This window comes from Lissotriton vulgaris, chromosome 9 (assembly GCF_964263255.1).
Source record: "Lissotriton vulgaris chromosome 9, aLisVul1.2, whole genome shotgun sequence".
In the NCBI taxonomy this organism is placed as follows: Eukaryota; Metazoa; Chordata; class Amphibia; order Caudata; family Salamandridae; genus Lissotriton; species Lissotriton vulgaris.
Genome location: NC_141697.1, coordinates 595872667 through 596161024, shown reverse-complemented (window position 1 = coordinate 596161024; position 288358 = coordinate 595872667). Strand labels below are relative to the sequence as shown.

Genomic DNA, 288358 nt, shown 5'->3' with positions numbered 1-288358 from the left:
CCGCCTTTGTGGCCTTAAGGAAGCACAACAGGTCAAATAGCAGCCTATAAAAGCTTGGAACTGTTAGTGAGGTCATAAAAAAGCTATGAAGCCACAGAATAGTCATTGGGGTTTAAAGGGCAACCTCTGTGGTTGATGGAGAGACTGTAACGTTAAAGCAGCTACTCAGGTCATCAGGAAGCTCATAAGATATCATTGAGTGAATCTTTTACAAGTCCATCAGTTGCACTCTTATTATCTTGATTTATATCACTGTTTGAAACTTTTTTTTAAAGTTGTGCGACTCCCTCCTGAAGTGTTTTGTCTGGAAACACTGCCAGCATATATTCAAAAATAGGTGAGAGCAGAGATTCTACTCTCTGTTGGAGGTGTGCACATTTACACTTGGACCTGATTTGTTCCTGTTCACCGGTTCATCAAAGTTCAGTAAAGTTTTCAACGAAAAAAAGTTTTTTCAAATTCTTCCAATGAAATATTTATTCCATATTTTTCTTCATTCAATATATAATTCAAATAGTTGCGAGATTCATTACTTAAAGCATTTCGACAAAACCCAATGCATTTCGGGTCCAACCTGACCCTTCCTCAGGGGTCTCTAGGGAAAGAACAAGCAAACATTTTTGAGCCCAAAGCTATGTTTAAGAATAGTCATAATAATTATTTCATGATTGACAACACAAACGCGAGCCGTTTCTGTCATAGAACACTTAGTAGTCAGAAGTTAAAACAGTGTTGTGTTTTTCATTTGACATAGCGGTTTAACTATGATGGGACAGTTAATAAGATTCAACAGTGGAAAGGAGGTTTAATATTTCAGAACTGTTTTACGTCAGTCGGATTCAGTACAATCCATCAGGGGTGAGATTACTGTGTGGTCAAATTAGAAATTGACTGGCAATTACGTGTCTTTGAAAATGCTAATGTTACATAAGTGTCAATGTTTTTCGCTGTAGAACTTTGTGTTGTCAATCATGAAATAATTATTATGACTATTCTTAAACATAGCTTTGGGCTCAAAAATGTTTGCTTGTTCTTTCCCTAGAGACCCCTGAGGAAGGGTCAGGTTTGACCCGAAATGCATTGGGTTTTGTCGAAATGCTTTAAGTAATGAATCTCGCAACTATTTGAATTATATATTGAATGAAGAGAAATATGGAATAAATATTTCATTGGAAGAATTTGAAAAAACTTTTTTTTGTTGAAAACTTTATTGAACTTTGATGAACCAGTGAACAGGACCTAATCAAGTCCAAGTGTAAATGTGCACACCTCCAACAGAGAGTAGAATCTCTGCTCTCACCTATTTTTGAATATCATCGAGTGACCCATAATGTAACCGAATCAAACCAGGTGACAAAAAAGAACAAGTGGAGTATTGTATGGTATTGCCACTCATAACGTAAAATAACATGTTTTACGTGGCTTAGCCTTTGTTGATAGTCATCACAAACGTGCACTGTAAACTGTAGACACAGCTGGCTTGCTCTTAATCATGGCACATTTAGTATCATGCTAAATAAGCATTTTATACACAGCAGTTGAAGATGACACCATCAGTGTGTGACTCATAGCAAATCTAGCAGTACAATTGTTTAACATTCACACAACCCTGTGCTACAAATTTTCACTCTGCACAGTGTTGCGCAAATGTTGGTAAATATAGGCCTGTTTCTATTTTTACATGTACTAATTGCATGTTTTTTTCTTCAGTGTGTGTCTCATTACTCAGCAATCATGTCTACTATTCCTCCTAAATGTAATACACCCAAGCCTCTTTTTTCCTATAAGATTAAGCACTTGATTTAAAGTTTTAGTATACAATGCATTCCATCGCAAATATGAAGGAGGGACTTACCCACCACACCCTTGGTTTGGCCGCTCATATATGAGTGAGTTTTCTGACGAAGTAGGAACCATCAGAGTACATGCATCAGACCACCTACACTATATAGAGTGGGCAGATCGGTGCCCTTTCTTTCTGTCCATCACCACCAGATAAAACCCCACAGTGACAGACAGAAAAAAAATGACCTCTACACCTTTTATTTTTCTGGTTTTGTATCTGAGAAACAAAAAAGTGTGGTGCACGGTTGTTAGAAACATGCCAGCCCGCACCAAACTATTTGCACCTTCACAAAAGCCGCGGTGGCGGCACCTCCTGTTAATGCTCTGAGATCACGGCAAGGATGGCAGTGATCTTTGAATCTGGTGAGAGGCTGTCCTGCTTGATGGTAGAAGAGATGACCTTCACCACCCTGACAGATGGTTGCCTCCCACCAGGGTCTAAATCAATCCCTTAGTTACTATGTAATACTTTTCTTGAAGATACTGCATTTGTTTGTGCTTCAACAGGTGTGTCTTTGAGGTCATAAAGATGCATGCGAAGTCCTCAAGTAACAGTTTGTAGCACAGCCTATGCCATTATATACCTCTTATATAATGGCATACAAGGGAATTAGTTCAGGTAATTACTAAACTTATCAAACTTACTAGCAACAAAGGAGCAAACAGCAGTCAACTTTTTTGCGACTCACTTGCCTACTGCTTCCGTGATAAGGTTGACCAAATCTATAAAAAATTCGCCACTCATGAAAACTCAACCTCTAGGGAAGATTCTTCCTATAACCCACTTCTACCAATAATGTTCTCAGGATAGCCTTGAACAAACAACTCTCTCTGAATTCTCTTCAGTTACACCTGACCAGGTGAACAGGCTAATACTCTCTGCTAAATAAGGGTCTCCATCCGACCCATGTCCACCTTCTATGGTAAAACGAATCCCCGGGCCTATTGCCACTACCGTAACTAGCATCTTTAACTCTATGTTTGTGACTAGAAATTTTCCGTCACTCTGGAAAAAAACCTCAATCCTTCCTCTTTTGAAGAAACTGAGTATAAACCCAGAAGATCCTATTAACTATTGCCCCATTTCCCAACTACCACTTACTGCAAAAATTGCAGAGAAAGTGATGGATCAACAATTGATGCAATTCATCCAGGACAACGATCTTTTGGACCCAACTAAGTTTGGGTTCAGACCTGGACACAGCATGGAGACCACTCTGATCAAGGCTACCGAGGAAATAAGGAGCACATTGGATAAAGGAGGAACTGCGGTCCTTATTCTCCTCGACCTTCCTGCGGATTTTCATACAGTCAACCATACTGTTTTGATAAACAGTTGTGACGTGACAGGTATAAAACAGTAGGCTTTTGCCCTTTTAAGCTCTTTCCTGGAGGGAAGAGAGCAAACTGTTGCTCTAGACGCTTACACCTCTAAACCATTTTCTCTGCCATGCAGAGTTCCACAAGGGTCCTCACTTAGTCCTACATTGCTTAACCTCTAAGTAACGGAGCTAGCACCACTAATTCAATCCTTTAGTTTTCTCTAACCTATTAAGCAGATAAAACACAAATTGTGCTGTCAGCTGTTAACAATGTAAACATCATTGGTGTCAATTTCCATGATTGCATGCAGGCAATCAGTGACTGGATGAGAAACCATTGTCCAAGGCTAAACTAGGGTAAGACCGAGGTGATTCTTTTCAGAAATAATCCCCAATTGTGGGTCCCATCCAGCTGGCTGCAGGAGTTGGGACCACTTCCAACTACAGCAAAGAACCTAGGAGTCGTGATTGATGACAGGCTAAATTATGCTAGTCAAACTAACTCTGTGGTTTCATTCTCATTCAACACCTTGAGAATGATTAAGAACATCCTCCCTTTCATTCCCCCAGATGATAAGAAGACCTTAATTACCACCCTAGTTTTGTCAAAAGTTGACAATTGCAATGGATTGTACTTAAATCTGCAAGAACAATATCTCAATAAATTGCAAACCCTGCACAACGCAGTGACCAGGATGCTCCTGGGTATTCCCAAATTCCAATCAGTCTCACCAGCTACCAGAGGGCTTTATTGGCTGGCAGTTAGGAACCACATACATTTCAAGGAAAACTGTATAGCTTACAAGGTCTTGCATGATATTGGCCCTGAATGCCTGAGGCAAGCTTGCAAATGGTATGAACCCAGCAGAAATCTTCGATCAATAGGGGCAAAGAAAGCTGGGGTCGCTGGATTCAAGAAGGTCAAATGGGGAGGAAGCAGTTTTGTTATTGGGGCTACCAAAACTTGGAATCTGCTTACACCTCACATCAGGGCTGCTTCCTCCTTGCTTGCCTTCAGAAAGGATCTGAACACATGACTTGTAATCATTAAATTCCAATTAGGACTCTTCCAGTTGTGCTTAAGCTGCTTGCTAGTGCCCAGACACCCGAGGGTATATAGGCGCTCTATAAATTGTTTAACATAACATACATATCCTTCATAATAATGTGGTTGTCAATATTCTGGCTACGATATTTCTGAAAGAAAATACTTATAATTAGCTTTTTTTTCTAGTAGAATTTCCCTTTTGAAGTGCTCCTATTTGTGTTGCAGTTTCAATTCATCCTTTTGATGCTTAGTGACGCCTTGTGTTCTTTCACTGCAGGCGCCGTGATGACCGAGCTGATTAAAGGCCATGAGATAGGTCCTGAGAGTCTGGAGCGCAGGAGCAGTGCAAGCACAATACCTTTCCAGGTACAGAGGGGTGAGAGCTACATGCCCTACCATGTGTATAGAGGCACCGAGGCTTCATCAAAGGAGGGAGGATGAGTTGTATCTGTTGCAGGTTTGATAGCCTCAGGTGCATGAGTCCCAAGTTTACCACAAGCGGCATGTGAGGTTTAGGTGTGCTGACATCAGGAGTACCATATATGGTTGTGAACAGAGTGCTATGTATCCAACTGTTTCATTCTCACTGCTTCCCCTAGATCTTCCCGGACCCTTGTGACTCATATGAGGGGCAGATTAAGGTGCGGGACCGCCTGCCCTCCATCGTAGTGGAGCCCACTGATATGTGTGAGGTGGAGAGTGGCGAGCTACGGTGGCCCCCGGAGGACTTCCTAGTTTTGGACGAAGAACATCTGGAGAAGCAAGAGGAGCTGGAGTCTAACCAAGACAAAATAGATAAAGCTGAGGAACCCCCAGGCAAGTACACTTCTCGAGTGGGTGGGGGCGGGCCTAAAGCAGCATTGGCATTCTCTGGAAATGTTGCTACGTGAGTCTAGACTTCATCTTTCTATACCTGGGTCAACTTATTCAGGTGTGATGCAGAACTATCAAAGCCTGCAATCTGGGAGCATAGATTTGCAATGCCTAGCTAAAAAAGTTTAAATACACATAGACACAACTATAGACATATACATGATAGACTGACGGACGTGTCTCACACAAGCTTTCCCCCACCATCATGGCAGTGATAATTAAATGTGCAGCCGTGGCCCGTGCAGGTAAGAGCGATGGGGAGGGGATTCGACAGACGACCACAAGGGAAAATTAAATATATAATTAATTTTCCCTTGTCATCATTTGTCGAAATCCCCCCACCCGGCCCCAGTGCCTCACCACTTTTACCTGCATGGACCGCTGCTGTAAATGTGTCCCAACAGCAAATTATTTAAATCCGCTGTAATAATAAAGACACATTCAAATACCTATTACAGTGTGAATATCACATTTTAATTTACCACAGTACAGTAAAAATGACATTAAAAAACACTGATTACTGCCTCACAGATTACATGTAATAATTAATTTACCCAGTAAAACAACTGTCTAAAAGTAAAGAGGTCTCTGTCATTTAATTTTAGCTGGGGGATGGAGAGATGGTGGTCTCCGGTCTGAAGACACACATATCATTCTTTTCTCAAAGAATTTTAAAATATATTTTCTCTGTTAATAATTAATTAAACTGCCAAGCGATTAATGTGGAGGGTAAATTGACTTTGCTTGGCTTTAATATTTCTGCAAGAATTTTGCTTGTGGTTTTAGTATAAAAGGAAGTCTATAAGTCTTGTGAATATATCCTAGTCTCCCTAGGAGATTAGTACTAACTAATTGGTGGATTTAGATAACACTTTCCTGTGGCTTAACTATGCTTGAAACAGGAAGGATCTTTTAAGTCATCCACATCTTTCAAATGGGGCCATTCTTTCTCTAAATGTGTTAGGACATTGCCTTTAACATCCTATGCTTTCCACCCATCAACCTAGAAAGAATGCACTATCTAAGATTCATTTATCTAGAACAATTCCCCCTGGCCTCAGTTAGTAACCTAAGAATTTTGTATTTGCCTGCTACAATTATCATGATTCAGTGGTGCTACATGCTGTCTTCCACCACTCCCATTGCCCTTCAGCTCTTCAAATCATTCTCATAAAAAATACTCCATATGTTCCCCAGCTTTAGATATTAACCTCTGAACTGCTATGCTACCATTATATTTTCATTGTAGACCCTTAACTCTGGCAACCTAAATAAAAAAAATCATGCTTACTATATGGTCCTGCTGTGCCACATTAGTGAAAGTGATGGTTTGAAGATATAAACCTCTAATGATGAATTAGTGCAGTTTGCTCGTGGTTCAATAACAATTTTAGAGCCAATAAGGTTTGTATTAAAATATTTGTTTGACCTACATACATTCTCATACTTATTCTTTGACGGTTTCTCAGTGACCACTTCATTGATAGCTAGAGGTATAGCAGACAAAATCAAAGACCTTATTTCTTTTTTAGGGGAGTGTTCTGCCCCATAGCCATTGGGAACTGGGGACCAAACACTACAAGTACAAAGTATAATGTTCCCACATGGCACATTATATTTTGTGCTTTTTTTCTTGGAGCATTGGGTGCCTTCTTGGGAACCTCTGCAACGTCCCAATTTTACCACACGCCATATGCTTACACTGCAGAGGTTGGGATATTTCACTTTGATCATAATAAGCTTTAAAAATACTCAAATAAAGGACTTTATTTTTGAAGAGTTTTCTCAATATTTATCACTGTCCCATTTTCATGTTTTTCTTCTGTAGAAAATAGTTAAGAGAGCTCTTAAGTCTGTTCCCCACAGGATACTATTTTGTGTCTGTATGTTCCGTTGTTTATCGTTAGTCCCTTCCTACTCTCCTATGTTGCTGTTGAAGTTTGGACTGAGAAACCCTACCAGAAACCTGACTTTAAACTTTTTTTTGCAGTGACTGCATGTTTTGTGGCAATAACATAATAACAAAAAAAAATATTTTGGGTTTATTATTTCAGACATTATTCTACCTGGGAGATAAGATTAACAACATTGGTATCTATTTGGTATAGATGTTTCTTAAGAGTAGTTGAACGTTAGGTACCACTATACCAAGTTTCTATCAAACACACCTTTGACTACAAGCTTTTGTGTGCTCATGAACTGCAGAGACACTATATCTATTCCTACTATTTACCACAATTAAATTTATGAAGTGGCATAGTATTTACACAGATGCACTTTTTAATGTCAATTATTCCTATTTCAGATGCTGAACAGGAAGATACAACAGAGGCAGGACCAATGACAAAGCAGATGTGAATAGCTCTCACAATCACAGTCAGACCAAGTGTGATTCCGGATTGCAGCTATTGTGAATACCTCATGAAGCAGAGTCTGCGAACAAAAGTGGACAATAAAGTTTTGTGAATCCTTGGACTAACCTCTAAAAATTTAAACAAAAGGGAATAAAAGAGCCCAAGAATCAAAAGGTAAACACCATCTACCTCAGATTAGCGACTCTTAACAGCCACGATCACTCAACTTCACTTTGACCAATGATTTATTGCACTGGAGGACAAATCCCAAAAAGGTACATTATAAAGAAAATGTTAACTTAACAAACATTCCTGCCACTAATCAACAGCCCCATTGAAGACGTTCTCTCTTCAATATATATTATAAAGATCGAAGAAGGCCAAACTACAACCCACGTTACCTCTAGCCTGGGCTGTATAACTAAGGGATCAAATTCAACACCCTCGCCCATTACCTTAAATAACCTTATTTAATGCTTAACCTACTCTCTATCTGATCCTCTTCAGGCCAAGCTGGTACCTTAACTACAGACAATTTCCATTCCACTTCTCTGACAATGCAGCTAACTACTTAAAAAGTGGATAAACCAGTTGTGCATTTTAGTGATTTGACGTAGCCGAAAGACAACAAACGACTGCTGTTGAAAACACTGCAAATAAACATAAAAAGTAGCAAAGGAAACCATAACTCCTTTGCAGTGGCAAAATGCTACTTCCAGTGTATAAGAGAGTAACCTAGTACTGTGAGCTCTTGCTGCTGGCAATTGTTCACTTGGTGATTCAATATTTTTGATGCTGGATCAACTCAATGAAGAAGCCTTCACTCTAGGCCAAAGTCTAAGTAAGATTAGAGCCTAAATAGATTAGAGTTCCTGCTATGTATACAGTTGCCCCCTTCTCCAGCAGCGATGCTGGGCCTGCACCAAAGTCATAGTTCACCTTCGACACAGAGCATTGTCTGTTGCTTGTTGTTTTTCTAGGTGTTTTTCTAGGTGTTTGTTGCAGGGTTGTTTCCCTTGCGTGCACCTCTGTTTGTAAATGGATCTGAGCTTTTGTAAATAAATGTTTTTCTGTTTTGGCTTTGTCCATTCTTTGTTGTGCGGTTGTGAGGCACTCAATGTTCTACCTCAAAGCCTTTATTTGAATGGGTGTCCTACAGTGTTCCTGTTTCTAAAAGTTGAGTTTATATTATATCTTACAACTAAGCAAATCACTTCAGCCTCATATCGTTACCCTTAATCCTGAGCTCCCTTCTAGAGCCATATCACAACTACTTTCTCCTGATCCCATCTCTCTCCAATCTCATCTTTATTTTATATGGACTGACCATATGTCAAAAAAATGCTGCATAAATGTCCCAGCACATAGCACAAAGGATGCAGAAGCTGATTACAAATATAAGTGCTAACATTTTGACAGTGGTGTTACGGGCATTTGAAAACTGTACATTAAATACAATATCAAGATGTGTTAGACAAGGCCATGAGAGTGCTGAGTTACCAAGGCAGAGTGCCCCATTAGGAACTGGTCAGATTTCTGTCTGAGACTGTGCCCCCACCCTACTCCAATCCACCCCACCCCACCATCCATCTTACAGCAACTGATCCCACAGTGGAAGTTTCTAGTAAAACCAGAATACTCAGCCTTAGGGCTGTCGTGATATATAATTAAGACAAATCTATGTGTTATATGAACAAAAATACTCTGTGGGTAGACCAACTGCAGAGGAAGATGGCTACTTACAAAAGCACACAATCCCCCAACAATCTGTTAAGATATCCGTTCTTATGGCGAGCAGACCTAACATCTCCAAGTGGCTTGTCATGAAGATGCCAATGCCCTGACCATTCTTGCTCTGAGTCGATTTGTTAGAGAAGATCAAGGCTAGGCCTGTGCGGCGTGGCTAAGCCCGGTCCTTGCGTGCAGGGCAGACTGAAGTTAGAACTATCAGCGAGAGAGCAAGACCGTAATAAGAGGCAGCTGCTCTCTAAGGAGCCACTCTGAGTTGGCAACCATCCCCGGTGCCGCATCGATCTGTGCGGGAGGTGGGGCTACCCCATAGCTAATGGAGGCGGAGAGATGAGGTCAAGCGGCAGCCTCCGGGGTGATACGGCCTTTGTGCAGTGGGCAGCTGTGTGGCGGAGACCCCTGCAGTATTCTCCGGGTTGGCCTGCAGTCAAAGAGAGACACAGAGCCGGGTGAGGTACCAGCATTACAGCTGCGACCAGCAAGAATGCTGGCCGACCGACACGTCCCCGCAGGGGACACTCAAAAGAGGGCGGCCCCTTAGTGCCACAAGATGGCACACGGGGCCGCCCAGTGTTCCGAAGGGTCACAAGCGAGTAGCAGGGTCCAGGCATTTGTGACCAGCCTAAGGTTCAGCAAGCGGGGTAGGCAGTGTAGGTTGACACTCCGCAAAAGTTGCAGTGTCTTATGACGGGAACATTACTCTTATTCTCTCAAGCCTGTTTGTGACATCTTGTGTGTGCACTAGGATATTTTGATATCTATGAAATGGTATGGTCATTGCGGCGTAATGTTGCACCAGAAAAAAAAGACCACAATGAACATACAGTGGGACTTAGCCACTGGTGGGGGACAGGTAATTTCAATGGTCGGTATTGTCTCCCCGCTCTATAGGCAAGGCGCTTGGTAGGGGAGGCGATGGAGCCGACGCGCAGGAAGTTCCTTTGCGCTATGTGTAAATCCAGGGGGCAGAGGAGACTGGCCATCATTAGACTTGGGAGGCTACACCCTGAACGCAAGGGGCTTTTGGAGGAGAATGTGGTACTTCTGCCCAATATAAGCATGGGCCTGTTCTTGCTGTTTAGGGGAGAGGCTCTATAAACAGCACGCTAGAAATAGTAAGGAGGAATGCCGGCCTTGGTGGGGTCCCTGGCTGCGACGGTTGCAACACCCAGGGCTGTGGCGGAGTTACAGGGTGATCCAGAGGCGGAAAAGTACCCGGGAGTACCCTCTTCAGGAGCACAAAGGGTTCTGAGGCCTAATATCCCCATGAAGTCTGTGCGGTGGACCCTGGGGTGCGACGGCGCCCCTACGGGCGGTTGGACACTTGTACAACCGGGGGTCGCTTGAATTCTCCGCCCCTCGTAGGGGGCGGCGTGAGCAAGAGGGTGGACCAATGGTTCACCGGAAGTGGGAGGAGGGACAAAGAGAGAGGAAGAGCAGGATATAACAGAGGGGCTATCTCCTCACCACAACCGCTAAGCAACGATTGGCTAAGGCCACGATGCAAATTGGCCCATCAGGTGGTAGGCCGCGAGGGGCTGCTTGCCTTTGGATCACCTGTAAGATAACCCACCATGTTGGCATATGTATATGCTAATAAACCTGCAGCTATTTTCTCCAACAAAAAGTTGTCTTGTCTGCTTATTCATGTGACATGCATGTTGCTGCAAAAGCCTTTATTTTGAGACGGTCGATATTTGTTTAGGACTGTCTCGCCATTTGCACTGTTCTTGGTTTTAATCAGAGGGTGAAACAACCATTTAAAATAAAATTGACTGATCTCTGTTTTCACCACTCTGTTTTAAGTCACCACTTTATCACACATTTTGCACTGCACTTATTCCCATACTTACTATCTAATTCTTGGTCTACATAGTGTTGTGGGTTTGACTCACTGAGACTTCTTTGCTACTGGGTGTGCATTTGGTCCCAATGCTTGAGGGACACATCACCTCAGTTCTTCTGAATGACCGGATGAGAATATAGATCTACAAGAGATTTTTGATGGGAATCCATGATTATGACCTTTGTGAGTCTCACTGACAATCACATGTGATCCTGTTTTGGCTGCATGAGTGTGTACCCTGGTTTTTACAGATCATATGGCGATCTAGTAATCACTTCTGAACTGACATTGTTTGCAATAGGATTAGTATACATTGTTCCTAATTCCACTGTTTAAGACCCCTAGTTCTCTGTTTGTTGTTTAATGTTGCTGCAAAAGGGCTGGTGAGTGGGCCGATATTGGCACTATGCTGGCCGACCGACACGTCCCTGCAGGGGACACTCATAAGAGGGCGGCCCCTTAGTGCCACAAGATGGCACACGGGGCAGCCCAGTGTTCCGAGATCCCTGATGGTGTCCCGCTCGTCACTTCTTGCCCAGTGGGGGCAGGGGAGGAGTATATATCCCTGCCCCGTCCACCTGGCGGCCTCTTTGTCCCCTCACCCTGTCGCCGTTTCCCTCCCTACCGCTTACCCAGCGCTTTCAGGGTGGGGGGGAAATGTCTTCTAATCTTTTTATTTGTGTTGGAGGCGGAGTTACAGGGCGATCCAGAGGCGGAAAGGTACCCGGGAGTACCCTCTTCAGGAGAACAAAGGGTGCTGAGGCCTAATATCCCCAGGAAGTCTGTGCGGTGTCCCCTGGGGTGCGACGGCGCCCCGCCATCCTACGGGCGGTTGGAAACCTGTACAACCGGGGGTCGCTTGAACGCTCCGCCCCTCGTAGGGGAGGGGGGGCATGAGCAAGAGGGTGGACCAATGGTTCACCAGAAGTGGGACGGGCTATCTCCTCACCACAACCACTAAGCAACGATTGGCTAAGGCCACGATGCAAATTGGCCCATCAGGTGGTAGGCCGCGAGGGGTGGCTTGCCTTTAAATCGCCGGTAAGATAACCCACCATGTTGGCATATGTGTATGCTAATAAACCTGCAGCTATTTTTCTCCAACAAAAAGTTGTCTAGTCTGCTTATTTATGTGACATACATGTTGCTGCGAGAGGGCTGGAGAGTGGGCCGATATTGGCACTAAGTGGGGAGCCAAGGGCAGTGAGACGGAGGAACTACGGACCGCCACTAGATAGCTCTATCGAACACAGCCAAGAGACCTGAGGCGGCAGATGTGAAGGAGCACACTGAATAGGGGGAACCCCGCTGGGCCCCTGGGTGGAACCCCTGTGAGACCCTTCGAGTTCCGAGGAAAGCTGTGCTGCCATCAACCGTACCCATAATCCTGGGTGGTCTCCACCAGGCAAGGTGAGAACAGTGGAAGATGTGGATCCGCAGCCCTGGCCTGCCTGGCAGGGGCCCTGAGTCATTCAGTAGTTGTGACTGTAAGAAAGTGCCCTCTTTTTGCATGGTTGCCCCCACTTTTTGCTAAACTGCTGATGTACTTTGACTCAGTGTGCCCTGGGCTCCTGCCAAACAGGTACCCAGTGCCTATGTTCTTTCCCTAAAACTGCATTAAAAACAAAACCCAATTGGCTCTCTCTGGTCACAGGCCAGCCCCTTGTAAATGGTACCACAGGTACCAAGGGCACGGAGGCCAGGGAAAGCCTCTAAGGGCTGCAGCACTTATTGTGCCACCCATAGAGGCCCTGGGCCAGATGTACAACCTAGAATTGCATGCAAAAACGGGTTTGCGCCCTGTGTGCGCATGCAATTTCAGTCTGGGCCATGTACAATTCCTAAATAGCGAGTCGCAATTTATTTGCGACTCGCTATTTAGGAATTGCGAGTTGCAATTAGGAAAGGGGCGTTCCCTTCCTAATTGCGCCTGCAAATCAATGTACAAATGTTTTGTAACCGCAATTGCGGTCACAAAACACTTGCAAATTACCACCCTCTTCAAGAGGGTGGTAACGCAGTCGCAATTTGGAAGGGGTCCCCAGGGGACCCTTCCTCTTCGCAACTGTATTTATTAAGGGCAAGCAGTGGTCCCAGGTACTAATACTTGCCCGTAAAAATTGAAACAAAAATGTTTCATTTTTTTAAAAAATGCATCCCGTTTTCCTTTAAGGAAAAAGGGCTGCATATTAAAAAAAACTGCTTCATTTAAAAGCAGTCCCAGACATGGTGGTCTGATGAACCCAGCAGGCCACCATACTTGGAAGGGCCTGTCATTCCCAATGGGCTCGTAAATCGCGAGAAGCTCATTATTATTAATGAGCCTCGCAATTTGCGACCCCATTGGAAATCGCAAACAGTGGTCAAAACACTGTTGTACATGCAAAATAGCTCCTAGCAAATTGCGAGTCGCAGAAGACTCGCAATTTGCAAGGCACTATTTTGTACGTCTTACATCTGGCCCCCTGTTCCTTTACACACACACACTGCCTTTGCAAGCTGCATGTTTTGGTGCAGAACAAAGTGACAACTCAACATGGCACACATCCCTGTGTGCCATGCCTAAAACCCACTGCCCTGGCATTGATCAGCCACCCCTCTAGCTGGGTGCACTATACCAGTGGTAAGGGTACAGGTGCATGAGCCCTGTGCCCCTATAGTGTCTAAGTGAATTCTTAGGTATTGTAAGTGCAGTAATGCCATTACCAGTATATGGTGCTGGGAGTTTGTCATTACGAACTCCACAGTACCATAATGGCTTTACCGAAAAACTGGGAAGTGTGGTATCAAACTTCTCAGCACATTAAACACACACTGATGCCAGTGTGGGATTTAATGAAAAATGCACACAGAGGGCATCTTAGAGATGCCCCCTGAAAAAAGACCAAACACTGGTGTTCAGACTGAGTGGCTGCTTACCAGCTGCCACGACCAGACATGTTTCTGGACCTCTAGGTTGAGAACCTGCTGCTCTTTGAGGTCTGAAACAATGCACATCCTGGGACGAAGTGCCAAGCCTCCTACCCCAGGATGGGCAGGGTCGACGAAGGGGACGGTTAAAAGGCTTGTCGACTCTGTGAGCTTCCCAAGGCCTTTTACTGCTTCTAGCAACTGGCTGCCACCGGTTCTGACCCCCACTTTGGGCAGGAGAATCAGAGAATCAGCGGGGAAACCAAGTGAGGAAGGCAGATGTGAGCACCTTTGCCAACCCCACCCCTCAGATGGAAGGACCCAGCCAACCAGAATGAGGCATATGACCCCCTCCCACTGGAGGGTGGCATAATAGGGGGTGTACCCAACCCAAGGAAGGGACCCATTGGTTCCAACCTTTACTTACCTGTAATGCCCCTAAATCTAATATTAGGGGGCACCCCTGAACCTTGCATCCTCAGACAAGAACCGATTAAGAAGAAAAGGGACCGAAGAAGCCGTGTTAAAGCATAAAACAGGAGGACGCTCACTGACGTGGCCCCAGCCCTACCGCCTGTCCCCACCTCGAACCTGCAGAAGCGAAATCACAGTGTGTCCTGCAGCCAGCAACCTCAAGACCTGCCCTGCCTTCCACCCAAAAGATTTTATTTCCCATGAACACCGGATTTATTCATCCACAGACTCTGGCTCTGGCCAAATTTGCGAGTCTGCACAACTCTGCACCCACGCCCACGGCCCGAGTGGCCCAACACCGCGAGAAGGTCTCCCCGGGGATTCCGATTTGAGATCTAGTGATCTCAGACCTGCCTCGGATCTCCAAGCGAAGCCTGCAGCTTCTTTCTAGAAGATCCTCCGACCGCGACCAGAGCTTGTAAGAAAACCCGACGACTAAAGACACCCCTGCACCCGAAGTCCCATGGCCTTGGGTGGCCCAACCTATGGTGTCCCAGCATCCCAGGCATCCCAAAGTACCTCTCCAACCAGTGGTCACCTCCAGAAGATCTTTGGGAGCTAGCTCAGATCCCCCTTTTTCCTGAGCCTAACACAAGGAGCTTTGCTCCCACAACCCTGTGGCCTGCTCGTGAGCAGCCATCAACCAGAGGCCCCCTATCCTTCTTTGGTTAACATTGGGCCTCAGCACTCTGCACCCGGCTGCCCTAGTGCAGCTGAGGATACTTTGAGAATGCATCCTCGACCCTGGGAGAACCCTTGTTCTAAGCCCAGAGACTCAACCCCAAAGACCGAGTACTTACCTGTTAACCGATAACGTCATTTCTCTCCATAGAAATACAGACTGTTTTCCCTTGAAAATTGTTCTAAGTGTGGAGTTGATTTGTATAAAAATTCGGAAAAACTACAACTGTACAAAACTGATTTTACTAACCTTTTTTCTAAGAAATGTCCTAGTGTGATATCTAGGCATATCACTCTGACTAGAAAGAGTAACTTAAAAAGGAATCTAAAAAGTACTTTCAATATTTTGACTTACCTGTAATTTAATCAATTGCATTTGAACTTTCATTCAATTGTAAAACACTGCATAAGATTTTGTGAAGCATTTATTTCACTTAACTGCCCCAAGTTTGGCTTGGTTTTAGAAATAAAATAACTTAATAATATTTTTATATAAACAAAATTGATCTGAGTTCAGTCTTTGAGTGTGTGACTTCATTTGCTGATAAAGTGTGCATAACAAATGCTTAACACTACCCTCTGATAAAGCCTTACTGCTCGCCCACACTACCACAAATAGAGAGTAAGGTGCTATCTACTTTTACCTCTGCCTACCTTTGGGGTTCCACTGGACTCTGTGCACACTCTGTGCACACTATACCTCGTTTTGGTATAGTATATACAGAGCCAGCTTCATACATTGGTGGATCAGCGGTGGATTATAAAACTTTGCATTTGTTAGACTAACTTAGTCACCACCTGAGCACATGACAGAACTCTTAAATTGTCTTTAGAATTCTAATTTTTGTATTGACAATTGTTTTCCAAATTACTAACAGTCTTGTTAGGGCCTTGGCTAAGTCCCTTTAGAATTTTAGAAAAATAAAAGTTCCCTTTAGTTAGGGGCAAAAGGGGGTAGAAGTTTTTTTAACAATGTTTCTTAACAAGAACCCAGCTGTCAGTGAAGAAAACCACTATGGAATAGAGAATCAGGTTGAGGAGCTCGACCTCACCCCTTATTTCCACTTAGAATTTAAGGTCTCTATGCAAACTTAAAAATATAATCATGGGGTCTCATCCCTCCAAACAAAAGCTCCAGGAGCTGTTGGCAGAGTATGCTAAGGACCATCCACCTGAGAATGGTGAAGACCTCTCAGATTAAGAGATAGAGGGAGGGGTGAGGATAACTACCACCCCCCCCCCCACTCCCCAACCTTATAGGAAGAGAAGGGCCCCAGTGGCCCTGACTCCAAGAATAAACCCCTCAGCACCTAGATCCCACACAGGTGGATCAGGTGTTACTGCGGACTTTGAGGACAGCCTCAATGAGGAGGACAACCTTTTAGCAAGGTTGACCAAAATATTGGATCTAGAGACCAGACTCCTGGCTCTAGAGAAAGAGAACGTAGAGATGGGCTTAGCTCCCATCAATGGTGGGATCAATTTACTAAATAAGGATACAGAACAGACTTACGATCCTAAAATCTCCAAAGGGATTGTCCCTAAATATGAAGAGGATGATACTATCACAAAATACTTTACAGCCTTTGAGAGGGGCTGTGAAATGAGAAAAGTGAAGAAGTCACACTGGGGGACAGTCCTTTTGGAACTGTTCACTGGTAACTGCAGGGACAGACTCCTGACCATTACAGCAATACAGAGGCATATGCTGGGTCTTATGACCTCATGAAGAGTATTCTGATTGGGGGCTTTGGACTCACAACTGAGGCATATAGAATTAGATTCAGGGGGGCTCACAAAACCAAAATCCGTCCTGGGTTGACTTTGTTGACACTAGATGGTTGGCTAACTGGAAATAATGTGCATGATTTCAAAAGCCTTTACAATTTGTTTATGAAAGAACATATTTTAAGTAATTGCACTAATGAAAAGTTACATCAATATTTGGTATACCTAGGTCTAATTTCTCCCCAAGAATTGGGGGAAAAAGGCAGACCACTGGGTCAAGACCTGGGTGACAAAACAGTCACTGGTGGTGACCAAAAGAAATGGGTCACAAAACTTCCCCAGGGGAAAGGTGGTGGGAATCTCCAAGATAAAAAGCCTGAGTCTTCAAAAGGGCCCCAAAAACCTGCATGGGGGTGGGTCCCAAAACTCATCCCAGTCCAATAACAGTTACAAGGGAAATACATTTGATCCCCTAAAGTCCTGGTGTCACAACTGTAAGAAGTTGTGAAACTTAACTGGAGGTGCTACTTGTCTAAACAAGAAGCCCCCCAGTTCTTCTACAGCTACTCCAGGTGTAGTCAGTCTCCAGGTGGGATCAACAGTGTGCCCAGAGCTAATCAGGGTTCACACTGAAGCGGTTCTAGTCACAGAGGGTGAAGTTAGGTTTGCCACTTTAGCTGTGTGGCCACCCAACTTAAAGAAGTATTTGCAATACCCCTTAATCAATGGGACTAGAATAGAAGCTGTGAGGGATACAGGTGCCAGTGTCATTATGGTGAGAGATATACTGGTTTCCCCAGAAAACTTACCCAGTCGCCGATGCTGACAGTGTTACTACTATCCATGCCATGGTGACATTAGACTGGGGGGGGGTTACTGTCCTGAAACAGGTAATGGTCTCTCCAAAGCTTCCAGCTGCCTGTTTGCTTGGTAATGACATGTAAACCTCAGCATGGACTGAGGTAGAATTAAAAACCTATGCGTCACTGCTGGACATCCCTGCGATTGTAGGTGTGGACTACAGCACAGAGCTGAAAGCAGGGTAAAAAAAGAAGTGTTGGAGACTGAAAGAATGGCCCAACCTTCCAAGAGAAAGGGTAAGAAGACTAGGAAACCAGCTTCTGTACAGCAAAAGGACCAGGACCCCTCTCCTCAAGGAGAGAACTTGGAAGTCCCAGAGGGAACCGATCTCATGGAGCTTGGCCCTTACCAGGTTGAAATCTTAGGCCTAGGGTGATCCTCTAGGGAACAGCTGTGCCTTGGACAGCAGGACTGTCCAACTCTTGAAAGCCTGAGGCAGCAAGCTGCTGTACAGGAAAGGGGAGATGTCTGTGGTACCCACAGAGTCTATTGGGAGGAGGAACTACTGTACACCGCGGCCAGAGTCCCCAACCCTGGAGCCATTAGGAGAGTGGTAGTGCCTCAGAAGTACTGGGAGTTGGACATCTGGGAGTTGGACATCTAGTGTAGTTCCTAGTTTCCCACTAGGCCCTGCGCATTGGAATAACATAAACAGTAGTATCGACGTGGAACTGCTTATATTCCAGGCCTCCACTGACTATGCTAAACTTAATTGGGTTGTGTTACCAACTAGCTCAGAGGTCACTGGAAACTTTCTTCTCTGCATAGGAAGTGATCAGCTTCCTTGGCACAGACAAGAAGGGATTCAGCTTTCCAACAACCGTGCAACATGACAACTTTGCTCCTCAGATCAAGAGTCGATCTCTAGGGTCGTGTGAAACAATAGACACAGATTTCACTCAGTCAGTCTAGTGCAGTTTACTTTCACAGTATGTAGAGAATAGAGAGACGGGCGTTTGTCAATAAAGGGTTAACATTTATTGAACAGTCTTTCTTCTCATACAAGAGAAATGTATTGCCACAATTGCAATAACTGTTATTATGAAAAGTACGTACAGTAAGATAAGTATTGCGAAATAGAACTGTAAAAGCATTGATATGGTTTCTTAGCCATACAATGGTTTAAAAGTAATAAAACATATATACAGTCATATATACATTAGGCTAACATACTCAACTGGTGCTTCTAACTAAGCCTACCCCAGTGTGCCTGACCTAAGCCTAACACGTGAGAAGGGGGAGTAAGTAAGTAGCTTAAGTTAAGTTGGTTTTGCCAAGGTTTGTTTCAAGAATTCTCGTCTAAGGGTTTAGTCAACACCATACCTCTGAATAGAATGATGGAGGATTGGTATCTCCTTCAGGGGTCTCTCTCGATATCCCAGTCACCTGCGAGGGTAAACTGGAAGCGCCGGGACTGGATTTCTCTGCACGAGAAAGGCAGCGGCTTCTCTCAGCGCGTCGAGGAAGGAGGGGTGACAGCGTCCGCGGGCAGCTGGGCTGGATGTCTTCGCAGAGGACGGCTGCACGGCTCCTCAAGCGTACTGCACCATAGGTCGCGCTGTAGCGGCGATAATGGTAATCAGTAGCTTCACCACCACAGGATAGCAGGCTGCAGCGACAGGCAACGCTCAACAGCAGTTAGCTTCGCTCTCACAGCTCACAGCTTCGTATTGCTTAAGGCAACGTTGGTAATATTTATACCTGACAGGTGCCGGGTTTGACGCAAGTTTGCTGGACATAAGACGTCAATTAAAGATGTCACTAGGAAGTGGCAGCTATCAGTTGCTCATTAGAGTTCCATTACTAATCAAAACATAGCAAGCGGGGATTTCCAGGTTTGCTAAGTTTTTATCTTGTTGAAGAACTCGGAGTGTTATCTAGGAATATCAGATAGTGACTGCTGCTCTGTCATTGCACTAATTGGTCGCAAAGGAAGTAGCAGAGAGTCATGCTGGAATGTGGCTCTGTGGCTCTGCTCGTGTGAGGCCAGAGATGACTTTACAGAAAATCGCACTTGAACGGTTATGCCAATATAGGGAATAAATGGATTTATAGCCGAATAGGGGCATAAGGTCACAGTATCGATCAGGAACCTAGATAAGCACATGACACCCACTCCACGAATTCATGTCCATCAAAATTACTAAAACTAAGCAATTTTAGATGTATGTGTAACATTGTGTAACATAGCCCACCCCAAAATACATAAATGCATTCGAAATAGGCGTACTTGTAATACATGGAATTTAGGTACTGTACGTTTTTTAAAGCATAGTAATCATTCAAAAGGTATTGCATATGAAGTCAATGAATGATTATGCAAAAGAATTACACATGAAGTACCTCTGACAGAAGAAAAGCGAGATAAATCATCACATAAAAATGCATTGTAATAATATGTGTGCTAGAGGCTGGTGTTATGTTAATATGTCTCTAGATGTGTTTTTTAGAAATAGAAGTGTGAAGCTTCTGTTCTCTAAGAATAGTTTTTACGTTAAGCAAAGAATTGTTCGTGCCAAAAAGAGAGGGTCAATATTTTTAAAAAAATTGTCCAATTCAAAGAAAAATCAGTTTACCAAAGCTCCTGGCAGTTTTATGTTGATCAAAACTGAAGGCCGAATACAGAGTTCATGGGAACGCTGTGTGTCGGAAAGCTTCTCAAAAGTTATTGTTTCTCTGTGGGTGAGAACATCGTATCAGACAGGCTCGCAAAGAATTGGTCTACAAAATCAGGTGATAGTTCAACCAAATTAGATAGCGCTGTAACTTGGCAGGTGTGAGAATGATTGCTGTCATCGAAGGCAGGATCAGCAATGCTCACAGAACGTTGTACCTGGATGATGTTGCTTTTGTCACTCGCTCCACTGTTACCACTTGGCTGTAGTACAGGAGTCTCCACGAATGCCGTCATCAGGATTGGTAGCCGCTGGGGACAACACAATGCGTGAGCCGTTATTGGACTGAGCAAAGTATCGACGTCCATTGGTACTGCTGATGGAAGTGAAAGACAGATGTCCAACACGCATTCATCGCCGCAAAGCATACACCGTAGCACAGGTAAAATGCAATTTTGCCATATCGGTCTGAATGAAAGGAACCAGGTCATGTTTAGATCTCTCAGCCTGGCCAATCCGAGGACGTTAGTTATCCTGTCCCTGTAGCGCATTGCTAGGATTGTTTCTTCCATTCCCATGGGAGCTATGTCTGAGCCGAGGCTTGCCATAACGTAGCAGAAGGGTCAAAAATAGAATCCCTGCGATGAGTCCAAAAAATAGTGGAATACCACCAAAGATGGAGTGCACAAAATTAGGAAAGATTCCCAAAATTGCCTGGAAGGGTGTTAGCAGTCCCGTAAAGACTGTCTTAAATATGCCTGGGATGCTTGTAGCACTAGACATGTTAAGGAGTTGGTCGAGCATTTGTACGAAATGCACGGGGCAATTTGTTGATAAAAGGTCATGGACTTCAGTAGCCGTCCTTGCGACTAGAAGATCATACGTCTCTTTAGATGACGTTATTGGCACTGTTGTCTGTAAAAGCACAGATTTCATTTTGCTTAATGTATCAATTCGTATAGAATAGAGATTCAGACGAGGCCAGAGGGGAGTCACTGTGTCTGGAGGCCCGCTCGGGAACAATGCTTGCATACAACATTTGACCATGGACGTTACTTCTACTAGATAACTTAGTCCGGGCGCGAGGCCACAGCACCTGTGATCCGTTCTTAGAATGTAACTCCCGTTTGCGAGTTGCATAAAGAAGGGCTCTATCTGAGTTGCAGGTGTGACTAGCTGGTGGCATGAAAGGTTGTTTGAATTGCCATCACATGCTCCGTGTAAATTAATACCCTGACACAAAAGTATACCGCTTAGTGAGTGTTTACAGTTGTCACCACTAAGAAATACATTTTTGTCGCTGTCACTATAGCAAGAATGAGTGTATGGTAATTTCCATTCGGATTTAACACATCCCTTACCCAATTGTTCATACTGGCCAGCAGGTATGTATTCAAGGCATTTATGAAATCGGAAAGTTGTTATCGGAATTGTGATAATTCCGTGTATTATCCATTCAATGACAGGGCTCTCTGACATTGTCAATGATAATCTCTCGAGTTTCTCGATGCTCAAAATTGTATAGTCTGCTCCTTTCTGTGCCAAACTGATCTGTTTATCAGTAAGGTTAAAAATGGAAAATAATGACGTTGTGTTTATCAGACGCCAAGGCACAGCCTGAACGAAGATTTTGCAGCGTCCAGCCTAGTTCTATAATAGAGCGTAATTGAGACTGGCCATGTTGTAACATTAGCAAATCTCTGTCTATCACATCAAAGGCAGAGGATACAATATTGTCCAAAGAATATATTCTGGAAGACAGAGTCATTAACCCATTGTCTACCACAGAAAGTGATTTTTCCAAATTAATACGATCAATTTCTCGTATCTTTTCAGCAGTTTCAATTTGCTTTACTTTCCAAGCCTCGTTGTAAGCAGCATAGATGCTGGTCGCTATGAAACGCTTTTGACGCTGTTTGCGTGGTCCAAGAATGAAATCGCGCAAATCAGCACCATCTTTTAACAAAGACAAGTGTTGCTTAATTTCAGCCAGTGTGGATGAAGTTAGCCATTCTAGGCAGAGTTTACCTACACTGTATGTGGTTATAATTCCTGGATGTTGTCTCTGGGAATATCTAGGGTCTAATCTGGTCATTTTTAAACCCTGTGTTTTGTTCAGGAATCTATCTTGACAGCTATTTGTGTCTGTAGGCCAGATTAACCACTTTTTCCAATCCGGATGTGTTCTGTTGAAATGTAAAATGTGTGACACGTCTAACTCATTATCTGCAGTTGTATTCTCAGCTATTGGCTTTGGTATAGACGGTGTTTTCATTTCTTTGTTCTTAGCTAGGCCAAGACAAGATGTTTGGTGTACAGTGTCATTTAAAAATAACATTTGTTCTGGTATCATGCAGGTTCTAAACAGTGCTTCTATGCCTTGCACCTGCCAATCTTTTGTACCCCAAATTGATTTTGTTTCAATATTATTTTTCCAATAATCAAAACCAAATGTCATCATTTTGTCATAAAATGCTTCTGAATATATCAATTTAGAATTTGTCAGCATTGTTTTCATGCCTGTTTTATCTAACAGTTTATAATAAAACGTTTCTGCATCACTGGTGTTAAACCCTGAAAAATATTTGAATTTCTCAAAAAATGCTTTAGAACTGCTTTTAGGTGGTGTAGAACAATGTTCCCATTGATTATACATAAAAACATTTCTAGGCTGTGCAGATTTATGCAAGTAATGATCCCCATAGTGGGTATAACAGAATAACTGCTCATAACTAGATGAACCTTGTAAATAATCATGATCTGTGAATCTAGCTGACATTACTAAATCAGACATCATGTCATTAATACTGTTAAAGTCCCAATCATCAGAGAATGTACTCGGTGTCACAAAGTCACTTAAGGAAACCTTTAGTTGATGAGGATACTTCAGGATTTCGACCGGACCATAGATCTCATAGTCTGTTTTCTCCCATACTACCCCACCAGGTATTGGAATTGCTGTGACATTTACTGTTGACAGTTCTCTTTTCTTCACGTGGGATGATCTGTGTGGTTTCAGGACTAGGTTGATGTTCTGACTTGCTGTGTCCATTGTAATATATTTTCCTTCAATGAATTTTCCCAAACACAGTACCATGATGAGCCAAAGCAGGAGGAAAAATACACCTAGACCGAACCAGAACTCTAGCCAAGGGGAAATTAGGTAGATTTCCTTCAGTTGATGAAAGAGTTCCGTTGCTTTTTCTTTAAAAGACTGTTTTGTTTCTGGCATCACTTCGGGCTCATTTTCATCTTCAGAGAAGTTGTCGAAGTTGATGAAATAACCAGAGGCAGTTCTGTCAATTGATGGGATTGTTCTTTCAATCTGTCTCTCGGTAGCACTTTCTGATGCCACATTATTGTAGACTGGTGTTGTTTCTTGACGAACTGTTTCAATCTGTGTTTCAAGAGGCACGAGTTCCATGGCATTATTGCATAGTCCTTCATTGTGCACTGCAGGCTGATCGAATGTGATTAGTCTTTCAGTTTGAACCTCTTGGATTGTTGCAAGTTTGGGTATTCTGTTGTTTCTTGGGAGTCCACTGGGCCTACTGTTGATTATAGGCCACATGCTTGTGGTTTTACCAGGTCGATGGACACGACTCTGTTCTCCTTTTTACCAGCAAGGGGCGGTAGCACAACTGATCTTGTTCCGGTGACTGCTAAGACAGGTACTGCTTTTCTGTAAGAAGGCCCAAATTCCTTCTTAACCGCGATCTTTTCTCTGACTAGATCCCCAATCTTTGGAATCCAGACAGGCCTTGCTGGGGCTGTTGCGGGTGGTGCCTCGTCAGTGGTATTTGGCTGTTGCTTTAACTTTATGTTGCTTAATGATTTTCTTGTTTCATTCAGTTCCTGTAAAACAGCCAAACGGTCTTTTACTTCAAACTGCTTTGTTTCTTCTTGTACCACTGACATCTGACTATCGAGGTCCTGAACGTTCATTCTAATTCCGAACAATAGTTCGTATGGGCTGAAACCTTTTAGAGAATTTCTTGGCATGTTGTTAAGACTAGTCTGGACACTTATTAAATGTTTGACCCACCCAGCGCCTGAACCTAATACCTTCGCTGTTATAGATTGCTTTATGTCCCGGTTTTTTCTTTCTATCACACTTGTGCGACGGACAAGAATACCGCAACCCAATTCCCATGCTGGCCATGGCCTCCCCATAAGCTCGAGAGCTAAAAGCAGGACCCTGGTCAGAATGGAACGTGGTAATTGCGTATGTGCCGATAAAGACTCGCAAATCTTTTATAACCGTTCTAGCGTCAGCCGAGTGCTGGAGGCCTCATTTTTTTAAGTGTATTTCGTCTTAACTATTAATAGGACGCAGGATGGGGTGTAGGCAGCGTTACGCTCTTTCTGACTGGTAGCCGGTAGCAAGGTTCGTTACTGCGATCCCTATTGCAGTTTTCACAGTTGTTTGCATATATTTGGTGTTCTACACTCATTCCCGGCCACCAGAATACTGATTGTAATTCAGTCAGTGATTCCTTGATCTCTCTGTGCCGTAGACCCAAACCCATGTGTGCGTCTGCTATTAAAAATATTCTCCTGTTCATGTTTGGAATTACTCTGTCCCCCACTCCAGGGATTCGAGCAAAAGGAACGGAGTTTGCATCGATTATGTATGCATAATTGAGTGGATAGTTTACGGGTAGTGCTGCACAGTCGCCTTTTACGGTCGTTTTTACTGCCAGCATGGTTTCCCCGTCTATGTACTTATCTGTACGCTTTTTTGTGGCTACGGAAGCCGGGTTAGTTGCTTCCGCGGTGGCTGTATTAGCCAATGAATTCCCTGCAACGTGAACGCCATCACGCTGAAGACTCTGTGCGTGAATCACGTGAGTCTTTTGTAGTTCTTTGTATAAAAGAGCTACCTCGTTCCAGAGCAATTTATGCTTTATTGTGGCACCTGTGTCATCTTTGTAGTCGTTTTCGATCCAACTCTGCAGTTTATTGTTGTAAGAGTTGACGCAAAAATGAGAATCGCACACTATAAGTGTCGGGAATTCACGTTCTGCATTTTCGAGCGCCATCTTTAAAGATCTGATTTCAGTTCTTTGAACCGAACAGTTTCTTACAGATTCAGTTTTTGTTACTTTCGGTCTGAATTTACCGCACAGCCAACGACCTTTAATGATCGCACATGCTGCATTGTAGGATTTACTCTCTACATTAAAATGCTGTACAAAGCTATCTGTATAGATTATACAGGCGTATTGTGGGAGAGGCAGAATTTCGATTGGCAGAGGATATTCTTCTTCATATTCTAAATCATTCAGTTCTGTGTATTGCGGGGCGAAATAGTATTTCACGTCTTCCGCTCCAAGAGAATCTATGCACTGTATCCATTTCGGGTCCAGTGACACTGTAGGCAGGTTTACTGGGCTGAATAGCGCCTCGAAGGCGGATTCCGCTGTAAGGATATTAATCCGTTTGCCGTGTGCTAGTTCTCGTTCATTTGCTAATGCGATTTGCACTGCGTTCACAGTTTTTTCTGTGCGACTGAATGTTTTTTCTGCTTGTGTGTACAAGTGAGATTTAATTGAAATTGGTACCTTTTCTCCCTCATTAGAGGTTAGGTACGTGAATCCGCATCTTCCTGGGATGACTCGGATTACAAGATCGATCGTGTTGTCACGTGTATCTAATTTAGTTTTTGCTAACATGTCTGTTTGCAGTGATCTCAAAATTTCTGTGTGTTTTTGAGTCCAATTGATTTGTTTTAAATCAGGTTTAATTAGTTCGTAGAGAGGTTTAACCCTTTCTGCGTAATTTAGAATGTAAGTTCTTCCGAAATTCAGAAAACCTAGTATTGATTGTAAATTCTTCAGCGTTTTTGGAGCTTGGAGTACAGCGCACTTCTCTAAGAAGTTGTCCGCTAGGTTTTTTCCTTCACTTGATAATTCGTACCCTAAAAATAGTACTGTCAGATGGGCAATTCGGGACTTTTTAAAGTTGAATTTGTAACCCTCTGCTGCGAACCCAAGTATAATGGTGTTCACTCTTTTTAAGTGAGTATCCAAGTCGTCGTCTGTGAGATAAATATCATCTACGTAAGACAATGCTTCATCATCATAGATTTGTAGTAACTCTGTTACCCTAGCTGAGAATAGTCCTGGGCTGTTCTTGAACCCCTGTGGGAGTCGACAGAATTTTTTCTGTGACCCAAATGCGGAGAAAGCGGTCAAATATCTGCTTTCTGGTGCAATGTTTTGACAAAAGAAACCATTAGATATGTCTAATGTCGTTTTGTATTTTTTCCTAACTATGTTATTCATTAGGGCTGCACTATGCGAGTTTTGTACTGCAAAAGTTTTGCAACATGTATTAAGATGTCTGTAGTCCAAAACTAGACGATATGAATTGTCTGGCTTGGAGACAGGAAACAAAGGATTGTTCATTTGAGAGGTGCATGTTTCAATCACCCCCTGGTACTCAAGTTGATCTAAGATCTCCCTGACCTGTTTTTTAGCTTCTTGCTTTATGGGATACTGCCGTTGGGCAGTTGGTTCACTTTTTAGTTGGATTTTGTGAGGTGTAGAATCCTCATCCCATCCTACATGATTTTTATACAATGCAGGTGCCTGGGCTACAGCCCATTTCCTTGCATATGTGTATTTTTTGTGAATCGGTATGTGATTCGAGAAGGCAGGCATAATCACTTCTTCGCCACGAGGGCACTCCCTGACAAACTCCGGGGGCCAATCTTTTTCAGCTAACAGAATATCATAGCCTTTTGAGAGCTTATCCCAAAATAGACCCTTAATTTTCCTAGTCTTATCACCCTCTATACGTAATGTTATTTCGTATATTTTATGGGGCTCGCTAAGTCTGGCGTCGGCAGTTTCAACCTGAATGTATTCATTCGTGTCCACTGTCTCCAGATGACTCATCAAGATCTTGCGCGCTATACTGATCTCTGCTGCACTGTCCAACATTGTCAATGCCCACTCCCCGTTTTTCAACTGTGTCCTCAGTATTCTCGGCATGGTTGATTACTCTAATACTGGCTACCTTCTTTTTCTGAAATTGAGATTTCTTATTTTGAGCAGGTTCCTTGTCTTTGGACTTGGTGTGCTCTCCTGGGTCTGACCGTCCTCTTCTTTCCGAATTCTGTGGAAGAGATCGAGAGGGACGTGTATCAATACTTTGATATCTATCAGGTTTTTTTATATTATCCCTATTTCTAAGGTTATATCTTTTCTCAGAGGGCTCCCGTTGGGGAGACTGGCGTTCTCGAGTCGGAGTTCTCTCCCTCCGTCGAGGAGACCTTCCTCTGGACTGGAAAACTTTTTCCTTGGGACTGGATTGTTTATTTCCATCCCAGCTCTTTTTAGGAGTGTTTAAATTATTTTTAATAAATAATTTTTCAGGATTTTCGAGCAGTTGGGGCTTAACTGGTTTCCCACCCAAGCTGTCTCTACCTAATTCTTCATAGCATTTTTCTATGATTTTTGCAAGCTCAACAGGATCTTTTATATCTGTTTCCCTCAACTTCTGGCGAATCGCCACAGATGCTGCTTCTCCCTTTACATTGGCTAATAATATAGCCGTGACCTGCTTGAAGTCTTTCAGTAATTTCATACCTAGATTTAAAGCGGGTTCTGGACCGAATTCATTTTGAATCTGTTTTAGCACGTCTGGTATTACCGCCATAGACGGAACACCGTGTGTTTTTGTGTAAATGGAAGCAAAGACTGTACCCCAAGTGTCGCAGTCCTCCACGTGTGGTGCGATTCCCATAGGAAGGCAGATGGTCAAGATTCTGTGTTTCTCTATAGGGGTAGTATCAGGAAATACTGCCTCTATTTGAGTGATTTTCTGGGCTAACCAGAAAGGAATTTGTTCCCGTTTTACGGGTGTTTTACCAAGACATGACTGTATGTTCTGTGGTGTAATTTTATTTGTGTTCCCCTGATGAGGGGTCAGCTGTGGTGTATTAACAGCTGGCTGGACTGTAGCAGTCCGTATTACATATTGGACTAATTGCCTATGTATTTTTATTAATGTGTTTAGCTGTGCTAACAGCTCTTCTCTAGACATTCTTATAATGTCAGGATGTGGTGTGTAGCTGGCTAGAACCGGCCACGTGGCTCCTGGTCTACCTAGTGGACCGAGCCTGGTAATGTGATCATTGTGTTTTAGGGCGCCATTAAACCAGAGCAGGTGCTCTTGAAATTTAAGTGGGATTTCAATCTCCTCGAAAGGAGCGTACTCTCCCGGAGGTTCCTCTATTTTGTAATAGTGAAACTCTTGTGTTATAGCGTTTACCGCTGGAAAGTTTATCCATGAATAGAATACCTCTGTCTGCCGATACTCGTGAGCCTCTATCACGAAAATTACTGTACCACCTTGAGGTGTCAGTCCGTGTTCTATAAGTTTTAAAGTTATAGATCTTCTTAACTGGACCGGGATGATAATAGCATCCGGGTCTGCCTGTAGGAGACTCGTGTCTTCCTCTATTAGTATGGAAGCCAGTCTAACTGCTTCTTCATTGTCTGGCATTTTTTTTTTTTTTAAAAATGCAGGCTTTGCAGAGTAGGTCTCCAAGGAGACAAAGATTAGATGCACAATATTTTGGAACACTGTATCCTTCAACGTTGAATAAACCAGAGCTTTACATAGGAATCTCTTCCTACTAAGGTCGGGCGGATTTTAACCTTTCACCCACTCCAGACGTCTATTGGAGTATTTAAGGGAGAAAGGGGTGTGAAATATGCACGACTGAGTTACTCTACAAGTCTTACGTTAGTTTATCGCCTTACCAAACGTTGGGCGCCATGTAGTGTAGTTCCTAGTTTCCCACTAGGCCCTGCGCATTGGAATAACATAAACAGTAGTATCGACGTGGAACTGCTTATATTCCAGGCCTCCACTGACTATGCTAAACTTAATTGGGTTGTGTTACCAACTAGCTCAGAGGTCACTGGAAACTTTCTTCTCTGCATAGGAAGTGATCAGCTTCCTTGGCACAGACAAGAAGGGATTCAGCTTTCCAACAACCGTGCAACATGACAACTTTGCTCCTCAGATCAAGAGTCGATCTCTAGGGTCGTGTGAAACAATAGACACAGATTTCACTCAGTCAGTCTAGTGCAGTTTACTTTCACAGTATGTAGAGAATAGAGAGACGGGCGTTTGTCAATAAAGGGTTAACATTTATTGAACAGTCTTTCTTCTCATACAAGAGAAATGTATTGCCACAATTGCAATAACTGTTATTATGAAAAGTACGTACAGTAAGATAAGTATTGCGAAATAGAACTGTAAAAGCATTGATATGGTTTCTTAGCCATACAATGGTTTAAAAGTAATAAAACATATATACAGTCATATATACATTAGGCTAACATACTCAACTGGTGCTTCTAACTAAGCCTACCCCAGTGTGCCTGACCTAAGCCTAACACGTGAGAAGGGGGAGTAAGTAAGTAGCTTAAGTTAAGTTGGTTTTGCCAAGGTTTGTTTCAAGAATTCTCGTCTAAGGGTTTAGTCAACACCATACCTCTGAATAGAATGATGGAGGATTGGTATCTCCTTCAGGGGTCTCTCTCGATATCCCAGTCACCTGCGAGGGTAAACTGGAAGCGCCGGGACTGGATTTCTCTGCACGAGAAAGGCAGCGGCTTCTCTCAGCGCGTCGAGGAAGGAGGGGTGACAGCGTCCGCGGGCAGCTGGGCTGGATGTCTTCGCAGAGGACGGCTGCACGGCTCCTCAAGCGTACTGCACCATAGGTCGCGCTGTAGCGGCGATAATGGTAATCAGTAGCTTCACCACCACAGGATAGCAGGCTGCAGCGACAGGCAACGCTCAACAGCAGTTAGCTTCGCTCTCACAGCTCACAGCTTCGTATTGCTTAAGGCAACGTTGGTAATATTTATACCTGACAGGTGCCGGGTTTGACGCAAGTTTGCTGGACATAAGACGTCAATTAAAGATGTCACTAGGAAGTGGCAGCTATCAGTTGCTCATTAGAGTTCCATTACTAATCAAAACATAGCAAGCGGGGATTTCCAGGTTTGCTAAGTTTTTATCTTGTTGAAGAACTCGGAGTGTTATCTAGGAATATCAGATAGTGACTGCTGCTCTGTCATTGCACTAATTGGTCGCAAAGGAAGTAGCAGAGAGTCATGCTGGAATGTGGCTCTGTGGCTCTGCTCGTGTGAGGCCAGAGATGACTTTACAGAAAATCGCACTTGAACGGTTATGCCAATATAGGGAATAAATGGATTTATAGCCGAATAGGGGCATAAGGTCACAGTATCGATCAGGAACCTAGATAAGCACATGACACCAAAACCTGGGAAAGGCTAGTTAGCACTTTTACTGGCGCCAGATGTCTCAGAAGGTAAAGGAGTTTGGCAGCTCCTGTGTTACCTGTCAAGCCAGTGGCAAAACAGGTGAACACTTACAGGCCCCCTTGATTCCACTACCAGTGGTTGGGGTTCTCTTTGAAAGGGTAGGTGTGGACATAGTGGGTCCACTTCCCACAGCATCAGGAAACGCACATATACTAGTGGTAGTGGATCATGCCACTAGGTATCCTGAGGCATTTCACCTTAGGACTACTACAGCTCATGCAGTAGCCAAGGCCCTCATTGGTGTCTGCACCAGGGGGGGGTTTCCTAAGGAGGTGGTTTCAGACAGAGGGTCAAACTTCATGTCTGCTTACCTAAAACATATGTGTGGAGCTGGAGTGCAGTACAAGTTTACTATACCCACAAACAAATGGTCTTGTTGAGAGGTTTAACAGGACATTGAAAGGCATGATCATGGGGCTCCCTGAAAAACTCAAAAGGAGATGCAATGTCCTCTTAACATGCTTGCTTTTCGCCTATAGAGAGGGGCCTCAGAAGGGAGGAATGTTTACCTCCTTTTAACTTCTGTTTGGCCATCCTGTTAGGGGACCACTCTGTCTTGTACAAGAGGGTTGGGAGAAGCCTCTCCAAGAACCCAAACAACACATTGAGGACTATGTATAGGCTGTCCGGAAATCGGTTAAAACTGACATTACCCTACCGGATGAAAATCTGCTGACCCGGTTTAAACCGAGTGTCACTGGTTTTCATAGTTGACTTGGGGGTAGAGGAGCTGTTGTGGTCTGCCGTCTGTCTTATTGCGGCCGCACCTAGTACTTCACAGATCTTTAAAAAGACCATTTACTTGACGATGTTTTGTTGTTCTTTCTCCCCTTCTCAAAGCCTCTGGGGGCGGGGCTGAGCACAGAAAAATTCTTCGTTGCTTGCGGTTTTGGCACATATCTGGGTACAAGACAACAACAAAACAATGATGGGCCTAACCCTGTACAATCTATACTTTTCTGATGGATACATCTGCCAGTGGATTCCTCACCTTGTGAATATCCACTGCGCCAGCAGCATTCGAAAACTTTTGTAGCTCTCCACGCCGGCAAGGACGCAGACGACGTCACAGAGGCATGGCTTCGCTCGCGACCTCGCTGACATCAGCGGATCCATAAGAGCCTCGCCGGCGTGATGACCTCAGTTCCCTTTTTTACGCGCCGTCGACTGTAACGGTTTTCTGGGACTCCCTGTAGTTTGCTACTTTGTGTTTCTATATTGTATCCTGTTCTCTCTTGTTTTCTCTTTTCGAAGAGGTCATCGAGAAAATCAGGATTCAAGCCCTGCAGGGAGTGCAGTGGACATATTTCCATAACGGATCCACACGAGGATTGCATACGGTCCTAGGAACCTTGAATCCGGACCAGGGAAGGCATGGCTTGGCAGTTCGGGCTGGACTCTTCCCATGAGGCACAGGGTCAGACTGATTTGCATATGGCCATGTCTGAACTGGGTGGCAGAGTGGGCTAAAGAACGGTGGTGGATTAAACCCAGATCTGGTGACTGGGTGTGAGTGTTTTATTGGTTCAGATGCTCCGTCCATCACCACCCCCTTTTGTACCGCTTTATCATCTGACCATGACGTCGCAGATTGGGTTTTCTGCAGGAAAATGAACCCGAAGGCTCTGAAAGAAAGGGAAGCCAAGCTGTTTATGACAAAGATGCGTAAGGAAAAGAGAGGCCTGAGGAGATCGAGGTCCAGATCTAGGTCGAGGTCGGACTCGAAGTCGACGTCGGGTCATGCTTCAAAATCCAAGAAGCATAAAAAGAAGTAGAAGCATGGCTCTTGACGCCGTTCGGAAAAGAAAGAAGCCCAGTCGTCGTCATCGAAAGCCCATTGACATCGTGAGGACTATGTATCTTCTTCTACAAAGAAAGCAACGTCTCCTGTGGCTTCGCCAGCGCAGTCACCGGCGCCGATTCCTTCTCCATCTCCGGAGCATTCTCCAGCTCCGGTAGAAGAGATACCAGTACTTGAAGGGTCATCGACTCCAGTGGATCCACCGTCGGCGCCGGCAGGCCGGAGTCCGGTGATGCCTTATGCCTGAGCGTATTCCAGGTGAGTACCCTCCTTTTCCTGGTCCAGGGCAAGACTCATCGCATTATCTCAATCCCATGTATGGTGTCTTTGCGAGGGCAATGTACCCCTCTGGTGCACCTTTGGGTCCCATGGGTCACATGGCATTCAATTTGGAAGTTCCTCAAGCATATGCGCTAGCTCCCTTTATGCCTTTTCTTCCTGCGGCTTCGTCCTGGCATTTCCCGGCGCCGAGGATGTCAACACCGACGCCGACGTCAATTCCACCATCTCCGGTGCTGTCAGCTCGACCTCGGTCGGCTTCGAATGTGCCCCTGGATCCGAGTTTGACGCCGGTTCCGAATCCGTTGGATCTGTGTATGACTCTGTTGACCCCGAAGATTAGGTCCAGAAGGGATGCACAAAGATTGTTGGAGGAACAACAGTGTATCGAGGATGAGATAGAGGAAGGTGAACTTCAGGAGTCAGAGGACTTTTTTTGAAGATTTAAGAGTGGCAAGTGGTTTGGAATTATTACCTGAATGGCAACTCTCTCCTCCATCAGAGGTTCCCTCTAATGATGTGGTTCCTTACCACACTGTGATTCGTAAGGCTGCTGATCTTTCGGATTTACAACACGACAACGGAATTTAAAAACAACATTCTGACAGAGGTACTTCATTCTCCTTCTGCAGTAATTGAACCTTTTCTTCCTTTCAATGAAGCTATCACTGAGCAAATTATGGAAGTTTGGCAAAAACTCTTTTCAGCTCCGGCATTCTCAAGGTCAGTTGCCAGATGATATAGGACGGCTCAAGGAGAGCCGCAGTTTTTATCCTCCCATCCTGCACCTGAGAGCTTAGTTATTCAAGCTGCATGCTCAAAGAAATCGGCTGGAGCTTTTCCACAGACTCCAGGTGACAAAGAGTCTAAGAGGCTGGATCAGACTGCTAAAAAGGTGTTTTCATCAGCTTCTATTGCTTTTAAGTCCACCAATGCCACTTGCCTTTTGGGCAGATACAACCATGCCTTGATGGATTCTGCTAAACAATTGGCCCCAAAGTTATCGGAGGAGGACAGAAAGGACTTTGATGAGGTCTTGTCTGATACTCAGGCGGCTGCAAAACAAGTGATCCAGAGTGGCCTTGATGCAGCGGACTCTGTAGCCAGGATAATGGGGTATTCGGTTTCATCTAGGAGGAGTGCCTGGCTTAAGTCTTCAGAATTCTCTCAGGATGTCCAGGCAACTCTTTTGGACCTCCCATTTGATGGTTCTGGAGTTTTTGGGAAAAAGGCAGGTGCTGCTTTGGAAATATTTAAAGAAAGCAAGGCTACAGCCAAGTCTCTGGATCTGTAGACACTGCCTAGGGGTTCTTCTTATAGGAAGTTCAGGGGCTTTGGAAGATCATCCTTTTGGACGTACAAACAGACTCAACTGCAGCAGTAGCAGCAGAACCCCCTATATAAGTCATATAGGGGCAGGAACAAAGGTCGCCCACGACGTCGTCAGCCGTCCTCCTTCTCCTCCACCTCTACCTCTCCCCCTCTTACCACAGCAAAGCAGCCCTAGATCCGCCATTCTGGATCATGTTGGTCCTGTGGGGGGGTCGGCTTACTCATTTTTCACAAGATTGGGAATCGTCACTACAGACCTTTGGGTTCTCAATCTTGTGGAGAATGGGTATGCTCTTCCCTTTCGGGAATTCTCTCTAAATTACCCTCCTTGTCAAGGGGTTTGCTCGGAGGACCATCTTCTTCTTCTACAGGAGGAAGTTCTAGCTTTATTTAAAAAGGTGCAATAGAGGTGGTGCCAGAGCGGGAAAGGGGTCAGGGATGCTACTCCCGGTATTTTCTGATACCCAAGAAGGATGGCAGGTTACGTCCAATCCTGGATCTCAGGATCTTGAATCTTTTTCTGAAGCAAGAGAAGTTCAAGATGCTCACCCTAGCGCAGGTTCTTCAAGCGCTGCATCAAGAGGACTGGATGGTGTCGATCGACTTGCAGGACGCATATTTTCATATCCCGATCCTGAAGTCGCACAGGAAGTATCTCTGTTTCACGGTTGGGTCACAACATTATCAGTTTGCGGTCCTCCCGTTTGGACTTACTACTGCGCCTCTAGTCTTCACCAAGGTGATGGCAGTAGTGGCAGCCCATCTGAGAAGATCGGATATTTCAGTTTTCCCCTATCTGGACGACTGGCTAATCAAAGCGGAGTCGCCAGAGAAGGTGCTTCATCATTTGCAGGTTGACAACTCAGCAGTTGTACAAGTTGGGTTTTTTGATAAACGTGCCCAAGTCTCACCTGGTGCCCTCACAGCGCAACCTGTTCAAAGGGGTGGTACTGGACACTACTGTCTGTCGAGCATTCCCTCCGCAAAGGATTCTCGACATTCAAGAAATAATTCCTTTGTTTTACAATGGAGCGGTTGTTCCAGTCCTGAAGGTCCTCTGCCTGCTTGGTCTGTTTGCTTCCTGCATTCTGTTGTTCAATCATGCACACTGGCACAAGAGGGCACTCCAGTGGTGCCTCCGCAGGCAGTGGTATCAGCACAACGGAGATCTCAGGGAGTCTGTGAGGATCACCAGAGAAGCTGCGGTGGATCTATCTTGGTGGAGCGTGGAAGGCAATCTGCCTCAAGGGAAGCCCTTCCATCTGCCTCCATTGGTGGCCACAGTGATAACGGATGCATCCACCTTAGGGTGGGGTGCTCATCTGGGGGACCTGGAGATCAAGGGTCTTTGGTCTCCAGAGGAAAGGTTGCTTAACATCAACCTTCTAGAGTTACGGGCAATATGTTTGGTGCTCAAGGCTTTCCTGTCTTCCCTTCGCGGTCAGTCAGTTCAGGTCCTAACGGACAACACTACCGCGATGTGGTATGTCAACAAACAGGGAGGAGTGGGGTTGCATTGTCTCTACAGAAAGGCTCTGCCTCTCTGGTCTTGAGTTCGGGACCATCAGATTTGTCTGATGGCAAATCATCTAGCTGGAGTTCTGAACGTCCCTGCAGACAGTCTCAGTCAGCAGTTTTCAGCCGATCACGAGTGGAGGCTTCATCCGGATGTGGCTCGTCACGTCTTCCGGACGTGGGGAACTCCTCGGGTGGACCTCTTTGCCACTCATGAGAACTCTCACTGCCCATCAATCTTCAGTCTCCAGTTTCCGATGCAGGGAGCGCTGGGGGACGCGTTTCAGTTGAGTTGGGACTCACAACACCTTTACGCGTTTCCTCCCATACCCTTGATTCCTCGGGTTCAGAGAAAGATTCGCCAAGACCGGGCCCAAGTCATATTGATCGCCCCGGATTGGCCAAGAAGGGTGTGGTACACAGACCTTCTCCACCACTCCTCGTGCCCTCCGCTCCGTCTCCGTCTCAGGGCAGATCTCCTCTCGCAGTCGCAGGGGCAGGTTCTACACCCCCAACTCCACAGCTTACACCTCATGCCTGGAGATTGAACGGGGCAATCTGAATTCTTTTTCTCTCCAGCCTGACGTGGTGGATGTGATTCTTTCAACCAGGCGGCACTCCACCAAGTCTATTTATTCCTGTAGGTGGTCCAAATTTGTCTCATGGTGTGGAGAGAAGTCTATTGACCGCTTAAGGGCCCGTTTATCGGACATCCTTCAGTTTGCTCCTTCTTTAGCCCAGCAGGGTTTTACAGTGGCTACTGTGAAGGGCTATTTATCAGCTTTATTGGCATTCCTTTGCTTGCCAGATCAGCCGTCCTTGTTTAAATCACCCATTGTGTTGCGATTCATTAAGGGCCTTACCAACAAATATCTGCCCACTCCTTTTAGAATCAATCATTTTTATTAAGCGGCAAGACATCAAATAACACAGCCCAGCTGCCTACATCAACCTGCCGGCAAGGCGGATACCCAAATCAGGGACACAGCGTTGGGGTCTACACCCAGGAGGTCGACCCCGCGTGAACGATAGCTCCGCCGCCCCACATGTAATAATGCCGCCATTTTATAAGAAAAACTGCGGAAAAAATAATAAGCAAAAGGAAAACACTCCCCGCCCACCCAAACCCCACTCAACCTAAAGTCCAGATCGAAGAGCGAGTCCACCCGCTTACAACCCTCCTCTCGACAGCGATGGAAAGTCGGGGATGCACGGCCCGGCGAAAAGTCAGGATTATCCACTATGGGTGTCATCGGAGAAGGAAAGGATGTCCACCCCTTACGCAGTGCCAACTGATCCCAGGCTTTGAGTATCGATGAAGTTACCGGAGAAAAGTACAAACCCCATGCCCTATGTTTGCGCGGTAACCAGAGCTCCCGCAAGATATTACTTCCAGCCACCGACTGGTCCATAAAGTTTCAGTGTTTACTGGACATGTGCCTATTCCACTCGACTATGTACCACAGACGGGATGCCTGAAAGTAAGCAGTAAGTAACGGAAAACCTCGCCCCCGCGGTCTTCGGAGAAGTGGTCACAGTAAAGGCAAATCGAGGCCTCTTATGATTCCATAAGAACTTGTTGAGGAGGCCTTGAAGTTTCCGCAACATGCCCGGCGGTGGGCTCAGAGGCAGCATCTGGAAAATATAAAGAATGCGGGGCAGCACCGTCATTTTGATAGCGGGCAGCCTCTCGAACTATGCCAATCTAAGACGGGACCAGTCCGCCAAGGTCTTAGCGACCTGTTCGGTCAGAATCGAGTAATTTAAGGAGAGTGTTTTAGGGAAGGTCGGGGCCAGCCGCACACCCAGATACGTGATATCTGATTGGAGCCACTGGAAAGGGAAGTCCCTCTGCAGGTCTGCCACATCGGCATCGGGAACCGAAATATTGAGAATTTGTGATTTGGAAAAATTTACTTTGAATCCCGCCGCGTTGTGAAAGGCCAAAAGTTCCGAAGAGAGACATCGCAGGGAGGGGTGGGGGTTAGCTGGAGCCAAAATTACGTCGTCCGCATACAGACTGATTCTATGAACATCCGCCACAAAACTCTCTGCGTCGATAGAAAGCAAGAAAGCGTGCGACCCGGAGCGGTGTACTGAGTCCAGCAGGTGAAGCAGCCTCTTTGTATTATCACCCCCCTGTCTAGTTGGTATAAACCCTGCCTGGTCAGGGTCAATCACTCCATCCAACAAAGGGCTGAGCCTCGCAGCCAACACCCCTGCAAATAATTTGGCATCAATGTTGAGGAGGGAGATCGGCCTGTAGGAGCCGCATTCCGTAGGATCTTTCCCCGGTTTAGGGATGACCGTTATGGCCGCCTCAGTCATGGACGGAGTAACCACCCCCGTGTCCAGGAAAGAATTAAAAAGGCGAGTTAGGAGGGGAGCCAGCTCCTTACAGAATGTTTTGTAAAAAATGGCTGAAAACCCATCCGGCCCGGGCGATTTGGCCAGTTTCAGTCACGCTACATCCGAAATAACTTCCTCGATTCGTATCTCAGCATCCAGCATCTCAGCCGAGTCTCGATACAAGGGTGTAATACCCGAGAATGCCAGATACTCCTGTATGCTCTCCGGGGCAGTTCCCTCCTTCTTGTAGAGTGATTGATAAAAGAGACGGAAGGTGTCTAGTATGTCAGCGTCCGCGGTGTGAGTCCATGCCTGATGATCCTTGAGTGCGTGAATTGTGTGTGCTTGCGTTCGCGCACGAAGCCTATGTGCAAGCATCTTATTCCCTTTATACCTGCAAAGAAGGAACTTGTCCCGCAAGTGCAGTAACGCATGTGCCACCCTGTCAAGATCAAGATGTTTGAGCATACGCCTTTTGGTTTCAAGCTCTCTCCACACTCGGGCGCCCCGTTCTCTTATGAATTACCTCCAGGCCGCGCACATCCCCCTCCAGTTCTGCCCGCTTCTCCCTGCGCAACTTAACGTACGTCGCCGAAAGTGCTATCAAATCGCCCCTCACCACCAATTTGAGCGCTTCCCAGATCGAGGCAAGCGGGTGTCCTCCACCCTATTTTCCTCCAGGTAATGCGTAATAGTGTCTTGCAGCTTCGCCACTATGTTATGTTATGTATTTTAATTTGTATAGCGCGTAGGTCACCCTTAGGTCTCATAGCGCTGTGAAAAGATTACCCTGTATGTGAGCGGAAGCCTTTGATATGTAATGGTTAGAATAGCCAGGTTTTCAGATTTCTTCTGAACGACTTATGATTGGAATCGCTTCTTAGAGTAAGAGGAAGTGCATTCCAAGTAGCAGGGCCAATTCTTGAGAAGCTTCTATCTCCATTCCTGACAGTACGCACTCTCGGGATTTTTAAGAGACGTTTATTTGAGGATCTCAGTGTTCTTGGGGGACAGTATTCTCTAAATTTTTCCATCAGATACTGCGGTACTTGGCCCTGTAGTGATTTGTGCACGAGGCAACAGACTTTGAATTTTATGAGTTGTCTAACTGGCAGCCAGTGCAGTTTTTTCAAGCAAGGGGCAGATGGAGTGCGGGAAGGTAGATCCAGGGTCAGCCTAGCTGCCGCATTTTGCAGGGTCTGAAGTTTAGTCAGGGAGCCTTCATTAATGTCTGCCAGTAGCGCATTGCCATAGTCTAGGCGGCTAATTATGAGCCCCTAGACTAGGGGTTTGCGTGATGCGAGGGGTATCCATTTGAATACCTTTTTCAAACTTCGCATCAGGCCTATGCTGGTGTGCACAATTTTATTCACATGGGGGGTCATTGATAAATTGTCGTCGAGCGTTATCCCTAGATTTCTTACTACGAACTTTGGTTCTGGGCAAGGGCCTAAGGCAGTGGGCCACCATTCCTCTGTCCATATCTTTTTAGCCATGCCGAATAGAATGATTTCGGTCTTACCCTCATTCAGCATGAGGTAGTTGTTTGACATCCATTCCTTCACCGATATCATACACTGTTGGAACCTGAGTCTTGTATCATGAGGTCTGGGCCCAGAGTGACAAGGATTTGGGTGTCATCGGCGTAGGACACCGTATCAAATCCGTGGTCTTTGATTATTTTGGCTAGGGGGGACAGGTATGTATTAAATAGAGTTGGACTTAGTATAGATCCTTGTGGGACGCCTTTATCATTATCAGAGAATCCAGATGAAAAGGATCCGATTTTGACTCTGGATTTCCTCCCCGAGAGATAACTCTGGATCCACTTGTGGACTATGCCCTCGACACCAATCTCACACAGTCGTTCCAAAAGGATACTGTGTGAGATGGTGTCAAAGGCCGCCGACAAGTCCAGCAAGATCAAAATTGCTGATTTATTGGAGTCAAGTGCAGATCGAATGTTGTCGACAACCTCCAGGACAGCAGTCTCCATACTATGACGGGCTCTGAACCCCGACTGTGAGGGGTCCAGCAGTTTGTAGGTTTCCAGATGGTTGGTCAACTGCTTATTTACCGTAGACTCCAACGTTTTGCCGAACAAGGGTAGGAGAGATATGGGGAGGTAGTTGCTTGGTAGTTTTGGGTCCGCATTACTTTTCTTCAATATTGGTCTTACGGTGGCTTCCTTCCAGGATTCCGGAAATGTTGCTTGGGACAGTGAGAGATTAAAAATAGTGCATAGTTCGGATATTAGAGCTGGGGCTATTTTGGTCAAGATTTTTTTTGTTTTAATTTTTTTTGTTGTTGCAAAAATCAAATAGTATCATCAGCGTCAATCACATAAAGGCTTACATCCCTGAGGCCAGCTCATGACACAAGGTAAATATCAAACAGTACGTATGTTTCCGGACCTCTTCTGATCGTGTAGCAGCATCCTTTATCAAAGTGATCAGATGAACGGAACGTATAAATGTACCGTAACAATTACAATTTGCGTTTTGTGTTTTTTGTGTACCATTGAACATAAACTAAAAGAAATTGCACACATGAATCAGCATGTCGTAAAGTTAGACTCGATAGAGCATCTAGCATCATAGTTGTCATGTGAGGGACCAGTCATACATTTTCCGTACCCTAAGCCCTACCCTATCCCCCCCGCCATAGACCCTCATTACATAACCGCCCCATTCCTCCATATGTGTTGCCCATCATCCTGCCCCGATCCCATTCAGTGTTCTTCTTCATCATCAGAACCCTCAAGATCCTCCTCGTCCAGCGGCTCACATATGTCCCCCCTGTAGGAATTCCAAGGTTGCCAGACCCCGTTCCATTTACGAGGGTTGTCCCGTAGTTTGTATACTGCTCTTTCTGTCAGCATGAGCATGTCCATATTCCGGATCCACTGCGCCAATGTGGGGAGGTCAGCCGATCCCCATTTCTGTGCTATGTCTCGTTTGGCCGTGACCAGCCCTATCATGGTCCATGCCCTTGCGTAAAAGGTAAGGTCAGTAGGCCCCCACACATTCAGTAGACACATCCGCGGGTCCAGGGTGAGTGAGGTGTGAAGTGTCTGTGCGATGGTACGCAGAACCCGCTGCCAATAACTAACAATACATGGGCAGTCCCACAGCATGTGTATAAACGTGCCCTCTGCCCCGCAGCCTCTGAGACAATAGGGATGTTCCGCCCTTTGCAATTTGTGTAGTGTCGTGCGGGTGTAGTAAATCCTGTGTAGAATTTTTAACTGCACTAGACGGAATTTGGAGGATATACCTGCCTCACGGGGAGACGCCATGGCTGCATTCCAGTCGGACTCGTCTAGGTCTCCGACATCAGTCATCCATTTATCTTTCAGCTTCTCTAGTGGGTCAGGTAGGTTATTGATCAATTTGCGCTATGTCAGCGAGGTTGCACCCTCCTGTAAGAAGTCCGTGAGCAGACGGTCTTCTAGCGGAGAGGATTCTGGTGGGGATGTGTCTGGTGGGATTGCCGCCTGTAGAGCGTGTCTAATCTGTACATATCTGTATAGTTCGTTATCCCCCAGCTCGTACTGTTCCTGAAGAGTTGCAAAGGAAACCACCCCCTCTCTAGTCCACATGTCCCCCACAGTTGAAATCCCGATGTTATCCCATTGGGTAAAGCCCTTGGTGCGTCTCAGATGTCCCAGTGCCTTGGTGTCCCATAAAGGTGTAAGTTTTGTGATGGTCCCAACCCATTTCAGTTTCGCTTGCGCCTTGTACCATAGGTGAACAGTGTGTTTCGTGGGTCCCACGAGTTTCGCTGCAATACCGCGGTGATACAGTGGGGCCAACAGGCTGTTCGTGCCCAGTTGTGCCCTGTCTGCCTTGAACGCTGGATCCTCTTGCGGGGCATGTATCCATTGATTAAGGATCTTAAGTTGGGCCGCCCAATAATACAGTCGTATATTGGGCAATGCGATGCCCCCATCGTACCAACTCCTATTCAGCTTTGTGTGTGAGATCCGGGCTGGCCGGTTTCCCCAGAGCAGGCCCGTGATCTGTGCCGTTATGTTTTGGAGGAAGCTGTCCGGTATCAAGCGTGGGGCGTTCTCAAGAATATATAAAAAGCGCGGCAGGGCCATCATTTTAAATAACGCTGCCCTTCCCAGCAATGTTAGTGGGAGTTCCTTCCAGTGCTGCACGTCGTTACGGAGTCGGAGCAAGGGAGGCTGTAAATTAAGCCGTGCAAACTCCGCCTCGTCGCGGGTAATATGGAATTTTGGTCAAGATTTGAGATGAGGCTGCATCACTAGGGGATCCAGATTTGACTTTCTTCATTATGTTTCTGATCTCTTCCTCAGATATTTTATTGAATTCATTTAGAGTGGTGTGAGGCGATAGTGAGTCAGATTTTTGCAGGCTCTCCCGGTTTACGGGGTTAGATGCCTGATCAAATTTTGGAAAGGATTCGTGGATAGCATTGATTTTGTCACAGAAATAGGATGAAAGGGTATCAGCCCATTCCTGGGATGCTACAGTGGGGGGTTGACATGCCGCAGGGTTTGTAAATTCCTTTACTATGTTATATAATTATTTGTGGGAATTACCGGCTTGGGTGATCTTTAGGCCTAAGTAGGGTTTTTTTTGCTGTTGATATCTGATTCATGTAATCTTTGTGGAGAGTCTTGTATAGAATTTTATCTTCTTCTCTCTTTGTTTTCCGCCACTTACGTTCAGCTACTCTTGAGGCCAGTTTGGCCGGTTTTAGCTCTGGGGTGAACCAGGGGGATCTTTTTTTAGGGCATTTCCTTGCTTGCCTGGGTGTTATAGTATCCAAGGAGGCCGTTATGGCTAGATCCAGGTCGATTACTACTTGATTTAGGTCTGAATTGGTGTTAGCGGTGGGGGGTGTAATGGAGAGCATAAAAGAATCTGCATTTATTTTATTCCTGGAACGGGTCATTTTTATTTCCTTCTGATGGACATATTTAGGGGAAGGTAAGTTGATATTAAATTTAATAATTGAGTGGTCAGACCATAGAACTGGAAGGTGCTCGGTAATGTGAATTTCGTTCGAGTTTGTGCACACTAAATCGAGCGTGTGGCCCGCCACATGGGTAGCCTCTGTTTCTAGTAATCTTAAATCTAGCGTCTGGATGCAGTTGATTAATTCAATTGTGTTGGGGTCCTGTCGTAGTTCTACATGGTAGTTAAAATCACCCAGTAGGAGGAAGTTTTTGCTTGCTAGTACATGCAGGGCTAATACTTCCAGGAGTTGTGCAGGAAAATTTGTCTTACTTTCTGGTGGTCTATAGACAAGGGATCCATTCCATGCTTCCTTGTCGCTAAGTGCCAGGGAAAAAGTTAGTATTTCTCCCCAACTGGCCAGGTGGGTGTCAATTAGTCTGATTTGCATGCGAGATTTGTAGACAATAGCTGTCCCTCCACCCCGTTTGGAAACTCTGTCCAGTCTTAGAATGTTATATCCAGCAGGTATGGCCAAAGCTATGTCTGGTGCGGAGGATTCTTGCAGCCATGTCTCAGTTATGAAAAAGAGGTCAGGCGCAATCTGGTCTAACATGTCCCATATTTCTAGTGAATGCTTTGGGAGAGAGCGGGCATTGGAATATAAGCATAACACACTAGGGGATTTTGGAGCAGCTATCGTGGAATCCAGTTTGTGACCACTTACCACGAGCGTTGTGTTCAAGGCCAGCAGTTCACTCCTAGAGTATCTTATAATGGGCATGATTCCTCTGGAGTAGGGCGCACAGGGGGGGTGGCAGGTGGCGCTGGTCTGGCGCAGACGGGCAGGACTTGACTCAGGCGCGAATCCGGCGCAACTCCGGCGCGACGCTGCACGAGTCCGCTCGGCGCACTCTCTTTTATGTGGAGAGTGGGCGGGACCGCGATCAGCTGGGAGCGTGCTGGCCGGGATACGAACCCGGAACTAGAGCGCCTGAGGGAGCGAGTGACTTTCAGTAAGTACGGTGTTTTAGACAAAGCGCAATTCAATTATGATCTGATTGCAGAGTGAAAGTTAAAAACAATAACAGTCAGTGCGACCTGTGAAATTTAAAAAGGATTAGGATGCAAGTCAATATCACACTAATCACGCAAATCACAGTTCCATACAATTCAAATGCAGGCTTTTGGGTTCAGAGGTGAGCCAAAAAACGTTCGCTATGGAGTCAGAGTGAAGCTTGGTATCTCGGAGGCGCCAGCCAGCCGAAGGCGGCCTAGCACCTACCAGTGATAGTTCCACAGACATGAGCGCATGATCGGAAAGGGAGCACGGTGTAATGTCTGCAGCAGATAGATGGGGTAAAAAGGAGGATGAGGCTAAGAAGTGATTGAGGCGCGCATAGGTCCGCCCACTCTTTTTATTGTGCCTCAATGGGACTTAAATCTTGTCTTAACCTATTTGATGGGTTCTCCCTTCGAGCCCTTGCATAAGTGTCCCTTTAGACTGTTGTCTTTTTAAACAGTATTTTTAGTTGCTATTACCTCGGCAAGGAGGGTAAGTGAGCTTCAAGCTCTGAGTTCGAAACCCCCATTCTTGACCCTTCATGCTGAAAGAATGGTACTCAGGGCCAGGGATGCTTTTCTGCCTAAGTTGGTAACTCCCTTCCATCTGGGACAGTCCATTACCCTTCCTTCCTTCGATCCTCCCCCTCACCATTCCAAGGAGGAGGAGCGGCTTCACCGCTTTGACCCAAAGAGGGCGGTGAGCTTCTACCTTGATAGAACTAAAGACTATCGTGTGGATGACCAGCTCTTCATGGGCTTTGCTGGCTGCAAAAAAGGCAGAGCGGTGCACAAGCGCACACTTTCCAGATGGATTGTCTTGTGCATCAAGATTTGTTACTCTTTGGCCGGTAAGGAACCTCCAGAGGGTTTAAGAGCTCATTCTACCAGGACAAAGTCTTCTACATCTGCCTTATCTAGAGGTGTTCCTGAGGAGGATATTTGTAGAGTGGCAACTTGGGCCTCCCTCCACACTTTCCCGAAGCACTACTGCTTAGATTCCGAAGTGAGGAGGGATGGCCACTTTGCACGCTCTGTCCTACAGGATTTCTTGGTATAGAAGAGTGGACACCCTCCTCCGGGAGTGGGGACTGCTGTGGGATTCTATTCACAAGGTGAGGAATCCACTGGCAGATGTATCCATCAGAAGAACAAGTTACTTACCTTCAGTAAAGCTTTTTCTGGTGGATACAGTATCTGCCTGTAGATTCCTCACTGACCCACCCGCTTCCCCGTTGTCCACTCTTATGTGCCTAAATAATGATTAAATTATGGTTATATCTTTTAGAAGAAATTTTTTTTTCGTCTTGCTTTTTGCATTGATTTCACACTGTGTGTGTTGATTTGAATACTGTGTACTGTGTATGCTGTGCCTATTTATGTCGGTCCGTCCGTGTGCCTCAGGGGCACGGAAAAAAGGGCAGAACTGACGTAATCACACCGACGAGGCTCTTTTATGCATCCGCTGACGTCAGCGAGGGCGCGAGGGAAGCTGTGACTCTGTGACTACAAAAGTTTCCGAATGCTGCTGGCGCAGGGGATATTCACAAGGTGAGGAATCCACAAGCAGATACTGTATCCACCAGAAAAAGCGTTACCGAAAGTAAGTAACTTGTTCATTTCAGATTCCCATCTCTCTTCTGGAACATCATTGTGTGTACATTAAGAGTTTTGATGGGCTTTGTACCATGAAAATCAAATAATAGAAAAATATTTTAATGGATACTTTTCAGGTCCTTTGTCAAAAACAAAAATGTTCAAGTGGTAGAAAAAAATTACTAACGTCAGTTCGGAAGTTGGCGTTGGGTTTGCTTGGTAGTGACGTTGGGGGCACAATATCTCCAATACACGATACCAAATAAACAAGAATTATAAGATGTCGACTAATGCACATGTTAAACTATTGCTGATTTTCAAAGATTCTCCGATGTCTTTGTGTAAAATGTGGCGTAAAAATAACGCGGACAGCCACTAACAGACATAAATAGTAAAATTACAGTAGCAAGAAGATATGCGCCTTTCACTTGCATGCTGTATTTACGTCCTAATGCCCTATGGATTGGATTTTAAAATACTCTCTTCTGAGGCAAGGGTAAGATATCTTTATAAATATTTGAACCTATTATCTTATCACTTTTAGATCAGCGTGGCTTCCGAGAAGGCTTATCTGAAGTCAAGATACCACTGAGTAATGGTGTTTGTATGTCCATTTGTATGTCTTCTGAGAGTGTGGGTGGGTGTTTGTGATTCCCCTTTATGTGAGAAGGTGTTCATGGTGAATTTTCCTACTGTCCGTTTCGTAAGTTTATGTGTCTGTCTGCTGTGTAGTGTTTTTTAGTGCTACAGGGTGGTCGTGGTGTGTGTGCATATATCTGCATTCTGTGTTGGGTACATGTGTTTATGTTACATGCTTGTTGGTTATTTTTCTTGTGTGGGTGTGTGAACAATTATGGAGTTGTTGCCCGTGCTTATAATCTGTGCCCCTGTTTATGCAGGGGTCCCTGGTGTTTGTATATATTTCCAGTTTGTGTGTATACTTATCTTCCGGGTGTGTGATGTAAGTGTGAGTAGGTGTGTCGAAGACGATGTTTTGCGTAGGCGTATGGTTGCTTGCCATATGCTTACCATAGGCGAGTGGGGTGTGTGTGGGGGTACTGTGTATGTTTGTATATTGTCTGCTGGTCCACCGTGTATGATGTGCATGTGTTATGTATATGATGGGATGTTGTATCTTCAATTGTATCTCTGCCTGGTGTGTTTTTATATTTCGTGCATGGTGCGTATGCGCCTCTTTTGTGTGTGAAGGGTATGTTTTTGTTTGTGTGTGTGCCTGGTGTGTGCTTTTCTTCTGTGCGTGGTGCGCGCTTGTATGTGTGTGAAGGACACAGTGTTTGTTCGTGAGTATGTCTGACTGGCGTGTGTGTAGTCACCAGCTTCTGTACATATTTCACTCGGTGTGCGGAGTGGCCTGCATAGGTCCTGCCTGCTGCTGCCCCATGGTACATGCTTCGAATACCTCTGCCTCGCCCTAGCGCACAGCACACACGTAGCCGGTCCCTCTAACCACACAAGACATCTCTCCCCACACACATGTAATACCTTTCCCCACACGTAAGTCCCTTACCCCACACGGGTAACACACACTACCAGTTCTGAACTGTCACGTACTATGGAGGCACGGCCGCACCCACGCACACTGTTGAAGCAGGTACTACATAACATTAATAGCTGCTGTGTTTATAAAGAGAACTTGGCATTTATCTGGGAGATTGGGTGGCTCAGTGATTTCTAGCATGTCCCTGAGATAGCTGGGAGCCTCTGGCCCTTTAAGGGGGAGGACCTTGCCACTCAATAGTCGGAGACGTTTGATAAGACATGCAAACACCCCCACCCTGCACTCTGTTCCATCACAAGACAAAGGCCGGCTGCAAAGTGCCCCCATTACAAACGACGCCACTTTGATATATATATTTTTTTTAAAATTTTTGAAAACCTTTATTTGTGCATCTAGGTAAGTACAAATAGTGGCCTACAACCTTCAGGCCGGCCACAAATACTGTTGAGCACAGTTGCATGCAATACAAAGACGCGACAGCATATCGATATTAAATAACATATAGTCAGCAGTTACACTGTAGATCACGTGCTTTCGCGCCTCAGGAGTGATGAAGGTCATTTTTAAAGTTTTCATGGCTACTAATAGGGACCAACTATTTTGCAATAATGATTAGAATACAACGAAAGGAAAAAGAAAAAGAAAGGGTCCGCGTAGACATAAGATAGTAATATCAGCTGAGGCATACACAGCCCAGCATTTCCGAGGGCAAAACCCACAATAGGTGTCATGACGGCCAAAAAGTGCGCAACCAGGATAGTGGACCCGTGGTCACATCAGCACCCATCGCCACCCGCCCACCAACAACGGTGACACGGACCCAAGACAGAGGAAGAAGAAATAAATTAAAAAGAAAAAACAAGGCACCATAGGAACATAAAGAAATAAAACCCATCCCTCAACCCCCACCCTATACGCATGCGAGGCTACGGCCTACCCCCCCCCCCCAGCAGCGCACCTGTCGCCCCATAAACCCGAAATATAGAATAAAGTAAGAGAGAGAAAAAGAAAAAGGACACCTTTGATATAGGGAGCAAGAAAGGAGAACCCAGTCTAAAACTCCCACAAAAACCTAACCCCGGAGGAGGGCCATTTTGTTCGTGTCACGGACTCCACTACCCGCACCAGAATCACAGCGCAGCAACTACAGCAAGCATATACAAAAGTCATCTTCCCTAATGAGGGAGAGATTTTCAGTCAGGGCCCCCGTGTGTGTCCAGACAGTGTAGCAATCCTAGTCCCCTCCAGCCCAACAAAACAGTGCAGGGCCATCTCAGCAACTATTGTCCCCGGATCCCCCGCCCGTGAATACGTCCACCTCATTAGGAAAGGACAGAATCAGGTACACCCTCCTCGTTGACCGACCAGGCATGAAGTCAGAAATCAGCCATAAGCAACAGTTATCCCCGGTCCCTAGCCCGCAAAAGCTACCACCCCGGTAAACAGGGCCAAAAGAACTGACACATAGTCACAGCCTGTTATGGATAAGGACATTAAAAGCAGCACATACAGAGTCACAGGATAGCGTCCCGTCAGCCAGATTGAGAAGTGCAGCGCAAAAGCGGGCAGTTCGGGGGAACACAATCAAGAGGAGAGTGCAGCAACGTGACGCAAACAATCCGGCACACCAGGCAAGTGCAGTTTCAATGGATATAGCAAAAAACAGTCCGAGTCAAGTCCCACCAGCCAGCTTTTAAGAGTATTGAACAGATTCCCTTCAGCCCTGGCCAGATCTTGACTGACTCTTCAGAGATGGCCGACGGGGGAGGTCCGGGTCAAACAATGCAGGAAGACAAGATGGCCACCACTGGTGAAGAAGAAGGAGGCAGAGGCAAAATGGGCGCCTCCCGTCACTTTCGGTGTTGTAGACGCACAGGATAAACACCCCAAGACTCAAAAATCGATTTCCACACCACCGCCTGAGGAAAGATCTCCCCAAGGCTGCAGATGCAAAGGGGAACGAGACAAGCGAAGGCAGAGTCTGATACACTAACCTCACAGTTGAGAAAGTTGCAATGTCCGACTGGAGGGGAAACATTGTAGCGCCTCTGAGAGTACCGACCTGTCGTTGAAAGTGAAGTCGGGAGACGGGGAAAGGCAACAACTCTCCGCACAAATTCTGCGCCTCAGTGCCCCCCGATGAAATCAACAGGGGCAAGCCAGCACAGTTCTGGTAGCTGGTCGGTCTCCCGGGACTCGAGAGAAGAACATCGTCGAGTCGCTCACTTATCCTTTGGAAGGAGGCATGACAATCACGGCGGAGCTCGGTCAATGCGGCAAGAACGGTCCCGTATGTCGGCTCAGAGTTTAGGGTCTCCAGTTCCGTCGCAGGGGACGGCGTAAGTATCGCAGCCTTCAGGTCATCGGTGGGCCGGGCGGCATAGTCGTGGCACAGGACAGTCCCAGCTTGCACGGGGAAAGTGGCCGCCATCGCTCCCTCCCAGGGTTGTATGCACGAAGAAGGGGCTAGGCACGGTATGAAGGCATCACAAAGCGGGCCGTCGTCGCATACACCGCTCACGGTTCCGGAACGCCGCACAGGAGATTGCATTGTCAATCCGCCGCTAAAAGAGGCAATCGCAGGAGTGATCAGCAGGAGAGAGGCAGTCGTTGGTTCAGCGACCCTCGGCGGAGTGGAGGCAAACGGGGCGCAGGTCCAAGGCTTCGGCGGTCATCCAGACTCGCGATGATATCTCCGGTAGTATAACTCGCAGGGATCCCGGAGGCACACGGGCAGGCTCAGCGCGGACACAGCATCACACCGCCGCGGTCAGAGTGCAGGATAGAAGGCAGGATTACAGCGCTGGAAGTGCAGGCTCGCGGAGCCGAGACTCGGCACGTCCGTTCAGGTCGCCATCTTGGCTCCTCCCCGCCACTTTGATATTTTATTTGCAGGTGGCACCAGGGTCTGGGGTGTTGAAGCATAGAGGATACGCCAACACCAGCCGCTCACACCTTGGCCCCTCTGCGCAATACTTATCTCAGTCCTCAACTGCTTCTGAGCTCAGGAAACGGAGGCCGAGGGAGGGGACAGCAGGCTAAGGATGTCTCTTTAAAAGTAAAAATACAAAAATGGACAAAGAAAATGCATGAAATTAACCGGCGCATCCTCAGATTGCAGACCGATAGCTTGTTGGCCCGGGTATGCAGGGAAACTGTTGACAGTAGAAATGACAGCGGCATTCATACCAACCAGCACTTGCACCAAACTACCACACCACCACCCCACCTACTCTCATACCTGCAGCATTCCTGCACTCCAACACAGACCACCACAATCGCACACCAAACTACCACACCACCACCCCACCTACTCTCATACCTGCAGCATTCCTGCACTCCAACACAGACCACCACAATCGCACCCACACCATCTCCCCACACTCCTACATCCAGCACTACATGCCCACTAACACCTACAGCGTTCCCACATTCCCACATGAATAGCCACACACACACAAGCTCCCCACACTCCCACATCAAACTCCACGCACACACTGACCTACATCGTTCTCACATTTTCATCCATGCACACACCTACTCCTACACCACCTCCTTAAACTTACTCCCCTTTTCAATGCCACATCCAGTTTGCATACCATCCTTACTCAGAGGCATACCACCACCATCCCATTATTACACAAATACAGCTAGGACAGCGTCTCACAGGCGCAGTCAATGCAAGGTGCCTCTCTCTGATAGCATTGCAAGGAGAGGCGCAACTTACAGACACCCCCCAGAGCACAAGAGGTGCAACTTATGGACACTGCACTCACAACAAGAGATGCCTGTCGCTGACACCACATAAACTGAGAGGTATCTCAGAATGGGGCTGGATTGAGAAGCCATCTACAGCCCCGGTTGTAAGTGACCACAGTCAAGTTTCGAAACTCACACCACATCCACCTCTTCACGAGCACCTTTGTGGCAATCATTTATTTATACGTGTCTGTGGGACGAACATGCTGCAGTGCAGTAGGCATCAGACCAATGCTTTTTCCCTTAGAATTAGTAGTTAAGCACCTTCGGTAGGGATTCTGTTGAGAGATTCATTGACTAGGTGTAGCATATATGGTTGCACGAAATGTCTTCCAGAAATAAGCAATAATAAAAACAAAGCGTTCCATAAACACTGGTAAAACACTGTTTCAGTTGTTTTTTATGACGCGAAAACGAGTAACACTGAAAAGCACTGTTTTTTTGAAGTATTGAAATCACTGGAAAACTCTGAAAAAACACCACCAGAATTTACCAAAAATAGAAACTGAAAACAGGAAAGCCTAACTATGTATTAGGCCTAAGGTCCAGAATGGCTGAGTACATGGAAAAAGCTTCCAAAAATATGGAGGCCAGCCATGAGCTCCAGCACTGGTATGACAAAAACGCTGCACTGGTAGAATTTCAACCAAGGCAAAACGTATGGGTATTAGAGCCAGTGGCACCAAGGGCTCTCCAGGACAAATGGAGTGGCCCTTACCCCATCATATAAAAGAAAAGTGAGGTTACATACTTGGTTGACCTGGGCACAAGCAGGACACCCAAAAGGGTGATCAGAAAATCGAGAAAATCGTCAACATGCAACTGACCCGCCACCTCGAAGACAACAACATCCTGGACCCGTCCCAGTCCGGATTCAGACGCAACCACAGCACCGAGACAGCCCTCATCGCCGCCACAGACGACATCAGGCGCCAACTAGACAACGGCGAAACATCAGCCCTCATCCTCCTGGACCTGTCAGCCGCCTTCGACACGGTCTGCCATCTCACTCTAAAGACACGCTTCCTAGAAGCCGGAATCCAAGAGAAGGCCCTTGACTGGACCACGTCCTTCCTCTCGGGCAGAACCCAGAGCGTCCGCCTCATACCCTTACGATTTGAAGCCACCGACATCATCTGCGGCGTCCCCCAGGGCTCATCCCTCAACCCGATGCTGTTCAACATCTACATGGCCCCCCTCGCACAAGTGGCCCACCACAACCTCAACATCATCTCCTACGCCGGCCAGCTCATCCTCTCCCTCACCAAGGACCCACACACCACCAAAACCAACCTCCACAAGGGAATGAAGGCCGTTGCTGACTGGATGAGGAGCCGCCGTCTGAAGCTGAACTCGGACAAGACGGAGGTCCTCATCCTCGGACCCACCCCCTCAGCCTGGGACGACTCCTGGTGGCCGACCACACTGGGAACAGCTCCAACACCCACCGACCATGCTCGCAACCTAGGATTCAACCTTGACTCCTCCCTCTCCATGTCTGAGCAGGTCAATGCCGTCTCCTCCTCCTGCTACAACACCCTCTGCATGCTCCGCAGGATCTACAAGTGGATCCCAACCGAAACAAGAAGAATAGTGACACAGGCCCTCGTCAGCAGCAGATAGGACTACAGCAACGCACTCTACGCAGGAATTCCAGCCAAACATCTACGACGACTACAACGCATCCAAAACGCCTCCGCCTGAATGATCGACAACGTCCCCCGCCGCAGCCACATCACCCCCCACCTGAGAGACCTACACTGGCTACCCGTCGACAAGAGGATCACCTTCAAGCTCCTCACCCACGCACACAAAACACTCCACAACGCCGGACCAGCCTACCTGAACAGCAGACTCAGCTTCCACACCCCCACCCGCCAGCTCTGCTCCACTAGCCTCGCTCTCGCCGCTGTCCCCCACATCCAACGTGTTACAAACTGCAGCAGATCCTTCTCCTACCTCGCCGCCAAGACCTGGAACACCCTCCCCACCCACTTATGGCAAACCCAAGACCTACTCGCCTTCAGAAGACTCCTCAAGACCTGGCTCTTCGAACAGTAGCAGCACCCCCCCTCCCCTCACGGGTAAGTAGCGCGCTTTACAAATACCCTGATTGATTGATCCATGTGATCCCCCTGAAGCTTTTCCAGGACAGGGCTGATACCACCTTGCTGATGGTGACTGATGAGGATCAGGAGAAAGAGAGTGAACCTCTCCCTGGTCTCCTCTCTTACAACCCCAAAGATGGGCCAGTGGAGGGAGTTGTCTACTCAGACACCCTCCCTGCCCAACAGCAGGCTGATTACAAGCAAGTCCTGCAACAGTATGCTAAGCTCTTTTCCATGACCCCTGGCTGGACAAACTGGTGCACCCATGATGTGGATACTGGTGACAGTGTACCTATCAAGATCAAAATCTTTTGACAGTCTGATCAAGTCAAAGAAAGCATCAGAGCTGAAGCCAGCAAGATTCTGGAGTTAGAGGTTATTGAACCCTCTGAGAACCCCTGGGCCAGTCCAGTGGTTCTAGTCCCCAAATCTCATACACAAGGTGGAAAGAGAGAAATTACGTTCTGTGTGGATTACAGAGGGCTCAACTCTGTCACCAAGACAGATGCTCGCCATATCCCAGGAGCTGATGAATTGATAGATAAGTTAGGTGCAGCCACATTTGTAAGTGCCTTTGACTTAACTGCAGGGTCCTAGCAGATTGACATGGCACCAGGAGCAAAAGAAAAGACAACATTCTCCATACCTGATGGGCATTATTAGTTTACTGTTATGCCTTTTGGTTTAAAGAATACCCCTGCCACCTTCCAAAGGTTGGTGAATCATGTCCTTGCTGGATTGGTGTCCTTTAGTGCAGCTTACCTAGATTATATCGATGTCTTTAGCTCCACCTGGCAGGATCACCTCGGCCATCTTGGGAAGGTTTTAAAAGCACTGCAAACTGCAGCCTAACTATCAAGGCATCCAAATGCCAGCTAGGGCAACAATTGATTGTCTACACATAGAGGAACACTGTCTGCAGAATGAGACATTTTACTTAAATTGATACTGATATTGCTCCAAATAAAACATGACTGCCGAAATAGATGGCCAAATTATTCCACAGAAATCTGCATAACACTGGTAAAACCTTTCCATTTCCTTTAATGCGGGGTGGATGGAGGGAACCTTCTATGGTCCCAGCCACCCATTGGTAATCATGTTGAGTTGCGGCAACAGGTGCTCTGCAAAGTTGTGGGGGCGGGAATTTTCAAGGGAGGCAGGGAGAGGGATTTCTTAAGGGTTTTACTTACTTTGTTTTCTATGTTCTTGATAAGATGTTTTATTGGTAGCACTTTGTGACTGACGTGGCTGCAACTCCCTCCCTGGAGACTTTGTCTTCGAACCTGAGCAATGCCCAGCATGAACAGAGTGCATACACTACCCCCCGCACTTCCATATGTTCACGGCGACTACACTAGAGGCACATAGCTTTACAGTGCTCTCCTGGAACGTCAATCGGCTGGGGATCAAAACCAAATAAGGGGTAGTTCTGCAATTCCTTGAGAGACACTCTCCAGATGTGGTCCTCCTTCAAGAGTACCTCCAGGGAAACACCTATCGGGCGTTGGAGGGATGGCAAAACAAAATGGTGGCTCACACAGGCTATGCCAAGGACTCTAGAAGGGTGGGCTTTCTTATGTGTAAGTAAATGCCGCTCCCCATACAAAACGCCTGGCCAGACACACACATGGGTGATATGTGGCAGTCTCTGGAGCTTGGAGGGCAAAAAGCTCAACATTATTTCAGTATATGCCCCTCCACGACTGCTGGAAGCGACGTTACTTGACCTGAGTGTTCTACTCCTCTGCCTCACTGATGGTGGATTGGTGAGGACTGGAGATTTCAACATGGCCCTATGTGATAGAAGCGACCACTGGGCTCCCAGGCTGGATGGGTCTCCTGGTTGCCCTCTTGCTGATTTCATGATAGCCCTGGGGCTTGTTGACACATGGTGCATCCAAAATCCTATGACACAGCAATACACATTCCATTCCGAGGCTCATGGCCGCCTCTCATGTATCGACTACATTCTCACCCTATCTCATCAATTCGCTCACTTTAGAGTAGTTTGCCACGTCGCCGGGGGTTTTCCGACCACACCCCAGCCTCGAAGGTCAATGGTTTGTCAGAACACCATAATTACGGGTAGATTGTACTTGAACCTCAGTACCTAAAGGTGCCCCGCATCTAAGTTGGCATCCATGAGGCCATGCAAGATATTTTAAATAGAAAGAGAGTTTGGTGGACTAAGCACAAACCCTGTGGGAGGCATACAAGGCAGTCAAGAAGCCACAATTAAACTTGTAAGTAGAAAGAATACAGGGACACTCCACCGCAAACCACTAAAGCCAGCAACCGCACACACAAAATCGCTTCTATGAGGTGGGAGATAGTGCTGGGAAGCTCCTAGCCTGGCTGGACAGGAGGGAGAGAGACAACCAATGGGTCCTTGAAATGCTTACTGATAGGGGTGATCAGGTTAGGGACAGGCAGGGAGTGACGATTACCTTTGTGGCCTACTACACACACCTCTACTCCCCGGGTCTCACCACCACAGCTGAGGATTTGAGTGAATCATTGTCGGACATTCAACTCCCAAAGATTTCACTTTTGGAAAGAGAACTCCTAGAACAGGAGCTCATGGAGGCTAAAGTAGCACCGACTATTTAGGACTTTAACTCTGGTAAGGCAGTGGGCCCTAACGGCCTGCCCATTCAACTATACAAGCTCACAGCCCCTAAAGTCACACCTGCGTCCTGCGAGGGTTTCTGGAAAGCTGGAAGTCGGGCTCCTAGCCAGAAACCAGTTGCTTGCCAATATAGTAGTCACACATAAAGAGGGCAAACCACCGAAGGACTATGCCTCCTACATGCCTATCTTGCTGTTGAATGTGGAGGTAAGATCTCAGCAAAACTACTGGCCTTCCATCTGGTCCAGGTGGTCAAGACGTTCATCCATCCAGATCAATCTGGTTTTATGCCAGGACCAAGCACCTCTCTCAATCTGTGGCACCTGCATGGTGTCTTGAGGCACGTAGAGGAGATTTGCGAGGATGCCCTTGTGCTCTTCCTTAATACGCAAACGGCTTTCGACATGGCTGAATGGCTATTCATGTTTAAAGTCCTAACAAAACTGGGCTTCGGCCCACACTTCATAGCATAGGTTCGACTCCTCTATTCTGCTTTGTTGGCTCAAGTGACGGTAAAAGGGGCATGTCCTCATTGTTCTGTCTTCAGCGTTGCACAAGATAGGTATTCCCACTCTCCCCCATGATTTTCGCCCTGGTCTTGGGAGTCGCTCATGGCTTGAGTTAGGTGTGATCCCCTGATCAGAGGATTGAAGTGGACATAGCACTGGGAGGACAGGATGCCCCTTTATGCAGATGAGAATTTGATTTGCTCTAAGTCTCAGACCCAGTCCCTACTCTTGTTAGGATTATGCACATACTCACTCTGTTCCATCAATACTCGGGATACACTATCAACTGGAATACATTCCTGATCTATCTCCTTCATGGAACTGCACCTTGTGTGCTTCGGGACTGTGCATCTAGCATTGTAGAAGAGGGCTTTCGCCACTTGAGGATCTATATCACCCCACCCCAGGGTATTCTTCACTTACAACCTACGGCCACCACTTGTGAACTTGCGGAGAGATGTCCAACATTGGAGAGCCCTGCCTCTGTCTCTTCTAGGGAAGGCTGCCTTATTTATAATGATGGCACTGCCCCGCTTTCTCTACGCACTTCAAAACACACCTATCCAGTCCTGGCATCCTACTTCCAAGCAATCGAAAGTGAAACCTGTAAACTACTCTGGGTTGGGGGACCAGCGCAGATAGCCATTATAAAGCTGGCAAGGGGCTAGTGTGATGGTGGAAATTCCCCTGCCAGACATACAGAAGTATTACTGGGCGGCGCAGCTCATTGCCATCAATCACTGGGTTCATTACCCTGAGGGAGAGTGAGCTTACTGAACGGATCAGCAGGTCATGCGACCGGGGGGCTACCTCAGAGCCATCTATGGAGGAAATTGTCGCACATCCTAACTGAGCCCAACAGCAGTCAGACTTATCCTTTGGCACACAACACTGAATGCCTTGGACTGGAGAGATACAATTACACAGGCCACCCCCTTGTGGGACACTGAACAGCTGGGCACACCAGAGAGACAGAGAGGTTTAAAAAAATGGGACCTCATTAGCCTTTCCAGGGTGGAAAACAAGGAGGTGTGATCTCATTCACTGAGCTGCAAAGCGAGTATCAACTGGCACCCACCTTGAGACCTACTGTTACTTGCAAATGCGCCATGCATTACAAAAGGCGTTGCCAAAGTGGGAGGAACTCCCCAAATTATCACTGTTTGAGGATAGATTATTGAAGGATCACGTGCCAAGAAAGGCAATCTCCCTTACTTACTGTAAACTGATTAATAACTCCCCTGATGCTTTAAATTGACTGAGGGAACAATGGGAGCGGGCCTTTAGGGCCGGCAGGATGACGAGTGGCCTGAGGCCTTGGCACCCCCCAGGAGGTGGCCATAAGATCCAGGTTTAGCCTAGTGCAATTAAAAATTCTACAAAGATGCTACTGTGCACGCACTACTATGGTAAAGATGGGCAAGGCAACAACACCATTGTGTCTTAGAAACTGGGTCCATGTGGGAATGTTTTTCCACATGATATGGGGTTGCCCTCCTATTCAGCAGTATTGGCAGTCAGTGGTTACTTGTCCGAACAATGTATGTGGGAGCAACGTGGAGGCTTCTGCAAGATGGTGCTTTCTAAATGTCTGGGAATTAAATGACCATACCCGAATGTACCAGATCTGGATGACATTTGGGTTGATGGTGTGTTAGAAGGTGGTTCTGACCATCTGTGCCGCCCGGATTTGTAGCTTTTTGAACACCTAAATGTTGAGCTTTTACTGTGGGATAGCCTCATAAGTTGGAACTCATCCACAGTGAACTTAGGATGAAAGAGACTGCATGTGGATTTTACCAGTGTCCCCCTGATGAGAATAGGCTGCTGTGCTGCAACTGGAGTAAGGGGTATCAGGCTGGTTACATGCAGACACATGTGTACATGCGTGTGCACACGTGCAGGGGCTGCGCAGGGGAGATGCCTGGCGTAAGCAGCCCAGGAGCAGCTACAAATTGAATGGCGTGGCAGGAATTATGCAGAGCTGGGTGGTGACATGGAATAGGCTTTATATATGGGGAAGAAACATGTAAGGGAAAGTCAGTGTGCTTTACTGTTTTCACTGAAGGACCACTCCATTATTCTCCTATGAGGATGGGGTTCACTTCCCTATGGCCTACAAATTCCAGACAAGCACTAAAGTCCACTGTAACTTAGGTGAGAAGTAGTATTCTGCTGAGTCCCAAGTCATATCGGTACTGCTTTTGGGTCATCCAGAAATGTCATATTCCTCTGAGTCAGCTCATAACCAGAGCCTGGCTGGGTGTGACCCTGCCAGGCTGGATTAATGACCTTCCTCCCCAAAGTGAAGCATCAGATGCCTAGCCCTTCACTGCAAGCATTCCAAGGGCAAAGGTCTCCTCTTCAAGAGGGAGAGAAGATGGGTGGAGCTGCCAGCTATCCATCAGCAGCTGTCACCTGGTGACAGACACCAAGCTGCTCTGGAGAGGAGGCATCAAGGGTGGAAGGGGCTTTTCAGAGACCATGTGGCATGAGACCCCAGGACACCGCCATTTTGAACTATCCCAGGGGCCTGGGCAAAAAGGAGGGAGCAGGGGCAGAGAGGTGATGTGAAGCTGACTGAAAGGGCATGTGGAGCCTTCCTGCCATCCCCCTACAAATTATTTTAAAAGGTCTTGCACAGGAAGAGGAGCGCTCTCTGGGGTGAGTTCGGCTGAGGAAGAATGCCTTTGGGGGTTACAGAGATCCCACAGCCCTGGGTTCTTATAGACCCTTAGCCTTGCTAAATACCGATTATAAAACCTAGCCAAAGTATTAGTGTCAAGATTCACACCGGTGGTCTCCAAGCTGGTTCATGCTGACCAGAATGGCTCTGTGCCAGAGCAGAGTACCTACCCCAAACTTGAGGCGTTTTTTTTTTAGAGTGGCGACAGACGCCATGCGGGAATGGCCCAGGGCAGGGTGCCTCATATTAGATTTGGAGAAGGCATTTGATTCCCTAGAATGAGGATACCTGGCTGCAACATTATTAAAATACGATCTAGGCCTAGGGTTTCTACAAAGGGTCAACCTACTGTACACATACTCTACAGTACGTGTGCGAATGGGGCCATATATATCAGACGCTATACCAGTAAGCAGAGGCACTAGGCAAGGATGCCCCTTGCCCCTCCTCCTATTCATGCTAGCAATTCAACCCCTGGCGGAGACAATGCGTACCACGCTGGGAGACGGTATACCTCTGGGAGACGCAATACACCAAGTATCACTCTACGCGGACTATCTCCTCATTTACGTTAAAGATATAGAGAGGGTTCTTGACCAACTGGCACGCCTCTTGCAGAATTTTGCCACTGTCTCTGGGCTGCGAGTAAAGTCCTGTATATGCGTTTCACAGGGGGTTCAAGACCTGGGCATCACCTTAACGGTAAAAGGCTACAGTGGAAAGAGGGCACCTTCAACTACCTGGGGATCTGAATCTATTGCCAGCCGGCAAACCTGTTTGATGGGAACTTGGGGAGAGCCTTAACACCGATCCGATCGCAGATGTGATTCTGGGGCACGCTATTCAGGCGGTCTGTGGGGCAATCTTTTAACAAGGCGGATGTAAGCCCACGTTTTTCGGTGTATTGAGACAAACCGATGGTGATTTCTCCGTGTTGCTGGAGTTGTTGCGGAAATAGAACAGTGCACTACTTGGCCTGGACTAACCAATACATTTGAAAAACGTGGGCTTACATCCGCCTTGTTAAAAGATTGCCCCACAGACCGCCTGAATACTTTAATGCGGCCCTTTCTAAACACTCTCCGGGAGTTGTTTACAGCATTGAAACATAACATCGTCCTGATGATGGTCTTATCGATGAACACAACCAAGACCGAAACGTCGACATCTAGTTATCATCTCCTTTAATGCTGTCGTCAGACTCCATCTTACAACCACGTTTTATTGTTTAATCTGGGTTGTTTGCTTGAATTATTTGGAGCTGATACTCAGGGTTATGAATCATAGAAAAATGTATTGTCTTTCTTTGTTCATGACTCTTTTTGCTTGAATTGACTTATGTCTGCATCCCTTGTTACTTTTACTAAGTAAAGATTTATTTCAGAACAAACCCACTTTCTCTAGCTCTGTTTTATCTTTACCTTCCTTGCATTTATGCTGTTTTGAAACAAATTTGATATCCTGGGGATACGAAAGGGTGGAAATTGTTAAACCACTCGTTAACTAAGAGTCAACGTCTTTGAAACAAGTCCCTTGTAGCACCTTATGTTTTGAACTATTTATATATCCCTGCCTCCTTTTTACGACACTAACTAAACTAGTCAGGGACTTCCTATGGGGGAATGTGCGACACAGGATGGCAGTGGCGAAACTGTATTTGCCTACAGACCAAGGAGGCCTTTCTGTACCCTGCTTTGAACACCACTATTTGGCTGCTCAACTGCAGTAGATAGCCCGCTGGCTCGCAGATAGGAACCGTGCAGACACGGCAACCTCACACCCACCCCACTCGCTGGAGCAAATAGTATGACTTTTTCACCCCGCAACTAGACCGAAAACGCCGACGCCTCTGGTACTAATGGGAGCATACAAATGCTGCAGCAGATGCCTGTATATCACTAAAGACGTTGCTCCCTATGCGCTGGCAATACCGTTAGAGGGATCCCCTAGTGGGCCCGCAGTGCTCACGTCAAAATCAATTAAGAAGTGGATAGAGGGAGGTCTCCAGACACTAGGGGACCTGAACCGAGATGGAGCGCTCATACCGTACGCATCTCTAGTGGATGACGAAGGGTTCCCACCGGGACAGTTCCTCATGCTGTACCGACAGGGTAATTTGTACCATTTGGACTGGTGGTGACCATTGTCCACTGCCATCTCAGTATATGATGATTGGTCCTTTATTTCCGACTTTATTTTATCTATTTGTAAGGTTTACCTATTGGTTTTGGCATGATTTTATGTCTCTTTTGCCTCTTTTCGGACATAAAGGCCTAAACTAGAGAGCAACCATCTTTTCTTTCTGCCTCAGTTGTCCGAGGTGCTTGTAGGTTAGGGGTAATGTTTTAGTTTTAGCTTGTTGTTCACTAGTTGGAAACCAGTAAGGACCGGCCCTTATCGAAGGAATGTGCTTATTCCCTGGGCTCTAGTCGCAACTGCAGATGGCCACTGTGGGAGCGTAGGGAGCGTGGGGCTCGGTACAGGAATTCGGTGGGAGGCAGGTTGTTGGCTGGAAATTTCCATGGGCAGAGGGCCTCCCATATTATCGAAGAGCAGCAGAGCAGAGGGAAGAATGTTGAACAGCCAGACTTGGGAGCAGTTCGAAGTTAGTTGCTCCTTTCAGAGGTTGAAGTCAGCAGTAGTGGCTGTCAGGGTGTCATCTCAAACTGGTGCAGATGGAGAGATCAAAGAGGGTTCAAGTGGTCGGAAGGTGTAGCAGCTTTGATGAGGCATAGCGGTGCAAACGTGTACCAGCGAGTGCAGAGCAGAGTCCTGAGAGAACCGAAGCGAGAGAAAGAGGGACCAGCTCAGTTGCTGAAGCCGGAATGCGTGAGACTATGGTGAAGCGTTCCTAGTTTCCATTTTATAATCACTCACTCCTTTTAGGTTCCTAGGTTATGTTTAGGTTCCCACTTGCACTAATAATTTCTCACTGTACTGCATATACATATATTATCGTTATAATGTTTTCTTTGTTTTGTCACTCTATCATTATGTAATAAAGAGACTCCAATGATAAGCAGTTGCCCTTGAATGTTGTTTTCTATGACAGGATTAACCTTTCTTTTTAGCCAGGTGCTGAGGTATAGAAGAATGGGCGATTCCCTTCTTACAGGTAACTGATGACGGAAGGACATGTTCGTTTTTGATAGGAAATAACTTCTATTGGGTCCAATTGGAACTAATGGTTTCTGTTTGGGAAGGTCAGGCCCCTATTCCATGTGTTAGGGAAATTGGCTCTCATCAGATACTCAAATTGTAGGTATCTAAGAGATCGTCCATGACTGGGCATTAGTGAGATTGTCCGTGGTCGGGCGTTAATGAGATCGTCCATGTTCGGGCGTTAGTGAGATCGTCCGTGACTGGGCGTTAATGAGATCGTCCGTGGTCGGGCGTTAGTGAGATCGTCCGTGGTCGGGCATTAATGAGATCATCCGTGGTCGGGCATTAATGAGATCATCCGTGGTCGGGCGCTAGTGAGATCGTCCGTGGTCGGACATTAATGAGATTGTCGAGAGACGTTATAGCAATTGCAGAATCAGAAATGTGGCCAGCTCTATGAGGTACATAGGACATGAGCTCTATAGGACATAGTGTGGATTCCCCATTCCCAGGTGAGTAATTTAGATATAGTGCTTGTAGGTACTGGGAAGGGTGGTGGTACATGGCGGCTGGGTGCGTTATAATTGATAAGTTGATAACTTGGTCTGAAAATCCGGTCGCTACATTTGGCGTCACGAACAGCTTTCGATTGCTTTTGTAGCGGGTGAAGTTTTTGTGGTTTTTACATTGTGAATGGTGAGATTCGAAAGCGACACACATTGTGAGAGGTTGTGTATATATATTGTGTACATATGCTCTTTTGTTTTTAGGTATTGGGTTTGTTTTTAATTGATTTTGTATATATTTGTTGAACATGTTTTCTAGAAAAGCTAGGTCTGATTTTAAGTTGCCTATTGGGAGTCCAGGGTGGGAATCGACCTCTTATGAGGCGCTAGCTCATGAATGGGCTGATTCTACTGGTTTGAATGAAAACTGGACTTCATGTTTAGAGGATGCTGAACCGGCTCAGGTGGTTGCATGTTTGCAGAAAGTGCCGGTATTGAAGGGTGAAGAATTTCCTATATTAGGACAAAGGGGATGGATTTTATTGAATGCGTACAGGCTTGTACATGAGAAATGTGTGAAATTGCAGCGTGCGTGTAAAGAATTTGAGGAGCATTTTGTTGAACAACAAAATGCTAATACACTTTTGAGATGTCAAAATAAATTGTTGGCTGACAAACTTGAGACTTATCAGACTGTTGCTGAAAGAGCTGCAGTGCGGATTGCGAAGTACAAATACAAAAATAGACGAGGACGGGTCAATAAGAGAAAGGTTAGTATGGTTGTTGCGAAAGCGGGGCTCGATTGGAACCCTGATGAGTGGGATGGCAATATTTGGGACTCGTCTGATTCTTTCTCCTCGGCTGAGGAGAATGGGAAACGTGAGACTTCTCGAACTAGACTTGATTGTGACTCTGAGGAGCGCAGGGAAGTTCGTGCGCAGCCTATTTATTGGAGAAAATTGTAGGGTGCTCCTAACAATCCCCAAGGGACTCCTTTGGATAGCTTGGAGGATTTTACGCAACAAGAGATTAATGACATTTTGGACAGATTTGGACAAAAACCGGGTGAGGCTTTGCTTACCTGGATGGTCCGTCTTTTTGACTTAGGTGCTGGAGGGATTATGTTGGATCAGGGTGATGCTGTGAAATTCTGCACGTTATGCTCTGACCCGACTGTACAAGAACATTTTCGAAATTACAAATAATGCCCAATCTAATCTGCTGCAGTTAGAGGTGGATGGCTGTAATCACAAATATCCGACTGAATCCGATTGGCCTCTTAATGAGAAACCTTGGTATACCTTACAGGATGCTTCACAGAGGCTTAAAGAAGAGGTGATGAAAACGGCTATTTTTCTAGGCACAGCAGATAGGCTGATGGATGGTTTGCTTAATGCTTCTGTATGAAACAGGATTATTCGTACTGCCCCTGCTGCCTATAAACAAGTGATGATGACTTTGTTGATTAACCAGGCAGGGAGTACTTTAGCTGACGTGATTGAAGCAGTGCGTGAATTGGGTGAATTGGGCGAATGGATTAAACCTGAAAGGCAATCTAGACCGGACACGCGTACTGACAATTACAAGCTTAGCAGACGAGATATGTTTCTTGCTCTCCTCAAAGATGGGGCGAAATGTGAAGATATTGATGGTGAGTCCACTGGAAAATTGTGGTCGTTGTTTCGCAGACGTGGTTTGGACAGGAAAGAGGGGGCTAGACGTGTTAACAAACATGACCATGTCCGTGATTATTCTGATGACAGTGGTGATGACCGTGGGAGAGACAGACAAAATGAGAGGGAAAGGAGAGCTGAATCTTCGTATTATGAGAGGGATGAGTCCTCAAGATATAGATCGGACAGAGAGAGAGAGAGAGAGAGAGAGAGAGGGGGAGAGAGAGGGGGAGAGAAGAATATAGTGAAAACAGAGACAGGGATGAAAGGAACAGATCTCCTGAGGTGAGGTTGAGAGAAAGACGACAGAGATCTGTTGATCGAAGATCGCAATATTTTTCAGATGACAAAAATTATTTTTGTGAGGGGAGAGGATATGAACAAGATGTGATGCCATCTAGAAGGTATGAGAGTCTTTACCCTGATTTGTCTTGGGCGTCAGACCGCAGTAAAAATGACTAGGAAATAGGTCAAGCTCCAGTACGCAATTGGGCTCGTAAAGATTATAGACCCTTTGTAGATATTAACATTTTTTGGAGGCATCGTAATGTACAGAGGGCCCGAGCATTAGTAGATACAGGAGCGGAGGCCACTTTAATATATGAAAATCCCAAAAGGTTTAAAGGACAACGTTTTGCTATCACGGGTCTGGGTGGTAAAGAAACCCCCGCAGTACAAATTAACCTTCAGATGAGAATAGGCAGAACTCCCCGACAAGAATATATTGTATTAGTGGTACCCCTTTGTGAATACATAATTGGAATTGATATTTTAAAGGGAATGACATTGCATTTAGATGATGGATGTTATCGATTTGCAGACAAAAGTTATATATCGTCAAAAGCTGTGAGAGTTGGACGTTTAAAGATTCCTCCTATAACAATTCCCCAAGCTACAAAGGTGGTCTCAATGAAATAGTATCGCATTCCAGGTGGGCATGATGAAATTAGTGCTACTATTAAAGATTTGATGGATGCCAGAGTTGTTATTCCCGTTACTTCGGCCTGGAATAATCCTGTATGGCCGGTGCTCAAAAGTGATAATTCTTGACGTATGGCAGTTGATTATTGCTAATTGAATAAACAAACACCTCCTTTGACAGTTGCAGTACCTGACATTATTACTTTGATTGAGAGAATTCAAACACATTCAGGAACATGGTATGCATCTATTGACATTGCTAATGCTTTCTTTTCTATTCCGATTGCCCTCGAGTGTCAGGAACAATTTAGTTTTACATGGAATGGGCGTCAAATGACGTTTAGAAGTCTTCCCCAAGGATATGTACATAGTCCGATAATTTGTCAACGGCTGGTGGCAGAGCACTTAGCAGAGGTACCAGTGAGTTCAGGGATTCAGGTGTGTCATTATATTGATGACATATTGATTCAAGGCGAGACACAAGATCAGGTTCAAGATCAACTAGACCAAATTATTACTCATTTACACAGCAGAGGCTGGGAAATTAATCCTGATAAATTGCAAGGTCCAGCACAGAGTGTTAAATTTTTAGGTATTCAATGGCATGAGGGAAATCGAGAAGTGATTCCACAAGTGAAGCAAAAGATTAAAGAATTTGCAGTCCCTCGAAATAGGAGAGAAGCCCAAAGATTTATTGGTTTCTTTGGTTTTTGGCGCCAACATATTCCTCATTTAAGTCAGATTTTGGCCCCGTTGTACAAAGTTACACGTAAAAATAATGCATTTGAATGGGGCAAGCAACAGCAGGATGCATTCGACTTAGCAAAAAATGCAATTCATCATGCTTTAGATTTGTGGCCTGTGCGTGATGGAGATGTCGATTTAAATGTATCTGTACAGGGTCCTTATGCAAATTGGAGTTTGTGGCAGAAACAGAGCAGAACAAAAGTACCTTTAGGGTTCTGGACTAAAAAGTTACCTGATGCTGGTGAACGATATACACCTTTTGAAAAGCAATTGCTTGCATGTTATTGGGCTCTGGTGGATACTGAACAACTAACATTAGGGCACAATGTCATTTTGAGACCTGAAATTCCTATTATGCAGTGGGTTTTGAGTTCACCTAAAACTCATAGGATCGGTCTCGCTCAGGAGGCGAGTATTATCAAGTGGAAGTGGTATATACAAGACAGGGCTCGTGTGGGTCCGAAGGGTGGTGCAATGTTACATGAGCAAGTGGCGCTGGCGCCATCAGAAGAGGAAGAGAGGGGGTGCTCCATACCTGTAGTACAGGAATCCCCTGTTAGGTGGGGTAAGCCGTTCGATGATCTGTCCGCGGAGGAGAGAAAACATGCATGGTTTACGGATGGTTCAGCAAGGTACATAGGAGAGAAAAGACACTGGAAAGTGGTCTCATATAATCCTACCACGCAGAAACTATTAAGTGCCACAGGTGAAGGGAAAAGTAGTCAATTTGCAGAACTGTATGCTGTGTATCAAGTTTTGAAACAGGAACTACCGGGAACATGTCATGTATTTACTGATTCTTGGTTAACTACCAATGGTTTAACAGTCTGGCTGCCTATGTGCCCTTCACATAATTGGAAAGTCCATACTAAAGAAATTTGGGGAAAGGAATTGTGGCAGGAAATTTGGGAATTACTTCCTCAGAGTAATGTAACAGTTTTTCATGTTGATGCGCATACCCATATTGATTCCATTGATAAGCTATTTAATAATATTGCAGATGAAAAGTCCAAAATCTCTGAGGCAATGGTGGATACACAAAATTCTGATTTGGCGGGCTTTGCACAATGGGCACACCAAAAAGCGGGACACTTTGGAGAAAGAATTACTAGCAGGTGGGCTACTGATAGAGGCATTTACATTCCCCTTGATTTGATTAAAACGGCTATCCTAATTGTCCTATATGTCAGCACTCTCGGCAGCGAGAGTTGCCTCAAGTAGTGAAAGGTCAATTGCATCGAGGTAAGTCCCCTGCACAAATTTGGCAAAAGGACTACATTGGTCCTCTTCCTATTAGTAAAAATTGTCAATATATTTGTACCGCTGTTGATACCTATAGCGGTCTTTTGGTTGCTTTTCCTTGTAAAAGAGCTACTCAAGTGAATACTATGAAAACTGTGGATTTGTTGACTTTGTACCATGGCTCTCCACTTCAGGTGCAGTCCGACAACGCCTCGCATTTTAAAGGGAGATTGGTGCAAGAATATTGTGCAGAACATAACATTGAATCAGTGTTTCATATACCCTATTACCCACAAGCTGCGGGTTTGATTGAACGGATGAATGGTCTTTTGAAAGACCAGTTGCGCAAATTGTTGGACGGTACCTTAAAGAACTGGAGAGATCATTTGTTTGAAGCTTTATTGATTCTGAATAATCGTCCTTATTTGTATTCTAATTCACCATTAATGCGTCTATTTCCTCCTGTTGTGGATACTAAACCAAATTCATGCAAAAGAACTGTGTCATATTGGGAAATTACCCCTGAAGCTTTGGCTCCATGTAGAGCTACCCCGGGATCTGCAGGTTTAGATTTACATGCGCTAAAAGAATTTGTCCTGAAAGTGAGAGACATTGCTATTGTGGAAACAGGTATTGGAGTTCAAATCCCGACAGAACATTTTGGTTTAATTGCCCCAAGATCTGGTTTGGCCTTAAAAGGTATCCAGGTGCTTGGAGGTGTCATTGATAGTGATTATCAAGGTGAGATTAAGGTGATCCTGTTGAACAGTGGTGACTCTGACTTAACTGTACAAAGAACAGATCGAGTCGCACAATTGGTCATTATGCCTGTTTTCAGTGGTGTGATTCAGAAAGGCACTGCCTCAACATTACTAACTGTGTGTGGCGAAAAAGGGTTCGGTTCAACCGATAACCCAGTAGCTAAAGTATGGGTACAATCGCCTAATAATCCCCCTGAACAGGCCGAAATTATCGCAACAGGATATGATAATACCATTTTAGTAATGAGGCCAGGGCAAGAAAGTGGGACGTAGTTCCCGCTGACAAATGTTATTTGCGAGAATGAATAATGCCTGTTTTTGATTCTTTTTCTTAGATCACTGTATGGATTGCTGCTGCCGGATGTGTCGTCGTTGGACTCCTTTTGGATTGCTACGCCGGGAGGTCGGGATGCCCACGGAACCAGATTGATTGTCTGGATCGAGAACATCATCTTTCTGCATCGTGGGATTCTACCTCTAATTTTTGTGTTCAAATCTTTTTTACTGTGGCCCCGCAAGCGGGGTTATCTTGTTAGTGACATAAACACAGCAATAAGCCTACAACCCTGCCAGGGCCGGCCGCGTCATAAGGAGTGCATAGAAACATAGTATGGACGCATAATAATGCAACCTTCAATTATACTGAAATGCCTACAACCCAAAAGGGCCGGCCGCGCATTTCTTCACTGTCTGCACTGTCTGCGCGTTTAACTGTCACTTTCATTGATCGCTCAGCCCCAAGGGCCAGGTACAACCTAGGAACAAGAACTGGTGAATTCTTAGGACCAAACGGGCCCAAACAGTGGTGCAGTTCCAAAGGAGGAATCAGCAGTGAAGAACAGAGAAAGGGAGGAAGGAAAGAGGAAAGATCGAAGGGTGAGAAAAGAGTAGAGGTAGCAGGGCCCAGGGGGGTTAGGTCAGATCGTCTTATTGCAGGGTAGATCTACAGCTTCCAACACGCTAACATCACACTCTCCGGGTGCACTATGAAGGGAGCAGCGCATCCTCTACCAGATGCAGGGTTCCAACCTAGGGGGCACATGGTGCGCATGCTCTACTTTGCATAAATATTTCACCAGAGGCTGCCACACTTTGCCGAAGAGTGTGTCGCGGGCCTGTAGTCTAGCCGTAAGGAGCTCCATTGTTAAAACATGCCAGAAGCGTACGAACCATGCCGCCACAGGTGGCGCTTCTGCTCTTTTCCAGTAAAGGGCAATGAGCTGTCTGGTTGCCCCCAGCATTTGGAGCGCTATCATCCAATCATTACGGGTTAGCACAATAAGCCCAGTTGGTCTGATCCCCAGTAAAATTGTGCTAGTGGCGGCATCAGGCAGAGGAAACCCCAAGACCCTCCTGATATGGCTCAGGACCTCCTTCCAGAAGAGGGTTAGCGATGGACAGGTCCACCAGATATGTAAGAAGTCCCCAGTCGCGGACCGACACCTCCAGCACTCAGGAGAAGAGTCCGGGAACATCTTGTGGAGGCGCTGTGGTGTATAGTACCACTGAGTCATCATTTTGTAAGCGTTTTCTTGCTGCGGAATACTACGGTAGACTTTGGGTATGTTGCGCCACAGCCGCAGCCATTGCGTTGACGTGATGTCAGTGCCCGAAAGGGACTGCCATCGATTCTGGTATCCATGGGAAGGCGGCGACGTCTGGGTGTGCTGAAGGATATGATACATTTTCGAAACCAAGCCTTTTGAGTCAGTGAAGAAGCAAGCCAATTTCTCGAACGGGGTGAAGGTGCGAGTGGCCGCCTGATAAGTCTCATCCGCCATTACCCAGTGTCTCAGTTGCATATACTGCATTTCGGCCTCAGGTGGCAATCGGAAGTCCTCCCTACAGTGCGCAAAGGATTTAAAGGTGCCCCATCAAAGAGGTCCCCAAGCACCCTGCAATTGCCCCGGGACCATCTGCGAAAAGCTCTGGTGCGATGGGCTGGTGGGAACCACGGATTCCCCTCGATTGGAGTATGTGGTGAGGGAAAGGTGGTGAGACCGCGACGCACTGCCACCCGATCCCAAATGTCCAACACCGTTTTCGTTGGCACCGCTATGTAGGTGCTCGGAGAGCGCCCCGCCTTGTGGTTCCACGCCAGATCCCAGATGGTATGTCCAGTCACGGCTCTATCCATGTGAAGCCACCCCTTCTCGCTTTCTGTGGTACCCCACTCGACTATGTAGCGGAGATGGGCAGCCCAATAGTACTCCACCAGATTAGGACACGCCAGTCCTCCTCGGTCCCAGGGCACTAGGAGGAGTGCCTGTGAGAAGCAGGGTCTCTTACCCCCCAAATAAAATTGGTTAATTCCATTTGCAGGGTTCTTATATTGTGCAGCGGGATGGGAGTAGGTAGGCATTGAAACAAGTATAGTATTTTGGGTAGAATGGACATCTTTATTGCATTTATTCTGCCCAGCCAAGATGGTATAAGTGTCTTCCAATTCCGCAGGTCCTCCAGCACCGCTCGTCGGCAATCTCTCCAATTGACGTGTGTCCAGCCCTCGAACGAAGGAGTCAACGGTAAGCCAAGGTATCGGTTGTGTTGTGCTGTCCAGCAGTAGGGTGCTATCTGCTCCAGGTGGGGAATTTCTGTCTTCGGGATGGTGAGGTTAAGCGCCCAGGACTTGTCATGATTGATTTTCAAGCCAGAGACGCGTTCTAATAGGCCAATCTTGGAATGTAGCGCTGGGAGGGACTCTCGGGGTTTGGTGAGTGTCAGGATGAGATCATCCGCAAAGAGTGCTACTTTATGATCAAGACCTCCTAACGGGATACCATGGATGTCAGGGGCCCGACGAATCATATCAGCCAACGGTTCTATCGCCAAGGCAAATAATAAAGGCGAGAGCGGGCACCCTTGCCTGGTTCCCCTTCCTATGGTGAATGGTTCCGTGAGTTGTCCGTTCACTCTAATCCTGGACCGTGGCGCAATGTAGGGTGCCATGATTCTAGCGACCATCTTTGGACCGAGTCCAATCTTATGGAGGACTGCCCTGAGAAAGGACCAGTCCACTTTGGTCGAACGCCTTCTCGGCGTCTAAGGAGAGGAGACAGGCCGGGATCTGCCAATGGTGGGCCTTGCCCACAAGATGCGCCACCTTTCGTACATTGTTAGCCCCCTGTCTTCCTCGGATAAAACCCACCTGGTCGGGGTCGATCAGGCCCGACATGTGGGGGTCCAGACGTTTCGCCAGTACAGTATCTTAGTGTAAATTTTAAAGTCGGTGTTTAATAAGGCAATCGTGCGGTATGACAAGCACATGGCCGGGTCCTTTCCGGGCTTCAGTATCAAAGAAATTTGAGCCATCCCCATGTCCAGGGACGGGCCCTGTTCGTCTGTGAAGGAATTAAACAACCGGAGCAGGTGGGGACCCAACTGTGCCCGGAATATGCGATAGAAGGATAAGGGGAGGCCGTCAGGCCCGGGTGTCTTCCCCAGGTGTAGCTCCTGCACCGCGGAAGTTATCTCCTCCTGCGTGATCGCCTCTTCCAAGAGTTGGGCAAATTGGGGGTGGAGTGTCGCGCCGCTATAACTCTCCACCACTTCCTCTATGAGTTCGGGGGGCGGCCTCTCCTCAGTGTAGAGGGTCTCGTAGTAATCCTTGACATTTATCTTGTGCCGCCGCAACTCTGGTCCCGTTCGGTAGCTGCACGTTTGTTATATGGGCCTTAGCAGCTCTAGCCCTCAACCGCCTCGCCAACATTCTCCCCACCTTGTCACCTCCCTCATAGTATTTTTGCTTCAATGCCACTAGGGAAGTTTCAGCCCTATTGGCGCGTAACATCCTGAGCTGACCCCTAAGGTTGGCCAGATGTCTCCTCGACCTCTGGGTAGAGACGCTCTGGTCTTGCACCTCGGCCTCCCTCAGATCCTCCGTCAACTTGTCTTCCAATGCTCGCGCCTCTCGCGCCCTTGCTATCGAAAGGGACGTAATATGACCTTGTATCGTTGCCTTGAAGGCATCCCAGACCCCAGGAAAGGGCATCTCAGGTAGGTCATTATGTGCGAAGTAGGAAATGATGGCCTCTCGGATGTCCTCAACATCCGCCGCATCCCGCAGGACACTCGGCGGGAGATGCCACTTCCTCTCCCTGGGAGGACCGGCTGCCGGGTCTTGTAGGAGCAATTCGACATGAGCGTGATAGGAGATCGAAATGTCGGACATCTCTACTCCTAAAACGTTGCGGGAGAGATCAGGGGATATGAACAGGAAGTCAATGCGAGAATAGGAATGGTGAGCATGGGAATAGTATGAATATTCTCTTTTGGCTCACTGGTTAGAGGAGGCAGACCTGGAAGCAGAGGTCAGCCTGGGACCAGGGTTCAATTCCCGGCTCGGCGGGGTCTTGAGTCCTAAAATGTCCATGGACTCGACAATTCTCGCTCCAGTGCCTACTCGATTCACGGGTTCACACTCTGCGACTCTGGGCAATAGCTTGCTTAATCTCCACAACGGCCCCTCGCAGCGGGATGCCTGGCTTTCACCTTGCGGATACCCTGCCGGGGTTATCTCACAGGGGAATACCAGGACGGGTTCCCTAAGCAAGCGTTTAGAAACCGCTCGGTGATTTGCGCTATATAAATTCCTGTACATTTACATTACATTTATCCGGGGAGAAGTAGCGCCAAGAGTCAAAGAGCCCAAGGTCTGTAAATTGCTTACGCAGTTCCGAGGACATAGCCCCAGCTCCACTAAATGAGCCCTCACTCCGATCTAGCCTTGGGTCCCAAACTAAGTTCAGGTCCCCACCTACAATATGCGAGGAACCGTTCTGCTGCACATGTTCTCTCAGGAGATCTCTAAGGTAGCGGTCCTGCGCCTGATTGGGAGCATAAACGTTACACAGGGTGAGGCGTTGCCGTCCCACCTCCACGCCCACCCTGAGAAAGCGCCCATTACTACCCCTGAAAGGCTTGTCTTCCCCCCGCCTGATGCCAGCCCTGCACAATATCGCCACTCCCGCTGTCTTTGTGTCAGTAGCTGCCCAGAATTGGAGGGGGTACTTTGGGTGAGCCATGCGCACAGTGTCAGCTTGTAGAAGGTGAGCCTCCTGTAGGAGAATAATGTCTGGGTTCTGACGTGTAAGATAATGCCACACCTGCTTGCACTTGTTAGGCGAGTTAAGGCCCTTAACGTTGAGGGACAGGATCTTCAGGGGGCCATGCACGCTCCCAGCTGCATTAGGTACCATCAGAAGTTGCTATCATTCCCATCGCCGCTAACCCATTCACACCATTCACACCCCAGACACGAGTCCACACCCATTCACTCCCCACCCACCTCCAGCATCCCCTCCCCAGGTCCCACGCAGAAGAGGAAAGAGACAGGAAAGAGAATAGAGGGAAATAAAGGAAAAAAAGAAGAGAGAGACAAGAAGCTTGCAGCCAAGGAGGCCAGTCACTTAAACACAACGATCGCGGCCAACAGGGCCGAAGTTCTCTGACCCCATTACAGGGCATCCTACACCTGCAGGTTTGGACGCTCTCCGGGATGTCACTCCCTGGGGGCAGGCCAGGGGGGCCGTGGTGTTCTCAAAGTATATTTGGACATGGGGCTCCCACTGCCCCCGACCCCAGTCACCGGAATCCGGGCACACAGCAAACAGACTGCCTGCAGCCCGACCCGCAGGCCGGCAACGGGAGGTGCGAGACCATCACACCAGGAGGGAGGCAACATGTCCGAACCCGTTTTCAGGGTGTGTGAGACCCCCCGTCAGACTCAGTCTTGTCGCCTTCAAGAGACCGAATGTGGGCTATGATGTCTTGTTTGGCCTGGCTGTGTGAGGCTTCCGCAGCAGGGGGAGTGCGTCGGTGCCTCTGTACCGTGGTCCAGTCCGGGCCAGCCGGCGTTCTCTTTCGGCTGGGAGGGCGGGTTGGGCTCGCCGGGGGAGATGTCGACATGTGGAGAAGTTGTGCCGCTTCAGTGTAGGATCTCAGAACTCTGCGTCTGCCCTCCCATTGGAAAATGAGTGCAAATGGATGCCCCCATTGGTAGGCGATGTTCATGCCCCGCAGTTTTTCCGTCACAGGACAGAATGCTCGCCTTCTCTGCAGAGTGTTAGGCGCCAAGTCCTGGTAGATTTGAATCTTGTGGCCCTTATATCGTAGGTCTGACTGATCACGTGCGCTCTTCCATATCGCCTCCTTCTCCACAAAGAAGTGTACCCTGGTTAGGATGTCTGGCAAGAGTCCCGGTCTCCCCACCGGGGCCGCCACTCGGTGCGCCCGGTCTAGTGTTGGGGGTGACGCATCCTCATCTCCCCGGACCTCATGAAGGAGCTGTGCTACATAGTCCATGATGTCTTCCCCTTCCTCTCCGAGCGGAACTTCCCGGATGCGGAGGTTGTTGCACCGGCTCCTGTTCTCCAAGTCCTCCTGTTTGATCTGGAGTTCGATATTTTGCTCCTCAAGGGCCAATAGGCGCTGCCATAGGTGTTCTAGATCCTCCGTACGTGTGTCCATAGTTTTCTCTAGACCATGGGTACTCACAAACTTTCTCTCGGGGGGCCAAATTTACTTTTTGATTTGTGTCCGAGGGCCGCATGGGGGGGGGGGGGCAGTGGGGGAGGGGCGGGGCTAGAGCAACAACATAAAACTGACCATGAGGTTGATCACAGGTCCCTGCAGCGGACGCCTTCGTCCACTGAGCTGTCCCGGAATACACACATCTCTCTCTCTCTTTCTCTCTCAGTCTCCCTCCCTCTCTATAGCTCTCTCTCCCTCTCTCTAGCTCTCTCTCCCTCTCTCTCTCCTGTCTTCCTCTGTCTCACTCTGACTGTCTCACTCCCTCTCTCTCACTCCCACTCTCTCTCTCCCTACCTCTCTCCCTCCCTCTCCCTCCCTCTCACTCTCCGTCTCACTCCCTTTCCCTCCCTCGCCCTCCATTTCCCTCCCTCTCACTCCCTCTCCATCTCCCTCCCTTTCCCTCACTCTCCCTCCCTTTCACTCCCTCTCCCTCTCCGTCTCTCTCCCTTTCCCTCCCTCTCACTCCCTCTCCCTTCCTCTCCCTTCCTCCCAACTCCCTCCCTCTCACTCCCTCTCACTCACTCCCTCTCACTCACTCACTCACTCTCACTCCCTCCCTATCTCTCCCTCCCTCCCTCTCACTCCCTCTCCCTCCCTCCCTCTCACTCACTCACTCCCTCTCACTCACTCACTCCCTCTCACTCCCTCCCTCCCTCCCTCCCTCTCCCTCCCTCTCACTCACTCCCTCTCACTCACTCACTCCCTCTCACTCACTCACTCCCTCTCACTCACTCCCTCCCACTCACTCCCTCCATCCCCCTCCCTCCCTCCCTCTTACTCCCTCCCTCTCACTCCCTCCCACTCACTCACTCCCTCCCTCTCCACCCCTCCCACTCACTCCATCCCTCTCACTCACTCCATCCCTCTCACTCACTCTCTCCCTCTCACTAACTCTCTCCCTCTCACTCCCTCTCCGTCCCCCTCCCTTTCCCTCCAACTCCCTCTGTCATCTCACCCTGCCTGTGTGCCAGCCGGGGCGCACACACACTCACAGCCGCACCCGAGCACTTAACAGGTCTTTAAAAGACCATTTGCATGTTAATGTGGCCTTTGTATTTCACCTCTTCCTAGGCCCCTGCAGCTTTGCTCTGGCCATTGCTAGGATCGCCCGGCCGGCAGCTCCCACAGAGCAGCAGAGTCTCTCGCGCTGCTGCAGACACTTAAAAAAAAAGTAAAACACAGGTATGATGTCTCGGGGGTCCGCGGGCTGCCAGGAAAGGCTTGCCGGGCCGCCCCAGGCCCGCGGGCCGTACTATGAGTACCCCTGCTCTAGACCATCGACTCGGTCCCCTAGCTCCGTCACCTCCTTTCTGAGTTCAGTTACACAGGAGTGCACCTCAGACCGCAGGGACCCTATCTCCACTTTTAGCTCAATCATAAAGGCGGCCATGAATGCCTGTGTAACCGGCGGGGATTCCGAGGCAGCCCGGGACGGGCCCTCTCCAGCCGCAGGTGCCCCCATCTTGCCCCACATGGCCACCACAGTGTTGTCCTTGGGGGTCGCCGCCGGGTCGGCCTTGGTGCCTTTGTTAGAGCGTGTCATCGCCCCTTTTGGCCAGGCAGACCGGGGGAGAATCACACCCCTGCTCAGAAGGCGAGTCGAGTCTCCAGTAGGCCGGGGTCAGTCGCACCCCAGCTTCCTCACGACCTCAAATGTCAGGCAATGTCAGGGGTCACCGGGGTTATCGCACTGATTAGAATGCGGCATAGGGAGTAGGAACACCCAATCCTCCCGAGGGACCCCGTCTGGGCTATAGGCCCCCGGCTGTAGATGGACAACAGTGGGCTCATTTTCCCCTCCCCGGCTGAATCAGTGCAGCTCACCTCAGTTATGCAGCCAAGTCCACCTTCGCAGAGTCTCCTGGGGTCTGCCTCCGGCCACCTCGGCTCACCGCATCCGGTCGGCACCGGCCCCCCAGCAAGTCCGCCCGACTTCTCTACGTTCGCTAGCCGGTCACTCCTCTGCGTCGTAGTGTTGCTCGCCCAGGGCCCGGTCTCATCAGATCCCTAAAGTGGGGTCCCCAGTCGGTCACTCTGTCGCTCTCTTGAGTGCGCCTGACTCTCCGCAAGTGCGCCGTATGCCCCAGTCGCTCGTCCTCAGCTCCCAAAATGGCGGTCGCTGCACAACACAGGGCCTCACCGTACTGCCGTTGCCCACCTTCTGCCAGGCCGGGCCCGCCTCTGGGGATCTCCCGTCAGGCCGCCATCCTCCTTCACAGCCTCCACAGCAACGCACACGACGCCGCTCTCCCCAGCCAGGCCGGGCCACCAGGCCGTCCCCTCAAGGCTCCGGGCACCACAAAATGTCGGGTCTTCAAGCACCGGCCCCTCTTAGAGGCTGCCAGTCCCCGGGGCGGGCAACAGGGCGTGCGCCTCGGGCCTCCAGACACTCGCCCACGCGGGATACCAGGCAGGGCGGCCCGGGCTCACGGCCGGTCACCTCCGACAGACTCACCCTCAGCGCAGCAGGAGCCGAAGCCGCCTCCGTCGGGCCCCCGGGACCGCAGCGCGCCGCTCCCGATGGTTCGCCCATTTTCTCCGGATCGCTCACTGTCCGTTCTCCGTGCCGGCCACCTGTGGGGCTCCAGACCGCAAGGTCAGGATGGTACAGGCAAGTCAGGCCGCCAGCGCCACCAATCCTCCGGGCAGTCAAATCCAGCGGGCCCCCGTCCCAGCCCTCAGGAGCAGGTCCTCGCACCTCCAAGCGCCCATACGCCAGCAGGGCCTCGGGGGATAATCTCTGGTGACCGTCAGCACCGGTCGGCACCCAGGGCGTCTCGGAGCCAGCCGCCCCGTACCTTCTGCGCTGCTCACCCGGCAATCGGCAGGGGCCGGGCCGCCGCCGTCAGGCTCTCAAAATGGCGGGCGCCGTACGTGAAGATCTGTCCGTCCGCTCTAAGTATCGCCCCAGAGTCGTCGCTAGTGCGGACCAGCTGTCGGACACTCAGCCACAATGCGCCCACGCCTCCAGGGCACCCAAGGGAGAGACTAGATGTCCCTTAATCCGCTTTAATGGCAAACATAGGCCAGCGGGAGCCCCACCAGAGCACGTCTGCTGACATCGCCGCTCAAGCCACGCCCCTCTACCTCTAATTTTCGGACACATTTGGCGCATTCTCTATCTAACTCTACGCACTTTTGCTTAACTCCTATGAAGTCTGTGACAGATATTCTCACCACATGCCTTGTAGCTATACCAACATCCACCTTTTCTTTTCTTAAATTTTTCAATGTATCTGAAACCAATCCTGAGTTCATTAAGTCAGACTTTTCCGCTTTTGATTATTGTGCTTCGTGCACTGTTATGACTGAACTGGAATTCCCATCAACTTTCACGATTTCCACTTACAATATCACAGAAGGTGATATATGCTACTCCATGACCTGTGACCCTACTTTTATAGGCAAATGCACTCAATTTAGATTTAATAATACTTCTTCATTTTCTTCCCATGTAAAGACTTTGTGCGTCACCAGAACTCCTGCTACCTGTGTTTCTGTTCAGAACAATATGATTTGCAAATGTTTAGTGGTGACTCCTAGCCATTATCGTATTGCAATGCTACCATCTGAATGGCTATTCTCATGTGGCAATATTTCAAGGTCCTATATCCCAGCAAACATTTCCGGTGGCCTGTGTGCTTTAACACGATTGAGTTTATTAATGTTTTCTTCAAACCCTAATGTGCCTTCTCGCACTGTGCGTAATGCTGTATCATTAACAGATGATTGTGATTCCTCTTTGCACTTACTGTCTAAATCTGAATATATTAGTTTAGCTGCTTCTATTGTAGGTATTCCTGGATTATCCATATATAATTCCAGAGCTATAAGCAAGCTTGCTTGTTGGATGGTGAAATCCCTTAATAGTACTTCCGCTATTCTATTTGATCTTTTATTAGATGCTCAAGGCGAGCGCCATGATATTTTGCAAAATAGGGCTGCTACAGATTACTTTTTGTTGAAACATGACCACGGCTGCTCAGATTTCGAGGGCTTTTGTTGCTTTAATTGGTCAGATCATTCCAAGTCCATTCAGTCCCATCTCAATAAACTCCATGAGTTGACCTAGAAGTTAGACAAAATGTAGACCAAGGGTGGGTTGATTGGCTTTTTCAATGGTTACCTGATTTAAATTCCCTTCGCCAAGTATTAGGTGGTATTTTGCTGGTTATTTGCTTTTTAGTAGCTATTTGTTGTTGCATTCAATGTATACCCTCCTTTTTCCATATATTTCGTCCACAAGTTATGTCCAGGTCTGTTAGTTTTGTTACTTATTATTCTTCCGCTGATTTGCTTTCTGTTTGAGTTTTTCTTTGCCTTTACTTTCGATGTCAGTGGACAAGGGTCAAGGGTGGTATATACCGACAGGGTAATTTGTACCATTTGGACTGGTGATGACCATTGTCCACCGCCATCTCAGTATATGATGATTGGTCCTTTATTTCCGACTTTATTTTATCTATTTGTAAGGTTTACCTATTGGCTTTGGCATGATTTTATGTCTCTTTTGCCTCTTTTTGGGTCTAGAGGCCTAAACTAGAGAGCAGCCATCTTTTCTTTCTGCCTCAGTTGTCCGAGGCGCTTGTAGGTTAGGGGTAATGTTTTCGTTTTAGCTTGTTGTTCACTGGTTGGAAACCGGTGAGAAAGCCCTTATAGAAGGAATGTGCTTATTCCCCGGGCTCTAGATGCAACTGCAGATGGCCACTGTTGGAGCTTAGGGAGCGCGGGGTTCGGTACAGGAATTCGGTGGGAGGCAGGTTGTTGGCTGGAAATTTCCATGGGCAGAGGGCCTCCCATATTATCGAAGAGCAGCAGAGCAGAGGGGAGAATGTTGAACAGCCAGACTTGGGAGCAGTTTGAAGTTAGTTGCTCTGTTCAGCGGTTGAAGTCAGCAGTAGTGGCTGTCAGGGTGTCATCTCAAACTGGTGCAGATGGAGAGATTGAAGAGGGTTCAAGTGGCCTGAAGGTGTAGCAGCTTTGATGAGGCATAGCGGTGCAGACGTGTACCAGCGAGTGCCGAGCAGAGTCTTGAGAGATCGGAAGCGAGAGAAAGAGGGACAAGCTCAGCTGCTGAGGCCGGAATGCGTTAGACTATGGTGAGGCGTTCCTAGATAGTTTGCATTTTATAATCACTCACTCCTTTTCGCTTCCTAGGTTATGTTTAGGTTCCCACTTGCACTAATAATTTCTCACTCTACTGCATATACATATATTATCGTTATAATGTTTTCTTTGTTTTGTCACTCTATCAATATGTAATAAAGAGACCCCAATGATTAGCAGTTGCACTTGAATGTTGTTTTCTATGACAGGATTAACCTTTCTTTTTAGCCAGGTGCGGACGTATAGAAGGATGGGCGATTCTCTTCTTACAGGCAACTGATGACGGAAGGACATGTTAGTTTTTGATAGGAAATAACTTCCAGTGGGTCCAATTGGAACTAATGGTTTCCGTTTGGGAAGGTCAGGTCCCTATTCCATGTTTTAGGGAAATTGGCTCTCATCAGATACTCAAATGGTAGGTATCTAAGAGATCGTCCATGACTGGGCGTTAGTGAGATCGTCCGTGTTTGGGCGTTAATGAGATCGTCCGTGGTTGGGCGTTAGTGAGATCGTCCGTGACTGGGTGTTAATGAAATCGTCTGTGGTCGGGCGTTAGTGAGATGGTCCGTGACTGGGCGTTAATGAGATCGTCCGTGGTCGGGCATTAGTGAGATCGTCCATGGTCTGGCGTTAATGAGATCGTCCGTGGTCAAGCGTTAGTGAGATCGTCCGTGGTCGGACGTTAATGAGATCGTTGAGAGACGTTACAGCAACTGCAGAATCAAAAATGTGGCCAGCTCTATGAGGTAACTATAGGACATAGTGTGGATTTCCCATTCCCAGGTGAGTAATTTAGATATAGTGCTTGTAGGTACTGGGAAGGGTGGTGGTACGTGGCGGCTGGGTGTGTTATAATCGATAAGCTGATAACTTGGTCTGAAAATCCGGTCGCAACACATGCATTGTTCGCTGATAGCCAGGCTAACGAACAGATGGGAGACATGGCTACCGAACCGAGCCCCCATCTCACCATACAGTATCTGCATGTCATGGGACGTAGAAGGCATCTTGTGCGGGCATCTTGTACGCTGGTTTGCAGACTCCCTCAGAATCTATGCGGCGTTCAGGCTAGACCCACTCCATCGTAAATGGTAACAGGACTTGGGGCGACAGCTAGAAGAGAAAGAACGGCTACAGATAGTAAAGAACCCGGTACCCATACCCGGAAACATGAGGTTCAGACACATACAGTTATACATTGTACACAGGGCCTACCTCACACCCGCAACGATCAACCGCTACTTTCATCGCACGGATGCAATGTGCCCAAGATGCGCTGAACCAGGGGCCGACCTAATACACATGCTGTTGAATTGCCTCCGCATAGAGGTATACTGGCGCACAATAGGTAGGCTGTTACACATCTGCACGGGCCGCAAGCTGCCTTTTGAATGTACAGTGTATCGACTACAATACCTTAAAAGAACCCCTGCCACTTAGCTAGTATCCAGGTTCCTAGACCACATTTTTTGTTTGGGGCACCCAGTCTTTACTGCTGCCTTGTGAATTGTTGCTGTGGGTGGGTGGAGAGACTGGGGCTTTCTAAAGACTGATTGGCCATGTCTCCGTGCTAAAGCATGTTATGTTTCTTTTGCTTCTTTTACCTGCTATAAAAAGATCTTAAAACAAAATATTGAACCTGAAATTAAATGCACAAATGCACAACTTTTTACAGCTATATCAGGCTCACCGGCTGTGTACCTTTCCCAGACAGTCTTCCAGGGCAATCCACATTGCCTTCCTGGTTTGGAAGAGGCAGGGAGAGACTGGGCAGGATTAAACAAGGTTCCAGAGGAAGAATAAGTAGGAGATGAAGTAGAAGAATGATGTACAGGAGGTGTTACCTGAACATGGAGGAAAGTCAGAGCCCCCTTTTTGTTCCCTTATAACCCCAGTGCCTACTTTGTTCAAAATAAACGAGTTTTTGGCCAAAGTTGTTCTTAGAAGGCCACTCCTGAATGCGAGGACTGCAAAACACGAAGGCTGCCTTGTTTTGATTCCACTCATGCCTCTCTCCTCCTTAATCTCTCCACCTTTACTTGGACATCCTTGCTGGATACCTAGAGAAGAAACATTAGATGAGGCAAGGAGAAGCATGGTGGGTACCCACCGCCCAACCCAAAGGGAGTGGCCAAAGTCAGGTGGGACACAGGATAGGGGCAATGCCAAGGCACAAAAGAATTCAACAAAATTCTGGAATGGTAAGAGTAATACATTATATTACAGAGTTTTTCGAAATATGTCAAATGTGCAAATATCGTGTGAAAAATATTTTTGAAATATCAGAGATTTAATGATGCATAGAGTCGTACCCAATCAACTGATGATATGGCACCTGAAAAGAGTTACCCTGGTCACTTAGGAGTGTAAATAATTATATGAATAGTTAACCACATTTTCCTGCGATATGCCATTATTTTTTTTTAATTGGTGCACTTTCTGGTGTTCTGTTTAACTTATCCTGCACATTCCCTCTCCAAATCAGTGTCCCTCTGCAAAGCCACCACTCTCCTTGCTTCCACGGAGCATCAAGTGAATGATATCACTATAACAGTGAAGTATAACAGCTTGTATTGTGAATGAAGCTTCTATGTTGTACGCAAAGTATCATTTCCTTTCAATGTTTCGTTCCTTCCATCTTTCTTGCCTTCCTTCCTTCTTTATTTCTTTCCTTCTTTCTTGCTTTTTCTTATTCTTTAATTTTCCTCTCTTTTCTTTATTTCCTCTTTTTTCTTTCCTTGTTTCCTTTTTTCGTTCCTTTCTTTTTGCTTTCCCTCTTTCTGTTCTTTCTTTCTTGCTTTCCTTTTTTCTTTCTTTCCTTCCTTCCTTCTTTCTTTCTCTCTTTTCTTTCATTTTCTTCCTTGCCTTTTCTTCCATCCTTTCTTTTCTTTTTTCCTGCTTTCTTTCTTTCTTTCTTTCTTCCTTTCTTTCCTTCTTTTTCAAAGGCTGACAGGCAATGGCAGAACAATTGGCTTTTTTAGGTCTGTGTTAGCCAAGCCTTTTGTATTTTAGTAACATAGTGTGTATCACATAGTTACTTATAGGGGTTTTCAGCCACACTTCATCCATTTGTCTGTGGTTGTGTCATTCTCATTTTTCTTCAACCCACTCAGCATGCTTTATAGGGCAATGCGTCAACCCACCTCAGCCATTGGCTGACTTCACTATGAGTTACAGCATGCTGCTCTTTCACAATGAGCACATCCACACTCCAAGTCGTCCCCTCCACTGCTAGGGAGCACTATGGTAATGTGTGCTTTTTTTAAACCCAAAAAAGTTTTTGCCTTCATTCAATGTTTTTTTAAACTGACAAAACCATGACAAACCAAAAAAAGAATTGCCAAAAGCCTGGCACACAGTGTCAGACCTATTTGCTTTACCAATACTTTCTTTGGGTTCAAACGCTTGTATTTCAAAATATATATATATATATATAAACAAAGAAAAAACTGAAAAACAATGAGCTACTACATAGTGAATATTTGCACACTACAAAGTAAATGATAGAGTAGCATGTAATTTCGTAGAACAGCATTACAGTACGCAAAATGCGGATTCTCGGGTGATCTCAGCAAAAGTAAGATGAGAAACTTCAGGCTTACTGTAGGTAATGATGAGATAGCAACCAGTATGGGTGGCCTGTGAGCAAGAGCTGGCTGGGTAAGGTGAGTTAGCCAGACGTACACTAGTACGTGGGCGACTGAGATGCCAGAGTGTGCAAAAGAGAGAAAGATAGTGGAGAGAGAGAGAGAGAGAGGACAGGGGTGAGAAGAGGGGTGGAAGGGGAGGGGGGGGGGGGGGTATGGTCCCCTGATGCGTAGTGGGTGCCCATCAGGTTAGGTGGGAGTAGGTCTGCAAGGCATAGGAGATGTATTTGTGATATTAGCCTTTGTATATGTGAGCTATGGAGGGTCCACTTTTTGGAGATACAAGGATACAAGTCGAGTGAGCCCCAGAGCCCACGTGAGCCAGAGGTGTTGTGCAGCACTTCTAGTGGCACATAAAATGTTCCACCTTTTTTTAAAGGAGATTTCTGTGGTGGATTTCGATTCTGGCATGATTGTTTTAGTGCCTAAGGCTAGCATTAAGTCGAGTAAGAGTGAGTCTTGCGGGGATAGCTTGATGATATGGAGATGTGCTGCTAGACCGAGCGTTGAGATCAGTAATGTTGTGGAGAAATGGACTTTAAAAATGTCTTGGATGGTCTGCTGTATCTTGGACCATAGGGGTTGGACCATTTTGCATGTGAGGAACATATGCTCAATCGACCCAGTGGATTCCTCAAAGTGTCAGCATGTGTCTGATTGAAGTATCCCCAGTTTGTAGAGCCTGGATGGAGTCCAGTAGGATTTGTGAATTGACAAAAATCGAGATTGAGCAATCATCTGAGTAATTGTCATTTGGAAAGAAGAATGCCAGATTCTATGCCAGGTAGATTCTGAGAAGTGTGTGGTTAGGTTTTAAGGAATGTGAGTTGACCATTTCTTTTTCAGTTTTTTGATGAGGTGTGGTCTTTGAGGTTCTAAGAGTTTATAAATGTGCGATGCAACATTACCTATTCTTTTGAGTTTCCCTAGGAGGTGAGGTAGGTCCAGTTTCTGTGGATTGTTTATTTTTTTTAATAGTTTTATTGATTTTCCCCCATTGCACAGAAAAAAATTACTTTACTGAAAGTCATGGCAATTCATCAAGAGACAATTAATCATTAAAAACACAATAACAAAACCGGAAAAAATGTGCAGTGCACGATTCTCGATTAAGACCAGACAATTCATGTGACATACAAAAGAGCTAAAAGCACATATCTCCACAGCCAGTATATCTTATACAGAGGGAAAAAAGTGCCTGTGCAATAAATACAGTAAAATATTATAGACTCCAATGGCTCTCTCATTAAAATGATCAAAAGCGATAATCACAAGATAAGGAACAGAGTAACGTTGTCCCTACCTGTCTTACAATATATCCCCTTCAGCACCAAAGCAGATTATATATTTTAATATTTGCCTAATCCTTTACTGCATCAAACCTGCAATAGGGGCCCAGATTTTCTGTCCCAACTCTTTGTTCCTTCGTCCTCTTAATTTAAATACTGAGGATTCTATGTTATATATAGCCAGCATCCTTGACCGCCAATTGAAAAAGGTAGGGGGATCGGAGCTTATCCATTGGGAAGTAATGCATAAACGAATGCTAGTCATTGCAATAAACAAAAATCCCATCTCGGGTCTCGGCCTCTCATTTCCCTCTATATTATATTCCAATCCCAAAATTACTAGCTCTGACATAATTGATACTCAGATCCCTAAGACTGTTATCAAGAAAGATTCGACATCCTGTAAAAATATACCCAACCTAGGGCAGGAATAAAACATATGCATAATATCGTCCACCTGCACCCAACATCTATTACATTTCCCACCTCTCGTTCCTCCACATTTAGCTATAATTTTCTGGAGTGTAATAAAGATCAAGAACTGACATAAAATGTTGACTTCCAAGGCTTCCAGTTATTAATATCTGATTTGCTAATTCCAATGAGTCCTCAATGTTTATTCCTTCCTTCCCTAACTTAGGGGCCCATTAGGATGGCGGGCGAATTGCCCCCGCTAGGCTGGCGGTAGCCACCGCCGGCCTAGCGGGGGCAATCCGCCCGCCATCCGCACCTAAATCCCCCCGCCATATTAGTATGGCGGGGGGACCGCAGCGGACGGAAAGACTGTCCGCCCCTTTTCCGCCCCGGTCGCCTTGCGGCCGGGGCGGAAAAGGATTAATATGGTGGCGGTGTCTATTAGACACCGCCAGCCATATTACAATGAGCTTGGTGAGATGCCTTTCCGTGGCGCCACGGAAAGGCATGCGGTCTTCACTCTGGGGGGCCCCTGCGGGACCCCAGAGTGAAGGAGAGGTGGGGGTGTGCACACGGGGGGTACCTGTGGTATCCCCCAGCATTTGCATACATGAAGCAGCAGGCACCGCGCGGTGCCTGCCACTTCATGTATGCAAATGCATACATGCATTTTTAACATTGTGGCGGGCATTGCAGAGAGCACCGCCCGCCACAATGTTAAAAATGAGGGATGCCCCCGCCACTGTGGTGGGCGCATCATAAACCCCACCACGGTACCCCCGCCCTTATGGCGGGCGGTCCCAATCCCCGTGAGGATGGCGGGCGGGCAAAGTCCACCCGCCATCCTAATGACCTCCTAAGTCTCCCACTTTGTATTCTGGACATCAATATCGTCAGGGAGAGGTTCTAGCAGATTTTGATAAACGTTCCCTATCCGAGATTTCATTCGTACTATTTCCACCAAACATATCTTTTCAAGATTTAAAGCTGACCTATGCGCATTTTCCACGAAAAAGCTCCGGATCTCTAAGTATTTAAACAAATCTCGTTTACATAAATCAAACTTTTCCTGTAAATTCATAAACAAAACAAGTTGACCTCCGCTACACAGGTCGCCTAAAGAATACATTCCATTACTCCCCCACCTAAACGTAGTTTGGTCCTGAAAAATTAGTGGTAAAATACCGGAAGCAGAGAATGGAGTATATGCATTCAGGTTTGGTCATTTATTCATCGCCAGGAAATAGGAGGAATAACTTGGATGAAAGTTGGCGAGTAGGTCAAGCTCATTTGATGAACCAGCCAAAGGAGTAGGAAGGCCGGTGAAGAAAATTGCAATGGAGTGAGAGAGTGTGGAAAATACAAGACAAACTGGGATGGGCATAACTGGGAGGGACATAGTGTGATCAGTTTGGAGAACGTGAGGTAAGCGTTGTCTGAGGTTGAATCCAGATTTAAAATATTCTAATGAAGTCCCAAAACCGAGCTGAAGCAGTTTATGATGTATGTGTCCTACTCCTCCTCCAGTCTCATGCTCTTGTCATCTTGCTCCCAAGCCCTGTTCCAGTATCATTCATTGGTTTCCATTCTTTGTAATTGTGGACTTGGGATCTTGTCAATCAAGTGAGTGGAGAAACAAAAAGTGCATGAGAGCTACTGATTTCCATTGGCATTTATTAGGTAGATAATTGTACTAGGCACATTTACCGCAGAGAACGTGACCGTTAGCTGGAGATCCATGTATCTAACAGTGCACCAGCGCACGAGGTAAGGCTGATGGAGCATCTAGGTCCAGAAATGCCTGCATCTGAGGTGGGAAGTAAATATGTGAACAGTGGTCACATTCCAGTATTTTTAACAACAGTCGCTTGGGTGGCACAGTCTGGATGCAAGTTGTCAGCCACCTCTGAGCCATACACTATGGACATTAACTATGGCCAGCCCTATCCCTTTAACATAAACTATGGCCAGCCCTAGGCCCTTGCAGGCTGGATGAGGTAATAATGTACATTTCATATTCGGTGGGGGTGGGGGTGATGGGTGAAGGGTCAGAATGGAAGCTGTCAGACAGCCATGTTGACTATAGTATGGATGTAGGATGTCGGCAGGACATGGTCGGCGCGGTCATAATGTAGGCATAGTATTGTATGCTTCCAACAGTCCCCAGATCCTGGACCCGAACACTAGCACTGCGCGCTTCCTCTCCACGGATCTGCTCCAAGAAAGACATGCGGGCGTCAGGGTCCTCATCCGAGAACTGTAGCAAACTACTACCAGGATGTAAAACCCTAAAGCACTCAGCCAGCATCAGGCCAGCTCTGCCTACCCCCTCCTTCCCTCGTAGCACGGCATCCATGGTGCCTTTATCCAGCACCAGGTGAAAAGTGTGTGAATTCAAGTGGGCCAGGTTTGTAGCATCGGCTTCCCTGTAGTGCAGCTCAGAGCAAGGGTTTAATGGAATGGGAGCCGTGGTAGCAAAGTGTTCTTGCATGGAGTCGATGGCCACCGGGGAGAAATCCACACAGGAAATGTGGAGTGGGTGAGGGGACTCCTTGTACAGCCCGAGCCCCAGGTCTGATGTCCCACAACCCACGTCCAGGACGCGCCAGGGCCCCATGGGCTTCTCGTTCTGCAGGAAGGTGTGCAAGAATCCTGCCACATGCTTGTAGCCAAAGAACCAGTCAAAGTAACGGAATGTGGAAGGTTGGTTTTCCACGTAGAATCGGTCCCATGTGCTCTGTTTATGCATGTTGTGCTGCAGGTCATCTGCAAAAGGCATGGAGAAAAACAAATCAATTGTGAGAATCGTATAAGTGTGCAATTCAATAGGTCGCTAATCGTACAATAGAGGCTGCCTTCAGCTGTTTATCACATGCTGAGAGTGAATTGTCATAGAAATAGTAAGATTACACAGAATACAATAATAAAGATCACTCAAATCCCATTAACCAATGTGAGATGCTCCCCTCACACCATGGCCTGGCTAGTTATTATCTATGAAATATAAAAATGACAGGCATATCCGATGCAGACCCAACCAGCCTAGTCTTGCTCAAAGAGATGCTCTAGTATCTGAATTGAAGTGGGCGGGACTGGTGGATGGGTGAACGTGGGTGGAGGTGCTCTATCAATGAGGGTCTTAAGACTACTAAAGCAAATTCCTCTTACCGATATGCCACCTGCCCTTCAGTCAGAAATAACTATTTGTAGCACTCCATTGTCATTGGCATCACCCAGGCTTGCTGAGTAACACACTGGAGCTTGATAGCTTGCTACCTTCAACCTCTGTTGGGAAAAGAGTAGTTCATTACAAAATTACATAAGGCCTTCGTTAAACTGTCTGCCTCCATTGCTGCGAAGTCCTTCTGGCTTCTTCTGCCACTAAATAAATTCCAAATCGAATCAAGGGCATTTCTATGCTCAGCAGCCTTCACTAAACAATGCTCTCAAAAGCACCCCCACCCTTGCAGAGCAAGAGTCAAAGAGGGCTCACTGCAGTAGCCTTCTGGACACGGTGTGACTAGGCCCAGCTTCTATTAGCTTGTACCAGGTTAACGTAGGGGAGGAGATTGGTGAGCCTCTTAGTTACCACTCTGCAGCACACTATCTGGTCCAGGGGTCTCCAACATTTTCTGTAATGAGAGCTACTTCTGATCTGTGAAAATAGTTGTGAGCTACTGAAGGCAACTAACTTGCGTATTGTTACCAGACACTTCCTTGCCCAGCTTCAATGACATCAAACCCCTATTGACCATAGAGCCTAACACTATTGTTTGAATAAAACAGTCACTAAGGGTAATATAATGGGGCTTCCATGTGCTTCAGTGAGTGCATTGTCTGTGCAGATGTATGTGAATGAATGGGATATGTGTGTGTGGGTTTCTAAAAGTTTGTGTTGTATGTACTTGTGGCACAGGACATACCTTTCGCCATATGTGGCACAGTTACATGAACAACACAATCATTCAACCATATTTTAATTAAATGGGAGAAATTTAAAGAGCAGAAACATGCTCTGGAAAAATATTCCTAATAAGGAATACTTTTCTGGACTTGATGGAACATTTTTCTGCACTTAAAATTTCTTCCAATTAAAAAAATGGCTGTATTTTTCAGTTATTAATATGGCAGCTGTCTACCAGCCACTGTGAGCAAGATGCCTGCTGTGTGTAAATGCAACACTTTGAAATGGGAGAAAATTCAACTGAAGAGTTAACTTTATGTTTATGCGCATTACATAAAACTCATCATTTTAATTTTCTCAATTGTCAAAGCATCTTTAAAAACAGCAGGCATATTGGAAAATACAGTCATTTGTTTAAATGTGAGGTATTTAAAGTGAAGAAACATGCTTCATAAAATATTAGGACTTTAAGACAATGCTTCATAGAAACATTTTTCTTCACTTTAAATTTCTCCCATATAAAAGAACTGTATTTGTCTGTTATAAATATGGCACTATGTCTACCAGCCACTGGGACACAAGATGCCTGCTGTCTGTAAACGTGACACTTTGAAAAGGGAGAAAATAAAAATTGAGTTAACTTAACAACTAAGCATTCAGAAATATCATTTTGTTTGCCTGCTTCAATATTGAGTAGAGAAGACTTTTATTTAAGAGTTAAAAACCTCAATGCTTCAATTCTGAAGCTCTGTGACCCAATGGGTCATAAATCTGAGTGGAGCACTGCCCACTATCAGGCTCTGTTATCTGCAGCCTGGTAGGAATGTAAAATAAGCATATCCTTTCCTTCACTTTAAAAGGAAAAGGTAACACCTATTTATTCTATTGCAGTTCCTAGTTAAAAATGAACTCAAAGCTGGGAGCTACTCTGAAAGTTTCACAAGCTACTCATTTCATTTCAATAAGCGTTATTTTGACAATGCTTTTCATAAAAGCATTTACAAAAACGCATCCAGTAAAAATATAAATAAAGAAAATATACAGTAATCATAAAATCTTCCACATATGAGAGCCTAGGCATTGCAGCATACATGGTTGATTGGCAGATATATGCAACACATACCATCATCAATTAGACATTTCTGAAGCCAAGTGCAATACATCAGTAAGAGCAGATTACATAATGAGATTTGTGTTAGTAAATGCACAATGGCACAGATGAAAAGAGACATAAACAACAGTGTACTGATTAAGATTGACATGTTTTTATAAGTTCTCTTGCTGGGCACAGGGCTATCTTCCTAGACCTTAATGCCCAAATCCATCCCAAGAACTTAGCAACCGAGCATGAGAACAGTGGCCAGCAGTCCGACATTAGAATCTGCGGTGCTGTAGAACTACTTCTTGTCCCCAAGGAGTTGCTTATGGGTTTAATCCATTTCTTTTAGAGGCCTACATTAGCTGGGAAAACAAACAGGACTTGGGCAATGGTTTCCTTAGAGTCAATGCATGTAGAACACATACCACCCGATCCAGGTGCCCATTTGTTTGTATAGGATTTTAATGGAAGAGAAACTCCCCTAAACTGGAAGTAGAGTTTTCTATAAAGTGGGACAGATATAATGTCCCAGTAGACTTCCGAGGAAAACAGGATTTAAATTCTAAAAACCTCCCTGTCAGAGTCGAGCTCTCCACCACTTGTACCTCACCTAGCAACATGTCTAGCCAGTAGTGATGTTTCAGTTGTTCTGCTGAGGATATAAGAGTGCTGGTTGGATTGTCCCATAGTTCCTTCATTCCTATGTCAGTCAATGTCTTTTTGACATGTTGGAGCCCGTCAATTTTATGGGTTCGATCGGCATCCATAACATCCCTTAGGGTGGTGGCATAATGGGCCAACTCAGGTACAGACTACAGACTTGACCAATATAGTGTTGGAGGGACTCTTGCTTTATTGGCCATGACCTTCCTGTCTAGATCCAGCATCAAAGGTTTTAAAGATGTGCTTTGTGGGAGCCGTGCCACATTCCTCAGAAACGTATTCTCCAAACTACTGAGAGTAGACATGTTCGAGAAGCCCCATAATTCCGAGCCATAAAGGGTTGAGCCCAAGACCTGGGCATCATTGATCGGCAGGCCTGGATTGATAGGCTTGGAGAGGGAACTGCTATTCTAATACACCAGTGAGTTGTCGATGTTTGAAGGTAATTATTTCCACTTGGGGTTTACATGGCATATTCGAGGCCAAGGTGACACCCAAATGGCTAAAGACCTCAGTAATCACAAGAGGCTTGTCCCCCAATATTACACTCACCTTGAAAAATTTATGCTGTTTGAACGACATGTATTCTGTCTTTGCTGTATTTATCACAAGACCTCACACCCTGCAAAATTCCTCAAAGTGGAACAGTGCATGCTGCAACTCACTGGGGGGTTTTGAAATTAGTAGGGTGTCATCCGCAAACATTAATATGGGGATTTTCAAACCAGCCAGTGACTGGGCATCAGTTGGGAGGCTGAAAAGAAACTGAACAATGCTCGTAAGAAACAATGAGAATAACGTGGGGCCAAAACACACATTCTGGTGCACCCCTTGGCAAATGGGAAAGAGATCAGTGAGTTTGCCCTGCGTTCCCCATCCCACTTGAGTGAAATTATCTTTGTGCAATCGAATTATCAAAGATAACAGGTCCGGAGGTATGCCCAGTTTGCACACAGGGCAGCCTTAGGCATGTGCAAGCTGTGCACCTGCACAGGGCCGCCAAACCCCAGGGGCCGCCACGCCAATATATATCCTTAATATAATAATCCTCTGAGGATGGATACATATTTGCGTGGCGGTCCCTGGCAGGGATTTGGCGGCCTCCGGCTCTATTTCACTTCCAAACACCCTGACCCCGCCCCCTCTTCACTGGCCTCCGCGCCTGCGTTCCTCCTGGTTCCTGATTGGCTTTTTTTCCCTACCCACTGCTGGCCCGCTGGTTAAGGTGTATATAGCATTGCAAGCAAAATTAAGTGAATTTGAGTACACAAATCTGTGCTGAAAAAGCAGGGGTGCCCGGTCAGGACTGGAGTGCTTCGGCGAAGCCATTTGTTGGCAAGAAGTGAGATGCACATGACGCCTCTCATGTTGGGTCAACACTCGCACCACAGTGAGCGCAGAGGTTCAGGAATGAGGTACCTTTCTGCTATGAACGGCCCCGGAGAAGGCAGCAGGGGTATGGTAGGACAAAAGGAAGGTGCGTGGGTATGGCGTGTGTACGGAAGTATTTTTTAGTGCGGTACTGGAAAAGCAGGGGTGCCACAGGCGCTTTATGTGCCTTGGGAAGGCACTGTCCCGCACACATTAGAACTGCTGTTGTCTCCCACTTGTAAATGAAGTGATTGGTACCCAAGGGCCCTCACCAGTCCAGCGCTCCTTTACTTTGCACTGGGTCAAGCTGTCACGTACTGGAGCGGGGCTCATTGAAACCAGAGAATGACCACACCCGGAATGTGGAAAAGCCGGGGTGGGGTCAGAAACAATTGGTCTTTGAGAAAGGCACACCATTGAACAGCTGGCCTAAAGAACAATACATAAAGCACTCAGACTCTGACGAATTATTGAAAAAGAAATTTGAGGATAAATTCGCTAGCCTTCATGATGGAAAGCATATTGTGCGCAGACCACTGAGAGTTGCATGTTAGTCACATAGAAGTGAATATGGCATCAACGTTAAGACACAAGGAGGCCTGTCGACTTTTGCCAGCATACCAACGATCATGACATGGTTTGGCAAGGATATATATTGCGGAATAAGACTGTAGCTTCCTTTTCCTAGAGTGTTTATGCATATCCATAATATTCATTTCAGATATTTTGCATTATCCAGGATCAAAAATGTATGGTATAAACACTCGATTACATGAGTCATAACTTAGTTCACATTTATGGAAGGATTTTCCTGTGCAATCTTTGATGACAAGTAGGTGCGGGTACAGAGAAGTGGACCAACCTGCAAACAAAATATCCAGATGGGCTCCAGGTTGGAGAAATCGGCGGAGGGGCAGTACAAACAGTATCAATGGTCCACGGTAAAAAATGAAACGGCCCGAGAAACGTGTGGTTTATCTCAGCTAATCACTCAACAAGCGCACATCAGCCAAGTCAACTTTTGACGGGTACTATCTCACTTTAAATTAGACCTGACTTTTAGCAAGGTGCATCTGCTGTTTATAGGCCCATAGATATTAATGGGGGAATTCAACTTCCAGGAAGTGGTTTTGCTTTAAAAGTAAGGACTGACTGAAAGCGCCACTCGAATGTTCGAAATACGTGAAGCTCTTCCTGGGAGACCATATACAGCCAAGGACTGCGAATGCAGACAGCACTTTTGGTATATCTCAGTTAATACGGCACCCGGAGGCACGGGAGAGTACCTCGCTGCTCACTTGTGCCTCAAAGCATCTCACTTAACATTCTGACAAGGGTCCGAGCTGGACTAAAACTATAGAAATGCTCAAACGTGCCACGCAAGACATGCAGAGCCACTGTCTGCAGCGGAACAGACGTCTCTCAAGGCATTTGACTGTTGGTATATGTCAGTGAATAAGGCACCGGAGTAACGGGAGAGTACCTCGCTGCTCACTTGTGCCTCAAAGCGCCTCACTTAAATTTCTGACAAAGGTCCGGGCTGGAGTAGGGCGTGAACCCCAAGCTTCCTTCAAGAACGGAGCTGAGAGGAGTTGAGGTGGGTCTCCAGCACATGCTGGTGCTGAGAAAGATCATACTGGTTTACAGTTTCAGGTTCCTGTGAGACACATTCACAACAAGTGCTTCCCGAAAATTTTTAAAAAAAGAGGATCACGCCGGAGCTTATCTTTATGGGGCCATGTGTTTTAAACACATGGCCCCATAAAGATAAGAAACCTTTTGCGACAGCAGTAAGTCAAGTGAGCCAGTCCAAGTAGGACGGCTCAAACAGAGAAAACTGTAGGTCACAAAGTGCCCTTTCCCAAAGGCCGGCCACCGTTTAGCATAAACGGTGACGCTGGCCAATGGGAAAGAGGGGCGGGGCTTGAAGCCCACTAGTCAAAGCTACTACAAATCATTCGATCTCGCGAGCGAGACTGCCCATTTGCGCAGCTCTAGGCTTCGACCTAAAAACGATGTTGCTTGAAGTGTGTGTGTTACAAACAACTAATATAAGAGACACTGCTGACACTCTCATGCGTTTCTGGTGACATCACATACCACAAAGGACAACATACCCAACAGTGTACAACCACAAGCTACATCATAATACTAATGAGTGCAGGTAACTGCCTATTTTATTTAATAATAATAATATTAAGTAAATAAAATAAAATAATAAAAGAAAAATGTTGGGACTACCAGATGCTGAGGCAGCTGAATTCCAAGGTTACCTGGTATTGATTCCACCTCTTGCCTGAATCTTGCACCTACCCAGATTTGCTGTCTTTTTATCTCACTCTTGCAGGTTCTTTTTCATAATGCTTCATCGCTTTGTTTACTTATCTATTCCTTTTCTGCCCTTTTTTTTAGATCTGGCATTAGCTAAGTCCTTTTGATGTTACTAAAATTATATATATAATATACTTACTTAAAAGGGCTTTCAGTCACCTCTCTTCATCCATTGGTTTATTATGTCATTCACATTTCCCTTCTGCCCGCTAGCTACAGCATTCAGCATGAGGAAATTGGTCAGCCTACTAGAGCCAATGGTTAAATTCAATTTGAGTGACTGCAATCTGCTATGTTTTAATGAGCGCATCCACTCACAGGTAGTTCCCTTTAGTGCCAGTGTTTTTGTTTTTACTTTATTATTATTTTATTGTTGCTTTTGTATTCAGAGCCCGAGGTGAAAGCAAGACCTTTCTACTAGATGTGAACACAGTCCACATCCCATGATTTATCAGTACTCTTCTCCTGTCAATGATGCACTGAAAACTCCTTTTGAAGTATCTTTTGTTTGGCCGACTGCTGGTATTTCAGAGCATAACAGATTGCATCCATTTGAAACTGTTCTATATAAATGTATTCGCTTGCATGCAGTACATAAATGTAAATGTATATGTATTTATATAGCGCAAATCACTGACAGAGGTCGGTATCTAAGCACTTGCTTAGGGAACCCGTCCTGGTATTCCCCTGTGAGATAACCCCGGCAGGGTATCCACAAGGTGAAAGCCAGGCATCCCGCCGCGAGGGGCCGTTGTGGAGATTAAGCAAGCTATTGCCCAGAGTCACAGAGTGTGAACCCATGAGTCGAGAAGGCACCGGAGCGAGAATTATCGAGTCCGTGGAATTTTTGAGCCCAAGACCCGCCGAGGCGGGGAATTGAACCCTGGTCTAGGGTCGATCTCAGCTTCCGGGTCTGCCGCCTCTAACCCCTGAGCCACACTTCTCCACAGTACACAAAGCTTCAATACTTTTCATTTGAATTTGTAAGCGGACAATTCTTCAGAACACGTTTATTCAGGACTTAATTTCACCAATGGTTCTTTAATAAACTTTACCTAGGAAGAAAATTAGCCTTTATCATGTTTAATTTGTGGCACCTATAACACTTTTTTAAAGTATTTCTATTGCTGTTTCTTTCTTTCCTTCTTCCTTTCCCATGCTTTCTTTCTTTCCTTCTTTTTTTCTTTTATTTCTCTTTTATATCTTTATTTCCTGCTTTCTTCCTTCCAAATTTTCTTTTTCTTTTTTGTTTCTTGATTCTTTTTTTCCATCTTTCCATATTTCTTTTCTTCTTTCTTTACATTTTGCTTGCCTTCTTACCTTCTTCTTTCTTTCCAGTGTTCCTTTTTTCTTCCCATCATTCCTTCTTTCTTTTTCTTTCTTTCCATCTTACCTTCCTCCTTGCCCTTTTTCCTTTCTTTTTCTTTCTTACCATCTTTTTTTCCTTCTGTGTCTTTCCTGCCTTCTTTCTTTGCATCTTTCCATCTTTTATGCTTTCTTCCCTTCTTTTTGTTTCTTTCCTTTATTCTTTCTTTCCATTTATCCTATATTTTCATCATTCCTCCTTTTTCTTTTTTCAACTTCCCTTCCTTCTTTTTGTTCTCTTTCCTAACTGCCAAATATCTTCCTTATTGCCTAATGTTTGAAAATAATCCAGTACGTTGCGGCATAGTGTGGTACAGGATTCCCACTTGTGCTGGTCTGTATTAAGCTTTGGCTCATAAAAGACGCATGTCATGCTTAGCATAATTTGACTTACAATGTTGATGTAGGAGGGTGCTCGGCCAGAGCTGGCTCTATACAAAAGAGGCGCCAAATTATATAGTGCATTTTGGGTAAGCTAAAGCCTGCCCAGTCACCTTGTGCATGCTGAAGGGGAAGACCAGTGACATGGCAGCACTCAAAACTAAACTCAAAGCAGAGCCAACAAAGAGTTACTTTACCCTTTACTCGTGTAAGAACACTGAACCAAGCACTTTGCAGACATCTAAATGAGATTTGGTGAGGGTGTTTCTCGATCCTTTCTCAAGGAGCATTGTTGTCTCTGGTGTTACTAAGTCGATAGCGTGGGCTTTGTGAATACTTTCCATTGAAGAACACTGGGGAAGGGCCCAATGTTAAATCCATTTATAGCATTTAGCACTTAAACTTTATATTAGTTACCCAGGTCATGTACCTGGCCAGGAAGGAGACAGCTACACCGGATATACTTTGCTGACCATTATTTTATGTATAGTTTATTAATTTATGAGTGAGGTGGTAAGCTTACTGAAAGGTATTGCGGCATTCTTAATATCACCTCCTTGAGTTAGCTTTGGGCTGCTCTGCTCACTATCCTGGAAGAGTCAAGTGCTAAAAGCAAGTATTTGGTCATCCAGTTTGGGATTCAACAGCATTTTGACACCAGTATTAAATAACTCCAACATTCATAACCAGAGCTCCATAACCTCTGACTGACCAGAGGGCCCCATGACCCACAGCATCCCACAATGTTTACAGTCTCTCTTTACTTCTGATGGTAAGAATTCCATAATTCCAGGAATTAATGAGTAGCCGTTGCAAACAGGTTCCAGGCATTCAAAGTCTGTTGCTCTGCTTCAGCTTTCCTTGCCAGGCAGACTAAAATGTGTGGGATGAGGAGAGAGTACATCTCATAGGTTAAATGAAAGCAATGGTCATGTCTTTGTCCACAGTTTTTAAGTCAAGCCTGCTAGACAGCATAAGGCGAGTTGTGAACTTACAGTGCTTACTATGACTATAGCCTTATAGCCCGCCGTAGAGGGCTATAACAGCTATTAAAGGCCCTCTCCAGCGTTAAAGGCCCGAGCCGAAGGCGAGGGCCTTTAACAAGGGAGAGGGACTTTAATAGCGGTATAGCCCATCTACGAAGGGCTATAAGGCTATTAGAACATTCTGTCACTAGAGGACAGAATGTTCTAACAAAAAAACAAAGCCTTTTGGGAGCATGAGGGGATTGGAATCCTCTCAGGTTCCTTGAAGCCTTTGTTCACAGCCAGAGCTGTGAACAAAGAAACATTGGAATGTTGGAGCTCCAGGCTTATACCAGCCTTTATAATTCACCTCTCAAACCCCCCTCCAGATCTGTCCCTCTTTCTTGCTTGTCTGTAAAAGCACAGCAACATCAATATTTTGCTTAGGAGTTGTCTTTGTTTCATTTCCTGCATCTATATATTACAGAAAGCGTCTGCTGCACTCAGTTGACTAAGTAGCAAATGTCTAAATCCTGTGGAAAGTAAAGTAGACCTTGGCAAGTGTTTCCCTTTACATTTGGACACTTCCTTATTCTTTTTAAATTCTCGTCAGACTTTCTCGATGGAAAAGTATTTGGAAAATACACAATGCCATTCATAAAGATTGAAAACATTTAATTCAATGTATAGTTTGGAGATACATTAAGATATGTCTTTGGTTTTCTTTCAGTATTTTGAAATGTTTTCTTTCACTTTTTTTTAACAATACTTTACAGACCAACCACAAGCAACGTGAATAGCTTACCTTTCACATTAAAAAGGCGATACATACTGGCTTTGTGAATACTTGTTTGTCAAGTTGTTGCATCTTTCAAGTGACCGACAGTACTGTCTAAACTGGTTCTGTCCTGTGTGGCTAAGGCAAGGAGCCCTTTCTACTCACTTGAGTTTGTTCATCGGATGTAGATATAGAAAATTTGGCCAATATGCTCTGTACAAGGGGAAAAGGAATAAGCACAGGTGGGCATGCAGCACAACAACGAGAAGGCAGCTACTGGCAAGGTATACATTTGTATTAAGTGATAACCCACACTTTTGAGGCTTCATAAATACAAGGGGGCCAACAACCACTGAAGAACTCGCAGAGGCAGCACAAAAACGAATAAGGAAAGATTGCAATCAAGACATGGTGCACATATTTACTACAGAAACTTTGTAGGTAGCCTACCCAACCTGGTTGCGAGTAAAGAGCCATGGGCCCCACGACTACCAGACAGCCACCCATCAGTAATGTCAAGGCCTGGATATGGAACGGTCAACCATATTACAGAAAGAGCTTTACTTTTGATGGACTACCGTGTAAAGCAAAGTCCTATACTATGCTGGTGACCTTTCCAAAATAATGTAGAGCACCTGCTAGGAGACTACTGATACAGGTTTTTAGCGCAGGTAAACTCCCAGGTCAATCAGAAATGGTAAAATATGGTGCATGGCAGAGCATGGTTAATGCACCAGGACCTTCAGCGATACAACCAGCATTTCTTGCATGGATGCAAAAAAACAGCTCTGTTGTCTCGGTCATTAAGACAGCGAGACAAAAAACCTTGCACTGCTGGAAAGCAGAATCACCCTGCCCCTATCTGATTTTTATTTCCCTGCCATATATTTTTCAAAGTGAACTCAGCAATATGTGACATGACTGGAGGTCTCAATGATTTTTATTACACTTTGTGGTTGTACTCAAAGTTGACTCCACCCATTAATCAAAGGTGGTTTCTCCTCCCTCGTCACAAACTATGTGGTGACCAATGGTCGCTCTCTTGAAGGTTGTTTAGCCATGTGTAATGGCTGGATTTTCTGTTTAGATGGGATCAGCCCCCAGGGGCCCCTATGACCCAGCCAAAACGTACTCACCTTCCCTCCTCAGATCGTATTCACAATGAGTAGATAAATATGCAGGTTGCACCTAAGGATGGGGAATGACAATATATATGTACAGATTTTCTACAATATCTTATTCACATCAGTTGGTCTCGCGGCCACTCAGACCCAGACCGGTCTACCCTAGGGCAGATATTGCGCACAATCCGGTGCGACTACACACGGGCCTGCAGAACCCAATGCTCCCTTTTCCAAACTGTTCGCAATCCTGCGAAACTAAGCGCCAGTATCCTCCCTGGCGTTCTCACTTATTCAAGCCACAATCCTGTGGGTATTGGCACTGGTCTCCCACCCAGTGTTGTCACTAACGCCGCATATCAACGACGACCACATTCCTATGAACCATTATTTGGGGTATTATCTCAGTGGTCTACTTGGGATAAAACTACTATAATAACTTTGAATGGGGTTTCAGATTGTAGAGTGTACTCCCTGCTCTTGGCATCAAAGGTCCACCCACTCCCTTATTCAATCACCATTTACCTGATCGGGATTTCTCATCCGTTCACCCAAACAGCTTTCGACTAGAAGTGCAGTTTACCGAGATTGAACATGAGCACCAGGCACACGATAATTCTATATGAATTAGGGTATTTATTAACAATAGACATAAATCACATTACTATGCAGTATAACATTTGCAAGGAAAAAAAGGTAAAGATTAGAGTGCACATCCTAGATAAGTTGGGCGGGTGTCACCTGGTTAGTGGGAAGTCTGGACTCGGCAGTCATCTAGGCTCCTGTTTCGTCTCTGGGTCCTGGCTCGTCTTGCAGTCACCCTCAGCCGTCACAAGTACACGTCTGCACCGCTAGGCTCAATCTCGTCTGCTTCCCCTCAGGACCTCGGAACCTTGCTGTTTATTAGCTACCGTCTCTCTCTCTCTCTCTCTCTGTATCAGTGCGCTCCGCGCTACTTCTCGTTCAGTCTATCTCAGAGAGTTTCGGTCTTAAATCTTTCTCCGACTTCAAAGATGGCGACTCATCCACCATGAAAGTGAATAATGGCAGAGATGCTAACGGCTAGATGCCGCCTACGAACTAACTGACAAAAAGACTAACACCTTCGCTAATATCAAAGCCCGTTCCTTCATGGAAATTCACGGCCAGTAACCTGCCGCCCACCAAATTCTTGTACCTCCCCGTACCAAGGACACTTTCCCAGCTGGCCAGCCTGAAGTTGTGTCTTCGGAGTGGAGAAAAATACATTCCTTCGATAAGGGTCAGCCTGAACCGGTTCTCTCCAAGCGAACAACAGCTTGAAACTAAAACATTACTCTTCACCTAGAAAGCCTTCTCGAGCTACCGGGCAGAAAGCAAAATGGAGTCTGTCTCGTTTAAGGCCTACGGAGCCCATAATATGCATAGCTCCATAAAAAACAGATCGGCATGTTAGCAAATGAGTGAATCATGACTAGTACTTATATATCTATCCCCTAACTTAAATTCATAAGCCTTACTCTAAGGGAAATAATACGAAAATGCCTTTATATATGTAAGACAGGGTCCCTGTCTATCGGCCTAATCCCTATGCTATGGGGGTGATAGGCTGGAGTCACACTCCATCATTCTCCATCTCCAAAGAGCTAGCAAAAAGACAGCCATAACATTACACCCCTTGACTCCAGTCTATTAACCACAAACTAAATAGAACTAACGTCAGTAGACGAATAATATGAAACAAAATTAACTGATCTACGACCCTTACTAAGTCTAAAAAATTGTAGCAGGGAAGGGATACACTGAATAAAACAACAAATAGCTATCAGGACACAAACAATAAGAATAACCCCCCCTAAAATTTGTCGTATGAAATGCATGTCGGGGAGCCAGTTAAAAAGCCAGTCAAAGAAACCCTGATCTATATGTTCTCTAATTTCTGCAGTCAAGTCGTGGAGTTTATTAATGTGGGACTGGATATCTTTAGAATGGTCAGACAAATTAAAACAGCATAGACCTTCAAATTCAGAGCACTCGTGCCCATGTTTCAATAACAAATAATCAATAGCTGCACGGTTTTGCAAAATAGCTCTACGTTCACCTTGGGAGTCTAATAATAAATCGGATAAAACAGTAGACGTTTGGTTAATTGACTTTACCATCCAGCAGGCCATTTTGCCGATTGTTTTGGCATTATAGACGGCCAATGCTGGAACACCAATAATAGAAAAAGCTAAACCAAGGTACTCAGATCTAGAATAAAGATGAACAGAGGAATCACAGTCTTCATGTAGTGACATTGAATCTCGCACAATACGGGAATGTGGAGTAGGATGTGAGGAAAACATTAGTAAACTTAATCTAGTGATGGCACATGGACCACCAGAAATATTCGCTGGAATATAGGGCCAAGATGAATTCCCGCAGGAAAAGAGCCATCCAGCTGGCAATAGCATTGAACGATAATGGCTAGTGGCTACTACTAGACGTTTACAGGTCATATTGTTCTTTACTGAAAGACATGAATTAGGAAGTCTCTTTGAACATAACAAATGTTGATGAAATGAAAAAGTAGTAGCGGCTTGGAGTTTCAACCGCAAACACTCGGAAATAGCCTTAGGGTTACAGGTCATAACGAAGCAAAGATCACCAGGGGTAATATTGAAAGTAGTAATTCTGGAATTAATAGGGACATTAAGATCTGGAATAAGAGTACATGAGGGACAAAACTCATGGGCCGCGAAATCGCCCAGAATAACATTAGGTCGGGCATTAGATATATTAAAAACATGGCGGAGGGTTTCAGTAGATGCAGGGACAGCTACCAAACAGGTCGCTAAAATGTCAGTAACGCTCTTCATAGGTGTGAGGCAAAAATGCGGAGAGTTCGTCACCCGCTTCGCGAGTGTGACCCAAAAGTTAGATGAAGTCCGCCACGCAGACCGCGAGGCTCTTATAATCCCATCAACCGGCGTCGGTGGATCCTCTCCTCTCCCGGCGTAGCAAGCCAAAAGGAGTCCAACGCCGACACATCCTGCAGCAGCAGTCCAAAGAATGATCTGGAAGAATACAAATACAGGCCTTAATCATTCTCGTAAATAACATTTGTCAGCTGGGACAGCTTCCCAGCCATCTTTCCCTGGCTTCATCACCAAAACGGTGTTGTCATGACCAGTCGCAATAATATCAGCCTGTTCAGGAGGATTTCTAGGCGATTGCACCCATATTTTAGCTCCAGGAAGATCAGACGATCCGAAGCCTTTTTGTCCTCGCACAGTTAGCAACGTTGGGGCAGAGCCTTTTTTAATCTCACCACTGAAGACAGGCATAATCAATAACTGAGCAACACGGTCAGACTTTTTAATGAACAAATCCGTCTCACTGCCATTAAGCAGGAGAACCTTAATCTCTCCCTGATAATCACTGTCAATCACTCCTCCGAGTACTTGTACACCTTTCAGGGCCAGGCCAGATCTAGGGGCAATTAATCCAAAACTACCGGCAGGTATAGAAACACCAATGCCAGTTTCAACAATGATTCGATCCTTTCCTGGAAATTGTGCATCATTTAATGCATGCAGGTCGAGGCCTGCAGAACCTGGGGTCGCTCTACATGGAGCCAAAGCACCGGGGGTAATTTCCCAATATGTTACAGTGTTCGAAACAGAATTTGGTTTTGCATCAACATGTGGAGGAAACAAACGCATCAAAGGAGATTCAGCATGTAACAAAGGACGATTATTTAAAATTAATAAAGCTTGAAGTAGAACATCTCTCCACTGGCTGTAACGGTCATCAGTCAACTTGCGCAACTGTTCTTTCAACAAGCCATTCATTCTCTCAATCAATCCTGAAGCTTGTGGATAATATGGAATATGAAACACCCAATCAATGTTGTTTTCCGTACAGAATTCCTGCACCAATCTTCCACGAAAGTGGGATGCATTGTCTGATTGAATCTGGAATGGGACACCATAATACAGAATAATGAGCTCCAGGGTTTTAATTGTGCTCACTTGGGTAGCGTTCTTGCAAGGAAAAGCGACCAAAAGGCGACTATAAGTATCAACCACTGTGCAAATGTATTGACAATTTCTGCTCATAGGGAGCGGACCAATATAATCAATCTGCCAAATTTGGGCGGGCAATTTACCTCGATGTAAGTGGCCTCGAACAATCTGAGGCACCTCTTTCTTCCTAGAATGCTGGCAAATGGGACAAAGTAGAATGACATCTTTAATTAAAGAAAAGGGAATATGAATTCCTCGATCGGCAGCCCACCTGCTAGTGGCTTTCTCTCCAAAATGTCCTGCTTTCTGATGGGCCCACTTCGCCAATCCCGCCAAATCAGAATCTTGCATGTCAACCACTGCCTCAGAAATTTTAGACTGTTCATCTGCAATATTATGAAAAAATTTGTCAAGGGAGTCAATTGAAGTATGAGCATCCACGTGAAAGATTGTTACAGTACTCTGCGGGAGTAATTCCCAAATTTCCTGCCACAGTTCTTTACCCCATAACTCCTTGGAGTGCAATTCCCAATTATGAGACTGCCATGTTGGCAGCCACACCGCTAGTCCATTTGCAGTGGACCAAGAATCAGTAAAAATATGACATGTACCTGGTAACTCCTGTTTCAAAACTTGGTAAACCGCATAGAGTTCAGCATATTGGCTACTCTTACCGTCTCCAGTAGTGCTTAACAATTTCTTTGTAATCGGGTTATAAGAGACAGCTTTCCAATGTCTTTTGTCACCAATGAACTTCGCAGAACCATCCGTAAACCACACATGTTTTCTATCCTCCGCGGACAGATCATCAAATGATTTACCCCACTTCACAGGAGACTCCTGCACTACAGGAACTGAACACTCACTTTCAGCCTCATTGGAGGGCGCCTGCGCCACTCGCTCATGTAAAATCGCCACACCTTTCGGACCCACACGTGCCCTGTCCTGAATGTACCATTTCCATTTAATCACACTAGCCTCCTGAGCATGTCCAATTCGATGGGACTTAGGTGAACTCAAAACCCACTGCATAATGGGAATTTCAGGCCTCAAAATCACAGCATGGCCTAGGGTCAATTGCTCGGTATCCACCAGAGCCCAATAACAAGCAAGCAACTGTTTTTCAAAGGGTGAGTAACGTTCACCAGCCTCTGGTAACTTTTTGGTCCAAAAACCTAATGGCACTTTTTGTCTGCCCTGCTTTTGCCACAAACTCCAATTGGCATACAGGCCTTCCACGGACACATTCAAATCCACATCACCTTCACACACGGGCCACAAATCCAAAGCATACTGAATAGCTTCTTTAGCCAACTTAAAAGCAGTCTGTTGAGGTTCACCCCATTCAAACGCATTCTTTTTACGAGTGACTCGATACAGTGGAGCCAAGATTTGACTCAAATGGGGAATATGCTGACGCCAAAATCCAAACAATCCAATAAAGCATTGAGCTTCTTTCCTGTTTCTGGGAACAGCAAAATCAAGAATTTTTCGTTTAACCTGTGGAATCACTTCTCTGTGACCCTCATGCCAATTAATTCCCAAAAATTTTACAGCTTGGGATGGAGTTTGTAATTTATCAGGATTAATTTCCCAGCCTTTCGCTCGCAAACAATCAATAATTTGATCCAAATGGGACTGTACCTGGTCTTGCGTTTCACCTTGAATCAAAATGTCGTCAATATAATGACAAATCTGAACTTGTGGATTCGTGGGTACTTCAGACAAATGCTCCGCCACCAGCCGGTGACAGATTGTAGGACTATGTACATAGCCTTGAGGAAGACTCCGGAACGTCATTTGACGTCCATTCCATGTAAAACTGAACTGTTCCTGACATTCGGGGGCAATCGGTATTGAAAAGAACGCATTAGCAATATCAATAGAAGCATACCATGTACCTGGATGCTTTTGAATTCTCTGAATCAGTGTGACAATGTCAGGCACTGCAACAGTCAATTTAGGTGTATGTTTATTCAATTCTCGATAATCAACAGTCATGCGCCAAGAGTTGTCACTTTTGCGCACGGGCCAAACAGGATTATTCCAAGCAGATGTGACCGGAGTAATGACTCCTGCGTCAACCAAATCCTGAATCGTAGCGGTAATTTCTTCATGACCACCTGGGATGCGATATTGCTTCTGAGAAATCACTTTCGTTGCTAAAGGTATTTTAATAGGTGGCATGCGTAAACGGCCAACCCGTACGGGTCTGGTCGAAATGTACTGTCGTGTACCAAATTGATAATAACCATCATCCAAATGCAAAGTCATACCTTTCAAAATGTCAATTCCAATAATGTATTCCAAAAGTGGCACAACCAACACAGAGTATTCTCTACGAGGGATTCTACCAATTTTAATTTCGAGTGCAGTTTGAACCGCGGGTGTCTCTTTACCACCCAGACCGGTAATTGTAAAAGACTGCCCATAAAACTTTCTCGACTTACCATGAATTAAAGTGGCCTCCGCCCCAGTATCAACTAACGCTCGGGCCCTTTGGATATTACGATGTTTCCAAAAAATCTCAATACCTACATAGGGTCTGTAATCTCTGTGGGCCCACTTGCGTACCGGAGCTTGACCTATTTCCTAGTCATTTTTCCTGCGTTCCGTCAACCAGGACAAATCAGGGTAAATGTTCTCGGTTTTCTTTGGTATTAGAATGTCTTGTTCATATCCGTCCCCAGTACGAAACGGATTAGTGTCAGGTTCAAAAAGTTGTGAGTTACGGTCAGAGAGCCTATTACGATCCTCCCTCTTTCTAACATCAGGGGAATAACTCCTTGCATCTCGTCGTCTGCTAGAACCACGATCATCTCTTCCCCTATCACGATCATCCTCTCTCCCCCTCCCATCATTACGACGAGGAGATCCATCACGTTCATAGCGCCGATCATCACGGCGATCAGAATTCACACGTCGTCTCTCATCACCGCTGTCATCCGAACCACGATCACACTCATTCTTTCGGACACGACAGGCACCCTCCTTTCGATTCAAACCACGCTTACGAAACATGTCCCATAAGCGATTATTAGGCTCACCATCAATGTCCTCTCTTTTAACACCATCAGCAATGAGAGCAAGAAACATGTCACGTCTAGAGAACTTATAGTCCCCACCAGTACGACCCTCAGGTCGAGATTGTCTTTCAGGTTTAAACCATTCACCCAGCTCACCAAGCTGACGAACAGACTCAAGCACAACAGACAAAGGGTTGCCAGTTTGATTAATCAATAATGTCATCATGACCTGCTTGTAAGCAACAGGAGAAGCACGGATTATGCGATTACGCACAGAAGATGTTAAAAGACCATCCAATAACTTGTCAGCGGTACTAAGGAAGATACACGTTTTCATGACCTCCTCTTTCAAACGTTGCGACGCATCGCGCAGAGTGTACCAAGGTTTTTCATCAGTAGGCCAATCAGATTCAGTTGGATATTTATGATTACAGCCATCAGACGCAAGCTGGAGCAAAGAAATTTGACCTGCACCAGCATAATTCCGAAAATGATCCTGAATCGTAGAATCAGAACTCAAAGAGCAAAATCGTAAGCAATCAACAGCATCGAGCATAATACCGGCAGCGCCAAGCTCATAAAGACGCACCATCCAGGTAAGCAAGGCCTCACCAGGCCGTTGTCTGAATCGTTGCAGAATGTCACTGACCTCCTGCTGAGTAAAGTCTTCAATACAATCAAGAGCTATACCACCCGGATTACCAGGGGCCTGTTGTAATTTTCGTCGAAAAATCGGGTGAGCAGAAACTGCGGGAAGAGCTTCCGAGGAAGCCCGCATCTTAGATTTAGCAGCACAATCAGAGCAAGCTACGTCATCCGCACGGGAAGAACGAGCACGGTCACAATCGGGAATCGAATCAGTACATGAAGCAGATTTACAATCACGTCCGGAGCGAGAAGACTCGCGCTTGTCACCCTCCTCTGCCGAGGAGTCAGAAGTATGAGAATCCCAGATATTACCGTCCCACTCATCGGGGTTCCAATCCATACCAGCTTTTGCTACAACCATACGCACTTTGCGGGAAGACACACGTCCACGACGATGTTTATATTTGTATCGTGCAATACGGACCGCAGCTCTTTCGGCAATGGTCTGATATGTTTCAAGTTTATCGGCAAGCAATTTATTTTGACACCGCAACAAAGTGTGCGCATTTTGCAACTCAACACACTGACCTTCCATGTCCTTAAACTGCTTTTGTAGCTGTACCAACCTCTCATGCAGTATTCTATATGCATTAAGAACAATCCAACCTCTGCGTCCTAAAATAGGAAGCTCATCACCCTTCACTACTGGCGCTTTCTGTAGGCACGAAACCACATCAGCAGGCTCCGCCTGCTCCAAGCATGAAGACCAATTTTCACTCAAACCAGTAGAATCGGCCCATTCACGGGCCAAAGCCTCGTAAGGGGTACATTCCCAGCCGGGAATCTGAATCGGTAACTTAAAAACCGACGATGATTTTTTCGCAAACATAATGATACACAAAAAAAAAATTATATACACAATTATAAACAAAATTTTATACGTACAAGCCGAGCGCAAACCAACAAGATTAAAACAATATAATGCACACAGGCTTCGTAAACAGTTCGTGACGCCAGATGTAATGGCTGGATTTTCTGTTTAGATGGGATCAGCCCCCAGGGGCCCCTATGACCCAGCCAAAACGTACTCACCTTCCCTCCTCAGATCGTATTCACAATGAGTAGATAAATATGCAGGTTGCACCTAAGGATGGGGAATGACAATATATGTATGTACAGATTTTCTACAATATCTTATTCACATCAGTTGGTCTCGCGGCCACTCAGACCCAGACCGGTCTACCCTAGGGCAGATATTGCGCACAATCCGGTGCGACTACACACGGGCCTGCAGAACCCAATGCTCCCTTTTCCAAACTGTTCGCAATCCTGCGAAACTAAGCGCCAGTATCCTCCCTGGCGTTCTCACTTATTCAAGCCACAATCCTGTGGGTATTGGCACTGGTCTCCCACCCAGTGTTGTCACTAACGCCGCATATCAACGACGACCACATTCCTATGAACCATTATTTGGGGTATTATCTCAGTGGTCTACTTGGGATAAAACTACTATAATAACTTTGAATGGGGTTTCAGATTGTAGAGTGTACTCCCTGCTCTTGGCATCAAAGGTCCACCCACTCCCTTATTCAATCACCATTTACCTGATCGGGATTTCTCATCCGTTCACCCAAACAGCTTTCGACTAGAAGTGCAGTTTACCGAGATTGAACATGAGCACCAGGCACACGATAATTCTATATGAATTAGGGTATTTATTAACAATAGACATAAATCACATTACTATGCAGTATAACATTTGCAAGGAAAAAAAGGTAAAGATTAGAGTGCACATCCTAGATAAGTTGGGCGGGTGTCACCTGGTTAGTGGGAAGTCTGGACTCGGCAGTCATCTAGGCTCCTGTTTCGTCTCTGGGTCCTGGCTCGTCTTGCAGTCACCCTCAGCCGTCACAAGTACACGTCTGCACCGCTAGGCTCAATCTCGTCTGCTTCCCCTCAGGACCTCGGAACCTTGCTGTTTATTAGCTACCGTCTCTCTCTCTCTCTGTATCAGTGCGCTCCGCGCTACTTCTCGTTCAGTCTATCTCAGAGAGTTTCGGTCTTAAATCTTTCTCCGACTTCAAAGATGGCGACTCATCCACCATGAAAGTGAATAATGGCAGAGATGCTAACGGCTAGATGCCGCCTACGAACTAACTGACAAAAAGACTAACACCTTCGCTAATATCAAAGCCCGTTCCTTCATGGAAATTCACGGCCAGTAACCTGCCGCCCACCAAATTCTTGTACCTCCCCGTACCAAGGACACTTTCCCAGCTGGCCAGCCTGAAGTTGTGTCTTCGGAGTGGAGAAAAATACATTCCTTCGATAAGGGTCAGCCTGAACCGGTTCTCTCCAAGCGAACAACAGCTTGAAACTAAAACATTACTCTTCACCTAGAAAGCCTTCTCGAGCTACCGGGCAGAAAGCAAAATGGAGTCTGTCTCGTTTAAGGCCTACGGAGCCCATAATATGCATAGCTCCATGAAAAACAGATCGGCATGTTAGCAAATGAGTGAATCATGACTAGTACTTATGAATTTAAGTTAGGGGATAGATATATAAGCCTTACTCTAAGGGAAATAATACGAAAATGCCTTTATATATGTAAGACAGGGTCCCTGTCTATCGGCCTAATCCCTATGCTATGGGGGTGATAGGCTGGAGTCACACTCCATCATTCTCCATCTCCAAAGAGCTAGCAAAAAGACAGCCATAACACCATGACAACCTACATTGTACTATATCGGTGGATTTGATCCAGAGACTCGATAGGTGTTCAGGAGGCTGGGAAATATAGATTGCTTCCCTGCCAACCCTACCTTCTCCCAGCCACAGTGCATGGGCTTCTCTTGTCCCTAGTACATGCTGGGTGCCGCCTAGCAAACAGAAGGTGTCTGATGATCGATTCTGGGTGCAATCCCACTGCATTAACCATTTGTTACTAGATTCTCCCAACTACTCTGCTAATGCCTGGTAATATACATACTGTCTAGACTGAATATTACAGGAAGTAAAATTCTTAAGAAAGCTTGGTCTTGGGTTTCGGCTAGCATGCCAAAGAAGGCTAAATACTAGCCCCATGCAGCTAGTCGTTGCACTTTGTCTAGGCTTCAGGAGACTACGTTCACCAGATCACAGGAAGGTTTGACAAGGAAAAGACTCCATTTGTTGCTCATGATTGTCATCAAGGCCAAAAATCATGTGTATTGCTCTTGAGAAATTCTGCTACTACCTTGGAAGTAGAGGATACTAAACAGTTACAGCGGAGGAGCGTTGCCCCACTGCTCTTAGAGCAGTGAAAAGGGGAGAAATAAAAAACGATAATAACAAGGTTATTGTTTTATTTGTGGTTGCTGCGGGCTGGGTTAGGGTGGGGGGGGCTGGTATCTCAGGGTGGGAGTAGAGTGGACTGTGCACACTAAGTGTGCATCACTGCTGGCCTGCCAAAACGTCGGCTAAGCAGTCATGCGCACTTTGCATACTCCCCACCATGCTATAATAGACAGCCTGGTGGGGAATATGCACAGGCTCCCAGTCCCGATTTAAGCGCTAATCCACGGAGTGTATACAAATCAGAACGCTGCATTACAGAGTTGTGATTGACTCAGGGGAGCCTGTGAGCTGAGGGCTTCCTGCAGCTTCTTCCAGACTGGAGTCAGGAAGAGCAGAGAAGCGGGCGTCAGAAAAGGTAAATGTTTTAAACAAAATATTTTCAACCCTTACCCCCATTCCCTACCAGCCGCCACTGAAACTGAATTGCTCAGTGTGAAGAGAAGAGCAGGGCCCTGGCCAGGAAAACAAAGAACAAGACCGGGTGCAATAAATTATTTTTGGCTGTCTTGTGGAAAACTAGGCAATGCTGTTGTGGACCTACAGCAAGGCGGACTTCTTGCGTTGTAGATTTCTCTCAGGGATTGTGTGATCTCCTGAGGTGTGTGGGAGAAGGTGACATGACATACAAAATGAGGTAAATGTGCCCAGTGACTGGCCGCACTGTTTTGCACACATGTCTGAGATATAAAGCATGTTTCTCTCTGGAGAGAACCTGGCTTAGTGTTGTAGAGTACCTAGCAGCTTTGTTCGACATACATGAAAGGCATTTCCTCTTTGTATGTTACATGCAGGGTGTTCTCAGTATCCTTGTACGCTTTTTAAGGTATTATACTTTAACTCGGAAGGGTGCTCGACAGACCCTATTAGGGGTGGGGGGTCGACAACAGGGCAGCTAGGGGGTGCTTGGCCCCAACCATGGTGGTTGAGGTTGTTTGCCACTGGTGAACTTTGTCCATCCCATCACGGCTCTGGGAAAAGGTCCAAGTACAAACCTTGCCACGCTTGACTCTTAAGGTAGAGCAGGTAGAGGTTTGTAATCAGTGGAAACAAACAGTGAGGCGCTGCACCATAGTCTCCCTAGTACTGTTTTCCTCTGTGGAAGAATTTCTATTCCTACAGTTTGCTATACTATATGGAAAATGCAAGAATTAGGCACAGTTGTAGATACCGCAACGCAGACTCACTTGTTAGCAGAGCATCTCAATTCAATGTTTTTTTCAAACCTTGGTTAAAAAGTCTTACATGGCACTGTGGTCTTGCGCATGTGCATCAGTCTCTGTCCCCATATGAAGGTAAATCCTCTGTTTACCCGCTATTACTTGATTTGCAGTTCCGTCTGTATGGAGGGACGCACTCCCACCCTTGTAGCACAGGTCCTTTCTTCGAACTGCTGCATTGCCGCCTTTTTCGGGCTAGGGTTCTGATTCAAAGACAGCTCCTGAGTGGTCAAGCCAATCTTCGACAACAGCCATTCTTGTGGTTGGCTGCAGAACAGTGATCTGGCATAAGTTTTCAAGTTTCAAGTTTAATGTTTATTGTTTGATTAATTAAAATCATTACAATACCCCCCCTACATAAAATAAGTGACACCGCACCATTCCGGCCAGTGGCATAGCAGATCAGACGCTGTTGGTTTTTCAGGGCTAAAAGACCTACTTCTCGCTGCACCCGCTCCGCGGGTGCCGCTTCGCACAGGAGTGCGTGGAGCCACACTTACCGGGGAAGAGGAGCAGCAAGGCGGCGGCTAGGGCGTGAGGCTCGGCGGGGCTGCGAGCGTGCGGGGACTCCAGCAACCAGGAGTCCCTGCGAGACCAGTGAGTCACCATCCGGTCCGCTCTCCCTGCTGGCCCGCCCCCCGCCCGCCTGAGGCTTGTAAAGCCGACCTCCACCTCCACCTGTTGGGACACCGCACCATTCCGGCCAGTGGCATAGCAGATCAGACGCTGTTGGTTTTTCAGGGCTAAAAGACCTACTTCTCGCTGCACCCGCTCCGCGGGTGCCACTTCGCACAGGAGTGCGTGGAGCCACACTTACCGGGGAAGAGGAGCAGCAAGGCGGCGGCTAGGGCGTGAGGCTCGGCGGGGCTGCGAGCGTGCGGGGACTCCAGCAACCAGGAGTCCCTGCGAGACCAGTGAGTCACCATCCGGTCCGCTCTCCCTGCTGGCCCGCCCCCGCCCACCACGCCCCCTATATCACAACATCAGACTCCTGCAGCGCGGGACGCAGCTCGGGGCGAAGACCGGGCTAAGAGCGGGCCGTTTGAGGCCGTTCGAGGTCTGCGAGGACTGAACTGGCCCACCCTCTTTCGCCCTTTTCCCGACATTTGATCTACTGGGTCTAAATAGGCAAACCATTCTATTTTCCTTATTCTAGTGCCAGGCTAGGTGGTTGCCCTTGTTGTTGCTAAGTTATGTGCACCAGGTTAACTCGGAGTAAGGCCGTTAAGGGTGGCCCACCAATTAATGGCCCCATGGATGACTTCATTACTCGTACCAATCTAGCCATAGACCAAGAAATTTCCAAACTTCAGACTCGTGTCTCCCTGGAATTGGCAGCCGCCAGAAGATTGTCCCAGGTCATTGCACTCTCAAAAAAATCCTCCCTGAGCCACATAGCTACTGTGGTTACCCCGGAGCGCCCAGCCATTCCCCATTGTGTAGTCACGCAGGTAGATGTTCATCAGATCCCGATTCTACCCTCCCTTTCCCCAGCCCTAGAGCCTCCAACTCAGACAGGCGAAGCGAACCTACCCGTGGTTACTCCCAAGCAGGATGCTAGTTCTAATTTCCCCACCCCGGTAATTTCAAACACACCTAAGTGCAAGCAGGATGTTAGTTCTAATTCCCCCACCCCGGTAATTTCAAACACACCTAGGTGCAATAATACTAATGGTAAACTACCCAAAAGGAAACGCAATTCCCGGTCTGCTTACTCTCGTAAGAAGGCTAAAATTGCTTTAGCACAAGAACTGAAATTGGCTAGTGTTCCGGTACCCAATGTAATAGGAGGGTGTACCCCCAGGGAACAGCCACAACGAGAGGGAGCCAAAGAGGGGACAGCCTCTGCCTTTACTACTACAACTGCAGAGGATGAGGGCTTACATGTAGAGGGTCTGGAAGGGAAGGATGGGGAATTCATAGGTTTAGTTTGGGAAACTCTTAAGAAACTTCTTTCTCCCCTCGATCTCAGACTCTCACGTATTGAAAATAACTTGCTAGAGATGGAAAAGAGCATTATTGCCTTGGCCACTCTTGGCCTGAGAAGTCTAGAAAATCAGGGCCTTCCTGTAGTTGACCCAATATCACAAGACCCAATATCACAAGCCCCACAACTTCCCCCTCTAGCACCAGCTTTTGTACGGCCAGTTCCCAAACCGCGGACCGTGGGTGTGGATCAAATTACCACCGCTCCCAAACCTAAGGCTCCCAAGCGCCCCATTCCTCAACCACCAGTAAATCCTAATGCAAGTGTTTCTCTTAGACCTCCTCCCAGTGAAGCTGCTTATCAACTGACCCAGGGCCTTCCTGTTAAGAATAATTTTAGAGGGGGCTATATTGATCTTCCTCCAGAGGCCTATGATTACGTGGTTGTATTGACGGGCGTCCCCCAGATCGGAAATGGTCTATACGAGAACCACTGGTCTCTGAAGAATAAGATAATGCACTGGCTTAATGTGAATAGACCAATTCCCAATGGTCGGAGAAGCAGAGTTCTGATGGTACGTCGAATTCCCTGGGTGGGCCCCACAAGGAAAACCAGTCCCGGGGACTGTATAGTGGTGACCTTTGAGGACCCACATACGGCACACCACATTTGCTCTTGGCCCACCGGTGAAGGTTCTCTTGTCATACCTAGGCCACTGTCCTTCTTTTATCCACCACGCCCCAGACATACCCGGGAAGATGACTGGTCACTGGTACGCCATCACACATGGAGGAATCACCCTATTAACCACCAAGATCTCCCTTTACACTGGAATGGCCTCCCAACCACGAATAGGTTTGGTGGTCTTGAGGAGGTAGACTGACTTCCAAGGAACCTGCTTTTCAAGCAGCGAAAAAAGCCCCTTCACCCCTGGCCCTAGGGATCATAGAATCTTTTTCCTTGTTGATAGAACCTACTGTCGCTAGCCCCCCAGGTCCAGAAGAAATGCTATATGCTTTGCCTATAGAGGGGGGGATTGAACACCTTAAGCACTTTAGAATCTCAAGACGTAGTGCAACTGCTGGACTCACCTCTTATGATTCCCTTGTCACCCATTCAGAACGTTCCAATAGATGGGAAGCTGACCGGTGTAGCAAGGGCTCTTAACCAACAGCAGATTGAGCCACCGCAAAGGTTAAATAGAGCGGCTGCAGTGGTGGCAGGTCTTGTGTCTAATTCGGCTGTACCTGTCAATCCATCAAGGCGGATTACCCTAGGCGAACCTCTGTTAAAGATTCTAAGCTGGAATGTGGCAGGGCTTGCCCGCAACTTCGAAATCCCAGAATGGAACGCTTTTTTGGACCCTTATAACATCTGCCTCTTGCAAGAAACCTGGTGCCTAGAACCCAGGCACAGAGTAGGCTTCACAACCTACTTCGTTCCAGCTTCCCAACAACATGGATGCAAAGGTCGCCCGTCTGGTGGCCTTCTTATATGGGTTAGCATCGCACTAGGTTTAAGTGTAAGCCAAAAGACCACTCAATCTCCTGACCTTCAGAGGATAACTATACGCTGCCAAGGGGGAAGGAAGCTAGAAGTCTTTAACCTCTATCTAAGGGGGCCCAGGGGAGGGGCATCATCGCTATCCTCTACAGGATTAAATAGTGAACTAGTCGCTTGCAGTATCGATTCTTATGTTCTCCTCGCAGGCGACTTCAACTGCTGCTTTGAGCCACTGGCTAGGGAGGACATTCTGGACACCTGGGATGAGGATACAAGGAGAGGTATCCCCACCCTGACCCTAGATCCGATTAAAAAATGGACGCAGAGTGCAATAGACATCAATGCACTCTGCATGGAACACGACCTGAGACCAACTAATGGACGATCCAAATCGGACCTTATGGGTGCGCATACCTACAACAGGACGGGACACACCTCCAGAATAGACTATATCATGTTGAATTACAATCTTTGGTCATTTCATCAAGACATGGAAGTCATAGTGTCTTGTGATAGTGACCACAATCCTCTATCCTTAACCCTCATTCCGCCTTGGCAGGTTAGGAACCTAGCCAAGTCTGCCCACAAGTGGAAAACCTCCCATGAACTTGTACCCTCAAACTGTGGCAGGCACCTAAAGTGGGCTAAAGCAGCAGCGGATGAGGAAAGGATGGCACAAGCAGGGACCATAATGACAGCGGTGGGGGTGCGTCTCGATGCCTTAGGTATTACCAGTCAAGCTGTTTTAACGACATTCACAGAAACTATTGCGGCATTAAGTGAACTGTTTATTATTCCCCAAACCAGTGCGAGGGTTGTAGTGAAAGGTGCTTCTAAGGCAAGAGACAAGTGGTATTCCTCCAAATGTCGGGTTGCTAAGGGGGAACTCATTTCCGCAGTGAAGACCAAGGACCCAGGCAATATCAGACTTGCGAGGAAACTTTACAAAAAAACTGTGGCCATGGCTAAGGAGGCTCATGATCACAGTTTTTGGAGGGAGTTAATGGAGGCAAGTACTAGGAAAGATTCAAAGGGGTTTTGGGATCTGCTGAGAGCCAGGGACAAGCCCCTTGATCTACAGCTTACCTGTAATATTCCTGGTGACGTCTGGTTTGCCCACTTTTCCAAGCTTTACTCTGTTCCACTAGGTGTACCTCAACCAAGCATGGGTTTTCTGGCCAGACCCCCAGTTGTTACTACAATTAATGACTGCCCCTTCAGTAGTAAGGAAGTCGAAAGGGCAATCAGGTGTATTGTAACCAATAAGGCTGCAGGCCCAGATGGAATTCCGGGTGACCTGTTGAAGAAAAATCCTTCTTTGTGGAATAGACTAATTGCTTCACTCTTGAATGAGGCTCTACTGGGAGGTTCTCTTCCTGATTCCTGGAGGGGCGCTGAGGTCGTCCCTATTTTTAAGAAAGGCTGTCGGGACGACCCAGCCAATTATCGACCTATTAGTCTGCTTGACTCGACACAAAAGGTTGCGGGCAAAAGTGGTACTAGGTAGGATCTTGCAGTGGGCCAAAGAAAACCAGGTTCTGTCAGATTTCCAGGCAGGTTTCAGAACAGGGACAGGCACCATCGAGCAGACATTTCGCCTCCTAATGCTATATTGGAAAGTGGTCGTACTGGGTAGGGGCAGTTTGTATTTAGTCTTTATAGACTTGCGAACTGCCTTCGACCTGGTCCCACGAGCCCAATTGTGGAATGTCCTGGACGGGTTGGGTATACCCCCTTACTTGTTGGCTTTGCTTATTAAGTTCCATGAAAGCAACTTTGCCCAGATTAGATGGGGTGTCCAGGGGGAAAAAACATCTCGCATCCCTGTAGATAGGGGCGTCCGCCAGGGTTGCGTGCTTGCCCCACTCTGTTCTCTCTTTACGTTAACGGAGTGGTGGAGCATCTTCTTCAACAACCATCAGATGCACCTTCCCTGGCTGGTAGAAAAGTACAGACGCTCCTATTTGCGGATGACACCCTTCTAATCTCAAAATCACCAGCAGGCATCCAAAAGTTGCTTTCTAGCTTTAAGGCCTTCTGTGACATCAAGAGCCTGTCTATAAATATAAGCAAAACAAAATTCCTTGTCCTTAACTCCCCCAGGAAATCTGTTGTCCCTCCTGCTCTGGACTCTGTCCCACTTGAAAGAGTCAAAGAGTTTGATTACCTGGGCATACGACTCTGTGACACTATGAGTTGGAAGGCACACCACCAAAAGGTGTTTCTGACCCATAAGAGGGTTGCAGGGGCCCTGCTCAAAGAACAACGTGCCTCATCTCTCAAACCCATTGGGGCACTATTAGACATCTACAGGGCAAGCATTGTATGGCGCGGAACTGTGGGGCGTACAGAGAGTCGACACCTTAACCCACCTCGAAAACAACTTCCATAAAGATCTCATGAAGTTACCCCACAGTACCCCTACACTCCCCCTCTTGCTTGGTGCAGGTACACGCCCAATATGTGAGCAAGCTAGGCTACGCCCCCTTTTATTATGGGCCAGGATATGGAATGTTCCAGAACTGTGCAGCTATGCCGATGCCCTAAGAGAACTCCTATCCCTATCGGGCTGGCAGAAGGTAACCTGGCTCAGGGAGGTTAAGCGGCTTCTTCATGAATTGGGTCTAGGAGATGCTTGGGTCAACAGAACAGCACCTTCTAAGCAAATGCTAAAGAAGGCTTATTGGTTATGGGTGGCTAACGAGAGAATGTGCAATCCTAAGCATTGTAAATCTGTTGTTCAGTTCCTTTTAATTAAGGAGCTCCCCTATAGAGAACCTTACCTGGACTTAATTCATAACCCGGGTGACAGATCATTGTACTTCAAATTTAGGGTAGGAGTACTTCCCTTAGGGTTGTTAACTTCCACTTGGAAACCACCATTACAAACCATACCATATTGCCCCTTCTGTGACTTAAGGGTTGAGTCCATTGCTCATCTGTTGTTTGAGTGTTATGCTTATGCGGTGCCCAGGTCGAGATGGCTGAAGCCTTTATGTAGGAGCTTGGGCACTAGATCACACCTGGAAGCCTTACGCATATTACGTTCAGATGCCCGTCCCTTCTTTGCCTGCTGTATGGCAAAATTCCTGGGCTGGGCTTGGCGGATAAGAACTGCAAAGAAACTGTTGATCCAGTAATGTGCTTTCTGCCTGTACCTGCTCTTATGACTTGGCTAATAATTCACTCTCTTAATGCCACTGCTGATTCCGTAGGCTTTTTATATTGTGTATTGTCAAACTGTTTTTACCAAATTGATGTAATGCAATGCTTTTATGATATGTTTTTATATCGAAATAAAGCTATTCAAACAAACAATAAGTGAACTTCATCTACACAGACAGCTGAGAGTGACATTATGCAAGCAATCATAATTGCATCTGTACTCTGATTCCTGTACATTTCAAGTGTGTAAAATTGTATTATTATAAAAATCATTCTAAAACTATTTATCAATCAAGTTACAGCAGAAAAGATTAAAAATTATGTACCTTCAAATTAAAAGTATGGGGATACGTTATATGCAATATCAATTAGAGATCATCCGCTTGCAATAGGCAGCTGTTCACTAGTCTCATGAATTTGACTCCTCAGCAAGACAAGATACATGAGGAGCCCTCCAGCAAGCTTATTACAGCTTGTCTCCTTAAGCGAATGTTCTGGTTGATAAAAATCGCCTTTAGATATTGTCTCCTTTGGGTTAGCATGGCTGGACAGGCACACAGCAAATGGGCCAAAGTTTCCTTTTGGAATCCGCATAAGCGACAACGTTCTGAGTTAAAATCGGTCGCCCATGAGGGGGATAAGTCCTTGGAGATGTGCACCCCCATCCTGAACTTTAGAAAGCACGTCTTTAAAAAGGAACTGAAATGGGCAGATAAATAGGCTTGTGGCTTTAGAGACCTGTATGAATTCATGACTGTCCATCCATGCCGTCTGTTTGTGAGCGCAAATTTATCTTCCAATAAAGATTTCTTTTTGCTTGCGGCGTTCACGGTTTTATTAAAGGATGCTCGATCCATCTTGTTATCCCAAACTGGTTGGAGTTCCAAAGTGGCTCCCAAGAGTTTGGGGATTCTTGCTTGTGTTGTGACCTTACTTCATCCCAGCAGAGTCTATTTAGAGTATCCTCTTCGGATAACCGGAGGGTGTGGCAGAATTTAATGAAGTTGCTCATTGCCCTGTATTTAAGATCCTGAAGCCCAAATTCCAGTCGTACCTGGGCGGGCGAGGCAGATTTTGGCAAGTCAAAAACTGATTTATAGATTTTTGACTGTAATTCATTCAGGAAATGCGAATCTTTGCCACACCAGGGAACAAGACCATATGACAAACTTGGTTGGATTTGGGCAGCCATTGCTTTTAACAAGTGTGAATGATTAGGGCAGTCCAATTTTCTGTGCAAGGATTTGTAATCGTAGATCAGGGACTGAGTCTTTGCTTTGAGGGACATTTTGTGTTCTTTGTGACTTGTGCCCTGCCCGATTATCACGCCCAGATATTTATATGCACTTTTTTCTTCCACGTGGGCCCCCTTTACCCTGGCATAAGAGTTACAGTCTCCAAGCCGAGTTTCTTCACAATATTGTCTCTCTGTGGCAGTTGAGGATCTGGGAACATCCGAGCGTAATCCTTTAGTGACAGCTTTCTTTTTAACCACCAATAGCAGCTGCAGTAGTATCTCAGGTCCATGTCAGGCTGCTGGGCAAGACTAGTATCTTCATACAAATCACTTAGGAATTGCATAGAGACTCAGTGAACCCCTTTGCAGCACAGGTCCCTCTGACTCGCTCTTTTTGTTGGGGAACTTCCACTGGGTGCTCACATGTCGGGAACACACTGGGCCTCTCCTCCTGGACAATGTCTCCTCTAGCGGGCCAAGGCACACACCTTTCCTCTCTCAGCAAGTAAGAAGGCTTCTAGGCTTGTAAGGCATTTCCATAGTTCTTTTAGCAGAAAGTGCAGGCTTCAGGTGATGTCCCCACCCCTCCGGGAGACTGGCTTCAACTTTACACAGAAAAGGGGAGAGGGTCAACTACTCATCTACCCCAAACCCCCTCGGTCAACATACTAACACCAAGAGGGGAAGAGAGGAAACAAAAGTGATTTACGTGCAGTGGCACAAGTTGTGATAGAACAAGTGCAGTGAAACATGTGGTTACAACTGGCTCATGGGTAACCTATAGTTCACCTTTATATCAGGGTCCCCCGGCCAGGATTAAAATAGTGAAGGATGGGCATGTTATAGCGGTGACTAGGTGCTCACAACAACCCTCCTTAAACTGCAGTTTAGTTGCACTAACTGTGATTTTATGGCTGCTAATGTTTTTATAACGTGTGTAATCTATCAGTATTTACGTGGTTACAATATCTATACTGTTATGACCATTGTCTAGTGGCAAAGTGATTATGGTATAATCTGTTTTATGTACAATACAAAAGGCATTTTTATATAACCTTATGTTGAGTCTCTTTTGTACCAGAGCTCTATTAAGGGTTCCATCTTATTTTCTGGTGAATTCCACTAGGATCACCCAGGTGGGAGAGAACACGGAGGAAGAGATGGTGGTGTAACGTCACAGGAGAGTCATGACCCAGTCATTCCACTGTATGCTAGATTAAATTATGTGATATTAAGTTTTACTGTGAAATTTGAAAAAAGTATTTTCATTTTCTAAAAGATAAACCACGGGGTGGTTATCGGAGTTATTGTGTCCACTAATGGATTGTTGAGTTTGTGTCAACCACACTACTTTCAGGAGAAGCCCTTGGCTGCTCTTCCTCGCTATCATGAGAAACAAGTGTAGAAAGATTGTACTAGGCCTGGTTCGCAAAGCCGTACTAGGACAGACCCAGGATACCTTTGGGAAACAACATCAACCACCACGGTTGAGGCCCAGTAGCCCTTGGTTGCCCTATGGCACCCCAAGCGTGGCTTACACTCTGTATATGCCAGGACAATGACTCTTACTGAGCTAATATCGGAGCTAGAGCCTCTCAGCTTGCTGCTCCAACCAGTCAGTGTATTTGATGGATTCCAGTTTGATAAGAACATGGGAGACCAATGCCTTTTGGCAGGCTGAGAGTTGATGACTATATGGTGATCTGTGTGAGCAGAAGAGGCAGCAAATAGACAAACACATTCAGTACTACTGATTGGGTGTAAATGTCACATCTTAGAGTAAGGTCTTACTCAATAATGGAGAGTCTGCTCTTGCTAAATAGGTGGTAGTCCCTCATGTGAAGATTTGATGCTGATCAGATTTCTCCAACATGCCATTCATAATCCTCTCCAACTCTCTCTCATTTAATAGGTACTGCCTGTTTTTTCTCCACCAAGAGCTCCGCTCTTTTCCTAACATTTGTAATAAAAAGAAATGGATGCCAACTCACTGCCATACTGGATGATATTCAGCCATCCTCTCTGGCTTTAAGATCTGGTTACAGAGAGCTTTAGTTCTTTTTAAAGAACTTATGTTGTAAATGTTTAAGAATGTACAACAGGAAGTAGTTCAGAGAGAGTAGGATTTGCGTCATCCAGGGGAAACAGAATCAATCCACTGTAGTACAAACCCTTTGACTGACAGTTTACTCTGCCACAGTAGGCACTAGTGAATGAGGAGTGTCTGCCACCAAGGCAAGGTATGCATTAGTTTGTTTAAGTTGTTTAAACTTGCATATATGATTCTTTAATGTAAAACCCTCACTGTTAGGGTGAGCACTCTGAGGAACTGGGGTGAGCTGTAAGCGCACTCTGCACTACCTACAGTGCACACATCTTTGCAAACTTTAACAATTGGAGGCTATTTATTATTCATTCCAATATTTATATTAATCCCAGTACGCTCCCTGAATATATGCAAATACAAGCATGAAAGTATAAAAGAACAATTGTTTCCTTTCAAATGAAAATGTTCACAATAAAAGGGCAACTTGAAAAAAGTATTTTAGTAAATTGTTGTGCAACATGAAGTACAATTTCTCATAAGAAAATCTGCTGAATTATTCGAATTCCACTTTCCATTTTACTTGAAACTGTGTGTGAAGAGCACTTTACCATGGAACCAGCCAGGGGGAGTGCTGGCTACCAAAATAGCGCTGTATGTCCCAGGCTAGAGCGGCTAGAGCGGCTAAAGAGGCTCCTTTTTTTTATCACCCTGGCAAAAGTCTTACTCATGCCCTTGTCAGGAATAAATGTACAACTTTTTACAATGTAGGAAGAGACTGTAGAGGAGTTGGTGAATAATGTTAAACATGTTAGTTTGTGGGTATGCACCAACTTACAGGACATTTCAACCGAGCAACTACTGCTTCCCGTACACTCCCGGCCCCTGTATGCAGATTTGTGGAAACGTGGCAAATTAGGGCCTGCTTAGAATTCTAGCCCTAATATGAGTGTTAACGTAATCAGAGAGATTAATATCAGGGCACTGATATAAGAATGATCATATCCACAAAAAAAGAACACGCAGTCTAATAAACTCACTTAACACACATCACACAAAATGGTATAGTGAGGCCTAAGCAGCAATTCCAAATGTTACAGTGACAGAAAAATAAAATAAACTAGAAAGAGCGATTCGTGAGCAGTATTTTACTTTATTACAGGGCTTCTTTTTCAAAAAGAGGGATCTCATCTGCGTAAATGATGTAGTATAAGATGACTCTCTATTTAGGTCTAACTACACCATTTTGTGTAACGTGTAATGAGAATGCTGCCCTAGTCCCATCATCGCATGGCACCTAAAAGTGAAAAGTAGATTTTTTTTTATAGGTCCGGTATATTTTTGAAGCACCATGTCCCTTGGACAATTAGATATTTTGTAACATTCCACACGTCAGGCTGACAAGACAACATTTTTATGGCAGAGTTATGGTTGGTTTAAGAAGTGCTTGCTGTTTAGATGCTACAGCCTGTAATAAACGAAAATACTACTCACTAATCGCCGTTGTCAGTTTGTTTGTTTTATTTTTCTGTTACAATACCATGCTGCATTTAAGTCTATACATACATACATGAGGGCCTTGCAGGACGGAGGCAAGATGGCGGCCGCAACTGTGGCCGTGTGAAGTGCTGTAACCTGTGCTCCGCTCCGTGTGACTCCCCGTGAATCCCCCTGTGAAGCGTTCCCTGGAGGAGTGATACCCCTGGAGTTTTTCGGCTGAATTGAGGGCTAACCTGGTGGTGGCTGTGTGGGGGCAGTCGGCGTCTTTCCATCTGTGATGGCTGAAGCAGTGGTGGCGTGGCAGCTGGTGCGGGAGTTGGTGCTGGCCGGCCGGCAGGTAGAGTCTTTCAAACACACTACAGCTGGGGCCGCGGCAGGTCTGATTCAGTGCAAATCACGCTGTGTCCGGTGTAAAAGCAGTGACTACTCACGCGATTGGAGATCTTTGCCGGATTGCTGTGTGCCGGGCCCCAGGGAAAGCAGAGTCGCAGACTAGTCTTCCCCCGGGGTCTTTCGCGCAGGGGATAGGCCAGGTAGGGGAAGGGGAGGAGTTAGGGGGTGGGTATTTAAGCGTGGGGGAGGAAGGGAACTTCCTCTTTTCTGCGCCTGGCATCATCGGGAGGGAGCTCGAAAGGAGATAGTTAGGACTAGTTTCTGTGAGGCCTAGTGCTATTTTGGGAGGATTTCGTCCGGAGCTGTTTCACGGCAGCTGGGTTTCATCTTTTCGCTTGGTAGGCAGTTTTGATTGGGCAGGATGTCTGGTGTGTCTGCGGAGCAGGTCCGTGAGGCCTTGCTGTTGCTTGCGAGGGCCGGCCGGGATGACCTCATTAGGCCGGGGGTCATGGAACAGGCTTGGGTGGGGGCCACCAGGGGCACGCGTGCTGCCTCAGCCGGAGTTAAGGCGGCGTTGTTCGCTTGCCAGGAGGACGAGCGGGACCAGGAGGGGGGGTCTGAGGTCAGGAGGGGGGGGCGGTGTTCCCAAAGATTCGGCGAGGGGCGGGAAGCGTAAGGGATCCTCCGCGAGGGCTTTCCCTCCACTTGAGTTTTTGCCTGGGGCCGCGGGTTCGGCCGTGAGGGCCGCGCCTTACGCGCTTTCGCTCCAAGGGCCCCTGCCGGTGCCGGCCGGCGCCGTGCAGGGGGGGGGGGCAGGCGGGTGCCCCGGCTGGGCCTGCCTTGGTCCTGGTGGGGTCCCCGGGTGGCAGCGGGGCCCATGGGCCTGCCGGCTATCTTGCTAGTGATGCTTCCCAGGGGGACGGGCCTGGGGTTGTGTTACAGGAGGGGGGGTGCTAGTGGAGGAGGCCCCCATTGACTTGTCTAGGGGTTCCAGGGCGGGCACCCCGGCCGTGTCGAGGCCGGTGGCGCCCGAGGTTTTGGCAGGCCTGAGCGGGTCCCCATTGGCGGGCCTGGTTGGGTGCAAGGTTTCCAGCAGGTGGGTTTCTTCCCCCAAGGGGGTGACTTCTTCGGCTACTGCCCGCCCCCCCCCCCCTCAGATTTGGGGTTCCCTTTCCTGGGAGGAGCGGTCCCGTGGGGAGCGGATTTTGGAGCAGATTCAGGAGGTCAGGTGGGCAGAGGCGACGCGTGCCCGGGTGGGTGCGGTTTGAGGCCATGAGATTGAGGGTCCTCCCACCCCCACCTCTGAGTAGGAGCGGGAGGCGGAGAGGCAGGAGGAAGAGGCCAGGAGGGCGAAGGTGCAGAAGGCAGGGCAGGCCGCCCCCCCTCCGGGGGGTGCGGCCGGAGTAGGGACGGCCGGGACGGCTTTGAGGCCCGATGGTGCCGGGGCCCGCTCAGGTTCGAGCGACCTGAGGGGCGGGAGGGGATCCAAGTCGGCGGTTGTCGGCAGAGCCCGGGGGGGCCTTGCGGGCGCAACACGGCTCCGAGACGCAGGCCGGAAGCAATAGGGCAGTCCGCAGAGGCTGTCCCTCCACCGCGGGATCGGGCGACTTCGGCACGTGGCGTTTCTGGAATGCGTGGACGAGGGCGTGTGCAGAAAGGTGTGAAGCGTGCAGTGAAGGAGGTGGTCAATGATGGTGTGGATCTGGAACCGGTGCTTGAGTTGGATTACAGTGCCGAGAGTGAGGAGTTGGAAGAAGGGGAGGTGCGGGATGACCTGGAAGGCATAGGCGGCGCAGCGGGAGACAACGACCTTGGTGTGTTGCAGGTCGTGACTGGAACGAAGCAGAAGGCCGGATCGGTGGCGGTCCGGGGGACGGAGTCCAGAGGAAGGCCCCAGGAGCGGACACCGGCACTCACAGGTGAGGGAGCCTGGTGGGCAGCTTGGGATGACGCTCCTCGGGAGGGGGAATGCCGGAAACGTACCTGCCGATCGGTGTGTGTGGGGGACGGTTCTGTGCGGGAGGGGGAGAAGCCATCCGGCGGTCCACCTGCGGATGGTAAGCCGGTGGATGGTAAGTCGGTTACTTTGGGGGTGCAGACGGACAAGGGAGATGGCAAGGAGGAGAAGGGGGTGAAGGTGCCTATGAAGATGCCTTATATGGGGCTGGCGATGCCTCTTGGGTCGCACTTGTCGGAGAAACTGAAGGAGAAAATATGGAAACATGAGTTTGTGGACGTTTTTAAGTTGCTTCACCGGGAGGTTCAGGCCAAGGAGGGCTCTAAGGAGGAGGAGTGGGAGCTGACGAGGCGGCCTAGAGTGCCGGTGACCATGGAGAATTGGACGTCGGCTTGCCTGATCTATGCCAGTGTTTATTGCCAGAAGTATCTGGACTGGGCGATTGCGCTGTTTAAGTACATGGACATCATTCGCAAGGCCCAGATGCAGTTTGGGGGGTTTGCTTGGTTAAGCTATGACGAGGAGTTTCGGGCCAGGGTTAGCGCGGATCCAGAGAAGAGTTGGGGTGAGGTAGACCAGGAGCTTTGGATGCAGTGGATGGCGTCTTCGCACTCGACGGCGTCTACCCACGCTGCCAGTGGTTTGCCGGTGTTGTATCGGTCTTTTCCGCCGCGTCCCGCCCAAGGCGGGGCGGGGGTGGAACAGTGCCCAGCACCATTGTTTCAGGTCAGCAGTCCAAGCCAGGGGGTTACTCCACGGGGGCATGTTGGAGCTACAATCGGGGGTACTGCTCCAGGTACCCATGTAAGTTCAAACACGAGTGCTCGAAGTGCGGGGGCAAGCACGCCCTTACGCAGTGCCTCTCGCTCACCACCCCCTCCGAGCAGTGGAGGAATGCGAGGGGGCGGGGCCAGCCTGGTCCGAAGGGCGCCTACACCGGTTAGGGTGGAGGCGATGGCACCGTGGCTCGCGTGCTATCCTGATCGCGAGGCCGCGGCGCGGCTCTTCTGGGGGTTCACTGAGGGTTTTCGGGTGGGCTACCAGGGTCCCAGGGAATGTCGTTGGGCTGAGAACTTGAGGTCTGCGAAAGAGTTGCCGGGGGTGGTTGCTGCAAAGTTGAGGAAGGAGGTGGCGGAGGGGAGAGTGGCTGGCCCGTTTACTGACTGGCCGTTGCCGGACCTGATCATTTCTCCGTTGGGGGTGGTGCCGAAGAAGGAGGAAGGGGAGTTCAGAATGATTCACCATTTGCCGTGGCCGGAGGGTCGATCGGTGAATGACTTCACTGCAGAAGAGGACTCGAGAGTGCTGTATGCGTCGGTGGACGATGCGGTCCGCCTGGTGAGGACTTGCGGGCCGGGTACGGAGTTGGCGAAGTGTGACATTAAGTCGGCTTTCCGTCTCCTGCCTATTCACCCGGCGGATTTTGCGCTTTTGGGCATGCAATTTGGGGGTGCCATCTACGTGGACAGGGTTCTGCCCATGGGGTGTGCCATCTCCTGTGCTCTGTTTGAGCTTTTCAGCACTTTCTTGCAGTGGGTCATGGTGCGGGTCAGTGGGTGCCGTGAAGTCACTCACTACTTGGACGATTTCCTATTCCTGGGGAGGTCGGGGTCCGGGGATTGCGGCAGGGCCCTGTCGCGGTTCCAGGCTTTGGCCTTGCAGTTTGGGGTGCCTTTGGCGCCCGAGAAGACGGCTGGTCCCAGCTGTTGCCTCACTTTCCTGGGGATTGAACTGGACTCGGTGCAGTGGTTGGCGCGCCTGCCTGCGACCAAGGTGAGGGAGATTCTTGCATGTCTGGAGTGGGCTGTGGGGGAACGGAGGATCCCTTTGCGGGCGGTGCAGAAGCTTCTGGGATTCCTGAACTTTGCGTGCAGGGTGGTGCGGGCAGGGCGGACGTTCTGCAGGCGGCTCGGCATGGCCATGTCGGGGGCGGTGCTTCCACATCACTGAGTGAGGATTTCTTTGGGGGTGAGGACAGACTTGAGGACGTGGATTACTTTCTTGCAGGATTTCAATGGGGTGTCCTTGGATTTTGACGAAGAGAGGGCGGTCTGGCAATGCCAAATTTACTCTGACGCGGCTGGGTCAGCGGGGTTTGGTGTTTTCTGGGATGGAAGGTGGTGTGCAGAGAGCTGGCCGGCCTCCTGGATCAAGCAGGGCAGGAGCATTGCCTTTTTGGAGTTCTTCCCATTGCTGGTGGCACTGGTGGTGTGGGGGGAGGACTTTCGGAACGGGTCTGTGCTCTTTCACGTTGACAACATGACGGTGGTGGAGCTGGTCAATCATCAGAGGGCGAGGGACCTGCGAGTGCTGCGGCTGTTGCGCCGGTTCATGTTGGCGTGCCTGCAGCTGAATGTGGTGTTTCGGGCTAAGCATGTCCCTGGGGCGAATAATGACATTGCGGATGCTTTGTCTCGTTCGCAGTGGCAGCGGTTTCGACACCTGGCACCGGGAGCGGACGCCTGCAAGACTGAGCTGCCGGCCGGCATCTGGGCCTTGGGGGAATGAGGATGATTGGTCTGGTGGAGGGCTCGTTGGCTCCGACCACGAAGAGAACTTACCGTCTTGCATGGTCTGAATTTAGTACTTTCATGGGCTGGACAGTGGATGGTGTCGTGAGCGGGGAATCGGCTGTGGTGGAAGGTCTGAGGGGTTATGTGTTGGCTTGCATGGACCGGGGTTTGACTGCGGCTACGATCTCTGGGAAGTTGGCTGGAATTTCTTTTTACTGTGTTTTGTTCTTGGGTTTTGACCCCACCAAGGATGTGGTGTTGGCTCGCATGTTGCGGGGGTGGGGCCGGGAGAGGGGGGCTGGGGGGAGCCGGCTGCGGGAGGCAGTGACGTTTGACTTGTTGGTTCGGCTGGTTGGGGTGTTGCCGGAATGCTGTTATGACCCGATTGGGGTGGGCCTGTTTCGTTTATGCATGGTGTGGATGTTTTTTGGGGCTTTCCGGGTGTCTGAGCTGTTGGGCACGAGACGAGGGGCGGGTAGGTTGTTTGAGGAGGTGCGTGTGGATGCGGGCGTTTGGGGATTTGGCTGGGTCGCTCGAAGACGGATCAAGTGGGCAGGGGCAAATGGGTGTGGTTGAATGAGTCTGGCGGGGCGGTTTGCCCGGTTCTGGAGTGGAGGTCTTTCTTGGGGACGGCTGGGGACTGAGGTGGTGAGATTTTCTGCCATGCGTCTGGTGCGAGGGTGACGGCTGGCCAGCTCTTGGCGGTGTTGCGTATGGCTTTGGGACGCTTGGGGATGGATGGAGCTGGTTTTGGCACTCATTCTTTTCGCATTGGGGCTGCGACTGCGGCGGCCCGCCTCGGTTGGTCCTGGGACAGGATTAGGAGGATTGGGCGTTGGAAGTCGCGCTGTTGTGAGAGGTATGTGAGGAAGTAGATTGGTCCCAGGCAGGTTGTTGGTTGTTGCACTGTTTTGTTGCCTGTTCTAACATCTTTTTCTTCGTAGGTTGCGTGGGTGGCCCGGGCGGTAGGACGGTGACCTGGATCGTTGGGCACTCCTTCGTGCACTGGGCTTCCAAATATGCGGACCAGCAGGTTTACGGCCGTAACCTGGGACTGAAGGGACAATTGCACGAGGTGAAATGGTGGGGAAAGAGCGGAATGCGATGGGGGGCACTACTTCCCTGGCTCGCGAAGAGGGTCCCACAGAGGGGATGCCCGGATTTGCTGATCATTCATTTGGGGGAAAATGACCTTGGGCAACTGTCTGGTTTGGCATTGCTGCAACTCATGCAAAGGGATTTGGAAGTTTTGAAATCAAGGATGGCGGGGGCCTGCATTGTCTGGACGGAGCTGGTCCCCAGGAAAGTGTGGAGAGGGGCTTTGAAACATGGGGCCATCGAGAAGGCCCGGAGGAAGCTTAATAGGGCGATGAGACTCTACTGTGCGGACAGGGACGTTAAGGTCATTGCACATCCTGGAATTCGACTGGAGGAGCCTTTAGCTTTTAGGGAGGACGGAGTGCACTTGTCTCGGCTGGGCAATGCGTGGTACATGATGGAGTTGCGGGATGTGGTGAGCAAGTTGTGGAACGAGTCTATCTGGTGTCGACGGGAGTGAACAGTACGGGGTCGGACGGGCAGCCCTGTGGGGGGGTGGGGCAGTGAACCGCCCTACAGGGGGTTCACTGGTTGGCAGGATTCGAAGGGACAGGGGGTCAAGAGCGGGCACACCCATCCCTTGGGGGGGGGAGTTTGCATAGGACGGATAGAAGCGTGAATGGAATGTTGCAATGACTGGGGGCTGGAAGACGGTGATTGACGGGCAAGAGAAAGGTGTTTGGAGCCTCTAGGGCTTGGTGATGACGCGGAGTGAATGAAACGAATGGGGGGGGGGGAAGTGTGAGTGGGGGTTTGCTGTTACTGTTATTGTTGATTTATTGTTATGTACAGATTCGCAGTTCTGGTCTAATAAAATGGCCTTTTGCGCTGACACTGAGTGGTCTGTTTATTGCGCGATGCAGGGCCCCGGGGAAAGCAGAGTCGCAGACTAGTCTTCCCCCGGGGTCTTTCGCGCAGGGGATAGGCCAGGTAGGAGAAGGGGAGGAGTTAGGTGTGGGTATTTAAGCGCGGGGAGGAAGGGAACTTCCTCTTTTCTGAGCCTGGCACCATCGGGAGGGAGCTCGAAAGGTCACCCACCCACCCGGCAGCTGGAGGTGGTTAGTTGGGTCGGTCCATAGCGTTGCCAGTTTAGGCCAGAGCTGCTGTAGGCAGGATTCGAAGGGACAGGGGGTCAAGAGCGGGCACACCCATCCCTTGGGGGGGGAGTTTGCATAGGACGGATAGAAGCGTGAATGGAATGTTGCAATGACTGGGGGCTGGAAGACGGTGATTGACGGGCAAGAGAAAGGTGTTTGGAGCCTCTAGGGCTTGGTGATGACGCGGAGTGAATGAAACGAATTAGGGGGGGAAGTGTGAGTGGGGTTTTGCTGTTACTGTTATTGTTGATTTATTGTTATGTACAGATTCGCAGTTCTGGTCTAATAAAATGGCCTTTTACGCTGACACTGCGTGGTCTGTTTATTGCGTGATGTGCTATCGAGCAGAGCTGGGGGATCGGACCGGCTTGGCTCAGTGAGTCTGCTATTGAAGTTGTTATCGTGGAGATGGCACCGAAGGGGAGAGGAGCAGCAAGGAACCGCGGAGGAACAGCTGCTCCCACCTCAGTGAGTACGCCAGTAGCAGTAGGCGTAGCTGTTACTGGGCAGGTCACCATAGTGGACGGCGAGGTGAACAGTACGGTAATCCCCGCTGTGGACAATGCAGTTAGTACCGTACAGGACAGAAGAGGGGAATGTTGCTCAGCCCTTGGCAGTGAGTAGTGCGCAGTCGGTCGACTCGGCGAGCCTAATGGGTTTAAATATTCAGCTGGCTCAGAATGGTGTACAGACTCAGTCTACCCAGCACTCTCAAGACATTTCAGTAAAGCAGCGTGTGGTCCCAGCAATCTTTAATAAAAAAGGCAGTAAGGCTAAGGTGGGAGGACCAACTGTGGAGACCCACACAGACCAAGGGATGGCAGGTACTCAACAAGAGGCGCAGACAACACCAATATTGGCTAGCGAGGCCCCCTATATGGCGCAATCTTCGGTCGAGAATGTAACCGAACAAGTTGGCGACGAGAACACATTAAGAGAGACATGTGGGGCAAACAGCACAGCCAGCACAGTCACCATAGGAGTGGATAACACTATAGATCTGGTTGCCCACTCAGTGACTGAGAAAGGCAGTGGGTCAGAGTGTGCTGGTTCAGACGGTAGGTTTTATTCAATGTCTGACCTGACCGTGGCATCAGATAAGGAAAATGACGAAGATAGCCTAAGCAATCTTGGCGACTGGGTGGCAACGCCAGGCGAGGAAGAACAGGAAGGTTCTGAATATTTATTGCCTTATGAGACAGTAAGGAAAGCTGCAGGAGCGGTAGAAAACTCTGGTCATGGCTCCTCACTGTCCCAGTTCAATTTGGATGATGAAGAGATTATGGAAGACTCAGTCACTCTGGGACTGATATACAAAAGTATAATGGCACACCGTAATGAGACTAGAGCTGAGGGGCTGCGCACACAAGGAGCTGTGAGAAAGCTCCAGAATACTGTAAGACGTTTGGTGAAAACCTGCGCAGAAGTTAAAGGCCGGGTTGTGGAGGTAGAAGAGCAAGTTTCCTCAACGGAAGATAGTCTTGCAAAGCAACAATCAGCTATAGAGACATTGCAAAAGTCTAAGTCAGAAGTCGAGTGGAAACTCACTGATTTGGAAAACCGCGCTAGGTGCAATAATTTGCGCGTTCTTGGAGTGGCTGAAGGTAAAGAAGGATCTGACCCCGCAGTTTCATTATCCAGGTATTTAGGGAGGCTTTTCCTGAGCTGAACGCTTGGAACTGGGACACAGAAATCATCCGGGCACACAGGTTCCCGTTTGTGAGCCGACAGCGTAGCAATAACTTGAATGCATACCCAAGGGCCATCTTGATATGCCTGAATAACTATTTGTTGAGGGAGGCATTATATGATCTAGCTCGCCCCGAGAGAAAACGGAAAGGTGGTGGCTGTGAGTTTTTTGTGCGCCAGGACTTCTGTCCTACGATGGTGCAGGAGCGATGGCAAATGCGGAAATTGATTGCCCCCTTTCAAGCAAAAGGCGCACAATGTTTTCTACTTAACCCGGCTAAACTGAAGACAATTTATAAAGGCCAAACCCGATATTTCACCGCCGGGACAGAAGCACAGGTTTATTTAAAGGAGATTGACAAACAGTCGAAAAATCCAAACTTAAGTACTGGTTTAGAGAATTAATGTGAAGGCTGCTTTACCAAACTTGTTTGAAGTTATGCTTGAATTAATAGAGGGTGGTCACAAGTACGGGGAATGCAACCCGGTGCCGTGGATAGATTACAGGGGGTTCTCACTCTCCACATTTATTGTTGTGCTTTTCCTCCTTTCGTCCTTTTTTTTTTTTTTAAATATTATCTCGTTGGGTGGTATGCATTGAACAGAGGAGCCGAAATTTGTTCTTGAAGGGGGAAATCTTGACAAAATATTTGAAGATATCTATAAACATTTAATGCATGAATCAATATATGATATGTGGATCTCTTACAGGACGTCTTATATGTGTTGAAGGACGGGGGATAGCCTGTTTTATTTATAGAAGGCCTGATGTATGGTCGTTGTGTAGAGTGTGGAGGGAGTGAGCCAGAGGGTGGGGGGAAGGGGAGTCACACTACGTGGTGAAAGCACTTCTACATCGCAGAGGACCCGGTCCTTAAGCCTCGAGTAGGGTGGTGGTGAAGGAAAGGGGGGAACAAAGGGGGGGGGGCGGGGGAATGGGTAGGAAAAAGAAAATAACACATGAGATTCAGTTGGGGAAGAGTCTATATTTGGAAGCGGTCAGTGAAGTTTATGGGACAAGGCGGTGAACTAATGGAGAATGGAGAAAACTTCGATATGGTCAAATGGCAGGTAGGGGGATAAGGGTAGGCACGTTGAAAGTGAGGGGGCTGAATTCTTTGGAGAAAAGACGAAGGGTTGCACGGGAGCAACATGTTCTTCAATGTGATATCATATGCTTACAAGAGACTCACATAGTCTGGTCGAAGAGACTGGTTTTAACAGAATTAGGGTTTAAGTTAATCACTTGTATTAAATATTCGGGCGCTGCGAGAGGAGTGGCAATCCTTGGTAAAACTGAAAATATTTTGGTTGGAGGGCGCACAGCGGTTATTATGGAGATATTCGTGGTATTTAATTAGATTTATTTGAAGGTTGGGTGCTACATACAGGTGGCGTGTCCGTCCGGCGCGCGTTTATTAATGTAGATAGTTACTGTGTTCCCATCTAACTTGGGGACATCCCTGTGTGTTGTGCACACCGTAGGTGCTTGAAAAAATAAGCTTCCAAATGATAAACTGTTGATGATCTTTAATCGTATTTCATCATTATCTTCATGATCTTAGATTCATTCTCTTTTTATATATACATTAAATATTCTTGAAATGGCTCCAATGCATTTCGGGTAATAAACCCTTCATCTGGGAGCTTCTGAAAACATGTAGGTAATCAAAAGGTGGAATGGACACTTGTTACTGCTAAACCTTTAGGTTAGCTTGGAACATCCTCATAAACGCAATGTTGTTCGAATGCGGTATATTACTGTACTCCGCCCCACATTAGCGTTATGGCATTTATCATCGGATGTCCAATAAACGTGCTGTATGCCAGCCTCATCCAGAGGCAACCTTAGATTCTGGCAGCAGTGTCCAGAGAAAAGAAGGGTGATAAAAAATGATTAAAAAACAAAACTTAACCTGAGAAGAACTTTAATAGAGAGGGTTAAGAGTGTCCTTAAAAATGGTGGGTATAGGTATGAGAACAAGTTATTGGATCTCACTATACTACTTTGTAAATAGCGTCAACATGTTTCAGCTCCCTAGCGCCCAGCTGGGTCTGTGGAGCTTTCGTCAGGACAAACAAACATAGATTACTTACACTACTTGTGTAGTAATGAGCAGTGTTATAATGCGAACACTGGGATAATTCCCCTCAAATCTGTAGAGAGAGAGAAAACGAGGAGACAAGCAGGTATTTTCAGAAAAGCTTGTAGATATGTGTAACAGCACATCTTTCATGGATATACAAATAACTTCTTTTTGTGAAAATTTAGCTAGCATTATAGCTAGTGATTCAGAGAAAGGTTTCATACGGAGGGAGTCTTGAGGGTGCCTGTGTCTACTGCTAGGTTTTAACAGGAACTTAACAAAGATGGGTGACACGTGGTCAGTTAAGTTATGGGCAAGAGTCGTGCTCTTTTAGTATCACAAGTATTACTAGTCAAGAGAACCACTAGTAGGGTATGCACTATAGTTATCAAGGTAGCATCTAAATGCGTGATTTCATAAGGTAGCGATAGTCTCTATAGTTGAATTGAAAATAGCTAGGGTGAGAGTAGGGCTAAAGTGGATTACACATTTAAGCGGGGAGCAAATGAGGCATAAATATACAATGTTGTACTTCTTACCTTTAAGAGGGGTACGAGGTTCCTCAACGGGGATGAATATTCTCTTTCTGGAATAGAGCTGAAAGGGGGGGGCAGCTTTTAAAGTTTAGTTGATCCGTGTAAAGCCTCGTATTGAAAAGCGTTACCGGTTGAACAGTGGGAACGCCGCACTTACCCGCGTGTGTCGGTAAGACGCTGCTTGTGCTGACTCTTCCCAGGATACCCAGAAGGGCGTATTCCTATTTGTTTAAATCCCTCACAATGATAGCGGTAGAAATAGGACTATGGCGGAATTGTATTTACTCTCACTGAGCTTTATTGGTATCTAGCGTGTGGGGAGACAAATACCATCTCATTATATTCAGCCGCGCTAAGTGCTACATAACCATATATTGATGTTAGTTTTGTACGGTGGTGGACACAAATTTAGACTAGTTGTTTGATTTGAAAAATTATTGGTCAGGCATAAGTAGTCTATGATGTTGCATTATTTTGTAAGATGTTCATGCAGGGTTTTTTTTGTGTTTTATGGTAGCTAGTAATACTCCGGTGAATATTTGGAAGCTGGAATGTTTATTTCAGGTGAATTGGTGCCATGGTATATTATCATTTAAGCCCGTTAAATGTGTGTTAAGGCGGTTCACCCATCTCTGTTCTTTTTCGAACAGTCTTTTTTCCGCATTGTTTGTTTTATCTGTCAGCATCTCAAGAATTGTCCAGCGGAGTTCTTCACAGTCATGGTTTGCTTCAATGAAGTGGGAACACAATTTTGTAGCGTTCTTCTTTAATCTGATGTTACTTTTGTGTTCTCCTATTCGCGTTTTCACCTTGCGACATGTCATTCCTATATATCGCTTGGCACATGGACACCAAATCATATATATTACATGGGTGGAATTGCAATTTGTGTGGTATTTCTGGGTCCATGTGAAAGTGTCAGTGAGTTTTAGGGTCTTGGTGGTGGTGGTCAGTTTACACACTAGACATGTGCCGCACGGGTAGTGACCGGTTACTGGCATTAGGTTTGTGTCTCTTACCAGTGTAGATTGTTTACCTGCACGTCGACGTCAAGTCAAGTCAAGTCAAGTCAAGTCAATAAATTTATATAGCGCGCTACATACCCAGAGGGTCTCAAGGCGCTTGGAGGAGGGTGGGGAATTACTTGTCAAATATCCATGTTTTAAGTTGCTTTCTGAATGCTAGGTGGTTCTGAGTAAGGCGAAGGTGAATGGGAAGTGAGTTCCAGGTTTTAGCTGCCAGGTAGGAGAAGGATCTGCCTCCCATTGTGGTTTTGTTGATGCGAGGTACAGTGGCAAGGGCTTGGTTGGCGGATCGTAGTTGGCGGGAGGGGGTGTAGAAGGACAGTCTTGTGTTGAGGCATTCGGGTCCGATTTCGTAGAGCGCTTTGTGTGCGTGGGTTAGGAGCCGGAAAGTAATCCTTTTATTGACGGGGAACCAGTGGAGGTTTTTCAGGTGTCCAGAGATGTGATCTTTACGCGGGATGTCTAATATGAGCCTGGCTGAAGCGTTCTGGATGCGTTGGAGTTTTTTCTGGAGTTTTGCGGTGGTACCGGCGTAGAGGGTGTTTCCGTAGTCCAGACGGCTCGTGACCAGAGCGTGGGTGACTGTTTTTCTAGTTTTGGTGGGGATCCAGCGAAATGTTTTTTTGAGCATGCGAAGAATGTTGAAGCAAGATGAAGAAACGGCGTTGACTTGTCTGTTCATCGAGAGTGAGGAATCCAGGATGACGCCCAGGTTCCGTGCGTGGTCCGTCGGGATGGGTGCTTTTCCAAGGGCCTCTGGCCACCAAGAGTCATCCCAGGCTGAGGGGGAGGTGCCTAGGATGAGGACTTCTGTTTTGTCGGAGTTCAGTTTCAGACGGCTGTGCTTCATCCATTCGGCTACTTCTTTCATTCCTTCATGCAGGTTGGTTTTGGCGGTGTTAGGGTCTTTGGTGAGTGGGAGGATCAGTTGAGTGTCATCAGCGTAGGAGATGATGTTGAGGTTATGTTGGCGTGCGATGGCCGCGAGGGGGCTCATGTATACGTTGAAGAGGGTGGGGCTGAGTGAAGATCCTTGTGGTACGCCGCAGATGACTTCAGTGGCCTCTGATTTGAATGGTGGAAGGTGGACTCTCTGGGTTCTTCCGGTGAGGAATGAGGTGGTTCCAGTGCTTTTCCTTGGATTCCGACGTTTCTGAGGCGTTGTAAAAGGGTGTTATGACAGACCGTGTCGAAGGCTGCGGAGAGGTCGAGGAGGATGAGGGAGACTGTGTCTCCCTTGTCCAGTAGAGTTCGAATGTCGTCTGTTGCTGCGATGAGGGCAGTTTCAGTGCTGTGCTTGGCTCGGAAGCCGGATTGTGAGGAGTCGAGGGATTTGTTGGTTTCGAGGAATGCGGCGAGCTGGTTGTTGACCGCTTTCTCGATGACTTTGGCCGGGAATGGAAGGAGTGAGATAGGGCGGTAGTTTTTGAGTTCGGTGGGGTCAGCTATGGGTTTCTTCAGGAGGGCGCTGAGTTCGGCATGTTTCCAGCTTTCCGGGAAGGTTGCGGAGTTGAGGGAGCAGTTGATGACGTCTCGGAGGTGCGGTGCTATAATGGAGTCTGCTTTGTTGAAGATGTGGTGAGGGCATGGGTCTGTGGGGAATCCTGAGTGGATAGAGTTCATCAGACGGATGGTGTCCTCAGTGGAGATTGGCTTCCAGTCATTGAGGATGTTCACGGGGGGTGGGGGTCCTGCAGGGGGTTGGGTGGGTTGATCTTCGGATCGGTTGTCGAAGCTGTTGTGGATGTCAGCAATTTTGTTGTGGAAGAATGAGGCTAGGGAGTCGCAGAGGGCTTGAGAGGGGGTGATGTCGTTGGAGTTGGCTGAGGGGTTGGTGAATTCCTTGATGATGTTGAATAATTCCTTGCTGTTGTGGGCGTTGTTATCTAGTCGGTCCTTGAAGGCGGCTTTCTTGGCATTCCGGATCAGTCGGTGGTGAATGCGGGTGGCGTTTTTGAAGGCGTCCTTGGTGCTGGTGGTTGGGTCTTTTTTCCAGGCCTTCTCCAGGGAGCGACAGAGTTTCTTGGATTTCTTAAGATCATCGTTGAACCAGGAGGCCTTCTTGCTGCCTAGTTTGATTTGTCGTTTTTTCAGTGGTGCTAGGATGTCGGCGCTGTTGGATAACCATTGGGTGAGGTTGGTGGCTGCTTGGTCTGGGTTTGAGGAGTGGGCTGGGGGGTTTTGAAGAAGCGATGAGGAGATCTGGTTGATGGTGATTTTGTTCCAGTTTCTTTGCAGAGTGGGTTGGGCGTGGTTGTTGGATGTGGGCTTGTTGTAGGTAAAGTGAACGCAGCTGTGGTCAGTCCAAAGGAGAGCTGTGGTGTGGCTGAAGGAGACATGTTTGCTGGAGGTGAAGATAGGGTCGAGTGTGTGGCCTGCGATGTGGGTGGGGGTAGTGACAAGTTGTTTAAGTCCGAGGTTGGCGAGGTTGTCCAAAAGGGAGGTGGTGTTGCGGTCGTTGTCCTTTTCAAGGTGAAAGTTGAGGTCTCCCAGAAGGATGTAATCCTCGGAGGGGAGCGCGTGCGGAGTGATGAAGTCCGTGATGTCTTCACTAAATTGTGCGCGGGGTCCTGGTGGCCTGTAAAGGAGGGTGCCTCTGAGTGTGGTTTTGGGGTCGGTGTGGATCTGGAAGTGGAGGTGTTCAGAGTTGCCGAGATTGACGTCTGAGCTGGTAGAGATGCGGATGGATTTCTTATGGACGATAGCGATGCCTCCTCCTGTGTGGCCGGTACGGTCCTTGCGGATGATCTTATAGCCTTCCGGGATGGCAATGGTGATGTCTGGGGCTGATGTGGCGTTCATCCATGTTTCTGTTAGGAAGGCGACGTCCGGAGAGATGGTGTCTAGTAGATTCCAGAGGTCAATGGCGTGCCTGTGGACCGAGCGGGTGTTGAGCAGGTTGCATTGTAGGTGGTTGGGGTCGGATATCTGTTGTGTGTTCGTAGATGAGGAGTTGTTCTTGGTGCCGTCAAACTTGCAGGAGTTGCAGGAGAAGGGTCCATGGGTGTGTCCAGGAGCGGCTTGGACGCAGTTGGGGGAACGGCCGGGGTTAAGGGCTAGGAGGGTGGTGGCATTGTAAGTAATGCGGATGGGGTGGGCATTACGAGGACCAGGGGGTCTGGCGCTGGGCGCGGGCCAGGCGCGGACGGGCGTAGACGGGCTTACCTTTGGCGCACCTTCGGCGCGACTGGGGCGCGATCGCTGCGCGTGAATGCTGCGCGATGTGTCATTGGACATAAATGGTGTAAGGGGAGGGGCGAGGCAGGGTCAGCTGGGAGGCGGGCGCGGGGTAGTGCTACGTCCTGGGAGTCAACAACAAGCCACAAAATGGATGTTAAAGGGGAAAGCGAAACTCGGCGAGCCTGGGTGCAAACAAAGTCCAAATGGAGCACAATCGCTTCAAAGCGCTACTACAATGCGTGTTCTTACAGCGCAGCACAGAGATGCATACAGGGACAATGCACAAATAGCGCTACAAATATCACAGATCGAACAATGCAGGCAGCGGAAGTATTGCGGGAGAGGACGCGCTGAGGAGTCAGCTGGAGGCGCTACGATACCGCAGGGTGGTAGAGAGGCGCTTCTGAGTCAGCACTCTTTTAGGAGCGTGGAGCGAGGAGGGGAGCGACCTCTTCCCAAGCAGGTCAGGAGAGTCACGGCGAGGGGAAGGTGGATTAAGACATCTTTCAGGTTTTTTATTCGCCTATTGGCGAACCTGGGTTTGGGCCAGTTGAACTTCCCTGTGGCGATTATCTGCCAGTTCTTCCTTATTAGTTTTTGAACTTCATAAGTTCAATGAAAATGGTCAGATCTAAGAAGTCTAGTTTTTCCTTGTCTGAAGTGAAAGTGAACTTGAGCCACCTGTCACGGCCATTAAGCCATTCCATGAACAATCGTAGATCTTTCTCTGTTTTCCAGATTACTATAATGTCATTGATGTATCGTTTCCAGTATAAAATACTGGAAACAAAAGGATTATTCTCATTGAATACAAAGATGTTCTCAAAATTGCTGACATACATGTCAGCAATTTTGAGAACATCTTCATTTTCATTGAAAACGAGAAAATTGAAACAAAAACTTACACAAAACCTACTGCAAAGAACAGTTTACTCTCATATAAAAGTTACCATCCGAAGCCTTTAAGAGACAATCTCCCTTAGAGTCAGTTCTTAAGGCTGAAAAGAAACTGCAGCAAAATGAGCGATTACAACCACCAAGCTCAAATCCTCAGTAAGAAACTTGAAGCAAGAGACTACACGCAATCCACTATTGCGAAATGTAAGAAACGTGCAAAACATCAACCAAGGGAGTGTCTTCTACAACAACATCCAAAAGAACCCACTCCTGATCTTGTGACTTGTGTAACAACATATTGCCCCGCAACTTATGAAGTTCAAAAACTAATAAGGAAGAACTGGCAGATAATCACCACAGGGAAGTTCAACTGGCCTAAACCCAGGTTCGCCAATAGGCGAACAACAAACCTGAAGATGTCTTAATCCACACACGTCCACGTGCAGGTAAACAATCTACACTGGTAAGAGACACAAACCTAATGCCAGTAACCGGTCACTACCCGTGCGGCACATGTCTAGTGTGTAAACTGACCACCACCACCAAGACCCTAAAACTCACTGACACTTTCACATGGACCCAGAAATACCACACAAATTGCAATTCCACCCATGTAATATATTTGATTTGGTGTCCATGTGCCAAGCGATATATAGGAATGTCATGTCGCTAGGTGAAAACGCGAATAGGAGAACACAAAAGTAACATCAGATTAAAGAAGAACGCTACAAAATTGTGTTCCCACTTCATTGAAGCAAACCATGACTGTGAAGAACTCCGCTGGACAATTCTTGAGATGCTGACAGATAAAACAAACAATGCGGAAAAAAGACTATTCGAAAAAGAACAGAGATGGGTGAACCGTCTTAACACACATTTAACGGGCTTAAATGATAATATACCCTGGCACCAATTCACCCGAAATAACCATTCCAGCTTCCAAATATTCACCGGAGTATTACTAGCTACCATAAAACACAAAAAAAACCCTGCATGAACATCTTACAAAATAATGCAACATCATAGACTACGTATGCCTGACCAATAATTTTTCAAATCAAACAACTAGTCTAAATGTGTGTCCACCACCGTACAAAACTATCATCAATATATGGTTATGTAGCACTTAGCGCGGCTGAATATAATGAGATGGTATTTGTCTCCCCACACGCTAGATACCAATAAAGCTCAGTGAGAGTAAATACAATTCCGCCATAGTCCTATTTCTACCGCTATCATTGTGAGGGATTTAAACGAATAGGAATACCCCCTTCTGGGTATCCAGGGAAGAGTCAGCACAAGCAGCGTCTTACCGACACACGCGGGTAAGTGCGGCGTTCCCACTGTTCAACCGGTAACGCTTTTCAATACGAGGCTTTACACGGAGCAACTAAACTTTAAAAGCTGCCCCCCCCTTTCAGCTCTATTCCAGAAAGAGAATATTCATCCCCGTTGAGGAACCTCGTACCCCTCTTAAAGGTAAGAAGTACAACATTGTATATTTATGCCTCATTTGCTCCCCGCTTAAATGTGTAATCCACTTTAGCCCTGCTCTCGCCCTAGCTATTTTCAATTCAACTATAGAGACTATCACTACCTTATGAAATCACGCATTTAGATGCTACCTTGATAACTATAGTGCATACCCTACTAGTGGTTCTTTTGACTAGTAATACTTGTGATACTAAAAGAGCACGACTCTTTCCCATAACTTAACTGACCACGTGTCACCCATCTTTGTTAAGTTCCTGTTAAAACTTAGCAGTAGACACAGGCACCCTCAAGACTCCCTCCGTATGAAACCTTTCTCTGAATCACTAGCTAAATGCTAGCTAAATTTTCACAAAAAGAAGGTATTTGTATATCCATGAAAGATGTGCTGTTACACATATGTACAAGCTTTTCTGAAAATACTTGCTTGTCTCCTCGTTTTCTCTCTCTCTACAGATTTGAGGGGAATTATCCCAGTGTTCGCATTATAACACTGCTCATTACTACACAAGTAGTGTAAGTAATCTATGTTTGTTTGTCCTGACGAAAGCTCCACAGACCCGGCTGGGCACTAGGGAGCTGAAACATGTTGACGCTATTTACAAAGTAGTATAGTGAGATCCAATAACTTGTTCTCATACCTATACCCACCATTTTTAAGGACACTCTTAACCTTCTCTATTAAAGTTCTTCTCAGGTTAAGTTTTGTTTTTTAATCATTTTTTATCACCCTTCTTTTCTCTGGACACTGCTGCCAGAATCTAAGGTTGCCTCTGGATGAGGCTGGCATACAGCACGTTTATTGGACATCCGATGATAAATGCCATAACGCTAATGTGGGGCGGAGTACAGTAATATACCGCATTCGAACAACATTGCGTTTATGAGGATGTTCCAAGCTAACCTAAAGGTTTAGCAGTAACAAGTGTCCATTCCACCTTTTGATTACCTACATGTTATAAATGGGGAAATGAATGGACAATAATCAATTCCTCCTCCCCCCCAGTTGATAAACCTAGCTTCTGAAAACAACCAACATGAGTTTCTAAAAATAACAATATAAGATATAGCAGCGTACAAGTACATGATCTAATAGGTGGTAATCGTAGCATGCGGGTGGGGTTGGTGAAGTGGGTGATCGGTTTTAATAGCCTGGTGATCGGAAGGATAAAACATCGTGTCTTTGTCAGTGCTCTCTGTGTTTAAGTCGGATGGTGAGGCGTGAAAGGTTCAGTGCATACGGATGTGCATTAAAGTGTCTAATCGCGTTCACGGAGGTTGAGTTGTTATAAACACTCACGTATGCTTGGTGTCGTTAGGCATCTGTAAAGAGGTAAACGGGAGCGTGTGTTAATAGTTAATCGGTCTCTGTGTAGCAGGCGTATGAGGCACCTGCATAAACTTCGTCGCGTGGTACTTACATGCTGTTAGAGTGCTCCGTGCTCAAGCAACCATTCTTGATTTCTTAAATTTAGAGTTAGCAGCTTGGCCCACACCGTTGATTGTGTGTGGCAATTTTAATATAAATTTGGCACCCAACATTTTAAACAATGAACAATTGCATTATACTGGTAGGAAGCCGAGAGTGTTTAAGGCTTTACAGGCTCTAACAGGAGCCCATGGCCTGGTGGATGTGTGGTCCTTCATTAGGGGGTGGTCACATGGATACACTTTCTTTTCTTTTCCACATCGGACATTAGTTCGATTAGACTATTTTTTTACTTCAACATTATTGTTAAATCAAGCTACGATCCAGGTATATCCGAGAGTTAGATCAGATCATGGGCCAGTAGTACTATCTATAGCAGGGATAGCATCAAACGAGCGTCCAAGGGGGTTCTCCTTTTACCGTAAATTGTTGATTGAAAAACAATTTGTCGAGCATATGAATCAATGGATTCCATTTTTTTTATATCAATCGCGGGAGCAGTAGCGAGGGTTGTGTTTGGGACTGCTTCAAGGCTGCTTTCCGTGGAGAGGAGCTGAGTTTCGGCCTTTATAATCAAAAAAAGCAGTCAGCTAAAATAAAAACACTCTATCAGGAGTTGACAAAGGCTGAGGAGGCGCTTATGTTAGGCATACAGGCTGGGAATGACATAGAGGATCAGATCAATACAGTAGCGTGGCTCAAGGCAAGGGTAAATTTGAATTGGTCCCAGGAGGCGGCTAAAAGGTTTTTTTATTAAGAAATAAATTCACTATGAATATGGCGAGGCAAGTGGCAGATGTCTCGCCCAAAAAGTAAGATCAAGGGAGTCAGCCCAGCGTATTGATGAAGTGGTAGATCGAAATGGTGACTCAGTAAAGGATGATCAGGGGATCCTGGAGGTTTTCAGGCAGTTTTATGAGACATTGTATCAGAGTGATGGATATGATGAAGACAGTGCTGCTATTTTGATTAGTCAACAGTGTATGAAGGATCTCCCGGTAGACGAAATGGAAATGCTAGAGGCACGTTTTTCACTTGAAGAACTAGAAAAGGCAGTTAATGGGTTGGCAATTGGAAAGACGGCAGGGCCAGATAAGCTACCGCTTGAAATATATAAAACTTTTTTCTCGGTTTTAAAAGGTGATCTCCTGGCAACAATGGTAGCGTCACAGAAAGGCGCATTTCCTAAAACATGGCAAGAAGCATGTATTGTGGTATTTCACAAAAAGGGCAAGCCGGCGGATATGCCTGGATCGTATCGTCCTATATCACTTTTAAACACAGATGGGAAAGTGTATTCAAAGATATGAGCTAATAGACTTTCTCTGGTTATCTCGGGACTAGTATCGAATACGCAGCATGGGTTCATCCCTCAACGTGGTACTACAAATCACATTAATCAAGTGATAACTTTTTTTGACTATGCAAAAGTTACTCGGGAACCTTTTTGTTTGATTTTACTTGACGCCGAGAAGGCATTTGACCGTGTTGCATGGCGCTTCTTGTGGGACATTATGAGGGGTTGAGGCTTTGGGCCAGAGTTTATTAAATCACTCCAGATATTATATCATCATCCGGTTGCCCGAATTAGTACTATGGGATTGGAGTCGGCTGAAGTACAAATACGCAGGGGGACCAGGCAAGGTTGCCCCTTTTCTCCTCTTCTATTTTCATTATATATCGAACCTTTTTTAAGAATGCTGGAAGCCAACTCAATGATACCCCCTCTATCTATACAGACTTATCAGTTTAAAGTACTAGCATACGCTGATGATGTGGCAGTTGTCACGTCTAATCCAGCCACAGCGATGCAGGCCATCGAACAATTAGCTGCAGAATTTGGTAAGTCATCCGGCTATAAGTTGAACTCTGCCAAGACTCAGTTATTAAGTATAAATATGCCAAAGTATGCAGACCCAAGGTTATGTCAAGAGGTGGTCTATCTAGGGGTTAGGCTTCGAGCGTGCACAATATCTTTGGTCAAAGCTAACTGGGACCAGCTTCTATATGGAGTACGGAAAAAGCTAGATCAGGCAGAATGTTTACACCTCTCGTTAGTGGGGCGATGCAATTTGTTAAAAATGATGGTCCTCCCTCAAATTTTATATTTCTTTTGATGCGTACCTTTAGAAGTCCCTAAGGCAAGTTTAGCACAATTACAGGCAATTTGTTTGCGTTTTATGTGGTCTGGGGGTAAAGCACGACGGGCTGGGCGTTTTATGACATTGCCAAGAAATCTAGGTGGTTGGTCAGTACCGGACTTTGCACTATATTATTATGCATGTATGTTGCAAGGTATGGGAATTTTGCTAACAGGTGCTGGACCAGTAAGACCTGCGGAATGCCCCTCGATTTATCAAATGTTGCTGGGGGTAAAAGCCAAAAATAGCTTATTCTTGAATCTGCAATGGAGGTATTACAAGAGCATGCGATTTAAGACATTGGAGGCTGCGTATAAGGTCTGGCGCACAGTAAGGGGGATGCTCGGATTTGAAAAAATCACATGGTATACCCCACTGGTATCGTCAATATTCTTACCAGTTGATCTATGGGATAGAGTAGTACACAATTGGAGGGAGAAAGGAATAAGGATTGTGGGAGATTTGTACTCTGGTGGGTTTCTTAAATCCTTTGAACAACTGTGAGAACAAAACCTACTCCCCAGGGAGAAGTTTGCTAAATATTTGCAGATTAGAAATCATCTGGGGAATTGTGGATGCAATATTCAATTGAACCCTTTGATCGAGGACATCATAAAAGGTGCAAAGATTGGCTCATTATACAATCATATGTTAAATACTAAAGATAATGACATTGAACAACAGAACTGTAAATGGGGGGCTAAACTTGGCAGGTCGGACATTCAGATTGAAACTTCACTGGTAATGGCTTAAAATGTATTCCTGTCAGCAAAGCTCTCTGCGCAGCATTATATATCAGTTTTCAATCTATATTATACCCCAGACAAGGTGTCTAAATGGCCCAGGGATGTGATAGGGAAATGCTTCCGTTGCGGTATGATCTCTGCAGATGATGTCCACATTTTTTTTACATGTACAGCATTGGCACCCTTGTTGACGCAGATAGAAAAATGGATTTCAGAAGTGGTGGGTAATCAAATACAGTTGTCAGCAACACAGATATTATTGGGGGTAGAAATGGGTCTGCCAAATACTCGAATTCCGAAGCAGTACATCTATTTCATATTTTTAGTGACGGCTGTCTACAGACTCTGTATCGCATCTGCCTGGCTACAACAGGAACCGCCTGCTTTTGAGGATTGACGGGATAGGTTCTTTGCAGTACATAATATGGAGCGTAGCTTGTATGACCTCAAGGGTCCCCGGAAAAATAAGATTGGTGAACAGATGTGGGGCTTAGTTACAAACTATCTGGAGTCCTAAAGAGGGGCCTTGTGCTTTACTTGTATATTTGAGACCGTTTTTAAGCCAATTTGCCTTATTGTTATTGTCACATGATCCTATATTGTTGTCCTGACTGCTCATGACATATGATTTCTGAAATATCAGTTTTTAATTCGCTGTTATTTGTGATTTGTATAATGTGACAAGTGGATTCACACCAACCAACTCATGTGTTTATGTTAAAATAAATAAAAAAATAAAAATAAAAAAATAAGTCGATACATACATAGGCTCTCTCAAAGATGCATGAACATACTAACTCAAAAAGTATCTACTATGCAATAGTTTCCGGTGTATGCCTTTTAAAGTTCAATGCAAACCTCATCTTCTGATTTCTTTTTGTTGCACTCTTCTTTTGAGGGTGCAACTTAACTCGGACAGTGCAGCATATAAAGCAAGGAAGCCCTACTCCCAGCTTCCACATTGTGGTAGCTCATATCGTATTTCTTTTTAAGACAGCTGGGAACATCATGCAAAGTCATCAAATATTACCAAACACTTCCCCTAACAAAAAGTAAGACATATTGGGCGCGCCAGTGCTTGTTAAATGTTGACATGAATAGAACGGTTTATATTTTATTGAGCAGGAACATTTCTGTAGAGATTCGATGTGTCTGTGTATGCCTGAGGTGCTTAATAGTGATGTACATTAATATTTACTTATTCACGAAAGTATGGTATAAAACATAACATGCCGCCTTGAGCTTACAATAGATTTAGCAGACCTTCTAAGTTGCCACATGTCAGGAGTGATTAGCTCTTTCCATTTTGGTACTTGCATTTTTTGTTCCCAATACAAATACACCACCACAAATATCAGAAAACAAAGAAAAAAATTGGTTTGGATGTGTTATATCTCACACACAACTTCACAATGCTCCATTTAGCAGGGTTTACTTTCTAATTATTGACTATTTAAAAAGGATTACCGTATTTTCCGGCGTATAAGACGACTTTTTAACCCCTTAAAATGTTCTGGAAAGTCAGGGGTCGTCTTATACGACGGATGCTAAATTTGAAGGAATGTTTTCATGCGTTTTTACATAGCGCGGACTACACCCGAAGGTGTCAGACTGCTTCTGCATTATATAAAAATGGGCTGATGTGGTTGTTTTTCTACAAAAATCCTCCTGTAACATAAATTGCTCAAGCAGTGAAAATACTAAGGCGTATTGGGCGCACTGGCTGGCGAGGGGCTGATCTTGTGTTCGTCTTGTGTTTGAGTTCCCTAAGCTGCACCATTTCCTGCCCACGCTTCGGACCCAGCCAGGGTCTCAAATCCGCCGTCCGTGCCCAGTGCCGGAGCTCCCCCTCCCCTCGCACCGCGCTTTACAGTAGGAACAGTATTGATACAAGAGGAACAATAACAAATGGACAAATTACAAAAGTAAACATTAAGTTACGGTACATGGATCAAAAGTGACAATAGCGAGCAACCAAAATACATGAGGTAGCAATCGGTACATTCCTGGAGAAAAAGTGATAAGTGTGCAGGTTACAAAAGCATACAAAGTACGAGCCAAAATAAAATAAAATACATTCTCAAAATGGCTATGCAGGACTGCGTTGGACTGCACTGGAAGTGGGGGTAGTCTTATACGGCGAGTATAGCACGAAACCTACATTTTATTAAACAAAGTAGGGGGTCGTCTTATACGCCGGGTCGTCTTATACGCCTGAAAATACGGTATTCATTATTTCACAATTCAGTATTCTCTACCTATCGACCAATAAGAACAAAATTCCTACTTACCTATATGCAAGTCACACCTACTCCTTTAAATGGTCATAATTCTTTGATATATGTAAACTCTACCTACCCAAACTATGTTTTATATCTCAAGTTATGAAGAAGGTTTTTAGTTCATCAGCACATGGTGTTCCTGCATCCTTCCTCTAATAACGAGGGGAAGCGTTTGTATTTTACTTTCCAAGTTATAAATGTTTCCAGTGCACTGAAAATCAGTACCGAACCCAGGGTGAAGAGATGGCTCAATTTCACTGTAACATTTTACAGGGGTGATTTTCACCCATCATTGTTTCTAGTTGTAGCTGTCAAATTCATCTTAACTAACAATACACGTTCAAAAACGTTGTACATTTCTCAAAAGAAACTTCAGTATTGTAAAATTGGTGCCCAGTAACAAAGAACTGATCTGGTCACTAGAACCAAAATAATAATGCAGCAATCTCCTCTTATACTGCTTATTTGATTAAAGACAGGATTTCCTAAGCCTAAACCTGAGACAGGCCACAGACGTCACTTTTAAGGTGAACAGTGGGTGCCTACTTAATAAGAAACAAATAAGACAGGTATACTTCGAAACATTCAAGAGCAGCTTAAAAGGAAATGGAAAACAATCAGGGAAATATGATTTTCCCAAGTACGTTTATTAGAGTTGAGGTATTCTGAGGAGAAAGCTAAAATACAGCATTTTCAGGACTCGCATCTGCAATGCTGATGCTCGAGTACACAATGAAATCCTGTTTATTTTTAATGTTTTCATTTTAGTGTGGCATAAACAAGTCTTACATGCAAACAAAAACAAAATGTTTTACTTGCGCACGGGCCAGAAAAACTTGAGTTCTCCATTTACGGAGAAACAAATGTAAAATTTAAATTGGGGGTGTTTGCATGTATTGAACATGCATTTTTAGTTTAAAAAAAACACAAAAACGCCTCATCAGTTGAATTAAAGGCCTTCACAAATTGCAATACCAATAATTTAATCTATGGGTCTCAACAAAAAATCAAGGCCCGAATACTGCAGCATTGCAGTAGAATAAGGTGAGGCGTACAAGGACAGCCTTTGGTGGAACATTTTAAAAGTGAGGGACATACTGCTGAGGATATCCAATCGGTAGTCCTTGAAAAAGCAACCCTGGGGCCCCAGGGCGGGAACATTGTCTCAATATTGAATGTTAGAGAATCCAAATGGATGACACGTTTTGACTCAATACAGAGCGGTCTAAACAAACTTGTTATGTTATGTTATGTTAAATGGGACTTTTATAGCGCAACGGCTACTCCAAAGGAGTGTCCCGGCGCTTTTGTGCTCCAGACCAAAGAAAGAGCTGGAAAACATAACAGTAAAAAGAGCAGGGGCCTAAAGAGGGGGAAGATTATCCAGTGAACAGCCAGGTTTTTAAGTCTTTTCTGAAGGCAAGCAGGTTAGCGGTGTTTCGCAAGGACACCGGTAAGGAATTCCATAGCTGCGGAGCAAGAAAGCTAAAGGACCGGCCGCCTAGCCGAGCCCTTTTGATGCGTGGCACCCGAGCCAAAGCCAAAGCCTTGACTCTAGCCATGCACAACTAGCCTGCCTAACATCTGAATGATAGTGGGGTACCACTTTGCTCTGTCCCAGCTTACGATAATGGATCTAATCAGCGCATATGTGTTGGGGTCCTGTTGTTAGTACCCAAGCTAGTTATACATCCCATCTGCATTTCATGTCTTACATATTTGTTTTTTTCATTAATTGCCATTTTGTACAAGGAATGTTTTAAGCATGACCATTGATGTATTGATATGCTATATCCAACTACTATCTAAACCAAAGTACATTTTGCCGGTGCTGCTGCCTGTCGGTATATCTTTACTATTTACTTAAATGTATTTATATCTACCTCAATCATTTGTTCACGGATACATTTTTGTACTGTATATAACACCGCAATGCTTACTTCTTTAATTTAAGACACAGTCCACTGTTAGCATTGTCATTCTGCCCGCAATCAAACAGAGTTTTTCAGGCCATAAGATACGTAGGAACACCCCGACTTGCCACTCTGACCGGATTAGGTTACCTTTTGTTCATTTGGCATATTTTTACACACAAGGGGGATTTGGGAGGCAGCCGAGCCGAGAGGTCTGCCCCCCAGGCAGATTTGGGAGGGGGAAGGGGGGCGAACTAGGGAGCGGCCATTTTGTCGCTTTAGGGCAGCCTGGGGATAGCCCAAAGGCAGCCCAATTGTGAGGTAAGCAGCCCAAGGGGTATTTAGGTGGTGCTCGCGTTTTCCTGGCCACCATTTTAGGTACTGATACCTGGTGGCTGGGAGCAGCAATTAGCTTTTGTCAGAGCAGTTTTGGCTGTGAGGCAGGTGGTTTGCGGCTGATTTCGTGTGAGGCATAGGAACTTACGGATTATGGCGGTGCCCGAGGATTTTCGCGTGTTGGAGGCCATCCTCCTGTTCAGTGAGGCAGGGCGGATGGACCTCTTGGTGGGCCCACAGGTGGCGCGCCCTGTGTGGCGGGCCTCCTTTGGCGTGGCGGCGGCGGTGCTGGCCTGCTCGCCGCCACGGAAGGCAGCACGGCTGCAGGTGAGTCCCCAGGGCTGCGCCGATGCCAGTAGCACGGCCCTGGTTGACAAGAGTGAGGTGTTTGTAGAGGAGCGGGCGAGGCGCATTGCCAGGGGCGCCTCGCCGCGCCTCTCAGTAGTGTCTGGGGGCGGCGGGCGGGAGGTCCTGCAGCGGGGCGGCCGCGTGCGGCCGCTCAGGCAGCGGCAATGGTTGTGCAGGGGCCCAGCCGGTGCGCAAGGCCTCGGTAGAACCTGCGAAGCGTGCGGGAAAGGGGGCGAGGGAGCAGGGGAGTGGCGGGCGGGGGAGAAGGCCGCAGGATCAGGGTCTGGACGGGGAGGTGTGGCTGAGGTGGGGAAGGGAGGGGGAGCAAGCACAGGAGGGGAACAGGCCCAGAGGAGATGGCTGGAGAGGCCCTCACCTGCTCGGCAGGGGGCTAAGGGGACAGCAGGGAGGGGCAGGAGCACAGGCAAGAAGGGGCAAGGGGGGGCACGGGGAGGGGCGGGCATGGGTAACAGGGGATTGGGGGAGGGGGGTTGGCCCTTGGAGAGCTGTTGGGAGGGGGTGGAGAGCTGGTAGAGGAACGGGGGCAGGTGGGCGGGGTCTCCCCGTTATTGATTGAGTCGGAGGGTAGTGAGCGGGAGTTGGAGGGTTTGGATGTGTTCGCGTCATGGGAGGAGGGGTTGCGAGAGGCGCGAACAGCAGCGGGGGTTGTGGCGGAGCGCGGGGAGGACGAGGCAGGTCCGTCGGGGCGGGGGGGGAAGGGGGCGCTAGGGGTGGCGGCAGGGAGGTGGGGGGACAGATTGGGCACTGGGGGGGAATTATCGGAGGAGGGAGGTGCGGGGGTAGGGGGCTCAATTGGAGTGAGGATGAGGACGAGGGAGGTGCGGGGCGGCTGGGGGCTCGGTCGGGTGGGGGCGTGCAGTTTCAGGGACCCGGCACACCAGCGGTACCTTTTCTCTTTCAGGGGGAAGGCGGCGCAGGGGGAGCGGACTTGGTAAGGCTGGGGGCGGCCCAGCGACACGAAGGGAGGGCGGAGCTTCCTGCGGCAAGCCTGGAGTCAACGAGGGATCAGGGCGCGGCTGGCTCACGAAGGCCCCTGGCGGGCTCGCCAGCCCCTCCACCCACAGGGCCCCAGCGGCTTGGGGATCAGCGGAGGTCGTGGAGCACCGGCAGAGGACTGTTATATTTTGAGTGGGGAGAGAGGCGGAATGTGGGCCTCTGGCAGGGTTCAGTCAGCGCCGCCGCCGGCTCACCGGAGCTATATGTGGGGGGGAGTGGAGTTGATTGAAGGAGATGAGGACAGTCTGGAGGAAGGGGAGTTGAGGGATGGCATGGGCGGACGGGGGTCCGGTAATGGTGTGAGTTCTTTCTTGCAGGTGTCACGGGGCCTGGGTGCTGCGGCGGCCCGGACACAGTCGGGGGACAGGTCGGCACCGGAGCGGTGAGGATCGGCGAGGGGATACTTTGGCCACAGGTAAATACAAGGCTCAGGCACGAATGGTGTCTGTGGGAGTGGGGCGGAAGGGGAGGTGGGGGGGATCGGCTATGCATAGGAAAGTATGTGGTAGATCGGGGTGTGGGGCCGGATAAGACCATGCAGGCGACTGGGGGGAAGGCTGCAGAAGGGGATCCCAGAAGGGGGGCCGGGGAAGCTGGGTGCTGGTGGCATGGGCTCAGAGGGCGGTCAGGCGGCAGGCAAGGTAGCAAAGCACGAGACCAAGGAAGGCGCAGGCAGCGGGGGCGTGCCGGCGGAGGAGAGTGGCGCAGCGAAACCAGAGAGCAAGGAGCTGAAGTTTAAGCGGCTCCCGTATATGGGGGTCACAAAGATGCTGGGGGCGCATTTTATGGCGTCTACTAAGGAGAAGATCTGGAAGGGAGAGTATGGACGGCGGCCTTTTTGATATTCGCGAGTGTGTATTGTGAAAAGTTCCCGGAACGATCGGTGTCCCTGTTTAAATACATGGACGTCATCCGGAAGGCGCAGATCACGGGGGGGGGGGGGTTATGCGTGGGCGCAGTACGACGAGGAGTTCAGGGCGAGGATGGCGTGGGATCCCGAGTCGAAGTGGTAGGAGTTGGACTGCGATCTCTGGCAGCACACGATGGGACTGGCGGGGTCGGGTAAGACCATTTTTTACCGCCAGCGGCCTCCCGATAATCTATCAGCTCTTTCAGGGTCGCCCCACCCGAGGGGGTTGGGAGCCGGAGCTAAGAGCCAGCCCGGAACCGTGGGCGCATGCTGGGATTTTAATAAAGGGGCATGCGCCAGAGAGCATTGTCCCTTTCGACATGAGTGCTCCGGGTGCGGCAAGTATGGGCACCCAGTGCTCCGTTGTTGGGGCCCTCCCGGGCAGCAACACGGGGGGCCGCAGGCGTCAGCCAGAGCGGCGCACTCCGGGGCCGCTCAGCCGTCGGGCAGTGGCCGATGTGGAAAGGGGCCTGGGCCTAAGGGCTCGTACTCCGGTTAGGTTGGACCGTTTGACAGTGGCCCTGCGCAATTACCTGGATGCGGGGGCCGCGGATCGGTTGCGGACCGGGTTTTGGGATGGGTTTTGGTTGGGCTACGATGGGCCTCGGCCGTGGCGTTGGGCGGACAACGTGCGGTCGGCTCGGGAACACCCAGACGTGGTACAGAGTAAGCTGGACAAGGAGGTGCAGGAAGGCCACATGGCGGGTCCTTTTGTAGTTTGGCCACTGGAGGAATTGATAGTGTCCCCCATAGGCGTGGTACCCAAGAAGAATGCGGGACAGTTCCACCTCATACAGCATTTGTCATGGCCGGACGGCGGATCGGTTAACGACTATATAGATGAGAATGAGACCACGGTGTCGTACTCCTCGGTGGAGGCGACCATGACCTTGGTGGTGGCGTCGGGACCTAGCGCGATAATGGCAAGTGTGACATCAAGTCGGCTTTCCGGTTGCTGCTGGTTCACCCAGATGACTGGGGCCTGCTGGGGATCCAGTTTCACGGCCGTTGGTATGTGGACAAGGCATTGCCAATGGGCTGCTCGATGTCCTGCGTGCTTTTTGAATGTTTTAGTACGTTCCAGCAGTTTTTTTTACGGAACACATTGGTCACCAAGGAGTTACGCACTACCTGGATGACTTTTTCTTGGTCGGGGCCCCGGACTCCACGAACTGCCAGGTGGCGCTGGACAGGTTTCAGGAGCTCATGGAGGACCTTGGGGTGCCGTTGGCGCCAGAAAAGACAGTGGGGTCAGGCACGGCGCTGTCATTCTTGGGTATTGAGCTGGAATCGGTGTTGATGGAGGCACGGTTGCCGGCGGACAAGCAACAGCAGATGCTGGGGCTCCTGGAGGTGATGGTGGCCAGGCATAAGGTGACGGTGTTGGAAGTTCAGGTGCTGTTAGGCCATCTCAATTTTGCGTGCAGGGTGGTAGGGGGTCGCTCGGACGTTCTGTAGGAGGTTGGGCCGCGCACTGGCCGGGTATAGGCCTCTGCACCATCATGTGCGCTTGTCGGCGGGTGCGCGGGAGGATTTGCGGATGTAGTGGTTTTTCCTGAACCAGTTCAACGGAGTGCCCTTACAGCAGGACGAGGACATGGTTTGGGATGTGCCGATTTTCTCGAACGCGGCGGGCAGCGACGGGTTCGGCCTCTACTGGAACGGGAAATGGTGCACGGAGAGATGGCGTCCCGAGTGGCTGGGGGGCTGGAGGAGCATTGCCTTCCTGGAACTTTTTCCTTTGGTAGTGGCGATCTGGCTGTGGGGTGAGGTGCTGGCCCACCGAAGGGTGACTTTCAACGTGGATAACATGGCGGTGGTACAGGTGGTGAATTGCCAGTCTGCCAGGGACGAGCAAGTGCTGAAATTGTTGAGAGTGTTTGTGTTGGGCTGTTTGCGCCATGACATTGCTTTTCGCGCAGTGCATGTCCCAGAAATTGACAATGACGTTCCGGATGCTCTGTCTCGTTCACAGTGGGGGAGATTCCGTGGGTTAGCTGAGGACGCGGAGGGGGACCCTACACCCATGCCACAGTGGATGTGGCACATAGGCAACACCGGATGTTGCAGCTGGTTCTAGTATCCTTGGCGGAGTCAACCAGAACACCGTATGTGGCGGCCCTGGGGGGAATTTGTGTCGTCCGGGCCGCGTTGGCAGCCGCCGGGGATGGAAAGGCAGGAAGATGTGGTGCAGTTCATGCTGTCCCTGATAGCCAAGGGTTTATCGAGGGTGACCATAGCAGGCAAGCTGGCAGGGATTGCTTTCATGGGGAAGCTGTTTTGGGGATACGCCCCATCCGCAGGTGAGCTCGGGACTAGGATGTTGGAGGGTTGGGCTTGTGAATGTGGGCAGGGGAGGGCAGAGTGGTGGAGATGCTGCCGCTGGTATACAGGGACGGAAGGGAAGCTTGCCTGTTTACGACCTTGATGATATGGATTTTTGCTGGGGCATTTAGGGTGTCGGAGCTGTTGGGTTCAAGGGCAGGCCGGGGTTTGGAGTGGTCGGAAGTGAGGGTAGAGCAGACGGAGGTGCGCCTTTGGTTGCAAAAGTCCAAGACTGATCAGAGGTGCGTTGGGGCGTGGGTGGTCCTGCAAAAGGTGGAGGAGGGAGTGGTGTGCTCGGTACGATGGGAACGGAAATGGGAAGGGGAATGGAGGACGGGCGGTTTGGTGTTTCAGCATGCGAATGGGAGAGGGGCAACGGGGTCACAGCTGTTGGGGGTGTTGTGGAAGGCATTGGCCAGAATGGATGTTGAGGGGGGTCATTTTGGCACGCACTCTTTCCGGATCGGGGCGGCGTCGGAGGCGCATCGACGGGGGTGTGGACGGGGGGCCATTATGCACTTGGGGAGATGGTCCTCCAATTGTTATCGGCGGTATGTGCGCAGCGCAGAGTTGGCCTGAACGCTCATGGTGAGGTTGAGGGGACACATTTATTGACATTTGTTTCTCATTTCAGGTTTAGTGGCGGGTCCCCTGGCCCGGGACATGTTGGTTTGGATTGTGGGGCATTCCTTTGTGAAGAGGGCGAAGTTGCAGGCTCAAGATAGTTATTTCGGGGACAACCTGGGTTTCAATCAGGTGTTTTGGTTTGGGAGAGGGGGCATGAGATGGAAAGAATTGATCACAACATTAAACGGTTTGGTGCGAGGGAGGCGGTGCCCAGACGTGTTGGTGCTCCACCTGGGGGAGAACGATATAGTGCAGGAGGCGGGCTTGGTATTGATCAGAGCAATGTGGAGGGATTTGGCAGAGCTGCGGAGGAGATGGGCAGGTTGTACGGTGGTATGGACCGAGCTGGTACCGCGTAGAGTGTGGCGGGGGGCAGTGAAGCCGCAGACGGTAGACAAGGCGCGGCGGAAGTTGAATGTCGAGATGGTGCTTTTCTGTCGGCATTGGGGTTTTTCACGCATTTGGCACAGGGACATTAAGTACGATGCGCCTGAGTTGTTCAGGGGGGACGGGGTTCACCTCTCCCACATGGGAATGGATTTGTACCTCTTGGAGCTTCAGGAAGTGTTGGCTAGCTTGTTGGGGGTCCACTGGATTAGGGGGCTGCAGGGGACGGTTGTTTCTGCACCATGTTGGGGGTGGGTAGGGGGGGCAGGGAAAGGGGGAGGCGGTGTAATCACCTAACCCCACTTTCCCTGGGTGGCGGAGTTGTTTTTGATATTGGCCAAGTTTGGCTGGAGTTCGGTTCTTTATCGTTATGTTTGGGGAGTTGGGGAACGGGAGCGGGAAAAGGGTAAACAGTTGGGAGTTACATTAGAGGGTACTTAGTTACAGTTGCAAGAAGGCAGATAGGTCTGTAGGTATTGGCAGGTTTTGGAGTTAGGATGTAGGGGAGAAAATTGGATACTAATAGGATGTAATTGAATTGTATATTCGTATATTGCAGGGTGGGGGGATTTTATCATGTGGGGATCGTAGAGGTGGGGGGAGAAAAACCTAAGGGGTCAGGTAACTCGATGTTTAGAGAGGTTTTAGTTTTGTGAGGCGGTTGCCAGTTTTAATAAATGTGATGTGCACCTGTTTCAATAAAGCGGCATTTTACACACACAAAATGGTAGTCGGTCTTGCTTGCCCCCCTTCTTCCCTCCCAAGGGGGATTTGGGGGGCAGCCGTGCCGCAAGGTTTGCCCCCAGGCAGATTTGGGAGGGGGAAGGGGGGCGAATTAGGGAGCCGCCATTTTGTCGCTTTTGGGCTGCCTGGGGATAGCCCAAAGGCAGCCAAATTGTGAGGTAGGCAGCCCAAGGGGTATTTCGGTGTTGCCCGCGTTTTTCCAGCCACCATTTTAGGTACTGATACCTGGTGGCTGGGAGCGGAAGTTAGCTTTTATCCCCGCCCTCCCTCCCTGGGCTTTGGGTTTTTTGTGGGAGGTTTTTTAGCCAAGTCTATTTTGTTAGGGAGGCTGTTTGGGACAGGTGCACAGGGGGGGGGGTTTATGCAGTTTGTCGCTTGGAACAGGTGCTGGCGGAGTTGTTTTTGATGTTGGCCAAGTTTGGCTGGAGTTCGGTTCTTTATCGTTATGTTTGGGGAGTTGGGGAAAGGGTACACAATTTGGGAGTTACATTAGAGGGTACTTAGTTACAGTGCAAGAAGGCAGATAGGTCTTGGCAGGTTTTGGAGTTAGGATGTAGGGGAGAAAATTGGATACTGGTAGGACGTAATTGAATTGTATATTTGTATATTGCAGGGTGGGGGGATTTTATCATGTGGGGGATCGTAGGGGTGGGAGGAGAAAAACCTAAGGGGTCAGGTAACTCGATGTTTAGAGAGGTTTTAGTTTTGTGAGGCGGTTGCCAGTTTTAATAAATGTGATGTGCACCTGTTTCAATAAAGCGGCCTTTTACACACTCAAAATGGTAGTCGGTCTTGCTTGTCCCCCTTCTTCCCTCCCAATGAGCCTTATTAATTTGCTATTTGACATTTTGACGGTCTTGGCCTCTTGTTTTGACATAAATTACAAGCCTGCTCTTTTAGTGCTCCCTTGACTCAAATAATTGTTTCATCAAACCAGATGCAGAATGGGTTTCCCTTTCCTTAACACCATCGAGTTTTTGTAGTTGGCACGTCTGTAGTAGTCTATTGTCCCTGTCTATATAGGCGGGATGACGCGATGCAGTTAGCATCTAGCGTCTGTTACCTACTACGTCATGGGATGACTTGGGAGTTCGGGCGGCACTATTTAATGGTTTTTGTAATGCTGGCTTGTTTCCCACGTTCATGCATTGTTCTTTAGTAATAAGCGAGTAGCGGTAAGTGTTTGTTTGCTCCCCTTTAGTTAGCAACCCACGGCAGTCACGCTCTTTTTATTACCCAGTACTGACGTGAGCCCTTTTGTTTTGTTTTGTTCAGACAAAGCACCGCTTGGGTAGTAAGGCGTTTCCTTCACCGAAGACCGGTGAGTTTATCAGGATTCTGGATATTTCTACAGAGTAGTGTTGGAAGAAACTCGGCATATGACTGTGCCAATTATTTTTCCGTTCCTTTCACAGATACGGTGCCACTGGCACTTTTGCCGTTTTCTGACACAGATCAGGTATTGACATTGTGGATCAGACCACCTCTTTGATTCTTGGTTGTTCTTGTTTTATGTTTGGTTAATGACTCCTCTATGTGTATGTACTTTTTCATTTTCAGATATTATCCACTGAACGTTTATCCAGCCGTGAATCATGTGGCAGGAATTACATTAATTGTAGCATGCATGTCGGAAGGGACACGCAGGATTATTTCGCGTTTTGTGTAAGTGTAGCCATTTTGTCACTACCATTTCAATTGTTAGATACTTTGGTGTTTTTGACCCGTTATTTATTACGGCCCCTTACAAATATATGTTATATGTATTCTTTAGGTGTTGCGGTTGCACTCTCCGTTTAGGAGACAATTGGCCCTCAACCCCTATTGGAGGCCTCATTGTAGGACCCTGGATGGTAATTATGTGTGGACCATTATGGTTTTTCAAGTAGCAGCTACAATCATTTAATTTGCCTTAGTACCTATTGTGTTTTATACTTCAAGCCTTAGGTGCCCTCCCTCTATCACAGTCCCGATGAAGACCCCAGTGTAAGGTGTCAATCAACCTAAGACATAATTTGGGGTCGGAACGTTGACATTCCCCTTGCTTTACGCCAGCCTTAAGAAACAACAGAGACTGAATTAATTGTGTTTCAACAATAGGGTCTAGCAATCTGAATTAATGTATAATTCTTCTACTTTTTGGTTTAAAAATTGAGCCTGAGTTTTTTTCGAAATTGGCACATTCCCTTGCTGTCACTGAATTTCCATGTTTTTTCACGATCACATATCCTCACCAGATTCACTTACCCCCTTCCTTTTTCCCTGTCTTGTTGGGTACCATTGCGTATCTATTATGACAAGTGTATAATACTATTTCCTTATGCGTCAGTGTGATTAAAGATTATCTAGAGACAATGAGATTACATATATATATATAGCTGGTATGGATATGATGGAGCAAAGATTCGCACGTAATGCGACTTGCTTGGAATCAGTCCTCTCGACATAACGTTAATGTACTAATCACCATGTTTGTATTATTAATATCGCATTACACGACATCTGAGGGAAGCTTGCATATGTGCTTTTACTAATGTTAATCCACTTGTAATAAAATGGCTGCTCCTACGCGGGAATTTCTTACTGCGCATGTGTCTGTCACACTCACGTGACATGACGTATCTTTCGCTTGGAGGGAAACCTTCGCTTCTGCGCATTAAAACTAAAATGGCTGCTCTGTGTTACAGCATGCATGAAGTTTGCACTGCTGCTTTTGCTAAGCTGTTCGTTCTGCTTAACACTAACGCAATAGTTAAATATAAAGTAATGGGAATAGAGTAGAGGTAAGTGGTATACAGTGCATTCATTTATTCTGTGTTCTCAAATTGTTTCTTTTCTATTCTTACATGTAAAACAATTTGGGCCTGACGCTTACTGCGGAACTCCATCTTGGAGAAATTGCGACTGCGCACGAATCACAAAGTCCATAAAACAGAATGACCTTTGAAACGCTGCCAAAGAGCCAACTTGCTAGAAGATGCTTGTGGGAACCTTACCTCTTGACCCTACAGAGGAAGTTAAAGTTCTCAAATGGACTAAAATGTAACCAATATTGGAACATTCATTGTCGGGTGGAATTAAATATACATGGGAAAATAAAATTTGATGGGCGGGAACATTATTATAATATTCATTGGCAAAAGTTTCAATTTTGATATGGTGTGATGACCTCTCCTCATCTCTTGTCCAATCAAATTTGGAGATCCTTACACTTGCAACATTTGGGGCTGGTACACTGACCTGGAAAATAGTATAACTAGGGTAGGCTTAGCTAGTTAATTTGTCCGACTTGTCCGAATAGTTGACCTGTCACTGACCCAACGCACTCAATAGGTAATCGGGAGCAGAGGTGCCGGCGGAGCACTCTGTCAGAAGGTTTGAAACCCAGATCGCGGTTTGCAAGCTGAAGTGCTGGCGAAGCACTTTGTCGGAGAAATCGATAACTCTTACCAGGTTCTGACTGTTAGCTGCAGAGAAGAAGTAACGCAGGCGTTGCAACTTTAACTGCGGGTGCCGGTCTTAGTGATTTGATTTGATAAAAATTTATAACGCGCAAAACAATAACCCGCAGGTATCAAGGCGCCTAACAATACCATCAGAAAATTGAAACAAACATCCTTACACATAGGCTTGCAGAAAGAGGCGAGTTTTAAGGGCACTTCGGAATTTCTGTAGGGAAGGTAGAGACCTAAGATCCAGAGGAAGATCATTCCACCATTTAGGAGCTAGGGTAGAGAAGGCCCTGCCACCCCACTTGGCTTTTCGTATGCGGGGAACTGTCAGGAGCGATTTCCCAGAGGAACGCAAGTTCCTTCCGGGAATGTAATGGGAGATGATGGAGCCAACTCCCATGTCGCTGTTTTTTGCAATGGCTCTATAAGTCATGCATAGGACTTTGAACCGTACTCGGTGCTCTACCGGTAGCCAGTGCAGCGATTTCCTGGCCAACGTGGCCGAGGAGCGTCTGGGAACATCCAGAACAAATCTGGCTGTGGCATTCTGAACTACCTGTAAGCGCTGCAGGAGGCTCCTATTTAGCCCCGCATACAGCGCATTACAGTAGTCCAGACGTGAGCCAATGAGTGCAACAGCTATTTGCTTTCTGGACTCCAAAGAGAATTATTTCCTGATCCTTCGTAGGGTGTGAATTAAGCCCCAGCAGGTGGAGATGGTTCTACTCACCTGCCTGCCCATATCCAGGGCAGGGTCAATCATCACCCCAAGATTCTTAGCAGATGTTGTGGGGGAAGGGCACTCTCCTAGCGAGTCAGGCCACCAGCTGGCTGACCAGATGTTCTCTTTCCCTCCAAACACCATCACCTCAGTCTTCTCCCCATTCAGTTTGAGTGAATTCTGGATCATCCAATGACCAACCGCCTCCATACAAGATCTAAACTTGGAGGCAGTTTGTACATCTGAATGGGAAAGAGAGACGAGAATTTGGGTGTCATCTGCGTAAGAAACTACCTCCATCCCGAAAGTTCTTATTAGTCTGGCTAGTGGGGTCACGTAGATGTTGAATAGGGTCGGACTAAGAGCCGACCCTTGTGGGACCCCACACAGCACTGGTCGGGATGGAGATAGGAACTCCCCCAGCTTGACTCTTTGTTCCCGCCCATCAAGGAAGGAAGTCAAAAGATCTAGAGCTGCGTCCTTCACCCCCACATCCCTCAGGCGAGATGTGAGTACTGAGGGGGAGAGGGTATCGAAGGCCGCAGTAAGATCTAGCAGGACCAGGAGGGTGGTCTGGCCCCCATCCACTGTCGTGCGGATCTTATCAAGCACGATGGTGAGGGCCGACTCAGTGCTATGTTCCCTCCTGAATCCGTGCTGGGAGGAGTCCAGGCAGCCCGAGCTTTCCACAAAGGCAGCAAGATGCTTGTTTAGATGTGCCTCTAGCATCTTCGCTGGAGCTGGAAGCAGCGAGATTGGACAGAAGTTTTTTAGGACCTCCGGATCAAGGGAGGCCTTCTTTAGCAGGGGTTTCACTACTGCGCTCTTCCACTCAGAGGGGAAGATACCGTCTCTCATGGCTAGATTCATTATTTCTAGCAGAGGAGGTAGGAAGGTCTCCCTACACTGCTTGATGATTTTCAGAGGGCAGATATCCAGGGGGGAACCAGATTTGGTCTTATTAAGCAAGATCTCCAGATCCTGCAAAGACAGCGGGGGGAAAGGAGTCCAGAGTGCACGATGGGGAGATGTCAATGGTGGTCATATTCATCTCAACCCGAGCAGGGGGCACACTGGTACATGCTCTTTGCTCCTCGAGAGCCAGGTGGATGTCCTGTATTTTGGTGTGAAAGAAGGAGGCAATCCTATCACATAGATCTTGTGATGGTACAACAGGGTCAGGGGCTTGTAGGTTGACTAAGGAATCAACGATTTTGAAAAGCTCCTTCGGCGAGGAAAGTGAAGTTGTCAAGGCCACAAAGTGATCTGGTTTGGCCTGTACAATCTCAGCCTTGTATTTCCTGACAAGGAGTTTGTGGGCTTCCTTGTTCTTAAGGTCCCAACTAGAGTGCCAGAGCCTCTCCTTCCTCCTCACTTCTTGCCTGAGGAGTCTAAGAGAATCTGAGAACCATGGGGCAGATGGTCTCTTTCTGGCTCGGCGGCGGGTCTGTACTGGGGCCAGTTTATTCAAGGCCTTAGTAGTGACCTGTTCGAAATAGCCAACCGCGGTCTGTACGCTGTCCAAGCCAGTAATAGCAAGGCTGGCAGCCCAAGGCGCAAAGGAGTCACTGCTGATATTCCTAAAATTTCTGGCAGTTTCCATTATGTGAATCCCTTTTTTACTTCCGTCCACCCTGTGGTATTCCAGGAGGAATGGAACCGCAAGATGATCGGACCAAGATAGATGCACCGGATCCTTGGTGGTCAAACGATGGTCATTAGAGAAAATACCATCTAGTGTGTGGCCTGCACGATGTGTGACCCCGCTAACTCGCTGCGTGAGTCCACAGGACGCCAAAGCCTCAATGAGACATGATGTATCAGATAAATCATGCCGTTCTAAATGGTAATTGAAATCACCTAGAATGGAGAAATTTTCTCGACCAAAGTAGGGTTCCAGGGACTGGAGGAAGTTGTGCGTAAAATCGGTCCTCGGGCCAGGAGGTCGATATAATAGAATTCCATTGAAGAAAGGACATTGCGCTTCCTTTATTGTGAAATAGAGAGCTTGGAAGCAGTCCGGGAAGTCAGGTATAGGCACAGTGTGGCATTGCAGGTGGTCTCTGTGAAGGATCGCTATACCCCCTCCCACTCGTCCCTGTCTGTCCAGTCTAGCCAGGCAGTACCCTTCAGGGACCGCTTCGGTTAGATCAGGACCAGATGAGTCTTTAGCCCAAGTTTCAGTGACGAACATTAGGGCAGGCATTCTGTCTAGGACCATCTCCCTGAACATTATCTTGTTTTTGACAAGGGAGCGGGCATTGATCAAGATGCCTTCTACTCCCACTGTCCCAGGACTGATAACGTCGGGGTGGCCAGGGGAGAGGTGACAGGGGACAGAACTAGAAGGCCTACGCGTGTGGTTAGAGCCACATCGTAAGGGAAAAAGGAGTTCGTCAGGCTCATAGGAGTGCGAACACCCTAATCTTCGAGGTTTCAGGCGTAGTCCTGGTGGTCCTGTCCTGATCCAATTTGGCTTTACCTGTCCTGATTCTGATCTGCACCTGCCTGCCTTTATGGTGCCTGCACTTTCGGGGTGCTGTCCTTTATACTGACCCGTGGCCAGGGTTAGTTTTTCACACCATTCTAGGTAAATATTCCATGTGGGTATGTCATTGTTCTGATTCCTTCTCTTTTCCCACCCTAATGTTAGATGATAAAGGTTTCCCATATTTCCGTATGTCATTGTTCTGATTCCTTCTCTCTTCCCACCCTAATGTCCAATGGGTAAAGACTGCCTTACAAAATCTATACATATTTTTATTCTAATCATTATTTTCCTAATTGAGAATTTTCTATTGTTTAATGCTTGGATTAAGACATTTAAAGAATGTTAGATAAAAAGTTTAAACACTTCCTGAGTCTGTGGTTATTATATGAGTGCAAATGATAATGTTACCTATTCTCTTGCTAACTCCCTGATCCAATAGGACTTTAGGTACCGGTGACAAGGATTGGTAAGTCAATAGTATAGGTCCTAAATGAAATTTATAAATCACTGATTAGAGGAAAGCGCACAGGTTACCTGGTTAGACTCACATACAAGTTTAAGTTTTGTTTTATGGGCCCAGGTGAGTATGGGAAACAAAGTCGGGTGACCTGCGCGCTCTATCAGTATTTTGGTAGCAGTAGTATGGTTAGGGTTTAGTTAAGATAGCTAGTTAGTTGTAGTTAGTTGGTTAATGAAAAATATTTTTGCATATTTGAAATCGTATTATTGATTGTATTGATTTATGTATTAACCAAAATTGTTTGTACCTGTTATATGTTTTGTCAGGAATCCCCGGGGGCAGAATAGCGGGTGGTAAATGGAAGCCACACTGCAGTGAGGTCACTTACCTAGAGGAAATAAGTGCATGGTTAGGTAAATACCGAAAGCTCTATTTAGGGATTTTTCTGTATAAATGTGTGAATAAATGATAGCAAAGAGCTCGCTAGCAAAGCTTTTGGTGTGATATCACCTAGAAAGGGTCACACGGAAGGAGTAGCAGGTTCATCTGAGCTTGATTGATAGCAAAGGGGTTCGCTGGTGAAACTTTGGCCTTAGTACATCCCAGAAGTCTAAAGGAGTAGCAGGTTCTCTAATGCTTGTGTGAACGGTAGACGGAAGGGATCTACTCGTAGTATGAGGAGTAAGCGGAAGGGATTTACTCGTAGTGAGTGAAATTTAACTTTCCTTTGAATTAGACACTCAGGTACAGTGGCGACTGTTTAAACGTTGTTGAATAAAAATCTGCATTAAAAATGAAAGAAATTAAGTTTTCTTATTACCTTGCAAAGGAGGGAGTCAGTCGCGGAGCTGCGCTGACGTCACTCAGAGCCGCGCTGGTATTTGTTGAGGCAGTGGGTGTGTAGCTGAGGTAATATTTGTAAAGGAGGGGTGAGCACAGGAGCGTAAGAACTAGTCTCACAAGAGAAGCCGCGCAACCATTGGTCGAGATCATTTGAATTCTAAATTTTGATTGGTCACTGAAAAATAAAAGACGCGCTGGTAATGGAAATAATTTTGTAAACAAATTGAAAATATCCAGAAGATTGCGTTTGAAATATATGTGGCATATTCGAAGAGCCCACTGGAAGTAAAAAGAATGAGAAAACAAAACATTTAATGACTAGTGGTGAATCGGATGATGATTATTTGGAGGATTTGTTATTGAAAAATCCACCACCTTATAATGAGGAACCAAGTACAGTTAATCCAAATGCTCCGTTTCTGAAACCACCTCTGATTCCACAAGTGGTACATGAGACTTCGTTAGAAAAAGTACTGCAAGACAGGGAAAGAGAAGCATTAAATAAACAAAGAAGTGAGTTGATTCAAAAAATTTCCCAATTAAATACAAGTCCTGAAGCCCTAACAATTCCGGTAACTATTGGCCCAGTTGCACCTTTGTACAGAGATAAGCAGGCTAGTCCTAAAACTCACGTTTTGACTACATCTGTAGTTCAGCCAAGAAAAGAACCCTTAATAGTTGATGATCAGGCGAGTGAATGTGAGTCAGTAATTTCCCTGATGGATTTGCCAATAAGAGAACCAGTGAGTGGCTCGGTCAGAAAAACTACTCCTATATATTCGAGAGAAGTACAAATAGAGACATCCTCAGGTACATACAAGAAATACCACAGTAGTAACCCCAGAAGAAACAGAGAGATGGACACGAGAAATAGAGAAGCCAAAGTCGCAGCCAAAAGTATGGGATATACTTAAATTAAGAGTCCAATTAGAGGAAATGATGGCTGGAAATGTGGGATTGCAACTAAGAGAGCAATATTCCCTCAATGGCCACAATATTTCAATATCGGTATATATCTCATTCCTAATATAATGCAGGTGACAGATACACAACAGTCTTATTTATTTTCTTCAAAAAAATATAAAACTTTTTATTTTCAATTTATTATTGCTTTTTTATTTTTATCTTTTTTCGTAATTACTTAATTCATAAAGAACATTTTATCAAATATACATTTCATAAATAGTTTCATGGTTCATACAAAAGAAAAAACATACAATAAAGTGAATACGGCAATAACTATATACACAAAAACAATTCACCCAAATACTTGTGCCCCTGGTAACTAACAGTCCATCACAACATTCACACACAATCATACCCTCACTACATTCATAACCACAGCATCTGAAAAAGCATCTGAAAAAGCATCTGAAAAAAGGAAGCTGAATCTAAATTGGCAGAAACACCCTGCCAATTAGCAGGTCTCAGGACACAGTATGAGACCCCGCACTTGGTCGACGCGCGTTTCGGCGGCGCAAGGCCACCTTCCTCAGGACCTCTTCCAGACAACCAAACCCAAATATCCAGGGGACCTAAAATATATATAATAAATACTGTCACCATATATAATCCTAAAAAGGAAAAAGAGACAACAAAATGTTTAACATTTAGTATCATTGCTAGGAATTAACACAACAACCCACCAAGTGACCAACCATCAACTGAGTCCTCAATTGGTATACATCCACCCCAACTTTGAAGAATCCTCTTGATCTACAATCATACATGGTTCATTTTCTGACATCTTCCTTCATGGGCTAAGACTAATAAACTGTTTTTAATCGTAAGTAAACGTGTGCTTATCATGAATTTGGAATATGTCCTTTATGAGAGACTCTTGGAAGTTAACATTGCTTTTAGAAATGCAGAATGTACCTCTGTTTACGTAAGGACCTTTGGTAATCAATGGTGACTATCAGTAACATGGAACATCAGCCACCATTACTGGGATTCTGCCAACTTTTTAATACTAATTTATTTTTTCTTCAAAGTTGGGGTGGATGTATACCAATTGAGGACTCAGTTGATGGTTGATCACTTGGTGGGTTGTTGTGTTAATTCCTAGCAATGATACTAAATGGTAGACATTTTGTTGTCTCTTTTTCCTTTTTAGGATTATATATGGTGACAGTATTTATTATATATATTTTAGGTCCCCTGGATATTTGGGTTTGGTTGTCTGGAAGAGGTCCTGAGGAAGGTGGCCTTGCGCCGCCGAAACGCGCGTCGACCAAGTGCGGGGTCTCATACTGTATCCTGAGACCTGCTAATTGGCAGGGTGTTTCTGCCAATTTAGATTCAGCTTCCTTTTTTCAGATGCTGTGGTTATGAATGTAGTGAGGGTATGATTGTGTGTGAATGTTGTGATAGATTGTTAGTTACCAGGGGCACAAGTATTTGGGTGAATTGTTTTTGTGTGTATAGCTATTGCCGTATTCACTTTATTGTGTGTTTTTTCTTTTGTATGAACCATGAAACTATTTATGAAATGTATATTTGATAAAATGTTCTTTATGAATTAAGTAATTACGAAAAAAGATAAAAATAAAAAAGCAATGATAAATTGAAAATAAAGTTTAATATGTTTTGAAGAAAATAAATAAGACTTGTGTATCTGTCACCTGCATTATATTAGAAATGGGATATATACCGATATTGAAATATTGTGGCCATTAGTTGTGTCTTCTTCATTCCCCTCCGTTCCCTGGCCGTACTTAAGTTTGAGGGGGGGGAGGGGTCCTATCATACTTGCTACTGGAAATGTGGGATTGGACAGATTAAATACATTCAGTGAAGATGAGTTATTGTTCATATGTAAAAGCATTACTAGAAATACAAGAGTGTTTCATGAAAAGTAAATGGACATGGCAGCTAACATGGGAATTGGCATTGGCAAATCTAAAGTATTACAGAAACCATATCAAGCTGAATTTACTGACAAAGACTTGGAAAATATGAATGTGTCAGGTAGAAAAGTACAAATCAAGGAGCTTATGTCATTATTGCAGAAATGGGGTGACCTAGAAAAATGGAAAACTAGATGGGCAAAGAAAAAGGAAGAGGCTCAATCAAAACAAACTGTTTCTGAATATGTATTAAAAGAGACAGAAAAAGTGGAAAAGTTATGTCCCATGAGAGGGGTAACAGGTGGAGGTTATGAACATGTCCCATGGTCCCGACAGGATATTTTGTCATTTACAAATGATTTCCCAAAACTTCGAGAAAAACCTGTAGAATGGTACAGACAAGTCGAGAGATTTGTGAAGGTTTCAAAATGTCTTTTGAAAGATTTAGATGGATTATTTGATATTGTTGTTCCTGTAGATTTGTGGACAGAATGTAAAATTGCTATTGATTGGCCTAGTGATGAGTACCCTTGAGATCCAAAGACAGGGGCACCTTCTGATGAAGTGATAAAGAAGTACAACCAGGTAATAACCTACACCTCAAAGGGAAGGTGCTTGCAAAAGAGAATGATTGGACTAGAATAGATAGAACCACTCAGAATAAAGATGAATCCGTGCATGCATATTATGAACGCCTATTACAAGTATTCAAACAGTATAGTGGTCTAGATAATATCGATATGAAAGACATGACGCATTTCATCTATCGGTTTGAGTCTGGATTAAGGCCAGAAATTTCGCAATGGATTAAGGACCATGACATTTGCTGGCAGGCCAAGCCAATTGGTGAAATTCTTAAATATGCAAAATATTGTGAAGATGAACTAGACAATTAACGAAAAGAATTAAAGGAAAAAGTAATGTGGGCACAAGTGAAATTAGCAGAGCAACAAGAGCTTCAATTGAGCCAAGTAAACAATAACCAGAATCAGGGTGATGGTAATGGGGGTAAGCCAAGGTGAAAATTCAATAGAGAAGAAGCAAAAAAGAAATTCCCCTGTCACAGGTGTGGCAAGTTGGGGCACTGGAAGAATGAGTGTAAAGCTGTGCAAAATGGTAACATGCCAAATAATGATTTGAATCCAGACGCAGAATGAGGTGCCACGGAAGCAACAGCAGCAGGTAATACAAAACCAGTTATCCCTTGCACCTATGCCAAATTTTAGGAGCAAAGCAAATCAGAGTGTGGATACCACAAATTGGGAGGGAAGTGAAAGGAGAGACACAGCCACATCACAATTTCTTTTGAGTGATACGTTTTTCAGTGAGGACACATGCGACTGTGCCTGAGAGGGGAGGACGAGGAGTGCGTACTTAGCGCCTTCTTGCCGGTAGATCAGTCAGGTCAATACATTGAAGGAAAGGTTGAAGGAAATTATGTCACCTTTCTATTGGACACTGGTGCTACCCGTTCTATGTATGTATGTATGTATGTATTTGAGCTTATATAGCGCACAGCTACCCACAAAGGGTTTCCCGGCGCTTGCTTAGGGAACCCGTCCTGGTATTCCCCTGTGAGATAACCCCGGCAGGGTATCCACAAGGTGAAAGCCAGGCATCCCGCCGCGAGGGGCCGTTGTGGAGATTAAGCAAGCTATTGCCCAGAGTCGCAGAGTGTGAACCCGTGAGTCGAGAAGGCACCGGAGCGAGAATTATCAAGTCCGTGGAATTTTTGAGCCCAAGACCCGCCGAGGCAGGGAATTGAACCCTGGTCCAGGGCCGATCTCAGCTTCCGGGTCTGCCGCCTCTAACCCCTGAGCCACACTTCTCCACTGTGAGAACAGCAGACGTTCCAAACCTACTCCTCTCGGGAGAAGCGATCCAAGTAGTGGGCGTTTCTAATAAACAAATTAGTACCCCAGTTACAGAACCAATGGAAATTAGAATAGGCAATTTTAAAGAAATGCATAGATTTGTTGTGTGCGATTCAAGTCCAGTAAACCTGTTAGGTAGAGATTTGTTGTGCAAAATGAATTGCACCATCTTTTGTACCCCAAGTGGTGTTGAAATTCAAACCCCAGACGAAGATGGAGTTTATAAATTAATGTTAACAAAACAGGAAGCTGAAAATAAAACATTGAACATAGAAGATATACCAAAAGAGTTACAAGACACTGTACATTCTAAAGTGTGGGATTTTACTGGAAAAGATGTAGGATTAATGGCAAATGTCGATCCAATAAAAGTAACAGTAAAGGAAGGTGCAGTTTACCCAAATGTTCGACAGTACAGAATGAGCCCATAGATAAAAGCAGGTGTTGCAGCAGAAATAAAGCGTTTGGTTGAAACAGGCATTTTACAAGAAATAATGAGCAGTCCATGTAATTCGCCCATAATTGGCATAAAAAAAACGAATGGCAAGTACAGGGTCGTACATGACCTGAGAAGGGTCAATAAGATTGTTGTCCCATGCTGTCCAGTTGTGCCAAATCCTGCAGTGATTCTGTATCAAATACCGTGGGAGGCTGGATTGTTCACCGTAATCGATTTGTGTCACGTATTTTTCTCAATTCTATTGCACCCAGATAGCAAATTTCTTTTTTCTTTTGAATTAGACAGTCATGTGTACGTCTGGAATCGCATTCCTCAGGGGTATACAGAGAGTCCATCAATTTTTAATCAGAATTTGAAAAAGTGCCTTGAGTCTTTGGTGCTGCCCGGACAGTCAGTCCTGGTCCAGTATATAGACAACCTATTGGTGGCATCTAAAACTCGAAATGACTGTGTTGTTGATACCATTGCTTTACTGAACCATTTAGGTGATGGAGGACATAAAGTATCACCTGAAAAATTACAGCTTTGCACTGCATCAGTGAAATATCTGGGGCACCAGATAGAAAGAGGTGTCAGAAGGGTTACCTCAGAAAGAATCAGAATAATTAGAAGCATGAATTTACCTCAAACTCAGAAAGAGATCAGAATGTTTTTTGGAGTTGTAGGTTACTGCAGGCAATGGATTGTAGGATTTGCAGTCCTAGCAAAACCATTGATACAAATGATAAAGAAAAGAGCAAAAGATCCAGTGGAATGGGATGATGAAAGCATGACTGCTTTCTTGAAACTATGAGAATGTCTGTGTACAGCTCCAGCATTATGGATGCCTGACTATTCAAAAGATTTTGCACTATTTTGTGACACACAAGATAATTGTGCACTTTCAGTCTTGACCCAAACTCACGGTCTGATGAGACGTCCTGTGGCATATTTTTCTTCCACACTAGACCCAGTGGCATCTGCATTGCCCGGATGTCTGAAAGCAGTAGCTGCAACCTGCATGAGCATTGAGCAAAGTGAGTCCATTATTATGGGACATCCTGTGACAGTGTATGTTCCACATGCAGTTTTGATTTTGTTAACAAGGGCCAAGACCCAGTATCTCACTCCTAGCCAGCTGACTAAGTATGAGCGAATCCTTGTAGGTGCAGGAAATGTAACCATTGCTAGGTGTAATATTTTGAACCCAGCAACACTGCTACCTAATTCACACTTTGCAGAAGTGAAGGGAGAAGTCAATTCAATTTAAAAAAGGGGAGAAGTCGAACATGATTGTATTGACTTGACTGAATACAGTACAAAACCACGTCCCGACATAAGAGAAGAGCCACTAATTGATTCTGAATATGAGCTATTTGTAGATGGCTCATGTATGAGACATGAGGAAGGAGGTTTGAGTGCTGCCTATGCAGTGTGCACGTTGGGGGGTCCAAATGAAGCATCCTATTTACCTGGAGTAAAGTCTGCACAAGTAGCCGAATTTATTGCAATAACAAAAGCCTGCAAATTTGAGAAAAATTGGAAAGTAACCATTTACACTGATAGCCAATATAGTTATGGGGTTGTGCATGACTATGGCCAGCTCTGGATGCAAAGGGATTTTCTGACTTCTTCAGGTACTCCAATTAAAAATGGTCATTATGTAAAAGATTTGCTTGAAGCGATTCAATTGCCAAAAGAAGTGGCTGTGGTCAAGTGTGCTGCTCACAAATCTGGAAATGACAAAGTGACAGCTGGTAACCGATATGCTGACCAGTTAGCCCAACATTGTGCCAAATTCAGAATGGCTGTAAACAAGAAAATTGAAGTAGGCGGAAACAGCTGCCAAACTTATGTTGCTTGAAGGTGTGAGAACGTGAGAAGAAGTGAGAGACTTGCAAAATGAAGCAGAACCAAAAGAAAAGGAAGAGAGGAGAAAGATAGGCTGTCAGAGAAGGGTTGAAGAGGCTGTCATTGTTTACCTTGATGGTAGGCCTGTGTTACCAGACTGTTTGCTTACTCCTATGGCTAGGATGTTCCACAGAGATTTTCATTTGGGAAGAGATGCCATGATACGTCTGTTCAGACAGTCATAGTTCAATGCGAGAATTCAGGAACATAGCAGAAGCACTTTGCCAAAGATGTTTAATTTGTCAACAAATGAATAATAGAAAGAAAACTGTAGGGTTACCTCGAAAGATTGGGAAGGCAGAGGGTCCCTTCATACAATTGCAGATTGATTTCATTCAGTTACCGCCTTGTCGAGGACTAAAATACATTCTTGTCATTGTCTGCCTATTTTCGAAAAGGGTGGAAGCTTACCCCACACGTAGGAATGATAGCATCACTGTAGCCAAACTCCTACTCAAAGAACTCGTACCACGTTTCGGTTTTCCAGTAACGATTGAATCAGACCGAGGCTGACATTTTAATAATGAAATAATTAGCCTAATCTGTGAAGCATTCAATGTTAAACAAAAGCTGCACTGTGCACCGCCCAGAGGCTTCTGGAGTGGTAGAACAACTGAATGGCACAATCAAGTCAAGATTGGAAAAGACGTATGAGTCTACCCGATTAGAGTGGCCAGATGCTATACCTCTTGTTCTGATGGGGCTCAGAAGTATTCCAGACCGGAAAACAGGCTTGCGTCCTCATGAAACACTAATGGGAAGAGCAATGAGGCAGGCATGGGTGCCAGGACAAAAGCTGATAAATATATCTGATGATTTAGTACTGGAGTACTGCAAAGAACTGGCTGACCAAGTGCGTTCTATCTCTCACCAGGCTGGGGAAGACGCTGTCGCCAGACAAGCAACTCCAGCACATGACCTGAACCCAGGTGACTGGGTAGTGCTAGAGAAACATACTCGAAAATCTTGCCTTGCACCGAGGTGGGGAAAACCATGCCAAGTAATTCTGGTGACTACCACAGCTCTAAAGTGCGAAGGAGTTCCACACTGGATCCATGCCAGTCATACAAAAAGAGTGACTGAACCTGATGAAACTGAAGCTGAAGGTTGTGCAGCTGAGGGGTCTCAAGATATCGATCCTGAAGTAGCTAAAGAGGAACAACCAAGCGCCAGTCAAGATGATTGGATTCCAGTAGTTGAGATACCTGCAGAATATGTGAGAACCAGAAGTCAAACCTATCTAGATGGTCAGAGTGATAGTGAGGATGAGATAGGTCTAGAAGAATGTACTCAGATTACAGAAATCCAAGCGTAGAGGAACAGATAAGGAAAGATCAGAATATTCAGACAAATTACACTCCACCAAGAACTCTTGAGTCTGAGGAGGGACAGATGGGTAATAGGGCGAGAGCTCAGGCAGAAGATAATCAAGGGTTCGAAGAGCTTGAGCAGGACCAGATAGAAGTAGAAAAAAGTGTTCAGGAAGAAGAAGGCGAAACAAGTGCAAAACAAAGTCAAATTCAGCAGATACCAGAACAAGGCCAGATTAGAAACCAGGCAGAACAAACAGAAATAAGACCTGGACCTAGTTATATATAGAGGGATACAGAAGACAGCATTAAAATAGATGTGCCACAACTGAATGAAAATAAAAGCACTGGAAGAAGGCCAGAGCACAGTGCCAGCTAAAAGACTCAGAAAAGGAGACAAGTGGCCTAGGTTTGTCAAAAGGCTGAGATTTCGTCTAAAGACAATAAATGAAGAACCAGAACAAGTAAATGAAATAACAAGTCAAGCTGAACAATCTACAGGACAACTGAGAAGGAGAAGTCCACGACTGAAAAGACTGAATAATAAATTCAGAGGCCCTGAATGGACTTACATCATTCTTGAAGATTTCGGAAACTTAGAAATAATTGACGAAAGTGATGACGAATTGATTGCTGATCAGACTGACGGAGAAGTGATACCCACTTGAAAATTTCACAGGGTAAAATAATGTGTAAAAGCTACAAAGAGGGGTTACGTCTCCTTGGTCAGAAATGGCTGATCATACTGTTAATGGAAGACCAAAAAGAAACTTTAAAAACATGCTGTAGAATATGCACATGTAGTATAGCGATAGTACTCATAGTATGGTTAGGACTGACAATAGCTATTCCTTACATAATGAGTAGAGACATGAAGAATGATACTAAGGAGATACACCTAGAAGAATGGATATACAAGAGAAGCACTTAGCATTAAACAGCAGAAGGTAGACTTAGAAGCATCAGATGAGGAAGGACTACATTATACTGGAATTACAAATAGAACTCACTTGAATGTATTTGCAAACCTATTAGTACACTATGTAGAAGTTATGGAAATAGAAGATTGCTATGTTTGTATGAAGGTACCAACTTCGGTAGCCGAAGGTGTTACTTACCACCATTTACCACTAACATATAGTATTTCATCTACTATTTTAGCTAGTTTATTCTATAAAAAAAGGACATTTGCAATATTACTATTCTAATTCAGATGTGATATTTTCTGAGCTTCCTATACGTAGTAACCTGAATCCTGTACATACTAAGAGTGATGTAACACGTTATATGGGTGAATACTTTCTAACTATAGGTACAATAGATATAGCTGAAGCACACAAGAATAATCTAACATGCTTATTACAAGAAAAAGAGAAAATATTTTTGAATATGGTTGAGAAAAGGAGAGAGAATTTTCAAAGAAAGGTATATGATAAGAATCATAAAATTCCTAAATGGGCCAAAAATATAGGGTTCACCCCAAATAGCAAGACTCATGCTGCTATGTCGCTGGATTTCAAAAAGAAAGGGAAACTCTGTCTCCATAGAGAAAGAACAAGTTATTATAATAATATATTCATTGGTTCCAGTGAATGTGAACACAATTATAAGGTAATTGGGGGTTGGGGTTTCAAAGATGGAACTGAACCTATGTTTCCTGGAATCTATTTTATATGTGGAAACAAGGCTTATTACTAATTACTAATTGCCAGATCATTGGTATGGGAGCTGTTATTTTGGAATAGTATTCCCAAAGATATATCATGTAAATAAAATCACTGGAAACAATGAAGAAACTAATGGATTAATACGTAGTGAAAGAGCTAGTTTTGGAGAAATAGTAAGTGATATATTTAGTGCATTGATACCCACAGTGGGAGTGGCTCTGAATACGCAAAGAATTTGCAAATTGTCAACAGTAGCGGATCTGTTATCAACTGACACTGCTGGAGGTTTCTTAATGGTCAATACCGAATTGGTTGCGATCAGATCAATGGTTTTACAAAATCTACTTGCTCTTGATACATTATTAGCAAAAGAGGGCGGAGTCTGTAGAATGTTGAAAGCGCAACATTGTTGCACTTACATACCTGACTAAAGTGTTGAAATTAAAGGGTATGTAAGAAATATTACGCATTTGGAAAAAGAGCTCAAACTACTGGAGGTTAACAGTGCATGGAAGAGACTTACTGATGGTCTCTCCTCTATAGGTAGTTGGCTTTCTAACGTAGGAAAACGTTTTGTAGGTAGAATACGGATGCCAATGGTGAGAATAGGCCTACTGATTTTAGGGATAATCATTTGTTGCAAATGTCGGAAGCACAAAAAGACATATACAGTAAATAAGAGAGGGAAAAAGAGAAATGTTGATGAACTTGAATTAGAAGAGTTGAATGGAAATATATACAAGAAAGCGAAAAACTTTCACACAAAAAATGAAAAGAAACAAAATAGAAAGTTTTAAGAGATTGAGTTGGGTAAATTGTGAAGAAGTTGGCATCTGTTTCATGAATTAGTGATGATATAAAATATCATCAAAGAGGGGATTGATGGAGCAAGGATTCGCACGTAATGTGACTTGCTTGTAATCAGTCCTCTCAACATAACGTTAATGAACATGTTTGTATTATTATCGCATTACACGACATCTGAGGGAAACTTGCATATGTGCTTTTACTAATGTTAATCCGCTTTCCATAAAATGGCTGCTGCTACGTGGGATTTCTTACTGCGCATGCGTCTGTCACACTCACGTGACATAACGTATCTTTCGCTTGGAGGAAACTTTCGCTTCTGCGCATTAAAACAAAAATGACTGCTCTTTCTTACAGCATGCATGAAGTTTGCACTGCTGCTTTTGCTAAGCTGTTCGTTCTGCTGAACACTAACGCAATAGTTAAATATAAAGTAATGGGAATAGAGTAGAGATAAGTGGTATACAGTGCATTAATTTATTCTGTGTTCTCAAATTGTTTCTTTTCTATTCTTACATGTAAAACAATTTGGGCCTGACGCTTACCGCTGAACTCCATCTTGGTGAAATTGCGACTGCGCACGAATCACAAAGTCCATGAAGCAGAATGAACTTTGAAACGCTGCCAAAGAGCCAACTTGCTAGAAGATGCTTGTGGGAACCTTACCTCTTGACCCTACGGAGGAAGTTAAAGTTCTCAAATGGACTAAAATGTAACCAATATTGGAACATTCATTGTCGGGTGGAACAAAATATATATGGGAAAATAAAATTTGATGGGCGGGAACATTATTATAATATTCATAGGCAAAAGTTTCAATTTTGATATGGTGTGATGACCTCTCCTCATCTCTTGTCCAATCAAATTTGGGGATCCTTACACTTGCAACATTTGCGGGTGGTACACTAACCTGGAAAATAGTATAACTAGGGTAGGCTTAGCTAGTTAATTTGTCCGACTTGTCCAAATAGCTGACCTGTCACTGACCCAACGCACTCAATAGGTAATCGGGAGCAGAGGTGCTGGTGGAGCACTCTGTCAGAAGGTTCGAAACCCAGATCGGGATTTGCAAGCTGAAATGCTGGCGAAGCACTCAGGTGTTGCAACTTTAACTGCTGGTGCCGGTCTTAGCCTGTGGTGGTCCTGTTCTGGTCCAATTTGGCTTTACCAGTCCTGATTCTGATCTGCACCTACCTGCCTTTATGGTGCCTGCACTTTCGGAGTTCTGTACTTTATACTGACCCGTGGCCAGGGTTAGTTCTTCACACCATTCTAGGTAAATATTCCATGTGGGTATGTCATTGTTCTGATTCCTTCTCTTTTCCCACCCTAATGTTAGATGATAAAGGTTTCGCATATTTCCGTATGTCATTGTTCTGATTCCTTCTCTCTTCCCACCCTGTCAAATGCGTAACGACTGCCTTATAAAATCTATACATATTTTTATTCTAATTGTTATTTTCCTAATTGAGAATTTTCTATTGTTTAATGCTTGGATTAACGCATTTAAAGAATTTTAGATAAAGAGTTTAAACACTTCCCGAGTTTGTGGTTATTATATGAGTGCAAAAGATAATGTTACCTATTCTCTTGCCAACTCCCTGATCCAATAGGACTTTAGGTACTGGTGACAAGGATTGGTAAGTCAATGGTATAGGTCCTAAATAAAATTTATAAATCACTGATTACAGGAAAGCGCACAGGTTACCTGTTTAGACTCGCATACAAGTTTATGTTTTGTTTTATGGGCCCAGGTGAGTATGGGAAACCAAGTCAGGTGATACACAGATATTAGATTTTGTTCTAGGGCCCAATCAATTCCATATTCATGATGGTTTGTCCAATAATTTTTACTCATTGTTAAAATGTTGATCTTACACAAATTAACAACTTACTTACATTTTCAAACTATTATAACATCTAATTAAACTGATTTGCTAGGATTAGGCTGCAACATAAAAAATAACATATTGCCTTAAAATTGATGCATTTTAAATTAGCCTCTTTTATTCCTTTTTAATAATTCAACACTTAGTTGGTTTGCGGTTTTCAAACGCCGTTTTTTTGCAATGGCAAACTAAAACGTCTCCTGCAGTACAAACGTGACACTTCATCCCGTCAAATAAAATGGATAGCAAATCACGCAGAATGTGTGACGTTATGTCTGACGTTACATTCCTAGTTTGGGTACTGTCTCGAGCACAATTAAAAAATTGCAAACATACGTGACAAGAATTTTCAATTCTATGAAGGACACAGATGCGAGGATTATGCTTATCTCATTTCTTTACTAGAAATGCTCAGCAGCCAATCACAAAACAGTAAAGAAAAACACAACTACAATACCCATGAGTACTCTGGGTATCACCTGGTAAACTATAGAGTAGCCACTATAAAAGGTCCCCTAGAGAATAGTACATCCTCTTTCTTTGGCCAACTTAAAACAGTTCAATTGAAGAAATTCTCAGTCCAAAAGGAAGACCGTAGAAGAAAGGAAACACCATGAAGCAGCAGTCCACTGGAAAGAAAGACGCGATGCTTGCAGTAGTAGAACGAACACTGGAACTGGAGACAATCATCAGACAGAACAAAGGACCAAACAGTGTTGTGATTTTATCTAGGAACCTGAATCAATATTACCATTTTATGCCCGTGTACGGCTATAATCAATAATATCCCTATAATGGCATAAGAATCAGATCCATATTTCAGTAAATCGCCCTTGCAGTCCAAGGCACGGCAAACGCTACTTCCTTAGATTCCTAGAAAGCACAACGAGTTCTTTCAACACACCAAACCTCCAGCAACCTGGGAAATCCCTGCTTGCTTTGTTTTGATTTGTAATAGAACTCCTGCGAGCACTGTAAGAACTGCCAGTTCTTAGTGACATCTTTATTGACGTCTTACGTCAAACTCGACACCTTTCAGGTATGAATATACCAACGTTGCCTTAAGCAAACACACGGTGGTGGTTTTGGAGCAGAGCAGCTAATCTACTTGCCGAGAGCCCAGCAGACGCGAAAAGCCCACTGACGCTGCCCCTCCTCTTTGACGCGCTGAGAAAGACGCTGTCTTTTCTCCTGCCGAGAAAATCCAGCCCGGCGTTTCCAGCCTACCCTTGCGGGTGACTGGGATATCGAGTCCTGAGAGAGAGATACCAGACCTCCTACATTCTATTCCCAAGGTACAGTGCTGACTAAACCCTTAGAGAGAATTCTTGTATCAGATTCTTGGCAAAACCTACTTAACTCAAACTGCTACTTACTTACTCCTTCCCACGTATTAGGCTTAGGTCAGGTACACCGGGGTAGGCGTATTTTAGAAGCACCAGTTGAGCACGTTAGCCTATGTATATATATATTTTATCCATTTTAAAGTGTCTTATGGCTAAGAAACCATATCAATGCTTCTACAGTATTATTTTATAATACTCCTTTTACTGTACGTACTTTACTTTATATTAAGTATTGCAATTGTGGCAATTCATTTCTCTTGTATGAGAAGGAAGACTGCTCAATAAATAATACCTTTTATTGAAAACGCCCGTCTCTCTATTCTCTGCACTCTGGTGAAACTAAGTACGCACATCTGACTGGGTGAAATAGCTGTCTATTGTTTTCACACGACTCTAGAGATTTACTCTTATTCTGAGGGAGCAAAGTTGTCATGTTTATGCGGTTGTCGGAAGCTGAATCCCTTCTTGTCTGAGCCAGGGAAGCTGATCCCTTCCTATTCATTCAAGAAAGTTTCCAGTGACCTCTGAGCTAGCTGGCGCAAACCTAAATTAAGTCTAACATAGTCAGTAGAGACCTAGAAGACCTCAGTCCTACATCTACACTGCTGTTTATGTTATTCCAATGCGCAGAGCCTATAGGGAAAATAGGAACTACACTACAACAGGAAGAACCTCATTTAGGATCAGAACCTGAAAAGAAACAGAGTCTTAATATCCCATTTCACCATAGCAGAAATGTGTATAAACCAAGAAGGGGGGGGGAAACAAGGAATAAAGCTAAATAGTATACAATATACAGTTGTAAGAAAAAATTGCAACAATATCATCACATTAGAAATGCAACACGACAAAAACTGGGTGGGATAATCCTCGCCTCCGTGTCCTTAATAGAATTGAAAATTCTTGTCATGTATGTTTGCAAATTTTTAATTCTATGTCAGGACCGGAGGCTCCGATTATGCTTGTTTAAAGCTGAGCCACCACAGATGCAATATCAACAATAGGTTTATAACAGAAAGACTTAAACACAGAGTCAGATGACCAGTCTGTGTCCTTAATGATGTCAAGTAAACTCACTCCCATAGAAAAAGCTTTGGAAGCCATAGCCCCCGAGTGGAATGTGCACCAAATTTGGAAACACCAATACCTGCTTCATGCATGAGCCATCAAACCCATCTAGCTAACGTAGCTGGGGTCACAGGACGAAAAGGCTTCTGCAGAGCAATTAACAATTGATCATGTGGATCTTGTCGAAAAGGAGCAGTACTCACCTCATAATCCTTAATACACTGAACCACGCAAAGCTTTGAATTGTGAGGAAAAGAGGGATACGTAACAGAAGACGTATTGCATTTGGTGCGTCTGGAGATAGTAAAAGTAACACCTTCAGGTGAGAAAGCACGACCCGCAAGATCCAGAGCGGGAACATCAGAAACACGCTTGCACGAAACTAAACACAGTAACATTGTCAGTTTAGCTGAGAGTTGTTTGCGAGACAACAAAGAGTTGGAAGGCCAAGCTTCTAAGAATTGCAAAACAACGGAAACATCCTATAAAGCCACATACTTAGGACAGGGCGGTTTTACCAGCCGTATACCCTTGTGTAACTTAGAAATCAGTGGATGCTCACCAACAGGATTGCCATTGATGGAGACATGTCCCGCAGAAATGGCAGAACGAAAATTATTCACCGTTCTATAAGCAAGACCTGACGAAGCAACAGATGCTAGGAAATTGACAATTAAAGAGATATCCACTGAAGCGGGATCCACCTCCCGTTGAGAACACCAATCACACCATTGTTTCCAAACGGACGCATAACGTTTGTGTGTGTTGGGAGACCAAGCCTCGCTGATAAATCTGGCAGCGTCTCTAGAAAGGCCTGGGATTTGCCATCGTTCCCCGAAATTCGCTATGCCACCAGGAGAGCTGACCTGATTGTATGAGGGGAGGCGGATTGAGCAGAGGGTCCAGCAACAAATTCCATCTCTGGGGAAGGAGGATCGGAACCGCACAACTCATCTCCAGAAGAAGAACTGGGAACCAAGCCTGAGCCCTCCACAGAGGAGTGATCAGAATGAGCTACGACTGGCAATGCTTCGCGTGAGCAAGGACCCTGGGAATCATTACAAACGGGGGAAACACATAACACAGGAGCGTTGAAGGCAAAAGTGCCAAAAATCCTTGCCAATTTCCGCCAGGAGCCTGGACCTTGTCCCCCCTAACTTGTTGACATACCGAACCGCCGAAACATTGTCCATGTGGAGGAGTATGCAACAATTTGTGATGTTCGGAGCCAGACAACGAATCGCCAAAGACCCCACCAGAAGCTTCAAGCATTTTATATGGAGAGACAATTCTTCCCGAGACCACCGGCCTCCCATCGATATCTGACTGCAACGGGCTCCCCAACCCCACAGACTGGCATCGGATTCCATCACCACATTCGGGGATGATCCGAACAGGGCTCGCCCGTTCCAAGACTCCATGTGCTCCAACCACAATAACATCTCCCACCTCGCGTCCTCCGACAGAGGAACCTGATCTGAATAGCGGAGGCCCTTTTGGAGATGTCTGATCTTTAGATGCTGAAGAGCCCGGTAAAGCAAAGGACCCGGGAAGATCGCCTGAATCGAAGATGCCAGAAGACTGACAATCCGAGCTACTGATCTCAATGAAACACTCTGTTTGGACAAAACCAACCTCAACTCCCTCTTGATGGATCTGATCTTCTGATTGGGCAAGAGGAGGTGACAAGAGACCGAATTGATCAGGAAACCCAGGAATTCTATCGACTGAGACGGTCTGAAAACAAACTTCTGAGGATTCATCAGAAACCCTAGTGACTGTAAAATATCTATGGACCAATTCAAATGAGTCATCAACAGGAGAGGACAGTGTGCCAAAATAAGAATGTCGTCGAGATATATGTTCAGGCAAACACCGCGGGCTCGCAGAGATTCCACAACAGGCCTCAGGAGCTTTATGAAGCACCACGGTGCCGACGAGAGGCCGAAAGGGAGAACCTTGACTTCAAACCAAGTCCCTAGCCACTGGAATTGGAGGAATCGGCGATGAAGGCCGTAGATTGGAATCGACAAGTAAGCATCCTTCAGGTCGAGGTGGACCATCCAGTCCCCTTCCCGAAGAAGATCCCTGAGAAGATGGATGCCCTACATCTTGAAGTGGCGATAAACAACCCCACCATTGAACTCCTTGAGATTGAGAACCAACCTGGACCGCCCTCTTTTTTCTGGACACAAGTCCCTAGCCACTGGAATTGGAGGAATCAGCGATGAAGGCCGTAGATTGGAATCGACAAGTAAGCATCCTTCAGGTCGAGGCGGACCATCCAGTCCCCTTCCCGAAGAAGATCCCTGAGAAGATGGATGCCCTCCATCTTGAAGTGGCGATAAACAACCCCACCATTGAACTCCTTGAGATTGAGAACCAACCTGGACCGCCCCCTTTATTCTAGACCAGAAATATATTGCTGGCGAAACCTTGAGGATGATGGGAAGTCTGAACTATGGCCCCTTTGGCCAAAAGAGATTAGATTTCCGCAGAAATTACCTCTCGATCTTGTTGGGAAAAAACAAGGGGCGAATGAGGATGGGACTGACGCGGACAACTGTAGAATTCTATTTTGCAACCCAGGACAGTCTCCAACACCCAAGCATCGCTCGAGATCAGACGCTAATTTGGAAGATTTTTTATCCTGCACCCCAGAACAACCTCTGAGGCTGGGATCAAGCTCACCTGAATTGGAGGAGTTGTGGTGTCCTCCCTGGTTTCCACCCTAGCGTCCTTTCTTGAATTGTCCTCTTCCCTTGCGGGAGGGATAGAAGTTGGAATTATTACTGGTGTAAGAGGAATCCTGACCATCTTCTCTCTGGGACTGATATCCACGTTGGTTCTTTTGGTTAGATCCACGGCCGAACGAGCGTCCGGCCCTTCTAAAAACCGGGCGGAATGCCCGTCGTAAAGAAGATTGAGCTTAGTCAAGGCCACTAAAAGTTGCGACAAATTTGGTTAACTCCTTAAGGAATGGCTGGCCAAACAACAAACCCTGAGCAAGAGAACCAGATTCTGACATAGCCAACTCAGCCAACTTGGGATCCAGTTTTAACATAATAGAGCTACGGCGCTCACATGATATCGCACAGTTGGCATTCCCTAACTGGCAGATGGCCCTCTGGGACCAACCAATCAACTTGTCAGGATCTATGATAGTGGCAGACTCCTTAGCCCGAAAGCCCAAGTCTAGAATCTTTGTAAGGGGACCCAGAAGATCTAACATTTTATCCTGGCACGATTACCAAGCCCTGTCTATGCCCTTTTTTGGATCCTTGGCATATTTCTTGAGATACGTAACCATTGTGGGATCCACTTCAGGGGTGTCCGCTCAATCAGGCCGCGGGCACTCCGACCTAAGACGGGCCCGTACATCCCGTTCGAATGGCTGGCGAATATGCACCTGTATATACTCCACCATTTCTGGAGATGGAAGCCAAGATGTCGAATTTGGATGTATAATGTCAGTAGGATCGAAGGTAAGTAGTTTGGGATGCGATGGCGCATCCACAAAGTGCTCCTTACGAGCCTTCTTAGCTGGAGGAGGAAGATCATGATCAGAGGACGAAGAAGAAGACGTATCCTCACCGTCCGCTGAAGAGGTGAAGATGCTCGAGCATCTTTGGATGATTTCCCAGAAGCCTGCTCTGAAGACAGCGCCTTGGCCAGTTTGGCAAAATCAGACTGGTTTGGATTTTTGGGAGATTTAGAAGTGCGTCCGGAAGAAGAAGGCAACCAGCCTTGCTGCAAAGCATAATTTGAAAGATGACGCTTCAAGGGTGCAATTGCGCGAACCAGCGCCTTATTAACAGAATGCTGGACACCCTGATCCAGTGCCTCCACCAAATCCTGTTCCATACAGAGGCTTCCTCATCATAATAATAGCCCTCTTCCTCGTAATAATCTCCCATAATTACACAAAGTGTAACAATGCACGCCCACAAGAGGAAGGGAAAATCCGAAAAGTGCCAAAGGCAATTATCTGAGGGGGAGTGACAACCCCAAAGCAAGCCAATGCAATGCAGGTAGCCACCTGACTGAAACTAAATTTAAGTGTGGAGGGAGGGCTTGCTGACAGATGTAGGAGAGTAGGGTCTGCTTCCTATGGTCACCTGCACTTTTTGCTTTGCTTGACTGGTTTTCGACTTAGATATGGCTGTGGGCCTGCTAATCAGACCCACAGCACAGATGCACTCTCTCTAAATTTACACCATGTACTCTAGGTACATCCACAATTGGGAATTGGTTCACCTTGTCAGCCCCTGTAGAAGTGTACCCTAGGTACTCAGGGAATAGGTGTAACCAAGGCCTACCAGGGGCTGCGGCATGTAGTATGCCACCCCTGGCTGCCCACTCAAATAGACACAACTGATCACTCAGCTGGGGCAAGGTCATGTAATCACCCCTTGCTTAGGTATAGTATTCCTCTACCTACTTATATATAGATACATTGTAACCTATAAGTCACTCCTATGGCAGGCCTTAACAATCCTGGAGGCAGAGTGCTTGGTTATGTGTGAGATGGTGCTCTAGCATGAGCTGAGCCTGTCTGCAGCTTCCAGAACCATGTCCTTAAAGCTGTTCTATGATATCGCCATGCCAAATACTCTTAAGTGCATTATAATCCTCGCGGTTAATGCTAACTTTGGTTTGGCTTTATCCAAACATGTCGTGTAAGGTGTCATACGCTTTGGAATACTACCCCCTCGCCAATTCTGTCGACGTGGGTAGCATTCCACCCTTCTAGAGGGAGAAGACATGTTGTTGCTGACTATCCCGGTTAAAGTTAACCAGAGCCCCAGCGTCACAAAATGGACGCTGCTGCCACCGAGACAAGTCTGACCTCCTGCTGCTGGGAGTCCTTCCAGTCACGGAGGTTTGGACAATAGGTTTCCTGCCTGGGAAGGTGCGAGCACCACCCCAGACAGGACTTTGTGCATTGGGACAGGGAGGGCTGAATAGAATGAGACACTGCCTGGGGCACACTAGGTGCTCCATGCATACCCCAGTTCAAACCGGTTGCTGGGGCACTCCAGCTCAAGCTCTGGCGCGAAACTGGACAAAGGAGAGGGGGTGTAACCACCCCCCTTCCTGCTCCCACCCACTGGAGGGACCTAGTCAGTAATCCAGCCCCTTTTAGTTGTATAAAGGTAGGAGCTGAGTCCTGAGACTTTAGATTAGATCCTGACTGAAACCCAAAACAAAACTCTGGACCTTCGACATTCTGCTGAAGCTGAAGACTGAAGAATCTCCCTTGTGGCCAAGGAGTGACCACCCTGGGTAACCAGGCACCATCCAGCAAATCAACGGCTTGCTTTGTTGACGTTCCCGCCGGAACCCGAGCACAGAGCCTGACAATACCCAGACTTCCAGACCTCTCTGACCCTCTCTTCATGACTGCAGCATAGCTGAGATCCGTGGAGGCGACGAGACACGTGGGACCGGACATCTTGAAAAGCCTGCAACTTGCTACTTGTGCAGGTCCTGAGGCACCCTCGAAGCTGTGCACTGGGGATTGAGAAGCCCCGAACCCGAGCTCAATCTGCAACGAAGATCAGCCCCCCCACACTCCACGAGTTCTACGCGGGGCCCTTCTGCTTTTGTTCTGCTCAACGCGTTGTCCGGTTCCTGGCCCGTTGGCTAGTAGCCTCTGTGACGACAATCTTTTTTAACCACCTCGCTGGTCTGGTTGCTCCAGACTGGCCCTTGCTTCCCTGCAAAGGTGAAGCACCTCAGACCTTGCTGGTCTGCACCAGAAGCCTTTGTTGTATCCTGCGTGGGTTGCCGCTGCCAAGGCTTGTCGACTCCAATCCGGAAGTCGACCCCTCCATCTGCGAGATCCTTCGTGGGACAGCCCGTCTCCAGCACCTGGTCATCGTCGACGCCTCCTGGTCCACTTGGCTGCCAAGACAAGCTTCAAGACAGCACCTGATTGCTCCTCGACGTCGTCTGGTTCCTTCCTGGTTCCACCCGGTCACTGGCTAGTGACCCAGACTCTGTCCCCTCTGCTTTCAGGTCCTCTTCATCCTCGATCCACCCGGACATCTTCCTCCTGGTCGCCTGCAGCATCTTTCTTCAGGTCTCCATAGGCTTCAACGACAAAACCCGACACATCTTCACACCTATGCACCCGCCGTCCATGGGTGAGGTAACCCGAGTACTTCGGTGCTCCCAAGGGTAGTGACTATCCAAGTGTCTAAGCCTCTAGTTGTTTCCTCCTAGCTCAACCGTAAGTGTCCTAAATCCTTCTATATCTAACTTCTAAGTTCCCATTGACTTTGCATTGAATCCCCAGTGTGTGTAAAGACACTGCATGCGCCGCTTGTGGGCCTCCTACTTCTAAACTATTGTTGAGATAGTGTAGCCCCAGCGATTCCCTAGGCCCTCGGCCTTTCCATTTCTCGTGACGTGGTACTTATACCACTTTCTTATTATATGGTTTGCTTCGCTCCTAGGGCCTAACCGTAAATTGTGCAACTTAACGTATATTAACTAAGTGTCTTGTTATGTGCTTTGGCCTCTGACCTCATTCAGAGGTGTGTGTCAGAAATAAATACATATATATTTTATATATATCCTGTGTGGTGTCTTTTAATTTGATATTCAAGGGGTTACATATGGTAAAACAGCTGGCTTTACACGCCCTCAAGAGTCTTTCAGCCTAAGACTGTTCTGTCCACACTACCACTAGGATAGCTGGTCTATAAGGTTGACTTACAACCATCACCATAAGGGTTGTTTGGACTGGTGCAAGGTGATCACTAGAATAGTGAACACCCTATACCAGGCCAACTTCTCACAACATACAGGCCACTCTAGGCAATGCCTATGAAAATTATGCAGCCCAAATTATAAATATGCAATTTGGGCGTAAACTGGGGACCATAAGCGCAGGCTGTGGGCTTGAGCAAGAAAAACGCTGCTCCGGCGTGTAAAACTCTGTGACAACACGGAAATAAACAATGAAAATGGCCACCGCACATGCGCGGTAACGGGCGCCTGATTAAATGCTTAGGAGAGGTCCGCACGAGCAGCGCGCGTGCAACCTCTGGGTCTCCGTGTCTCCCACTCCACGTAGAAAAGGCGCGGGCGCCAAGCGCCCGAAACCGGGGAGGCAAACACGCGCTCCCTGCAACGGCGGCAACAACAAAGGACCGCAACACAGCGTGACACTTGCAAACGCTGCCAGAAAGCCGAAGAACACAGCGGCACAGCGCAAGACACAGCGCGAAGACAGGCAGCACAACAGTTAGCAAATATATGCATACAGTAAGAAATAAAGCACAAGCAATGCAAGTAATGAAAAACATATAAGGAGAGAACACACTTCACTGGCTGCGGAGCAGCAAAGAAAGAGGATGTACTATTCTCTAGGGGACCTTTTATAATGGCTACTCTATGGTTTACCAGGTGATACCTAGAGTACTCATGGGTATTGTAGTTGTGTTTTTCTTTACTGTTTCGTGATTGGCTTCTGAGCATTTCTAGTAAAGAGATGAGATAAGCATAATCGGAGCCTCCGGTCCGGACATAGAATTTTAAGAAGAGACGTCAGCATTTTCGCTCAGATGTAAGCTTTCCCAAGAGAGGACAAGTTGACATTTTATTTATTTTACATAACACGAAAACCATCTGAAGTTTTTTGGGCGCTTTACATGAGCACCACTTATATTACACAAAGTGATATTGATTTTCTTGGTGCTCTTTTTCAGTTTTATATAGCGCGAACTCAGTCTGAAGTTTATTGCCAGTGCTTTAAATGGGCTGGTACTCACCGGTACTGAGTACCGGCACTTTCTAAATTTATCACTTTGAGTACCGGCACTTCTTTTCTTCTGAGGAGAGTACTGGTACTTATGAAAAGCTAGGCTCATGGCTGTGCTGGTGAGCCGGAGGGGGACGTTATGGTATGATATGTTAAAGTCAGTGCAGGGTAACACTTTGAACATAGAAATGTTATCAGAGGAAAGGACAGCGGAATCTCACACGTCCTTTCTCTTGATGTGAGTGTTAATGCCCAGACAATGCGATCGAAGAAGCCCCTGGAGCGCTAATATAACTGCTTTCTGCACAATTGGCCGGTCTGCTTCTTATATGCCAATGCTGTGGCAGGATGTTTCATTTCCTGCCTGCCAGCCGGGCCCCAGTGCACCCATGAAATTTCCCTGCTGCATGTTATGTTATGTTATCCTGCATTTCTAAAGCGCACAGTTACTCAGAGTATCCCGGCGCTGCTACCCTGAATCCCCGCCCACCAACACAGCAGGCAAAGCCTCAAAAGAATGGGCTCAGAACAATAGTGTTTTAGGCTCTTTTTAAAGACAGTCGGATCAGCAACCTTCCTAAGAGCAAGAGGAAGCTCATTCCAGGCTAGGCCAGCTTTACGGGTGAAAGAGCAGCCACCTAACCTATGGCGCAAAAAACGCTGAGTCTGGATAAGGAGTTGGTCCGAAGACCGCAGAGTCCTAGTGGGGGAATAAAAAGTAAAACGCTTCTGCAGATAGAATGGGCCCAATCCATACAAGGCCCGTTGGACAATGACCAACATTTTAAATTTCAAACGGACCTCAACAGGGAGCCAATGAAGGTGGCGGAGCTGGACCCGCACACTCTGCCTGGAAGAGAGGCCCAGTAGGAGCCGAGCAGCCGCGTTTTTGGACTACCTGTAACTTTTTTATCAAATAGCCTGGACAACCAACTAAAAGCGCGTTGGAATAATCCAACCGCGAAAGGATCAAAGCCCGGACTACTGTTTCTTTGGCCTCCATAGGCAGAAGGGGGAGGAATTTTCGCAGGGTTTTAAGTATACCAAAACAAGTCCCTGTGAGTTTTTTGACATGCGTCGCAAAATTCAGATTTTCCTCAAACCACACCCCCAAGTTTTTTGCAAGGCCCTTGTCTGATTGAAGGGGCGGAAAGTCCGGAGGCCATAGTCTAGTTCTAAAGCCAGCAGGAAATGCCCCAAACAGGAGCACCTCCGACTTCTCCTCGTTGCACTTAAGTTGTGCATTGGCCAGCCAGCGAAACACCGCAGAAAGACAACGCTGAACCATGATGACCGAGTCCTCACCCCTTCTCCAGGTGAACAACAACTGTGTGGCATCCGCATATGCCATCCCCCTAGTCCCCAGTGACTCCGCGAGGTAAACCAGGGGAGTCATAAAGATGTTAAACAAAAGAGGGCTAAGGGAAGAGCCCTGCGGGACACCAGTGGAGAGAGGGGAGGATGACGAGGAAAACAGAGGCAGCCAGACTTGCTGTGACCTGTCCTCCAAAAAGGATAGCAACCAACTCCACGCCATACCCGTAATGCCGATATCGGCAAGTCGGTTAAGAAGGAGAGAGTGAGGAACCGTGTCGAAAGCCGCTGAGAGATCCAGCATCACCAAGGCTGCTCTCCCGCCGGCATCCAAACAGTCCCTAATAGCCTCAGCCACCTCCAACAATGCCAACTCTGTGCTGTGGGCAACCCGAAACCCCGATTGCGCAGGATGTAGCGCGCCCGACTTCGCCACATAGTTGGTTAGCTGCTAAGTGACCACCTTTTCGCAGACCTTGGCCAAGCTAGGCGAAAGAGAAATAGGTCTGTAATTACCAGGAAGCGAGGGGTCGAGAGTGGGCTTCTTGAGTAAAGGCAATAAAAGGGCCTGCTTCCAAGCAAGCGGGACATGTGCCTCGCGAAGTGACTGATTAATCAGATTATTAACTTCTGGGTTAATCGAGTCAGCTAGATCTGCCAGCAACCGAGCCGCGCAGGCGTCGTGGGGGGAACCAGATTTCAGAGCCCCGAGGATTTTGCGGGAGGCCAAGAGGTTGATGGGGCTAAAGGCAGAAAGGGAATAATCCAGGTCCTTTGCCACACAAGACCCCCCCAAGGGCAAAGCAGGCGTCACAATTTTTGGGAAGGAATCTTGAATATCCCTGATTTTCTCCCTAAAGTGATTGGACAAGGTGTTCGCCCAAGTGACTGAGGGGGTAGCAACAGCCTCCTGTGCACAAGGAGCCACAAAACTCTGCACAATGGCAAAGATTTCCTTCGCATTATTGTTCGCCCTATCAATGCGAGCGGCAAAATGGGAACTTTTTGCTGAGGAGATGGCTGTGTAGTACACTTTCTGTTTGTCCCTAAGAGCCTGTTTGGCCAAAGGACAATAGCCACTGGCCCTCCATATTCTCTCCAAAACCTTACAAGAGTGTTTGAGATCCCTCAGCTCTGCGGTGAACCAAGGCTTGGACGGGGTTTCTCTCCCCAACTTACAAGGGCCGGCGGCCGAGAGGCCCACAACGGCATCACTAATCCAGCTCGAAAACGTGGTAACATTATCCGATAAGGTGCCCCCAAGAGTCGGGCTTGAGACCACCAGCTTAGCGCTCAGAAGTGCAGCATCAATCTTCTTGGCCTTTGGGGCACGATGGCAGACTGGTGGGCGTTCTCGCAAAGTCGTCCACGAAAAGAATACTGGAAAGTGATCTGACCAGGTGACCGGGAGGGGTTTTTGCACCAGGACCGAGAAGTTGGAACAAATGAGGTCCAAGGTATGACCCCCCCTTATGGGTGGGATCACCCACCCTTTGGGAGAGCATAGCTAACTGGAGGATATCCCGAAAAGTGGCGGCGGCCGGCGACTCTGCTGAGTCTAGATGAAAATTGAAGTCGTCCAGCAAAAGGAATTTAGAAAACCTAAGGGCTCTCTCCGCTATAATGTCACCGCAAGTGTCCAAAAAGAACCCAGCAGGGCCCGGAGGGTGATATAGTAAACAGCCGCCCAAGGTAAAATGGGGCGACAATTGCAGACTGAAGTCTAGAGCCTCACAGTCTACCCAATTATTCGATGCTTCCCCCTGAAGGACCCAGCAATCTCTGTACAATATGGCAACACCCCCCCTCTCCCCAGTGGGCGGTCAAACCAGTGTATTTTATACCCAGCGGGGGTGGCCAAAGTGACTATCGGATTAGAGAATGCATCTAACCAGGTCTCCGTCACAAATAGGAGATCAAGGTCAGTATCCATAACCAGATCGGCAATATCAACATGGTGCCGTTTGAGAGATCTGGAATTAATAAGACAGGCTTTAAAACTGGCCGTGAGGCAGGTATCGATACACCGTGCCTCCGACCGGAGCTGAATGGAGGGAAGAAAGCCGCAGTCAGGACAAGCCAGAACACTTACCGGGTCCGCGGTAAACATGCGATAGGAGGCGCAACATGGGCCTCGCAAGGACCTTAATGCCGAGCTGGAATACCGGATACGTGGACCAATGTGATGAGTGGGATCCAACCCGGCAGCATGGCTCGTCCTGAGCCCTGCCTTAGCGCTGACGGGCGCAGACGGGCTTGCCTTAGGCGCGCCCGCTGCGCCCGCCCGCTGCGCGTACGGCCAAGGCACATTGAAATAGGGAGTGGAGTTGAAGGAGGAAGCCGGTGTTCGAGACTCGATCACCTGCTCACTTCCTCCTGACCTCGACATGATGTGCTATTGCTGTGCCTAGCAGATCCCAACTTCTGCCCCAGACTCACCACGCCATTGTGAGTCTCATAGTGGGAGCAGATGACACAGGCAGAGGCTCGCTGTCTGACTCTCTGACGAAGAGACAGGCTAGCGATCCACACGGTGCCAGCCCAGCAGCTCCTCGGTGGATCGTTCTGACAGCTGTAAAGAGATAATTTAATATTCTTCTGCTGCTGACATTTAAACTGTTTGTTACAAAAATGATTAGGAGCTCCATCCAGCTCGGCAGAGGGCCTTGCAAATGGGCACACGAGTTGTCTGTCTGTGCTGAATATGCGCTACTTTTTGTCTAAACTAGCAGTTTTACTGATTTGTTAGAAGTGTAAAGTGTTTAACATCCCTGCTTGACAGTCACACTACAAAGCAGCGCCCTTTATATTCTCAGCACAGTTAGACTTGCTAAATCAGAGATAACTCATGGGATTATAGTTGCTGCTGTAGAGAAGTCAGAGTTTTCTCTACTGACAGTTTGCACTCTGACCATTAAGTAGCTTAGATGGTTGATGCGCCTTCAAAAGGGCATATTGTATTGTATGTGGATAGCTCAGTGAGTTGCTGTTTTTGTCACAGAGATCCCTTTGTTACATGTGGTTTGGCCACACCTGAAGCGGAGGTTGGGGTGGAGGGTGCTGATTTTTATTAAAAGCACCTGCTGCAGAGTTTGACTTCTTGTTGCTCAAATGAGTGTGATTTTTTATATTTGTCTATTTCCATTGACTTTATACCATGGTTATGCTCGCAAGAAGGTACCCCTCTAAGTGTTACACATCTAGTTGTTGCCTGACTCTTGTAAATCCACAGAATCTATGAAAATGTCACACATAAGCAATCTGAAACATTAGCAGCTCTACTCAAATGTGTCATTTTATATATTTATATGATTCCCTCATTTTGCTAGTGAGAAAGTGTCACTCATATTGTTGAAATGTCACTCATAATTACAATGAAAATATGAAAATGTCACACATAGCAATCTGAAACCTTGGCAGCTCTGGGGTCCATTCTGGCCCTGTGCTGTCAACACATTCACACTAAACTGTGCATTTGCGTAAACACAGAAATCCTGGCAATCACCTGGCAGTGGCAATTAAAAAAGCCATGGTGAAGAGTATAACATGGCTTTTAACATACCAAAATCTTTTGTGTGTCTGCTTATGTTTGACTGTTTGCCTGCATTTGTAAGTCTGTTTCTTGTAAGAAAAAAGTGAGAGAAAGAATCAAGACACTCTCAGGAGGTATTTTAAAGAAAATGGGTGGCCCTTCATGTGTACATGTCTGCCTGGCGACACAGGTTCATAAATAACGTAGCAGGGAGGGTTGATGAGTGAGTGAGTGGATAAGTGGATGAGTGAGCAAGGGTGGATGTGTAGATGAATGGATGGATGAGTGGATGGATGGGTGAAAGAGGGTGGATGATTGGATATAAGTGCCGATGATGGGTGGATAAGATAAATATTGGATGGATGAATGAAAGGTAGAGAGGATAGATGAAAAGGTGGATGGTGGATGATGGATGGGTGGATGATGGATGAGTGAAAGGAGGGATAGAGTGAAAGGGTGGATGATATTAAGGAGTGAAAGGGTTGATGGATAGATGAGCGAAAGGATTGATGGATGAGTGAAAAGGTGGATAAAGAGATGGATGAAAAGATTAATGGATAGGTTTAAGGAAGGATGGATAGTTTTGGATATTAAGGGTGGACAGATGGAATCGTGAAAATCAACTGAATGATGGATAAAAAACTGAATAGGCAACAGAATGTAAACAGTAAATGGTGAACATCAGCAGGTAAATGGTTGGATGAAATGATGAATGGATAGATCGATGGAAGAGACAAGAGATATCTTCTGGGGAGGGTCATGATGATTTGCTTCATTTGCTTGGTGCCATAAGAGCTTTGGTTCGAAGTGGGGGTGTTTTCAGTTTATTCCTACTCACTTGCTCAGAAATATATAGTATTGTGCTAAACAACAGCAATTAAGAGTATGGCATTAAGAAGGTGCAACTATTGCCAAAAAAGGAAATGTTGACATATTATTGCATTTCTCTTTCATTTTGTGTGATCAGTTAACCTGCTTTGTTTAAATAAACAGTTATCATGTGTTTTGGTGTGTGATGCTTCGATTATAGACGTTAAGTATCATCATGTCCTGCCCTTAGCCCCGCCCACTACACCTCTAGCTCATTTTAATGAGTACCTGCACTTATTTTTTCCCAATTAAAGCACGGGTTATGGCTCTCTTGACAGGTGCACCAATAACCTTACACATGGACACATTTTTTTTTTAGGCACTAGAAGATTGAGTGATTTTCCCAGAATCACAGAATGTGGAGCCGATGTCGAGATTGGAACCTGGTTTCCCGTTCCAAAGACGGCAGCTGTGGCCTAACGCCACATCTACTCAAAATTAACATGACTTAGCAGCATTGTCAGTGTAGCGTTCGTGTTACCAGCTTCTCTCTCTTTAAACTAACACATGCATTTACACACATCTAAAAACAAGGACTGTAAGATATTTTCTTTTACAGTTTGGACCCTCCTTTTAATCCACACGACTAACATGGCCGCGGTCTATCCCTGGTGAGCGCTGTTCGTGTAAGGCCACTCCCCTCACTTTGCACACTTTAGTTTAACCCTGCGACGCGTTCTCAGACCTCACGTGAGCTGCAGCGCACGTCGGTCCACTGCGAGAGCAACATATCAAGCCCCAGGTTAAAGTTCGCTTTGGATAGCACGGGCTATTTTTATTTTTTTCAGTACCTGCGAGGCTGGAGAAGCCGCGAGCACGACAGAACGGAGCAAAGAGACGCGCTGTCCTCCACGAGGCATTGATTGCAGCCATGATCCCAACCTATCATGGACCAAAGGGAACGGCACTAGAAAGTAAAGAAAGACTGGACCACGACCATACATGGCAATTGAAACAAGCATTGACAAAGTTAATAGGTCTCTCCTACGCAAGAGATACTGCTGGCTATGCCAATGTTTTTTTTTCTGCTAAACAAACCAGAACCCCGGTAGCAGAGACTTCACGGAACATACTTCTGACCTAATTGGAAACAAGCATTTGCAATGCAATAGGTCTCGCATTAGGAAAGTTTGAGCTATTGGTATTGTAAATGACAAATTTTTTATTTATGTGTTGGTTTAGAAAATAGTGAATTGAATAGCTGTCATTTACAATGCCAATAGTTTTAACTTTCGCAAATGTGACACCTATAGCATTTGTAATGCAATATGTGTTGTATTTACGTGACTTAGATGTATTGATATTACAAATAAAAATGGCATTTATTTTTTTAATAATTAATACTTAAAAGTTATTGTAATTTATAATGGCAATAGCTTTTGTAAATAACTTTTGTGAAGATTATGTTCATTGTATTTTATTGTGATGAAAATCCAAGAACAGAAGTGAACTATTAACATATTTTTGTGACATTTGTAATGAAGCTTGAAACATTGAGAGAACATATTTGAACCAGTTGTTGAATGGTTGCAAAGATTGATGCTGTGGTGGCGCGGAGTGATGTTGTGGTGGCGACAAGTGATGCTGTGGCGTTCAGTGATGCTGTGGTAGCGCATAGTGATGTTGTGGTACCCCTGAGTGATGCTCTGGTGGTGCTGAGTGATACTGTGGTGATGCGATAGATAGATAGAGTGAGTGCGATAGATAGATAGATTGAGTGAGGACGATAGATAGACAGAGGGAGGGCGATAGGTAGAGTGAGGGCGATAGATAGATAGAGTGAGGGCGATAGAGTGAGGGTGATAGAGAGATAGACAGATAGAAGGGTGATAGATAGACAGATAGATAAAGTGTACTTATGTTGCATTGCGCAGAGTGTAAGTATGAGGCATGTAATTATATGGCACTGAGTGGTAATATGGGGAGTGTATATTGTATTCAGTAGAGTGTAATTGTGTGCCGTGTAATTATGTGGCACTGAGTGGTATTTGGAGTGTATGTTGCATTGAGTGCAGTGTAATTATCTGGCGTGTAATTATGTGGCACTGAGTGGTATTTGGAGTGTATGTTGCATTGAGTGCATTGTAATTATGTGGCGTGTAATTATGTGGCACTGAGTGGTATTTGAAGTGTATGTTGCATTGAGTGCTGTGTAATTATGTGGCACTGAGTGGTATTTGGAGTGTATGTTGCATTGAGTGCAGTGTAATTATGTGGCGTGTAATTATGTGGCACTGAGTGGTATTTGAAGTGTATGTTGCATTGAGTGCTGTGTAATTATGTGGCACTGAGTGGTATTTGGAGTGTATGTTGCATTGAGTGCAGTGTAATTATGTGGCGTGTAATTATGTGGCACTGAGTGGTATTTTGAGTGCATGTTGCGTTGAGCGCAGTGTAATTATGAAGCATATAATTATGTGGCACTGAGTGGTATTGTGTGGAGTGTCTGTTGCATTGAGTGCAGTGTAATTATCTGGCGTGTAATTATGTGGCACTGAGTGGTATTTGGAGTGTATGTTGCATTGAGTGCAGTGTAAATATGTGGCGTGTAATTATGTGGCACGGAGTGGTATTTGGAATGTACGTTGCATTGAGTGCAGAGTAATTATGTGGAGTTTAATTATGTGGCACTGAGTGGTATTTGGAGTGTATGTTGCATTGAGTGCAGTGTAATTATGTAGCGTGTAACTATGTGGCACTGAGTGGTATTTGGAGTGTATGTTGCATATAACTATGTGATTAAGGAACAGTGAGCATCCCAAAATACCCTTGAGGGCTTGAGTGAGTAAGTAGAAAGGTATAGGTGCCTTCAAGGGGATTTGTTTAACAAAATATAATTAAACGTGATTCAACTAACTCTTTAGGACAGGTCAATGGTCCTTATTCTTGAAAGGACCATTGACTTGTCCTAAAGAGTTAGTTGAATAACGTTTAATTATATTTTGTTAAACAAATCCCCTTGAAGGCATCTATACCTTTCTGCATATAAGTATGTGGCACTGAGTGGTATTTGGAGTGTATGTTGCATTGAAATTATGTGGCGTGTAATTATGTGGCACTGAGTGGTATTTGGAGTGTATGTTGCATTGAGTGCTGTGTAATTATGTGGCACTGAGTGGTATTTGGAGTGTATGTTGCATTGAGTGCAGTGTAATTAAGTGGCGTGTAATTATGTGGCACTGAGTGGTATTTGGAGTGTATGTTGCATTGAGTGCTGTGTAATTATGTGGCACTGAGTGTTATTTGGAGTGTATGTTGCATTGAGTGCAGTGTAATTGTGGCGTGTAATTATGTGGCACTGAGTGGTATTTTGAGTGCATGTTGCCGTGAGCGCAGTGTAATTATGAAGCATATAATTATGTGGCACTGAGTGGTATTGTGTGGAGTGTCTGTTGCATTGAGTGCAGTGTAATTATCTGGCGTGTAATTATGTGGCACTGAGTGGTATTTGGAGTGTATGTTGCATTGAGTGCAGTGTAAATATGTGGCACTGAGTGGTATTTGGAGTGTATGTTGCATTGAGTGCAGTGTAATTAAGTGGCGTGTAATTATGTGGCACTGAGTGGTATTTGGAGTGTATGTTGCATTGAGTGCTGTGTAATTATGTGGCACTGAGTGTTATTTGGAGTGTATGTTGCATTGAGTGCAGTGTAATTGTGGCGTGTAATTATGTGGCACTGAGTGGTATTTGGAGTGTATGTTGCATTCAGTGCAGTGTAATTATGTGGCGTGTAATTATGTGGCACTGAGTGGTATTTGGAGTGTATGTTGCATTGAGCGCAGTGTAATTATGTAGCATATAATTATGTGGCACTGAGTGGTATTGTGTGGAGTGTATGTTGTATTCAGTAGAGTGTAATTATGTGGTGTGTAATTATGTGGCACTGAGTGGTATTTGGAATGTACGTTGGATTGAGTGCAGAGTAATTATGTGGAGTTTAATTATGTGGCACTGAGTGGTATTTGGAGTGTATGTTGCATTCAGTGCAGTGTAATTATGTGGTGTGTAATTATGGGGCACTGAGTGGTATTTGGAATGTATGTTGCATTGAGTGCAGTGTAATTATGTGGCACTGAGTGGTATTGTGTGGAGTGTATGTTGTATTCAGTAGAGTGTAATTATGTGGTGTGTAATTATGTGGCACTGAGTGGTATTTGGAATGTACGTTGGATTGAGTGCAGAGTAATTATGTGGAGTTTAATTATGTGGCACTGAGTGGTATTTGGAGTGTATGTTGCATTCAGTGCAGTGTAATTATGTGGTGTGTAATTATGGGGCACTGAGTGGTATTTGGAATGTATGTTGCATTGTGTGCAGTGTAATTATGTTGCATATACCTATGTGGCACGGAGTGGTATTTGGAATGTATGTTGCATTGAGTGCAGTGTAATTATGTGGCGTGTAATTATGTGGCACTGAGTGGTATTTGGAATGTATGTTGCATTGAGTGCAGTGTAATTATGTGGCACTGAGTGGTATTTAAAGTGTATGTTGCATTGAGTGCAGTGTAATTATGTGGTACTGAGTGGTATTTGGAGTGTATGTTCCATTGCAGAGTGTGTGAGGGTGCTGAGGGTGAGGGAATGGTGGCATGCTGCGCTTTAGATGAATATGTTTAAAAGTAAAGTGTGCCATACTGTGATTGCTACAATAGTTAATTGTGGATGCGTTAACAATTGATGTGTGCACTGATGGCTGGTGGTGTGTGTGCCTGTAGAAATGGTGCACTGATGGCTGGTGGTGTGTGTGCCCGGTGAAAGCGTGCACTGAAGGCTGGTGGTGTGTGTGGGCCTGGCCGGCTGGTGGTGTGTGTGCCTGGTGGAAGCGTGCACCGATGGCTGGTGGTGTGTGTGTGTGCCTGGTGAAAGCGTGCACTGACGGCTGGTGGTGTGTGCCTGGTGAAAGCGTGCACTGATGGCTGGCGGTGTGTGTGTGTGTGTGTGCCTGGTGAAAGCATGCACTGACGTCTGGTGGTGTGTGCCTGGTGTAAGCGTGCCCTGACGACCGATGGTGTCTGTGCCCGGTGAAAGTGTGCACTGACGGCCGGTCGTGTGTATGCCTGGTGAAAACGAGCACTGATGGCTGGTGGTGTGTGTGTGCTTTTTGAAAGCATGCACTGATGGCTGGTGCTGTGTGTGTGCCTGGCCGGTGCTGTGTGTGCCTGGTGGAAGCATGCAATGATGGCTGGTGGTGTGTGCCTGGTGAAGCGCGCACTGACGGCTGGTGGTGTGTGTGCCTGCTTAAAGCTTGCACTGACATCTGGTGGTGTGTGCCTGGAGGAATCGTGCACTGACGGCTGGTGGTGTTTGTGCCTGGTGAAAGAGTGCACTGATGGCGGGTGGTGTGTGTGTGTGCCTGGTGAAAGCGTGCACTGACGGCCGGTGGTGTGTATGCCTGGTGAAAGCGTGCACTGATGGCTGGTGGTGTGTGTGTGTGCCTGGTGAAAGCGTACACTGACGGCCGGTGGTGTGTATGCCTGGTATAAGCGTGCACTGATGGCTGGTGGTGTGTGTGTGCCTGGTGAAAGTGTGCACTGACGGCCGGTGGTGTGTATGCCTGGTGAAAGCATGCACTGATGGCTGGCGGTGTGTGTGTGTGCCTGGTGAAAGTGTGCACTGACAGCTGGTGGTGTGTGCCTGGTGGAAGCGTGCACTGACTGATGGTGTCTGTGCTCAGTGAAAGTGTGCACTGACGGCCAGTGGAGTCTATGCCTGGTGAAAGCGTGCACTGATGGCTGGTGGTGTGAGTGTGTGCCGGTTGAAAGCATGCAATGATGGCTGGTGGTGTGTGTGTGCCTGTCCGGCTTGTGGTGTGTGTGCCTGTTGGAAGCGTGCACTGATGGCTGGTAGTGTGTGTCTCTGGTGAAAGCGTGCACTGACAGCTTGTGGTGTGTGCCTGGTGAAAGCGTGCACTGACGGCTGGTGGTGTGTGTGCCTGGTGAAAGCGTGCACTGCCGTTTGCTGGTGTGTGCCTGGTGGAAGCGTGCACTGACGGCTGGTGGTGTTTGTGCCCGGTGAAAGCGTGCACTGATGACTGATGGTGTCTGTGCCTGGTGAGAGTGTGCACTGACGGCCGGTGGTGTGCATGCCTGGTGAAAGCGTGCACTGATGGCTGGTGGTGTGTGTGTGTGCCTGGTGAAAGTGTGCACTGACGGCCAGTAGTATGTATGCCTGGTGAAAGCGTGCACTGATGGCTGGTGGTGTGTGTGTGTGCCTGGTGAAACTGTGCACTGATGGCGGTTGTGTGTATGCCTGGTGAATGTGGGCACTGATGGCTGATGGTGTCTGTGCCTGGTGAGAGTGTGCACTGAGGGCCGGTGGTGTGTATGCCTGGTGAAAGCGTGCACTGATGGCTGGTGATATGTGTGTGTGCCTGATGAAAGCGTGCACTAACGGCCGGTGGTGTGTATGCCTGGTGAATGCGTGCACTGATGGCTGGTGGTGTGTGTGTGTGTGTGCCTGGTGAAAGCGTGCACTGATGGCTGGTGGTGTGTGTGTGTGTGCCTGGTGAAAGGTAGAAGGAAGCGCTATGGACTGTGTGTGAAATCCAAGAAAGAGTTCAGAATGCAAAGGCAGAGGGCAGCTCGGGTTACAAGCTGCCTTTGAAGAAGATCAGGCAGCACTGGGCAACCATGCCAGCATTCCAAAGAGCAGACGGTCGTTCACGTTAGAAGTGTGATGCCGTGAGGACATATGGCACTGCGAGGAGCCTGGGAGACACACGTAGACGCTAAGTGCCTGAGGAGATAAGGAGCGGAAGGAATTCCTTTGAAGTGTGATGCCGAGGCTTGGGAGAAAAGCGCGTGCACGGGCACATGCACTGTGCGTAATCCCCCAAAGCCCTTGGTTTTAAGAGTTGGTTTCAACACAATAGTTTTGAGTAATAAATTACTCGACCTAAAAAAGGCAGTAGTGCATATACATAACTTTATGGTGGAACACTGCACTAGCATTTGTCTTAAATGGTTCTGTGTGAATACAGGCCTCCTAAGGGGCGGGGAAAGTGTATCCCATCATTCGCCAGCACCGGTGTCAACTCAGAACTGGAAAAGACAAGGTTCTGAAAACTGATTAAAGTATTGACCACCAACGGGGAGGAGTGATGTTCTAATGTCCTCTTTTCCTTCTTAGAATATAAGAAAAGGAATAGTAAGTAAGTAAAATTGTATTAGTTCAATTGCATGACCATACCAAGGTAAACAAGCATTGGAAATGCAATAGGTCTCGGATTTATTTGAGTTTGATCTAATGGCATTGTAAATGGCAATGTCTTTTCGCCATGTGTTATGGAGTGTATGCATGTGGTGTGTAGTAGAATTATGTGGGTTTGATTGGAATTGTAGCATGCTGCGCTTTAGATGAAAATGTTTAAAAGTAAAGTGTGCCATACTGCGATGCTACAATAGTTAATTGTGGATGCATTAACAATTGATGTGTGGATGGGGGGGCGTGGCCAAGGACCGAACATGGCGGACGTGATCTAGCGAGGCTCCGTCCATAACCACCTACACTAGCTGAATATCCTGTACCCCCCTACCCCCCCCCCCGATTGCCACGATACACCCCCCGGTCCCGGGAGGCGGTGCGGACCCCCGACGCCGATCAGCGACTGTGGAAGACTGCGGACGGCTGTCTACTGGCGGTGATTCGGGAGCGGCCTGGCCCTCGAGGTGGAGCGGCGGTCTAGCGTGTGGGGGCGGCCAGAGCCGGCTAGGGCTGCTGCGGGTGCAACCTGGGACGCTGAGGGGCGGTGAGCCGGAACACGCCGGCGGAAGACTCATGAGAGGGACACTTGACAGCAACCTGCCGATCACCCCGGGAGCCCGAAGCCGGTGAGGGCGCTGCCTGCGGGGACTGCCGTTCCGCCCTGTCTGCCTGGTGAGGAAGCGGCGCTGACCGCGTTAGTTCACGGCCTGAGCGCGCCTATCCCCGCCGCGCTCAACGGACCCCCTGGGAACGCTGCCAAGACTGACCTGCCCCGAGTGCCGCTGCCCGGAGGGACTGCGCGGGCCATTGTCGGTGGCGGGCCGGACAGAGGGCCCCCCCTCCCCCCCCCCCCCTCCACCCCCGGCACCACGAGGACACTGTCTGCTGAATCGGGCCGCCGGCCGGAAGGTACAGTGCACGGAGCGGGATAATAGGCACCCCGCCGCAGACAACATTTAGCCTTGAGTGGCCCCCTACCCCCCCTTTCCTGGAGCAATAAGGGTGAGAGGTGCCAGCTCCCGGGAGAGCTGTGTGGGCCGCCATTCCTGAACCCCCTTTTTCTTGACTGTGACTGCCGGGCCCTGGGGGGGGGCTGGTGAGGCCTCCTGCATACGCCGGACGTGGAGGAGCGGCGACGGGTGACCCCTCCCTGGCGACTGTACGTGGGGGACACCGGCATATCACGCGACTGGGGCCCCCTCGCCGCTGGCCCAGACCAATAGCACTGGGGACACATCCAACGCGCAATATGGGCAGGAACAGGACCAAGGCGCAGGACCACGGAGCTGGAGCTGATCTTCAATCCACTGGCTCGAAGGACCCGCTGGCGTCCTCGAACGTGGAGATGATTCCCCCGACGGGCAAATCTTCACAAGATGCGAAACTGGACCTTATACTAATGGAGATCAAGGCGTCCAGGGAGGCGCTCGAATCCCGAATGGACAGCATGGCGACGAGCCTCTCACTGCTCAAGGCGGACCATACGAAGCTGGCGGAGAAAGTCAAAGAGCACAAAATAGCGCTAGACGACCTCATACCACAACAAACTTCCCACTCTACGAAACTCGAGCAAATGGACAAGCAGATCAAATCGATCTGGGACAAGCTGGATGATGCGGAAGGGCGGGCCCGCCGCAATAACGTGCGCATACTGGGTATTCCAGAGAAAAGCGAAGGAAAGACCCTACCCAATTCGTGGAGGACTGGCTAAAAAAGATAGTGGATCCCCAAGACCTCACGCCACTATATAGCGTGGAGAGAGCGCACCGGATGCCGGCAAGGCCGCCTAAACTGGGAGCGTCACCGCGCCCCTTAATTGCCCGCCTGCTACACTACAAAGACCGTGACTCGGTCCTGAGGGCCGCAAGAGAGAAAGCCCCATTGCGCTTTGAGGACAAGACTATCTCTGTGTATCCAGATTTCACCCCGGCGGTGCAGAGGGCCCGCTCGACGTTCCTGGGAGTTAAGCGCATGCTGCTGGACAGAGATCTGAAGTACGCACTGCTGTTTCCGGCACGACTCAAGGTGCTTTATAACAATAGGTCCTACTTTTTTGAATCACCGGAGGAGGCGGCGGAATGGATCGAGGTGACACTGACGCCCCCGAACTCGCAGGATGCCTTTGGGGGGGACCACGGCGAGGGATCATCGCACCAAGGAGGCCGACACCAGCGGGGAGCGACCAAGGAACACATGCACCGGCACGCGGACTCTGGGGGACCGTCATCGGCCAGGACCGAGGGGCCGGTCCATCTGACATCGGCCGCCTTGGCTGAACACGACGCCCGGGACCCTGCCACCTCAGCCAGCCGCTCTACCACCCACACGGAGGTGTCAGGGTCTGCCGATAGCCTGCAGCTGTTTCCCAAGATCACGGCACAAGAAGCGCATGACCTGTGACTGTGACTAGGCGACAAGTCGGATGGTAATGTATGAATTATCTGTGAGGCGATCGGGGGGGGGGGGGGGCCTTCTTTGCTCTTGGTGCGATGGAGTGCTACCAACTGACTCTGGACTGGTGTAAGAGGCCCCAGACCCCCACCGTATAGACATGTTTAACTGTAAGACAAGCCCACGTTGGGCTCTACTGTTTGGATCCCGGAAGGTTTTGTTCGGGGACCTGGGAGTTACGGGGTTGTTTCTTGTACGGGCACGAGACTCATGGTTGTTTAATTATACCCGCTCCATGGTGCGGAATCCATCGACTACACCTGCTGCCGCTAGGGATGGGGACCCTTAATGACTATAAATTGTGCACTTGGAATGTTCGTGGCATGGGGTCGGTCCACAAAAGGCATAGAATCTTAGCTCAACTGAATCGCAGGAAGGTCAATATTGCCTGCCTTCAGGAAACCCATTTAACGACCTCAGAAAGTGGGAAATTGCTTAAGAAGTGGAAGGGTCAATTGTTCGCCACCTCTTACTCAGCCTTTTCGAGAGGGGCAGCTGTATGGCTGAGGAACTCGGTCCCCTTCAAACTGGTGGAGCTGAGGGCGGATACGAATGGCAGATATGTATTTGTCCGGGGGTTACTGGATGGTTGCCCTGTTGTGTTGGGAAGTGTTTATGCACCGAACTCGAACCAATCAGCGTTCCTGGTGACGCTTAGCGGAGTGCTGGCTGATTGGGCTGATTTTCCCTGGTTGCTGGGAGGGGATTTTAATGCCGTACTAGATGTCTCAATGGAAAGATCGCACCCACCATTACAGGCCACGGAAAGTAGGAAACAGGCTGAGGCGCTAGCGCAGTGGGCAGAGGGCTGGCAATTAACAGATGCATGGCGTGGCAAACACATATTGGACAGGGAATATACATTCTATTCACCACCACATAAGTTGCACACCAGAATAGATCATGTGTTCTGCACCACGCCACTCTTGGGGTCGATTCTAACGGCGGAACACATGGGGAAAACTTTCTCAGACCACAGTCCGGTGGAAGTCACTTTTCAGTGGGGTAGGATCCCAACTCCCATACCAACTTGGCGCCTTAACCCGGACCTATTAGAGGACTCGACTTTCCGCGCATCACTAGAGATGGCCATTGTAACTTACTTTGACATAAACAGGGGGTCAGCGAGCGCCCGCCAGGTGGAGTGGGATGCTTTCAAGGTCACGATTCGGGGTGAAGCGATGAGCACACGGGTGGGCATGAGGCACATTGTGATGGACAAACTTCGGGATGTAGAGGGACGACTAGCACCACTGGAGAGTGAAGCTGCCGACACGAATGTGCCTTTCACGCCCCTACAGGAAGCACACATCCAACATGCAGAACTGTTAGAGGAGCTGCGTATCCTTGACTACCGAGAGTACACGAGTAGACAACATGCACAGGCAGACAAGGCAGGACCTTTATTAGCACAGCTGGTAAAAGACGACCCGATACACTTGCCCATAATGGAGGTACTTGACCAGGGGGGGGACCATGGCCACAACGCAACTGAGTGTGAACGCTGCGTTTCAAGACTACTATGGGACGTTATACGGCCCGCACGACCCCATGGCAGATGGGGCCCTCGGGGACTTCATGAGGGGGTTGGAAATTCCAAAACTGTAGGAGAGACAGAGGAAAGAGTTGGCAAGGCCCATCACAGTAGCAGAAATTAGACAGGCCATCCGCGCCCTTCCACGGAACAAAGCCCCGGGCACGGACGGCCTGCCAGTGGAATTCTATGGAGCCTTCATAGATCTTCTGGCACCACGACTACTGGAGGTTTATAGGGAGGCACTTAAGTCCCGGGGTCTTCCACAGTCCACACTACAAGCACTAATAGTATCACTGCTGAAACCGGATAGGGACGGCCTATGCATAGCAAATTACAGACCGTTATCACTACTAAACACGGATTTCAAAATATTAAGTAAACTACTAGCGAACAGACTGACTCAATACATTCCATCGCTCATACACCCAGACCAGTGTGGCTTTGTTCCGGGCAGAAGCACTGCTATGAACCTGCGGCGCCTCAGCCAAATCATGCTAGGTACACCGGGAGGGTCGGGGACAGAGGGCTGCGTATCACTAGACCTGAAGCAAGCCTTCGACTCCATCAAGTGGGACTACAAGTTTGCGGTACTCGAATATTTTGGGCTACCGATAGAGTACATTAGTTGGGTGAAACTACTTTACACATATCAAACTGCACGGGTCCGCACAAATAGGTGCATATCGGCGCAATTGGCAGTGGCTAAGGGTACCAGGCAGGGATGCCCATTATCCCCGCTGCTGTTCATACTAGCGCTAGAGCCTCTACTATGCAAACTCCGGAAGTCCGCGCAACACAGAGGTGTACGAAGGGGTGAGACGACGCATGTGGTATCAGCGTACGCGGACGATATTATACTCTATTTCGGAGACCTGGGAGTGGACTTAGACCCGGTGCCCGAAATATTTAATACCTTTAGCACCATGTCGGGCCTTACGATTAGCGAACCCAAGTCATATGGGTTTTTCTTCTCTGCAGCCAGGATGGAAACTCATCTTCCCTTTGCACCTTACTCTTTCCAGGTGGCGGAGCACACTTTCCGCTACCTAGGGTTACAAGTGTATAGAGATCCAAGGGACCTGCTAGAGGGCAACGTGGGAAGGGCGATTACGAAGCTGAGGGCACAGGTGCGATTTTGGATCACGCTCCCGTTAGCGGTGGCGGGCAGGGTGACTATTACCAAGATGGTGGTCCTGCCACGTTTGCTGTACTACTTTACCGGACTACCGCTGAAAATTCCCGCCGCGATATTCAAAACACTTGACACCCTGTTGACGGAATTGGTCTGGGGCACCGGGAGGTGACGTATTAGCCTAAAGAAATTGCAGCTTCCCACGTCCGCGGGTGGTATGGGGGTCCCGGACCTCCGGGCATATAACTTTGCATGTCAACTGCAATGGCTTGCCTACTGGCTGGCAGGACGCAACTTGCACGAAATTGATATGTCTGACTCAGAATGGAATAGAGGGAGGGTTCACGCCCTATTGCTCCCGAAGGCGGGGATCCCGAGATCCACACCCCCCCTTCTCCGCATAGCGATTGAACACTGGAGGCGGGCTGTGAAATACACGTCTCCCACGTCAACTTACGCCCCTACGATACCACTACTAGGGTTACCAGCTGGGCTGCGAACACTATCAAACCACATGCTTACAGATTGGCACGACTTGGGAGTGACCCAGGTGGGGGATTTCTTTAATGATGGCAAGATGATGGCTTTTGAGGACTTTCGCATTACACACCACTCACCTGGGAGGTCGTTCTTGCTACACGCAGGTGTGAAATGTTACAACGCACAGGCATGGGCCCCTGACGGGACGGAGCCACCCACGAACCCGCTAATCACGAAGCAGTATCTAATGGGGACTGGCAGCCACCTGACCAGGTGGATATCGCATGGTATAAGAAAGGGCAGGGCCATATCACTGCAACCATTACGAGATAAGTGGGAACACGACATTGGGAGAACGCTCAGAGATACGGAATGGGACAGGATATTGAGGTACCCCAAAAAGGTATCGAGGAACCAGAAGTTTAAATTCATACAGCTCATGCTCCTCCATCGGGCATATCTGACACCTCACCGCCTGCACACTATGTTCCCAGACACTCCTAATACATGCCCAAGATGTGGGGGGGAGGATGCCCGACTGGTTCATATGCTATGGGATTGCCCTAAGCTGGGGTACTACTGGGCCTCAGTGCAGTCTGATTTAGCCAGGCTGGTCCCTTCCAAACCATACAACACGTTGGAATATACCCTCCTGGGACTGGGCCCTGTGGAGCGGAGAAAGAGCGTAGGTACACGGTTCACAGACTTAGCCATGATCTTAGCGAAGCGTGTGATCACCATGAGGTGGAAGTCCCCCAAGCCACCAGACCCTGAGATGTGGAGGGCCTAGCTAGTGAGGTGGGGAAAGGCTGAAAGTACGACGTTACAGCGCGAAGAACGCAGAGGGCTTAGGAAGCACCCCATTTCCCTAGACTGGAATGCTTTGTTGGGGTCATTGGAGTCGGGGAACGATTCGGATTCAGAACACACCATAGACTTGGGACACCAGGAATGAGGGTCGTTCCACTTCATAGACTCACACATAAGCGGCGGCAACCAACAGGTGGGACCCATCACACGAATATAGAGGTGCACGGCCGCAGATGGCACTCACACGACAGTGTCTAACCCCACGTGCCCCTAGTGCGCATTCAACAGGGATGCTGTTACACCCGCCATGCACACGTGTAGGACTGTCCGACATCACGAGCTGGTATAAAAGTGAATTGGAAGTGCCTGAAGGGGGGGAGGGCAAGGGAGGGGGGAGTTTAGTTGGGGTGTTACAGTAACATATTGAAAAATGAAAATGTCTATATCCTGACAGAGCGATCATATGATGCAAATATGAGACTTAAGTACCGAACTGTTATGCTCTGATTGCTATACCTTCGTTTATCCTGCCAATAAAGAAATTTTCACACAAAAAAAAAACAATTGATGTGTGTACTGATCGCTGGTGGTGTGTGTGCCTGTAGAAATTGTGCACTGATGGCTGGTGGTGTGTGCGCCTGGTGGAAGCGTGCACTGCCGGCTGGAGGTGTGTGTGCCTGGTGGAAGCGTGCACTGGCAACTGGTGGTGTGTGTGCCTAGTGAAAGCGTGCACAAACGTCTGGTGGTGTGTGTGCCTGGTGAAAGCGTGCAATGACGGCTGGTATTGTATGTGCTTAGTGAAAGCGTGCACTGACAGCTGGTGGTGTGTGTGTGTTGGTGTTCCTGGCGAAAGCGTGCAGTGACGACTGGTGTGTGTGTGCCTGTTGAAAGTGTGCACTGACGGCTGGGTGTGTGTGTGTGTGTGTGTGTGTGTGTGTGTGTGTGTGTGTGTGCGTGTGTGTGTGTGTGTGTGTGTGTGTGTGTGTGTGGTTGTGTGCATGGTGAGTGTGTGGGGGGTGTTTGTGTGGTGTGTGTGTGGTCTTATGTGTGTAGTGTTATGTGTGTGGTGGTGTGTGTATGTGTGTGTGTGTGTGGTGTGTGTGGTGTGTGTCTGTGGTGTTGTGTGATCCTCTGTGAGATACCGGGGTCTGTCGTCTGGAATGGAAGCTTTGGTCAGATGGGGGAGCATGGAAATGTTGTGCTCCTGTGAAAGAGCTGGCAGGTGATTGGGGTCCCCCTTAGGAGCCAAAGACTCTGAAAGCAGTGCCCGTCTTTAACACCACCACTCCAGTGTGCCTCAAGTAACATGTGCCAGGTCTTCTACAACGCAGGGGCAGAGAGGAGAGGCAGGACAACGCAGGGGCAGAGAGGAGAGGCAGGACACAACGCAGGGGCAAAGAGGAGAGGCAGGTGACAACGCAGGGGCAGAGAGGAGCGGCAGGACACAACGCAGGGGCAGAGAGGAGAGGCAGGACATGGGGCAGAGAGGAGCGGCAGGTGACAAGGCAGGGGCAGAGAAGACGGCAGGACACAACGCAGGGGCAGAGAGGAGAGGCAGGACAACGCAGAGAGGAGAGGAGAGGCAGGACACAACGCACGGGCATAGAAGAGAGGAGAGGAGAGGCAGGACACAATGCAATTGCAGAGAAGAGAGGAGAGGCAGGAAAACGCAGGGGCAGAGAGGAGAGGCAGGACACACTGCGGAGAGGAGAGGCAGGATACAACCCAGGAGAGGCAGGGGCGGAGAGGAGAGGCAGGAAACAACGCAGGGGCAGAGAGGAGAGGCAGGACACAACGCAGGGACAGAGAGGAGAGGCAGGACACAACGCAGGGGCAGAGAGGAGAGGCAGGTGACATTGCAAGGGCAGAGAGGAGAGGCATGTGACAACGCTGGGGCACAGAGGAGAGGCAGGTGACTACGCAGGGGCAGAGAGGAGAGGCAGGACACAACGCAGGGGCAGAGAGGAGAGGCAGGTGACAACGCTGAGGCGGAGAGGCAGAGGACAACGCAGGGCCAAAGAGGAGTTTGGAACATAGCTCGCTGTCTACATAAGGAGGGATGCTGGGTTCATAGCCAGTAGCACAGCTTGCTGCCTTCAAGGAGAGATGGAGAGCTGGTGCATGGCAGCTAATGTGGACTCCCGCTGCAGGGTATGGAGAGACCTAAAGTGAGACTGTCAATATATTAAACAGCATCCCCCCCTCCACCTCCCCCACAGGAAGCAAAACAATCTTGAAGCACCGCGATGTACAGACCCCAAAGCCAGGGCAGACGGAGCGAGTCTTCAGCCCCCCGAGCCAGGAGTCCACAACCCTCATAGGAGACCTCAGAGCAAGGGTGCACCACCCACCGCGCTGGGCACACCAGAGTCCATAGGGTAGAGTGATCCACTGTCCTCATAGCACGGGCTGGTTACCCTATGAAAGCAGGAGTCCACAGACCGGAGGGGACGGGCCCACAGTCCTCAAAGCGTGCCAATGCACTGTCCTTGAAACGGGACCCTACAGACCTTAAAGTAGGGGATTCGCAGACCCTATAGCTGAGAGTCCACAGTCCTCACCGCAGGTGGTCCGATGACAACACAACAACTGGTCCACCTTCCTCAGAGCAGCATGTCCACGGACCTCAGTGCAGGAAAATCCATAGTCCCGATAGAAGGGGGCCCTGCTGTCCTCTGTAGAGAGGAACCCACAGTCTTCGGAGCCAGGAAAACCCCGTTCTCAAAGCATGTGTTAAATGTCACGGAGAACAGAGTCCTCGGAGGTCCGCTGAAACCACAAACCAGGGAGCAGACGATGTAATGACCACAGGTCAGGGGAATCCACAGTCATCACAACAGGAGGAGGGGTGACCAGGGTCTTCTGTGCACGGAGACGCACATAACTCAGACGGGGGGTCCTCTGTACAGGAAGATGACACCCCTCATGCATGGACTGGGCCACACTCCTGGGAGATCCGCAGCCCTTAGATAAGGACGGTCCAGCGCGCCTCCCCTGACTCGCACACAGCGCCTGGTCAGGTAGAGGAGGAGGTCAAGGCGCTAGCCTGAGCCCGCGTGAGGCACAAGGTTGTGCAGCCGGGGCCTGCCGAGGAAGAGGAGGGTCCAGGTGCTTTGAGGGAAGGAAGCGCAGCAGAGGTGCTGCTGAGACCCCCGGCCTTGGTGCCCGCAGGACACAGCGCGGCTGGGGAGGACGGAGGCGGGGGCCACAGGAGGTGGCGTTAAGAGAGGGGTGGGGGTCCTCGTGCAGTCCGGCGGCTGAAGCGGGGCGCAGGACAAAGCGCGGATGGGGAGAATGGCGGCGGGGCCGCAGGAGGTGGCGTGAAGAGAGGGGTGAGGGTCCTTGTGTAGTCCGGGGGCTGAAGGGGCCAGCCTCGGGAGCGGAGAAGGAAGGCGGCCGGCCAGGATGCTGCAGACACGGAGGCAGGCTCAGCCTATCCGATGCGAGCGGAGGGAGAACATCAGAAGCGGCCTCACTTCAACCGATCGCGAAAGCGATCGAATTGTAAAAAAAACCTGCGAGTGGTGCGAGCAGATGTCTTCTATTACCGCGGCCCTGACGGGTGCGATAATTGAAGGCATATGGCGCGTGTAACAGACACCAACAGGCCATGGGCGGAGCTACGCGACCGCCCATGGCCTATTGCGTGTTCTGTTAAAAAACAGCATGCACGCGAAGGCCAATGAAAATGGACCTTGGAAATAACACGCACAAGCTAAGTGGAATTTCCAGGCCCATTTTCAAAACCCCAGGAAAAGGACTCACTGCGCGACACTGGATGCGCAGTGTACGCCTGGCCCGAGTCCTAAAAAGACATTCCAGTACATAGCTAAGATCCATTATATCGTAAAAAGAATTAAAAGGGGAAATAGCAGCTTATACATTTAAAACCTATTAAAACACAGTGCCTATAATGTATTCACGAGCAAAAGTGCGTTAATTACTATAGTAATGATCACAATTAGTTTGCCTTTTTGCAAATGCCTAGGTTATCACAGTTCATTATCACAATTTACCAACTAGATATTTTTTCATAGTCTTCGCTCTCCTCCACCACACATATAACAAGAATCTCTAAAGTGCAAAACCAGCCATCTGGTCGACTCTGTTTTAAAAATTCTCATTGCATCTGCTGTGCTTCGTCATGATAGCAGACGACAGATTGGTGCAATCCAGTTCCTACGCAAGCAATCCAGTTCCTACGCAAATCTGCATAGGCTGTGCAATAAAGAATAAGGTGACTACTAGTCTCTATAGCAGAGTGACACATGGGACATGTCGATAGAAGTGGATTTTACTCTTTACTGAATTTAAAGACAGAGTGCCATACCTGAATTGTAAAAACAACATTCTCACCTGGGGTGGTTCAAACTCGTCAAGAAACAATTCAAAACTATGGCTAGGTTATATTTCGAGGAAGGCAGAGGTCAGTGTGCCATGGGCATTCGAATTTAAAGTGCACTGGTCTTGATAGTCCCAAAATCTCTTTTTCAATGTGGAGACCATCTCTTTCTTAATGCCTTCTGGGGACTCACAGATAAAACCCAAACTAAGTTTGTGAAACCGTCTCTAATCCCTCCAAGCCATTTAAAACGCCCATTCATTTTGTGAAGGGTAATTAGCTCCATTAAGCAGCTTCTAAGAGGGACTTGAGAGTTATTGACCCAGATCCTAATCAAAAAAATTAATACCCTCAAGATTGCGAAATGGGCGATGGATCTAAGGCCAAGTCCAGTCTAAGCGGTAAGAGAGGTGTGTTCATAGGTAGATTTAAAATTATCCTAATGAACCTATTTTCGGCTAGGACTAGAACTTTTAGATTTTCGAAGCCCCAAAGTTCCGCTCAATAGAGTGCTGCACCCAGCCCTTTTGCTCTATGGAGTTCTATCAATGGGGATGTTGGTCTATATGGGGGAAGCTTTAACCCTCTTGTTTATTGCACTGTCTATATGTTGGAGTGTTAGAGTGGTCTTTTCTATTTGGTCCGACCAAGCTAGGTTTTCATTTATTCGAACCCCAAGATAGTCAAAGGATTTTACCCGCTCCAGGGTTTTGGGAGTTGAGAAGCAACATTCCCTTTTGGTGCTTATATGGGTTGAACACAATGTATTTGGTCTTGCTACAATTAATTACAAGCCCCCTCGAGTTACAGGCTCCCTCAAATCTATTGAGGAGATTCTGGATTCCCCTTAGCGTTTTTGCAATCAATAGGGTGTCATCCGCAAACAGGGAACAGTTCTACCTGCCGTTTTAGGAGGATATCCATCACAATTAAAAGCTCATCTATCACTCCATTCACAATAAGTGTGAATAGAGTGGGGGCCAGGACGCATCCCTGGTCGACACCTTTTTGGATATTTATGTTGCCCTTGAGTCCACCATTCGTGTTCCATCTAACCTTTGCAAAGTTGTTTACATGCAAGCGAACCAGAATGTTGAGCAGGTATGGTGGTAGATCCATAAAGGAATATATATATACTAGCAGCCCGTCCCGGCGTTGCCCGGGGCAGAAGGGGGCTGGGGGCAGCATACTTGCACATCGTCAGTGAAACTTGCACACACAACGTGCACGGCAAGACACCTTTCTCAGGCCAGCTCAGCTAATGTAAAATTATTTCTCTGTCCCACATAAACATTCACTTGACTTCTACCAATCACAACACATGATCTAACATATATTTATAATTGCCCACTGGCTCGACTCGGCTGCCATGCCCCAAATGTCCGTCGTGCATGCTGCAGTCTGCTACAATTAGTTTTCCCTTCGCTGTGGGCCAGCCAACAAACTCCAATTGTACTTTACTTTAGTTATGCTAGGCAATTAAATCCGGCGCTCAGGGGATGAGGGTGGGTGTCTCTTGAAGGTGGTGACCGTGTTTGTGAGACTTTTGGTGGCAGGACGTATACGTGTCATACACAAATGAAAAACTCAAACTGGAGTTGAAGCGCATCAAAAGTACTTAGTTATCGAAGCATGTGGATGGAACGTGGAGCAGAACTTTCATTCTGTATAATAACTAATTCATGCTAGGCGGCCTCAAGTTGAACCGGCCATTCCTTGAATAACTTCAAAACACCTGTGTAGCCCGCCTCCCGCCCGACATTGACCAGCCCGCCTCCCGCCTCGCGCCTCGATCCGCCCGCCTCCCGCCTGCCTTTGCCTTACCTGGCTGCCCGCAACGTACTTCACCGCCACTCCTCGCCGCTCTTTGCCTCTCCATGAGCAGCCCACTGCAGACTCCACGCCACTCCTCGCCGCACGTCACCGCACCTCCCCCGCATGTCGTCATGACGTCTAGGTCGCGGTCAGCGCTACGTCGCGGCCGGCGCTAGTTTGGGAACTACTTTGTTTTGAAATTTTTATTTTTTAATTTACGTTTTTTTTTTATTTTCTGTCGCCTATGTCCATCTACACACCCTGAGGATTCAAACAATGTATTGGGTGTGTAGATTGGCGCTGTGGTTTCCGTGTTTACCTTGCCAAAAGGTGCAAGTTTTCTCTTTATAATAGTAGTATAGATTGATTACTTGATGATGCAATGAAGTGATGTATAGAGGGACATTAGAAAGAACTCGACGATTGCATACCATACTATCCACTGAATTCCAATCTAGGATTGATAAGATTGAGCCCTTCATGATTATATTTTGTGGGTTCTGAAGAAGGTGTTTTTAACTACATGACACACCGAAACGCGTCGACGAGGATAAAATTATTTTTGTTTTAATAAAATGATGTTTTAATGTTTTTAATATTGTGCTATGTACCACGAAAGACATTACATCCATTTGACTATCTGTAGACACTGTGAAAAATTATTGTAAAATATAGTATCTTTTCAAATGTTCATTTTTATCTTTGCATAAATGTGCTTTATGAAATATTAAATGTTTTTAATATGATACACCATTGTCTGATGTTTTGAGCAAACTGCAATTATTAATAAAAATATCAAGATTTTAAATACCAGATTACGTGTTGCTATACATAGGGACATTTATTCTCTTTTTCTTTGGTTCATTGTAATAGATTCATAATTTCTGTGTAGGAGTAGGATTTAACATAAAAAGGGAAATATATTTTTTTTCTGATAGTAATGTTGTACACCAGGGTAGCTGCTATTCAGCATGGCTAAACGTTAGTTGGGTAAAGGAGAGTGTCATGAAGTGGCATAAAATGGAGTGGAGTGTTATGAGGTAGCGGAGAGTGGCATACAGTTCAGTGGCATGGAGTGAAGTGGTGTCATGGAGTAGCATATAGTGTTGTGGAAGGAGTAAATTCTTGTAGAGTGGAAGGGATTAGAGTTGAGTGGCATAAAGTAAAATTGTGTCCGAGTAGAGTGTTGAGGATTGGTGTGGAGTGGCATATAGGGTGTTGCGAAGAGTGGTGAAGAGTGCTGTAGCTTAGAGTAAAGTGGCATGGTGTAGAGTGCAGTGGCGTAGAGTAGATTGTTTCACAGTAGAGTGGGGCAGGGTAGCATATAGTGGTGCAGGGTAGAACGCAGTGGCATAGAGTAGAGTGGTGTAAATTAGCGCAGTATTGATAGCAATGGAGTGGTGCAGAATGTAGTGGCATAGAGTAGATTGTTTCAGAGTAGAGTGAAGTGGTGCTGGGTAGAGAGGCGTGGTATAGAGTAGTGACGTAGAGTATATTGCTGTGGAGTGCAGTTTTGCAAAGTGGAGTGGCCTAGACTGGAGTGGTGTGGTGTAGAGTGCAGTGCAGTATCAGTGCATTGGCGTAGAGTGCAGTTGAGTTGTGCTGAGTAGAGTGCATTGGCATAGACTAAAGTGTTGGAGAGTGGCAGAGAGTTCAGTGCTGCAGAGTAGTGTTGTAGAGTTCAGTGGCTTAGAGTGGTGCAGAGTAAAGTAACAGAGTGCAATGGCGTTGAGTGGCATAGAGTGCAGTGGTGCAGAGTAGATTGGCATAGAGTGCAGTGGCGTAAAGCATATTGGTTTTGAGTAAAGTGGTGTAGAGAGTTTTGGTGTAGAGTGCAACAGTGTAGAATACAGTGGCGTGTGGAGTGGTGCAGACGGGAATAGAGTGGCATAGACTGAAGTAGCATAGAATAGATTGTTTCAGAGTAGATTGCAGTGCTTTAGAGTAGTGTTGTAGTGTACAGTGGCATAGAGTGGAGCGATGCAGAGTAGCGTGACATCCAGTGAATGGCCTAGAGCGCAGTGGCAAAAGAGTGCAGTGATACAGATAGAGTGCATTAGCACAGAGTAGAACGTTGCAGTGACAGAGTGCAAGGACGTAGAGTAGATTGTTTCAGAGTAGAGTGCAGTAGAGTGCTGCTGAGTAGAGTGCAGTGGCATAGACTAAAGTGGTGTGGAGTGGCAGAGAGTTTAGTGCTGCACAGTAAAGTGTTGTAGAAGGCATTGGTGTGGAGTGCAGTGGCATAGATGGATGCAGAGTAAAGTAACAGTGCATTGGTGTAGAGTAGAGTGGCGCAGAGTGCAGTGGTGCAGAGTAGATTGGTTTTGTGTAAAGTGGTGTAGAGAGCTTTGGTGTAGAGTGCAGCGGCGTAGACTACATTGGCGTGTGGAGTGGTGCAGAGTGGAATAGAGTGGCGTAGACTGCTGTGGCATAAAGTAGATTGGTTCAGAGTACAGTGTTTTAGAGTAGATTAGAGTGGCTTAAAGTGGATTAGCATAGAGTAAAGTGGCATAGAGTAGAGCGATGCAGAGTAGCTTGACGTAGAGTGAAGTGGCCTAGTGTGGAGTGGTGCAGGATAGAGTGCAGTGGCATAAGAGTGTAGTGATACAGAGTAGAGTGCATTGGCAAAGAGTAGAGTGGTGCAGTGGCAGAGTGCAATTGCGTAGAGTAGATTGTTTCAGTGTAGAGTGGTGTACAGTGGAGTAGGGGAGGGTAGAGAGGCATGGTATAGAGCAGTGGCGTAGAGTGCATTGCTGTAGAGTGCAGAATTGCAGAGTAATGCAGAATGAAGTGGCCTGGTGTGGTGTAGAGTGCAGTGTCAGAGTGCAGTTGTGTATAGTAGTTTAGAGTGCATTGCCGTAGAGAAGAGTGCAGTGGCATAGACTAAAGTGTTGCAGAGTATAGTGGCATAGAGTTCAATGGCAGAGTACAGTGCTGCTGAACAGAGTGTCGTAGAGTGCAGAGGTGTGAAGTAGAGTGCAGTGATGTTGATTAGTGCAGTGTAAAGTAACGGTGCAATGGTGTAGAGTGGCATAGAGTACAGTGGTGCAGATTAGATTGGCGTAGAGGGTATTGGTTTTGAGTAAAGTGGTGTAGAGTGCAGCTGCGTAAAATAGAGCAGCGTGAAGTGGTGTAGAGTGGCATCGAGTAGATTGTTTCATAGTAGAGTGAAGTGGCGCTGAGAGCAGCGGTGTAGAGTGTCGTAGAGTTCAGTGGTGCTAAATAGATTAGAGTGGATTGTTGTAGAGTACAGGGGCATAGAGTGGAGCGATAGAGAGTAGAGTGGCAGAGAGAGCAGTATTGCAGAGTAGGGTGATAGAGTGGAGTGGTGCAGGTCTGAGTGCAGTGGCATAAAATAGGAGTGATACAGAGTAGAATGCATTGTCGTAGAGGAGTAGAGTGCTATATAGTGTCAGTGGCTTGGAGTGCAGCGACAGAGCGCAATAGTGTAGTGATGTAGAATTCAGTGGTGTGCTGTGTCAGAGTAGAATCTTGTATAGTGGTGTAAAGTGCAGTGGTGCACAGTAGTTATAGGTACGTGACACAGGGTGCATTGGTTTTGAGTAAAGTGGTGTAGAGTGTATTGGCGTTGAGTGAAGTGGCTTAGAGTAGAGTAAAAGTTTGTAGTGGTGTAGAGTTACGCAGTGTAGAGTGCAGTGGCATAGAGTATATTGTTTCAGAGTGGAGAGGTGCAGGGTAAAGTATAGTGGTGCAGGGTAGATTGCAGTGGCGTAGAGTAGTGGCATAGAGCACATTAAAGTAGTGTCGAGTAAAGTGGTGCAGCGTTGATTGCGGTGGTGCAGAGTGGTGTAAAGTGCAGTAGCGTAGAGTAGATTTTTCAGAGTAGAGTGGCGTAGTGCACAGTGGAGTGGTGTAGAATACAGTGGTGCATGGTAGAGTGCACTGGCAGAGTAGAGGTATAAAGTGCAGTGTCAGAGTGCATTGATATACAGTAGAATTGAGTAGCATAAATTGCAGTAGAGTGGTGTAGAATGGTGCAGAGTTCAGGGTAGAGTGGTGGTGTGTGCAGTGATCCAGAGCAGAGTGTCCTAGAGTGCAGTGGCGTACAGTGCAGTGGTGCAGAGTAGATTGGCATAGAGTGTATTGTTTTTAAGTAAAGCGGTGTAGAGTGCAGTGGAGTGCTGTAGAGTGTCACAGAGTGCAAGAGAGTGGTGTAGGGTGCAGTGGCATAGAGTTGATTGTTTCAGAGTAGAGTGAAGTGGAGTAGAGTGCAGTGGTGCAGAGTAGATTAGTGCTCAATAGAATGGATTGGTGTAGAGTTCATTGGTGCAAAGGGCCAAAAAATTAGAGTAGCTGAGAGTGCAGTGGTGCATGGTAGAGTGGTGTGGAGTGCATTGGAGTAGAGTGCATTGGCACGTGGTGCAGAGTAAAGTGGCATAAAATGCAGTGGTACAGAGTAGATTGTTTCAGCGTTGTGTGCAGTGATACAGAGAAGAGTGCATCAGCATATAGTACAGTGGCACACAGTGAGTGTTGCAGGGTAGAGTGGCATAGGGTGGAGAGGTGTACAGTACAGTGGTGCATAGTAGAGTAGTGTGGAGTAGAGTGCATTGACATTGAGTGGTTTAGAGTGGAGTGGTGCAAAGAAGAATGCAGTGGAGAGTAGCATAGTGTGGAGTGTTGCAGAGTAGAGTGCAGTAGCATGAAGTGGTGCAGATTAGAGAGTATACATGGTACAGTAGTGTACTGCCATTACAGACAATTCTTCAATTGAAATGACCATTAGATTTGCACTCAGTTTCACTAATAAAAGTATACAGCACACAAACGATGTGTAGAAATGTAATCACCTAGTGTATTGATGTGATCGTCAGCTCATTTACAGACATATACATTTTGTTGTGTGATAGAAAGAAAAAATAACATTGTACAGCCTCCCTGAAACAGTCCCCCAGTGGCCAGCATTATTGTTACATAAATCCTCTCACTTTGAAGTCAGGAGAAAAAAAAATACCAAGCTTCCTGGAAGGCACAGCCTAATATTTGACCTCCGTCTTTGAATGCATAGTAAACGTGACAAGATAAGAACAAGATTTATAGGTCTGTTTATAAAAAAGTGAGTCTGTGGAAGAATACATAAACAAGGTTTTGGCAAGAGGAGGAACTAAGTCGTGCTGGACAGCCTAAAAAAAAATACATCCAGCAAATAGAAAGCCAGAAAATGTGAATTACAAACCAAAAAGCCAATGGTAAGCAACGGGAGGAATGCACTCCTAGGTCAACTTTCTGAAGGTCCCCAAGTTGTCTTTAGCAAACCAGACAGCTGCAGTGTCTGGTAGGCTGCAACCTAAAAAGGCTGGGAATGGAAAAGAATGGTAAAAGTAGTACTGCGTTAACAAAGGCAGTTTTGTCGTGTAGCAGCCATGATACACCGTATTACAGTCTGGGATTTGTAGGTTAACTATTAGCAGTGCAGGGGGCGTGGCCAAGATGACAGCCACGGCAAACGCAATCTAGAGAGCTCAGAGTTGGCCCGCTGAATATCCTTCATCTATCCTACTACTCCTGCCTGCTCCTCTACAGCCCAGTCCTGCCTTTGTGTGCTGGGGACTAGCTGAGGGAAACATGGTTCGCGGCTGCCCCACAGAGCTGGCTGGCTACACTACATCTGAACGCCACGGGGCAACCATTTATTGTGATGGTGCCTTGGCTGCTGGTGGAGCGCAAGGCCTCGATTGGAGCAGGAAGCCCATAGGCATTAGTTGTGGTGGCTCATCAGCGTCTGCAGTAACGGTTAATCCTCGGCCTGTCCCAGACGGGTACGCTCTGGTTCCACATACCCCCTAGTTGACATACAACTCTAGAGACCGGCCTCTCGTGCTCCCCCTGCTGTGAGCTGTGAGGACTACGACAGAGTTGTGGAGCATCCTGGGCTTATCCGTCTTTGTGGGAGTAACCATGGAGAAAGACATACAGCAGAGCAGACTAAGATGAACCAGTATATTGCCCAGGGTGGCCAACCGTGGGTGGATTCACCACAGGACCCCCCTCTTGCTACTGCAGTCACGCATACAGATCCCACAGGGGCCAAGATCCTTGCCGCCATTGAGGCCTCAAACGTGACTGTACAGGGCAAGATTGATGGTGTGATGTAGGCCTGCTGAGGGTGGAGCTCCACATGGTGGCAGGAAGGTCCCTGGCCACCGAACAGACCGTTGCTGAGCTGCATTCCGTGGTTTCCACGTTGAACTCGGCTCTTACAGATTTGTCTGGGAAGACTGGGGTCCTTGAACACAGGGCCGAAGATGCAGAGGGTTGCTCTCGAAGATGCAATCTGCAGTTAGTTGGTTTCCCAGAGGTAGCCGAAGGTAGGACCCCTGAACTATTCCTTGAAACTTGGATTAAGATTGTACTTCCAGCGGCCTCTCTCTCCCCTCTGTTTATAATAGAGGAGGCTCATCTGGCATTGGGACCAGTCCCTCTGTTAGCGCCCCACCTCGCACACTCATTGACAACATTCGGAACTATAGGGAACATGACCGAAATCTCCAGGAGGCCAAATGGATAGATGACCCGGTTATCAAAAACCACACTATCCGTATATTACGATTGGTATACACTCAAAATATCGAGTTTTTAATATCGATTTGCATTAATATCGATTAAAAAATATAGAATGGACACAATATCGACTGGACAGAATATTGACTACAAAAATAAGGAATAGGATAGCATTAATATTGAATCAAAAATATAGAATGGACATAATATAGAATGCATTTACAGAGCAAAAAAGAAAGTATAACAAACAGCCTGATTTAGGGTGTATTTGAAGAAAGGGGTCCAGTAGAGGGTGATACAGGTACACTGAGGGTGCCGAGCGTCGAGGGCGGTGTGCCAATTACGTTCCCACCCCCCTCCTGTGACCCATGGTGTCCATCTGAAACACCGAAAAGTGCAGAAACCGTAAAGTTGAAGCCTCCAAAACCTGGAGTAATGTAGGAGACTGACCTGTCTTTCTACTTTTTGCACTTTTTCACAATTTTTATTTTTTTCACTTTCACGTCCCTAGGTAAGGGTGGGCCTTAGCGCGCCCATACCACCAGGGTTTAAATATACCTTTCTAGTCCTGAAGAATTGCCCAGTAAATTTACACCAGTTTCATGGCAAGAAACATGTCGACTGATACCTAGGAAACTACCAATCAACTAAATGTGGACTGCTTCCATACACATTGTTTTTAAATACTGTCTTTAGTGATCATAGAATAAAGTTCCGGTTGATACACTACAGACTATTTTTATTCCCTCATCACTCACTAGCTTAGTTTTGCACCAAAACACGCCTTAACTCCCACCTACCTGCTCCGCAGTAGACCTGGCGTTGTAGCACACCAAAGAGACATTCGGTCTCTTTGGTGGAGCCGAATGATGAAGCATGTCATCACCAGGTGGTGAGTGAGGGCTTTCTTCAAAAACACCCTAAATCAGGCTGTTTGTTATACTTTCTTTTTTGCTCCGTAAATGTGGTAAAAAAATAAACCATAGGGCATTCTTTTCTTGTTGACTGATCATAACTGGGGAATAAGAGTGTCACATCGACTCTCCCTACCTCTCTTTTTGTTTAAGCATAATATAGAATGGACAGAGTATAGACAACAAAAATATAGAATGGACAGAAAATAGACTACAAAAATATCGAATTTGAGGTAAGTAAGTTAATATCAATTTTTAAAGTGTTTTTATGTTCATATATGTTTGAACAGTGTATATGTATTTTATCATTTATATAATTAAATTTTTTTAATGGTATTTTATTTTTGCGTAATATAATTCTGTAGCGGGTTGTAGGTTTATTAATTGTTAATTAATTAAAATAAAATTGGTAATTAATTTTAATTGATTGATTAATTGATAATTATGTTAATTTTAGTAATTTATTTTCTGTAGCGGGTTGTGGGTTCATAGGGGAATAGGGTGGGAAGTAATTTCATTATAATTAATTAAATATGTTAATTTATTGGTATTTATTTTGAATTCATTGTTAATAATTATTAATTGTTATTTAATTAAAATATAATTGGTAATTAATTTTAATTAATTGATTAATTGATAAATATGTTAATTTTAGTAATTTATTTTCTGTAGCAGGTTGTGGGTTTATAGGGGAATAGGGTGGGAAGGTATTTAATTATAAATAATTAAACATGTTTATTTATTTGTATTTATTTAGAATTAATTGTTAATTGGTAATTAATTAAAATATAATGGGTAATTAATTGTAATTAATGTAATAATAGATAATTATGTTATTCTATTGATTTATTTTCTGTAGTGGAGTGTGGGTTTATAGGAGAATAGGGTGGGAAGTAATTTAATTGTAAGTAATTCAATTTTTAAATTCCTTTTATCTCATTTTTAATTATTGTTTAATTGTTAATTAATTTATTGTTAATTGGTAAATAATTTGTATTAGTAGGTAATTATTTTTAATTAATTTTTATTTTTAATTGATTATTTAATATATTATATAAAAGTGTTAATTATTTTAACTAATTTGTAATTGGTAGTCATATTTATTTTTATTTGTATATGAAGTATTTACTTTCCCTACTGTTGCACTCACTGGAGTGGGAATGGTAGTTTTTACCCTCCTGCTATCCAACGCTTCCCGGTATCCAATGCTTTCCCTACTGTTGCAATCACTGGAGTGGGAATAGTAAATGTTATGCCTACGCTATCCAACGCTTTCCCTACTGTTGCACTCTCTGGATTGGGAATAGTAATTTTTACCCCTACGCTATCCAACGCTTTCCCTACTGTTGCACTCTCTGGAGTTGGAATAGTAATTTTTACCCTCCCACTATCCAACACTTTCCCTACTGTTGCACTCATTGGAGTGGGAATAGTAATTTTTACTCCTACGCTAACCAACGCTTTCAATATTGTTGCACTCTTTGGAGTGGGAATAGTCATTTTTACCTTCCTGGTATCCAATGCTTTCTCTACTGTTGCACTCACTGGAGTGGGAATAGTAAATGTTATGCCTACGCTATCCAACGTTTTCCCTACTGTTGCACTCACTGGAGTTGGAATAGTAATTTTTACCCCTACGCTATCCAAAGCTTTCCCTACTGTTGCACTGTCTGGAGTGGGAATAGTAATTTTTACCCTCCCGCTATCCAACGCTTTCCCTACTGTTGCACTCACTGGAGTGTGAATAGTAATTTTTACCCCTACGCTATCCAACGCTTTCCCTACTGTTGCACTCACTGGAGTGGGAATAGTAATTTTTACCCCTACGCTATGTAAATTGTAAAAGAAAATTGATACTTGTATATCGCACTACTCACCCGCAAGGGTCTCAAGGCGCTTGTACGAATACCGCTGTGGAACCCATCCTGGCTTTCCCTGTGAGGCGTCGACTCCTGGGCAACCCCAAGGTGGAGGCCAGGCATCCTTAACGATGTGGGGGCCGTTGTGGAGATTAAGCAAGCTATTGCCCAGAGTTGCAGAGTGGGACTCCATGATTGGAATAGGCACTTAGGCGAGAATTATCAGGTCCGTGGAATTTTTGAGCCCAAGACCCACCGAGGCGGGGAATTGAAACCTGGTCCCGGGCTAGACCTCTGCATCAGGGTTTGCCGCTCTAATCATTGAGCCACAACCCTCTCGCTAGCCTATGGTAAATATATTGTATATTTTTTTATTAATACTATGTATATATATATATATATATATATGTCCTAAATTATTATTTTTTCATTTATATTAATTATTTATTAATTGTAATGTTATTTAAGTATTTTGAGTATGTTTAAGTTAGTTATATTTATTATTTCATTAATTTTAAATTACTTTTAACTATTTAAAAAATTCGATATTTTGACTATCTATATTTTTTACAACGATATTTTTGATTCGATATTTTTGTACTTACCTGTTTGGAGATAGGAAGTCGATATTTTGGCATTCTATATTTTTTACTCGATATTTTTGTAGTTCTATATTTTTGCCATCGATATTGTTTCAGTGATCCATTACGATTATAGGCGCTTGGTACAGCAGCAGAGGATGTCCTTCACTGGTGCGAAAAAGAAAGTGAGACGCAATGCAGCTACAATGCATGTTGCTCCACCCAGTCAAATTAAAAGTTATCCATGATGGACAAACGCATTTCTTCACACAGAAAGAGATAAGTACAATGCAAAGAATGAAGCACAACTGGATAGTAATTCAATAGAAACCATTTGAAATATCAAGCTTGAAGTAGACCTATTACTATAGGTAGGTTCATCCGTCACCACTGTCATCCTGAAATAATAGCGAGGGGGTCGTGGACTGATATAAGCACTACTCAAGAGTCTCAAATTAAGACCACATCGTTGACAGCGCCATGTTGCAAGGATTCTGCTCCTACACAGAACTGTGCACAGAGACCCAGGACCTCAGTGAATTGTGGTGTACCAAAAACTCACCTCAGTACCTAGAAAACCCCAACCAGCTAGCATCAGTGTCACATTAGCTCTTCGTCCTAAAGCAAAGTAACCAATGATTAGAAGACAACCCAGAACATGCGAATTAGGATATACTCAGGAATGGTGGGAAATGAGAACACTCATACTCTCATACCAGTCCACAACAGGAGTAAATAAGAGACACGGGTAAGGTTAAAATATTTATTTTAACGGCGTGCTCTCAGGTGCAGTATCTTTGCCAACATAAGCAGACATGATTAGAAATAATATGATCAGCATTGCTACAATTCCATAAAACACAAAAGGAGAAATATTACAATGAAGGTGAAAACAGGTCATATAGAGCCTAGTTATAATACCCTCCCTATCTAGGAACTATGTTTTATAAACTAAAGAAGGGCTCTTAGGCTTGTTTGAGGGACCCCATTACCTCTCAGCTCAGCAAGAGAGAATCACATCAGGATCAGCAAAAGCTCTCTGCATCACTGGAAACGCAAAATCTTCCAAGTGTATGAAATCATGGCTGCAGTGAAATAATAAAGGCACCAGAATTTCTGTTGGCTTGCAGCTACCATGTGTTGTGTCTAAAAACGTTAGCCGATCAGTTCGAACAACAGCTACCTTGTTATGATAACCTTGAAGCCTTCAGTACTCACTGTGCAGACAGGGTCACGGTGTAAGTCTAGGGATGTCGAAAACAAGCCTCTCATGTGAAGACATTTGCGCAGCCTAACTTACAAAAACAGCTATATGCAGTGTCGTGTGCAAAGCAGCAAAAGGTAAAATGGCGTTTAACTTCTAATAAGCCATGCTAACCTAGCAATGTGTGCAAACCATGCCTAGCCCACACTACAGTCCATCAACTGTTCTTTTTGCATTTGTCACCCAGAGTGGGACGGGTGTGCACAGACGTGGGTCCAGTGCTCTCCATGCCATTGGAAGTCAATCTATCTTGGCTGATGAGAGTTCGAAAACCAAAAACCGGTCCTAGGATGCTTGTTTCCAGTCAAGGGAGAAACTGGCTTGGCAGTTTGGGCTGGACTGTTCCCATTGGGCACAGGGTCAAGACTGATTTGCATATGGTTGGGCTCAAACTGGAAGGGCATGGGGAGCAAAAAAAACAATGGATTTAGGCCCAGATCACTGTACTGGGGTGAATGTATGACATTCTTCTGCATTCTGTCCATCAACTGTTCTTTTTGCAAATGTTTATAGGGTAGCATAAAAGCGATAGAAGAGCGCATGGTTCTTGTTTCCACATTTGAGGCATGGCTTTACAAGCAAGGGTTTGCCTGTGCCGCCTCTCCAGACCCCCATGCCAATAAACAGCGTCAGTTTCAAAGGAACAGAGAGACAAGTGCTGCAGCGCGAAAGCCACCATAACCTGATCCAGAACAGATGGCACCCTGCGCACTGTAGAGACCCATAGGCCATGGTAGTGAAAGTTTTAAGGAAAGGCGGGACATGCACCCGTCTTTGGCCATTTGCGTGCTTTCAATTATTGAAAGCCAAACGCAAGGGCCAATGGGATGTGTGGGAGGAGGCAGACCCACACGGAGAAGGCTCTTGGAAGTCTGAAGTGATTCCAAGAGCCCTCTCCTAGAACATTGCATGCACGCTGCCCTAGGCGAGACCTAAAAATCACTGTCACTAAATGCATCCTTAGATTGAGTTCAGGCATGTTGGAGAGTAGGATCTGCTTCTTATGTTTACCCCCACTTTTTGCTGTTTGTCTAGGAAGCTGAGGACAGGGAGGAGTGCCAACACTGAACACCTCATTGAGATATTGCTTCTAGATGACTTCAGAAAGACCGCAGGTCTAATGAGGTAGGTTGAGTGGGTGGTGCAGGGAATGAGGAAAGGCTAGGATGTCTCACCTTCTTTGACCTAGAATCAAACCCTGACCAGGAGAATCAAGATGATTCCAACCTGGCAAATCAGGACCAGGAGGGGCAGGGAGAATGCCTGGAGGACCCTCTCTTTTACCCTCCTGGTAGAATTCAGAGTTTACCCTGGAGACCTAGGTCTCCCTCTGAAGAATCTAGACACTCAGGAACCTCCATATCTGATAGGAGAGAAAGCTCCTATGACAAGCAGTGGCAATTCTTAAGGATGGACGAAATCAAACTTAAGCTCAAAAGAGAGCAATTGGATAAGGAATCCTTGGAGCTCCAGACAGCTAGTAGAAGATTGGAACTAGAGTCCCATTGTGGCAGCAACAGTGTCCCTAGAACTAGAGAGCTTAACCACTGAACAGTACAGGATTACGGTAAGAGACATCCAGAAGTTGGGATTGAGTGAGCTAGAGTGGGGCAAAAGTGAAGTGGGGTAGATATGGTGGAGTGGGGTAAATTGGGTGGATTCCAGTTGGGTAGATTTATTGGAGTAGGGTAGATTGTAATTAGGGTTCCTGGTTTTATGGCATCTATTTTTCGCCATTTCAGTCTGTATTCATCCATATTTATGTTTTGGGCATTTTTCCTGAATTTATCCACATTTATTTTTGCCACAAGCATAAGACGCTACAGCTAGTACTTTTCCACATTTAGATTGACAATGCACACATGCGCTCACTTAAACTAGCAATTTGTGGTGGCTTTTGCAGTGCTTTAAATTGTCCAGTACTGGGTAATGGAAAGGCATCCTTAACGTTGTGGGGGCCGTTGTAGAGATTAAGCAAACTATTGCCCAGAGTTGCAGAGTGGGACTCCATGATTGGAATAGGCACCGAGGCGAGAATTATCAGGTCTGTGGAGTTTTTGACCCCAAGACCCACCGAGGCAGGGAATTGAACCCTGGTCCTGGGCTAGACCTCTGCATCAGGGTCTGCCGCTCTAATCATTGAGCCACAACCCTCTCACTATCCTATGGTAAATATATTGTATATTTTTTATTAATACTATGTTTATATATATATATATAAATATGTCTTAAATTATTTTTTATTTATATTAATTATTTATTAATTGTAATGTTATTTAAGTATTTTAAGTATGTTTAAGTTAGTTATATTTATTATTTCAGTAATTTTAAATTACTTTTAACTATTTAAAAAATTCGATATTTTGACTATCTATATTTTTTACAACGATATTTTTGATTCGATATTTTTGCACTTACCTGTTTGGAGATAGGAAGTTGATATTTTGGCATTCTATATTTTTTACTCGATATTTTTGTAGGTATATATTTTTGCCATCGATATTGTTTCAGTGATCCATTACGATTATAGGCGCTTGGTACAGCAGCAGAGGATGTCCTTCACTGGTGCGAAAAAGAAATTGAGACGCAATGCAGCTACAATGCATGTTGCTCTACCCAGTCAAATTAAAAGTTATCCATGATGGACAAACGCATTTCTTCTCTACTCCTGAGGTAGCATGGGACTGACGTGAGGTGAGAGAAGATCGGCACGAGATCAAGAGGAGCTGATGGCTGCACCAGAGGGTCGCAGAACTCACACAAGGTGAATAAGCGAGGACGACGAGGTGGACAGGCTTCTCAGTCCTCGGAGTGGGTGGTGGTACTGCAGGATGGTTCCCTAGACCTAGAGTAGTTTAACTCTGACAGCAAGGATGGACACCCGTCGTGCATCAATACAGTGCAACTCCAGACAGAATGTGAAGCCAGGGCACTGGTGACCGCTTCGAATTTGGATGCCAGAATGGGTGATATTGTAGAGGACACCCTCCCCCGACCAAAGTCCCCTGAACTGAGGCAATAACCCTGTGAACATATGTGTTATTCTTGGGCAGGGTCACTATTGGGGTGCTATTGTGCATGGGAGGGTGGAACAGACAGCCAGTACGGAGCGTGCCTTTGTTGGGGGCACCTTGATGCTTCCTTCTTGGCATGGGAGAGGCACTGGGTGACTGTATGTGAGTGATAGCACCCACTGTCTCCCACCCCTTTCCCCAGCTGAGTGTTGTGTCTGTGGGGCCGCCGAGTGAGTGATTGCTTGGGTGTTGTGGCCCAGGATGGGGGCTAACTTTTTTTTGGGGGGCAGAGTTTTAGATTGCGCAAACTAGACCTGAACCGAATCGGGTATCAGAGCGCTTTACATAGCACCAGTTACATTACATGAGAACACACATTCATTTTAGGCACGGGGAGATTAAGCCCAGCACGGTAGTATTAATCGTTTGACTGTGGTATGCATGTGTAGTACATAGCACACATGTGGCACTATTTATTGTCTGTGAATGTTAAGTGGTGCACGTTGAATCTAATTTGGAGCTGTGAAAATACCTCACCACTGTGAGCTGAGGGTTGTTTGTGATTATTGTTTTTTTTAAGTAGTTCTTCTGTTTAGGGTGGAGGGTTGAGTGGTTGTAATATGATTGGGAGGCATGTCTTGTTTTTGCATTGTTACCCCAGGTGTTGGGAGGAACTGTTTGCCCTCAGATGTTTTTGGTGGCACCATTGGCGAGGTACTCGCGATGGGAACTTACATGGTCACAATTCAAGCGATGGCTTAGTTTAAAAATACAACATGGAATTTACAGAAACTCAACTCCTTTGTAAAAAGATATAGAGCGCAAACCTACCTCCGTAGGCACAGAGTCCACATAGCTATGTTACAGGAACTGCATTTATCGGATTCGTAGATGCAAAAGCTCCCTAAGAAATGGAAAGGTCAGATGTTCTCTGCGACTTACTTCACCGGTGCCCAGGGGTGATTTGGTTAACCCCACTGAGTCCTTAGCTGTGTGGCGGACATAGAGGGGAGATAGGTCTTGGTGCATGCTGAGCTGAATGGTACAGAAATCTGCCTACTGAATGTCTATGCCTGAATGTGGATGACGGAGCCTTTTACCTACACTTGGGGACTCACTGCTGCCATATGTAGGGACCCCGGTACTGTGGGGTGCAGGGCCGGACTGGCCATGCGGGCACCGGGCAATCCCCCGGTGTGCCGCACGGGTGGGGGCCGGTCTTGGGCCCCTGGGGGCCGTATTTATTACAGGGCCGTTTTTGCAGCATAGCTGCAAAATCGTCCCTGTAACAAAATCAGCAGAAAACCGGCCCTGGCAAAGAGCTCGGCGGCACCCCCAACCCCCCTGCGGGGGGAGGCAGCCGAGCACTTCGCCAGGGCCAGTTTTGGTTACCAGTCCGGCCCTGGTGGGGACTTGAACTGCATTCTGGATGGCACACTAGACAGGCAACCCGCCCCCCCCCCCAAGAGTACACACTAAACCCAACATGACTGCTGCTACACTAAACCCAACATGACTGCTGCTCTCTGTGGGGTCATGGACCGCTTAGGCTATGTAGACATATGGCGCGTGACACACTAGGGTTGCGGTGCTACATTTTTTATATCCCTGCATGGTCAGCCTTAGGAGAGTAGATCACTTTTACATCATCATCAATAACTTTATTTCGGTCACCGAGGACCATAAAAGTGCAGATAAAATACATACATCGCACAAGGATTGAAAAAATAAATAGCATATATACAGCTGGAAATCAAACATCTAAAATCGAATTAAACATTGAGTAGTTAGAGATGTTACATTAGGTGCAATATCCAAGTTACAATGATTCTTCAAAATACATTTTCTACGTCTGTGCCACATGCCAATTAAGAACTGCAAAACAGCAAAAATAATGGGGGGATGGGTGTCATACTTTAGGACCCTGAATGCTTGAGCGCACGGTCTGAAACCTAAGTTTCTACAAATTGGTATCAGCCAGCATTTCCGTGTGGCCTGATAGGCAGGGCAGAAAATAGGACATGGAGTTCATCTTCATGACTGTATTTACATGCTGGGCACATGGTGTTCTCAGTGTTGTCCCATTTGCTGGTAAAAGCCCTAAGTGGGAGACTACCAATCCTAAATGGCATATAGAGTTTCCTCGCAAATGGGGGTGAATTAGGTATAAAAAGTCCTCCTTTTTCGGTTCTATTTTTAATTGGAGAAACTCGGCTGTTAGTCTTCCCACTGTAGGGCACCTATGAAGAGACAGTAGGTTATGGTGCCTAAAGTGATGGACCAACTCTGCCCTGGATAACACTGGGCAAGTTACTTCAGGAGTATCCCAAAGCTCGGAGAGGCCGATCTTGGTGCTGACTGCCTTAATATGCGAGAGCCACAGAGTTTTTTGTTCTCAACGTAGCCCAGACCTCCAGAAATTCTTTTTTATAGGAGGCTAGTTCGGGCACTGACCATAATCTTCTCCAATACGTCAAAGGCCGTAGTGCTACTTCCTCCTCTATAGGGACTAGCCCCATGTCCATGCGTAGGGGCACAAGCGGTGTACTGACTGGAAGAACTAATAAATTCCTCATGAAGGTATGTTCTACCTTCATGAGGTTGGATGAGCTTTGATGTCCCCAAAGTTCCGCCCCGTACATAGAAGCCACTCTAGCCTGTAGTTTGTAAATGAGATAACCTAAGGGCAGCCTTCGCTGACTGGGTACCCCAGTCAAAATGTTCTGTCAGGGTGATGCCTAGGTACTAAAAGGTCTTTACTCGCTCCAGTGGAGTTCCATTCAAAAGTGGATTTGGACGAGTCTGCCCTGGGGGATTAAAAATCATGAATTTAGTCTTGTCTAAATTTATCTCTAGCCCACTCATTGCACAAAAGGCAGCAAAACCATCCAAAGTTTGTTGGATGCCCATTGATGTTTTGGACAACAACAGATTGTCGTTCGCAAACATCAACGCGAGCACACGACCTGAGACTTGCCTGGGGGCATAGTTATCCTTTACTCCAAGTAGGTGGTCTATAAGCCCATTTATGTGAAGGCAAAATAAGGTGAGGGCCAGGACACACCCCTGGGGCACACCCTTTTTCACTGGGAAGCAAGCTGACAGTTCTCCGTGCTTCCCACACCTAACTTGAGCTTAGTTATCAGTATGGAGTCTAATTCACACATCCAATAAGTAAGTTGGTAGGCCCAGGTTAAGCAATTCACTCCACAGCTTATCCCTCGGCACTAGATCGAATGCTGACCCCCGGTCAACAAAGATGAGGTAGAGGCTGCTACCCTCCACACTCACAGTTTTCCAGAACAATGCCTGTAGTCTAAATATCTGGTCGAGGATCGAAGTACCCAACCTGAACCCAGCCTGCAGGGTACTCAGGATCTCATTTTCCTCTATCCACCCCTAGACTCTGTCTAGGATGATCCTTCCCATCAGTTTTTGGGTGATGTCTATCAAACTGACAACCTTTTTTGTGAATAGGGACTATCTCTGCACAGCGCCATGTGTCTGGAGGATCTATTCCCTTTAATATTGCATTAAAAAGAACACCCATATATGGTGCCCATATTTTCGGTTCAGACCCAAATAGATCCCCCGGAAGCTTGTCCAGGCCAGGCGCCTTGTTGGGTAAAGGTTTGACTATTGCGGCTCTAACCTCACAGGACATAATGTCCCAGGGCCCCTCCAATCGATACTCATGGAGGGGCCCTGGGGTAGGGATCGAGGAACCCTCTTCACCGAAATATGCGTATAGAGCTCCAAAATGTGCTTCCCAGACAGCAGCTGCTATGTTAGGTTTGAACGCTGATCTACCCTCTCTCGCCCACGAGCTGACAATCGCCCAGAAGGATTTAGAGTCCACAGTACGCTACAAACGCCTCCAATAGGAAGTTGTTGTTTTCATCAGTGAACATTTCAGCCATCCAGTTTAGTAATGGAAAAGAACATACATGTTCAACAGCCGGAGCCTCTAGCACCATCAGAGGACAACTTGGGTGTTCTTCAAGATAACTGCGTGCCAAGAAGTCATGGGCTGCAGACTATATGTTCCAATTGCCTAGGGCTCCATGAGTCGCTGCGCAGGCCATAATCCAGATACCAGAACAATCTAGTTCATGAGCAACTAATCGACTCATTAGTAGATCATAATCTGGGTTAGGAGACACCGTATTGCAGAGGCACAAATCCAGAGCCCATTCAAAACCACAATCAAGGCAATGGGAAAACTGGCTGCACGCATGTAAAGTACAAAAGGAAGGATAAACCATACGCCACGCTCAAAGTAGCCAGTGGTGCGATCCATAATATTCAAGCATCCGATTACAAAGCTGGAGCAGCCAGGGCAGGTTGTAGAGGGGCACAAGATGTGCAACCATTTTTCAGCAAGAAAAACCAACAGTAGTACACTGGCTCCCAAAGTGAGAATTAACAGGAAACCGCCAAACAGGCTGGAAATATTTGAATGAAAAAATGTCGGTATCACACCAAATATAGTTTGGAATGAGGTCACAAGGCCAGACCCTGACTTTGGGACACAGGGCGTCCTAGCCCTAGATAGGCCAGTTGGCCTAGGGACTGCCACAGGTGGTGGCTCATGTGAGTTTTGTGCAATTGTTTTCCTTCCCTACACCTCTGAATGTGTTGTGATGCATCATGTGTAATGTGCCTATACCCCTAAATGAATGGTGATACTTAGGTGGTTGTTCTTGCTAGTACAGGTGTTGCTAGTGAGGTCCTGGTTCCCTGCGTGACCTTTTCCTAAGGTGGTTAGGGTTGCGTAGGTGGTACTTACCTGTTACCAGTAGTTACTGGTTGTGTGCTAATGTGTGCTACAGTGATTTTACATTCTATGTTCTATATTCTAAGTGCTAGTTCTAAAAGTGCATATTCCTGACAGTGGTCCAGGTGGCCCTGTCTTGTACATATCCCCTGTAAATTCTGCCCTTGCCCGTTGGCACATTGTAAAGTGGGTGATTTTATCTAATGTGTTTTTGTATAATACAAAGGCTATTTTTATATAACCTTGTGTGGAGTTTCCTTTGTGGTGGGCCTTGGGTGTTGTTGCTGTGTGCACGCGCAATCACTTAACCTACATAGCCTCCAAGATTATCCTTGCTGCTCGCGTTACGTTACCTAGAGGGTGAGCAGGGGTTATCTTGGCGTGTAACTCCCTTGCCCTGACTTAGGAATGGTGGTCTGACTGACTTTGGCGCAAGCCCTGGCCAGCCAGGGATCCCATTTCTAACAACTCCTTTAGGGCCACACCCAGAAAAATAGAATACTTATACGCAGTATCAGAGGAGAAAGGACTGCAGTGATCTAAATAAACACAACCAAGTGGTCTATTGGATATGTACAACTGTGTCTGGGGCGGGCGTGCAGCAGTAGAAGGTTCATTCTGCTGGCATATGTCACAATGAAGGACATAATCACGCGTTTGTTTGTACAATCAACGCTGTTGTAGAAGAGATACAGTAGCTGTCATGCCGGCATGCGCTGAGGCAATACCCTCGTGAGTCGCTGTAATCAAAGTCTGCTTGAGTTCTGCATTGGGAATCAACCCGTCACTCACATGAGGAACTTTATCAGGACTTAAATGATGAGTTTTTAGAAGGGAAACCTTTCGGGTAATTACCTCCCTTCTCTGTTGCGGCAATAGCTGGCAAGATGTCATCATCAATCTTACTTTTGCAACGTGTAACTGCTGCTACTGAATGTTGCAACTGCGGTCTTGGCGGTCTCATCGGCAAGACTGTTGCCAACAGCGTGAACTCCGAAACGCTGGTGACCAAGAGTATGAATTACAAACCCGAGTGGGAGCTGTTCTTTAAGTTCAGCCACTCTAACCCAAATCATTTTATGTTTTATTGTGCGACCTTTGGAATCATGATAGTCAATCTGCGATCAAAAGAATAGATCATCATTGTATGCTTGAACACAGTGGTAAGAGTCACTTATGACAAGAGTAGATACACTAGGGTCTGCGTACTCCAATGCAAGCATCAGAGCACGAAGCTCTACCAATTAGGCGGCACAGTCCCCTAATGTCTATGTATGCCGGACATCGGACTTGAACTCACCGTTCACCATAGTACCCAAGACAATTGCGCAGGCCGCAGAAAATGTGTGCTTTGAACCAGTCGTGGGCTGCTCCGACCAATCAGTATAAATGATACAATGGAAATCCTCAGCAAACCGCTTGGTCAGAGGAGCAGGATCAATAAATTTATACTGTAAAAACTCCTGTGTCTGCAAAGAGGCGTCAAAAATGAATGTGACATCAGGGGATGGCAAGGATATGGTCCATTGTATCCATTGTGGGTGCAAAGCTTTCAAATTAGGTACACTGGCTTTCATCACTGCCTCTAGGGCAGTATAAGGAGTAACAAACAAAATGCGTTTCCCCTCTGACAGTGCACGTTCCTTGAGAATCGCCATCTGCACTGCTGTCAAGACTTTTTCCACAGTGGAAAACCGCAACTCGGCCGAAGTGTACAAGTATGACTTGTAAGCGATAGGGACTGTGTCACCCTCATTAAAAGTCAGGTAAGTGAAACCCACTGCCCCAGGGACGATCCTTATCACTAGGTTGGTGTGGTTATCACGAGTCAACAAGAATTTAGATTCTAGAAGATCAGCCTGCAAAGATTGCAAAATGGCTGAATGAGCAGGCAGCCAGCCTGATTTGGAGAAAGTAGGTTGTAACAAAGCATAAAGAGGCTTGATACGCTGGGCATAATCGGGAATGTAAGAATGCCCAACATTCAAAAAGCCCAGTAAAGATTGTAGCTTCTTCAGCGTTGTAGGAGCGTGCAGCCGTGCACATTTCTCAAAAAGTGAGGAGCCAAACCATAACCTTCATTGTTGAGCTCATAGCCCAGGAACAACACTGTAAACTCTGCAATGTGTGATTTTGCAAAGTTGAATTTGTAACCGAAATCCGCAAACTGACAAATTATGCGGTCAACGCGACACAGATGCGGCCACAATTAGTCTCCAAGATAAATGTAATCCACATACAAACAAGCATCTGGGTCAAGCCCCTCCAAAAGAGAGACTATGTGGGCGGTAAAGACACCAGGACTATTTTTATAGCTTATAGCCAAACGTCGGAATTGGGCAATGGTCTTATAAGCCGCCGTAATAATTTCGGTAACTGACAGGGCTTCTCTGCGTCGAGGTCATCGCGCAAAGCATTAGACACCAAAAGCTTACTGCATCCCCCTTAATATTCGCAAGGACGAGAGCGGAAACTACGTCAAACACTCCCCCAAGTCTCATCCCCAATTCAACAGCTGCCTCTGGCCCGTGTTCATCCTGAACGTGTTTAATGACGGATGGTAGGACCGTCATAGACTGTGTGCCAAAGCACCTCATATAGACTGCCATAAAAATCATACCCCTAGTGGTACAGTCAGTCACTTCTGGCACTAAGTCTTTTTGCAAACTGATTGTAAGGATCCACCACACCATTCAATTTCAGTTTTACTTTTTGTTTCCGACACCGGGTTCTATTTTTAGATTTACAATCACATTGTAACTTCATTAGTTGGCCATTCATACACAGGACATTTCCTCTGGTCTTTTCATTCTGTCATTTATTTGTTTCATCGAGGCCACTCCGAGATAGTACAAACAATTTTAACGTGAACGGTCTACCCACAATTGTGTTTATTTTAATTGGCAATGCAGTATTCTAACTGATATTTCAAAGGCTTAAGTGCCAGTTCCTTCACACTCTAAGCAGGTCATTACACTAGTACAACATGGCGGACTTATCCAGTTCGCTTTTCATGTTTGTTTATTCTCTTCTGTTAAGGCACTTTTTGATAGAACAGACAATTTAAATGCGAACGGTCTACTCACTATCGTTTTACTACAATTGTGTTCCCAACTAGCTAACATATATTTTAGTTATTTACTCGTCAGTATCCGCATGCATTTAGTGAAGTCATTACACCACTTTGACATGGCGGACTTATCCAGTCCGCTTTCTATGGTTCCCGGGGAGACGAGTGATTATTAAATACGGGCGTTCGACAGTGTCCGCGACCGCGATTTTGGCAAACCGGCCGTGTCTTATGAGGACGCATTATTCAACCTTCAGGTGAGCCTTTATCTATTTTAGATAGAATTCGAGCTACGAGTGCAAAAATAGCTACTATGCAACGCGGTACACACACGCTTACAGCGACAATCATTTTTATTTCAGACCATGTTCAGAAACAAGGTACCACAGTGCCCTATAAGGACGTACTCTCGAACTCCCTGGTGAGTTCCTGATCATTTCGTCCAGTTTGAGCTATGAGATGCATAAACTCGTGGCAATGTAGCGCGTTACCTACTCGCTCATGGTGCTTATTACATTCATTACAGATTACGTTCAGAAGCTAGCCACAGCGTCATTACAAGCAGGACTGAAACACTTAGTATAATGAGGAAGCGGTTTGTCTTCATGGTGAGTTTCGTTTTAGTTCAGTTACAGCAAATATGATGGATACCAGGTTGGTTCTTCAGTTAATGTTTCATACACTAAGACAAGGCTATTCGATATTCTAGGCTGACGCTTGAGAAAATATTACCGAGCTGTGGACCCATAACATCCAGCTGGGAGGCTTTTAAAGCCATGTTTATCTTCGTACGTTTTTTATCAGTAGACTCAGCTTTTACATTGACTGTAGATTGAAACCCTGAGCTATTTGGCGTTGATATTGGTGTTTGGTTTTATTTTGTATAAACATAGAACGCAGTGTCATAGACGTTCAACAAGGTTTTATCTCAACCAGCCTCTACACGACCTAACCTGAAAGTGAGTGTCATTGCGCTAGAAAGGAGTGTTGACTTATGTTATTTTGAGTTCTAATATCCACGGTTGTGGTATCTGTATGATTCACACAAATAATTGACTATGAACACGCATCTATCCCACACTTGGACACTTTTGGTGGAGGTTTCTTTTTAAACGCACCAATTTTTCTTCCGTTTCCCTGTATTTAATTTTCGGCTTGACCTAGAAACAAGCACATCAAGCATTTATTGAGACTAACAAATTATGTTTCCAGTAAGCAATTTGCACTGCCATCTTAATAATTGTATATATTTAGTAATCTCATGTATATATCAATTCAGGCTCCCACGTATAGCGCTGATAACGTGTTGTATTTCTATTAATTTCCACAGTGCCCCTGAAGAAGGGATTTTCCTGAAATGCATTGGGCTTTTTTCAAATTATTTATTCTTAGGTTGTGACAACAATACAATGTATCTATGATTGATTGACAGTAATGTTTATTTAATCTTTAATTTTGTGCAACATCAGCATTTTATTTTATTTATTTGAACTTCTAAAGCGCTCAGCTACCCGCAGTGGGTTTCCCGGCGCTTAGGGACAGACTGAAGAAGAAAGATTGACGAGCTGATTGTACTGATTTTATGAGCTACATATTACTGTTGGAAGAGCCAAGTTTTAAGTCCCTTGCGGAAGCGAAAAAGATTGGTTTCTGTCTTTAGGGACACAGGGAGAGTGTTCCAGAATTTGGGACCTAAGTGGGAGAAAGAACGGCCTCCCATTTTTACCAGTCTAAATCTGGGGACAGAAAAGTCACCGTGAAGTGATGATCTCAAAGTACGACTGGGTTTATAGGTCAGAAAAAGGTACTGAAGGTATCTTGGGGCAGAGCCGTGTTTGATTTTAAAAACGTGACACATGGCTTTAAATTTGATTGTTAGGGATTTTAAGCCAGTGGAGGTCACGAAGTGCTGTAGTAGCAGATTGTCTTCTGTGAACGTTGCAGAGTAGACGGGCAGCAGCGTTCTGCACAACCTGAAGTTTTTTTATGGTTGTTTGGTCGGATCCAAGATATACGACGTTGCCATAGTCCAGGCGTGAAACAACCAACGCCTGGACTACCGTTCTACGTGTGGAAAGGGGCAACATCCATAGGATCTTCTGTAGCCATCTCAAGGTAGCAAAACAGATGGAGGCCATCTTTACAGCCTGTTGTCTCATTGTAAGATTCTCGTTGATGAGAAACCCAAGGTTGCGAACTGCAGTTACCGGTAGCGGGGTAGGTCCCAGGTCAGTGGGCCAATGGTGGGGGCCCCCAGAGATCCTTGTTTTTGCCCAGCATCACAACCTCGGTTTTATCACCGTTGAGATTCAAAAAGTTACTCTTCATCCATTTAGAGACACGGATCAAGCCTTCTTTCAGAGCAGAGGTGTTGTTACACTCTTTGTTGGAGAGAGAAAAGATGATCTTTGAGTCGGTGTAGAAGTATAGTGTAAGACCTGCCTCCTCCACAATAGTAGCTAGAGGTCTTACATAAATATTGAATAATAAGGGGCTGAGTATCGACCCCTGGGAACACCATACGCCGAGGGGTGAATTGTGGAAGAAGCAGAGGCGGAGAACACCTGAAAAGTGCGATCTTTTAAAAAAGAGACTATCCAGGCGAGAGCTGCACCTTCTACTCCCAGGGACCGGAGAGCCGCAAGGAGGATGGAATGAGACACAGCGTCGAACGCTGCACTTAAGTCGAGAAGAATAAGGGCAGATGTTTCTCCGCGGTCGACACTGTTGTAGGCTCTCGGTAACTCCTAGAAGTGTGGTTTCAGTCGAATGATGCGCTCTAAAGCCTGATTGGGACGGACGTAGGAACCCCGAGCGCTCCACCAGATGTGTTAATTGGGTGTTAATATGCCTTTCCAGGATTTTTGATAGAATGGGAAGCAGTGAGATTGGTCTGAAGTTAGACAAGTTGGTGATGTCTGCTCCAGCCTTTTTTAATAGAGGAATTATCATAGCATGCTTCCACTCCTGTGGGACAAAAAACTCAGATAAAGAAGAGTTAAGAAGTTGCATTAGTACTTGACGTGGGCTGAGTTCAAGTAGTTTTAGGATCTTGGCAGGTATCGGATCCCGTGGGGATCCAGACTTAATGCTATTAAGGCAAAGGGAAAAGGCGGCGTCATCAAAAGGTGACCAATTAGCCAGTTTCGTTCTCACGAGGAGCGGAACATCTGGAATCAGGCAGGGGCGTATCATTGGGTGTGGAGGAATTTAATGAGTCATAGATGGGCTCTACTTTGGATATGAAGAAATTTGCAACAGAGTTGCATTGAGCCTCATCCAAAGCGGGAGGGGCAGGGACTACTTCTGCTCCAGTAAGTTTCTTCACAACCGAGAAGAGAGTACGGGGACAGTTTTGGGCGTTGGTAACTATTCGAAACGTAGGCAGCTCTAGTTATTTTACAATGATGATGGTAGTCCCTGAGGGCTTCCTTATAGGCTGTTTTGCAGGAAGCAGAGTAAGAGCGGCTCCATTTTCTCTCAGAAGTCTTACAGCTCGATCTCATGCGTTTAAGATCCTCGGAAATCAGGGTGCAGGAGGTCGAGGAGATGAGGAGTTTTTGAGAGTTGGGGGAAGGAGTTCATTGATGGCAGAATTCAGCCAGTTGAAAACTTCGGAGTTTAAAACAGATGTGGATGTATTGGTGTTAGGGAGGGTATCTGATAGGCGTGCATTAAGATCAGTGATATTAAGTTTATGCCAACGACGTATAAACACATCCTGACTACTGCTGTTATTTAGGGTTTTTGTTTGAGATAAGGCAAAATGTATGGCATAGTGGTCCGACCATTCCAGAGGACGAGCAGGAAGGGGGCATTCAAAAGGGAGATTGGAGAGGACAGGGTCCAGTAGGTGCCCAGCAGAATGTGTGGGCCCAGAATTACATAGTAGGATATTTAAGGCTTCTAGTTCAGACAAAAACAAATTGCTGACATTACATTGATCATCTTCCAGATGGAGATTGAAAATCGCCAAAGATGGAAAAATTGGCCGCTTTCAGGGAAAGAGGAGCAACAATGTCTGCAAAGGAAGTAGTCCAAGTGGTAGCGTTACCGGGGGGCGATAAATCAGGAGACCAGACAGTGTGAACTGGGGGTTGATAGCAAGCTGAAAAAGTCCGGCTTCACATCCAAGCATAGAAAGACATCAAGAGTGCATGTGTAGTTTGACTTAAAGATTATTGCAATCCCACCTCCTTTACTAGTGTGTCTTTTTTGACCAGTTTATAACCGTCTGGAATTGCCATGGCAGTATCAGGCCCCGAGCTTTCATGAAGCCAGGTTTCTGTAAGGAACATGGCATCAGGGTTTTAGTCGACAATAAAATCGTAAATATTGGCCTTATGTTTAGGAAGTGATCTACAGTTCACACTCCAGAACTGCACTTTTGTGAGGGGAGAGGGAGTTTTTAAAACCTTGGTTCTACCCCTCAGTTTGCCTCTTTATGTAGTGCTTTCAGGTGATTGCACATAGACATTCGGCCTGTGAAAAAGTCGCATTGGGTACATTTAAAATTGTGAACCGGCAATATACAAGCATTGCACTGTGCCGGGTGATGGTAATTAAGCTGTTTTAGTTCCTCACCGGTGTAGATGTGGCTAACACCTTGATGGATAGGGAGAACAGAAAGTAGAGCCAGGTCCAATGTCCCTTGGCCCGTCCTGGAGTAGACGGGCCTGACTCTGGCACGAGTCAGGCGCGCCCGCTGTGCGAAGACATGGACATCCCCTTATATGCGCAACTAGAGCGCAGTCAATCCGCCCCACACACAAGATGGCCGCCGCTATTCAATGCCCGGGACTGGCTCCACAGCGTCAATACTCGGCTGGGAGTGGCCCAGGGCAGCGGGAGAGAGGGGTAGCGAAGTGGGCAACTAAAGCTTATTCAATCAAGCTATTTTGCTTAAGGTTGCAGTGCAATATATAAAACGGCGATAAGCAGTAAGTGCAGTTTTAAAATCAAGTAAAAATCATACACAGAGCTAAATAGTACAGCCTCCCGGCTTCCGCCTCAGGAGGTGCTCAGACAGTCATGCATCACAATGATTTTGTCATAATACAAGCAAATGTCTTGTTATTAATGGTTTCATGTATCTGCTGAAAATGCAAATGAACATATAAATAGAATTAACATTCACTTCAAAAGTGTAATCCGGACTGATTAATAGTGACTCAAACTAGTAACAGTTTCATGTATTTAAATTGACATACTTTATATCCAGCAGTGCGTTTGGTACACTAGTGGTTTTTCCACCAGTAGTTGTTCTTTCAATTAGGCTGGCTGCCTTTCAACCAAACAGCACGCATTCTTTTTTCAAGCAGTTTAACACACGGAGTACTTAGTACCTAGGAGGGTGTGAGAAGGCAATTACCTTGTTGGTCTCAAAATTCAAAAAGCCCAATAAAGATTGTAGCTTCTTCAGCTTTATAGGAGCGTGCAGCCGTGCACATTTCTCGAGAAAGTGAGGAGCCAAACCTCATCCTTCACTGTTGAGCTCATAGCCCAAGAACAACACTGTAAACTCTGCAATGTGTGATTTTGCAAAGTTGAATTTGTAACCGAAATCCGCAAACTGACAAATTATGCGGTCAACGCGACACAGATGCGGCCACAATTAGTCTGCAAGATAAATGTGATCTACATACGAACAAGCATCTAGGTCAAGCCCCTCCAAAAGAGAGACTATGTGGGCGGTAAAGACGCCAGGACTATTTTTATAGCTTATAGCCAAACGTCGGAATTGGGCAATGGTCTTATAAGCCGCCGTAAGAATTTCGGTAACTGACAGGGCTTCTATGCGTCGAGGTCATCGCGCAAAGCATTAGACACCGAAAGCTTACTGCATCCCCCTTAATATTCGCAAGGACGAGAGCGGAAACTACGTCAAACACTCCCCCAAGTCTCATCCCCAATTCAACAGCTGCCTCTGGCCCGTGTTCATCCTGAACGTGTTTAATGACGGAGGGTAGGACCGTCATAGACTGTGTGCCAAAGCACCTCGTATAGACTGCCATAAAAACCATACCCCTAGTGGTACAGTCAGTCACTTCTGGCACTAAGTCTTTTTGAAAACTGATTGTAAGGATCTTGTGCTTCTCCACAGGAGTGGTATTAGGAAATACTGCCTCCAGTTGATCAAATTTCTCAGCAAGCCAGAAATGCATCTCATCCTGGGGACGCTTGCCCATAACCACATTAACTATAACAGGACTAAGCTTCAGCCCTTTCGATCCAACTGGATGCGCCACACCTCCAGGTACCCCACCAGGGAGGTTGCGGGAAATGTAATGAACTAAGGCCCGTACAACCGCTACAGCAGAAGCATAAAGGGGCCTCAACTCAACAGCTGTACACCAGCCTATGTCCGGGTGCGGGGTAAAACGAGCCAAAACAGGCCAAGAAGCGCCTGCAACGGACAACGGTCCTAATCGGACTGCAGTTATGTGGGGGGAGGGCACCATTAAACCAAACGCTGTGCTGCCAAGCAGAAATCGGAATCTCCTGTGTCCTATTAGGAGTGTACTCCCTGGGCATGGCAGTGGGAGTGTAAGTATGAAACACATTAGTATTAGCATCAACCCCAGGAACCGCAACCCATGAGTAAAACAGATAACCTGCGTCAGCAGATACAACAAAAACTACTGACATGACTTCCAAGGAGACGTTAAAATCTTGCAAATGATTGCGCACAGCCAAGCGACTGTGCTGCGGGATATCAACGGCAGCCATACCGACACAGAAAGAGATAAGTACAATGCAAAGAATGAAACACAACTGAATAGTAATTCAATAGAAACCATTTGAAATATCAAGCTTGAAGTAGACCTATTACTATAGGTAGGTACATCCGTCACCACTGTCATCCTAAAACAATAGCGAGGGGGTCGTGGACTGATATAAGCACTACTCGAGTCTCAAATTAAGACCACATCGTTGACAGCACCATGTTGCAAGGATTCTGCTCCTACACAGAACTGTGCACAGAGACCCAGGACCTCAGTGAATTGTGGTGTACCAAAAACTCCTCAGTACCTAGAAAACCCCAACCAGCTAGCATCAGTGTCACATTAGCTCTTCGTCCTAAAGCAAAGTAACCAATGATTAGACAACCCAGAACATGCGACTTAGTATATTCTCAGGCCTGGTGGGAAATGAGAACACTTATACTCTCATACCAGTCCACAACAGGAGTAAATAAGAGACACGGGTAAGGTTAAAATATTTATTTTAACTGCGTGCTCTCAGGTGCAGTATCTTTGCCAACATCTGCAGACATGATAAGAAATAATATGATCAGCATTGTTACAATTCCATAAAACACAGAAGGAGAAATATTACAATGAAGGTGAAAACAGGTCATATAGAGCCTAGTTATAACACCCTATCTAGGAACTATGTTTTATAAACTAAAGAAGGGCTCTTAGGCTTGTTTGAGGGACCCCATTACCTCTCAGTTCAGCAAGAGAGAATCACATCAGGATCAGCAAAAGCTCTCTGCATCACTGGAAACGCAAAATCTTCCAAGTGTATGAAATCATGGCTGCAGTGAAATAATAAAGGCACCAGAATTTCAATTGGCTTGCAGCTGCCATGTGTTGTGTCTAAAAATGTTAGCCGATCAGTTCGAACAGCAGCTACCTTGTTATGATAACCTTGAAGCCTTCAGCACTCACTGTGCAGACAAGGGTCACGGTGCAAGTCTAGGGATGTCGAAAAGAAGCCTCTCATGTGAAGACATTTGCGCAGCCTAACTTACAAAAACAGCTATATGCAATGTTGTGTGCAAAGCAGCAAAAAGTAAAATGGCGTTTAACTTCTAATAAGCCATGCTAACCTAGCAATGTGTGCAAACCATGCCTAGCCCACACTACAGTCCATCAACTGTTTTTTTTGCATTTGTCAACCAGAGTGGGACGGGTGTGCACAGACGTGGGCCCAGTGCTCTCCATGCCATTGGAAGTCAATCTATCTTGGCTGATGAGGGTTCGAAAACCCAAAACCGGTCCTAGGATGCTTGTTTCCAGTCAAGGGAGAAACTGGCCTGGCAGTTTGGGCTAGACTGTTCCCATTGGGCACAGGGTCAAGACTGATTTGCATATGGTTGGGTTCAAACTGGAAGGGCATGGGGAGCAAAAAAAACAATGGATTTAGGCCCAGATCACTGTACTGGGGTGAATGTATGACATTCTTCTGCATTCTGTCCATCAACTTCTTTTTGCAAATGTTTATAGGGTAGCATAAAAGCGATAGAAGAGCGCATGGTTTGTTTCCACGTTTGAGGCATGACTTTACAAGCAAGGGATTGCCTGTGCCGCCTCTCCAGAGCCCCATGCCAATAAACAGCGTCAGTTTCAAAGGAACAGAGACAAGCGATGCAGCGCGAAATCCACTGTAACCTGATCCAGAACAGATGGCACCCTGCGCACGGTAGAGACCCATAGGCCATTGGAGTGAAAGTTTTAAGGAAAGGCGGGACATGCACCCGTCTTTGGCCATTTGCGTGCTTTCAATTATTGAAAGCCACACGCAAGGGCCAATGGGACATGTGGGAGGAGGCAGACCCACACGGAGAAGGCTCTTGGAAGTCTGAAGTGATTCCAAGAGCCCTCTCCTAGAACATTGCATGCGCGCTGCCCTAGGCGAGACCTAAAAATCACTGTCACTAAAGCATCCTTAGATTCCGAGTTCAGGCATGTTGGAGAGTAGGATCTGCTTCTTATGTTTACCCCCACTTTTTGCTGTGTGTCTAGGAAGCGGAGGACAGGGAGGAAAGCCAACACTGAACACCTCATTGAGATATTGCTTCTAGATGACTTCAGAAAGACCCCAGGTCTGATGAGGTAGGTTGATTGGGTGGAGCAGGGAATGAGGAAAGGCTATGAGGTCTCACCTTCTTGGACCTAGAATCAAACCCTGACCAGGAGAATCAAGATGATTCCAACCTGGCAAATCAGGACCAGGAGGGGCAGGGAGAAGGCCTGGAGGACCCTCTCTCACCCTCCTGGTAGAATTCAGAGTTTACCCTGGAGACCTAGGTCTCCCTCTAAAGAATCTAGACACTCAGGGACCTCCATATCTAATAGGAGAGAAAGCTCCTATGACAAGCAGTGACAATTCTTAAGGATGGAGGAAATCAAACTTAAGCTAAAAAGAGAGCAATTGGATAAGGAATCCTTGGAGCTCCAGACAGCTAGTAGAAGATTGGAACTAGAGTCCCATTGTGGCAGCAACAGTGTCCCTAGAACTAGAGAGCTTAACCACTGAACAGTACAGGATTAGGGTAAGAGACATCCAGAAGTTGGGATTGAGTGAGCTAGAGTGGGGCAAAAGTGGAGTAGATATGGTGGAGTGGGGTAAATTGGGTGGATTCCAGTCTGGTAGATTTATTGGAGTAGGGTAGATTGTAATTAGGGTTCCTGGTTTTATGGCATCTATTTTTCGCCATTTCAGTCTGTATTCATCCATATTTAGGTTTTGGGCATTTTTCCTGAATTTATCCACATTTATTTTTGCCACAGGCATAAGACGCTACAGCTAGTACTTTTGCACATTTAGGATTGACAATGCACACATGCGCTCACTTAAACTAGCAATTTGTGGTAGATTTTGTACTGGGTAATGGAAAGTATCTGCGCTTCTCAGATCTGCTATTAGCATAGTGAAGGGGTCAAAATCTGTGTAGAATGACGGGTTGAGAACAAAAAGCAACATTGATACCAACGTGTGTAATTCGAAGTGGCAAGGAGAAGCTGGGATTAAGTATCCATTTTTTTAATATCCCATTTTAGGATATGAGCCGGATAGTTGAATAATGGAAAAAGAAAGTGACAGGCTTGTAAATCCTGAACAGTGTCCACGCCTCCCAGAATAGCGCACCTGTGCAATAAAACGAAGGCTCAGCAGCTGTTCCAAATAATAAAAACAGCCATAGACCCATTTCAGTTTTATATAATGGCGCGGATAGTTTAATAATTTGTACTGACAGCTTAAGGAAGACTGTGGCAAATCCATAAATACTGAACTGTGCCTTTAACTCCCAGAATATGCACACCTGTGCTATAAACTCAGGACCTTCCCGGTTTTACCACCTCATAACATTTTAGTATGTTAAGTGTACAAAGGCTCACCTAGGCAAAAGCCATGAAAACCACCTTGAAATTTTGTCTGAAGTAATGCGCCACCAGCAACAGAGGGGGCGCTCTACACAATACCCTGTGGCAGCCCTGCACAAGCCATTGGTGGCCCGCGTGCGGCTGAACCGGTGACTTATTGCTCCCTGTTCGAAAATTACCTTTCTGCCTTCCTTGCTCCAGCAGGGATCTCAAACGGTCACCGCTCCGTCACACCCATGTAATGGGATTTGTAGGCTCCATCTAGAGTGGATTTTGAGGGCCGAGCTTTGTGTAAATTGCATGTGAAAAATTAAAATGACATGAAAGTCCAACAGAAATAGCCTTTTGTTACTCCTTTGCTCAGTAGACAGCCAATGTCAGTTTCTATTTTTCTATAGACACTACATATTGTGAATGGAAACAAACACTGACAAATACCCCTATAAAGGCATCAGTGGGCAGTAGGCTACGGCATGGGGCGAAAGAATAAAGCCTCCTTAATAAGTAAACGGTCTTTTAAAAGACCTGTGAAGTACTCTGGTGGGGCCGTGAGTGTGCCCGGGTAGGAATTTCCAGCAGCAGGAAGGGGGCATGGTGAGAACTGTATTCGAGCATGGCGGCGCAGCAACATCTAGCATTTTGCTGTTTTCACAAATACAGACTAATAAAAAATTGCTTTCAGTTTATTTCTGTTTAAAGGGAAAACTGGGAGCCCCAATTGTAAGGAAGTGGGGTAGCTTGAAGAGGGATGTGCGAGTGGGGAAGGTTGTGGTGCATTGGAGTGGGCTAATTTGGGTAGAGTATAGTGTGGTGGAGTGGGTAGTGTGGGACAGATTGGAATGAGGTAGATTGTGACAGGATGGAGTGGGGTAGACTAGAGTGGAGTACATCGAAGTGGGGTAGATTGGATTGGAGAGGGTAGATCAAGGTGGAGTGGGATGTAGTAGACTGGGGAAGTGGGACAATTTCAAGCTGAACGGCCTACAGCAAATAAAGCCAGCAACTAGAATGAGGGACACTGTCTTGAGAACTTCAATGCTGTCTGCCAGCAGACTTACCTGATGCAGAGCAAGAACTCCCCAACTAAATTTGTCATCCACCCACGAGTGAAGGAAAATGGAGTAATGCACGTGCGATGCTGTACAGTATTTTAAAGAAGCTAAAATGGGCAACCTACCAGGAAAGTATGTAAAAACTAACTTAGCCAATAAAACGACCCCCCCCCCAACCTCCAGTAACAACTCGTTCATGTTGCAACAGAACTGCCTAAATCCTATATACACAAGGTTTTCCTAAACCTGGTAAACCTCCGAGATAAATCAATCTACAAATCAGCTGCCTAGATCAAAGCTCTTGGGTATTTAACTAGATGCAAACTACCCTTTGCTCCAGGCAATATAAAGCTCTGTCGTGTAAATGGGGTTTCTACTTAATCCGATGAAGTGTTTGAAAAGGTTAAACACTAAAATCAAACTAGTTTGTTAAACACGCCACTAGATGGCGCAGGAACGACTTTGGATAAGAAACTCTTAACTGCAATGCTCTAGACGGCCATGTAACCCTGCTAGCAACCTCAAATCAAACGGAGGGGTGGCCAACCACATATGAACTAATAGTTCGTGGGGGGGCGCTAGAGACCACAGTAGATGCAGAACAGGAAGAATTCAACATCTGCAAAGGATCGAAACAGGACTTATAGTGGGCAGTCCGTAGACACTCGCATTTTAGAACGGACAAGTAAACGGCCCCCTAAAGTCTTGACCTCAACAGGAAAAACACGGATTTTTTTATGAACAATTCATGTAATCCAGGGCAGGTTTTTTTAAGACCGTATATATTTCACGTTTTATTGAACCTTTCACTCCCTTAGTATTGGCTATTCCCAGGACGGTTTATTTTACGTTCCTTTAATAATTACTGTTGAAACGAGTCTCGGTGTTTATAATGGCCGCGGGAGCGCGCCCTGGTGTTCAGACTCGAAGCTGTCAGTTTCGTGCAGTGTACGTCAGTTGGTCAAACTTCTTTAGAGCGCAGACAATTTGCAAAGCACTATCCAGACGGGTTTTAGGGGCACACGGTCAGATGTGCTGTATCTGGATGCATTAACGAAGCCCAAGGATTCAAAGTACGGGTGGGGTACCACAGTGTGCACGCAGCAGTCAATAGACTGCCTGGGATGTGTTCGTGACGAGCCATCAAGCAAATCTTGCCATGCAGATGGACCAGAATCTAAGGCATATGGATTGTGATGTGTGTGTACTGGCATTTATATAGCGCACTACTTACCCGTAGGGTCCCAAGGCGCTTCGACCGCTGTGAAACCCTTCCTGGCTTCCCCGAGAGATGGTCCCTTAATGGGTATCTCCAGGGTGAGACCAGGCATCCCCAGCGGTCTGGTGGGGCCGTTAGTGAAGATGAGGCAAGCTAATGCCCAGAGTTGCCGAGTGTGATCGCTGATCAGAGTGGGCACCGAGGCGAGAGAATTATCGAGTCCGCTGACCCTGGTCCAGAGACCTGGACCGTTCTATTTGAAAGCACAGACGAAGAATGTATTGATACGACCCCTTTCCTGCCATACTAAAGTGCAGGGAAATTAGTAAAGCAAACCCAATTTAAACATTTGAAGAGAATCGTGTGACAGTGCTGTAGCATTGCGGTTCCTAATCTTTTGGTTTCTGTTAATCCCCACCGAATCACTTTTGTAAGCAAGGTGCCCCTAACATAGCATACAAAAAAATATAAACAATCCAGCCTAGCCGTTCTGTGGCAAGGGCAGGCAAATAAAGCAACTTCGACCTGTTGGGTTTACAGCAAGCGCCTTACCCGCTTAGTTCCAAGCAACCTGAAAATACCTCCAGTGGCATGCCTGGGCGACCTTAACTCGCATAAGAGGATCAAGCGAATCACAGCCACCGCCTTATCTTTGTGGTCTAACCAGGCATTAGTCTCCAGAAATTTAGTATTTTATTTTGTCAGCCCTAGGGCAAAATATTTGGACTTAGAAATTCAGTTACTCCTGTAGGTAATACGGGTGGATCAGCATGGGTTACTCAAGCCATTTCGTATCTTTACCTAGAAAAGGGTCTAACCGATCGCTACGATGGCTTGGTAAAGGTTTCACGGAAGCGAATCCCAATTTGGTAAATAAACTAAGTTAGTGGTATTTTTCCTGCTGTACATGTAGCGAAATTATCACCCTTAATAATCAGTCCAGCAACTAACACCGCAAGACCCTGCAAAGTGAGGAATTTGGCAAGTTCACAGGAGCAACCGATTTTTTTTACTGATGCAGTGGTACAAACTGATTAACACCATCGGGAATGGAGGTTTTATCCTCCAAATGTCCCGGGGTCCTATCGCCCCATCACTCTGATGAACGAGGATGACAAGGTATTCTCCAAAATCCTGGCCAAAAGGTTATCAAGAATAGTGGAATCATTGGTAACCCCCTCCCAGCATGGGTTCATTCCGGGTAAAGGAACCACTCAACATACTAGGCAGGTAATTATAGCATTTGATGCAGCAAGTACTCTAGGAGACCCTATGGCAGCTTTGTTTCTAGATGCCGAAAAAACGTTTGACAGGGTCTCCTGGAGGTACTTATGGGCAGTTCTGAGGTGGAACGGCATAGGGGCAGGATTTATTAAGGCCCTGCAGACATTATATATAAACCCGGTGGCCAAGATAAGAGTTAATAGAGGGCTATCAACTGCAGTTAACATTAATAGAGGAACAAGGCAGGGGTGCCCATCTTCTCCCTTGCTCTTTGCACTGTACCTTGATCCATATCTACGCAAGTTGGAAAGTAATGGTCAGATTCCACCGCTAGTATTAAATGGATGCCTGTTCAAAACGTTGGCATATGCAGACGATGTGGCCATCTTGACTTTAAATCCTACAGACGCTATTAGGGCAATCGAAGAAGCTACTCCATTTGGGCTATTTTCAGGGTACAGTCTGAATACTAAAACCCAGATAGTTAAAAATCGCTGGGTAGTATTTAATGAGGACAGTTGTGGGAGCGGCAACCTATTTAGGGGTGCAAATTACATCAGATGTAGATAAGATAGTAAAAAATAATATGTCACCTTTAATAGCCCAAGTCAAAATGGACCTAGAGAGGATGAATAACCTACATCAATCGCTGGTAGGCTGTACTAATATCATTAAGATGATTGTTGTACCTACATTTTTGTACTTTAGGGCTATACCTCTCCTGTTTGAAGCCAGCTGGTTTAACGGCCTAGAGGCCATATGTAATAGGTTTATCTGGGCGCATGGTAAGACCCGGAGGGCCTATAGGTTTATGACACTTCCTAGGGATAAAGGGGGATGGGGTGCACCAGATTTTGTTTATATTATATGGCAACCGTTCTGCAATATATACAGGGATTAATTGGAGGGAATAATGATGATGAAAGAGTGTATAACATGTCTACTGGGGGTTATGCTGTTGTGTTTGGGGCAAATGCTCATAATTGTTTTTTAAACAGTTAAGATTTTGGTTATTTTAAGAGAACTCGGTTTAAGACGGTTTTGACTGCTGTAAGTGTGTGGAACCCATTTCTAAAGAAAGCTAAGATGGGGAGGTACAATAGAGATGTGTCTGATTAATAATAGATCATTGCCCACTGAAATTTTCGCTGATCAGACGATGGCAGAGTGGGCAGCAAGGGGGATTACGCAAATAGGGGACTCGTTTTCTCATGATGGATTTGTACAATTTTCAGACCTACAAGATGCTTATGGGCTGGACAATAGGGTTTTTTTTTAAAGTATCTACAGATCAGGAGCTTTCTTAAAAACAAGGTGGGAGGCCCCGTAGGCTTTGATAAAATTGAAATAATGGAGAAAATTAAGCTGATGGGGGACCGCACAATCGGGTCCTTTTATGCAATATTGATAAAGGGGAAGATTGACAATTTGGAGAAATGTAGCACAAAATGGGCAGACAACCTGGGAGATGAAAGTACCCTGTTTCTTGAATCCCTGAATTTAGGATGTACAATCTTGAGTGCAGCCCCTCTGCAGTTTCAGCACTATAAGACACTATATTTTCTGTATTTTACTCCTGCGAGAATAGCAAAATGGGGCGGTAGTACAGGAATTAATTGCCCCCGATGCGATGCATTGGAGGCAGATTGCATACATATCTTTGCAACTTGCTCTCATTTACATTCACTGATTAAAGGGATAGAGGGGTTTTTTAGCAAGATCCTTGGGTATATTGATTACTCTTACATCATCCTGGATTATGCTAGGAGCGGCTAAGGGTGAGCAGGAGCAGCATGCAGAATTTTTTATTTGTTGCAATGGCTGTTTAGACTGACAATAGCCAGGGCTTGGATTGATAAAAATCCCCCATAATTTCAAACCTGGTTGGCAAATATGCTATATTCATACAATATGGAGAAAAACATCTATGCTCGGGAGAGGAAGATGCTTGGGCAGAAGGATTTGGGAGCCCTTAAGTAAATGGAAGGAGACGCAAAGTAATGATGAATAGGGAAAAAAAACAGTCTGCTTTTACTCTTTGTTAGTCTAATTTGCCTTTGATTGAAATGTTAAACCCTGATTACTTTTTTTATAAGTATTGGAATGACAACCTACTGAATGTTGTATTGTACATGTACCTAGGATTGAATTTGTGCAATAGTAATGAAGGAAAGGTTGCAGTTGTTAAAGTGTATTGTATACAGGATAAAGTGTGCTTAATGTGATGAATAATAAAAAGAAATTAAAAAAAAGGGAATGGAGGTTTTAGAGAGCACTTCGAGACCAGTATTCCAAATCCGAGGTGGGTGTAAGCAGAAAGCACATGCCTGCCTTGGCAAAGATTGCATCTGGGGGTGGGGACAAAAACTTTTTTTAAAAGGCAAGGCCGATATTTAGCCAGTGCAAATCTAAATGGGCCTTGCAAGCTTTCACAACGCACAAAGACTTCAGACACATGTTTTATTTATTCAACCATTGTCAGGCAATTAAAAAACACACAAAGTTTAAGATTAACCATAAAATTTATTTGGCAAGTACACAGTATTAAATCACTTCGAGCAAGACCAATTCATAGTGACGGTTGAGGCAGACAAAATGTACAAGTTATTTACTAACCGGCATTCAATATTCAAATTATATTGACATTTATCTGGGGACCATACTATGGTTAAGTGTCCCGCTGCAGCTAAATGGTTAGTAACTTACTAAAACATTATGGCATGTAATACTGGTGCGATGGTAGCACCAGCTAAAAAAAGTTTAGTCTTTAAACTTCACTTATACCCATTTAAGAAATGGGCAAGGTGTCACAATATATGTTAAAGTTGCACCAATAAAGTGACCTACATGTTAGTCAAGTTTTAGATAAATCTAGGGTTATGTGGTAAAGCAAAGTGTACTCTTCAGGGTTATAACATTTTTAAAGTTAATTGTTAAGATACCTGCACTGGTTCAGTCTAATTCCTTAGCCATTTCACAGCAAAGGATATTACAATATAAAAGTACACCCCAGTTACCCTGACTGCATGGTATCAGCCAAGGAACAGTAGTACCAAGGGAATCTCAAAGCCTGCAGCTAGAGATCCAGGTGCCGGAAGAATGAGAATATAGAGGAAAGGAAATGCCACCTTTGTTCAATTGTGACGATTTTGCCAATTCATAATGTTTAGGTTTGTGTTTACAATTACATAATTAATCTAAATTCACTTTTATTATTGTCCATACCAAAGCTTTGGTGATCTAAGACTATTTTCCTATTGTATTACTCACTGTTCCTATATACAAATCAATGCAATCCATCGTGTTTACACAGTATTGGCTGTTCACCTCGTGGTCCGCTCGTGCGCATCAGCTGAAACAAAGAAATCAATCACATTAGGATTTAGTCAGGAAAAGGTTGAAAGTACAAATAGTATTCTCACTGAGTACAAAGACTAACACATTAATGACTAGAACTAGCATCTTCATCATTTACGACTCCTGTGCACGATATAAGGTATAAATAGTGTCCAAGCGATTGAGGATAGAACCAGCCGATGAGAGCAGCTGGCACCGAAGACATAGCACTGGTATTGCTCTACCTCCGAACATTACACATCACGGTACTGGATAACCAGGACATGCCAAGAAATGGAGGCTCACGTACACATTACCGTGTAACACGAGTTAGGTTAGTTAAGAAAGTTTGAGCTATTGGTCTTATAAATTACTTTTTTTATTTATGTTATTTTTTTAAATAGCTAAATTAGTAGCTTTGTAATTTACAATGCCAATAGTTATAACTTTCCTAAATGTGACACCTATAGCATTTGTAATGCAACATGTTTTGTATTTACGTGACTTAGGTGTACTGATATTACAAACAACAATGGCTTTTATTTTTTTTAAAATAATTAATACTTAAATTTAATTTGTAATGGCAATAGCTTAAACTTTTGTAAATAACTTGTGAAGATTATATTCAGTGTTTTTTATCCTGAAGAAAATCCAAGAACAGAAGTGAAATATTAACATCTTTTTGTGATTTGTAATAAAGCTTGAAACATTGAAAGAACATATTTGAACCAGTGATGCTGCGGTTGCGCTGAGCGAGGTCGGCAGAGGGCAGTAGAGTGAGGGGAGTAGAGGCGGTAGAGTGAGGGCAGTAGAGTGAGGATGGTAGTGAGGGCATGAGGCGGTAGAATGATAGAGTGAAAGAGAGAGGGTGGCGGAGTGGTAGTGTGAGGGCCTGAGGTCAGTAGAGTGGTATATTGAGGGCGGTAGAGTGGTAACTAGAGTTACGGCATGGGGCGGTAGAGTGGTAGAGGAAGAGTGGTAGAGGAAGAGTGGTAGAGGAAGAGTGGTAGAGGAAGAGTGGTAGAGGAAGAGTGGTAGAGGAAGAGTGGTAGAGGAAGAGTGGTAGAGGAAGAGTGGTAGAGGAAGAGTGGTAGAGTGAGGGCAGTAGAGTCCGGCCAAGGAAAACTAACAAAGGAAGCTAAGCATGCATGCAGAGAGGAGTGTGAGAGACTAGCGCTGCCTGCTCCGTAGGCAGTAGAAAGGAAAGTGTGTGGCATAAGGACAGGCTACCTGACTATCCATGCACCCATTCAGTTGTTGGCCTCTCAGCTGAGTCTGCCAACTAGACAAACAAGAAAACTGAGACAACATATTTAAATAGCTAAGAAGGGAGTCAGAATAGGGAAGGGACTCTGGGTGATTTGTAGCCATGTTTGGCAATCCTACTCATTGCATCACTTCTGCCAAATAAAAATAAGTGGAAATAATAAGTACAGCACAAACAACAATCACTACTAGAAACGCAACAAACTAGTTCCGAGAAAGTAGGACAGTTTCCTACTCTATATAAGGGCAGTAGCTTCTGGCACAACACAAGACCCTGTGAATTAGCAACATCTGGGTGTCATCGGACTGTGCTGGCAGCAGCGCAGGAAACTCAATGAGGGAAAGGTAGAAGACATTCAACCAGGGAGCTGAAAGGCAGACCGAAACACGCAGACTGCATCTGCGGGTACACCATGAGAAATAATCAGAAGAGATCAGGGTGAAGAAAGAGCTTGGTCTTGTTCGTTTGGTCAGCTTGCTTTCCAAGCTGCAATACCAGTTAAAAAAACAAAAATAGTTTCAAAACGGGACCATTACTGGGTATGAAATCTTCCCACCAGCTTACGACAGCCGTTAGTGAGATGTGGCCAACAAAGTAAAATAAGAATAGTTACGCATTCTTTGCTGCTAGAGTAAGCATTATTTGCACTGTCATCGCACGTTCTCTGTGGAAAGCTGCGTGACTGAAGCTAGTGAAGAGCTATAGGCTGACCTACAGTCTTGGAGTGGCACATGTTCAACATGTTTGTTCATGTCCCCTGTGGAGGGAGACCATGCGTTGCTTTATGAAAAAGCACCTTTCCGGTGTCTGCACTAAACGCCTCTTCAGCAGCCACTGACGTTTACATTTTCTCATCAAAAGTAACATGCGTTGAAGACTGGCTGTGAAAAACAACGTAGCATGCTTTTAGAGATCTCCAATGAAGGGATAATGCGTTACTATTGTAGGGATGTCTTAATGGTACCGATAGCATTCGTGTTAACCAGCATAAAGCGAGACACAGCCTGGCGGCCGTGTCAAGTACAGCTTGTTTTTCTCGGGCACAGCAACAAATCACCGAGATAGTTAAGCCACAACATAGCTCACCAGTTATGCACAAGCGCATTAGCAGGCGAGCCCTAAAAAGTTTAGTCATCAAACTTTATTTATACCCGTTTAAGAAATGGGCGAGGGGTCACAATATATCTTCAAGTTGCACCAATGAAGTGACCTACATGTTATCCCTAGATTTATCTAAAACTTGACTATGTGGTTAAGCCAAGGGTACTCTTCAGTGTTATAACATTTTTAAAGTTAAATAATTTTGTAAAGATACCTGCACTGGTTCAATCTAATTCCTTAGCCATTTCACAGCAAAGGATATTGCAATATGAAATTACACCCCAGTTACCCTGACTGCATGGTATCAGCCAAGGAACAGCAGTATCAAAGGAATGTCAAAGCTTGCAGATAGAGATCCAGGTGCCAGAAGAATGAGAATATAGGGGAAAGGAATTTGTTTAATTGTGACGAATTCGCCAATTCATAATGTTTAGGTATGTGTTTACAAATACATAATCTAAATTTACTTTTATTGCCCATTTCAAAGCTTTGGTGATCTTAGACTATTTTCTTATTTTATTACTCACTTTTCCTATATACAAATCCATGCAATCCATCGTGTTTACACAGTATTGGCTGTTCACCTCGTGGTGCGCATCATCTGAAACAAAGAAATCAATGGCATTAGGATTTAGTCAGGAAAGGGTTGAAAGTACAAGTAGTATTCTCACAGAGCACAAAGATTGCCACATTAATGACTAGAACTAGCATCTTCATCATTTACGACTCTTGTGCACGACATAAGGTATAAATAGTGTCCCAGCGATTGAGGATAGAACCAGCCGATGAGAGCCGCTGGCACCGAAGACATAGCACTGGTATTGCTCTACCTCCGAACATTACACATCACGGTACTGGATAACCAGGACATGCCAAGAAATGGAGGCTCACGTACACATTACCGTGTAACACGAATTACAGTTTCATGAGACTAAAGACCTAGTACATTGCGCTTAATGGCAGAAGCTACTATCCTTGCGTCTACCAGACATCACCCGAGTACATTCAAATGAAAAGTAAACCGATGTAACAGATTATAGAGCGGTAAATCAATAAATATTGAATGCATGATCTGCTTTACACTTCAAATATTACATGTTTATAAAGACAATCAAAGGCGTTCTGCTATGTGCATAAACGCATCGACCATTGAGAAACGGGCTCGAAGTTTTGAAAAAGGGGATTTGAATCAAATGGACAATACACGACGCGGATGCATTTTCTATTCCACGTGGCATTGACTCGCTCGCTTCCGGATGAGTCTAACTTTAACGATAGTCCGTCCCCCTTTGCACCGGTCACGAGGGTTACATTCCGGCGATAACGATCCGGAGGTACGATATGGAGGTAATGAAAAAATGCACCTTTTTTAAATTAAGTTTATAAGCAGGTTCGCTCTTAAACCTAGGAGTGAGCTTGGACAGGCGCGTGAATAGGAGGGATGAGTGGCAAACTCAATGCGGGTGATTTACGTAGTACATAAACTACTGCTCATTAAGACCCACAATGCTTCTATCAAGCAATGCCCCTATCTTCCGCGAAAATCTTAAAGTGCTTCAAGTGCCTAAAGCGGAAAAACAGACACACTTGATCTCAGGACTATCAATTCAATAACAGTTCACCCACACACGGACAATACACACCTGCCAGCCACGACTTCAATACCAGTACCACACATTATAGACATAATTATTAAAGAAAATTAGTGACGTTCGTTAAACGCATGCTAAAACACCTACTATTGTTCTCCTAACAACTTATCAGCAAAGCAAAATAAACTCCTACTCACCATCCCTCTTAACACACCGAAGAGGAAAGAAAGAAAGATTACCATACAGCCTTTATATAGGGCGGAGACTGAATCTGCGCATGTGCACACAGCATTTCACCCTGGCCCGATAGCTGCGGGGCAAGAAGTGTGACGCCATCAGTGAGGGTGGGAGCAACCATTGGGTAATTTTTTAAGTGGGCGGGCAGCTTTCTAGAACCAATACCCACATAGGAGCAAAACTACAAACCAATACGAAGGCTATCTGGAAAAGAAGGCGTGTTGTGGTGAGCTGAGGGCGAGACTTGAAACGCACAGAGGAGGAGGCGAGGGACAAGCGTTTCACGTGGTCAAAGATGGCTCCTGGGCGTAAAATTAACAAATCTCTGACAGGTCCTAAAAAGGTGATTATTTTTCTTCAGAGGTTGTTCTTTTCTTCCATGCAAAGAACCTGTTTTTCACTACCCCATTTCATTTACGTGCTCAGCAATTTTCTCGCACAGCGAGGGGTCCTGTGACACGCTACCCCATCTCTCTCTATGAATCCTTTCTACTAAACCTGCGATCTCCTGATTTCTTCGTTAGTGTTGTCCTGCTCCGAAGTATACAACAGAACAGGTCCCTATGTTTCCAAGGTGGAAAGAAGCTATTTAGGCATCCAAATAAATAGCTTCTTTCCACCTTGGAAACATAGGGACCTGTTCTGTTGTATACTTACTTCTCCTTGTCCCTAATTGGATTTATAAGGAGACCTCCTTGCTTTTTGGTATTTGTCCTGCTCCGAAGGCAATTCCCTATTGTAGACCAAGCCCATTTTAGGACCCCTTGAATAATCTTCTCTGTTATAATCTTACTTATTCATTTCGTTGATCCTGAATCCAAGTAACCTTCAGTCCTATAAAAATAATTATGCCATGTTGGTTCTTTGGTCTTTTATGTCATTAGGCATCCCCGAAGTGCTGACCAGAAGAGAATGGAAGAGCGGGGGGATGATGGAGTCATGTGCATGTAATAAACATCACGCAAACCCTTCATTTAACTGTGTAATTCATATTAACATTTAGGTACACAAATGTAAATGTATAGGCATTTATATAGCGCACTACTTACCCGTAGGGTCCCAAGGCGCTTTGACCGCTGCGAAACCCTTCCTGGCTTCCCTGAGAGATGGTCCCTTAATGGGTATCTCCAGGGTGAGACCAGGCATCCCCGGCGGTCTGGTGGGGCCGTTAGTGAAGATGAGGCAAGCTAATGCCCAGAGTTGCCGAGTGTGATCACTGATCAGAGTGGGCACTGAGGCGAGAGAATTATCGAGTCCGCTGACCCTGGTCCAGAAACCTGCCGCGCCGGGAATCGAACCCGGGTCCCGGGCCGTCCTCTGCTCTCGGAAGGGGTACACATTGAGAAAACTCGGTTTCTGCATTTATTGTATTGAAGGGGATTAGGCTACAATAACCTGATTTATAGCTTATAAAACACCAGTCACCTACTAAAATCGGGAGGGGAGTCTTGTATGTCTTTTGGGGAGCCGAATTTGGCTGTCTGATCTAGAAGGTGGCGAAGGAAAGAAAATGCCACGAAGAATTCAGATCAGTGGTAAGAGAGATATTGTAGCAAGCCAATCTAGTGTGCAGTCCACACTAATGTGCAAATCCCACAGTATCACCATTCTTACCTCTTGCACAGCCTTACCATAATCATTTACTTGTGATTCCTCATCTGAAGAGTTGGAGGGAAGGAGCAGAGCCATTCTACGGAAAGGCAATATGGTCAGTTGTCTGTGGCACACGCTGCTGGGTGTATCACTCACAAACCTGTGTTACTCGTCTAGGGTGGCCACCTGCCATGGATGCATATCTGGGCACTGACTATAAAAACATGACACCGGTTCCAAATTCAGGACAAAAAGACAGTTACACAGATGCATTTGAGGAGGTCACACACTATTTACAAAAAAGTAGATGACTCGATGGTAGACACAAATTCGAGTCAAAATGGATTTGTTTTTTGTTGTCTATAGTAAATGAATAGCTCTAATTGAGCAAACATACACTTGTAGCTGGACATACTTAAGAATAATAAAACTAGCAAACACACACATGAAAAAACCTTTGACAACCTCTTGCACATTACCTTAACGGGTGTATACTCTAGTAACATGGGTATTGAACTCTTCTGTGCTGATGGAGAAAGAAAGCAGCCTGCTCCCCAAAGTGCAGCACTGGGCCACGTCCCTTGTGTACTGGATATTGAACCACTCCTCTAAACTGGGCTGCAGCGTATTGCTGAACCGTACACTTTATTCGTCAGTTCAATACACTTTCATTATATTTTGCATCTCTTACAAGACCCTCAACTGCACCGGAGTTGGAACCATTAGGTTTATTTATCAGTTTCCACTATTGACTGTTTCCATTCTCCTACGTGTTGAGTGTGAGGGTTAATTTTAGGATGGGTGACTCAAGCTATACTTTATTGTTTGTTTTGGTTTGCCCTGGGTGAAGTAATCTGTTCATGACAGCAACCATTTGTAACAACTCATATAATAAATGTAGAAATTACAAGGTTAAAATAGCTACTTTGTGTTATACATAAAAGAAATAATTTGTTTTAAAATTACGTTACTGATTGACTCATAAATGCTTAAATCCCTAATACAGTTAATGCTCAGTCTGTTAAAAGTCAGTTTGGTAAGGGTTATCTGTTTAAGCTGATGAATGCTCCTGCGCGGCAAGTAACGTCTTCCAGTTGTACCTGCTTGTAGTATTACAATGCCAGTTAGTAAACCTTGATGTAGCATTACAGGGCCAGATCTTGGAAAGTCGCGACCATATACAAATCTAATTTGTAACAATGAAAGATAGATTTTTCAGCCTTTGTTCAGTTAGGTCGAAAATTTTGGCAAGACGGCAGTTTAGCTGTACTAAAGTTGGATTAAAGCACAGCATCACCGCCTGTCTACAAGACCTGACTCCCTGCGGGTTAAAGAATGGTTTCAACAAAGATTTCCGTAGGTCCTTTAGATTCTTGCGAATACATATAATATGAATAAGGTTCTCCGTGCCGCAGGTGCACAGATGGCAAAGCTGGTCACCTCCTCTTTTTTTTTTTTCACAAGGCGGTTAGAATGGATTGATTAAGCCAACCCCATCCAGAGTCTTAAGAATTTTTCCTTTGTGGCAATCTTTGTTCTTGCCTTAAGATAGAGTTGGGGTTTAAAAACGTCATAATTATTGAGCACAGCCCAGCCGTGAGCACGTTTGGACAATGCATTCTTGTCCTCTATGGATGATATTAATCTAGTTGTCTTTGTAACTAGTTTTTTAAAAGCTGAGTGACCCATTGAGATGTTCCAGGTGTCTGCCAAGCCAAGAGTTTTGATGGATTCCTGAAGGTGCATGTTGGCTGGCAATTGCCCAGTGCGGAGCAGCTCTATTCAGAGATGGTTATTTAAAGACCCTGTTTCAGAAGCTCTAAATTTATGCCAGCTTTTTACGAAGGCTCGCTTTCTTTTTACTGCCTGTTTTTGAAGGCCAAATTCCAACCTTATTTGGGCCGGTGAAGCATATTTGGGAAGATGGAAAATCGCTTAGTAGGAGGTTATCATTATGCTATCAAGAGTTGCGGCGTCTCTGCCGGTCAAAGATTCACTTCCGTATCTGATTGTAGGTTGCAGTTTGGCTCTCAGGGCTTTTAGAAGAGGGTCGAGGGTTAGGTCCGGCAGCTTCTTCTTCAGGGGCTTCAGCGCTAAATATTCCTTCGCAAGGTTTCCAGCATCGGCTTGAAGGAGTTGTTCTGCTCTAACACGCCCAGATACTTGTAACTTGGTCTAGACGTTTGCCAGCCAGATACCAGTTAGGGTTTGCCCTCTTGTGATGGTTTACTGCCATGGTTTTGGTTTATGGGAAATGTATTTTTGGGGCATTCCGTTGCCACAATTTGTGAGTCCCATCTAAGAGGCGCTAAAGTCCGATGGGGGTCCGGCTGATCAAGACTAAATCGTCGGCATATAACAAATTTGTCAGTGTCCTGCCGCCTAATTTTGGTGCATGTGAAGAGCAACTGTCCAGCTCCCCCGGTAGATCCGCCGGGAAGAGACTAAATAACAGGGGGGCCAAAACGCATCCTTGCTTTAGACCCTTTGTTGAGGTAATTCTGCTTGAAAGATGCTTCCCAGCGCCTAACTTCATTCTTACCCACGTGTTGGTGTGCAATTGAATGAGCTGGTCTAAGAGCTGTGCTGGTATCCCCCATCTGTACAGCTTATGCCAGAGCTTGGTACGGTCAACGTTGTCTAAAGCCGCTGAGTAATCTGTGAAGCAGAGGTATAGAGGGTATTTGCTCTGCTTCGCAGCATCCATGAGCATGGTTAAGGCCATGATATTAGTGGTAGTGCCGTGGCCTTGGCGGAAACCTGTTTGAGTTATGTTTATAATGTGGTTCGTGGAACACCAGCTAGCCAGTTTTTTTAAATGATACCCGCATAGTATTTGGCCTCAGTGTCTTTGAGGGCTATCAATCAGTAATTGTTTGGAGCAGACCTCATACCTTGCTTATATATTGGGCTGATAATTGAGCCTCTCCACAATTCTGGAAATGCGGAGGTCCTTAAGGCAAGTCCTTTCACTGGAACTAGTGCGTTGCTCAGAATTCAGGGTCCTGCTTGTACAGCATAGGAGGTATGCCATTAGGGCCAGGTGCACCCGCCCTTCTTCCTCTGGCTATTTGTTTCCTTATTGCTGAAGCCTGGGGGCTATTTTTTTGTCTACTGCTCTAGATGGGGAGTGTAGGCCTGGTGGCAAGGCCATCTCCTGCTGCGTGGGCCTTAGTTGTACACTGTCATCTTAGCTTAAGCGTTGATGGATTGCTGCTGCCCATGTTGAACTATTGGCACTGACATTTCCAGGATATGCTAGAGGGGTGATGAGTACTGGTTCAAGATCGTTACAGTGTTTGAAAAGATAGTCAGCCCAAATTTCTTCTGTGATGTTGCAATCTATACCGAGGTGGTTAGGCTGCTGCAGTTTGTTTACTAATTGCCAAAATTTGGCACTATTTTTCTGGTTTGCCTCATGGAGAAATTTTGCCCATAGTTCATTTTCATTTGCTCTTTTATTTACCCATCTCCTTCGTTTAAGCAATGTCCTTAATTCCCGGAGAATGCTATGTACACTCAGGTTTTTGGGAAATTTGCGTTGTTGTTTTAAAGTTTGATTTATAGATTGCTTTAATTTTTTAGAGACAGGGCTCTTTACCACCTTGGTAGTGGTTGCTGTGGCTCTCCTCTGATTCGGGCTTTGCCTAGAAGCGAATTTTCCACCTAAAGATGTGATGAACCTTTCCCAACTTTCAAGCTTTAGCTGTTGATTACAGGTTTCGTCCTGCACAATAAATCGTCTAATTTCTGGTGGGTGGCATGATCTTGCTTGGAGACACATCTCTTGTGGGAGATAATCTAAATGAGATGATACTATGGTTGAATGATACGTTGCTACTGGGGGGTAGCCTCTTTAAACCGGCCGTTTAAAGCTCTCATATTTAAGTGCACCAAATCCCGGAGCAAGTTCTTCGCTGTCCTTATGGGCTTGATGGTCTCAATTAGACCTTGTGTTGGAATATGCCATGTGTCCGATAGGGCTTGCGTTTTATCATCGGCCTGAGTGGACCCTAGAAGGTGCATGTTGAAATGTCCGGTCAGGATTAGGAGGTCTGTTGTCTCTTCTTCCATTATTCTCCAATGACAACTCGTTCGCCGCTTTTGATTTTTGCTTGGGGTGCACATAAACATTCATTATTATTATGTGCCGTTTGCACTGATTAAGCTTTACTTTTGCGGCCTGAATGCAGCTTGGAGGTGTTAAGTGGGATTTGATAGGGAGAAGCTCCCCTATTTCAGTTATTGACGCTAGGATTAATAACCCTCGCGCGCGGCGACCAAAGTCAGATTCCCTGGTTGCCGGTAATGAGTGGGAGGTGTAACCTTGCAGGTCATAAGGCTTATCTTCTCAGGTTTCCTGAAGCAAAATTATGTGGAAAGTTTTCAGGTAATCTAGGATCTCTTGGTCACTCGTTTTCAAAGCTAAACCATTAATGTTCCAGATGCTGATAGGGGTGCCGTATTGTGCTGTTTGAATTGACTGTGCTGCATCCGTCTATTGTCAATTTGGACGTGCTGAAGTAATTAGTCGTTGTGTACTGGTCCCTTTATTAATTGTTTATGGGTGAGTTGGGGCAGATTGACCTTGAGTTGGTAGTACTGCAATTGTCAGGTTAGCTACTGTCGTTGTGCCTGGTGTTCCGCTCCTTTCAGAACTGAGAAGGTCATCTGGCTTAGGTTGCTTGCTTCTGTACCAAGAAAGGGAGTAGGATATAGTGGCTTTGGAATTGGTTTCAACATTATCCCCCAGTTTTGAAATCTATTTCTTTCCTGTATGATTCTGCCTGCAGCCTCTGAGGCATGCCATCTTGTTTTGGTTGCTTCAGAGCTCTGGCTGTTATTAAATGGCAAAAATTCAACAGACAGTAAATCGGAGGTATCAATGTTGGCTAGAGATGTGATGGAGTGTAAAAGTCATAAAACGTTCCCTCTGTTTAATCTATCCTCACGACTATGTGATTTGTATTGAGGGATGAATATTATGGTGTCAATCTCTTCTATTATTATTGAGTCCTGGTCTTGAAGCGTTGTGCCATCACTGCTCATTGCCGTGCTGGTGTTTCGTGGTGATGGCGACGTAAGGCAGTACTGTTGTGCATTGTATGTGCGGGGGGCCCTTGATGTCTTGATTATGACTATTATGGGGAAGTGTTGGTTGATCAGAAGATGGCCAAGCTTTGACTTGTACACTGAGGTTTTGCAAACAATTTTGGCTTAGGAATGTTGGACGCTCAATATGAATGTCCTGTAAGGCCAAGCCTTTCAGCTCTGTTGTTTGTAAGTTCTCAATTGGTTCCTTTCTGTTTAAAATAATTGTGAGTGACTCTTGGCTTTGGTTGGTGCTTGCCGAGTTGTTAACCTGAGGAGAGGGACTATGAAAGAAGATGCTGCCTGATAATTTCCCGGTTAAATCATTGTCAACTTCCGGATTTGCGCTGGCGCCGACTGGGAAGCAAGAAGACCTATGCTGTACTTTTATGAGGTTGGGTATTTCTTTCGCTGGGTCCTTTGTACCTATTGCCAGCGCTGGAGCTACTGAATCTAGAATTTCAGGACTTATTGGGTCGATTGAGGCTGGGCCAGGCTGAACATAGATGGCCGGATGCTGAACCTGTTGAATTGATGGCGTATTCCTGCCTTTCCTTTTTTGCTTGCAGCCAGATTTTGAAGAGAAGTAATTTTTGTTTGGTGGTCTGGTTTTGGAGCCTTGCGAGGGAGCTCTTCCTCCTGTTGGACAATTGCTACTTGACAGTAACACCCCCGTTCGTTGTGGGCCCAATGTTGTTTTATCTGCCGTCATATTATCCTTGTTAGCAGTGTCCAAGGTTGTAGCTGTTGGTTTCAGGGCAGTCAGTAGGTCTCCCAAAATTGTCGGGAGCATTAGTAGTTTGTCCACTATTGGGGCGCAAGAACATTCTTGCTGCACGGACGGTGTATTAAGGGCCGCTTCTTGCCCTGTACTTATTAGGCCGTTCAGATCGGCTAACTCCCTATCAGTCCCAGAGGTGAAATAAACTAGTGTTTGAAGAACTGTAAGTTAGAGATACAGCTTGTGAGACTGGTATTGTAAAGCCGCAGTTGAGTATTGCATGGTACTTAATAACGATTCCCATATTAAGTTTTTATTGCTGTGGTTGTTGTTGTTTCCTTCTATCTGTGCTGTTTTTTTTTTGGAAGATTATTGAAGTTGTGACTGTAAGAGGCGACTAAGTCCTCCCACTCTTGGCAAGCTAAAAAGGCCATGTCTCCATTGGAAGCGGGCAGGTTTTCGTTGGGGGGTGGGGGGGCGACTGTCTGCACCCTATTGGGGCTGTTCCGCAGGGTTTGTCCTTTTGCGACAAGCCTGCCCGAGACGTTATGTCCAAGCTAATGGCTGCCGAAAGTGGCGGTAGGGAGGTTTTTAAGTATGGCGCAGACCCTGTTTTTAAGTGTGATGCAGACCCTGTTTGTTGTAAGAGAGTTTGATCTTCCTCGACTGAAATTGACTCTGCGGCAGAAGAGGACACATGAGGATGCCGGGGATCTGATAAATCTGAACCTGCTATTGAACCCTCCTTCCGCTGAGATATTGCAATTGCTGGGTCTGATAAGTCTATTGGATTCCCAAGTGCTGGCCTGATCCGATGAGGTTGCAGAGTAGAGTTTGAAACGTTACATAAGCTAAATGGTGAAGTGTTTTGGGAAGAGGTGACTTGCTCTGTGTTGTTATCCGTCTGATGGACGTATTGGTGTTCCAGTTGTTCACAGCTTTGCTCTTTATTTGTGCAAAGCACATCTAAATCATTGTTTGCTTGGATTACGTTGTCTGTTACATCTTGTATATCCTCATGATTTACTTGAGAAAACAACTCATCCCCCCTGAAGGGCCCCTTAGTGTTGTTTTGACTACTTTCTTGAAGCCTGCCCATAGAATGAATCATTGCTACGGATTCCTTTGTTTCCTTCGTAATCATTGGATGTGTTTTTTGATCGAGACTAAGTGGTGCTAAAGGTAAAAGAGGCGATTGCAGCCCCTCTATGGTGCCGCTTTTGAAGAATATTGTTGAACCAGGATCTTTCAGAATGGAGAATTTCGTGTATATCTTGGGCTGGAAAGAGCAAGGATTTCTCCTTAATGGGGACCCTTCAGCTTTCCGCCCCTGCCTCCCGCTTGTCAACTCTGCTCCTTCGCTGCTCTCTGCTCTTGGTCACACCAGGGAAACATGGAAAACACAGCCTGGATCTAACGAAAAAGCACAAGTCTAATCCCAATAACCAATACCAGCTGGACTAATAATGAACCTTGGATTCTGGAGTACCATGCTACTCGCCATAAAGCACTTCAATTCCTTGTTAGGGGTTGGGAGCGTTATATGAATAAGAATACAATTCAATATAACCTTTTTCTCATTCTTAATGATTTTTTACTGGACATGTTCCACAAGTGCTTCTTTCCAGTTTATATTTTGTTCCGGTATATTTTACTGTTACCATTTCTCCCAGCTTTTGAGACATTCCTATTTTTAATGCACCGCAACCGCTGGGAGAGGGAGAAGACAAGAGAGAATGCTCATGGGGGACAGCTGGCTGAGGCTTCAGGCCATTACCATGTTTGATGTACTGCTTACATTTTCCGCTGAGGATAGTGTCCCTGTGGAGGGTGTGCACGGAAATTACGGAGAAATGCTGTCAGCTAAAGTACTGTTAATGGACATTCATACCACATAATGAACTGTCACTAAATAACAGACACATTGTCGAACTGTATTCGTTTGCTACCGAAAGGGGGTGGGTAAAAAAGAGGACCTCATTTTGGGACCACAAAATTACCTCTCCTTTCTGGAATTCACACACTGACTGGCAAGTATCTGGTTGACAGTGCTCCCAAAGTTTTCCTAGGTGCAGGTACTTCTTGGAGAACAAAGAAATTGGGGTTCAGGGAGATAGACGTTTTTCACAGGTTGCTGAAAGTTTGGCTTGGGTATTCTATTAGCCGAGAGTCCCTGGGCTTTTTTTTCATAGCCTAAACTATTTCAGAGGTGGCTGTTCTTTAGGGTCGCTTTAGTTTAGCCTGTTTCTTGCCAAAGCTTTTGATGTAAGAGCAATGGGACTTATTTAAAGGAGCAGGTGGCATAGCAGTGAGAGACCTTCAAAGCAAATTTCTTAGCTTTCCCTAACCTATACCATCCCACACAGTTGTAAGGATAGAGGCTGGCTCCTTTTTTTAAGTGGTTCATCATTCACTTGGTGCATCTCCTTTCATATTTTAGGTGGCTGAGCATTCTTCTGGATTGACCTTTGGTGGCCTCAGTCTTTATCTATAGGCCCCTAAAGTACCAATAGCTGCACCACCTAGCATCTGGATGGAAGAGGGTTTATGATTTTTGAAATACGATGAACCGATGCAAAATTGGGCTGGACTTGTTTGTGTCCCTTAAAAAACAATGTTTTGTTGTTGAGGTAAACAAAATATCAGTGCAGGATGGAAGAGGAGGACCCCACTTCTAAGTAGAATTAAATGTTTAACGTTGGGACAACATCAAGCCTTATATAGACCCCTTACAGGAGTAATATAAGAATGGTGGCAGGGCAACTATGTGAATACTTCAAGGTTAGCAACTGGTCGAGAGAACCACTGCAACGTTCGGTATTAAAATGATGTGGTTTTATTAACAGTTGAATAATTGTGTTAGGTCTCTTTGAAGGGCCTGTCAGCATGATGGATTAGGTTAGAAATGTGATTTCTGTATTAGAGGTCCTCTCTCTAAAGTATTTAAGGTATTCTGTTATTTTAGTTGCTTGTTTTGTGCTTTATGCTACCCTAAGGCCGCGTCTGTGCGCTGATCAGGGGAGGAAGGAGAGAGTAATGAAGAGCACAAGAAAAGAGCTAGCCGAAAAGAATGATCTTCCACAAACTGCTGTTGGTATCTGGCATTAGTTGATTGGTCAGAAATAAAAGAACAGGAAAAGAGCGGAGGTATAACCCAAGGCAGTGGGTGTGAAAAATCTAGGTCTAAAAGTATTAGAAATCAGGTTAGACAGGTAGAAATAAAACTGGGCTGAATATCTGCTTTAGCCGTCAGTGAGCATGGAGAGCAGAATGATTGCTGTGCTAATGACTTTTGACCCTACAGCCTAGCAGAAACATTTATACAGTTACCCCTTTTGTAGGCAGCTGTATACCCTTCATTCAAGGTTTCTAAGATCGGTTTTCCTATAGAAAGGTCTGAAAAGTAGGGTATGCCTTATAAATATGCATTTAAGTCTGGACAAGTGGTGTCTATATTTTGCTTTATTAAGGAAGCCTTAAGAAAGAGAGCTAGGTGCTTTGCACTAACCATTAAGTCCTCATTCATAGTTCCCTCATTAATCCTGCATGGAGATACTGGGACTGAAATTAACCATTCTGGTTAATATGTCCCCGGCGTTAACAGGGATTACACATTAAACTCCTGCAAGTGGGGAATAAACTGCCAGACCCAGAACTAACGTGTCCTACATGAAGATAATGGGTCTGAAATTAACAATGTTGGCCAGCATGCCCCGCTGAGTTAACGAGGATTATTAAACTCCAGGCATTAGGGGATAAATAACATGGACGACTCAGTATTTCCATATTATTTAACAGATTTTTGCAGATTCTGGGGAGTTTAATGTATAGTTTTACCACCTGCTCTCAGGCAGTGGTAAATAGCTGATTGGGAGGCAGTGCTTGGTCGGCTGGTGGAGGTGCCTGTAGGGCATCTTAGTGACATAGAGGCTATTGTCTATCGAGGGGAGAATGTTCTACTCCTTTCGTGGCTAAAGGGTGGCCAGGCTGTGCCTCTGCCTGCAACCTCACCCTTTTACAGAGTGCGGATCCACAAAAGGTAAAACCGGGTCTGGTGTTTCTGGACCTAATGGTTTCTGTTCCCAAATGCCCCATCTAATCTATAGTTGCCCAAAGCGATATTCCCTTTGAAAAACATCTTTGGCCACATGGTAATTGTAAGGCCTAATAAGAAATAAGTTGGCGCATAAGGGTAGTACCTGTTTTGTTAGAGGAGCTAAATACTATTTTTACTTGCTCTGTTGAGTGTAGGGCTGAGACTCGTACTTTCTGTGAATTGAGTCGCCTTACAAATTCAAAATTTTGTAAGGTGATGGAAGGTACACAGTCAGATTCTGCAAGTACGTGGAGAAGTGTGGCTCAGGGGTTAGAGGCGGCAGACCCGGAAGCTGAGATCGGCCCTGGACCAGGGTTCAATTCCCCGCCCCGACGGGGGTTGGGCTCAATAATTCCACGGACTCGATAATTCTCACTCCGGTGCCTACTCGACTCACGGGTTCCCACTCTGCGACTCTGGGCAATAGCTTGCTTAATCTCCACAACGGCCCCTCCGGCGGGATGCCTGGCTTTCACCTTGTGGATACCCTGCCGGGGTATCTCACAGGGGAATACCAGGACGGGTTCCCTAAGCAAGCGCATAGATGCCTGCGATGTGGGCGATTTGCGCTATATAAATACATGTACATTTACATTTACAAAGAAAATGTGTCATAACACCATATTAGATGACTTGGTGGATAAGGCATTTATTCTAATTATTTTCTCATTTTAAGTACATATTTTTCTGAAAGAGTGCTTTATGTGAATGGAGGAATCTAAATGATAAAAACATTTTGTAATCCAAACTATAGGAGCTGGGGAAGAACTTGTTCAAGCAGCGTCGTGTCCTGAGCAAGCGGAAACATCAGAAGCATAAGATCACAGGCGCCAACATTGCAGGAACCATTGCAGACCTGAGTCTCTTCACTGCGCCTCATCTGAAAAAGAAGGGGTGAGTGTGGGCACAGGTGGTAGGAAATATAGGGCTGGTGAAAATGCCTTGCCTCCTCCACAGGACTATTTGATGCCTTGCAGTGCTAGTTGCGGGTGTCCTGAGTGAAGTCAGTAGATGTTGGTCCTAGTGAGAGGGTCATTTGCATTCCGGATTCCCAATTTCTATATGTTTCTCCCCCCTTCAGGAAATATACTCTCAAAAGGATTCAAACCAATTAAGAATGTTCTCTGACAGCCAGTCTCGTTTGTCTGGGCATTCCTGAGCCTTTAAGTCTCCATGCTGGGTTTTTGGTGATGTCAAGGGAGGGTGTTATTGTTCATTATAACACTAACTAAAGAGTGGATTAGAATTGAGTATTTCTAGCAGGAGTAAGACTTTTGGCCTGTAACTAATATCAGCCTTCAGGTGGTTTGATCCACTTGATTTGGCTTTTAATCACAATACTTTCACCCAGACTGGATAGTATACAGTGGCGTGGAAATAGGATTTGGTTTGAATAAGTCTTACACCGAGACTATACTTCCTTTTGAGCATTAATTTTATTCTGGTAATTGCTGACATGGAAAAACACCGTTTAAAAAATGTTTTTTTTTGCTAGTAACTAAGACACACTGATAATACTTCCTATTAAATGTGCTCCAGACATCCAATGCGCGAAACATTGCCTGCACATATCCGTTTCTGGATATCCACACCAAACTGAACCTTAATCCCAAGAAAACCGATTTCTTCCCATTCGCCAAGAGCAACAAACAATAACTAGTCCAGACCTGGCTCTATTTATTGAACCTGCACAATTCGAATCACACCTTTTATCTAATGCTACGTCACCGAGATTCACACTGGACACCAATCTCGCTTTCTTTGAACACATCACCAGCAAAACCAAGACGGCCTGGTATCAGCATTTTCAGCTTCAGAAAGTGAAGTAATTCTCCTGGAAAGCAACTTTAGAACTTCTGCTCTATTTCCCCTCAGATGCCACACTTTCCCCCCTGCCCCATTAAGAGTGCCCAGCATGTTGCAGCGTGTTTCTTAACGGACTGAAGCTATATGACCTGTATAGAACATCTTCAAAAGCAGCTGCATCTTCTGGAAAGCCTTTCACAACCTTCTTCCCTGCCTTCGTGTCCTTCATTAATAGGCAGGGAGTGGAATCCACTGAGATGCTCTCTTCAAACGGATTTTTGATTAGAAACCAGGTCAGACTTTCTAAAATGCAGGTTGACCAATGAGTTCCAGAAGTGAGAAGGAACAGGTAAAGATGGGGAACAAGCAGATATTGTGGCATTGAGTTTGCCTCCAAGTGGACAGATTAGATTGATATCATTTGTCCTGTGCTTTACCAACCTTTTTGTCTGGGTTTATGGTTGTTGACAGATGTCTTATTGAGCTGTGTTAGTCTGTTCTATTGATTTTTCACAGCAGCCATTTTTCTGTTCACTCTGTCAGCTCTAAGGATATCACCACACTCTCTGGGAAAAAGCGCCGGAAGCTGCTGAAGCAAGTTAAGCACATGGAGAGGGAGAAGGCCACCATGGATCGTAAGTTACCCATCCGTGGGCCACAGTGTAGCCATGTGTGACGAGCGTCGTTCCACGCAGGGAATTTCAGTGTGGTCTTATTTTTGTCACAAATTGCAGAGGATGAAACTTGGGAAACTGGGACCCCTGCTCACTTTAAACATGTGGTTGCTTGACTTCACTCCTCCCCAGAGCCTTTGAGAAATAGTCAGTCACAGAATTGAGTTGAACATAACAATCTAAAAGGTGTCTGTATTGCCTTTCAGCATTAGCACAAAATGCCTCTCCTTCTTTAATTCATGCTGATGTCTTTCGTATTTGATTTGGTCAGGCTTAAGATGTTTTCTCTGTTCTAAATCTGCCGCTTTCCAATTGGAAACACCCTTTGTAGCCATTAGTGTTGGCTTTTGCTCAATTAGTATGTCAAAACCACACCAGAAACTTAACGTTTTTGTTGAGTGAAAACAGTAGAGTTCAGTAAACAATGTACCTAGCTCTAGTGTAATGTCACAGTTAATTGAGTTTTGCAGTTTTTTTTGACGAAAGCAAACATTTGTTTTTTATGTGGAGCTACTGTGGAGGCTTGAATGTATTGGCATTGCGGCTTTTGTGCACCAGTGAGTTTGGAACATTTTGGATGTGTCTTAACATGCATATAATGGATAACCAAGATGGATCGCACACCTTCTTCTAAACAACGTGTAATGGTGCAGCCTAATGAGGAGTGTGCTGTATTTATGGAATCCACACTGCTTACCGTTGCCTTACTTTTCTTAACTTCTTGCAGTCGAGGCTCCAGCCAGAAGCAGCAAACCAACTAATGTTATGGATGTGGAGCCAACCACTAAGCACAGAAAGAAGGCTAAGAAAGGCCCTGCTGCTGCAGATGTAGAGATGGAGGAAGCAGACATTCAGGAAGGAGAATGATGTCTGAAGAGAAGTTCTGTTAGGCGAGTGAGAAGAATCCTGGAGGATTGAAAGCGTTACTGCTGACTACCCCCAGCCATCCATTACTTTTGATAAACAAGGCCTCTTAAATGTGAACTTTTTATTTTAAAAAACCTGTGAGGTGTATCACAGCCTGCAACCTGCTACCTGTGGCCCTATTTTGTACGAATGTGTCTGCAGTAGTTGATACCATACCTTCAAGTTGCAGATAATGTGTTTACTTGAGAACACACAAAGAAACGTTACTGCTTTCTAATGAATTGTTCCAGTGATTTAATGCATAGTTCCTTCCCTTCCAGACATTCGCCAAATCTGACAACGTCTTGATTAGTTTATTTGCATATGAAGTTGGTTAACTATTTGTGTTTTTTGGGAAGTTGGTATTCATTTTGAAGTGAGCTTTTGGTGGGTGGTAGATGAACTAGGATGGAAACAAGGCAGTGAGATGGAAGGGCTACAGTGAGATTCATACAGCTGACAGCATGGTTTAATAGGCCAACCACCTACTGCTGAGATGTTAGCAACTGTCGAGTCACAAGTTTGACACATTTTTGAGGTTAATAAATGTAACAATGTACTTACTCCTTGTGAAAAGGACCAGGCTGTGTGTCTTAAGCTCAGATTCCAGTTTTATTGTGTTTTGATCAATGGTTTAAAAATACTACGAGACGGTCAACTAATTAAAATACCCTCATGGTTGCATAAAACGTTTACATTACATCTCATTATATATTACATTACAAACATCAAGTTCATTATTTATTTCAGAAAATATTAAACTCTACATCAAAAGATAAGTAGTCTACTAATCCTCAATTAACGTTTTAGCCAACTATCAATTTCTAAACAATACTCCTGTACCAAATCCCCACAAAACTCTGAAATACATGATAGTTTTACATAAAAATTATAAGCAAGTATCCTTTATTTATTCTTATACAACACAAATAACATGTTAAAACATAGGGCATGGATACTTGACTACTAACACTCTCCATGCCCTGGCACATTAAGAAATCCAAACCCTGTAAATCCTGAATCTTGTTAAAGGCTGTTTTTCTGTGTTGTTGTTATGATGTTCCAGTGTTACCTTACTTCAATAACTGAGACAAATTACACTTTGATTTTAAATACCTTTTTGTTCTCCATACTAAGATGCCTGAAACTTTTAATTAAGTAGTGTGGAAACCTAGTAAAGCCAGAAAGTTTTAATTTCTGATCCACATTTTGGCTGGTAAAGTCTGTCATAGGCTGTTGTTTCAAGCATCACCACAGAAATAAAATAAATCTGAGACTCCCGGGCATGTATTGTGTGTCGTCAAAATAAAATTTAGAAACGATTCCACCATTTTTATCATCTGACAGAGAAAGCTCTAAACGAAGAGCCTGCATAAATGTAGCCATTCTATTTCAGCATTTTTCGTTATCTAATAAGGTTGATTGTGCCCAAACAATTGATAAATATTGTTATTAAGTTAGCTTTTTATTTACTGTAAGCCAAATCTCCCCACCCTAGTTTCATTCAACTAAATGAAACATTTAAGTATCATATTTAATATATCATCAGTTTTCAATGTTATATTATTTTAATGTACCGTCCATGAAACAAGATAATATAAATGTGATGTTGGGGTGCATGTAAAATTTAATTTTCTTTGCCTAACTGTTGTTCATGTACCATCAACATTTACTAGCACCTCCAGCAAACCAAAACGCTTTTGTTTCAAGAAATTTCATACCAGTTTTTTTATTGAATAGCATACAAGTACGTTTTTGCTCTCTATGCTTGTTGCATTAACATTGTCATACTTTAACAAAGGCTAGATTAAACAATTATTTTTGTTAGATTGGAGAAATGCAAATTAAACATAAGTGGCACATTTCTGCTTCATGTCACTCTTCGGAACAATCAGCACTGGGGCCGAACAGTCACTCTAAACATTGGTAAGAAAGCATCTGCCCACAAACGTGGAAACCCTTTTGAGTACAATGAGGCAAATCATTTTGGGCGAAAAGCTGTTTAATTACTCAGATCTCAGTAGCGTTGATTATCTCCTTGTCTATTTTCCTTGTCCCAACCCTGTGCCCGGCCGCAAAGTTTCTACCTACCCTAGCAAACTTTAAACAAAAGCAGTAAATTAATGATATTCGCATGATCCCTAGCTTTAGCTCCCCCACCTGCTGGCAACTAAAATATCCTTGGTCACAGCCCCTTTTCTGTCTCTCAACTAGGGCAATTTGTATTTACTTCTGATAAGGTGAGATCTTTTAAAAATATTCTTTTGGCATGATATTGCAAACCTTCTCTAGTGTTCGCTTTGCTTAATAATAGTTATCTATTAGATTGGCTGTGCTTGATCCAGGACTTGGCACTGCATTTATATTTTGCTGTGCTGCGGGTAATCGGGGATTCAAGGATTGCCCAGTTTATAGGCCTGTGCCCCCCTCCAGTTGCCTGATCTTTTCAGTGATTCTGATTTCAGATTATCTCAACGGCTGTGCTACCTATACTGTAGATACAGCTCTAAAATCTGGAAACAGTTGATTGTGGGAAAACTTAAGAAACTGAGGCCTAGAAATGTTGCTCTAAGCGCAGGTATCTTGATCTTCCTCATACTGTGTCTCCTATGTCTGAGGACTAGGGAAGTGTTAATATATTCCGACTGACTGTCCCTTGATCTCGCAAATGCTGAAAATGATTGAAAAGGCAGTAGATATGGCTCAAAAGTCCGAGGGACCTCCTTTGTAATTGGATCATTATGTTCATTAAGCAAAAGAGGAGCAAGATGTATCGGTCACGGCATTTAGTTGATAGACCTGGATAACGTTTTTGTTCACATCAGAAGTAATTTAGCCTATCCATGTACTGCCCTGAGGACGAATAGGAGGAATTGTCCAGCAAAGCCAGCATAAGGAACTTGAAATGCTGCCCCTTCGCAATGCTTTCAAACATTTCTGTCCAAAGATTAGACAAGAGTATAGAAGCCTGGCATACCAAAGTTTCTTTCCAAAAGATATCCCTTGCAGTGTTTTAATGAAGAGTTCCCTATGGTGATGATTGTGGACTCTTGTGATGGGTTAGCCTTGCAAGAATGTATAACTTAGGAGGACACTTGCCCTTCTGATGTGGTGAACAAGAAGGTGTATATAGGACTGAAAAGATCCTACTCCACCTTTAATTTCACCATTAGCGCCAACCCACATGCCACTTACATTGTCTAAACTATGCTTAAAGGTTTTCAGACGCTGGCAGACAGAATACAGTAAATAGTTGACTACTCTAGTTCTATCTAGGACCAAGTTAAATTCCTGTTGGACATAACTTGTGACTCTTTTTGTGCATTAGCTGCATCTGGATTCTGTCAGGACCGGAGGCTTGGATTATGCTTATGCTTTCTTCACTTTATTTACAGCAGCCATATTGAAAGTATCAACACAAACCACATTTCCCAGGAATCACCGGGAAAGTGGTAAAAACAAACAGGCAACATAGTCCATCAGGGTCCACAACCAATCAGGCGTCAGTATCCTCCTTGTAGTCCCTTGTCTCTGTCCTTCAACTCCTTTCTTTGCTGCTCGCAGCCAGATAAGTACAGCTTTTTCTGTCCTACTTGGAGTGTGTAATACAGCAATCTATAGGGCAGTGGAGGAGGCGATTGCCCATATGGAGCAGTGCCTAGCACAGTAGATTACACAGGAATGCACCAAACAGTCCAAGGTCTCAGCTAACACAGCGCTGACCCAGCCCAGCCCCAAGATGATCAACCAGTCCTAGCCAGACGTCCCCGGTAGGAGGGGGTGGATCATGAGGCTTTTGCATGCCTAAGGGATGCGTTCCTGGACGAAAACCAGTCTCTGCCTGCTCCCTATGCAGTACCCCTTACAAAGGTGCCTCCAGACCCTGTTTCATCAGGGAATGTTGATAATGATACCAGTGGTGACACAGACAATGAGACAGGCCCATCAGGACAGTGGGGCCATTCCCCTGCCACTGATCCCCTGGCCACTGATGATGGGTCGGACATGCGTGATCCAGAGGACCTCCTCCACTGCAGGTCATCCAATAGGACCCCTTCTACGAAAGTGGCTAACTACGTAGCAGGTAGAATAAGAGCCCTGTTGGGGTGAAGTAGCCCATAGTTGCCTCAGGGCACAATGCCTATGCCCCTCTTTAGATGGGAAGGCAGCTCTGACCGCTGAGTTGGACCCCAGGATGGCCACATTCTTGGTGAAATTCATTAAGGACCCTAAGAAGGCATTGATAGGTCCTGACGGGCATGCCAGGATAAGCTCCTGGATGCCCTGGGCCCCATTACATGGATTCTGGACATGGCAGAGGATGGCATTTCCCTGGAGGCACTCTCCGGGTGGGCACATTGTGTAGTTGTAGTTTTGGGCAACACCAACTGCGTGCTGTGTGCAGAACAAGGTAATCCTTGTTAAAGTGGACCCTAAACTGGGGTCTAGGTGGGCTCTGAAGCAGGGGCAGTGGCCCATGGTGGGTTATTTGGAGAGCCTTTCATAAGAGCCCTGGAAATTCGTGAACAATTTCACGTCCCTTGATAGGCCCAGTCATCAATAGACTAACAGCCTCATTCATCAAGGTGAGTATTTGCTATTCCTTAATAGCGATTATTAAGGAATCGCTATTAAGGAATAGCAAAATGATATTCACCAAGAAATCGCTAAATAAATTGCGATTTCTAATTATTCCTTAATTGCGATTAGCAAATTGCTAATCGCAATTAAGGAATATCTCCCCATTCATTCCTATGGGCCCAAAGGCCCATAGGAATGAATGGGAAGACATTTCAATGTGCGAATCGCAATTAGCGATTCGCATATTGAAATTGCGATTTCAAGGGTGCAGGGGTGTCCAAAGGACACCCTGTAGCACCCCTGAAATGTATGCTACATTGGTGTTGCGCACACACATGTCCCAAGGACATGTGTGTGTGTAACATGAAACTTAGAAAAATGCATTTAAATGCATTTTTCTAAGTTTCCGCTATTTACCACGAGGTTTGACCTCGCAGTAAATAGCGGGAAATTTTTGCGAATTCGCAATTTAAAAATGTTTCAGGAATAGCATTTAAGGAATCTAATAGAGATTCCTTAAATGCTATTCCTCGCAAATATGCGAATTCTTAAATAGCGATTTTTGCATTTGGGATGATGAATCCCAAATGCAAAAATACCGCTTGCAAAGGGCCAGATTCTCAGAATCTGGCCCTTTGCGACCGGATTTAACAATGATGAATCAGGCTGAGGGTGTTTTCCTATTGGGGTTTCTGCGGGGCCAGCCGAGATAGGGACCGCTTGAGTAGCCAGCCATTTTCTCAATACTCCAGAAGGCAAGGCTCCAGTGGCCAGTTCTAGGATCAAGTGAGCCCCTGGAAGCCAAGGGCTATGCTGCGCACAGCTCTCGGGCAAAAGAGCCTATAAACTCTTTGCTTCTTCTTTAAACAAACATTTATTCAAGGTTTAGTTGTGTATTCATTTCCGTACTAGAACATCATGATCTCAAAACAAAGATAAAACAGTTCATTCTCCTTAATGCATGAAATTCAAATATAACATAACATTTCTTGTTGAAATAATATTCAATTGTGTGTCAATTAAACACAAAAAATCCAATGCATTTCGGGTTCACACTGAACCCTTCTTCAGGGGTTATTATAACTCTTGATAAAGTTGAAGTTCCTCGTGATAGTTCAGTTCTCGTGTCTGCAACAAAATTTACAGTATCCGATGTTAGAAAAGCGTACATATTTTGAATGTAATCACCTTCACCAATAGTCTCAGAGTTTGCATTCCTCACAATATCGCAAAAAAATAAGTGAGATCAAATGAACAAGTGGTGAAATAGAAGAGAGAAAGACTGATGTTTGGTGCTCAATGAAACAAACGTCCTCCAGTGGATGCCAAAAGCACTGTCCCTTCGTGTTGAATTAAACCAAAAAATAAGTGTAAGTACTCATTTAGTGTTTATATTTTCACACAGACTGTGTGTAATGATTTCCAAACAGGTTCCGCAGGAGTGTCAGGAATCCGGAGACTAATCCTCAGCCTTCCCCTCCGGCCTTTTGACTCTATCAAACACTAGAGTAAACAAATGGCTCGCCAGGGGAAAACAGGGAAACAAAACAAGGAAAGGTTGGGGAAGACAACAGATCTTGGCAGTGGACTTCAGAATGGACGCTTGGTAAAAGGCAGGCTGTAAGGAAAGAAATATATTATATCTATACTTGATAACCACACCTTATATGTACACAATGTCTATTATACACATTAGACCATCACCTACCACAACTACACGTCTGGACCGTAGGTCATAGTGGAAGGGTAGAATAAGGTGTTCGTTTTTTCTGTGTGAAACAAGACAAAAAGATAAGAAAACTCTATCCCACTCTATACTAGTAAGTGTAAGAACATGATATGTAAATCTCAGTCTGCTATTTTCTTGAGAACACTGGAAGAACATCCAACTCTTCTGTAAGTCTGGATTCGTGTTTGTGAGCCTCTACCATGTATCTTGAACCAGGTTATCTGTCATACAATAATCACAATTAGTATCCAATCTTTTAAATCCCCAAATATATATCAATAAAAGGCAGCGCACAGTGCTGTTACCGTGATTCTGGGCAGAGGAACTTTGAAATCACACCACACTCTGGTCCACGCAAGAGCCCCAAATATAAAATATATAACGTAAGGGGGGAAATACGAAGTGGGGAAGTGCACAATGGGTATCAGCTTCCGAAAGGAATCCAAAAGCTGAATATATTGGCAGTGCCCAGCCGGATGGCGGGGAATAGATCCGGCCGCCGGGCGAAGCACCAGGAGATAGGGTGAATGGGCACGAGCACCAGGAGATATGGAGAATTGGCACGATGCTCTTGAATGAACTTAGCGGTGCCCAGCCGGATGGCGGGGAATAGACCCGGTCGCCGGGCGGAGCACCTGAAGTAAGAACGGATTGCCAAGCTGTGCCCGGCCGGATGGCGGGGAAAATCCCGGCTGCCGGGCGGAGCACAAGGAATGGGGAAATAGAATTAGAACAACACGGACCACTCCGTAACTTCTGACGCCAGGGAAGTAGACGCCTAGGGACGGTGTAACTGGAAGAACGGCAACAAGGGAGAAGCCGAACGAAAACACCCTCGCGCAGGAGGCAGGAACAAACAGGAAGTAGATAAGGCAAACAGGAAACTGGAAGTCAGGCAAAACAAGTTGGGACGGAACCCACAGCAGAAAGGGCTAGACGCAAGAACGCAAAGCGGCATTCCGATGTTGTGTACGTCTTAAATAGTGTCCTGCTGTTAAAGTTACAGCACGAGTGGGACGTCGGGGCATGACACTGGATGTTCATGACAGATGTATTTTTTTATCGGAACCAGCTTGGATTTTCTCTTCACACTTATGTTTTTGAAGGGTAGGTTCATTTATTTTGATTATAATGAACACTTGGTGCCAGTTATGTTAGTGGTGAGTGTTTAACGAGTGATGTTGCATTACAGAATTTGATTAATCTTGACGTCTTTGACCATACTTGACCAGATAGACCTGAAATATAGAGGTACTTTTTATAACCGCTATAATGGCTAGTCACGTGCTAACGCACGAGGAGGTTTCTTTTCACTTATTTTTTGGTTTAATAATGTGATATTGTGAGAAATGCAAACCCTGAGACTATTGGTGAAGGTGATTACATTCAAAATATGTACGCTTTTCTAACATCGGATACTGAAAATTTAGTTGTAGACACGAGAACTGAACTATCCTGAGGAACTTCAACTTAATCAAGAGATATAATAACCCCTGAAGAAGGGTTCAGTGTGAACTCGAAATGCATTGGGTTTTTTGTGTTTAATTGACATACAATTGAATAATATTTCAACAAGAAATGTTATGGTATATTTGAATTTCATGCATTCAGGAGAATGAACTGTTTTATCTTTATGTTTTGAGATCATGATGTTCTAGTACAGAAATGAATACACAAGTAAAACTTGAATAAATGTTTTTTTAAAGAAGAAGCAAAGAGTTTATAGGCTTTTATGCCTGAGAGCTGTGCGCAGCATAGCCCTTGGTTTCCAGGAGCTCACTTGACACATTATACCCCTTCCCATTGCTTCGCACACACATACGCAGATAACATTCACTAATTACAGTTTTCACCATCGGACAAATCCAGTTTACCATAGGTGTGCAGACCCACCCAGACTTCACAGTTCTAGGATCAGACACTCTGCAGTAATTTCTACCCCACCTGCAGGAAGTGATCAGAGGTCGTGGTTTTAGAGGAACCAACACTGCCTTTACTTCCAGTAAGTGCGTCTACTTCTTCCCTTTTGAAAGTTGGGGATTGCAGACGGTACAGTGCTTCCACATAGAGTTCTATGAGGTCCCATCTCAGGAGATTTGGCCCAGACCCATTCAATTTTCCGAGCACAAGGCAGAACTGGTGGACGCGGAGGTTGCCTCCCTCTCGGAAAAAGGGGCTATTTTTCCTGCTTCTCATCCGCAGGGATTTATAAGCAACATGTTTTTTGTCAACAAAGCGGACAGTGGGCAGATGCCGGTCCTAAAACTAAGAGAGTTCAACAAGTGGTTGGTTTACCAGAAATTCAAAACTAAGGGGATTCATCTTCGGGAAGTCTTGCGATCAACTGACTGGATGGCCCTATTTGGGCTTGAATGATGCATATCTAGCATTCCGATTTTTGCTCCTCACAGGAGGTTCCTACAGTTCTTCTGGCCCCACCAAACATTCCAGTTCACAACTCTGCCTTTTGGTCTCTCCTCCGTTCATCAGTGCTTCATTAATGTGCTAAACCCTGTAGTGGAGTATCTTAGAGCGCAGGGGATTAGTCTTATTGTGTATCTTGACAATATGATCCTCGGCAATTGCAGCTGGTGGTCGATCTGCTGGAAAGTCTTGGCTTTGTAACAAATGTGAAAAAGTCCTTTTGGTACCTTCTCAGAGGACATCCTTTCTAAGGTTTGTGAAAGATTCCAATGAAGCCACCCTGACTCTTTCTTCGAGGAAGATAGCCAAGATAAGTCAACAGCTCTGCAGAACATTGGCTAGACAGAGGGTGTCCTTAAGGCAGCTTGCTAGTCTGTTAGGACTTTTGTCAGCTTCCATCCAAGCCATCTTTCCGGGACCGTTACATTATCGGGCCCTGCAGAGATTGAAGATAGTGCATCTGCGCTAAGGGCTCGCTTATTCTCACTCAGTCGTCCTGTTTGACGAAGTGTGGGAGGAGATCCGCTGGTGGTTGTCCCATATGGAAACCTAGAATGGGAAAGCAATTTTTGCGTTGTTCCCAGATCTCGTTATAGACTCCCGACGCCAGCACGTCAGGCTGGGGTGCTCAGCATGGAGATTTTTCCACAAGAGTTTCATGGTCTCCACAAGAGCAGGAGTTGCACATCAACTGTTTGGAACTGCTGGCGGGATCTTTTGCGGTTATGTGTTGGCACAGGGACAAGATCCAGTCCTGTGCTTTACTCAAAATGGACTACGTATCAGCCATCCTGTACATCAATCACCTGTGTGGTACCCGTTTAAAAGGTTTGTCTGACCTAGAGACTAATTTTTGGCAGTTCTGCCTCAATCATTAGAATTCGTTGATGACAGAGTTATCTTCACGGTAGGGAGAACCAGGTGGCGGACCCGGCGGTCTCGTCACTTTCGGGATTCTAGCCCGTGGAAGCTAAATCCTGAAGTTTTTGCCATGCTTCAGGCTCGGTGGGGTCCTTTTTCAGTTGACCTTTTTGCCTCCAGGTTGGACCATCAGTTGCCCTGGTTCTTCAGCTGGAAGCCGGACCCTCTGGCATTAGCCGCGGTCGAGTTCCTGCATAACTGGGGGTAAGAGCGGGCATATGTTTCCCCCCCTTTTGCGATGATCATGAGTTTCTCGACCCAGATCAGATTGCAACACTCAGTGGTGGCCCTGATCTACCCAATTTAGAAGTCACAAGTATGGTTTCCAGTTCTTCTGGAACTTTCTTGGGATTTTCCAATCCAGCTTCCCCTTTTTCCTTAGCTGCTTCTTAATCTGGATCGGAATACACATCAGATGGTAGTGGACGGCTCCCTTCGCCTTTTAGATGGCCGATCCAAGGTCTTTTGTCTGAGGCTGAAAGACTTTTTGTCAAAGGCCTGGCCTGACAGCACAGTCAAGCGGTACAGATCAGCTTGGGCGCATTGGCATTGTTGGTGTGGGCGACTGGGTTGTGATCCCGTGGGCGCTGTGGTAGTTCAGATTCAGATTTTTGGGGCCAGTGTCACCCAGCAAGGTTTGTTTGGTCTGTATCCTAATCAATACTTTCCCAATATTGGCAGGGCATGTCCCTGTGGATGATTTCCTGGTGGGCGAGCATCTTTTTGTTTGCCGCTTGCTTTGGGGGGTCAGGTTATCTCTTCCCTCCCGAGCCTTTAGGATATTACTAAGATGCTCAACCTCTTCCTATCTTGGCAACCTAATAGGTTTCTCTTGCATAAGGAGATTTTGGCTAAACTGGCAAGGCTTCTCTGTTTGATATCCTGCAAGAGGGTTTCTGATGTTAGATCCTTAGATCACGGGAAGAACATTCTCTCCTATGGGGTTTCTTTCACAATTAGTAGGCATACAAAGTGTAAACGCTAGGGTCCTAGAATATCCCTGCATTTCCTGAATTGCCCAAGCCATGTGTGGTGCAATGCCCGATGGCCTATGAGGAGATATCTCCTGATTTCAGCCCTTTGGGGAGAGACCGCTCCTGATTGCTCTCAGGAAGCCCCCCGAAGTGGTTACTGCTCCCAACATAGCACTGTGGGTAGGCAAACAGCCTTTACTTCGCATGCTAAACAACGCATGCCATAACAATGCGGTTGTTACAACGACCGCGTTAATTCGCATACCGTTACAACGCCAGTCGGAAAAACGACTTGCGCTAGCGTAAAGAAGGTGTTGGATGTAAAATCCAACACCTTCCCTAGTTGTCCGCACAGACTGGAGTTGGAATAGTACATTTTACTATTCCAACATCCAGCGCCCCCTAAAAGTAAGTCGTTCCAACTTGCATTGTAACGGTATGCGAAATAACAATGTGGTCGTCATAAACAGCCGCGTTTTTAAGGCATGCATGGTTATGGCATGCGAAAAAAAGGGCTATATTCCGGTGGGTGTGGTGGGTCATGCAGAAGGCTGGTATTGATCTCACGATTTTTGATGCCCACTCTACTAGTGGGGCAATGGCCTCCAAGGCTTTCAGTTTGGGCACTTGACTAGAGGACATTATGAATGTGGCTGATTGGTCCTCCAACTCTACCTTGAAATGGTTCTATTTTAAGCCTTTTCTGGGTATGGATTATTTGGCTGTAAGTAAGCTTTAAAGTAGTATAATCTGAGCCTCTGGTCCTCACATAGAATGAAAAATGTCCTAGCTAACGTAATAGAAAGCTTCAGATCTATTAAGGATTCTGAGGCAAGGACTATTCCACCGGCGGATACCTGATCCGGGAGACACTTTTCGTGATGAGTAAGTAATCTGTTTCTTCCTTTGGTTTGAATTGTAGTATTTGATGGTGTAAATAAGGGTACACAGTCAAAATATTGAGTCCCTGATGTCGACTTGCAGTAATATCGACTCCTAAATACCGCAGGTAAGAAATATCGATGTTGTATATATCGAAGTGTGAAATATCGTTTTATCGTTTTGTATTAGTGTTTAATACCGCGCGGTGCCTGCCGCTTTGTGCATGTAAATGCAGGGGGGTACCATAGGTACCCCTCATGTGCACCCCCCGACACCCTGGGGGCCCGCAACGGGCCCCCAAACACAAAAGACCACATGCTTTTCCACGGCGGAAAAGCCACCGTGGAAAAGCATGTTTACGCCTGCAACCTAATATGGCTGGCGGTGTCTTTTAAACACCAACACCATATGTGGGTGCATTCACCGCGGATCAGCGGCGGACGGGCTTGCCGTCCACCGCTGATCCCACCGGCATCCTAATGTCGCGGTGGGTGTTTGCAATGTCCGCTGCGGTGAATTCGCATCCTCCGGGCCGGCGGTGGCTTCCACCGGCCCGGAGGATGCGGATTCACCGCCAACATAATCGACCCCTTAGTGTTGATTTTTGTAAATGTCTCCATAGACATTGGTTAAAGTGGAAATAACATCCTTGTATGGATGTGTGTGGGTATATTTTAAGTATTGAATTTATCATGGCCTGTTCAAAGTCAATTATTATTTTTAGGGGAAAGAAGTCTGTTGTTTCTTCTTTTATTGTGTTCAATATTTATGTGTAGGTTGCAGTTTGTTTGGTAACAAACAATAGATAAATGGTATGCAAGTGTTATGGTATTGTCCATGTATGGTATATAATTGATAGAATTGACATATGCTAAATGTGCCATCCATCATCCATGTTTGGCTTTCTTTTAAGTTTTTTAATATTGTTTACTGTAGCAAACATTATTATCCTTTTATCTTTATTGTTGTTATCGTAGAAGATGAAAAGTTCATCATTATGAGTTATGGTACGGTCAGGTGGAATTATTACCTCTTCAAAAGTTTTAGGTGTTGTTATTGTTGGTCTTGTGAATTTTTTTGTTCTAGCTATGGTTCTTTTTATAGAAGCTATTGTTGTTAATTGACCTCTTGCTTCTCTAGGTACTTTAGGGAGTAGTTCTTAAAGTATTACACTTGTTGGTAGTTCTGAGGTGCTGCTTAATTCTTTAATATTTTTTAGAGTAGCTCTAACCTCTATTTCTGTGATATTAGGTGAGTGGTTGTGTTCAGTTGTATTTATTACACTGGTTTCTCTCGTTGTCGCACGCCCATAACATTTGTTTGAGTAATACTTAGTGCATTTCCAGTTTACTTTAAGGTCTTTTTGTTTTTCCTGAGTATAAATATACCCCATATAGCATAACAAAAATTTCCCTTTCTGAGATGTAATAAATGTTGCATCTTCAGTCATTGTGGATTTCTTAAATCTAGAAAAGATGTATTAAACATTATTGGAAAATGTATTTATATTATAGGAATAATTTATAATATATATACTTTTGTTATGTACTTACCAATTATAATTTAGTTGACTTTGAAAGTAGATTTTGTCTTGTTTGTTTGATGCTGTTCTGTATTTTAGTGGTCTGTGGAAATAAAGTTAAGTATATTTGAGTGAATGTTTACATGTGTATTTTGGTTTAACAGTTTGTAGGATACTATATTTTATTATTAATTAGTTATATTTATTTTTTAAACATTTTATACTGTTTTTACAAAAATAGGATAGTTCTTTAGTCAAGTAAAATTTTAACTTTGTTATATTTTTTACTGGAATAATAGTATATTTGTATTTATTATATACTTACCAAGTGTTCTTTATTTTTTGTTCAATGTTGATGTTTTCTTGATATAGTGCTGCTTTTCGTTTTTAAGTGGTCTGTGGAAAGAAACCATAGTATATTTTATGTTATGATTTGTATTTATATGTGAACTTTGCCTTTTTTAAAGAATATTTTTAGATTATATTTATTTTAAACATGTGTTTAATTTTTTTTACAATGTTGAAAGTAAAATTGGACTTTGTTTGATGGTTATAACATTTGTGCATTTTTTTCTTTTCCTTAGGGTTTTAAAAATTAAATTAGTATACTTACTTTTTTTGTTTGTTGTTTAAGTTGGTTGAAAATGTTCTTTTTTTTTTTTTTTAAAGTTGAATCTGTTGTGGAAATATAAAAAGATAGAAATATAATTACGTTTTAAAGTTTTGACTGAAATGTAGGTTACTTTTCATTTTACAGTTTAATTTGAAAGTTTTTTGTACTTACTTTTTGTTATCTTTAGATGGTTTGTTTTCAGGTTAGTCTTTAAGGTTTTCCAGAATTTTGCAGAGTTTCGTCTTGCTGAATTTTCTTTGCTGGTGTTAGAGTATTGAGTTTAGTTCTTTATATGGTAAGTATTTAATTAGTTCTTGTATGTCAATGGTCAGATACATTTTAAATGTGTTTCTATCGGTTAGTTCAAATTTTTTTAAGTTAATTAATTGTTAGTTTATTTAGGGATATATATATATATTTTTAGGTGTGTTTGGTATGTATATTAATTATTATATGAGTGTATTTTTAATAGTTTAAAGTTCTAGTGTGTAAAATAATTATTATTTGTATTTTTGAGATGACTATATTTTAGTTATGTCGATAATATTGATGTCTATATTTTTGTTTTAGATATTTTTGTTATGTGCTAATTTATTTATATTTGTCGATTTTTAAATTCGATATGTGTACGATTTTTGTGGGGTCGATGTTTTTGCTTAACAATATTGTTTTTTCGATGTTTGTGTTGTTTCATAGTAAAATATAGAGTGTCGATTTATTTGTTATTGATATTTAGGACACGATATTTTTGTATATATCGATTTTTGTAGTTTTGATATTTTGTCAGTGATTCGTAAATAATTCAGTCTTTATGCATACTTTAGTGGCTGTTTTGCTTCTTGGGTTCTATGTTCTCATGGTAATTTCAGATCCTGCATTCCAGGAATGGATTCTGGGAAGCAAGATGCGTAGAAAAGGGTTACTGGTGTGACTCATGGGACGAAAGAGGAGTTGAAGGACAGAGGTAAGGAACTATAAGGAGGACACTGATGCATTATTGGTTGCGGACCCTGATGGACTATGTTGACTATTGTTTGTTTTTACCACTTTCCCGGTGGATTCTGGAAAATGTGGTTTGTGTTGATACTTTTAATATGGCTGCTGTAAATAAATCCTCTCCTCCGAGTCCTTAATTGAATTGAAAATTGAAACTTTCTGTTACGTTAGCTAGGCCATTTTTCATTACCCGTGGCAGCTTGCACACCATTGTGGATGTGTTCCTGGAAAGTAGACAGCTCTCATAAATCCCTGTTTATGTTTTTGACATTCACAGGAGCTAAATTATTGTCGGAGGAGATGGTAAAAAAAGGTGCAGAAGACAGGAAGATGATGGCACCTAGCGGTCTATTTTTCAAACGAGGTATAGGCTCCACATTGAAATATGGGGCCCTTATGGCTTCCAAAGCATAATTCATCCTTTGGAGGAAGGGTTCGAGGTACGGTGCTCTCTTGCATAAAATACCTGTCTCCATTCCTCCACTCTCCCTCCAGTTTCAAAGTCATGACTGTTAGAACATTTAGAAGAAGGTCCTGTAAGCAGTCAGAAAAAGAATGTTTCCACAGAATAAGCCTGCCAATTTCTGACACCTGGGTTCTTCGAATGATCTGTCAGGGTTACAGAATCCAGTTCACAAGCCTCTGCTATGCTTTTGTGCCATTTCTGTTCCTTGATGTCATGTGCACCCACAGGCACTTCAAGTAGTTAAAACTGTATCTGCAAAGGTGCCAGCCTTTCTGGTACCAGAGGTGTAGCAGAAGCTTGGAGGCTATTTTACCCTCTTTGTAGTTCAAAAATAGGCTTTCGTCCGGTAGGCTAGATGACCTCAATATCTATATCCCTCACATCCATTTCAATATGACAACACTTCAGTCTGTTAGTCTGTTGATCAATCCTTGAAACTACTTGGTCTCAGACCTCAGGGACGCATATACACATTTCAATGCTTCTAGAGTCACAATGATTCTTAAGGTTATGTCTAAAGAACTAACACTTAACTTTTGAGTTCTGCATTTGGTCTGTCTTCTCCTGCAAGGATATTTACTAAAAGATTTCTATATCTTGATGATGGGCTAAACTCTGCCTTTGTATGTGTAGGTGGTTTGCCATATGGTCCAATCCTTAGTATGGTTATTCTATTGGAGAAAGTCCCATCTTCATCCAGTCCAGAATATACAATTTATCAGAGCTACTTTTCATTCCTACATTGGGCAGATGTTCCTTTCCCAGTCAAGAAAGGATAAACTGACTATGGGGTAAATGGCTGTCTCTGGTTGTAATTACATGGCCTTGCAGCAACTTCCAGTCCTCAGTTCAACATCTTCTTTTGCACTGGAATCCTTTGTCCCTGGACTACAAAAATGTGGTCACTAGTCACCTCTCTCCATCATTGAGTAGGTGGCTTCTTCCAGTGAATCTGGGGAGAAGGATATTTCTCTCTGTCCCTTCCACCTACTATTTATTTATTTATTTATTTAAAACATTTGTATAGCGCAGTTGTCACCTAGCAGGTATCCTGGCGCTGAGAGATTACTCCTAAGATGGTAAGTATCGGGATACTGGGAGCGGGTTGTCGGAGAGGGAATTAAGGAAAAAGCCAGGTTTTGATCCGCTTTCTGAATGGAAGGAGTTGCGATGTTTGGCGAATGTCGACAGGCAAACTGTTCCAGAGTTTAGCGGCTGCCACTCTGAAGGATCTTCCCCCCCGTCCTGACCTTGTTGAATCTAGGTACCGTGACAAGGCAGGCTGAGGCGGATTGGAGAGTTCTGGTAGGGGTGTACCAGGTAAACATTTTTTGCAGGGATCTGGGTCCAGCTCCGTGCAGTGCTTTGAAGACAAGGCAGAGTGCTTTAAAAGCTACGCGTTGCTTCAAAGGGAGCCAATGTAACTCGGCTAAGGCTGCTGTGGCCGAGGATCTCCTGGTCCAGCCGAGGGCTAGTTTGGCGGCGGCCGTCTGGACTCTTTGGAGTCTGTCCAGCAGAACAGCTGGGGACTCGAGCAGAAGGGCATTGCAATAGTCAAGGCGACTAAGGATAGTACACCTGACTATTAGTGCATGTGCCTGTGCGGGAAGAAGTGGCATGATCTTGCGTAGAGAACGCAGTAGGGCCGAGCAGGTGGAAACTGTTTTTGCGTTTCCATGCTGAGCTTGTTGTCCATCATGACACCTAGGTTGCGGACAGTGGTGACCTTCTGAGGTTTTTCTGGGGCTTCCGGGGGCCAGAATTCCGCGGGAAACAGGCGCGGAATCCGGCTTCCAGCGCAGAACAGAACCTCGGTTTTGGAGGAGTTGAATTGCAGGGAATTTTTGTGCAGCCAGCCAGCTGTATCTCTCAGGCAGTCGTGGAACGATTCCATGGGGATTGAATCTTCCCCCTCCCAAGAGAGGATAAGCTGGGTGTCATCCGCGTAGTTTATAGCTTTTAGCCTGTGGGATTTGATCAGAGTGACTAACGGTTTGAGATAAACGTTAAAAAGTATCGGGCTGATGGACGAGCCCTGGGGCACCCCATGAGGTACTGGGGAGAAGGCGGATTGAAAAGGGGGAAGGGACACAGCCTGCTTCCTATCTCGCAGGTATGAGTGGAACCAAAGCAGGTCGGTGCCGTCGACCCCTGCCTCTCTGAGTCTCTTTAGCAGAATCACATGGTTGACCGTATCGAATGCGGCAGACAGGTCCAATAAGATCAAGGCCACTGCATGGCCCCTGTCTGCGCGCATACGAAGTTCCTCCATGGCTGTAAGCACAGCTGTTTCGGTGCCATGGGCTGGGCGAAAACTAAATTGGAAGTCGTCCAGAATGTGATTCTGCTCCAGATGTGTCGATAGACAGGAGCTAACCCAGCGTTCAACAACTTTCGCCTGGAAGGGTAGGAGAGATATAGGCCGAAAGTTTGATAAACACTCAGGGTTCAATGAGGGTTTCTTCAGCAGCGGGGTGATGAGTGCTTGCTTCCAGGGAGTCGGGACAAATCCACAACACAGGGATTGGTTGCAGATCCTGCAGAGGGTGCGGAAGAGTTCTGTTCCACACGCTTTCCAGGTTTTTGGGGGCAGAGGGTCGAGGGGGGAACCAGAGGTGATTCCGTGTGCCATTCTCTCGAAGTCGGCTTCCAAGATAGGGGAAAAACCCGCAGACATTCCCTGGGTAGGTGTCCTGGGCTCATCGGATCGAGGTTGGTTGTGGCGGCCCCGGGGGCGTTGAGATTATCTAGTGAGGGGGAGGTATTAAGGTTGTGGATGATGGTCTCAATTTTATCCTTAAAAAACAGTGCGAGATTATCACAGAGTGTTTGTGTAGGAGGGATAGTATTTTTGGCACAGTCGGGATGAATAAGATTGTTAAGAATCTGGAAGATGCTTTTGGAGCTATTAGCGGCATTGACTATGGTGGAGCAGTAGTAGGTGGATTTGCTCTCAGCAATTGCAGATTTATATTCCAGGAGCTTATTTTTCCAGAGTATTTTATTTGTGTCGCAATAGCCTTGCCTCCATTTCCTCTCAATCTGTTTACAGGCTAATTTGAGGATTTTCAAGGAGTCGTTAAACCATGGGGCTGATGCTCTGCCCTTAGGTTTGCATCTTTTTAATGGAGCCAGGGAGTCCGTAGTAGATGATATGCTCGTGCTAAAGGCCTTGTAATTGTCCTCAACCGAGTTAGCAGGGGAGAAGCTATCTTCCACGTTAAACATGGCACTAGTAGAACTCAGTTTTTCCAGAGCTTTCCAGTCTCTGTACATGAATTCTGGTGAGGTGCTGTGTTTCGGCGTTCTAGCTTCTATGCTGGTAATGTAAAATTTAAGAAGAGCATGATCGGTCCAGCCCATAGGCAGGATGTCGTTCAGATGTACTAGCTGAGGAGTGGAGAAAATGAGGTCAAGTCGATGACCTGCTGAGTGAGTAGGTTGCTTAACCAGTTGGTAGAGTCCCACGCTTTCGCAAGAGAGCAAAAGATTTTGTAGACCAGTATCTAGACTACCGTTTGGCCAGA

At 45.9% G+C, this 288358-nt stretch overlaps 3 protein-coding genes and 2 non-coding genes across 6 annotated transcripts in view; 2 read left to right on the top strand and 3 right to left on the bottom strand.

Moving 5' to 3' along the window:
• Window positions 1-8511, top strand: part of LOC147691925 (protein LBH-like) — a 10860-nt gene extending 2349 nt beyond the window's left edge. Inside the window, exons 2-4 of the mRNA XM_086936705.1 lie at window positions 4493-4581; window positions 4815-5031; window positions 7394-8511. Coding sequence (XP_086792831.1) covers window positions 4493-4581; window positions 4815-5031; window positions 7394-7446 — 359 coding nt within the window. The 3' untranslated portion in view covers window positions 7447-8511. The remainder of the gene's footprint in view (window positions 1-4492; window positions 4582-4814; window positions 5032-7393) is intronic.
• A 77837-nt stretch (window positions 8512-86348) lies between these two features.
• On the bottom strand, window positions 86349-254820 carry CSKMT (citrate synthase lysine methyltransferase). Of its 2 annotated transcripts, XM_086938200.1 has the most exons (4): window positions 254797-254820; window positions 253535-253608; window positions 250613-250655; window positions 86349-87456 (listed from the first exon to the last, which is right to left on the bottom strand). In XM_086938200.1, exons 2-4 carry the CDS (start codon window positions 253562-253564, stop codon window positions 86771-86773), a joined length of 759 nt encoding a protein of 252 aa, XP_086794326.1. In that variant the 5' UTR covers window positions 253565-253608; window positions 254797-254820; the 3' UTR covers window positions 86349-86770. The 2 variants fall into 2 exon arrangements, with proteins under 2 accessions (XP_086794326.1, XP_086794325.1); XM_086938199.1 differs by lacking the exons at window positions 250613-250655; window positions 253535-253608; window positions 254797-254820 and adding an exon at window positions 192714-192844.
• Window positions 250807-250940, bottom strand: LOC147691924 (small nucleolar RNA SNORA57). Its single transcript, XR_015300241.1, has one exon. It is a non-coding gene; the product is annotated as a small nucleolar RNA SNORA57 (small nucleolar RNA).
• Window positions 253760-253893, bottom strand: LOC147691923 (small nucleolar RNA SNORA57). The gene has a single exon (XR_015300240.1). It is a non-coding gene; the product is annotated as a small nucleolar RNA SNORA57 (small nucleolar RNA).
• Window positions 254821-255021: 201 nt separating the features above from the next.
• C9H11orf98 (chromosome 9 C11orf98 homolog) lies at window positions 255022-271585 on the top strand. The gene is made up of 4 exons (XM_086938198.1): window positions 255022-255179; window positions 267092-267231; window positions 268687-268778; window positions 269545-271585. The coding sequence occupies exons 1-4, from the start codon at window positions 255132-255134 to the stop codon at window positions 269682-269684; spliced, it is 420 nt and encodes a 139-aa protein (XP_086794324.1). The 5' UTR covers window positions 255022-255131; the 3' UTR covers window positions 269685-271585.
• Window positions 271586-288358: the final 16773 nt, after the last annotated feature.

What these genes read in the sequence shown, in the direction of transcription:
- CSKMT (XM_086938199.1), bottom strand. Translation starts at nt 192,795, where the DNA reads ATGGCTGCAATCAATGCCTCGTGGAGGACAGCGCGTCTCTTTGCTCCG. An exon ending in CGGCTTCTCCAGCCTCGCAG is followed by an intron (nt 87,457 to 192,713) that starts GTACTGAAAAAA and finishes TGCCTTTTGCAG; the next exon opens with ATGACCTGCAGCACAACATG.
- C9H11orf98 (XM_086938198.1), top strand. Translation starts at nt 255,132, where the DNA reads ATGGCTCCTGGGCGTAAAATTAACAAATCTCTGACAGGTCCTAAAAAG. An exon ending in CCTCATCTGAAAAAGAAGGG is followed by an intron (nt 267,232 to 268,686) that starts GTGAGTGTGGGC and finishes TCACTCTGTCAG; the next exon opens with CTCTAAGGATATCACCACAC. An exon ending in GGAGAAGGCCACCATGGATC is followed by an intron (nt 268,779 to 269,544) that starts GTAAGTTACCCA and finishes AACTTCTTGCAG; the next exon opens with TCGAGGCTCCAGCCAGAAGC.